The 288,358-nt window shown below is 46.7% G+C and overlaps 1 protein-coding gene across 1 annotated transcript; it reads left to right on the top strand.

The window, feature by feature from the left end:
• The first annotated feature begins 124,760 nt into the window (after window positions 1-124,760).
• CACNA1G (calcium voltage-gated channel subunit alpha1 G) lies at window positions 124,761-288,150 on the top strand. Its single transcript, XM_067547476.1, has 37 exons — window positions 124,761-124,945; window positions 137,416-137,624; window positions 138,414-138,547; window positions 152,462-152,559; window positions 157,047-157,206; window positions 161,225-161,516; window positions 162,427-162,519; window positions 165,234-166,044; window positions 169,211-169,575; window positions 198,917-199,068; window positions 200,156-200,341; window positions 201,266-201,380; window positions 202,363-202,518; window positions 207,485-207,553; window positions 208,558-208,584; window positions 210,805-210,898; window positions 211,919-212,103; window positions 212,321-212,767; window positions 221,329-221,429; window positions 223,176-223,299; window positions 229,000-229,068; window positions 230,378-230,562; window positions 240,351-240,477; window positions 244,412-244,537; window positions 245,207-245,296; window positions 246,221-246,413; window positions 249,232-249,282; window positions 255,564-255,715; window positions 259,267-259,376; window positions 260,743-260,876; window positions 262,916-262,986; window positions 263,256-263,334; window positions 263,453-263,574; window positions 264,368-264,712; window positions 274,267-274,456; window positions 278,742-278,911; window positions 287,026-288,150. Exons 1-37 carry the CDS (start codon window positions 124,909-124,911, stop codon window positions 287,881-287,883), a joined length of 6,927 nt encoding a protein of 2,308 aa, XP_067403577.1. The 5' UTR covers window positions 124,761-124,908; the 3' UTR covers window positions 287,884-288,150.
• The last annotated feature ends 208 nt before the right edge of the window (window positions 288,151-288,358 follow it).

Here is a 288,358-nt window from a genome sequence, read left to right as displayed (position 1 = left end):
ATCCTGCCACAACCCACCAGGGAGAGAAGGAAACAGGGGCCATGCTCCTGACTGGCAAGAAACGTGCTAGGTGGGTGGGTGAAAGACCTGTGGGAGAAGCAACAGAATACAAAGAAACACGAGACAGACCAGGCCAAAGCTTAGACTGACAATTAAAATAGTAATGGCTGCCCTATCTCAGGGCAGCAGGAATAGATCATGACACAGATAAACTTTGCACCTTGCTTCGTTCCTAACAGGGAGGGAGCGAGGCTGCTCCAAGAACCCCGGCAATACAGGCAGAGGTGGGGGCCTGCAGCTGGCAAACACTGACTGGCAAAGTCTGGTACCAGCCAAGTGAGGTAAGATTTCATATCTCATCTTTGTCGAAGGGGCAAGAGCACGCTGGGGGCACCAAACAGGTCCCTGCCGCGGGAGCGCATTCAAAACAACAGCTGCCACCACCCAGCCAGGGTGATGGAGCAGGATTGTGCAGAAGGGGTAAGTTGTAGCCAGGCTCCAGCTGTTTGAACAAGCTGAAGCCCTGGGAGCGTGCCGCCATGTAATTCAGCTAGCAAAGGTTTCTGATTGTTCAAGAAGGCTGAGACCAGAGCAAAGTCCACCGCTTTGCTATCTCTGACATGTTTCACCCTGGCAGTGCTTTCCCAGCTGCGGAGAAAGGCTCCAACAGCCAATGTGAGGTAGTCACTGATGTGTGGTAATTGGTGTGACACCTGTTTACACTAACTGGCAATATAGCCCATTGCCATCAATGGAACTACTCCAGTTTGCACCAGAAGGTGATCTTGACCCATTGACCTCCATGGAACTATGCTGATTTACACCACTGAGGATCTAGCTCTCGCGCTGAGTCCAGCGTGTTGAGTGTGGCTGGGAGCTCGCATTGGTCCGCCTGGTGAGATGGTAACAGAGCACAAGGAGGTGTGTAGACACATGCCCATCCCCTCCCCGCCCCCACACACAGAGCATTTTTCAGCCTTGCTCATGCTCAGTGACAAATTGTTCTGAGCCACTCAATCGAGTCCCTCTGCCCGATGCACTGCAGTAAAGATGAAGCTGAGGCTGAAGACTCAGGCCTGGACAAGAGGATTAGCCATGTGTTGCTGGTGAGACAGTGGCCTGTTATATTGTGACTAGCTGAGGACTTGTCATATGACAGGATGACCTCTCAGAATCCCATGCCATTTGCAGCATGTATCTCTGCACGGCAATGTCCAGACCAGTACGTGATGTTTGTGTGCTTTGATGGTTGTTCTTTCCCACCCTCTCAGCAGCAACTTGAGTTAGGAACTACAAGAAAATCCAATCCCAGCTACTTCCACCAAAATCAGGAAATGGAACGAGAGAACTGGTAGAGAACTCCAACACCCCAACCTGCCCTATCTGCCCTATGGCTTTCCTAGGTAAACTCTCACTCAGGTGAAGTTAACTAACTCCTTCCCAGTAAGCAATTCTCATGCTCTGCCAGCTGTAATAGTTGGTCATTGGCTAACAGAGCTGGAAAAAAACCAAAGCCACACCTGACATCTACAGATCACAAGCTTCCGAATGGCACATGACGTGTGTGTGTGTGTGTGTGTGTGTGTGTGTGTGTGTGTGTGTGTGTGTGTGTGTGTGTGTGTGTGTGTGTGTGTGTGTGTGTGTGTGTGTGTGTGTGTGTGTGTGTGTGTGTGTGTGTGTGTGTGTGTGTGTGTGTGTTGGGGGGGAACTGTTTCTCGATGGCCAGTTGGATAGCTATGCATTTTATTGGAAGTCTGGTGGAAAAACTTCAGCAAGAGGCAGCTTATAAATGAGCCTGAGGACTAGCCTGCTGTGTTGAAAGGGTGAACAAAGCAAGACATTAAAATATCTGGTTTTTCGAAAGATGTCCATCCCCGTGGTATCTAGGTGCTGTGTAGCCCTAAGAGGAATTCTCAGCAATGGTAAAACTCTATCAAATACTCCTAATAGGTGATCAAGACGGTGAACTAGGACCTCTTGGTCTAAGGTTTCTAAGGCAGCTCTTAGAGCTGGAGTACCAAGGAAGATGCTGAGCCTTGCTGGCCAGGAGAAATCCAAACAACATCAGGACTGTGACCTAATCCAACCCCTGCCTGACCCCCAATCACATTCCTTGTCTTGCTGTAAATAAGTCATGAGCTACTCAGTAACAGCCTTTCCGGGGCCCTCCGCCAGGCGTGACGAGACAGACACTGGAATGAAAATTAGCGGAATCATCAAGTGAGAAAGTTTGGCTTTTCCAAGGCCGGAATAACAACTGCAGTCTCAAAGGGCAGTTGGAACGGACCCAAAAGTCAAATGAAGCTTATGTTAGCATAAGGATTGATCCAATAGAGTCAGCAAACTCTTTTATGAGCTGTTCAGGGCAGGAGTCCAAAGAACAGGTGGCAGGTGGTTGAGCACATCTGCTGAAACACTGACACGTTCAAATAAAACACCGAAAAAGGAGAACAAAAACTCCTAATGAAAAGGAACAACCGAGGCAGCTTCTCCATCAGCCCGTTTGTGGGGTCCCCGTTTGTACAGCTGGTGCCCCAGGCCCCTGACTTTTGATCGAGCCCAACGTCTCCGACAGGCTGAGCCCATTTATGAAATGCAGGTGGATCAGCCGGCAGCTTAATGGCGCGATTTAGCATGGCACAACTGGCCCGGTGCATGGTGCGGGGGTCATTTTATTTTGACCTTCCAATGAAGCAGAGTGTGGGCCACTGCGTGAGGCAGGCGACAAGACTTGATGGACCAGCTGGTTCGAGCCGTTATGGCAAATCCTACGTTCTGCTGTGTTCTGTTTTCTCCTGCAGACCTCAGTCCCTATTTCTTTGCACAGGTTGTGAGGGTTACCAGAATTTGGCCCGCTCTGTGTTCCAGAGCAGCGAGAGCAATGGCCAACTGCTCTCCGATGGAGTCCCTTTTCTGCTGAAATACAAGCCAGACTTTCTCCCATTGAGCTACTGCACTGAGGAGAGAACAGGCACGAGCGTAGGACTGCACGAAATATGAATAACCTAGAAAAGAGTCGTTAGCTTCTTACAGCACAGAAACTAGGTGGCTATAATCAAAGGCCAGGCATTTTCTGTAATGAGACATGCTTTGCTTCCACAAAGGGAGAAAAGAACAGAAAGTTAAATATTTCCCCCATCACTTTTAATTCTGCCCTTGTACGGCGGAGGGTCTGTAAATCCAGAGCAATGGCTCTGAGCTAGGCCGAGATCAGGGAGGAGGGAGGAAGAACCGTAAGCAGCTGTCAGTGCTTGTCTGAGTTGGCACATATGATAAATACAACCAGAAGCTAAAATGGGATTAACTGAACCTCCAGATTCATCTGAAACATATCCAGTGATTGCCCCAGACTTGCACACACACTGGAATGAAGCCTAGTTTGATACAGCAGTTCTTCACACTCCAGGTATTATACAGCCTAAGTTGATTTCTGATGTGCTCCAACCCATCTGCTGAAAGTTCTCCAGGTGCAGGTATGTCAGAAACCAGAAATAGCTATTTAAAAAAACAAGTGCTACTCAGAACCAACTGGATCAGGTTTGCCATTGGATAAGGCTACCCAGGACTGTTTGTTTTGGTTTTTTTACAAGATAAAGCTCTATAGAACAGCCTGTTCTTAAACCACAGACCTATCTACGGGGCTCTGCACACCTTACAACTAACCAGAGCTGGCTACTGTGACTGTCAGTTACTCAGAGGGCTGTAAGGCTACATAACCAGCTTTCTGGCCTAACACCCCACCTCCTGAAAGTGTGTGAGTCCAATCCTCAGCTGGAGTAAATTGGCGTAGCGCCATTGAACTTTGCTATGTTTGGGGGCTGCATGCAGCTGATTTCAGTGTGTGGAGCCTGTTCAGATTTCTCTGGATTTTAGTCATGGAATTCCTTCTTGCTCGGCATGGGTCTGGAGCCAATCAATTCCTGCACAGTGCTTTAAGTTTCCTGTTGGTTCCAGGTGATCTCATGTGGTTTGGGGAGTTGAAATCCTACTCCAGGTGCTTCCATTTTTCTCTGCTTTACCACATAGAGAGTCTGGTGGGATTCACATCCAGGGAAGAAAAGGCTCTGAGTTGAAGCAGATTTGGCTGAACCGCTTCATGTCTTCCTTTCAATTTCCTCTGCGACTGAACCAGACAAAACAAACGGTTCTGTGAAGGGAAGACTCCCCTTTCCACTGGAATCCTTGGGCAGGGGATTGTGTTTCAAATTCCTGGCTGGATCTGCACCCGAGGTCCATTCCCTCCTGCAGGGGAAGGCGTCACGTTTCCACAGACATTACCAAATCCTTTTGTTAACCTTAAAAAAAAAAAAAAAAAAGGAATGTGATCATTATACAAGAGCAGAAACAGCTCTTTTAGGGGCCTGTTGGTTTCCTGCCTCTGGTACATGGCAGCAAGGTGCAATTACCCTAGTGTCTTGTTCAGCAGCTGCGGGTTATAGTGAGCAACTTTTCTTTGGAAAGGAAAATAACAGATCGGGAATGCTGAGCCCTTTTCTCTGCCACCCCAGGCACCTGTGGGAGGCATCCAAAGCAATTAGCAGGAGCATCACACTGCTGGGCAGGGCTGACAGAGAACCTAGGGTGGATCCCACAGTGACCATTCCTTTTAGTTGTTGCATATGTGGCTGTTGCACAGTCTATATTGCCAGTAGGACGGAAGAGCCACCCAGGGGGGGTTACTGCCAGAGAAACATCCAACGCTCTCTGAACAGCAGAATTTTCAGCACCTCTTTTTGTTTCTCCCTCACTGTTTTACGTGTGTGTGGAGACTTGCGGACAGACTGACTGGTGCAGAGAGCAAATCCCCTCTGTGCAGAGGGCTAGCACCAGGATTATACACCACTTTAACCCCACTGAAGCCTTCATGCTGGTTCTCTGCTCAGAGGTGAATTTCACCCACTCTGCAGCCATGTATAGAATCAGGAGCCAGCCCAGCCCTTCTAACCCACATGCAGGCAATTTAAGCTTCTTCTCCTTCAGTCTCTTGCTGCCACATATTTCTATAAACGGACCCTGAGTCTGTCCCCTTATAGATGGAATCGCCTCTACAGCGTCAAATAATACCTAGTATTATTTGTATTGAGGTAGCATCTAGACGCCCCAGTCAGGCCTCAGGCCTCGTTGTGCCAGGTTCTGGACACTGATGGTCCCTGCCTAGAGAGCTTCCAAACAAAGTAAAAGCTGCCGTTGCAGTTGCTTAGTCCCCCCTGAAAGCATCTCCTCGAAATCTTCAGTCTCTTTTATCCCCTGCCTGCCTGTCTAGCCTAAACCCACTGTTGTACACACTCATGACTCTGTGCTGAATACCATTTAAGCATTTGCTTTTGTACTTATAGTCAAAGCTGTAACAACCACCGGCTCCACTGTGTCATGTGTCTGCACATTATAAACACAGAAGGAAAAGTTGTTCCCGTATTTCGAAGGGAATTCATTAAGGTGACTGTGATTCATACGTTAGGAGATATAGGGATGGGCTGTGCAATTCAGCTGAACGATGTTGAATCAGCTAAAAATCTCAGTGCAAACGGGTGCGCCACCACCTTGGCTTCTGGAAAATAGACTTTTGAGTTATGAATCATTGAAGAAAGGGAGAAAGCCAGGAATTAAACACAAACGTATGTCTCAAGAGCAGACCTGATGGAATGTGGACTGTGTTTGCCTTTAATGCAGCGTCTTCTTTGCTTCATCCCTCGTCTCCTTTACAGATACACACTCCTTATTTCTCTGATTTCTTTCACATACATGTGCGCACACACACCTTTTTCTCACTTATAAACACACACATTTTCTCTCATCTCTCTCACACTCACATTCACAGAGCGTTTTCTCAGGATTGTGTCATGTCTGAGCCAGGCTGAAGTGAAAAGTGTCACCTTGGTTCTGCTATATCATAAAGCTATAGCAAGCTACTGAAAACTCAAAGTGCTGTTTTAATTACGTGCTATAAGGAAAGCATTCTGGAGCTTGGAAGGAGGCTAATGACAGAATTGCCAGGATGTTTTCAGTGGCAGAAGCCCAGGATCCAGCTGAATGTGTCTTTAAAAGGCAAAATGTCAGGTTTGTCTATAAAACAATAATTAATAACCTATAAACAATGACATCATTGTCCAGTTCAGTGCTGGGGAGGTGATTTAGAGGCACTTTACCTGTGTGAAATGAGAACATCTGCTCTCTGCTGGAAAAAGAAGGAAGATCATTTCATCAGCATTAAATTTAAATGAACTATCCCTCATTTGCATATTTCTGTGGTGCTCTGTTTCTGTGAAAGGGTAACTTGGGAGTGAACATGTAGACCAAGGTTCAGGAAGCAGGTTCTCCTTCACTGGATTTTTAAAAGCATAAAAAGTAATACTTTTACACTTATCTGTCTGTATGGATTCTTCTAAGTTTATTTTAGCCCTCACCACCTAGCAAAGGTCTGCCTATCTCTGTGTGATGCCATCACAATCTAAGCACCACCCAAGCATTACTATAGTTATCCTCCCATCATCCTTGTATGGGACTGGGGTGAAGTGCTAGTACCCTCATTTTATAGATGAGAGTACAGCAAGGTAAAGGGACCTGCTCAGGGTCACACAGAGTGTCTATGGCATCAGAGCCAGGATTTGAACCCATATCTCCTGAGTCCCAGGCCAATGCCATCCTTTCCACTGGAACTGTATAGGAACAAAGTAACTCCAGCAAAGACTCAGTGGGCCAAACTTTTCTTTCTGTTGCCCCTGTGGAACTCTATTATTTTGCATTGGATGGAACTGGAGCAGCACTGGATCATTGTATGTCCCTTTCATAATCCTCTCTTAAACAAGGATCCCTTTCAAGCAGGATTGATGTCCATTGGGAGCAGCATGGATGAAGCCCAAGATGGATGACCTTTGAGACTGATTCCCGTTCTTTCCCTAGGAGAGGCTGTTCTTTCTGGTTATGCCCATGAGCCAGCACTAGAGCGGCTAGCATTTCTCCCCTGGTTCTGAACAGAGAAGCATGCGAAAACTCAGGAAGAGAAGGTTTGACCCTGCATCCTTTATTCACCTGACCAATCATCTTGACTTCAAAGAATTTTGTCATGTTGAGTTAGGACTACTTGTGTCAGCAAGGACTGATGGTTCAGTCTCTTAGGCTCAGATCCTCAAAGGTATTTAGGCACCTGACTCTCAAAATCATTGGGAGTTAGGTGCCTAAATACCTTTGAGGATCTGGACCTTAGGTCTCAATGGCTCAATCACACTGATAGTCACAATCTGCCTTCCAGCTTCCCCCTTTCTCCGAAGGGGAAGTATCCTGCAGTGGCTCTATATCTGGTGCGGGGTACTTGCCCTGGCTCACTGGTGTAGCGGTGCTATCAAGCATGTTAGCGGCATGAAGCCAAGGCTCCACCTACTCCTTGCCACATCCCACCAGTCCTTGGGGGCATGTACATTTCAGTCCCTTGCAGGCTGCTCCCCTTGGAGCTCTGCAACACCGTGATGTGGGTGTCCAACCCAAGGGAGTAAGAGATTCTTCAGACTCCTTTACTCCCTTGTGCAGCCACAGTCTGGATGTCCAAGGGAAATGAATTGAATGGGGAAAATAACAACAAAAGGATGCTGTTAATAGTGACCGAGGATACTTGAGAGATCTTGGAACCCAGACAAAAATGTCCCTCTGTAAATCTCAGTGCGCAGCCTTGTGCAGGTGTCTGGCCATTTGACTGGCCCTGGGGAGGAAAGTATAAACAAAGCATGCGCTAGTCCCTGGTTGATTTCTTTTTTTCCTCCTGAGCCTGACGCTTTCTGTGGATTAGAAATTGTTTTAAAATCTAAATGAGGCCAGAGAGAGTGCGAAGGAGGGCACCACCATCCACAGAGCTGACATAATGATATTTAAATCTATGCTCCAGGAGGTGGTGGGAGGGGATAGGATGGGCAAAAAAGGGAGGGGAAGTAAAATACAGGGATGTAGAGCCCGGAGGTGTTAGCTTGCGAGAATATGCGAGTACAGACCTGTCCCTGCCTGCCAAAGCCTCGGCAAGTGTGAAGATGCCTCTGTAGGTAGAGCCTACACACAGAGCTAGATTCATCCCTGCACAGATGCTAAGGCAGACACAGAGAGGAGGCATCTTGTGCCTCTCCCCTGGTCTGGGGCTGCAGGGACTGTGTCAGTTTCAGGCTCAGGTTAGGGCAGCCCTCATGACTGCCCTAAGCTATACTGCTGCACCAATGGCCTTGGCCGCACCTCATCCTCCCCCTGATCCTGCCTCTGTCTGCCCGCTGCACTCATACCTGCTGCAGAGGTGGTGCAGAACTGGTGGCTGGGCATGGGGACTCCTGTTCTGGGGGCATTCCCAGAAGAGGAGGCCTCCCACCTCCCTGTGTAGTCCCGTTGCACCATGAGAGCTGCATGTAGGAGTAGCTGGAATACGATGAATATATCCCGTACTGTCTACTGGCTGGGCACATATCAGTATGGGTGGGAACCTTTAGCTGGGGTCCCTGGAGACCCTCCCCTTCCCAGCTCAGAGCCATCTGCTGAGTTCCGACTCTGCAATTTGCGAATAGAGTTCAACGTGGTCCACATTATTTTTAATTATATTTTACTTTAAAAGGCCATTAATTACAAAGATTTCCCAGAAGAGGCCTTTAAAAAAAACCTTTCCACATCAAGGATTGTCTCAGCGAGCCTGAAAAATGAATAATTATTGAGCAGAATCAAACAGGCAGAGCAAAAACGGGGACTGATAAAGATGAGCATCACTTAACAGCACCCTGCAGCAGTTGGAGAGACACTGCCAGGGGGACTTAATTCCTTTGAGAAAAGGGAATGAATCTAGGCCCCAATTCAGCAAAGCAATTAAGCACATGCTTAATTCCCATTGATTTCAATGGGACTTACACACATGCTGAAATGGGATAGACTTAAACACATGGTTACTGTTAGGCATGTGTGCAAGTTCTTTGCTAATTGAGGCCCTAGGGGTTAGAGTAGGGGTCTGAGAGTCAGAAGATTGAAGTCCAAATTCACCCCTAAAATGGACCAAGTTATCCCAGGGAGGAATAGTGTTTCTAAATGCTATTTCTGGCTCTGCTACTGTCTTGAGATAAGACTTTAGACAAGACACTTAACAGTTTCCTGGGCTTAATAATTCCTCCTGCACAGGGGCTTAATGAAAGTGCTTTGGGGTTCTCGTGAAGGCGTCATAGGAGGGCACAGGATTGTTATTTTTAGTTCTCCAGATGCCATTTTCCTCCCTCTCTTCCAGAATCTCTTCCCTATTTCTGTGTGGGGGAGCTGGGGAATACTTCTCTGTTTCATTAACCCAGCCCTCTGTTCTCACGGGTTCACTAATGTTGGCTCTGTACTGATTCATCACATTTCTGTGAATTCCGACAGGACAGACTTTAGCTTTGCCAGTGGCGCTTCTTTCTCTTTCTAGACACCATCATTCTCCCGTGGAAGTTCCCCACACATCTCCCCCCACAGCTCAGCCCCTTTCCTCACTCCCATCACCAGGTCTGAGTGCATTTGTGGGTCTGCTGGCCCTGCCTGGAGCTTGTGAGAGAGTATGAATAATTACCTCTTGTCTACCAATATCCCTTATTAGTGACATGCACCCACTTAACATTCATTTCTTTTAATACCATTCAGCTCATTTATTTTCCGTGCGAGAACTGGAGGGTGAAATCTGTGTAGTCGCTATTAAAGCCCTTGCTCTTTACTTTACAATCCCATCTGAGCCGTAACACAAGGCCACCCCCGGACAAAGGGAATCATCTAGGGCCAGGTTTCCCCCTACCTCACGCCACATAGTGTCCCTGGCACCTCCTCCAAAGGGGTATAAGAACACAACTATTCTTCTTGGGCAACATCAGGCACCCATTTTGCTCAGGGAGAAATGACTGTAGAAGAAAGCAGTGGAGAACTGAACTCACAGCTTCATCCAGTCCTGGGCATTTAAGCCCTCCTGCTTAGTGGCTAGATGTGTCATATGGGATTGGAGTGATCCATCTAGCGCCTGATAGTAGCTAGTTCTTGCTGGAAAGTGACAAATCTCCATAGTGCCACTGGCAAATTGCCCAGTGCTGGACATAGGGAAGGGGGATTCTTTGAACCCTTTGTCTTTCTTTTCCTGTGCAGTTTATTTTCCTCCTCCTGTGAGGTCTCTCCCTCCTCCCTAGCTGTGCAATCTTTCCCATCATCACCTCTTTCTGTCTCACTGCAGAGCAAGGCCCTATGCAGGGCCCAGCAGGGAGAGGGTTAACATCTTTTTAGCAAATGGAAGAAAGGCTGCACCTGTAGGGGGATTGCCAGGGCAGCAGGGTTCAGCTGTGGGAAATGAAGTGACTCCCCAGCTGGCTGAGAATCAGAGCCTGGAAGAAGGTGAAAAAGCCCTTCTGGAATTCAATTTGGATTCCATAAAGCTGCCCTAATGGGTGAGCTGTATATAGAAGCTAAGCTGAAGAGAGCTTTTTTGGCTGGACTCAGAAAAGCCCAGGTGCAATAAAGCAGCTGGATGCCTAGCCCCCTGGATGGTGCTTCTCTGCTTCCTAGCTGTGACCCATGGGACATATGGTGCCCCATCTCTGCTATTGCTCTCTCTTTATGCTGGCTTTTCCTGCTGACCATTCTTCTCTCCCATCCCCTTTGCGTCCTACCTACCTGCATTTCTGCCTCTGGCCTCCTACTTGTCCCTTTGGTAAACAGCTCAGCTCTCCCAATGGTTAAGAAGCTTGAAGCTTGGTGTCTAGACCCTGTGCAAGGTACTTCTCTGTTAGGATACCACAGAGGAACAAGACAAGGGACGGTCTCTACAAGAAGCGTTTCTGCAGGTCTGAAGGACAGCATTGTGTAGCTGAACGGTCCAACGTGCAGAGAGTATTCAGGTAGGTCCCTGGTCCTAGTTATATAGATGAGGCCAAACTTTGGTGGGTTTCTTGTTTGCAGGGGTTGGGGAGTGGAAGTGGAATAAAATATCCCTGGACAAGCACCTTCCTGGGATGAGAAGGAATTGAACCTTCTCAGCCAGCTATGGCAGGACTCTGGGGTGAATTGTCCTGGATTTACTACTGTACAACTCTGCAATGTTCTTTCCTTGTGAATCTAGATGTGCTAGGGAAATAAAGAATTGGGTTGCCAAATCCACACACTCCCTTGCCTGCTGGAGCTTTGGGGAAGTTTGGATCTGAACTTGGAGGCTCATATACATCTCTGTAATGGGGCAAACTGAGACCCAGTTCTGAACACCCCAAACTGGTGGGGAGGGAGGATGGGCTTTTGGAATCTGATCCGCTCTAGATCCAAGCATTGTGACTTGGGCCCACTCCCTCTTGAAAACGCTGATGCCAGTGGTGAGGTTTCGCTGTCACATCCAAACATGGTTTCTGTGGTCAGAGAAGTCATGTCAGCTCTGAGCAGGGGGTTGGACTAGATACCTCCTGAGGTCCCTCCCAATCCTCATCTTCTATGATTCTGTGCTGCATTGCTCAGTGATCACCAGGGTGAGGCACCACAGGTGTGGTGGAGCACTGGCCCTGTGAACTAGTGTGATGAAACTGCTCCTTGGGGGCATTGCAGGAGGGGGCTCATTCACTTGTCTTGTAGCGCAGCTTTCTAATGCAGCCTGGCATTGCTTGGAGACACCCCTGGTGCTTGTGTAGAACTCTGTGGAGCTCACTGTAACACAACTGGAGTATCCAGGGCTCCTGCAGCATGTGCATTTCTCTCTTAGCGCTTCCTGTCAGAGAGGCTTTGCAGTCTCATTTATAGAGGGAGCTGGTCATAGAAGTGGTGGTGTCTGCAAAAGAGCAGAGCACCTGCAAACTAGCTGCAGCCTCTGGGTTATGTGGGAACCAGATTAAACTTTACAGTGATATGATGGGGTAGGGGAGAAAGACCTTGGGAATTGCGAATCCCCAGGGACTGAGTGAGATCCATAGATAAAGAGGAAAAAGCAGGAGATGCGGCCTTCATGGTTTAAAAGGCTCTTGAGTCAGTGCCATAAAGTATGAGGAATGGCTTGAGATTTACAGATGTATTTGGATCCAGCAGCCTCCCTGAATAAATGGGAGCTTTCTGGATGTGAATCCCACATATTTAAGCAGCAACTGATGGCACAAGATATATGGGGGGGGGGGGGCAGGTGGAAAACATAAGCAGAAGTATTTCTGAACTATACTATGAGAGAGGAGCCTGGATCCAAATGCACCCAATCTGTGGGAGTATTCAGACTCTAAACCCAGATCAGAACACTGTAAATGGCACTTCTCCTCCTCCTGCACTCCAAACCCCAGATCTGAGCACAAACAAATGCAGGAGAGCTTGAGATCCAGATGTGGATGTAGGCTTTCTGGGGCAGGGACTGCCTTTTTGTTCTGTGTTTGTACAGCACCTAGCACAATGGGACCCTGGTTCATGGCCAAGTTCTTAGGGGTTGTCACAATGCATGTAATAAATAATAGTAATAAAAATGGATCCAGATCTAAGTTGCGCATCTGGAGCGCCACTCTGTTATAGCGTCACTGCATGCATGAGCAGGAAGAGAAGCTGAGAAGGACAAAACCCTTCTCTTTAATAATTTGCAGATAATTCAAACTGGATTATATCTCAAACAAGCAATAGCTTAGTAGGCTGGGTTTAAACCAGATGTATCTGAAATGTGCTTCCTTCTTGAAAGTTGTGCTGTGTTTTTGCACAAACACTGCTGAAGAATGAGAGAGTAACACAGAAAATCTATATCTTTATGTAGCACCTTTCCCTGGCACTGAAATGCAGCCACCTCTGGTGTGAAATATGGCAGCTGTTTAACAGTTTACAGCAACAGTTTAGGATTGAAGGGATACTCTATTCAATTGACGCTGCAAAGGGAATTTACGTATTAGGATGTAATTACCTGAGTTAACTAGGCTATAAGGGCAAACAGGAAGTGCCATGGGCTCTCTAATTAACATGGCAAAACATCCACTGAGGTGTCTTCTCTCTCTCCCTCAATAAAGTTAACAGGAGTTGAAGACAAATGTCCCCAGGACCTTGCAAGGGGCACAGGATCAAGCTTATAGTCTGCAAAGTAGCAGGAGTAACCATCTCATAAACCTAAACAAAAAATGGCCCTCTGGCAAATCTCTTCTCAAATGACTTGTTCTTATTTAGGTTTCTAGGTGTGCGGCTCGTGCTTTGCAGGCTGGGCTGTGTATGAGGACCCAAACAAAGGCTTTTCAGAATGTGTCTCTGTGCATATGTATTTGCTAGAGTGTAAGATTTCCCTCTTGGGATAGAGGAGATTTCTCATGGCCACAAGTGGACGCCTTGCTCATAGGAGCATGAGACTAATGCACTCTTTACTGCTGTCGAGGGGGAATGTCAGTATTTGGCCCATACAAAATAAACTGGAATTGGTTTTTGTTTAAGACTGGCTTTGTTTTCATACTTCTTCTGATGACATCAGCAGTCTTTAAGGGAAATTAGGTCTTATTTAAGGGAGGGGGGAGCCAATAGCTTTCATGACAAATCACGCTCTGCCTGAACAGCTCAGATTCCTGGAATCAAACCATGGGCCGGTCCACCTTCTCAGCGAGAGAATCAGAGTTGAGATGTTCAAAGGTGTGTGTGTGACTTGAGACCCCTTAAGGAGGTCTGGGGTTCAGAGACTGGGTACTTAGCACTCTCTGAAAATTACGGTCCTTCAAGGGATCTCAAATTCAGGCACCCAAAGTCACTAACTGCTCCTGAAAACCTTGGTGATAGACTATATGCCAAGCAAATATCCCAGGCTCTGGTTTAATTAGCAACTGCACTCTATGGACCTCACCTAGGCAGCAGACCACCTCTCTACACAGTGAGTAGTTGCACTCCATCTAGAGTATTTTCTTTCTCCAAATACTTATCTAGCTCTTTATTAAAAAATGATTGAGGAGGTACAATAACAATACTCATTCAAAAGAACAAATAATTTAGCCCCATTGATATTTAGTTCCATTAAACAATTGCTGTTACTTCTCCTAGGCCTTTCATGGCAGCCTCCCGGAATACTTCCCACAAAGTAACACCCAGGGAAAGCCAAAGGTTAAGAAAATGCAGCATTATATCATGAAGCCCTGAGATATTAACATCAGACAGGGCCTTGGAACGCTAGATTGTGTGTGTGTATAATGCCTGTGCTATCATATGTGTTAGGGGGGCGGGGGCAGAAAGAATCAGCCTTCTTTCCAAAGAAATTATTAACTAAGTCCTGAAAGGCCTCTGGTTTGGATGTGCCTATCGGCAGGCATATCCCTGCATGCAATCACACATGCTGCACAGAATATGTGTCTATCCTGTTGATTTTCAAAGAGGATTATTAGCATACTAAGAGAATGTGCTAATAAGTTATTAGTCATGTGCTCCTTAAGTGGTCGACATTAACATGTATAAATGCCCTGGTGCCTAGTGCTGCAACCCTTATGTTCCCTCCAGCTCGCTGGTATACTTACTAGCTATGCTGATACACTACCATGTAATTATTTGGCTATGTTACCAGTGCCAATTTTCTCACAGACTAAGTTAAAACCCTTCATAACCAAGGCAGATGGATAATGGAGTAGTGGAATGGGAGGGCAAGAATGACATTACTGAGATGCTGGTGTGGCTGGTTGGTTAGTTATTCCTGCTGCCTTGGGCTGTATTCTGTCTCTTACAGAGTGGGGTAATGGGAAAGGGGGTGAGGATGCAGGGAAGATGGGAAGGATGGCCCAGTGAGTACAACATTAGATTGAGACTAGAGATCTGGTTTCAATTCCCTGGTCTATCTGTGTGATTTTGGGCAAGTTGCTTAGTCTCTCTGCCTTTGTTCTCCATATTTAAAATAGGGATAATAGTACATTTTGGTGAAGATAAGCACACTGGAGATTGCAAGGCGTTCTGGTACCATGATGATGGGGTCTGGATTGATGGAGTGGGGTATGCTGAGGAGAGATGGAGGGAATGGGTTGGGGTGGGGTGGCAGGGAGATCAAAGCTTGTGACCAGCGTAAGTGTTAGTCTGAAGATGGAGGGGCTCATCTCTCTCCATAGTACTTGACTGTGCATTCTTGGTGTAGTTAGCTGCCTTTAAGGTAGGTGTTGGGTCCCAGGTCAGGTGACTGGAACCAGGAAAGAAAGTCCAGTCTCCTGTCAGTACTCCTGAGCATCCTGCCTTGGTTACAACCCTGAGCATCTACGTGAAGCAAAAGCAATTTTGATCTCCATGGCATTTACTGGTGTCTCTGGTGCATTGTTCTGAGAACAAGGCCAGTGGGTTTTTTTTCTTCTGCCATCAAACCGCTCCTTCATACTATAGCTGAATTTGAATAAGTGGTGATGAGTCCTGTTCTTGCGGACAAAGTGTGACGTTTTAAATGAAATTGCATCTTCTTTTCATTTTTAAGGCCTGAAATGAACCTCGTATCTCAATGTGATTTATCATTCAGCAGCTGAGCCAGATGCCTTTTATGGGTTCAATCTATAGCTCCTGGAGCTGATAGAAATATTATCCTGTCTTATTAAAATCACCCACAACTACTGCAGCTGTATGTCAACAGGAAAACAAACAAATACTGACTAGTTCTCATAGGAATGGAATCTTTCTGTTAATGTGTGTTCCATACGCCGGTTGCTGAATATAGATTTTTGCCATTACAGGTTAGTGCAGTTTCTGTGTATCTGCTTCCTAACCCAGTCGCAGCACCAGAATAGTCTTTATATCTAAATATCTGTTCATCTAAAGCTTCTCAGTTAACACGAAACACTGCTCACATGATTTTTCCTGTGAAACCTATATTTGTGCTTATGTTTATTCAGCCACTTTCATCCATAACAAGCCCAAAAGGTTTAACCAACTGCATCTTCCCTGCTGTAATGCAGCCACCTCTGGGCTGAAAAGCAGCTGCCAGCTGTACAGTAGGCACCCAGAACTAAACAGAAAGGTGCTGTAAGAGGGAAACGGGATTGAACAACCTGCTCTTCTCTCAAGAGGCAGTGTGGCCTACTGGATAAGGCACTGGAGTGAGTGTTGGGGGATGTAGAGTCTTTCTGGCTCTGCCATGAACCTGCTGATTGACCTCGGCTGAGTCACTTCACCTCTCTCTGCCTTTGTTTCCCCTCCTGCACTTAGTCTGTGTAGGTTGCAAACTCTTTGAGGCGCAGTCTGTCTCTCTTGTTGTGTGAAGAAATCCAGGAGCCTTGCAATGTCTGCTGAGACTGAGATCTCATTCAACCTCCCCTGCATGGAGCCCCCGTAACTTATACAGAGATGTAGATGCATGTTTTTACCAGTTGTGAGGAGGTCCTATAGCTAGCTCCATGCACATCATGCCCAGTTCTTGGTTGTGTTGTGTGCAGCTCCTAGACCTTCTAGCAGATGAAGAGTTTGTCCCGTGATGGGAGTGCCTTTCGGGGTAAATAAGCTCTGCAGCTCGTGGCCTCTTTTCTTTGTAGTTCAAGCTTTGCCCTGTTTCCCCTTTGTAGGTGAGACTTGCTTTTATAGAGTCACTGTTTGTTCATTACAGTAACAACTAGACACCTCAGCCAAGATCAGGGCCCCGTTGAGCTTACAGTCTAAACCAGTGGTTCTCAACCAGGGGTACATGTACCCCCAGGGGTACTCAGGTCTTTCAGGGGGTACATCAACTCATCTAGATCAGTGTTTCTCCACCTGGGGGTCGCAGCCCTGGGTGGGGTCACAGGACGGATTTAGGGGGTCGCAAGTGCACAGCCACCATTAGGAGATGGCAAGCAGAACAACTGCCCAGGGCCCCTTGCCATAGGGGGCCCCACGAAGCGAAATTACATGCTTCAGCCCTGCTGCCGGGGGCTCAGGCTTCAGACCTGGCTCACAAGTAAAAAACTGGCTCAAGTATCACACAGAATATAAATATTGTACTTACATTTCAGATTCATTTATTTTATAACTATACGGTCAAAACAAGAGAGGCAGCCATTTCTCAGTAATAGCGTGCTGTGACGCTTTTGTCTGATTTTTGTAAGCAAGTCGTTTCTAAGTGAGGTGAAACTTGGGGTACACAAAACAAATCAGACCCTGGACAGGGGTGCAGTAGTCTGGAAAGGTTGAGAACCACTGGTCTAAACAGACAGTGGTCAGCAGACAAACAGGTGAAGTGTGATGTACCTAACTGCAGTGGCAGGGCCAGGATCAGAACCTAGTTCATTGCATTAGCTATGGGATCATACTGCTTCTCTACTGCTTGTCTAGTATTTCTTCACTTGATTCATTTCAGATGTTGCCCCACCTCCCTTTTCTCTTCCTCCTCTAAAGAGCACAGACCTAGTTTCTCTAGCTGCTCTGAGTGGTTCAGGCTCTCCAGTCCCTGTATCATGTGGGTTGCCCTCTGCTCTCTCCCATTTCCATCTTTGTACTATCCTTCTTATAATTAGGTGGCCAGAGCTGTGCAGGGAAGACAAATGTGGCCTCATTAGTTTCTCGTGCAGCATTGAAATGATGTCCTCTCATTGACACCTGAAATTTCTAAATATGCATCTCCAAGTTCTGTTACTTTCTGCTTCTGCTAAGCTCTTTGCTGCAAGTTTCAGGACTTGAGCCACAACTCCTCCTGCATCCTCCCCCCACTCAGTGTCGTGTGGTATATGACTCCTACAGCTGCCCCTTTTCTTGTTTTGAGAAAACATAGATAGCTGGATTGTCCCAGGAACAGTGAGAGACCTCCCGTATATGCAGATTCCCTCATTCCACCAGAGAAAAGGGGATGCAGGACTTCCTAGATAATGGATTGGGCAGATGTCCTTAAAAGCCAAATTTTCCAATTGCCACAAGGAGGATAATTTGACAAAACGTACAAATTAAACACAATGAATCAAATGTAATTAAAATGGAGGCAGTGCATAATCTGGTAACCCACTTAAAGGCTCAGAGTCTCATCTCCTAAAAATGTTCGTTGAAATGGATTTGGAGCAGACCGTGACACACACAGGTCCTCTGTACGTTATCCAGAAACAAAGGGAATCAGATCAAAAGCATCTGCGTCCCATCCATCCATACATAGCGTGGAGAATCATTTGATCTAATGGTGCACCTTGCGCATGTAAATGTGTTTTGTGGACCTTTCTGTAAATTACATGATTAGTATAAAGATGTAGCACAGTGCTGTTGGAATAGCATTAACTGGGGCACCAGTACAGGCAGAGATCCAGGGTTGTGTCGCACTAACATAAATCCAGATCTTACAATATTCAAAGAATTCAGTGTTTGGGGGTGGAGGTAGCGTGGTCCAATGGACAGGGCTTTGCCATTGACCTAATGTGTGATCTTGGGCCAGTCACTTCACTGCTGTGCCTCTGTTTCCCTTTCCATTCTTTGTCTGCTGTGAAAGTAAGCTCTTTGGGGCAGGGACTGTCTCTGTGCAGAGCTGAGCACTACAGATCCCTGATCTCAACAAAGTGTCGTTGGGCAGTATGAGGAATAGTGGGGAATGGTCTTTATATCTCCTCAGACACTGTGTCTTTGCTATTTAACGGACACAGAGCCCTTCCAGAGTCTTTGAGCCAACGATCAAATTGGAGGGGTGTGGTTTTAACCTCCCCCTAGCTTTGTGCAGTGGTATGGCATGCAGTGTGCATCTAGAGTGTTGAGCATATTAGCCCCGATGGGGGAGGGATATAGGGTATGTCTACGCTGTGTTTTAAACCCCATGGCAGCAGTCTCAGAGCCCAGGTCTACCAACTCAGGCTTGTGCAATGGTGTTAAAAACAGCTGTGCAGACGTTTGGTCTTGGGCTCTGACCCTAAGGTGGAGGGTGGATTTTAGGGGCTGAAGCGCAAGACCTGTGAGTTTGAGTCTGTAGACCCGGCCTCTGAAACTTGCTGCCATGGGTTTTAAAACCAAGCCTCTTTCTTCCAATTTACCACGTTGGGCCAGTCGTGAATTACACTTGTTCTCCGACACCTGTCCAGTGGCTTGTGTGGAAGGGATTTAGCGATCCATTTCTTAGCAGGTAGGCATCCATATCACAAGCCCCCTATGGTGACTGGTACTAATTGGTGTCTTGTCACAAGGCTCAGCACAGAGGCCAAGGAGGGACTGACTTTCTCTTTCATCCCCCTTGAGGTCCTCTCTGCAGATCTGGACTGGACACCATGGCAAATAGGGTAGCAGCTGCACACACTGCTGCTGCATGTGCTGTGTCTGTTGTGTGGATAGGGGACTCCAGTCTGGTATTTCTCACCAGGATGAAGTTTACTTTTAGTGTATTACCAGCCAGCTCCCACCCACCCCTCCCTGGGAACACCTCTTCCAGGACTTGATCAGGAGGAGGGTCTCTTAAACAGTCCCAGGTGGGGGTGATCCCCTCAAACTGTCCCGGATGTGGGAAGGGATCCATGTTTCCATGCCATATACTTGAGCAATTAGTATCTCCTCTTTTTCCAGTACACTTCTGCTTTCCCCTCCCTTACAGCTGCATGACTCCATGGATTTCCCTGGGGCAGTCTGGCTGATGTCCATGTGGCTGTAGCTTTAGGGGTGCACCTGAGGGAAGAGCATGGCCTTGAGTGTGACTTAACTTTCCTCTGCCTCTTTGGACACTTTCCCTCTGTGAATTCTGGAAGAGAGCCTAGTTTGGCTTGGAGTTTTGCCAACAAATGTAATATTTTGTCCCAGGCACGACAGCACAGGCTCTGAATCAGAGATCAAGCTTGCTCCCAGGCCAGCAGGATTTAGAGCACAGGTGGGGGGGGGAAGTTGTTGGGTCATGGAGAACTTCTGCCTGTTGCTCTATAGTGGTGGCTTCTGGCTTGCTGAAGGAGTGCTGCTGGCAGGCTTTATAGGGGGCTGCAACCAGCCCTTCCAATGATGAAGGGGAGGATAATGTGACCTGACGGGACTCTGGGCATTTAAAAAAAATCAGGGGGACTAGATTGAATGTATGGAGGGGGATGGGGAGGGAGGCAAAAAATAAGCCTCCAGGAGCAAACTTTAAAAGGGGACTAAACCCAGTCTGTAGTTTTGCAGGTACATCTGGTAGCTGTGTTTAAAGGGGACTGTTTAAAGACATCATTAAGTTGGGGTGCAAAATCTACCTTTTAAAAATTGAGCCAACCGAAGAAGCAGCATCAATGGCCTCTGGAGGGGGTTGTTTCCAGCCCTCGCTATGACCTGGTGTATGTATGGAAGCAAAAAGATGGAAAGGGGGCATAGGGTCCCTATCATCCTTTCCAAATCGTAACTCTTGACGTGTCCTAGTTCTTTGCCACAGATTTCATGGCAGCCACCTGTGACACAGCCCGGAGTCTAGCGCTCCACGTCGGGGGATTCAGAAGCTTATGTTACTTCCCTTTTCTTCCAGCTGCCCTAGCGGAGAGGCAAGCTGGCCTAGTGGCTAGAGCACTAGACTAGGAATTGGAAAACCCAGATTCTATTCCCTGCTCCGCTACAGACCTGCTGCGTGCCCCAGGGCAAGTCATTCGTCTCCCGCCCTGTGTCTGGTCTGCTTTGACTGTAAGCTCCTTGGGGCAGGTCCTGTCTCTGGCTCACTCTGTACAGCAGCTAGCACAAGGGAGCCCCCATCTTGGCTGAGGCCTCAAAGCCCTGCTGCAAATCATGACTAGGAGCCTGAGCTGCTCTCGCTTCCTGGCAGGTGACTGTACAGCCCTACCCAGGTACGCCAGGGCAGCCCAGTTCCCTCCAGAGCAGCCCAGCCATGAGGCACTGCTGGGCAGCCTCCCTGGCTTGCAATCTTCCCTGCTGCCCTCACCCCTTTTGCGCTGCCTCCTCGCCTCCCAACAGCGCAGGTCCCTCGGCATTGCGTCCCCACTCTCTCTGGCTGGCGCCTGTTCAATCCCTGCTGGGGCGGCCGGAGCTAGTCCCCTGCTTCTTGCCTGTGCAGCCACACATCAGAACCATCCCAGCCGCCTCGCCTCCCACCTTCCTGCTGCCTGAACCTGATCTTGCTCGGGCGTGTGCTTAGCATCCCGCTTGCCCCCGTCTCTAAGTGGCATTTTCTCCCTGTCCCCTCCCCCCCCTTCGGCCCCAGCCCTTTTCTACCCCGTCCCCCTAGCTTCTCTGGGGAGCCCTCCTGCGTGGTGAACGGACGTGGCACCAGCAGGGGGAGCTCCCGCCGCACCAGTCAGGGAGGAGGGAAGCTGTGCTCGGGTGTCGGCAAAGAGGGGGCGCACCTAGTTCCGACCTTGCTCAGGTGCAGACCCCCCTCCGCCGCTCGCAGGCCCCGCTGCACCTTTGATTACCTCCCCCCTCCCCCCAGAGACACGCTGCTCCCAGCTGCGCAGGCAGGAATATTTGGCTCCCTTTTTCCTTGCACCCACTGGGGCCCTGCAATCTCCCCAGGGAGCCTCCTTGTCCTCCCCGGGTCTAGTCAGTGTCGGCTCTTCAGTCTGCCCAAGGAGGGAAATCTAGTACCCGACCCCCCTCTCCGAGTGGGGCAGGGCCTGCCTGCGGCCCGGGGAGCGCAGGGGCCAGCACCTCTGCAGACTAGAGGCGCACAAGGTGCCCAAGCGGGTACACCAGGGGACGAGGGGAGCAGGCGGGAGGGGGAGCGCCTCCCCCCCGCTCGCTCCAGCCAAAAGCAGCGCCTCTTTCGCCCCTGGAAGGGGGGAGGCGATGGTGCACGGGAGCAAGAGCTGCCCCTGGCGCACGGCGGCTGAGCGGGCAGAGCGGAGCCAGGCCGGGAGCTCGGCCCAAGCGGGACGCGGGGCGTGGGGAGCCGATGTAGAGCCGCCGGCGCCCTCCGGCGCGCTAGGGAGCACGTGGCCCGGGCGCCCCAGGGACCTCGCCCAAGGCGATTGCTCCCCCCGCTGCCGCCTCCTTCTGCAGCGCCGGCTGCCTGCGGAGCGCGGCCTGGCCCCAGCCGAGCCCTGCAGGTGCCAAGGCAGGGCAGCGTCTGACCCGGTCGCCCGCCCCCTCTGTGCAGCGGGGCCTGCGCTCTCTTAACCCCTGTCCCTCCGCCCCCTTGCCCGGCTCGCTCCGCGCCCCACTCCCCCCCCCCCCCCCCGGCACGCGCGGCTCCGCCTGGCTCCTCTTTGCCAGCGGCCCGCCCCAGCCCCCCTCCCCGCGTCAGCACCGCCCAGCCCCTGCCTGCCCCCGCCGAGGGCATCCCGCCCTGCCCGGGGCCCCATCTCCAGCAGGCAGCGGGGGCGCGGCCTAACCCCTCCGTCCCCTTCGCCCTTCAATGCACCCCCGGCTCAGCGCCCCCCAGCCGCGGGGCTCCGCTCGCTGCCCGCCCCGGGGAGGTTCCCTGCGGCTGACGGGCCGGCCCGGGCTGTCCGCTAAGGGGCTCTCTCCGGCGAGCCCCGCCGTGCTGCAGCCTCCCCAGGAGCGGGTGACCCCGGAGCGCCTCAGCCGCCGTCGGCCAGGTAACCCCCCAGCCCCCAGCCTGGCCGGCGCGGGGATGCAAGTGCAGCCGCCGGCCCCTCCCGCCTCGGCAAACTAGCCGCAGCTCGCGCGCTCCCCGTGCCATTCAGGCCGGGAGTCCCAGAGGCAGGCAGCCAGCCAATCCGAAGCGGGGTTCGCCCCATCCTCCAGCCCCATTGGCTGCCCCTGCGCCGGGGCCGGGGCGGGAGGGGTACCCAGCGCTCTAGGAACTGTCGCCGATTCCAGCTGTGGACCTCGCCGCTGTCCTCCCTTATTGCCACCTCCCGGAGCCAATGGGAAGGGCCCGAGGGGCCAGAGGCGAGCCCGGATTGGCTGCCGCGGTGGCTGGGGGGGGCGGGAGGCGGGGGGGAGGTGCCCGAGCTGGAAGTTGGAGTGAGGGATCCAGCTGTGCGGCGCGCGGAGCTCTCGGCTTCTTGCTCGCTCTGCCGGCCGAGAGGCAGCGCTGAGGAAGCGCATCCTCCGCGGGTCCCCCCCCTCCCCGTGCGCCCCCCTCCGCCCCGATAACTCCTGCGGTGCAGGAGGAGCCCAGCCCTAGCGGAGGCTCCTAGACCCCAAGACCCCTCCCTGCCCCAGGGGTCCACCCCCCCCCACCCCACACTCTCGCCAGCCAGGACCTTCTCTGCCCTGCGATTGGCACGGCCAGATGTGCAGAGCGGAGGGACAGATGCGGCCCCGCTAATCGCAGCCCAGGCTGGACTGGGAGCAGCCGCTGCGCCGCTGGTGCGCGCTGGAGTTGAGGGGGAGCGGGAGGGGGGGAAGGATTCGATCCCCGCTGCAGGGGCTGAGCCGGCACCTCCTCCCAGGCTGGAGCGGGCTCCCGAAGGCAGGCAGAGGAGAGCAAAGTGAGGAGGAGCTAACGGGACCGGAGGAGGGGGAAGCAGAACCGGGCCAGCCAGGTCCCGGCTCGGCTCCGATCCGGCTCCAAATGCCTGCAAGGAGGGGACCTGGGCTCATCCAGCCTCCCACCTGGGGAAAGAGGATGCAGATCTGGTTCTGAAGCTTCCCGGAGCCAGAACCACCGAACCGAGCCAGAACCTTATCCCGACCTCCTCCCCCTCCGCTATCCCCTAGCGCCCCCTCCCCCGGCATGGCTGCCCCTTGTAGGGTCCTGACCCTCTAATAACCCCCTCCTTCCCCGAGCACATCCTTCCTTCTCCCGGTTCGGATTCGGGTCTGCCGGCCGGAGGATGGACGAAGATGGACCGAGCGCAGCCGAGGAGCAGGACCCAGAGCCGGGCAAATCCAAGATTTTCATCCGCCTTAATGACCTGTCTGGGGATGGAGGTCGCTCGGGTCCAGGGGACAAGGACGCAGGCAGCGGGGACTCGGAGGTGGAGGGACTCCCCTACCCGGCTCTGGCCCCGGTCGTCTTCTTTTATCTGAGCCAGGAGAGCAGACCCAGGAGCTGGTGCCTCCGGCTGGTGTGTAACCCATATCCTTTTGCAAGCGGGCAGGTGGCACTGCCAAGGTAAGCCTGGGCACCCTTCTCCATCTCGGCTTCCCGAATAGAGAGCTCCCTGGACCTCTTGGCCACCATCCCAAGAAGTTACTCCATGAAGGTGGCTGCAGGGCCGAGGTTTATAGGTTCAGGGAGCATCCTTGGACAGTTGCACAGCTGGAAGCTCTCCAGATGCTGAAAGGGCTGGGGGTGGGAGGGAAGTTGGAAGAGGAGTCTGGACTTGGTGAATATTGTAACATTACCAAAAGATTCCGATTTCAGGTTGAGGGGAAGAGGAGGAACTTGGAGCGGGAGACACCGCGTTAGAGAAAGCAGAGAGACGATGCAAATATTGATCAAACCAAGCCACGAGTATTGACGAAAACAGTCATTAGAGTTGCTATTTACTCTGCTCGGGAATCCAGCTCGGAGGAGACTCCTCCTGCGTGCTGGGCTCCCTGCGATCCGTCCCCAAAGTTTGCTGCTTTTCCTACAGTGGAGGAGGGAGGGAGGGAGGGTGGTGGATGTGTGTGCCTGGAGCTCGCTCCCTGTTTCGTTTGTCTGTCTCCAATTCAGTTCTTGGAAGTTTTTCCAGAATCTATTGAAGGGGTTTCTCAATGTTTCCTCTCTGAGCAGGCAGGGATTTCTCCGCGGCTGAAGTCATAACACGGAATTCCAGAAAAGTACTAGAGAATGGAAACAATATGTACCGCGCTGGAGAGGGACAGCAGAGCTGGGCTGGCTGAGAGATGGATTTGGTGCCCCCTCCCCCTGCATCTTTTAGTTTAGGAGGTGAAAGGGAATGAAATTTAACATGGAGAATCCTGGGTTGCACTGAGGCAAAACACATACACTAAAGCCCCCGCCCCCCCACACACACACATACACTGAGTGCTGGCAAGGGGTCGGTGCAAATTCCACTTGGAGGGTTCTGATGATACCAACTCCATCATCGACAGAAGTTGGGGGGGGAGGTGCGATTCTATTCTTTAGCATCATTTCCCCCCTCCTCACCAGCAGCATGATCCCTTGTAGTCAATGAAAAGACCCCCACTGGGTTCAATGGGCTTTGGCTCAGGCTCCCTGGCTTCCTCTGCTAGGCCCATATTCTAACCCCCCTGAGATACCGCCCCTGAGAAAGATGTTCGCATGGATGTATGCGTGCATTTATTTATTTTTCACCCAGCCTGGGGTTTCCCTCCCTGGCTTTCTCTCCCCCCTCCTCCCCCCTGCCTTTTCAGCACCTCTGCAGCTGAGGCACCACAATGGACCCTAACCCCTGTCTAGTACACAAACGTTGCCAGATTTTAGACACCTTTGCCCCCAGTTAAGCCGGGGGGAAGAAATAAGTAGATAAAATCACTCTCTCTCTCTCTCTCTCAGCGAGCAGACATCTGTTTAAAAGAACAAAGGAAATGGAGCAATAATGGGTGTTTATTAAAGCGCTCCTGGGTGCAGATTAGAACAGGAGACTCTGGCAAGGCGCAGACCGCTCCATCTATTACAGGGATGGGAGAATGTTTATACTTTAAATATATAATTACAACATTTGCATGACAAAAAGAACCACAGAAGAGCCTCTCTCTTGCAAATCCGGGCTAGCGGCAGCTCAGTCCGCACTCCTCTTGTTTTCTATGCCATAGTTACATTTAAAATATATAAAATATATATAAAACCAGTGCCGAGCTTTTACAGAGGAGAGCAGTCTACTGAAATGTTAGATCTGGCAGGGCTGAGACATGCTAACTAGGGACAGGAAAGGAAATTAAATGGGGCGGGGGGAGGGGAGGAAAGGGCTCCTTACTGGTGATTTTAAGCCTGGCTCTGTTGTCATTAAATAATTTAGCGTGTGCAAGGCAGGTGGTGGCGAAAGATTTGCTTTTTCATGCAGTCCTGGTGCTTTCTGCAGCCTCCAGGCAGAGATGATGACCTCTCGAGCTCCCATTCTCTGATGGTTGTGCTGAATACTCAGTGAGGGGCTCAGCTTTCTAAATCAATCACCCATGCTCTTCTCCAGGTGCATTAGTTGTAGTGTAATTACCCAACTTCGGGTTGAATTTAGAGGTGGGAGGTCAGGAAAAGTGGGACTGCTGCTATTTTCCTGCACTGCTCCATGGGCCTTCCGTGGGATTTACAAGTTTTCCCGCTGTTCTCTTATCTCGGTGTATTTATTGAAGAGCTCGGTGATGATTCTCCCTTTCAATCGCCCCCGGACATGAGGAATGGGGGCCCTCGAAGGACCTGGTCCAAAGCCCAGTGAAGTCAATGGGAGATTCTCCCATGGACTTTAAGGGGATCTGGGTAAGGCCCCGCTTCTTCTAAAAACTGCTTTCTGTTCTCTTGTGCTGGATGTAAAAGACCACTGGGGAGTCGGTGGGAGGGGGAGGTTTGTAGAAAAAACCAGAACTGGGCCGTCGGGCGTCAGAGATTGCAGCCCTTCACTACAAATCAGCGACTATTCAGGGTCTAATGGAAGAAATGAGAGGTCACCAGAGTGAGCCATGATTCATGTCAGTTACCTGCCTGCTTGCGCTCCCCCTGTACCGCACCTGAACTCTCTCTTCCTGCTCCCGGACTGCGTGAGGGCTGTAGCCGCTTTGGTCCAGTCTACTTGTCCAAGAGGAGGGAAATGGCATTGTTAGCGAGGAGTCTTGGCCCCTTCTTTAAAACCCTCCCTGGGGGCAGAGCTGTGATCCACGTTTTCCTTGTAGCGTTACAGAGGCTTTAACACCCCTAAACGTGTAACATTTCTTTAAAAAGAAAGAATAATAAAAATGCAAACCCGATTTAACCAGCGCTGACTGCCAGCGGGATCCTGTAAAGACAGTGAATAAAGATGAAGTTATGAAATCCCTTCAGATCTTCCAGCTAGTCAATTGCACCCCATGCTGAATGCCCGAGTCTGTAGTGCAGAGGGTGGGACTAGGCGATTAACATCTGGTCGGGGGGACCCTTGGCACCCCAATTTTTGGCTAATCGGTGAGGGGTTAAATCAGGGTTAAGTCTGGTGTGTCAGAGAAAAGTGGTAATGTTCTCTTAGTCTTGAATCCTGTTTTACTTGTGTGATGACGACAATTTACCCCATAAACAGTCTCTCTCATTCTTAGAATATCCCCGCGGAGGAAAAATGAGGTTTCATTTCCCACTCAAATGCATACTTTCCAGTGGTTTCCCTAAATCTCATTCACACTAGCTGAGCAGTTCAAAGCTGCACTTATTTAAGCATCCTCGGAAATCTGCTAACGCATTCTCTTTGGGAAGGGATATTTGCTGGTGTGAGCCTGCCAGACAGAATGGTCTTATTATCTGTCATTACTGATATTATAACTGACAACTGCTGATCGAACGGTGTTTTCTGGCCCTTTTCATGTCCTTGTTCTGAGACAAGTGGCATCCCAAAACTCTGCAGGTATTTTCAGTGGGTTCCTTTTTCTTCCTCCTCCCCCCGTCTTGCTTCTGCGAGGTGCCTATTTCAACTTGAAAAGTGTCTCCGCGCACACACTGAAAACAGGTTAACTTTTGTCCTTGGAAAATGAGCATTGTTTAAAAAAAAAAATCTCCCACTGGGCACCTGCAGGCATCAGTTCAAAGGGAGCGCAGCCATTAATCGCAGCTGGGAAGATGGAATTTCCACTGATGGTTGCCTGTTCTCTGTTCATTACTGAGAGGAAAACAAGAGGACTTGGAGCCACAGGTCCTCACTGGGTAGCCAGGCTGTGACCCTCTAGTTTTTTTGCTAATTTGTTTTCAGTGTTGCTGACCCAGAACTGAGGGAGTTGAAAATGTCACTCAGCCTGCTAACCAGGGAGGGAGAGGGATGTTTTCTTCACTCACAAAGTCTGATCACTTACTGAAGTTCAATATCTTTGAGGTGTTGTTAAACAGGCTTTCTTCCAGTTGGCGTTTATTGTGGTTGGTTGCTACTGAAGTGTTAAGAGTTGAGCTTTTTGCCTGTTTACATTTTTTTTTTTTTTTACTCCTTGGGTTCGGTTGCTCAGAAAAGTGACTTGTCGCATTGTGATCTTTAAGAATCAAGGCCCCATGGCAAAGACGTAGGATCTGGTTTTCTGATTATATCACACTTGTCCGGATTCTTTGTTGTCACCAGCTGCTCTTGATAGAGTGACAATGGTTTGGGTCACATGGCTGGCAAAATCCTCTCTGATCCCCAATGGTTTTGACAGGTGATGGCTGAGCTTTCCTTAGCTTGTTTCAATATTTTATTTTAGTTTTTTACCTTTTGGCAGTAGCTGAATATGCAAGTTCAGAAGGCGCAGACTCTTAAGTGTGTCTACTCCCTTCCTATTTCTTAAATTCCCAGATGCCCTTTATTATTTCAATTAATTCATTCCTTGTACTTGTCAGATGAGGACAGATTGTGGAAACATATAGATTCCTGACTTGGCAGGGCCTGTTCTTGAACATGGGTTTTGTAGTGCACTCATATAGCTGATAAACTTTGCCATTTATTCGAGGTATCGCTGTGTACTGCCAGTCCTGGTCCTGTGCCCTTGGCTTTCCCTCTCTCCCGAGGGAAATAGCTTGAATTAACAGAGCTTCCTTTGCTGGGGTGGCCTGCAATTGTACACAAAGCTGAAGTACCACTAATCCAAAAGATGTTGGTCTGTCTCTCCAAGCTGTTTACATGACCTTGATATGGGAGGTGATGAGGGGGATTTGGGATGGGAGAAGGAGCAGGGAAATAGATCAACTGAGTATTCAGCACTAATCATGCAGTGATACAAAGTTTCATGTCCAAATGATTGGTCAGGGTTCTCTGTAGTGTTTCACTCTGAAGTGTTCACCTCCTGGACTACAAAGACTTGTATCTGCTTTCTGAGAGCACAATTGTTTATATCTGGGTTGGGGGGGGGGGGGAACTTTGCTGAAACATCTTTCCCTGTCTCTCAAATTTAGAAATAGTCCCCAGCTGTAAGGTTTGGACTGATCCAGATCTCAAACAACCCAAAGCTGGGGGGTATTTGGAGCTGGTGTCTTGATTCCAAATCTATTTGTCTCCCTACTCCCCCGTATTTTAATACAAAATGTATCCAAATTCAGAGGGCCAGATTCTACCAACCATACTTGTGCTGTGCGGTAGCAGATTCTGCAAGGAGCAGCATGGATTTCAATAGGAATCAGGTATTACTTAATGGTGACAGAATTTGGCACTTACTCTGTACAGCAAAACCTGCGGCCAACTTTTGCATCCCCAACTGAGCCTGCATCAAAGGTGAGTGCAACTCCCCTCACTGAAGTCCTTGTGAATGTCGGAGGTCAGCGGGGGGAGGTGCTTCTCACTGGAGTTCTGGGATTCAACGAGGGTATCTTTGCTGTGTCAAATTCTGTTAAAGGGACTCTGTGTGACATGGGAATAAAATGTTGGGTGACGCAGGATCCCTGCAGCGTGCATAGATAAGATGCATAGGCACTTCCTGAGCTTGATGGTGCTTTGGAGTGTGCTTTGGAGCATGAGTGACATATTGGAGGCATCTGTCTGACTGTCTATATATGAGAAGGTGCTACTGAGGCCTGACCTTGTCACTGTGATAAAAGGATCCACTCTGTTCTGGGTGAGGGAATGCCTGTTTAAAGGCAGAAGAAGGCCAAATGTGTGTGTTACAAACAGGCTTACAATCAAAGTACCGGGCTGGAACTTATGACCTACAGGTGAAATTAAAAAGTGAAGAAAAGCCTCCAGCACGGAAACCAGGGCTTGTGTGTTGCATTAAAGAGTCTTCTGTAACAGAGAGTTCACTGCAGAGATGTGTATCTGTCACCCACAAAAAGGGGAGAAAAGCCCGGTTACTTAACTTGTATTTTTAAGTGAAATTGAATCTACCGTGCAGTCTTGGAAGGACAAGAGCCAGTCACAGGGGCTAAACAAGGCTGCTCTGCTGATCAGAACCAGAGAATTAGGATGTTTTCCAAGAGCTGTGGAGTGTCTAAAGAGTAGGCATGGAGTGAATAAGGAGGATGGAAACTGCTTGATATTGAAAGAGCTCTGCATAGGAAAAAAATGCAGAGCATATCTGAAGGGGACTGAATGTCCTTATTATAATGACAAATTCCCAGTCTCTCTCCACCCAGTCCAGATAGCATCTGTCTGAAAAGTTAATCTTGTGTGCATAGAAGTAAGGGGAAAAGGAAAGTGTATTTACTTAACTGCCTAACGGTGGAGAAGGTGCCACTTCTGGGATATGGACAGCTGCTTGTTAATGTTCCCCCCTCCCTTCCCAATACATAGGATAAAGTGATGGTGTGTCCTGTGAATCATCTTTCACAGGAGGGAAATGTTTTGAGTCCTGCTTGTGGTGGCTCCTGGTAATTGCAGTCTCTTCTCTCCTGGTAATTTCTTGCTATAAAGATGGGGGCGCCATTGGCTAAATCTGAACCCAGAACTAAGTGTTGAAATCCCCCACCCCACCCCGTGATTCCAGGGTGTTTGGCTTTGCTGTTTTTTGGTTCTGATCCATTTATAGTGCCTAAAACGGGGATGGAGATTCAGAGTTCTGCCCGAGTCGGGGGTTTAAAACCATATGAAAAACTGCAGAATCTCGCAAGGGCAACCAGAATCCAGGCCAGATTCACCAGTAGGTTCTTGAGCCTTGGCAAAGCTGGCCCAACCTTGGCTTTTTAATGAAATCAGGAATGTTTGACCTGGCCTGGGGGTCTCCCCTCTGGGCAGTTCCACACAGCTCTGCACCCTTTCCACTGGAGATGCTGCCGTTCAAAGGCCCTCTCCTGGGGAGCTGCTTGAGTGCCCTCAGCTCTCTTCGACAGTCGGTGCTGCTGCAGGAGTCCTGCCTCTTGCTGGTCTGGGTCCTGAACTGTAATGGCATCGAGCCAAAACACAGCGTTTACTTGCGCCATGGCCAGACTTCCACGAAGAGCTGAGCCTGTTCTGCTTGTGTTCAGTGCTTTAAATTGCCTTGCTTAAAAGAGCAGCTGGGGGATGAGGCCAAAGTTTCTTACAGCTGAAAAATCCTATGATATAGTGCAAAGGGTAGGATGTAGATCAGCGACTGCCTCAACCCTACCCCAGAAACCTAACCAGGGCATCCTTCTATCGTCCAACCCTCTCCTAGGCTATGTCTACACTGATGGCGGCAAAGTCGCTGCCGTCAGATTGACTTATCTGGATCGACTGAGCGGTCAGTAAAGACCCGCTCAGTCAATCCCGAAGTCGATGTACTAAAACCACCTCTTCAAGTGGCGTAGCGCTGCGTCAATGGGAACACGATTCCCGTCGACGCAGTGCGGTGAAGACGGCGCGCAGAAGAGAAGCACAGAAGTCAATGGGAGTTGTGCAAGTGCTTTGTGTTGTTTGCGTAACTCCGGTCGACTGCCGCTGAATCGCCGAGGTAAGTGTAGACCAAGCCCTAGCAATGCCTGACACTGCTTCGGTTCACAGACAGTAGAGCAAGACGGGTGGTTCAATGGTTATGACATTAGCCTCGGACTTGGGAGATCTAGGATCAGTTCCCTGCTCTGCCACAGTTTTTGCTTCCGACCTTGGGCAAGTCACTCAGTTTCTGTGTCTCATTTCTCTATCAGCAATGGAGATAAGAGCCCTGCCCTACCTCGCAGGGGGCTTGTGAGGATAAATAGATTAGAGATTGTGTGGCCATTAGGACGCTGTGTGCTTTGAAGAAATGAATGCAGCATTATTAAGCAAGAATTTCTGACCTCTAGTCTTTGTTCAACTCACTATGCAGCCACGGGAAATTCATTCTCTCTGCTACAGTATCCCCATCTGTGAATGGGGATAACAACACGTCAGAAGCATGTTGTGAGGCTGGGGTCATGTGAGCGCTTGGCAATAGGGACCACCTTTGTTCTGCGTTTGTACAGTGCCTAGCACCAGGGGTCCTGATCCATGCCTGGGGGTTCTAGGCACTAACTCGGCTTTCCAGATCCCACCTCCATCCCCTAAGAGGCCATGGTTGCCCCTACCTGGCCTGCTTACTATTTCTCATCTAGGGAACGAAGTGAAATTCACCTCTACTATCCTGTTTTGAGGGAACCATGCTGGGTAGAGAGTCCCGACCATGTGGAATTGGCATGGAGGGGCTTCTGTGGTCCCCTAGGAAAGGGGTTGGTGCTGCGGGGGTAGGGAACATGCTGCAGAGCTGACCTTGTCTTGCCCCAGCTTACTCTCTTCTGCACCTCATAGCCACAAAGCCCATAGAGCTGTTCCAAAGCAAAACTCTGCATTAAAGCCAACGGGCAGCTCCCTGTCTGCGCTGCATGGGGAGAGGTGTAATCCGCTCATTCCCACTCCTCGCCCCCAGCCCTGTGGGCCATTCACAAAGATGGAAGCTTGTCTAGGGTAGTGTCTGTCCCCTGGCAACAGCTCCCTGGTGTAACTTGTCGGAAGGCTCGCTGGGGTGGCTAAACTGCAGCAAAGGGCCAAGGGAGCTGACTCTGCCCTGGCTTACACCAGTGTAAATCTGGAGGAATGCCACTGAAGTCTGCAAAGTCTCTCTAGATCCAGGTCAGCATAAATGAGATCAGACTCTGGACCCAGGAGAGGTCTGCACAAGTATGACTCATAGAACAAGACCCCATGCTGGTCATTGGAAGGGGTAAGGGGGTGTGTGTGTGTGGGCGGGCGGGCGGGCGGTGGGGTGGGGTGGGGGCGGGGAAATTGACAACCCCTCATAAGGAAAATGAAACTTCTTTCAAAGAGCTGCTCCAGGGAGGAACAGCAGAGTAATTGTGAGGCATCTTGTAGTGTTTGAAAACCCTCGAGATGGGGAAGAGGTGAGGGGGGGAGGATGGTATTTGCCTCCTGTGGTAACACACAGCAGTCAACAGAGCTCTGATTACTGCCTCCCAAGCAAAGCCAGAAGAGATGCAATCAGTCTAAATAATGCACTCCACATCAACACGTATCTCTTCATCTCTGTCATGCAGACACAACTGCACGGATGATGTGAGAGAGTGCGAGCATGCCTTGTTTGCCTTGTGTGCGTGTGTGCGTATTTTTTAAGAAGATCCTTCTGTGTATTCCCTCTTCCAGGCAGTTGTGTCACATCTGGAAGTTTGTGTAGGAGTTTATCCAAGCTCTGGAGTACAGTGCAGCTTTTTCTCATTTAAAAAGCACAGGCTGGCATTTCGAATGGGGGTGGGGGAGAGGATTGTCTGCCAAAGGGGAGGCTGGAGCAGAAGAACTGTAATGACTTCCAGAAGTTTTCTTTTTCTTTTTTTTTTTTTAATAGTGCATGTACAAAGAGTTGACTCAAATGCAGTTAATGGTTACATTGCTCTCACTTGTACCCTGTTTAACCAAATAAAACCTGTGGCACGCTGGCTTCTTAATGATCTGAGATGTCGATGGCAGAGTTAGCAGCTGCAGACTGGTTGGGGGAACAGGATGGAGCCCAGAGGAGGCGAGTGGCTTCTCCAAGCTGAAGGAGATAGTATTCTGCAAAGGGGCCATGTTCTTCAGTCGGTGACAGTCTGGTTTGATTTCTTGCCTCCTTGTAGGAATCCTTGTTCCGGATTTCCTACAAAATGTGAGGGAGGCAGAATCTCCGGAGGTCTGGTTTTAATTTTGAAAAGGAGTAAGAGGCATTCCTGGAGTGGGATCCCTCGCCTGGTTCTCGGAACCCCTTGCTCCTATTCCTGTCTCTCTTTTTTTTTTTTGGTCCTGTTGAAATGGAAGGAATTTGCACTGATGTAACTTACTGGCATGGACCCTGCTTTACATCAGCGCAGTACCTCTGCATCACTGGAGTTATTACACTGGTGCAGCGTCTTTAGTGTAGACAGGGCCTTAGCTGCACTGGACCTGGAGTGTTCCCTGATGGGGAGACAGATGCCTTTTGTGCTCACTCTCCTCCATACTTGTAATGATGAATCTGCATTGAGACCTTCTACCCAAAGCACTTAGCACTGTGCAGATTGTGTGTGTGTCTTTCTGTTAAATACAGTCACATGCTACAGGGGTATGTGTACAGAGTGAATGCTATTGCTGACATTCTGCTGGGAGTGAAGTAAGCTGAACGTTCTGAAATGTTACAGTGCATCGCAATGCACAAACTGCAGTTCCTCTTTATGATTCAATTATTTGTATTGTAGTGCCCGGAGGGCCGCAGCCAGGATCCAAGGCCCCCCCAATGGCTCTCACCAAGAATGAAGTTTTCTGAAGGGTGAGGAGGAAAAATAGCTTGATTATAAAAGAGTTCCTATATATGCGTGTGGTAGTGATTCAGAAGAGCTGCCACATTTCAGTGATGGGAGAGAAAGGGTGCGCATATAACTAAAAACATGCGCATGCACGCTCTCCATTGAAACGTAGCAGCTGCTCTGAAGCAGCAATGCTATAGACAAGTTTTTTTGTGGTTTTCTTAGGAGTGGAAATGAAGAACAGTCTCCAAATGACACTTCAGGGGGATCTTAGAGAGGCAGAATGTAATTAACCAAGTTGGGATTTGGCCAGGCCACAGAAAGTAACATCCCACGGCCCTATCTGTGCAGGACAAGCCACTATGTTTAGCAAGTGAGCTGCTGCAGAACTGAAACACGGCCGTGACCCAGGATAGTCTGCCTGGCTCTTTTAGATGGAGCCGATTTGTTCTAAACAGGTTTCAAAGCCATGTTTTATGTTGATTGGCCGAACCAGGCTATGGGCTCTGCTCTATTTAAACTGTGCTTCAGCAGGTTTCGTTGTTAAGAGCAGGTTGGGAAAATACCAGCTATTTCGCATGGGAAAATCTCAAAGATTTGTTTTTGTTCTGTGTTTGTTTTCTCACAAAACTGTTTTGGTTTTAGGATGAAAAACTAAAAATGTTTCCATTTTTAAAAAATCTTTTTAAAAAAATATGTTTTGAATTTGCACTAACAAATATATATATACTTCCACCCATCCCTTCAATTTTTCCTGAAATTGTTTGGTTTTCAGTTTCCAGTCTCTCTTGACAAAAAAACAAGTAATTTTTTGAGCAAAATGAGAACTTCCTGTGGAAGTTTTCATTTGGGTCAAAAAGCCATTTTCCACTCAGGAAAATGATTTGAGGAATAAATTTTGACCAGCCCAGCCATTTGCTCTGTGAAAATGGTGACGTCTTGCTGCGAGAGTGCCAGGGCATCTTCAACCACCACATAAAGTGGTCAAAGAGCCAGAACTAGAATTCTTTGCGAGTGTCAACAAGCATGTGGACAAGGGCGATCTAGTCAATATAGTGCACTTGGCCTTTCGGAGAGCCTTTGATGAGCTCCCTCGCCAAAAGCTGGCTGTTAAGGAAACTAAGCAATCATGGGATAAAAGGGAAGGTTGCCTATGGATGAGTAACTAGTTAAAAGATAGTTTATTCCTATCCTTTGTTTACTATCAGTTTTCACAATGGAGGATATGGAAAAAAGGGTGAACAGTGAGGTAGCAAAATGTGCAGATGATACAAAATTAATCAAGACAATTAAGCCCAAAGCGGGCTGTGAAGAGTTACAAAGGGATCTCACTAAATTAAGTGACTGGGTGGCAAAATGGCAGATGAAATTCAGTGTTAAGTGCAAAGTAGTGCACATTAGAAGAAATAATCACAACAAGCAGTGCAAAATGATGGGATCTAAATTAGCTGTTCCCACTCAAGAAAGAGATCATGGAGTCATTGCGGGTAGTTCTCTGAAATCATCCGCTCAATGTGCAGGGGCAGTCAAAAAAGCTAACCAAATGTTAGGAAGCATTAGGAAAGGGATAGAAAATAAGACAGAAAATATCATAATGCCACTCTATACGTACCTGGTACGCCCACACCTTGAATACTGTGTGCAGTTCTGGTTGCCTCATCTCGGAAAAGATATATTAGAATTGAGAAAGGTGCAGAGAAGGGCAACAAAAATGATTAGGGGTATGGAACAGCTTCCATATGAGGAGAGATTAAGGAGACTGGGACTGTTCAATTTAGAAAAGAGACAGCTAAGGGGAGGATCTGATAGAGGTCTATAAAGTGACTAGGGAAGTGTTATTTCCCCTTGACATAACACAGGACCCATGGGTCACCCGATAAACATTAATACTCAGCAGGTTTAAAACAAAGAAGAAGAAGCACTTCTTCACACAGCACACGGCCAACCTGTGGAACTCATTGTCAGGGGATGTTGTGAAAGCCAAAAGTATAACTGAGTTAAAAAAATAATTAGATACGTTCATGGAGGATAGATCCATCAATGGCTTTTAGCCAAGATGGTTGGGGACGCAACCCCATGCTTCGGGTGTCCCTAAACCTCCAACTGCCAGAAGCTGAGACTGGATGAGAGGGGACGGATCACTCAATAAATGGCCCAGTTCTGTTCATTCCCTGCAAAGCATCCGGCTGCTGGCCAGTGTCAGAGATGGAATACTGGGCTAGAAGCACCATTGGTCTGAACCAGTATCGCGGTTCTTCTGACACAGCCTGGGCTGGTAATGCTCTAGCAGCTATGTAAGCTATGTATAGTGGCCCCTGAATTCTCTCTTTACCACCAGAGGGGACATCCCTGCTCTCATTGCCTAAAAGCGGGAATAAGGGGCTGTCCATAAATTATGTAACACATTTTTTGTGATCCCCCTGCCCCCCTAGATCCACTCCCCCTTGTAACACTGAAACAAATGCAAAATTAAGGACCCCCCCACCATGCATTACATCATTTATGGACAGCCCCTGAGGGAGAGGCCCCTGCTTCACTCAGGGAATAAAGCATAAACTAGAAACACCCCTCCCTGGGAGCCTGTCCCTGGATCATGGGTTTATGGTGCATGAGGCTGGCTGAAGAGAACCCATCACATTGGGATGAAGGGATTTTTGGGATGACTGTGGCCTAAAGTGGTCAGAATTTTCTGGCTAGTTGTGGCCCAGAGTGGCTGGAGCATCTTCTGGCCCATTGTGACACAGAGGGCAGACCAGCCCTTCCCTTCCCAACTGGAGTGCTGCTGAGTCTTGACTTGACTTAGACAGATTCCTACATGAGTTTGGCCTTTAGCTACAGCTAAAGGGGGGGGGGAGGGATGTCCTTGCATATCTGTTCTGTTTTGCAAGCAAATTTTGATTGGACTCTCGTGAATTTGACCGAGTGCTAAGAAAAAAGGAGGGGGAAAATTCCTATGACTTATTCGTATATGTAAGCAAGTGAATCTCAATTGATCAGGCTTTAGGACCCTTTTCATACATGGTGTCTACAAACCTTCTAGCAAACAAGCTCCATTAGTGTGAATACCAAAAAAGCACGTTTTAAAGATTGAATATTTGCTGAAAGCAAATTTCAGGCTTGATCTTCGTCTCTAAAATAGGGTCGTATATACTGTGTGTGTGTTAGCTACTTATGGCACATCAGCTGATCAGTGAGCAGAACAAATATGCATCTGCGGTAACTAACCAACATGGCATGTATTTCCCTAGTGGATTGCTTGTGAACTCTTGAAATAGAGGCACGCGCATGGGCGTGGAGGCAGGGCATTGTGCACAGAAATTTGTGATTTTAATATCACCTGAGGAGTTCATGATCTTTTCTCAGACAGAGAGAGGTGGAAATGGACAACCGTGTAGTGCAATAGTGTCTCAGCTCTACCTGTTCGCTCCCCAATCATTCCGATTTTGTCTGAATTGAACATATTTCCTAATAATTTTTAGTCCACTAGACTTTTTTCCTCTTCCTCTTCCTTTCCTCTTGTGCTCACCTAGAGGTAAAAATGCCAATAGCAGAAACCAAGGGGCAGCTGGATCATAGGGGAGGTGTGTAAATATATGGGGCAGATGTTGGGATATAACGGGCGTTGACTGAGCCTTGGGTTGTCCTCTTCCTTCCGAGCCCCAGCCCAGCCCAGGCAGAGTGTGGGGCTATTTACAGGTGTTACCAGAAGGTTTGACTGCATTCCAGGACCAGGTAAGTATTCTAGCTTCTTGCATATAGGGCCTGATCCTGTGAGTTGCTGAACATTGACTTAAATGGACGTTGAGGGTGCTTGACAGCTCCTGGCATCAGGCCCATAGCAATTTAAAATAGTTTGCAAAGCCTTGCCCATGGAATGGGACTGCTCTTATTCAAGGTAGTTCCTAACTCTGCATTTGGTTATTGCCAGTCCCTCGGTTTCTCGAGGATCAGTGCCCCTAAAGATGAATGAAATATGCTCTTCTCCTCCTTACCCCACATTGAAGGCCAAAGGGTATCTTCGTCTTTTCTGAGTGGGACTATCCATAAAGGTCCCCGTGTGTTGGGGTATGATGCCTGTATAGGATCTAAGCTTCTGTGCTTTTTTTCCCCTTTCAGCTTCCTCTCAACAGAGATGTCTACAAGTTACTGCATATATGTAGTCTTGATTCAGCCTTCTTCCATCTCAGGGTATCTTGGTGCCCTCCAAGTGTGGGGATCTCTAGCTATGCGATGCAATGATTCCGCTTTAACTGGAGAAAATAGAAATCCCAGGGAGAATGAAGAATTATCTAGCTCTCGTGCTCTGCTGAATTAATGCCTATTTGGGCAGGCAGGCAGGGGTAAAATTAAATTAATATCTGACTTCTAACTGCTACTATACCTGGTTATTGACTTATCTCATGCTGAAGGAACACAAATCTATCTAGGGACAGAGACGTAGGGTCATATTCTATTCCGGATCATTTTGAAGCTCTTCAGAGATTCATCACAAACTCGAGGGTCAAAATCCCAGTTTCTTCAACAAAGAGCTGAGCTCCAGCCATTTGTAAATCTGACCGTATGTGGTCCTTGGTATGGGTTTGTGCCACAAATCCTGGAAATCTCTTCTGCATAACCTGTCATGTAGAACCTTCACTGGATGGCTTGTTCCTGAAAGAAACGGGGGACTGACACGGTGCGGGGGATTGTTACTGGGATGGGCAGATGGAGGCTTTCGGCGCTCGCTCCGTGGTTCAAGTGCAGCCCAGATCGGTAGCAACTGGAGGCTTCTGTGTGAGGCTCCCGTTTCCTGCAGTAATGTGAGTGGCCACCAATCTCTGACACCTGTTCGTGGCCCCAAGGTTGAGAACCTGTATGAATTGAGTTAGGTGATCTCAGTCCTTTTCCTCATGGCCGGAAACCTTGTTGGCAATCCCAACAGAGACACCCATAACTGAATGAGCCAGTGGAGGCTGAACTCCCTTCACTCCCTTGTAACATTTGATTCCACTTGATGTTTTTGTTTGGGGGGGTATGTCCATTAGGCAGCAACGCCACACCTGGGAAATGATTTTGGTCAGAGTTATTGACGCAATGAGGCTATTTTGCTTGTATATAAAGCAACAGCATCCGAAAAGAACTACATCCCGACTAACAAAGCCATTCTCCCAAGATCTAACTGCCTATGACTTCAGTTAAATAGAACTTGTAAGAATCTCTGTGATAGCGGCATCTGGTGAGGACAAATGATGTCTCGTCCTCTACAAGCAATCCTGGCAAGGCTTTGTTGGGAAATCTGCACTGCCATTGTCTGTGCTGCGCTCCTGTTCCGTGATGACCCAGAGGATCTTGCTCTGCAGGGATGTCACAGGTCATGGAGTTCACCTGAAAAATGGGACATGTTGCTGTGCTACAACTGATAGGGTAGGGAATTCCAAGTTAAAGTGAATACGGTTTAACCACTCAGGGTGGTAAAGAATTCAGGGTTACCAGTTAAGAGGGGGGTGTCTATATTTCAATTGCCTGATCCTGGGAGCTGTCGAGCACATAGAACCCCCCCAGTGACTTCAGAAGTTCTTGAGAACTGAGGCCATTCCGCATCTTGCATGATCTCAGTAGAAGTTGTGGATGCTCAGGATCTCTCAGGATCAGGCCCTTTAATTGCTAAAAGCTTTTTGCAGCGCTTCCCAGCTAGAGCCGGCAGGAACGTTTTCACCAAAGGTTTTGTCGAAGCCGAAACGTTTTGCGGGGACATTTCATTTCAGTGCTGACCTTATCAAAAAAGGGTTTTTTTGAGTCAGGGAAAGGAGAGAGGGACCCTACATCTGGGTAGCTAGGGGGGTTACTGGCCTAGGGTGTGGGAGATGTAGGTTCAGGTCCTTGCAGTGCCTGATTTGGGGTGGAGAAACTGGTTTGTCTTGGGCAGAGCAAGGACTTGAACCTGGGTCTTCCAGATCAGTGCTCTTACCACTAGGATGCAGAGGGACACAGACACCCTTTCTGACACGGTTCCTTTTTTGTGAAGGGTTTTATGTTCATTCCAGGGCAGAATGAAAACGAACTCTGAAACCTGGGAAGTTGCTGTGTAATGCAATTGCCGTCTTCCGACCAGCTCAGCTCCTGACTGGCAGTGGGGATCGCCAGCTAGAGACCTTTGTGCCTGCCTGCAGGTTCTTTGCTGGACAGTTCGCTGTGGGCGTGGGCAGAAATGCAGGTTCTGCACGGCAACTGACCCCCTGCAGAGGAGTACTTGACCCATGTTGTTTATATGCTTGCGGTAAAAAAATTCTCATGTGCTATCTCCGAGGAGGGACTGCTCTGCTAGATGTGGTGGTCACCAGGGAGCTTAGACACACCCCTTCGCTCCCTCACCTCACCCTTCTTTGTTCTCCCCACTCCAAGCCCCTTCGTGCAGGCTTCTGTCTCTTGCAATAGCACGAGCTTTCTATTCTGCTCTACTTTCTGCATTAAATCTCATCAGCTGCTAATAAAATGGAAACCTGACCTAGTCTCCTCAAAGCGGGGGGCGGGGGCGAGCCCCAAACTCCAAATCTCTCTGTCTGAGCAGCAACTTGTAACCCTTCCATGCCCCTTCCTGGAATTCCGCACCTCCCCGTCTGCTAGCGCTCTTGCATCCCTATTCTAAGGCCCTGTGCTCTTTTCTTGGGGGAATTCCCCAGCTGCTCATGTCCCTGCATTCCCCACTCGGAGCCTTTCCTGGGATTTGCCATCTGCTAACAACTGTCTCTCCCCTGCCATCTTACCTCATCCAGTCCCTTCCTGGGTCGCCCTGTTCAAAGTGGAATCCTCCGTGCACATTTTGATCTCTTTCTGCCATCTGTAAAGGAGTGTGGTAACAACTGTGGGTTGTTAGCTTGAGGAAGGATTAACTCTTTGTGCTCCTGTATCCTGCTGATCACACACTGAGAAGTGGTAGCGGTAGAGGGAAGGGGAGAGTGGTCTGCTGTCTTAGCAGTATCTGTTTAAAGACCATGGATGTTGTTTCCTTCATTCTGACGAAAGCGACTTTAATAAATATGGGAAAAGATCCAAAGGGAAGGTTTGTTGCCTTTTCTAGACGCTTCCTACTGGATCTCTGGATGCAGTCTCCTTTTGTCTTTCATAAGAAATCTTCCTTTTTTTATTTTCTCTCTCCAAGGCAGAATGGAAATGGCGTTTTCTGCCATGGTGCATTTAAAGCTGTGCAATTTAAGCCCTGTGCCATTTTATTGGGTGTGATGGGGGAAAGCTTATCTGCTCCCCTGCCTTTGCCAAGAGATCGCGTGTGCTGCTGGCCTTCTACGTACGTACCCGAAAGAGGCTTTGCCGTTCCAGAGCCAGCATGGAGGAAGCGTGGTGTGGGGGCGGCTGGCGCTATTTTGTTTTGGTTTTGGATTTTCATGATTAAAACCATTCTTTCTGGGGCATAGCACAGAAAAAGCTCTCACTGGCGTACGAGCCCAAGGTGGGGAATGGCCATATGGAAACAACAAAATGCAGGATTTAAAGAGCAAGGGGCATTTGGCAGAGGGTTGTATGCGTTTCACAGGACCAGACTGGCTGCACGCAAGAAAAGGGAAACCCTTCTGGGAGGACTGTCTGCCTGCATCACTTCTCTCTTTAATAAAGCCCCCAGTTAAGGGGGTTGTCCCCACGTACCCACACACTTTCTGACACCCCTCCTGCTAAGTGCTGACCACCGTGCTTCACCTGGGAATCGGTGACACTTACTACCTCCCAGGATTGTCTGGGTTGGTCTGAGATCCAGGTGTGGATTGTTGTGTTAGGAGCCGGTAGCAATGAGAGTTTGCAGGCATGTTAGGGAGCAGGGGGAACCCACCAGTGTTTTTTAAGAGAGATCAGTTCAGCTGCCAATGTGGAATGTAGTTTGAGTTTTCAAAGGACTCTGCTCCTATGGCAGGAGATTTGTGTCAGGCCCTGGGGGAGTGTCATTCAATCTCTATTAGGGATTAGAATGAGAGCTTCATGGGCGGGTGGGTTACCCCACATCTGACTCCTGTGAGGTTTCCAGGTCCTTTTTTGAAGCATCAGAGACAGGATACTGGAGAAGACGGACCAGACGTCCAACCCAGTGTAGGAATTCCTATGTTTCTGTGGAAAGCTCAGTGGGAATAGGAAGACCCTTTCTGATTTCAATGTGCTTTGGAACAGGCTGTCAGTCAATGGCGCACACGAGGTCCTCGCAGCTATCGTTTGCTGAACATACTCGACTCTGAACTGCAAGTGCCGAAAACTGATTAAGCCTCTTGTGTTTGCATGTGATGGGCTAATGTATGTCCTCTGGCAATCCCCCGTCTCAGCTATGGAGGTGTGGCCCCTGGAGACAACAGATCCCAGCAGGCAATACTCCCTCCTGAACCAAACTGCCACACCTCTGACGCAAGGGCAATCTGCTCCACTGTGCACAAAGCAGAGGTGGCTCTTGGGCCATGGGAGTGGCTGACTAGCCTCTGAGACACTGCCAATGGGGCCTTCATTTGAGCCTGATTTGATCTGCGGGTGTCACTGCCTTGAGAGGGGAGAAAGGCCAGAGCCAGCAGAATGTGGGTGTGAATCTTGATTTCTTCACCCTTTTGTAAGCACGTCATTACTGTTCATTTCCACGGGCAACGTGGGGAGTCGCATGTTTCCCTTCATCTCTCCGGCTCTCCATCAGCCAAGGCATAAATAAAGGCACGTGTGCAGTGAGTTCCAAAGGCCTCAGATAAGCACCGCTCCCTGGTGCAATTAACAGCCTCTGAAAGACAGTCCATTGGCGGGAAGGCGAGTTAGACTCCCTTAGTTTGGCGAGAGGGGATCAATAACCTTCTGACACATGATCACCTTTCACTTGCATTTCCTGTTTAACTCCAATCCATTTCCACTTCGCTGGGTGCATTCAGTTACCTTTTATTAGATGTTGCTATGGTGACAGTTTTTGCTAGGAGGCTTTTGTTTTATCATCACTGTTCTTCCTGTAACCTCTTCCCTTAAGGTGGAATGTGCCATATCCCTTTCTCTTTTAGTATCCTTGCCACCTCTGGGTATGTAACGCTAATGTGATACACCCAAGGAATACATAGCGCTTCATATAGCATTTTACATATTCAAAGCACTGTACAAACATTAACTGATTAATCTTCCCAACACCCGAGGTGAGGTAAGTATTAAAAACAATTGTGAATGATCAAAGGCCCTCCTTGCTAAGAAATTGCTTTTGATAGTAGTGTGGGAAGGTTTGCCTTGTACCAGCCCTGAAACAACATAAGAGCACTAGAACTATCCAGGGTACCTTGAATTGTCTGCTCTTGTCCCTGTAAATGGAATCTGTCTTCAAGTGGATGTTCAAACAGTTGTCACCTCCTGTTTCTGTAGGTCCACAAAATTGGGTCTTCAGTTCTTTCTGACTGCAGATTGCAATCTTAAAAATGGATGAGCAAGTTACAGCAAGATGAAAATCTGTCTCCAAATCATAACACTGCTTGCTATAGAAGGACAAATCTAACTGGTTCCCCCTCTTCCCCCCCCCCCCCTCCCCCAAGCACACTCTGAGTGCATTCAGTTCCTTGTATTTTTAATATCCTTGTTTTCTAGCTCTGTTTTTTTTATTATTGTCTTGGTTTTCCATTAATATTATTTTACATTTGGGACAGAATGGAGTTGGGGTGTGTGTGATGAATCTATTCAAGGAGTTGTGATCTCTGCGTTTCATTTTGCAGTTCAGCTGGAAAGATCTCGTTTCCAAATACACCCACACACAGACGCAGCAAGAGAGAGAGAAAGAAAGACAGAGGCTCAAGGGGGATGGGGAGGTTGGGGCAGAGAGGTACAGGGGCACAGTCACAAAGAATGGAATGAAAGGGGGAGATAGAGGAGCATGTGGGGCACGTGCTTATCGTTCAAGATCCCAAAAGAACAGGGGAGAATGCACTCTAAAAAGCCAGGGAGCCCCTGGAAGCGAGAAGCAGTGGCTGGTACGTCTGCATGGCTTTGAGCAACCTAACATCAAGTTCAACACATGCTTCTCCGAACCCTCAATGGCAGAGAGTCAAGAAAGGAGAACGTTGTGTGCAATTGGGGACAGAGCAAGTTTGCGGTGTGACATTAGGAGAGATTTAGGGCACAGGCTGCCAGTGATGTAATTGCAAACGCCTTCCAGTTTTGGGGTAGGATGATTAATAAGCTGGAAGGATTTGTCCCGCAGTGGTTCTGCGTGGCGTGCAGAGAGGTTCTTCTTGGTCTTTAATCAGGGACACAAGCTGGTGTTTCTTCCCTCTCCCCCACACACAGACCAAAACTCAAGGCCAATTGTTCTCAGCCTAGAGCAATGGTAGCCAGACTCCTCCTGGCTGAGGGCTGTATTGGCAATGACAGTGAGCCTCGGAGCCACATTTAGATTGCATGTGTTTAGTTCTCCTAATAAGGCGGAGCAGCCTTGCCGAAACAACAAGGCCTCAGCTTGTGAGGTCAGTTGCCCAGCTCACAATAGGGCCTGTTGTCTCTTCAGGCCACCCCTCCATGTTTAAATGGTCAGGCAGTGGGCTGCACTGTCGATCTCCGTGGACATGCGGGCCGCACTTTGGCTGACCCTGGCACCAGTGTGTGATGCTTAAGTCTCTGCATTGGAAGGCCTGGCTTTGAATAAAGACTCTGAAGGCTCAGTAAGGAATTGGGAAGATCATTGCTCAAACGTACATCCAGCCCAAGTTCCCTTGGCGCCAAAGATCAGACACTGATGGTGCAGGGGGTTTTGGAGATAATACATTGCAGTGTCCCTGTGACCCCCAATTTGGATCTGAACCCAACTCTTTTCTTTGCAAGGGCTTGATGATGGAGCTTCTCTAGAGGTTAGTTAAGAGTTTGTGTGAGGTTTCCATGTCCAATGGATGCACGGGGGGGGGCGGGAGGGGGGAGGGAGAGAAGGAGCCTTAGCTTAGTTTACTGTGGGAGGGCTGGCTGAGCAGATGAGTGCGTGTGAATTTAAGGCTGATGAAAGGTTTTGTGCTTACAGTCCTGGAGAACAAAATCCTCTTTGTCAACAGAACCGGTGCAGCTTCAGCAGCAATCATGCTAGCTTCCACATATTCTGACCTACAAGTATTCCTCAACCCTACCCTGGGGAGATCACTTCTAGGAGTGAGAGAATAATTCAGTCCTCAGAGCCAATCTTTGGGCTGCCTACTTAATGTGCCAGGCAGGGTGCTAACTAGTAGGGATTGCAATGTGGAGACCAGTGCGTTTGGACCAAGACTCGCAGCTCGTTTCACATCGGCCAGCTGACAGATGGCAGCAAAGTTGAGTTGCTACTGAGCTGAGCTGGACTCAAACCGTCCCCCTAGAAGAGAGATGCTCTGTAGTCTACTACTAGTCCCATGAGGCACTCAGTCCCCACCCCCCCCAATAGCTATTCTGAGGTTGGTAGATGATTCATTCCATTATTCCAGACATAGTTAGCTCATGCAATGGAATTCCTTGAGGCCAATATTTCTTTCCCTTCAAAGTTTCCTTATGTTGGAATTTCTCAAACTTTACATTCCTGGGCTTGACGTGTGACATCGCCGAAAAACTTGGAGTCTCCTCCTTAATGGGAACCAGAGCAGTTCCAACGTCCCAGAACTGCTTCTCTCTAACACCTCTCTGAACAATGATGGGTCCCGCTAAACCACCAGCACTTCAGCCGGGTTGCTTGTCTTGTTTTGTCCCAGAATCTTCAGCAGAGGTCACCAGCCTCTGACGTTCCCATAAGTCTTAAATCATGGTGAGAGGATTGTCAAGCTGTCCTGCAGTGGCTCAAGAACGTGAGCACAACCCCAGGGCAGACTGTTAAGAGCCAGGGCACAAACTCCGAATTGGTTGTGAGTTCTATACCGAGATTTCAGCAGTCAATTATCAAATGTAAACTCCTCCGGCGTTGTAACAGCCCTAGCGTGGAGTCACAGCCTCCTAGGGCATGCCAGTCTGTCTTGCCACACAGGTACGCCTACCTTTGTGATAGATAGTCCCTTCCTCCAAGAATCACAGCACAATTCGGATTACTCCTAGTCCCTAAGAACGGGAACTTACCCCATGTCAGTTATACCTTAAATCTTACACCAGAGACAATGCTTGTATTCAATCCATAACAAACTATCTAAAGATTTATTAAAAAGGAAATGAGTTATTTATAAGGTTAACGCAAGTAAACTTACATACAGAAATGAGTTACAATTTTAAGTTTCAAAAGGTAATAGAATCTTCTATAAGAAGCAAGCTCTGTATGTTCTTTTGGGCTAACCCGAGCTAACCAGCTGGGGATCCCTTGTTTATGCTTAGAAAACCTTGCTCCCTAGAGTGCCAGCAGTATAGATGTGCAGCACAATTCCTTCTTGTTAGGGGTTTTTATTCCTTTCCCCTCATGCTCTGAGCTGCAAATTCAGCTAATGGGAGGAATTCACTTACATGACCCCTTTTCATGGGAGGGAAGAGAAGAGCTACAAAGTCTTTTGTTCTCTTTTAATGTTGGGCTTTGCTTGTTGGCCAGGATGTAACACATTCTGGTGAAGACCAGAACTTTACACTGTTTAATGTCTCTCTCCTGTCTGGTGACTTACACAGTCACAGAGGCTTACAATACAAATGCTTGAATACAGTGGCGTACTGAGAGGGGGGCCAGGCTCCCGGGTGCCGGCATGTGGCGGGTGCTGGGCTGGCCCTCCAGGATGCGCAGGAGATGGGGGACACAGGAGGCACTCAGGGGTGCCCCTCAGCCCCTTCCCCTGTGTATTGTGAAGAGCCGGCCCGGCACCTCCCCCGCAGCCCAGGGGCCGGGGGAAGCTGTCCTGTCTAAGCTGGCGCCAGGCTATGGGGCTGGAGCCGGTGGGTAAGTGCAGGGAGGAGAAGGTCACGCCAGGTCGGCCCTTCATGACGGGCAGGGGCGCAGGAGGCTCTGAGGGGTGTCCCTCAGCACCTTCCCCCACCCGCCCATTGTGAAGGACCTGCCCAGCCCCTCTCCTCAGTCCGGGGGTGTGTGGCCACCCCATCTGAGCCGGCGCTGGGAGAGGCAGGCACCACGCAGCGGGTAAGTGTGGGGCGGGGGGTGGAGACAAGCCTCCATTTGCGCCCCCTCCCAGCGCCTCACGCCCCTTCCCCCCGCGCAGGTACAGACCTCCCTCCCCGGGGCAGCTGGGGGGGGAGGGGTGCAGGGACCCCTCCTGCCCTGCCGGGGTGGGAGGGGGAGAAGGGAGGCCCACAAATGTAGGCTTGGCCCCCAGGCATCGGAGAACCCTCGGCACAGCACTGCTCAGATATTACCTTACACCATGGCTTATAGAGGCTATAAGTGAGATTAACACATGCAGCAACTCAGAAGCATTCAATAAAGTCCAGACACCTTCTCTTATAACCCTAACACGCGGGTGAGCCAGCCTGATTCCAGCTACGGATTCGTCAGCGTTCAGCTGGCACAGGGAGACCCCGAGGCATGTGCAGGCCCCTGCTCTGCCAGCATCACATTTAAAACACACTCCACCCTCGCCGCTGCCCGTTGTGCTGTGTTTGCGTAGAGGATGAGCTTTGGAAACCCAGCCTGCAAGCACGATTCCAGTAAGGTTTACTTTAGCTCAGTGCCATAGCTGAAGCTGGGGCCGTGTCAAGCAAGACAGCCAGACCAATGAGTTTACTCCAGGTTGCTGGATTTGTGGTTGAATTTGGGTGGGGAGCAAATGTGAAAGATGTGGCGAAAAGACCGTTTCAAGGCCGTGCTGGAAACAGCCGGTGATGTGACAGGTTGGGTTTTCCCTCCCGCAAGGCCAGCTCCGCAGGCTAGGAGGTGGCTGTTGTCAGACACCAGGATGGTGGCTGGAGTGGGAGTCGGGATCCGAGCCGAGGGTCAGGACTGGAGTCAGAGGCCGGATGTCTGAGCCAAAGTCAGGCGGCGGAGCTGTGTTACTGGGAGCGAGGCAGGGCAGGAGCAGGGCTGGAACAAGCAGGCGCTTTCGCGGCCATGGGCGAATGCTTTGAGCAGCTGCCAAAAGGCTGGTGCTTGTCTGCTGACTCCTCTCCCAGTCAGGCAGTGGTAGCCAACCAGGCAGCCTCCTGTAGCCCAGCTGCACTCATTAGGTTGCCCAGAGACTGGCTGTGCTGCAGGCCCTGATTCCTGACAGAGGTTAGGCTAGCAACAGGCTCTTCTGAGGAACGGATTCAAACAAGTATTTCCCCCCCTTATATGCTTGAAAAAAAATTTTTTTTTTTGGGGGGGGGGGGCAGCAGAGGAGGGAAGGAAACATACCTGACTATAAATGATTATTGTTAAATGGTTACGCACAAGCAGAGGCCCTGGTCGGAAGGGATGTTCGAAGAGGGAAAGAGATGGTGAAAGTTACGCTAATAGAAGGCAGATGGAGGTGGCAGGAAGAGATCTTAGGGACTAATGTCATGCGCTTAGAGGTGACATTAAAGGGATACATTCTCTGTTTTTGGTGGCAATTGCTTGCATACGAAGGAGATGGGCAGCAATACAACCCCCTAAGCTAGATTGATTCTACTGCGTAGTCAGTATTGTCCTTCGGGTGCTGCCCTGAAGATGCTTAGGTAACTCTTCCAGTAACACCTGGGAGGTTATTTTAAGAAGGGGGAGATGACCACTGCTATTAAGCTAATGTCACTAACTTCTAAGCAGTGACTTGGAAATATCATGGGAATGATTGACAACGAAATGCCAGAGGAGAAATAAACAGACAGGACTAAAATCTACTGAAGCTGAAAAGCCAGCTCCAGTGGTTGCAAACAGGACAAGAAGCCCTGCCCCTTTAAAGAAAGATCTCACCCATCTCTTAATTTTACCTCTCTCCATCTGCAGGTGGGATGGTAGGACCCCTGCAGTCTGACACCTGGCACTGGAAGAGGCTTGTCTTGGCAGAGTAGGTAGAAGCAGCGATGAAATTTAAGACATTTGAGGGGGAAAATGAAACCACTTATCTTTGAAAGGTCAGCAGGGAGGCAATGGCCCGTGAAGCATGGTGATGGCTTGGATAGGATGCCAGGAGCATGGCCTGGAGCCCATCGGATCTAAATGAAAAGGCTGGTTTGTTAATTTCCAAGAAGTTTTCTCAGTCAATTAACGCATGTATCCTGCTCTCCTGATGAGATAGAGGTGGCAACAGGATGTGATCTGTATGTCCTGGCCCTGCGGCCCTTACCACAGAGGGGCTGTTGCCTGAGTTAGGGCTAATTGGTAGTAATACTGGCACTGTTCAGCAATCGATCTCGAAGTGTGTTACAATCACGTCACTATTTTACAGATGGGAAACAAAGGCACAGTGACTTGCCCCATGTCACGTTGCAGGTCAGCGACAGAATGGGGGACAGAGCCCAGGGACTGGATTTACTGTCGCCCTGCACCTTGTCTAGTCTCGTACACCACCGCAAAGTGAGTGCCAGCCAGTGAGGGTAAAATGCTGCCGTTCTGAGTGGGTCACACTGTACTCCCACTTTGCGCAAGATAACAGGGCAACAAAACTGGGCCCCAGGCTTCCCATGCTGCAAGCCCAGTGCCCCGTCTGCTGGGTTGCACCGACTATTGCATCCATATAACCGAAGGAGAAATACTTTGGGGAGAGGGTGTGGCAGAGAGAGGGAGATCGGGGGGAGGGGGTAATCTATATGTTAGTCAATCTCAGAACTGTTCACTGGGGCTTTGTGGCTTGGCTGGAACATCCTTCCAGTGGCTCCATACCCAGAATTATTAGCTTGCGGCAGAGAGGGCAGCCGGCCGCTCGCCCTCTCTTGTGGTTTTAGGAAGCAATATGTGGGGATACTAATGAGGATCTTGTTGCTGAGAGGCAGGTTTGATCTGTGCAGCAGAGCACACAGAGCTAGCGCTGGAGCAATGTATAGCACTTCAGCACTGGAGTAGCTCTCCAATTTGTCGGTCCTTATTTTCTGCCTTTAAAAACAAATAATTCTTTCCTTTCCTTTCCTTTGTTCCATCTTCTGACCCTCCTGAAAGGCAATGCTTCCCTTTTCTTTCTCCGTCTTCTCACTGCTTCTCTTGTCCTGTCCCATCTGCCTTCTCACCTCGACTAAGAACTAATCCAGTCCAGATGCTAGAGGGTAGTGAAGCAAGGATGTTTGTGGTCCTTTTAAACCTGGGTTCTGGCTGAATATGTCTGATGCTCTTTTCCCAGTTTCCGCTGAGCTCTGGGTAAGAGGGATGTTTTTATTCTTGCTGTAAATACTCAGCTGTCTGAACTCTCCCCTTTTTTCCACCCCGCCCCCTTCTCCAACTTTTCAGGCTCTGTGCTGTTAGTGAGGGGTGATCCATTCAAGTTAGTACACAAATTGATGCTCATGGCCTCCCCTGTGTTTGTCTGATTAAAATCTTAAATTCTTCCATTTTAGATTTGATTTGGGTAATCTTGGCTGAGCCAAGAAATCTCTATGGCAACAGCGGCAGGAAACTTTTTTTTATCACAAATCTGTGTGTGTGTGTGTGTGTGTGTGTGTGTGTGCAGTAGAGAGAGAGAGGGGGTCATTTCTGGTGTAATGATTATCTATTTTAAACTATATAATATTTGTGGTAGCGAGCACTGGAAGAGTGGGAGATGCATGGCACTTCTTTCAATTGGTGTCTCAGCAAGAATGGTTGATCCTCCTCCTCCTGTTGTCTGTCTTGTGTTTTTTCCTCCTTTCTTTTCTGAGCTCTGAGAAGTATTTGTGTAGGTTATCATTGCTGGAGGTGTGTGTGTTGTGTGAGTTTTATCTTGTGCTTGACTCTAAGGAGATGATGAGAATTAATTATGGATACTCTTCTTTTTAAAACCGTGGTAACTGCTATGATATCGGAGGAGATAATGGATCCGATTCTGCTCTCACTAGTATTTTTTTCCCCACTGATGTAATTCCCTTGATTTCACTGGGGAAATTTGATTTGTGCCCTTGTGAAGGAGAGCAGAATCAAACCCTAAATTCAGAGGTGCTGGAACAATTTTTATACCAGGGTGAGGGGTGCTGAGACCCGTGCATCCAAACTGTAAACCCTGTATATAGTGGGAACCACTTCAAGCAAAGGGGTGCGGCAGCAATCCCAGCACCCCTAGTTCCAGCACCTATACCTACACTTCTCCTGTCTCAGATCTGGGACCTCTTCCTGGTGTGAGGCCATTAAAGCGAATGGGCCAGCGTGAGATCTTTGCTCCCTTCCTCTGTCGGCTTCACTTGGGTGGGGATAGCATATTGCGGTGGCCTCAGAGTGGTGGCAGCTTCATATCCTCTGCTCGCAGTGGCTGTACTTATTTCAAAAAGCCTCATGGTCTTACCCCGATCAGAAAATGTGAAGTAATACTGAAGCAGGTTCCATCCAAGCCGACTTGGAGCTGCTCACACTCCCCAAACTGCTGACAATAGATTGATGGCCCAGAGACGGCATGAGTCGAATACGAACCAGACTAATGAAATGAACCGAAACTAAGGTCCCATCTTCGCTACAAAAGCTGCTTACTCTCTGATATGCTTGTTTCTTCTTGCCACATTAAACAAGCTTTGACCATGTTTCTTGAACAAGACAGCAACGCTCTTGGGGGGCACCACTAAAACAAGTATGCTTCTGGAAAAGTCCTGTAGAACTTAGCCATGAAACCAATGGGGTTCCGTAGAAATAAAATAGGTTTTTAGAGTAATTCCTATAGAACCTTATAGTGTAAACCTCTTTGGAAAAATCCTATAATCCTAAATCCTTTTATATAACTTTGTTAACCATCCTTATGTATCTTATAGCAAGGATATAACTTTCTATTAAATTTCATAGGGTGATTACCCTTTCTATAGGTGGTTTATTTTTTTAAATCACCCTATCGAAAATTATATGCCTGCTAGAGGATATCAGTGTTTTTGGTTTTTTTTAAATCTCTATAAAGGGTATAATTTTCTATTAAAGCCTATAGAATTTTTCCATAGGTGTTTAGGCTACAGCATAGGACCAAATGTTGTCCTTGTAGCTGAACAATTATAACCAGGTCTCCAACAGAATAACAGTATATACAGGTCCTAAATTATATCAAGGCACTCAGTACCCCAACTCTTTTGCCACTGGATCAGACCGAATAATTCATTCTGAATAAGGTGCTAGATAAACTTCTGTTTGTTTTTGTTTTAAGGAAGGTCTGAATAGACTGTTTCTCCCCACCCCAATTTATTTGAAAATATTTCACAGGATATTTTGCAAATTTCATTTTCCTTATAGCTTGCTATGTGGAATTCAGGCTGTTGTCTGCATAGCATGCCTGCACAACACATTGTCTTCTCAACTAGCGGCTGATCCACAGGGGAAAATAACCTGTTACTGTTACCAATGAATGGAATTATTCGTTTAGTTCAATTGGTGGTGACCTGTATTATGGTGTCAAAGATCCTAGAGTGAAACCCTCTGGACAGCCCGTGTGAGGGAGTCAGTACACTTGATTGGTCACAATAGTCAGTCATATTGTTTTGTTGGTTCTGATCGGTTTCTTGTTTGACTTCTTATGGAAAGTGCATTTTTAATTGTGGTGAGTTTTTGAGTGTAACATCAGCTGTCTGCAAACCTCCCGCTAGTAAAACCCAATCGCTTGAATATCTAAAGAAAGCAAATGCAGGAATGGATTTATTTAAAAACTAGAACAGGAAAACTTGGTTTCAGCACTCAGCCATTTTGAGTTATAACAAGAGTGCTGCGTGACAGCTCTGAAGAAACTCTAATATGGGTCCTTTGACTTATGACGCAGTTTGGTTTTATTTTTTTTAAAAAGCAACAACATACCATGTTGCATTTGTTGCCCCACATTGGCCTGCAATTGTATGGTAGGTGGGACCTAAAAAGCCAAAGTAGGTTGAAATCAGAGTCAGTGAGTAATCTACATTTTATATTCCCTATTGGCAAAGCCCGGGTTACCATTATTAGACCTGTGGGCCGTAACACAATGTTCTTGTGTGTACTGTACTGTACCTTCCAGCACAGCCCCTTCAGCTAATGAAGCAAGTGGAAGGTTTGTTGGTTCCCCATGGGCTTGTGCAAGAACTTGAGGGGTAGCTGGAGGTGTCTCTAGAGAAGAAGGTGGAAATTGGGCAGCTGAGGTGTTTCTGCATTCAGAGACATTTACTCAGGAAATATCAGGGTCGCGGTGGAGATTTAACCATGCCATTTATCTCTCTCTTCCTGTTAGATCAGCAGCCTATGAGGCAGGAGACAAAAATAGATGGGGTGGGGAGGGAAGGAATTAAAATCTAGAAGTAAATGCCTCAAATTCATCTTAACACCAGTTACTGCTGTTGATGCTATTCTTACTAACTAGTCCTATTACAGTCGCACACAGAGGGAGAACCCAATTGAGAACAGAACCTCATTGTGCTAGGTGCTGGACGTACGTATAGTAAGAGCCAATTCCCGTCCTGAAGAGCTATGTTGTAAATAGAGAAGACAGGCAAAGGAATCAGAGAATCGGGAAGGGGCCTGAAGAGGTCTTCTCATCCAGTCCCCTGCATTCAAGGCAGGACTAAATATAATCTAGTATATCAAGTATAATTCCCATTTACAAATGGGTGGACTGAGGCACAGGGGGGTGAAGTGACTTGCCCAAGAAAGTTGCATGGAAAGTCTGCCGCAGACCTCCTGGGTCCTAATCCAGTTCTGTAACCAGGAAGTCCTCCTGCCTCTTACTGGATGACGAATATATTGAGTACGCAGAAAGAGCCAGCGTGGCCTCTGTCTGTTCTGGGAAATACAGTGTAAACTTTGGTTGCTTTTCTTCACGTGGGAACTTTCCATAACTTCCGTCAGCACTGTAATCCTGAGATGTTTCCCTGACTGGGGGTTCGACAGATAGCACCGTCTTGCTGCCAAAAATACTGGGCGGTGGTTACACTTTAATTTTACCAAGTGCTGATGGTGTGAGAGGCTGGTCTAGTGGTCTGAACATGGGATAGGGAGATGGGCATTCCTGATTTCTAATTCCAGACCAGCCACTGACTCACTGCCTGATCTTGGACAACTCTGTGTCTCAGTTTCCTCATCTGTAAAATGGGGAATATAACTGTGCATCTTCAGAGGTCCTGTATAACATTAGTTGATGCTTGTAAAATATTTTGTTATATTAAAATATGTCATAGAAGGGCTAAATCTTATTGCTTTTTCCCCCTGTACACTAATACATGTTTTTGGTCATATAGTCAGTATCAAAGAGGGTTGAGAATTTACCTTCTATTATTTAATACGTATGCAACTATGCCTACCCAACCTGTGCTGTTGCTTTGGGGTTCCCCTGAATCACAAGGCTGGCCCTGCTGCTGGGATATTCTTCACTAGACCTGGAAAATCCACAAAAAAATGTACCACAGCCAATCTTTTACATATATATTCTGCTGTATTTGAGCTCCACAAGTATTCTAGCAAAGGCATTTTCTGGCAGGCGCATTTGTGACATGGTGATTTTTAAGCAAACAGCACAGAATAGTCACAGAAAATGAATATTGAATTTATAATTTGTGAGTGGTTGCACAGAGACCCTGAGTATGTTTCTCCAGCCGGGGAACACACCATGTGACTTGTCCAATCAGCTTGAATTGTGCGTCCCAGTCACTTACAACGATCTGCTTGTGAATGAGCTGCAAACCATGAATTTTTTGCTGGTATTATTTGGTGAATCATTCGAAATAATGACTAAATTTGAGAGAATTGAGATCTGTTTGCAGACAATAGTAAACAGAAAGAGGGGAAATTCATGGGACAATTTCTTTTTAACAAACTCTTTACTTCAGATCCACTACTGATGGAGAAAATAGAAGTAAATGCAGCTCCTTCAAAATGTCCAGTGCATTAGAGCAGCAACTGGGAAAAGGGAAGGAAGGGGACATGGTTCTGAGCCTGAAACAAAAGTGGTGTGGAACTGGCGAAAGAAGTTGGTCATATCTGTTTTGGTTTGAGGTCTGCTTTTACAGTTCACAGCAGGCCCTTAGGAAATCCAAGGATGTCTGTTTGGTTCTGATCCGGGCTTGGAGAGACCTACTTCTAGCCTCTCTTCTGGATCCATTTTTGCTAATGCTTCTGATTCAAGTTTATTTTGTTATAAGCCTCAGTGTTTGTCTCTCCAATCTGGAGATCCTGGGAATCCAGACCCTAGCAGGAATCCAGGCAATAGATGGCAGAACAGCTCTCTCTTGCAAAGCATTAGGAGCCCGGGTGACGTGCAAGAGAAGGATACCCTCTGCTGCTGATGTGGCTTCCTTCCGTCCCTCTCCTCTTGCAGCAGGCAGCGGAGGTACCACGTTTCTGATATTCTTCTGCCTCTTCCTCGTTGTTTCCTTAGAGCTGTGTGAATTCCACCCTCCGCAGTTATAGGCATCTCTAGCTGGGTTTGGACTGTGAGCCCGCCGTCTCCTCATAAAACAATCCAAGAAATAGGATTACAGGGATTAGAGAAAGGAAAGACCTGTTAGATCATCCAGTTCCTCCTCCTGCCAGGGCAGGAGTCCTGTTGAAGACTCTCTGAGGCTTTGTTCCATCTACTTTGAAGTCCCAAGCAACCCCCTTTGGAAGAGGGCCTGAGAGGTCAAAGTAAATGCTTAAAACCCATCTGAAAAGCTCAGGTCTCAGCTAGCTCTTTCTTTAAGCTCAGCTGGCATTAAAGGCCTGACAGTTACCATAGCAACCTATATCACGTGACTTCACAGGTCTCTACCATATGCCTGGAAACCTGTATCACCCTGGCCTCTAGTAACCATGGCAATAATGTCACATGGTCCCCACCTGTCTCCCAGGTAACCTGGTAGTATCCCATAGAGATAAGTACCTGAGTTAAAGGGCATGGAAAGCAAGTGGCTCTCACTATCCCTGTGGTGTCTCTAAGGGGCAAGAGCCTTTTAATAGCCATGGTAACTAATAAGCACTGCATGGTGACACATACCTTCTGTATCCATAGTAACCAATGAACATCACATAGCAACATGTGCCTCATGTACCCATGGAAACCTGCTCGTTAGTTTTTGTATTGATGCATTTAAAAAAAAATCCATAGTGTTTATCCTGAGATGAACCTGCAGATGTGAATAATGGGAGAATTATGCCATGGACATTGTAGAGAACAGGGCAACGTGAACTCCCGTCTGATTGTCAAACTGAACTTCTGCTCTACCCCCACTCTGGGGATCAGGCGTGGGTGGTGCAGGTAGCTACTGTGTTCAAACCTGTACAAGATTCAGAAGAACGATCTGACATTATTGTGCCACCTATAATAATACCACAGGCTTAAGATATTAACCCCTTCTGAAGTCAGTGGGAGCGTCACTGCTGAGTGCAATGGGAACAGAAGGAGGCCCTTAGTGCTGTACCATGTGTTATCAGTGTTCTAGTGTGTGGATGCAGGAAGGCTGTTGAACCCCTGCTGAGGTGGGAAGAGACGGAGAAAGGGTGTATCCCAGCCTGCAAGGCTCATAGAAGTGGTAGATATTTCTACTCGGTCACGTCAATACATCTGGTGCTGATGGGTACAGAGCCCTCTTCTCTCCTCCATTTTCCTGTTGAAGTCTCTTCTTCCACTGTCAAACTGGGCGTAAGCTTCCCGTTTGCCCACGTGAGGGGGAGAAGGGCAAGATAGGAAAGCAGAGAGGATACAGTGTAAGGCAGTGAGCTAGATCAGTGTCTTCCTGCAGATCCACCAAGAAATCTGTGGCAATAGATCTCCTTGCAGGGAATCCCTGAGATCTTCTGGTGTCTATGACAAAGGAAGGAGGCTATGGACTCTCCTAAGAGCCTCAGGCAGGAGAAGTCTCCCTGGCCAGAGGACAATCAGGAAAGGAGAATCCTTTCTTGCATGTCGTTTCTGCCATAGGTTTGGAGGTTTTAGCAGGGACAGGAATTATGTTGGAGTTTCTTACTGCAGCGAGATGGCACGTGAAAGAAGAGAGATTCTGCTTTCCTGAGCACTTGCCTCGAGGCTCTTAGAGCTTTTCCTCTTCACTGGTGCACCAGACTGTGGTGGCAAGGGCCTTGGCGCCTCAGAGTATAATTGGACTGAGACCATTGCTCCAGGGCACCTGTGGGGCTTATCCCATGGGCAGCACATCCTGGGGAAAATCTGTTTGGATTAGTGCTTAGAAACATCTGACGGGCTTCTGGCTGCCGAGATGGAGAGTTAGAGATTTTTAGGAGCAGAGGGCTGGAGAGTAACTGAAACGTTTTAGGGGAGGAGGTGCCCCTCCAGACCTACTCCTCACTGCACATCTCTGGGGCCACCTGGTCCTCTTGTTTTCTTGGGCTGAGATTGTCAAAGCCACCTAATGGACTTGGAGACCTGTCTACTTTAATGGGAACTGGGCATCCAAATCCCTTGGACTGTTTTTGAAAACCTCCATTTTGGTGTCCCTGAGGATATCATTAAATGTGGAGCACCCAGAATGGAGTCGGCGTTGGGAAGCGTGTGTCCCGTGTGGTAAACTATCCAGCTGCGCATGACCCAGATTGGCTAAAAGTGCACAGATGCTTAGTAACACACGGGATCTGCAAGCTGGAGGGCAGAGGGACACGCGAGGCTAGGGTGACCGCCTTTCCAAAATGCCAAAACGGGACAGGACATGTACAGGAGCCCCGCCCCCTTCCCTTCCTCTTCCCCATGAGGCCTGGCCAGGTCAGAAGCCGGAGCCGGGCTGTTGTAAGAACCACCCAGGGAGCTGGGGCTGCTGTGGGCAACCCTGGACCCTCCACCTGCCCTAAGTGAGAGGTCGGGGTGCCCAAGAGCAGCCCCCAGTCTGTCCCCTCTCCCCACGGGGCGCGCCACCCAGGGCCGGTGGAGGGTCCGGGATTCTGGGGCTCCCCACAGCGGCCCAGACTCCATGGGCAGCTTTTACTACTGGCTGGCTCTGGCTTCTGGCTTGCTGGGGCGGGGCCTCAGGGAGAAGAGGAGGAGCAGGGGGCGGGGCTTCATGGCAATGGGGCGTTAAGGCCCATCCCTCCCCACTGGGAAGAGGCTGGCACTGCCTCTGAGCCTCGGGCAGGCACGGAGCAGCGCCGCAGCAAATCCAGTACAAATGCTGTCCCAGAGTCATTCAGCCCAGGAGCAGGATTGAAATGTACATTTCAGGACCGTCCTGCCCAATTAGGGATGGGGGAGGGGGTCACCCTACACATGGCCCAGCTTCCAGAGGAGGTTTGCAACTGCTGCTGCCACTGATGTCAGCTGGCGTTATGGCTTGCTCAACACCTTGGTAAACCAGGCCCACAAATTACTGGCCAAATGAGAGATGGAGGATGCTGAATCCAACCGGCAGGTGTGTGCCTATGCACGTGCTCCCCTGCCTGAACACTACTAAAAATCTGGCCTGTATAGTATATAACTTAATAGAACATTCTTGTAAATATTGTGATCATTTTCCCCAGTATACACATAGCAAAGGGTCACTGGGAACCGGGCTGCATCCCTTATTAGCAGCAAGAAATTGATCGATTTAACAAATGTAATCTAATCACAGGTTTGTCCACAAGCAGACTCAGATTTTTAAGAAGTTGTTTGTTTGTAGTTGTTCAACAAACATTTCTTGCAAATGTATTTCAGCCACTTTTTTTCTCCCTTTGCAAACCTGCTCACATTGCATCAGTATTCGGGAGGGTGTTATGTTTTTTCTTCCTTTCTGCAAACATTCCTGCAACTCAATGCAATTGCTCATGGGAATGGGAGCAGAAAAATTTTAAAGGCTCGTGAATTGAGCTGATTACACTCCCCCGACCCCTCCCCCCCAAATTTTAATTCAACTTTTCACAATTAAAATGCCTAAGTCCCACTGAAAGCGAGTGACTTTTTGTGAGCTGCAGGTGAGATCCAGCCCATACTTACCCCGCTGCCGGGACCCCTAGACAGGTTTGTGTCCTAGCTCACACCCACCTGTTCAGTGTCCTGTGTGTAACACTAGACTGACAACATGTGCCCACATGCAAAATTATGCTGTTACAGGTTCTGTGTTCTGGGCCCTGTTTTGGCTTCACTGGGGGTTCTTTTTTGGGGGGTCAGTTATAGGGTTGGGCTCCCTGCTGGTTATAGAGATACTGTCATGGTCTTCTCCAAGGCAATGGGGGTCCTGGTTTTTTTTCTCTTGATAATCCCAGCTCTGCTGAATTTTGTAGCAGAGAGTCACCTTTCTGATTTATTTTTGTTGTATCCATTTGCTCCTGCCCTTCCGTTCATCAAGGTATCCCAACCCTAGCAGGGACTTCCTTTTTGCCTCCCGGAGTCAATCTGGCTGCACTCAGATTGTGTCTCTTTCCCACTGGAAAATCCCTGATTGTAAGGAAGTGTCACTGTGCGCCACTCTCTCTCCTCTGTGAATTGCATCCCATGATGCCTTTGGTTGAAAGTGCTTTTTCTCATTTGCTGGCTTTGTTAGACATAATGGTTGAGAGTACAGGGTTTAGGATGTAAAGTACACCTGATGAGCCGCATTAAATGGCAGAAGGAAGGAGTGAGATGGCATCCAGTTAATTCGCCATTGAGTTGAATAATTACCCATTCACACAGCCCTTCGTTGCTCAGTGACCAAGAAGATGCGGCAGTGGGTGCATTATCTCAAGTGCCTAAAGCCTGATCCCTTACCGACCATGGTGCTTCGCAGTGGGTCCCCCTGAACCAGCACGGCCAAGGATTTCACTGCTAGAGTTGATGGGACCAATTTGCTTTCGGCACCTGTGCAGAAAACACTGATAGAAAAATTTGCAGATCTCTGCCAATACAATGAACAGGGCTGGGCTAAGGTAAGGTAGGTCCTAGGCACATCCCCACATAGAGGCTACCCATGCCAGGGTGACCTCCCTTGGTGCTGTAACAGTGCTCCTCCTTGATGAGGTGACCTGGTCTGCTCCGGTGGTGTTGGCCTGGGGAAGGAGGGGGGCAGATGGCTTCCTCCTTGACTACAGGGGCTGCTGACTCAGGCAGGCAGCACTGCTTGGTCGTGCTCGGGTTATGGTTTCAAGCTTTTCTTTGCAACCAGAGGACAAGATTTTATTTATTTATTTATTTATTTTTACATGAAAATTGAGATTTTTGATCTCTCCAAATTCTGAGCTGGAGCCCCAGGCACCGGCCCCCAGTACCTGCAATCCAGCTCTGACGTTGAGCTAGCAAGTCTGCACACAATTTATCATCACTATAGCATGTGGGAGCTCCGCCTAGGATAGTTCTGCCCCAAGGAGCTTACAGTCCAAGTAACAAAACAGATACTTGCACATCTTCTTCTGCGTGCTGTCTCTCTGTGAGCACCCTGCTGCTGGGAGCCTTCTTGGGACAACTTGCACATCTAATTTTTTTTTTAAAAAGCCCCTTCTCTACCCAAACAGCCAGTATCGTGTAACTGTGCTGAGCATGAACTTGATAGAACTGGTTCAGCACTGGCTCATCCGCACCCATAGCTGATATCTATCACTCAATACTGATGGTTTTTAGAAGCTAAACCGTCATCAGGTAGCTGCAGCGGGTTAGTTTTGTTGGGTCAGATTTTTAAAAGAGTCCAGCTCCTATATAAATACCAAACGAAGTGATCAGGTCTGCAACACTACTCAGTTCAATAGTTGCTGGAGCATATTGAAAACCGGGGGTGAAATCCTGGCCTCACTGAAGGCAATTGTTTTGCCATTGATTTCAGTGGGGCTATGATTTCCACCCCTGATTTTTATTTAGGTGTCTAGATGGGAGCTGAACTCTTTGGAAAAACCTGCCCTCTGCTGCTGATAGGACCCTTGGACTTCCAACACTAGGGAAACTTTCCAAAAATCCCCCCTCCCTGCAAACACTGGCTCTGGCTGCTCGGAGCGTGCCTTAATAGACCTGGTGTCAAAAACAGCTGCACTCCTGTTTATGCGGTTGATCCAAATGTTGCTAACATCAGCACCAGCATCCCTTGAGTTTTCCCTTAGAATAGGCAAGGCTCTGACGGCAGCTTTCTCTTTGACACTGAATGCTGTCCATCCAGCAGGAGCAGAGGATGTTTGGGTATGGTCACGGGGTGGGCGGCGGGGGGGATTTTACTCATTGATGTTTGATTTCAAACCCCTCCCCTATTTCTCACAGGGATGGAGGGATGGATGGATGGGGAGGTGGCTGGGTCTGGACTGTATCCATCAGACCCTCGCTTTGTGCTGAGAACACCCTGCTCCTTTAGTTTAACAAAGTTAATCTGGAAAAACATTTGTATTTTAGACTCTTGGCCAGAATGGAACAGCTCAACCCCTCTCTCTCACTCTGGCCTAATGAAGACAATTCTCAATTTTGAGCACATTTTTGGTACCAGTCTGAAAATTTCAGGATTCCATTCCACCAGCAGCATGCTAGTAAAGAATAGCAAAGGTGTGTGTGGGGGGAGGGGAGGGAAGTGGATGCAACTTTGTGGACATTTTGCCCCGACAAGTGTGTGGCGGCTCTTGGGATGTGCATTAAAATCTTCCTCCCAGAGCTGTGCTAGCAAATGATCCGAACTGCCGAGCGAGAGGCCATGCCTCGCTGGCTGCAATTCTGTGGCCGTTCTAATGAAATGTCAGGGGCATCTGTCCATGCCTTCTCCTCCTTCAGCTCAGTGATCTCTGTGCTTCTGTGGTCTGGGAGGCTGAGTTGTAAAGAAACTATTGCGAGTATCGAAGGTGGGCAGCAGCAACCTCAGGGAAGTGTAATGAAATCTGAAATCCTGGCTGTTTCTCCTGGACGTCAGCTCAGAATGCCACTGGTTGGAACTCAAAGAAAGGACACAAACTGAATTAGAACAACATCAAGACCATTATATCCCCAGTTAGTGTGAACCAGGGACAACTTGAGTTTGGAGACTGAGCAGGTCTGAGGCTCCTGTATGGATGGACAGCAAAGAAATATTTATTGTTTGTGGGGATATGTGAGGTCAGTCCTGGTCCCACTGAAGTTTATGGAAAATCTCCCACTGATTTTATTGGGACCAAGATTTGAGACCTCAAATATACAATGTGTTATGGAAAGAAGAACTATGTCCAGTAAAACTCACCATAGGTTGGATGTTAGAGGTCAGGGAAGTAGCTGGGAAATAAAATCAGAAAGCTAAGACAGTAGTCGTTTGAGCTGTTCTGGTTGCAGGCTTGATCTGATCATGCATACAGTTGGTTGGGAACATATTGATGAAACAGTTTTTGGTCAGAAAATGCTGATTCATCACAATTGATCTCCCCACCACAGAAACAGTTTTATTGAAACCACTGTATCATCTGAAAGGCTTCTCAGATCCAGCGTAGGATCTCTGGGGGGAGGGTCAGAGACAGAGACACTAGCCGGGTGGTTAGGATACTCAACTGGGATGTGGGACCTCCAGGCTCGAGTCCCTGCTCCAGATCAGGCAGATGTCTCCCCCATCCCAGGTGAGTGCTCTGACCACAGGGCTATTGGCTACTCTGGCACTGGGTCGTGTTTGTGGGTTGTTTCTTTTGGCAAAAAATTCCGGAAGGTCTCGTTTTTGTTCCAGTGTGGAATTCCAAAGCTGCTACATTTTTTGCAAAATGGAATTCTTGTTTTCCAGCCAGCCCTAACCAGGCCTGAGCTTTGGAGGCGCTCCGATCTGATGAGTGTGGCTAGAACCCATCTTGCACTTGCATAAACCTTTCCATGCAAACATCTTCAGTGAGGTTTTGGGAACTTTGTGTAACAATTTCACTGCCAACTCGAAATAGTGCCCAGAATCACGAATGTTACCGGAGCTGGGATCGATGTGTGGTTTCAGGGAGAATTTGCGCATCTCCAAAGCAAGCAAGATTTGATCCCTTTAGCTGAGTTTTACTAGTAGCTCTGGATTTGTTCAAACCAGGAGCTTAAGAAGTTTGAGCTCAGTTGAACCCAAACAGGAAAAAAGGTTCCCATGAATCCTCCAAATCCAAACCCCACTGAACGATGCACCCAAGCATTCTACATATACTGCTACCATGTCTCCTCAGCCATCTGAGGCTTCGTATTATCATCCACATTTTACTAAGGGAGAAACTGAGGCACTGAAGTCAAGGCCTGTTTTCTTCCCCTCGGCACTCCAGCTGATGTCAATAGGAGTTATGGGTATTTAGCACCACTCAAAATCTCAGAACCATTAGCAATTATCTTTGAGAACTCCTGGAGGACCGGAGAAAGGCAAACATAATATCGATCTTTAAAAAAGAGAACAAAGAGGACCTGGGGAATTATAGACCAGTCGGCCTAACTTTGATACCTGGAAGATTCTGGAACATATTATTAAACCATCAGTTTGTAAGCACCTAAAGAATAACAGCATTATAAGGAATAGCCAGCATGGATTTGTTAAGAACAAATCATGCCAAACCAACCTAATTTCTTCTTTGACAGGGTTTCTGGCCTGGAGGAAGCAGTAGACTGATTATATCTTGATTTTATATATCTTGATTGACACAGTCCCATGAGATGTTCTCATAAGCAAACAAGGGAAATGAGGTCTAGAGGAAATTGCTACAAGGTAGGTGCACAGCTGGTTAAAAGACCGTATTCAGAGAGTAGTTATTAATGGTTCACTGTCAAACTGGGACAGGGTATCTAGTGGGGTCCCAGCAGGGTCACTCCTGTATCCAGTAGTATTCAACTATTTTAATTCATGACTTAGATAACAGAGTTGAGAGTACGCTTATAAAACTTGTAGATGACACCAAGCTGGGGGGGGGTTGCAAGCACTTTGGAAGACAGGATTAGAATTCAAAACAAGCTTGACAAATTGGAGAATTGGTCTGAAATCAACAAGACAAAATGCAAGGAAGACAAGTACAAAGTACTTCAAATGTCTGATTACAAAACGGGGAATAACTGAGTAGATGATTCCCAACTTTTTTGGCTCGAGGGCCACAAATATAATTTTTATAATCTTAAAGGGCCACCAGTCTCTGCCAGCAGCCCTCCACCACCCCTACTGCAGCCAGAGGGAAGGAGTTCAGCAAGGAGGATCTCTTGTCCTCCTCGCTGCAGGAGGGAAACTGTGCACTCCACCTGGGTCCCTAGGCAGTGGCTCCCTTCTGCAGCCAGGGGGACAGGAGATCAGTGCTCCCCTCCCTCTGGCTCCAGCAGGGATCCCAGAGCCTATGGACCAAGGCAGAGCGCTTTGTCGTGCTCCCTCCTACAGCCAGGGGGAGGGGAGCACTGATCTCCCGTCCCCTTGGCGGCAGCAAGGAGCCTGCACTGGCAACGCGCTTTGCCAGGATACTTAGGCAGCGGCTCCCTTCTGCAGCCAGCGGGAGGGGAGCCGCAAGCCAGTGTGAAAGACCCCGCGTGCCACGGGTTGGGAACCGCTGGATTAGGGGGCAGTACCGCAGAAAAGGATTGGGGAGTTAGAGTGGATCACAAATTGAATATGAGCCGACAATGAGATGCAGTTGCGAAAAAGGCTTATATCATTCTGGAGGGTATTTACAGGAGTGTCATATGTAGGACGTGGGAGGTAATTGTTCCACTCTACTCAGCACCAGCGAGGTCTCCGCCGGAGTACTCTGTCCATTTCTGGACACTGCGCTTTAAGAAAGATGTGGACACGTTGGAGAGAGTTCAGAGGAGAGCTGCAGAAATGATAAAAGGTTTAGAAAACCTGATCTATGAGAAAAGAGTAAAAAAAAAAAAAACCCAAACAACTGGGCATGTTTAGTTCTGAGAAAAGAAGATGGAGGCAACAGGGACCTGATGAATCTTCAAACATGTTAAGGGCTGTTATAAAGAGGACTGTAATCAGTAGTTTTCCCTGTCTGCTGAAGGTAGGACAAGAAGTAAATGGCCTTAATCTGCAGCAGGGGAGATTTAGGTTAGAAAGTTTTTCCTAATTTCTAAACATAAGGGTGGTTAAACTCTGGAATAGGCTTCCAAGGGAGGTTGTGGATCCCCGTCATTGGAGGTTCTTAAGAACAGCTTGGACAAACACCTGTCAGGGATGATCTCCGGTTTATTTGGTCCTGCCTCAACGCAGGGGGCAGGACTTGATGACTTCTTGAGAGCCCTTTCACCCCTACGTTTCTATGACTCTATGAAAACCAGGCTGGAGGAGTCTTGATGTGCACACCCAAAATCAGGGGTTGCTTCAATTGAAAAATAAGTGTCCTATTTGTTGCCCAGTGTCACAGAATGAGTCAGTGACCAAGTGGGAACAGAATCCAGGCATCTCCACTGCTCTAATACCTCGGCAAGGCTACCACTGCTCACTTACTGCGTAGTCTGGAACCTAGCAGCACACCTCTCCTGCAGTATACTAGCATACCTCTAAAAACATGCAAAGACTATAAAGGAGCCTTAAAACTAAATGACATACAAATGTGTGGTTAACGCCGAAGGCCAATGTAGGTATTCCAGGATTGAAAGCAGTACAGCAATGCCTAAGGATTCAGACACAAGGCTCCAATTTAGGTCTATATTTGAACAGCTGATTCTAATTAATGCTTCTGAATCGATAGGTCTGACTGTGTGACTTAACTAACCCATCCTGACTGAGGACTGGCCTGTGCAGAGTGGCCGAGATATTTTTGATGAAATACTGTGCATTTAAAAAAACCCAGCTGACCTGTCCTCCTTTGATCAGATGCACTGGCAGAGCCGCTATCTTGCCCAGCCCGCAAGGATGGTATGGTGGCTAAGGCATTGAGGTTGGAGAGCCAGCCGGCCAGTTGGGACATTGACATAAAACTCGGCGTGTGGAGGGAATTTATGGACCCGTTTCACCCCAGCTCACTACCTTTCGCCGGCTAGCTCCCGCCTCCCACCGCCTGGCATGGCAGCTGAGACGGAGGAACTAACCTAGAGCATCGCTGTGCTTAGGGGAGGTGGTGGTGGGGAGAGCAGTTGGCAGCTCTTGAGGCGTTCCCCATGCAGTTACTTTGCAAATGGCTGCGTGCCAGCGTTCTGACGGGGCAGGGTGGCTGCTCCTCCCCTGTGCTAGGCGGGATGAGTCCATCCGATCACGGGCGGTATTTATACTACACGGCAGAAATGGGAACGCAGATGCCATTCTGCTTACATGCCTGGAGCGGAAGGAGAGTGGGGGTAGGGGCGGTTCTTGGCACTCGGGCCTGGATTTATAAGTGGTTGCCGGGTAATTTGTTGTAACTGCTGGCTGCCAAGCAGGAAACGGCTTGATTCTTTTCCTGCCCCCAGTCTGGCCATGGAGGAGCGGGCAACTAAGCTGTGATGTGGGTTCTGATTAGCGTTCCTAGTCTGTGTCTCTGGCTGTCTGCGTAGGAAATTCAAGGCTGCTGAAGTTTGGTTCCCCGGCGGGCCACATTAGGCCTTGCGCTGGCATTCCCTGGCCACCTGTCAAGTTGGTACCATGGCCCCTTCTGGCTGCAGTCTGGCTAGGAGGGGATGCGTGGGCACGTACCTGTTGGGCTTGCCTAGACTGGGAGAACAAGCGGGCGGTGCTTTAAAATCTGTTCGCCCGCATGTCTGAGCGGGCAAGTGTTTAAATGCTGCACAGAGATCAAAGACGTGGGTGGCTAAAAGGGGATAGGGCTGCTCACAGCCAGCCACCCGGCTCAGAGCTGCCGCAGCCTGGTCTGCAGCAAGGGCTAAGGAGTGTTGGAAAACATGCCCGTGAACCGATTTTAAAACCCCACTCCCCATCCTGATCTAGACGAGCCCTTTGAGCAGGCATGGTGCGTGGGTGTGGATGTGGCTCCTCCGGGGTCTGTGGCCAGTCAAGTGTGTGTGTGTGTGTGTGTGTGTGTGTGTGTGTGTGTGTGTGTGTGTGTGTGTGTGTGTGTGTGTGTGTGTGTGTGTGTGTGTGTGTGTGTGTGTGTGTGTGTGTGTGTGTGTGTGTGTGTGTGTGTGTGTGTTGCCGATTGTTGTTTGGTGCCTGTGGCTGATCATGCCCCTTCTGTGTGCTGTGCAGTTTGTCTGCACAGTAGCACTTTGCTGGGGTACGCATGTGAGAGGGGCTCAGATCCCCGCAGGTTAGGGTGTCCTCTTGTGTCGCTTAACAAGCAAAAGGGGGAAATGCTGGAGAAGGGAGAGCTACTCCAGGGGAGCGTGGGGCTTTCTGGGTGAGGGCCAAAGGTGGGTTTTCTTGGTGGCCCACACTTCTTCTTCTCAGGGGGTCCCTGAGGATGGGTGGGTGGGGGCTACTCCTTCCCTCCTCCAGCAGTGGGGGAGAGGAAATAGCACCTGCACCATCCCTGCACTCTGAGGTCCTCGAATGAAAAGTGCTGTACCAGGGGAAGGCATTGTTAATACATAACTGGGCTCGGCTCTGCGGAAGGATGGTCCAGGGGTTAGGCTGCTAGTCTGGGACTCCCTCTGGAGACTTCCGTTCTCTCTCTTGCTCTGCCTGAGATAATCCAGAGTGACCTTGGGCAAGTCACTTAGCCTGGGGATGATTGCCCTGCCCTGCCTCACAACAGGTGTGTGGGGATAAATAGCCCAAAGATAGTGAGGTGCTCAGGTCTGACCCTGTGCTTCTGCCCCAGCATCGTACGCCTGCCTGCACCAGGAGAGGTGGTGGAATGATGCTTGTGGGCTTTCGGTTTGGGTCATAAGCAGGCGTTTTCTAACATCGCCTAGACTGATTCCCACAGCGACTCAGACCCCTGTGTGTCCATGTGTAGCAGTTTGTCAGAGCATCGGCGTGGGTTTGCAGAGCTGGGTCAGGCTCACGGCACGGGCAGCTCCGTGTGTGTGTGTTGTTAAGGCTTCGTGAACATGAAATGATTCTCTCCTCGCCCCCCAGCAGGGATCAGACTGAATATCTTTGGCACCCAAAACCCAGGGCCCTGCCACTTGAGTTCAAAGCACACCTCTGTCAGCTGGCAGCATTTGTAGCTTTTATCCTGTATGGGAACCAGCCATTCTTGAGGGACATGGCTTACTCAGCCAACATGTTCTTATATCCGAGCCTTGACCTGTGCAGTGCACCATGGGGAGCTCGTGTGGGGCGTGCCCCAGTGCACCAGGCGGGTCAGTGGCAGATCTGCACCAAGCAGCAGCAAGTCTCAAGGCCCTTCCACACCTGCTGCCCTGCTCGCAGGGGCCTGGGTATGAAAGGGATGGACGTGAGCATCTCTCAAGACGAGCATGACCCGCCTCATGCCACTCGTGCTTAGCTAGACATTCCTTTCAATTGGGCCTCACCCAGTGACTGTCAGCCACTGGCCAGTGTGTGACGTGTCTTCCCCTACTTCTCCCCATGCTGCCGGACTGACCGAGAATGGGGATCTGGCTACACTGCAGCTTGGAACGTGCCTCCCAGCCCAGGGAGACAGAAACGCGCCAGCCCTGCTCGAGCCAGTGCACTAAGAATAGCGGTGCAGACATTGTGGCACGGGTGACATCTCAGGTAGACAAAGCCGTGCAGCCCCGGCTACAGAGCCTGGGTCTTGAGCTGTAGGGTTATGCTCCCGAGGTCGCTGGTGTGTGTCAAGACGGCAGCCGTCACTCTGCTGCACAGGACTGACCAGGCAGCCGGGCGGGAGGATTCCCATTGCTGCAGGGTTGGGGTCCCTGACCCTGTCGCTTGTTGCCTTGCACGGAGCAAGATGCAGCCTTGTGCGTCTCTTACTGGGTACCGCTGCCTTGCCAGTGTTTCGTAGCTATGTGTCGGGATCTCTGTGAAGTAGCATTGTGCTGTGTGTGCGCACGCACGCGTGTGTGTGTGTCCGGCAGCTGTTCTGGGTGGTAGGGGCTATGTCTGTGCCATTAAACAGGCCGTACTTCTGTCCAGGGTTTCGCTCTGGCTGCGTGTCCCTGGACTCCGAGCTCTTCCTCAATGGCACTCCGTACGGAAGAACTGGTTTTATCTTGGTTACCAATACATCGTTTTGCTTGTTGTGGCCCCTGCGGCTGTTTGTGACGTAGAATCTGGTTTCATTTGGACAAGTCCCAAGCCAGAGACCCTGCTGGGCAATTCCCCTTTGACCGTAGGAGGATCAGGGATTCAGGGGTCCTTCCCCTGAAGGAGACTTTGGGGGAAGTTCTGCTACCTGGCAGCATCCAAAGCAAATCAGTCTGTGTGTGCGTCCAGCTGTCAGCTCAAGCCGTGTGCAGGAGTTCAAAGGGCGGGGTGGAGCTGTGAGGGGCACGAGGGTGGTGGGCAGGGCTGGCAGCGCAGATGGGGCAGGGTGGTGGGCGTGCCCCTCACAGACTCCTCCAGGATGTCACAAACGGCGCCGTGTGGGCTGATGGGGCTGAAACACACGTTTGAAATGTGAGCCCTGGAAGTAAACACTGTCACTTTAAATTACATCGCGCGCTCCCCATTGTTCAGAGCTAGCAATTCCAGCCTTGATCAGACCTTCCTGCAATCTGAGCCCCGGCAGCCGAGGCCAAAACCAAATGCCGTCCAACCCGTGAGCCGGCTGCGTCCTTTGTGCTTTGGAGAGCAGCCTCGGCTGATTAAGAAATTGTTGCATAACCTCTAACAAGGCTCTTTTCCTCTCTCGTTCATATCGCCTCTCATCTCTCTCGCCTCCAATTAAATTGGCACGTGTTTTCCACAAGATGTTGCTTTCAAAGTGAGGCCAGGGCTGGGGCCTCTAGTCCCTTATTTACAGTATCAAGTGTCACTGTCTACCTGGTTCTTGGGCTTTGCTTTTACCCTGGCGCAATGGGGGGTGGAGGGACAGAGGTCTCCGGGCAGCGCCAATCTGGGGGCACAGTGGTGCACACCTAAAACATCTGTAATTGCCACATGTGGTCAGTGGCAGGGGATGGTATGTGGGGTATCTCTTAGACCAGGAAATAACTGTGAGTCTGCTGATGGCCAAAATTGCCTCGCTTGTAACTTTATCGTGAGTTTCAGGGTAGTTTGTCTTTTCTTAAAGACTCAGTCCCTGCAGTCCTGGGATTACATGATCATCTCTCCGCTTTCATTTTTTTAAAAAAAGAAGTGTGTTTCTAGCCACCATGGGGGTGGAGAAAGCTAGAGAACGTGACCGGCGTGCACCCTAAAGACTCATTGCACGGAAGACAAGGACAGACTAACCTCAATATCCTTATGGTTTGTGTTTGTTTTTTTTTTAAAGAAAAACCTCTTGAGGTTTTTTTTCTAAAAAACCCCCCCATGTTTTTTGGAGAGCGGGCTCGTGAATTGTTTTATTAATGCATGGGGCTGGAGGTGCTGCTCTCGAGTTGCTAGCCACTGTAGCAAAACCGTGGCGCTAACGCCCAGCTGGTGTCACAGAAATCGTTGGGTCAGCTCCAGTGCTGGGTTCGCAGGGCACTGAGCAAGCGTTGGGTGGGGTGGGGGGCGATGCAGAGGGGGCTGGGGATCTGAATTCTCTCTTGTAGGACGTGGGGGGGAGGGGTCAAGGGCAACAAGCTCAGGCTGCTGAGGCTGAAGTTCTCAACCCTGGGCCCTAAGCAGCCATTGGGCTTACGGCCAGCCTTGTCCCTCCTCTCACACCCTGGGCCTAATCAGGCACCCGTGGAACCGTCAAGAGCATTGCTGCTGGCTTCAGCGGTGAGCAGGCTGAGGCTGTTTATAACCGTAGACTCGCCAGTTCCAAGCTGCTGGACAGGAAAATACCTGAGCCGCTGCTGAGTGCCTGTTAAAAATGTGCAGAATTATTGAGAACTGCTGCTGGCAGGAGGAAAAAGGAGAAATATTTATCTTGGAGAGGCGGGAAAGGCAAGAGGGAGGGAGCCAGGAAGGCTGGATGGGTGGGGAAGGACTGGAACGTGCTGGAGTTTTGGAAAGGCGGGGGCGGGGTGGGGGGAGCAGAGGGAGAAGGGATGGCTCATTTTTCTTCTCTGTGAAACTTAATAACAGAGCGAGACAGGCAGGGTCCCTTCAGCCCAAACCCTCTTTTTATTAACATCGAAAGATTCCCCGGGCCAGCAGACCTGGGGTGTGGAAAGCCTTTGGCCTTGTTATCAATAAAATGAAAGAGGGAATCGACTTCGCTGAGGCTGGTGGAGGGGAATCTCCTGGGCTGCCGCCTCCTCCCGCGGGGGCTTCTCGTGCTACCGGGAAGGAGGGGGCCGTGCCCTACCCTGCATCGCTTCTCAAAGTTGGAACAAAAGAGGAGAAGCCCCCGGTGACGTTTCAACAGTGCACAGTTTGGCACAGGTGGCCGTTGCTTGGCTTTTAAACTTTTTTCACCCTTCCCTTTGTGCTTGAGAAGCCAGCTGTGGAAAAGCAGGGGCTCTGCACACCAGGATGGGGGAGCATTGGGGGCGGGGGGGGGGGGAGGCTGCAGATGAGGAGCAGACACTGGCAGAGCAGAGGGGAGCAGCACTGCAGTAGCAGTGGAGTGCAGGTCTGGAGGAAGGAACATTGTCAGGGTTGCTGGGGGAAGCGCACACAGCACGTATCCACGTGGAGCTTGTGTGATATCCTCTGTTATCACAACAGAGGAGGCTGGAAGCTACACAGGGACATCTTCTTTCTTCCTTCCTGCCCAAGCTGGGGAATACATCAGACTGGGAGAGTGCTGAGTCCAGGCATGTCTCCTGTGTCTCCCCAGCCCTGCAGAGGTAAAACACGCACTGGTGAAGGTTGCTGACAAATTCGCAAGCTGAGATGAAATCACTAGTGCTGCCGCAGCTGCCTGTCAGCTGCCTCCTGCTCCCAGCTGATTATCCCAGGCTGGAGTCAGAGTTGCTAAGTACATTTAGCTCTCTCCCAGGAGAACCCACCAGAAGAAGAAACTGGCTGGATGCTGGAAGGGGTGGGACCAAAGCATAGGGCTCATTAGTTTGTGTTTCCGAGAGTCACTGGGAGCCGATTAGAGGCCGGAGGCCAGAGACAAATGGGAGAGGCCAATGACTTCAAAGGCTCCTAGAAGCGCGGGGATTAGAGAGGAGCTGATTCTGTTTATTCAAGGCATCCAGGGGAGAGAATGGCAAGTTCAGCATGCCTGGAGTTTGTGGAGAAGAGCCGCTTCCTGGAGGAATGTGTGCAGTGAGGTTTCTGGGAGGGTTGCCGGGAGGTTAACTCGATGTTGGAGGGGAAACAGCTTCTGTCCAAGGAGAGAAGGCAGCTGATGGGCACAGCCCTTCCGAGGAGGAAAGAGGAAGTTATCAACATGGGCTTGCGACTCTACCTTGTCTCCATCTGGGCAGTGCCCTGGCTGTGTGGCTCCAGGCTCGTGCCGCATGGGCCTCCCTGGGGCTGGTACCAGCCAGGAATCCCTCAGAATTGCCTCTGGAGGCCAAGTTTCATTGACAGGAGTTCCTGGAAGCTGATTTCCGTTCTGTGTCCACTGCCCCCAGAAACTGTCTGTCTGTCCAGTACAAGCCCCATTTCCTAGCATCCTCCTGTACCCCTCACCTCCAGCCCAGAGGTGCTGTACTGTGGGTCTCCCAACCTTGTAGTGAAGGGAACGCGCCCAGCTGTTGGTAAAGCAGCTGGCTGTACAAAGGTGGCGCATAGTCCCGTTAGAGCAGGCTGGTGTGCAAAGCTGGCTGGGACCTGTCCTCTGCTCTCTGGAGTCATGGGGGCCTGATGCACAGAAGCTGCTTGGACGATGTTCACAGCTCCAGTTTCCCAGACAATCCCAACATGGGCCCCTGTCCCCTCTTCCAGGATCAGCACAGCCTGGATCATCCCAGAGAGGCTGGGTCTGATATTTAAAGGGGGCGTGTGCCACCAAATTCAGTTCCCAGCTTCAAACACAGGTCATGGTTTGGGGTCGGTCTGTTCCGGGATTTGGCTCGTTACAAACAAAGGGGTTGCGGGAAAGCTGAAGACCTGGGTCTGGTTTTCAAACACCTGAAATTTCCTGGGCATCTGATCTGGGCTCTCTCTCTCTCTCCCCTTCTTTGTTTGTTGCTGCTGGGTTCAGAGGCTGCTTTCCTTCCTTCCTCCCCCCTGCACCCAGGGAGTTCTCCTCTCCTATTTTGGGCCGTTGGCTGTGTTGGAAAGGCAGGTGGGCCCTGTGGGAGGTGGAACTGCACTAACATCTCCTGGGGCTCATTAACTCTTCAGCCCGCACGATGCGCTTTGTGCAAGTGGCTGGCGTTAGCCTGTCCACATCCCACGGTGAGCACTGCGCTGCGTTGTCCCAGCGTGGCCCCGCGGGTGGGAGCCGAGCGGATCAGTGCACTTGGTTGACAGATCTGGGTGTTAGCAGGTGTCAAGCACCAGGGTAGCGAGGCTGGCAGGGTGAGCGGCCCCGTTTGTAAGCGGCGGGCCTGCCTCTGTCAAGTGCTCTGGTCCTGTGGAGGGCTGGTGCTCGTGCTGCAGATATGCAGCAGCCTTTACTATGGCAGACAGGAGCCTGCCCGACTCCGAGGGCTCTGTGCATTTGTGGAGGGAGAAGGGTTGGGATCATCTTAATAATAAATCATAAGGACACATGGGGAATTCGGAGTGAAAGGCAGGGCCCCGCCTCCCCCCTTCCCTCTCCCCTGCTCACGAGCCAGCCGTTGGGCTCAGTGGGAAGCCAGGCTGATGTAATGTCTTCATTCAGTAACTGCCTGGGAAAGACGGCCCCCCGAGGAGGAGAACTGCCATTAGCACGTCATTCTGGGGGCATGTTGTTGGAGGAGAGCTGTGTCTCTCACAGAGCTTTTACATGCTAGCACCTGGCATAACAAGCGCTGCGGGTCTCTGGCACGGAGGGATGCTTCTCCTCATGTTTCATGGAGATTTCAGCCCCCACCTGTCAGGAATCCTGCTCCTTTTGCCATGCCCTGAGTCTGCTGAGAGAAAGGACCCCACAGGGCCAAGGAACAGGGCCAGGTGTGAACCTATGGGGCCAAATTCTCTGCTTGTGTAGACTGATGAAATTCTATTGACGGAAAAGAGGACGTGGAAATGTACACCAGCAGGGAGTTTGGCCCGGAGAGGCCAAGGGCCAACGGCTGAAAAGAGCTGCGTGCCCCGCTGTTCCCATTGGGGCGCACATGGGATGATTTTCAGAAGAGCCCAGTGTGTTGGCTGTGCATTGGATACTGACGTCTCTGAACCTCTCTGCTTGAGCTTCCCGATCTGTAAAATGGGTGTCACAGGGGACTGAATCTTCATTAACTCCTTGTCTGTCTGGAGACTGCTGTTGAGATGCTCGTTACTCTTGGTAACTGGTAACTTCTTGGCTGCTATCCACCAGCTGTGAACTTAATGTTATTCACATGGGTAATTTTGATATCTGATTTCTTAAAATACAGATGTATATAAATAATCTACATCTTGGCACTTCCTGTTCCTCAACACCTGTTGTTTATCCAGGAGGCCACATGGGCTACTGGCCCAACAGCCACTCCAGTCTCCTGGGGCTCATGAGCCTATATGGGGCTTATGGAAATAGGCAATAATGCCTTTTAAAAACCCACCACCATCAACCCCCTCTTCTCTGGTGCTTTCCATGTTATATGGAGACTTCGGGGCTAGGCCTGACCTCGTGATCTGCAGACCCCAACGTTCCTGAGAAAAGGTCCAACTCCCTTGCCCCTGTAGCAGACCCTGTCGCAGACCTCTGTAATTGACACTGTAATTGGTACAGGATCAGGTGTTTCCCAAGATGGCTCATTGTTTATTATTTGCATTATGCTAATGCCTAGATTAAGACCCCATTGTCCTAGGTGTGGCACAAACACAGACCCACCCCAGCCCTGACGAGCTTCCAGTGGCCACATTTACAGAGGTGCTGAGGCTCCCAACCTTGTGGAGAGGTGTCTGATAGGATTTGCCTAAGTGAATTAGGCACCTCATCCCAGTGATTTCCAGTGGCCGCTGGGTGCCTAACCTGAAGCCAGAAGGTGTGTTCTTGCCCAAGTCCAGCTCAGTGTCCCTTGCTATGTCTCTGGGGGGAAATGACTGGGGCTGTGCTGGAGGGTCCATTTCACTTGTCCGGCCCCTTGGAAAGGTTTGAAATGGAACCCGTCATTTCATTTGCTGCATTTGCGTCTTCCTGACTGACAGAGGCTTATCTGCTGCTGTTGCTTTATCAGAGCTCTGCAGAGAGAGATCTTTTAATTACGGGCTAAAACCAGCCAGCTAGCAGAAATTATTCAAATCTTCTTCTCCACCCTCCGCATCCCCCAACCCCCAGCTAGCCAGGCAGATCCTCACCGTCTCCTTCCCAGGCATGAATGGAGGGTCCAGTTCCCACCTAAAAGATGGAGAAGATGGAAGATACTGGAGAAAAGCTTCTCTCTCTCTCCCCCCTTTACTTTGTGTTTGCCCCCACCCTCCCCCACGCCTCTGCTGTTACTTTTTTCTCTCATCATTCCCCCTGCTGGACTTTTCTACCTTCCCATCCTCTTCTTCAGAGAGCAATTTCTCATGCTCATCACAGTGAATGGGCGATTGTCAGGTGTTGTATGTGGTCTGAGGGGAACGTGTGGGCGTGTGGCACTGAGGTGTTTAAATGATCGCACATAATATTCTAGCTAGTCCTAGAGGGCAGGAAATCTTCTCTCTTTTTAACCCTCTCTTCCCCAAGCAACAGAGAAGACTAGTTACAGCCCCTCCACACGTGCTGGATCCCGGCACAGGAGGTAGAGGGTCTGTGCCCACTCTTTCTCCCACCCCACCGACGCCCCCTTGCTCTCTGCCAGTGCGCCTCTCTGCAGTTGGGGTTTAGAGGATTCAGAATAGCAAAGCTTAGGTATGGATCTGAAAACTGCCTCCTGCCCTGCAAAGTTTGGGATCCAAGGTACGGGTTCAGGTCAGGTCTGTCTCTAATTCTAACTCATAGCCCTTCCTCCTTGTGCAATACCTGTGCTGAGTTGTGTAGGCTGTGAAAAGGAGCAAGGGCAACACAATCTTTCTCATATGATCTCTAGACACAGCTCTGCAGAAGAGACCTAGTGGGTTAACTTTCTGTCCTTTTCTTTCTCTCCTGCTCCTTTTTCCCTGAAAAGCCGCTTGGCCAGGGTGTCCTGTAGACTGGATCGGTACCATCTACACAGCTTGGAGTTCTCCTAACCCTGTCGTCTTCCTCTCCTTCACTAATGTGGATTAGGGGGTCCTCAGAGCTGGGTTCCCAGCTCCTGGCTTCCCAACATTGCCTTGTAGAAGGAAAGCACTAGTTTATAACAGGCTGCTGTTTTTTATAACCCTGAGAATGAATCTCGGAGACATCCGTCCGTCTCAAGGGACCGAAGGTCATGTCAATGCAAAGGAAATCTCTGACAGGGAGCGACATCTATTTAAAAATGGGGGGTGGTGGGGGAGAATACCATGCTGAGATCATGTCAAGTCAGGCATGGAAGAGAGAGCGGGAACTAGAGACAAATGTGCTTACCACGCACACTGCGGAGAGGCAGTCGCCGAGGCCAGAGATGGGGTGCTCCTTGTGGGCGGCGAGGGGACAAGCGCCACCAGGGGCTGGGGGAGGGCTGTAGCCATGGGTTGTCTCCAGTCCAGTGCAGAAGAGCTGACTGAGCTGATAGCACCGCAGCCTTCTCCTCCAAATCACCCTCTAAAGAACCCTCCCCATGCTCCCTTCCCAAAACACCTGCACCAAGTACCCACCTTCCCACTAGCTGGAACTGCCCCGTCTCTGTTCTGTGCCCTGGGTGTTCTGAACTCAATGTTCCTTTTCAAGTAGCTGTGTTGTGCTATCTAGGTAGTTCTCAGCATTTACCTGGGAATTTCCCACTAGGAAATGGTGGACCTTGACTGTTATAAGTGGCAGGATGCTGGACCTAAATAGTCTGCCCCGGGATGGCCCCTCTTGGGTTCAGAGAGACAGACTTAACCTGTGCCTGATTCTTGCAAATTCAGGTGTCAACGACACCATGTTGCCAACTCTTGCGGATTTTATATTGAGTCTTTCCCTATTGGATGTTTTCGTTGTCTCCCCCCCCCCTTCAAACCCCCAGCTCCTGGAGTCACGTGAGAATCTCAACTCCATTTCAGCCCTTGTTTCATTTTCATATCTACCCTTGCTGGGGGCGGAGAAGAGTTTTAAAAACGTGATCCGCAAAAGGCTGCACCCGCTGAAGACTAATAAAAGGAACACCACCTGTGTTATCCTTAAAGTCCCATGGGTCTTATGCCAATTTCTGGTGTGTGTGGGGGCAACTCTTTGGAACGGGGGCTCCTGGAGTTGGCAGTGTACTGCAGACACCACCCATCAGGGAGACCATCCTCCTCTCTGTGCCATCATGCCGTAGCCACACTCAGTGGCAGTTCTAGATAGGGAGCCCCATGGCACAAAAGAGGTGGAGCTGCCCACAGGACATTCTCCATGGGAGGCGGCTCTCAGGTTGTTACAATGAACTCTGCCTCCATCAATCTCCCTTGTCCAAAATAGCACTGATCAGGTCATGGGGTTGGTGGGATAGGAAGCGGGTCAGGTATGGGGCCTTCATCGTCCAGAGAGAGAGAGATGGTGCTACCATTGGAGAGGCTTAAAATGCTGGCTGTCCTGCGGGAAGGGGAATGTGTTTTTGTGTATCTGTCTATTTATTTATTTATTTTTTACAGGCGCTTGCTGTTTTATTCAGTGGAATCGCCTTACAGGGCAGGGGGCGGGTCACGGCTTTGGAACTGTACAGAAAGGGTTGGGTCAAAGGACGGATCATGAGGTTTTGGTTGATTGTAACTGAACCAGGTCACCTGTGCTTTGCGTGAGCTGCTGGGCCACCGTGCACTCAGACGTCTCTGTTGCTGCTGTCCCACCTGTCATTTTACACCTTGAATCCATAGCTGTGCTGATTGGGGAATCAAAGGGCTGAGCCGCTGGGATGTCTGTGAGTGACTTGTGATCACACAGCCCAGCATTCAGAATCTCAGCTGGGCGACACGTGCTATTCAAAGGAAGATAGACGGTTAGGATGCATGCAGAGAAGGGAAAATAACTGGGATAAGTGTGTGGGGGGGGGGGGTGAGGGGGAGATGTTAAAGCATGTTAAACAGCAAGGTTAAGCTATTCCCCCAATGAGACCTTCCTGCCTGAGAAGTAATGGAGCTGATGCTTCTCCCTAGGACATGGGGATAAATGTGTTTGAACTAAACTCAGCCCTTGATGTAGGCTGCCCACTCAGCCTTTGGAAAATCGCTTGCATCAGGGACAAGGGATGTTTTTGTCCCTTATATACTTGGGCTTGAGACTACCGCAGTCTGAGCAATGGACTGGGAATCGGAAATTCTCAAGTTCTTATCCTGGCTTTGACATTGATGCCCTCTGTGTCCTTGAGCAACTCCCCCAATCTCGGCACGTCCATTTCCCTGGGCATCAAATGGTGGTAATGCTGATCTAACTCGCAGGATGGGGAGAATGGATTAGTTAATGTTTGCAAAGTGCTTTGGAGGAGCACAGTCCTGTCTACAGGAGGTGCCAGTTTATTACATAGACTCAGAGACTATAAGGTCAGAAGGGACCATTATCATGATCTAGTCTGACCTCCTGCACAACGCAGGCCACAGAATTTCACCCACCCACTCCTGTAATAGACCCCTAACCTAAGGCTACGGCCACACTGATGGTGGCAAATTTGCCGCCATCAGATTGATTTCTCTGGATCGACTGAGCCGTCAGTGAAGACCTGCTCAGTCGATCCAGAAATCGACGTACTAAAACCACCTTCACAAGTGGCGTAGCGCTGCGTCAACGGGAACGCGGTTCCCATCGGTGCAGTGAAGACAGCACACTGAAGAGGAGCGGAGAAGTCGACGGGAGTTACGCAATTTTTGTGTGTAGCTTTCGTAACTCCCGTCGACCGCTGCTGAATCTCGGAGGTAAGTGCAGACAGGGTCTAAGACCTCAAATAATGATTTAAAGACTTCAAGGTACAGAAAATCCACCAGCAAGTGACCCGTGCCCCATGCTGCAGAGGAAGGTGAAAAACCCCCAGGACTAGGCCAATCTGCCCTGGGGGAAAATTCCTTCCTGACCCCAAATATGGTGATCAGCTAAAACCCTGAGCATGTGGGCAAGACTCACCAGCCAGACACCCAGAAAGAATTCCCTGTAGTAACTCAGAACCCACCCATCTAACATCTCATCACAGGCCATTGGACATATGTACTGCTGGTAATCTGAGATCAGTCAATTGCCAAATTAGGCTGTCCCATCAAACCATTCCTTCCATAAACTTATCAAGCTCAGTCTTGAAGCCAGCTAGGTTTCTTGCCCCCACTGTTCCCCTTGGAAGGCTGTTCCAGAACTTCACTCCCCTGTTGGCTAGAAACCTTCATCTAATTTCAGTCCCTGGATTCGTTCCAGTGAGAATCTAGCCGTATCATTTGTACCCACATGAAGGACAGTCAGTGGATTCTTTCCCACTCCTGCTAAAATCCTCTTCAGCCTCAGGTATCTCGTATCCTAGCACCGGGCATACAGCACACCCTTCTGTCCTCCAGATCAGCTCTGGTTACAGGACTGTCTTCTTCTCAGGAGGGAGTCCCCAATCATGTAGACCTGTCTTTTCCTGGTGACAGTGCGATTCTCCGGCCTCTCCTCTCTTCTTTCTGGCTGCGAGTCCTCTCGTCTTCTATTCTCCCTTTCAATCTTGCGCAACCCAAGTGGCCTTTGAGAAGCACATATCACTGCCTAGAGGGACCAGCTCTCAACAGGGATATAGGGAGGCATGCCTTTGATCTCTGTTGGCCTAGGAGAGCTTTTTGGAAAGCCTGAGTAAAAGATGGAAAATGACAGTCAGATAACAGGAGTGCTCTCTCCTGACACGGGGTGGCTGGTGTGTGCAGAGATGGGAGTGCAATGGCAGGCTGCGCTGGTGACTTAGTGAAATCACTAGTCAGACTGTGCTGGTGAAGCACAAAAGCACCCAACATGGTGAGGTCGGGCTAGGGATGGCTAGATGGTCATGTGATGTGTGAGCAAGCATCTGCACACACATGGTTTCCCTTGCACTGAGTGTGCTTTCCTGAGTAACATTCCCCAGACACCATCATTCCTCCGGGTGCTCCATCTACAGGATTAAAACTGACCGAACTCCTCATTACTCTGATTAGCTGATTTCTTCCTGGAACCATCGAAATCAAATGCTTCATTGATTTCTGATTCCCCAGCTGCCATCAGGGCCCTTGTGCAGCTCCTGCAGGAATCCTTTGTACGCTTTGCTGCTTCCCCCGTTTCTCACATGGCCATCAAGCAGCATGAATAATTCATTGTGAACAATTTATCTTGCTAATTTATTAACCTGACAAATGTTGCCTCATTCTCGCCTCAAACTGTCCATAAGCCAATCATGACTTCCTTAAAGCTACATGGATTTATTCACCAGATCCTTTCCATGAATCACTCTTGACTGATTATTTGCAAATAGTTCATTGCAAGTGTTTGTTTGATAATTCTAAATAGACTGTCTTTGATTGGAGGCATAGGTCAGATGGCGGGCTTCTGGCTCCTGATTGGATGAGTCGTAACCCTTCAAATCAGTTTTCTGGTGTAAGCGCTCGCAGTGGCTAATTCATACCTTGCTTTCTGTGAATATTCCCTGATATTCACCCTTTCCACAACCATTCCTGCAAGAGAAGTCACTTGGAAGAACACGCAGGGGGAACATGTGGAGAAGCGGGGAGAGGGAGCAAATAGTGCTGAAGTCAATCTGTTTAAAAAATCAATCTTGGTGGAGCCTTTCCTTGTTAGCTTTCCTCCAGCTTTGCACAGGTGGCTGGCTCGGGGAAGAGGGACCCACCAAACTACTTCTGTCAGGGTATGGAGGGGACAAGCCAGCCACGTGATTCTGACTCTCCGTGAGGAGAGAGAAGGGGAGCCCTGGAGGCTGCAGCACTGAAGCAGTCTCATGACATGGGTTTCTGATCGCCCGCAAGCAGGTTGATGGGGAGCACTGGGGGTTGAACCAGTTAGCGCACTTGAAATTCAGTGGGACTTTGGCATCTAATTCCCTTAGGCTCCTCTGAACTTCCTGGCTGGTGCCTGGTTCTTATGCCATACCCCGGGGTTCTCAATCTCTCTTTCCTAGTGTGGACTGCAACACAACAGAGTGATTCTCGTGTGGACCAACTCCCCTCCAAGGGTAACCATAGCATACCCCCAGGCATCCATGGTGATTGCCAACACAGAAAAATAGCATCAGGGCAGGACTGAATAATTACATATTGGCATCTCCCTTTTCATGCAGTCTGGTAGCTGGAAATGGAAGAGAACCAACCAACTGCACGGTCCTGATTGATTATTGGCCCCACGCCTTGCACCAATGCAACATGGGTGTGAAACCCTGCCGTGCTGGTTTGGAGCAGTGATCTGTAATCACCACAGGCTTGTTAGTGTGCACTGGCTCTGGATTGTTCCTGTAAGATACTGTTGTGCTTCTTCATAATGGGGAGTGGAGGATGCGCAAAGAAGAAACCTAGTTTTCCCAATTTCCTTTATACTGAATTAAAGAGACTGCTCCACCAAGCAAAGCTAGACATGGATGCAAGCCACGAACTGATGGGGAATCCAGCAGAAAGAAAAAGAAAATCAAAAGGGACATGGAGTTCCAAGTGTCGGGCTATGCAAGTTTCAAGTGCAGTTCCAAGTGTCTTCCTGGAAACTTGCATTTCCAGAGCTGATTAAAATCAGCTCTTTAAAAATGCAGGTTTCCATGAAGAACAGCCACTTTAATCCTCTAGAAGCTGTAAGTTGGCCCCTCTGACCTCCTCCCTGGATATATGTCTTTCTGGATCCAGGGAGGCTGGGCCAGGATCACTTATGAAGGAAAAAAACAGATGATGGGAGGGGGAAGGGGTGTTTAAAAATAAGCATTTTCCCCTCCAGTCTGTTTTCACTTTCTCTTTTACAAAGAGACAATTAAGGATGAGGGGTTACTTTTCAGAAACATGCCTATTCCCAGCACTTTACAATCCCAGATGCAGGGAGCCAAATAGGACACTTCTTCATGTTGTTAAAGGTCATTTTTACACTGGGTCAAATCCTTCCAGCTCGAGGACTGGGAGAGAGACCTGTGTTACCTTTCCCAGCACAGGGGCAGAGAGATCCTTGTCTCTTCTTTCTGCACTATCCTCCCAGGTAGGATATGGGGAAAAGAGCTCCTCTCTTTTCTCCCTTGCTGAGGATATTGTATGTGTATGTGGTGAAGGGGGCAGGAGCCCCCTTTACCCTATAGGGGGGTGGTAAGGAGCCTGGTGATGAGGAGTGTGCAGGTGAAGAGATCTATGTTTCCCCCTGTGGAAGGGAGTAACATGAGAGGAGATACAGAATCTTCAGCCTCCCCTTTTGGGTGTCATGGGAGAAAGTGGTTTGTTTCCTGCGTTTATAGCAGGCTGGTTTCTTTTGGCCCTGAGATTGGAAGCCAGGTTCTTGCTGCATCCCTGAACCCCGCCTCCCCCCCCCCCAGCCTGTCCCCACTAATCCCGTCCCCCATGTGCTTTGTTCTGGCAGGATGACTGGCAGCTGCTGTAATTGTGTCTGAATTCCAATTAACCACAAGTGAAATTTGTAGAAATATGGAAGGTAAACAGCTCAGGGCAGAAATTTCCCTTGTTTGGGGGAATTCTATGCTAGGCAAAGTTTCCAAGTTGCAAAAGAAAAGTGCTTTGTCTCTTGTTTTCCCCTCTTGGTGCCCCTTTAAGGGAGTGGCTGGAGCCCTGGGTACCAAAGCAGAAGGAGGTGAATCTGGACTGTTTGCAACCATCGCTGCCAGCCTTCCGCAGAGGAACCCCTGTTAAATGCTCAGCTCAGGGAAGATGCAGAATCTCCATCTGAGCAAGATGCAGGAGAAAATGCTGCTGTCAGGTCTCCCTCTTTGCTGGGTGGTAGGAGAGCAGTGTATTGGGATGAAGAGCTGTAATGTGGCTCTGAAAACAGAATTTTGCTCATAGATGCATGGACTTGAAGTGTCTCAGATGAAAGGCCTGCTGGTACTCCAAGTGCTTTACAGAGCCTACCAGGCAGGGAAGTGGTATCCCTGTCTCACAGGTGGGAAACTGACTGCACATTCAGGTTAAGTGACCATTCCAAGGCTACCTAGCAAGTCAGTAGCAGAGTGTGACTTGAACCCAGGACTCGCTTCCCCAACTCCTGCTATGGTCAGAACCCCTCCTTCTCTTCTACGTGGCCACTAACTCCTGGCTACTCTCAGGAGAGCTCCTGTCTCTCGTCCTTGCTCTGAGCCTCATTTGAAGCTCTTTGTGGATTTCTCTTTTAGGGCATTGGAGTTTCCCCTTGTAGTAACCTAGAACTGGTCATCAAATGGGACGAGATCTTCTCAAGCACTTGAAATGATCTGACTATCTCAGGTGACTCTGCCTTGCTCTGCCGCCCCAGTGCGGCCCCTGCTGATCTCCCTCCACCCTGAGAACTAGGGCACTCACCCTAGTGGAGGAGATTCTGCAGCATCCTGGCACAGATGAGAGAGAAGCTAAGGCACCAAATCTAATCTTCCCATCTCCATGGTCTGCGTCTGCCTGGCTCTGATGTTAGCGCCCCAGAGTCCTACAGGCAACGGCTTCGCTTTTGTGTCTCTGCCAGCCCTCATTCTCCCTCCTTTCTTTTCTGTACGCTTCTCCCCTTCTTATCTCCGCTTCCTTTGTTCCTCTACTCCCCCCCCCCCCCCCACTTTCTCCTGCTATGTATCTTAGCACAGCCTCAACCAGGCATTTGTGCAATACAAACAGCTGGGCAGTAGTTCAATCTGCACCATCTGCGGAGGAATGTGAGGCAGAGGGGCTTGGTCAGTAGCAATCTGCTTCCTGCCTGTGACAGGAGGGCAGGGGAATTCACCCAGGCTGTCTCCCTCTCTCAGGATTAAAGGGGCCGTCTCAAAGGGGGCTGTAGGTGCTCTCCTTCCTAGTGATATAAGGGAGGCTGGCCTGACTTTCTGGTTCTCCCCTGGTGGTCTGGGGGAAGGGGCTGTCAGAAGGAGGAGAGACAGCTGGGTGACTTCAGGCTGTCCTACCATCTCACCTCCTGTCTCCTTGGTACAAAATATCCTTGCATGTCAGTGATCATCAGTCCCCAGGGAGTGTCTGCTCTTCCCCACTGTGGCATGTCTCCCCTCCCCGTATTCCTGAGACTGTCCCGTGGCACGGCTCCCCTCCTGCCCCCATCCTCCCCAGGCTCTTCCCAGCTGTGGCTTCCCCCTTCCCCATGCTCCTGCTCAACTTAAGAGTCTCTGCATCAAACCCATTGAAGCAAAAACATGAGGCAACTAAGAGTGACACTGATCAATTCCCCCCTCCCGCCCCAGTCACTTTAATCACTTCCCCCTTCCTGCCCAGTGTCACTGATTCCTCTACGGGTGTCTGCGGCATCAGCCTACGGCCTGTTCACCAGCCCCGTGCCTGACACATTAATTACAGAGGCCCAGCCGGATGCAGCCACATGGTCTGACTCTGAAGGACTGGGATCCAGATTGTGTCCCTTGTAATCAAGATGAAATGATCTACGTCAAACTGATTTCTGGAGATGCCAAGCCCGGGAAGCTCTTGGAGTTTCTGGCAGTCAGAATCCCTGTCAATCACAACGTGATGCAGGTCAGTTGTTGGGAGCTGCCCTAGCAACCCTCCATCCTGGTGGTGTGGTGTGGGCCCCAGTCACATGCACTCTGGCCAGTACGAGGTGACTGTCGTGAGCTCCTGTCAACCTGAACCAGAAAGAGCCCGTTCTGGTGAGATCAGCAGCCCAGTTTTGCAGTCTCAAAAGGTCGGGAGGCCGTTTAGATGAGTATCCAAAACACGACTGCTCTCTCTGAACTCTGAGCCTGTGGTGGGGCTCCCATGGCTGTTGCTCCTGAGGTTCTGGTTGCTCTGTTCCACTAATGCTGGCTGTCATGCCTGGTATTCCCGCCGGGAATCTCGGATTGCTCGTCTATTTCCAGACCCTCCCCACTGGCCTGTCAGGCCTGCAGTTCCTGGGGTGCTGATTGTTGCAATATCCTCGTGTTCTGTGTGTAGCCACTGATACAGCTATGCAGATATCCTTGTGGGACAGCTGACAGACAGTTTATATGAAAGCTGTCTACCGCAGGCTGTAGAGTGGGTGTCAGCGGACTAGCTCAGTTTAATTTCTCTGATCACTGAGGAAGGACTGGGTGCATGTGTTCGGGTCTTAGTGGTGCGAATCCTGGTGCTGGCTGACCCTCTGCCTAGGGCTGAATTTCACCCCAGTGAGCTGAATTTGATCTGGGTGGGGAAAACTAATTCTGACGTCTGATCGCTTGGACAGGTGAGTCCCTCCGTAGAACTTAGAGATGAGAAAGACCAGAATACGAGATGATCTAGCCCAGTGCAGGATTATTCCTTTAAATACAAGTATGAATAATTTCAGCAGTGACGCAGTCAGCCACTTCAGTTGGGGTGCTGCTCCCTCATCTAATTCACTTTGCAGGAGGAATCTCCCCTGTTTTGTTAGGACATGTGCCCTGATACCAAGTATACCTTTTCACCAGCTGGTGATTCCATCCTGAACCCCTCCACCCACTGACTACGTGATTCTTCCTCTTCCTGCTGCTATTTTTAGAGGATGGGCCCATTTCCCTGGGTCCTGTGAATTGTCTCCAAGCCGTGCAGTACATACTTCATTCTCTTAACCTCTCCTTGAGGGTTAAGCCTTTCTCTGGATCCTCTCCAAAATATTGTCCCAAAAAAAAAATTAACCCCAGATGGAACACGAACCCATAATCCCTGTCTTTGGAGGCCAGCACCTTATCTGTTATGTATTTATAATGTACCAGTGATGCTAAAAATAACAACATTGACGTGCGGCAAGTTATTTCAGAAGTCACTGGGCTAAATATTTCTTTGGAAATCCACTTGTCCAGCTGTTTTGGCTAGTGCGTACCGAGAGATCTCCTCCCTCCACTGCATCTCACCAGGTTCTCTCTAGTCATATTGTCCTTGTATCGAGGGGAAAACCTGGCAGCTCTTGCTGGTGCTCTGAGTGTGTGTCATGGTATAGGATCTTTGCCATCAGCCTGAGGGGCTGTTACCTTTCACCCACAGGGATTATTCCTATTATTATTTGTATTGCAATAGCAACTAGAAGGCGCAACTGAGATTGGGTCCCGTTGGGCTAGGTGCTGTACAAATTGATGAAGAATATGGTCTCCTCCCATTGGAGCTCACAGTCTATCAAGGTAAATGGTAGGCAGTAGGTGGGAGGAAAGGGATTTAATCAGAGGTGTATGCACCTCTGCCAAAGTTTTTAAATGGATGAAGTGCCAGCTATTCCCACCTAGGCCTCCAGCCGAATCCTCCTAAAGTGATGGATTTCCTGCCTGCGTTCTGGATCTGAAGGAGGGATTCAGCGGGGAGGGCGAGGGGCCCTGCAGATCCTTTTGTGAATGGGGAAGGGGAGAGGAGACGTTTGTGTGAGAAGCTGGCACGCTGCTGGGCAAAGCTGACGCTGTGGTGGGAACTGAGGAGCCCGGGCTGACGTGAGCCCAGGAGGACCGAGTTGTGAAGGGCCTCAAAAGGGAGGGTGAGAAGCACAAACTTCATGGGGCAAAGCTGGGGAGGAGGGAAGGATTGATTCAAAGGAGCTGGATGGGAACCGGCTTTACAGCGGTCCGGTCTCGAAAGAGAAATGCAGCATTCCCTCCCTGCTCGCTGTGGAGGGGCTGAGCAGCCCCGAAGCCCAGTTTGCAGGAGGCGTCTGTCCCTCTCATTAGCTCACTCCTGTGGGGAGAGGCCCCTTCCCCGGCTGGGCTGCGTCCCGGCCCGTAGGCTCTGTGCTGGCAGGGGTGGGGGAAGCACTCTGTAGTAGCTCCATTCAATCCCACCCAGCTGTTTTTATTGGTTCTCTTGCTGTTTGTTTGCCTGCCAGAGGTTAGAGGGATTCCCATAACCCTCTGCTCCCGGCTGCGCGGCCTGGCTACCCCATCCTCTCACACACGCCCTCCCTTGCTGCAGAGACTCAACATCTGGAGTTGATTGATTAGCTGCTTCCAGTGCGGAACCCCTTTCAAAGCATCCCTGCCTCCTGGGGAACGGGCTGGGGGGGCTGGAGGGGGGGGGAGAGCTCCCTTGCTGTCCAACTGCCTCTTCACACCCTGGAGGCAGGAGATCCTACGGCAAGCTGGGGATTGCAGCTCCCCCGCCCCCGCACGCAGCCGGCAAGCCCAAAGGCACCTTCTGTGCTACTGTTTCCTCATCTTCCGGTGCTTGAAGGCACAATCGCCTGACGTCCCCTTTCGAATGGGGATGGGCTGCTCCCCGGTGCGTGCGCTCCCTTTGCTTGTCCTTGTCCAAGTGCTGTGAGGTCCTGAGGCATCTGGTGCTTTCTGCGGTTGGGGACAGGGATGGGCTGTGGATGAGGTCTGGCAGGTGAGAGCTCAGCTCCCACTATGCTGAGGTCATGCCGGTGAGTTGGGGGGAAGCAACCGGCAGAACCAACAGATTTGCCTGCTCTAGCTAGTAAGGTTTGCATGGTGGGGAGTCTGTCTGTCTGTCGGCAAACCAGGGCTGAGCAGGGATAAACCAGTAATAGCAATGGCCAAGACTGGCTCCTTTTTTCACTGATGACTGGCGAGAATGGTTCCTTTTGGTGCCAGCTGCTATCCACGCCTTAGACGTCCGGTGACTGACCTCTGTAATGATGTCTCTGCGCCTTTGGACCCTTTGGAAATTGAAGCTGGTGCAGAATTCAGTCACTTGCTTATTAAGCAGCATGTTGTGCAGCAGAGACCATGTTATGCCAGAGATCTGCAGTCTGCATTGGCTGCCCGTCAAGTTCCAGGAGGAGTTTCAGGGGTTTGATTTGACCTATAAAGCCCTAAACTGCTCTGGGATCCTGCCAACCCTGGGTGACTGCCCCTTTCCTGCTGTGATACTGCCATGTAATTAAACCCATGCAAAACTCTGTTTTGGTACGAGTAGCTTACTTTGCTTTAAGGTAGACCTGTTCCTAGCTGACTTAAAGTGGACCAAAACAAGCCATTCTTAGATGGAAATAAGAGTCCATGTGCTTTCCTGCATCTCTCTACTAGCCCAGTTTAAATTCCCACGTAGCTTTCCTGTGTATACAATGCCTAAGGTGGCTGGGCCTTGGCTGCAGTGGGTCGTAGGGTGTGTCATTCTCTACCCCAGGCCCTTTCTCATCTCATCTCTCCTGGCTAAAAACAGCATCTGTTATAAGGTGATTGCTAGCTGGACCCTGCTGGCTTCACCTTTACCCCCTTCAGCGCCTCCTCTCTCTCATTCTTTCCCCACTCCTTTCAGTTCCCCCGGGGCTGTTTCTACTTCAGCTTTTAGTGTGTGGACCTGACCCTAGGACCTGACCTTGTTTCCTCCTGAGGCCTCTGCTTGCTCACGTTCAGACCATGCGCGCTCATGGTGCACCATTACCAGCAGACGGGGGTGCAAAATCCATCTCCTGTGAGCACAGGTGACAGGACCAAGTGCATGACCGGAGGCTGGCATGTGCAAAGCTGCACGCCCCTGACAGGAGGCCGCCTTCAGAAAATCCAGCCGCTCACAGTTAGTATATGTTAGCTGGCTAGATTGTTATGTAGATGACTCTTATGTTACCTGCAGACGGGCCCAGTACAGGGGCTGAGTAGTAGCCTCTGGGTGAATTTGCTAGTGTAATAAACTCATTCCCATGTAGACCTGGAAAAACTCGACAGGGTTTTATTTTCAAGGGTTAATCCAGCAGTTGCACGATTCTGTGGGGAGGGTGAGCATCAGGCAAACCCTGCCCAGCAATATTTTGACTGGATTCCCTGCCCCCACCCGTGTGACTGGAGCTCTGTATTTCCCAAGCATTTATGTACGAGGAGAGCTGAGGGTTATGCGAAAGGGGACTGACCCTGCTTGCATCTGTTACTGTGCCTTCTGTCATTCAGCAAAGAGAAGGACTTAATGGCTTAGAGAGACTTGGGGTAAAGGAAACGCTCTTTCTGGACATTACCCTGGGATTCCTGATGTATGGACTATTAGTATTGTCATTGTCATCGTCCCTTCTGCCTCTGGATTTCTACCATCCTTCCAGACAACCTGAAATTTTAGCGGCTGAACCTTGGTCTGATTGCTGAACTCAATTCTTCTCAGCGATGCGGAGGAGAAGCTGGTGACGGTACAACTGCTCTTGCAGCACTGTCAGCCTGGGCAAAATCAGGACGCACTGGAAATTAGAGATGTGATTTGAAGTGAGCATCCTACGACTGTTTAGTCCAGACCAGGATGTTGGGAGACCCTTTGTGGTGACATTAAGCAGCACAGGTTGTGTTTAGTCAGCCTGGGCTGGGAGTTACCCAGACAGAGAGAACCGCAGGGACCTGTCTTTATCCAGAAAGTTCAAATACAGCAAGGAGCCAAACTTTTGGATGCATTATCCAAAATGAAACGAGCCCTCCAAAGTTCCCTCCTCACTAATCCTGAATCAGAAGGATTTGAAGGCTGAAAGGGAACAGGGTCACAGGAAGGTTTATTTCAGTACTTTGTCTTTCAAGAAAAAACATGATCAGACAAGAAGTTTTAAACATTTTATAAAAATATCTACATCTGCTGCGTGCAATACTCACTCTTTTATGTAGAAAATGACTTTATATGGTGAAGTTTTCAAACCTGTGGTATGGAGGGGACAAATAATAAACCCTTTGCACTGAATAGTCTCTGTCATCTGAGGATCTCAAAGCGCTTTTGCAAGAGTTGGTGAGAAAAAGTATTCTTCTCATCACTGTCTTTCCAGAAACTGAAGCATAGACAGACTAAAGCCTTAACAGTTCAAACTTGGGTGGCTAACGTTAGACATCTAAATCCATTTCTAGTTGAAATAAGTGGCCTTATTTTAACAGGTAACTTCCACTCATGTCCCTGGAGTTCCACCAAGAATAAGTCTGGCTCCTTGAGCCTGCAATCCTGGGCTAGCATTCACCCGGGAATGAGCTTCCTTGCAGCAATTTGGCCACTGCAGCTTCCAGGTGCAGTCAGACCCGAGCACAGAGGCTCCCGAGTATGGAAAGCTAATGAGAGGAAAATGTATTTGAACTCCTTTGAACTTGAAAGGAGGTGTTGTTCAGGCTGAATCTTATTTTAGCCAGATCAGTTCAACGCTGTCTGTTGGGGAGCAGAATCTATTTGGTTATGGAAAGCGAATCTAGAGTTTAACTGGCATTTCCGGACACTGACCTGTGCAAGGTATTTGGCAAGGCAAGGTGCAGGTGCCACCAGAAAGGATGACAATAAGTAATCCAAACCCCTTTGTCTTTTTCTTTGTGAATAGTCCCAGTGTGTGTACACATCCACTCAGACAGGCACTGTGGACAAACAGTTACTGAGCGCTTTACCCACACGCAGCTTGTTTCCCTGAATCCCAAGCGCTCGGCAAACTGTGGTGAGTGCTAAGCTGCTGCTCTTTGCTCTCCATCTGCCTGATACCACCACCTGCGTGTGCTGCCTAACTAAGGAGAAAAATCCTTTTAAAGGAAAACTCCATCTCTGTTGCTCAGCTGAGCAATCTGAAAGGTCTTGGGGGGTCAATCTTGCCAGGAATAAACCGTGAAATGCATTTGAGAGTAAAGCTTTGAACTACCTGGGTCTCAGCTGGAGCCCCCAGTCTGAACACCTTTAATCTCCCAAGCACGATGATGTGATGGGGTCTGATGAATAGGGCCCAGCACTAGGCATCAGGAGACCTGGGTTCTATTCCCAGTACTTCTGCGAACTTTGGGCAAGTAACTTTACCCCTCTGAGCCTCCATTTTTATTATTTGTATGACGATAGCACCCAGGAGCACTAGTCAGGGACCAGGACCCCATTGTGCTAGGTGCTGTACAAACACCATATAAAATGATGGTCCCTGCCCCACAGAGCTTACGCTCTAAGTATAAGACAAGAGACAACAGACAGACAGAGACGGACAGACGGGGGAGCATAAGGAAAATAAGGACAAGGGGGATGTTTCCTCATGCTTTGCATACCTTGGGTAAAGTGCTTTGAAATCTACAGGTGACAAGCTTATTATTAGTACAGTGATTATCCGGATCCAAAACCAGACCCTAACTTTGTGATTGGAGCCTGTTTCTGAAACAGCACAAGCATGAGCTCCAAATCCAAATGCCTCCACATTTTGCCTGGGACTGAGAACTGGACTTGAGCACAGATCCAAGGGTTGTGCCTTGGAACAATTTATATCGTTAGTAACTATCTGAAAGTTCCTTGTGGTAGCAGCTGTCTTGTTAAAACGGTGACTTCCTTTATTGCTTCCCCAATAGGGAGCCCAGTGAATGCAACTGCAGAGTCTCTGTCCAGCATTAGTGCTGGCTTAACAATCACGTAAAAATACCTTTGATGTCAAGCATAAATTTTAAATTATTCTTAATGCTGAATAGAGACCCAAAGTCTCTGATCGTTGAAGCAATGCAGGAGCCTTTGTAGAAAAGTCCATTTCCCTCTGGGCTCTCAGTCACGGTTACAAGTGAAGTAGCAGGGGAGGAATGACAGTGTAATATTTAGCCTGGGTCTCAGAAGGCTCAAGTTCAAGTCTTGGCTTTGCTACAGACATTCTGTGTGACCTTGGGCAAGTTACCTAATCTCTCTGGGCATTGGTTCTGCTTCTGTATAATGAGGATAACAGCCCTCCCCTCCCTCATAAAGGTGTCATGAGGATAAGCACATTAAAGATTGTGGGTGCTTAGAAACTGCTGTAATAGGCACAATATTTCCTTAGACTGGCTCTCAGCAAAACAGCCACTGCCTGCATGCGGCTCGGCATTGCCAGTTGTGATTAAAAGCTTTATTTTCGGATGTGTTTTGTGGCCTGGCAGAATCGTGCTTCTGGCCCTGAGACCAGCTCACTGGGCTGAGCAAAACAAGCAGAGCTTTCCCACTTAGATTGGCTGTGGTACTACATAGATAAAGCACAGACGGGGGCCCAGTCCTGTGAGGTGCTGAGCTCCTTCCATGTCCATTGACGTCAGTGGGAGTTGAGGGTGCTCGGCCCTTCCCATGAATCTGTAGTTGGCAGAGTCCTCGGGAGCCAGGAAGATAAGCGCTGTGCATCGCACGCTATGCTGATACTCAGTCAATATTTGTACACGGCGTGAATGAATGGCTGTGTACCATCAGAGTCCTTTATCACAAAGGCGGCTGGGTTTGCACACTGCCTCGCTCTCTCTGCTGGTACCTGGGCCTGTCCAAGTTCCCCACGCACCTCCAGTTCCGTCTGCTCATGGTGAGATCTGGGCTTCTTACCCTAGGAGCTTTCAGATTGCTGGGAAACATGAGAGATGCCAAGAGCAACTTCCAGCTGAGATAAGAAGAGGCCAGGCTGCCTGATTTGCCATCCTTGGCACTCTAGAGGAAAGAGCTACCCCTCACATGCAGTCTGATTTCATGGGAAATTGGCCTGGTTTTACTTGTGTGTCATTTGCAGATGTCAGCTCCCCAGGGCAGCTCAGATAGTCAAGCCCAAAGCAGAAAGGCCCAGCTGAAACTCCTCTCTGTGACAGTGTCAGTCTCTTGAGCTGACGCTGCACAGTGCTAAGGAAGCTTCACTTCTGTTGGCGTTGGTGGGTACAGAAGGCACTCAGCACCTCGCAGGATCTCTGCGTTCGCTTGGCGTTGGAGCCATTCCTGCTTCCTGGCTTGGCCTAACCACGGCCTTTCCATGCTCTGTCAACTTTTCTGTTCATGCGCAGCAGCCACGACTGCGATGTGCGTGTGGTTTCTATTTGAAATTCGTGATCATGTTGGAGCCCAGCTCCGGCAGCTCTTACACCCACAACGCGCCCGTCGAAAGGAATGGGAATCCTGCTGGCAGGGGCAGTAGCTGCTCTGCCTCTCCCGCACCAGCGCTCGCAGCAGGAAGTTGCGCTGAGGACTTGTCAGGCCCTCTGTCATGGGACACATTAGGCATGTCATGTCGCTGATGGGACGTGAAAGGCAGGATCAGGGAGAAATCAATTAGTACATAGAAAAGTACCCTTGATCCAGACAGTAACCTTTAATCCAGCTCAGGCCTCCTTGTTGACAGTCGCAGAGAATGAAGGCAGAAGAAAAGAAGCCTGGCAAGATGTATACGGCTGATCTCCTTCCCCTCTGCTGCTATGGTCTCACTAATGTATTTGCTGGCAGCGCCTCCGGTCCCTAGAGCACGAGCAATGCAGTTCAAGCAGCTCTTGACAGCCAAAAAGCAGGAATGTCAAACCAGGCACTGGACTGGAACGTCCTGAGGGAAGTTAGGGGAGCCTCCCGCTAGGAGAGAGCCCGGGGGGAAGGAGGTGGGGTAGATGGAAAGCTGCCACCATGAAGCCTGCCCCTTAGAGGGTGGTGGAGCAAGGAGAGGAATGGGCACCTGGTATGAGAGACATTGGGGAGAACAAGGTCCTGCTCTCCTCCCATCTTTCCCTGCCCTCTTGGCTGATGCGGAGGGGATCTGATCCCTAGGATCCTGCCTGCTAACTCTCTACTTCTGTCTTCATGACATCCCAGCCCTTATTTCTTCCCCACCTTATTATTTCTGAACTGGCTGATGTTAGAATTCCTGGGCTCTGGGAACCTGTGAGTGTCCTTGGATGCGTCTGTGCGTCAATAGTGGGTTTCGTACATTAGTGTTAGGTAGACGTGGTGTGCACGTGTGGCTCCTTCAAATCCACGTGGGTTCCTGCGAAGTCACTGGGGAAACTGAGGCAGTGGATGTGTCCTGACATCTGAGTCAGGAAGGCTGTTGCGACAAGCCCCCGGTTTGATTTCAAGCCAGTAAGGAATGCTCAAGTGGTGACGGCTGGGCAGAGCCACGTGGCACAGGAGTAAGTCTGCCAGTCATCAGCTCATTGGCCTTAAGGCGGGATTTCCAAAAGTCCTCAGAGCTGTCCTGACTCTGGGTCTGCTGAAGCTGGCAAAAGTTTTACGACTGACTTCAAAACTCTGGCGTCAATGGGAGCAGAGCTAGGGCAACACTGTGAGCTTTTGAAAATCCCACCCCTTTGTCTGGAGTCCCCAGATTTAGAGCTTTTCTTCTGGATCCTGACTTCCCCCAAACTCATGGATGTTTGGACACAGATTTTTGGACTGGGGCCCATCCCTCATTCCAGTTGCTTTGGGTTTTCCTCAAAGCATAAAGTCAAGCCGTGTTTCCTAGGAGTGATTTCCCAGCCGCCAAACCTTGCTCTCGGCTTACATCACAGCGAACACTGTGCTGTCTCTAGCTGGCTGTGAAAAAAGAAGCCACCATGGCCAAAAGGGGGGGGAAGTACTTTTGATATGTTTAGTATCTCCTTTGTAGCCATCCCAGGGGGCCACACACTGACTCCGAGCGGGGAAGAGCTGCGCTCTCCCTACACATCAAACAAAAGAAAAAGCCTCCCGGGATGAATCCAGTACATCTACTAGTTAGTTCTGCTCACTCTGGCATGGAAGCTTCTGAATCCTTGGTTTTTCTCCTGGATTCTCAGGTAGCATCTTTGGCCATAGGCAAGATTCCTCCTTCATTTAGGGTTTGATCCTGCTCCCACTGAAATCAATAGCAAAGCTTCCATTGATTTCATTGGTACGGAGCAGACCATAAGCTTGTCACTTGGAGCCATTCTCTCAGCTGTGGCCCTTGCCATGGCTGTCTGCTCCATTCTCTGATCTGTGTGCTAGATTATTGTAATGTATTTCCTGTGGCAGTAGCTTTGAAGACCACTCCACCAATTCAGGCGGCGCAGAATGTGGCTGGTGGCTTGCTTGGTGGTGCTAATCATAGGGAACATATTATATTGTTCTCTTCCTTTGATTTGCTTCTGGGTGTAATTCAAGGTGTTAGTTTTGATCTTAAAGCCCTGTGTGGTTTGGCTACCTGAAGCACGCCTTCTATCCCTGTGCTTTTCTGAGACAGTGGAGAATAGTACCACTGCTTTTGCCAACAGTCCCTAGATTTGATGGTCCCAAGCCTGGTTGTTCTCAGGGAAGGACCCTTAGTGGCAAAAGTTACTTCCCCCCAAAGTCTACTGTAGCTCACGTTTGTTGACTCACGTGGGACAGAATGAGGTCCTTGTCTTCACTCGGGTGTTTGGCGAATGACCTTATTGGGGATTAGCCTCGTTAACTGTCATTTGCCCATATGTCTTGCGTTGATTTCTTAACTGTATACCGGACAGGCTGGGGCATTTAAAAAACTCTCTTTATTTTACCACGGAGGCATCCACCTTTAAAATATTATAACGGGGCAAGGGAGGGAAAGAAGAGAGGCTGACCTCCAGGAGTTGAGTTGACTGCACTTGGTTACTTTATTATAGTCTTGGCAGGGAGAATATCCCAACCCTTGCCCAAAATTTACCACCCGCTGCCGTTACGATTGATTAAATGAAAGCAAACACATACATTTTACTCACCCAGTAGGGAGCTCATGGCAAGTTGAAATTTCCCATGCTGCCTTCTGAAAAACAAAACGCTACAGCAGTATCCCGCATCGGTCCACTCTCCCTACTGCAGGCAGTTGCGTTTGGGACCATTATTGTAGAATATTATAGCATATTTTTAATAAGGATTGATACGGTCACTGCACTTGTTACAAGTTAAAGTGATGAGAATTTTATGAGGTGCAAATGGATGGTGGGTGCTTTAGAAGAGCAGTGTCATTCTCTTGCTCTCTCTCACAAGCATTCTTCGCTTCCTCCCCCTCCGTTCCTTGTTCTATTTGGTAGAAGTTTTTGCCTACTTACAAGCGATGAGGAAAAGGCAAATATTAGCACTGCTAGATTTTCTAATCCTCGCTCTTGTCTGAGTCGTCGTTGCTGTGGTTAGAGAACTGTCTTCTGCCTGCAGGATTCATTAGAGCCCAGTCTCAGGGGTTCGAAGGGAAATCGGAGGAGCTGCTAATGAGGGAAGTGTAATATCTAGACCTCATTTCAAAGCAATAATGGAATTAGGAGGAAGACAAACACAGATCACTCTTACGCCTGATGGCTTTATTTTCTGCTTCCTTCTTGCTTTTCACTTTATTAGCTAGAATTAGAACATACATTTTACATTACAGGGAAATTGATTAGATCACCCGGGATTGGAAAGAGTTACAAGCTACGGGCTGAAGAGGGGACGTCTGAGTTTGCTTGGCCATTTGGAATAGCTCTAGCCACAGACTGCGGAGAAATGAAAAGTGCCTGGGTAGGATAAAAAGGTGGGGTCAGAGAGAGAGGGAGACAGGACTGGGAAGGGCAGGAGTGGAGCCTGAAAGTCTTTTTAGCGTGGCTTATTATGTGTTATTAATGGGAAACTAACTGCAACTTTTATTTTGTGGACATTCTTTTGTTTCACATGAATTTTTAAAATGCACTTTGCTCCCATTACAGCATCCTGCTGGGGCACCGTGTTCCGCAGCTCGTTATTATAACTTGACCTTTAAAAGGGTTTTGTATGAATTTGGCATTCAAGTACAGGAGCCCTGTGTGCAAAGACTGCAGGAGGAGGTGAGAGGGTGTGGGGGGGGATGTTGTTGGAGAAGAGAGACATATTCCCACTGCTCCTTTTATTTTTGCTAGATGTCACCCATGCTTAGTAACCTCCAAATGGCAACTCCTTTGGGGTGATCACTTATGTGGCCTTTTAAAAAAATGCCATAAAGTTGTGGGACTGGTGTGGTGTGTGCAGGGGAAATAATGGTCATAGGGCTTGTCTATACATGTTGCTCCTGATTAACGCCATGTGTGGACACTCTTTTTCTCCTTAACAAGAGTGCCTTGTTCCCGTTTAGCAGAAAGTGCATCAAGCTAAACAGGAACAAGGCACTCTTGTTCTGGAATTAGAATGTCCACAGATGGAGTTAATCAGGAACAACTCCGTGTATAGACAAGCCCGAATTTGACCACAAGTCTGTGTGCAGATGACATTAGAGACGAGCCCAAAGCAGACCATGAAAATGAAATAATGGTAAATACTGGGGGGGGAGTGAAATCTAAGAACACATCCAGATCTTGCAAATTATTCTTATCTTCCTTGTGGGCTAAACCAAAACTTTGGGTCTGTATGACACACCCCTCTTCCCTGCAAAACTTTTGGGGTGTTCAAAATCCAGGCCTGGATCAGAGTTTTGCACTGGAGCCCATCTTTACATGTTCTGTACAACGACTCAGTAACAGTGATGCCAATTCAAATATTTCTTGTGGAGGACAAATGCCTGACTTCAACCCTCTTGCCTGCCAGGGACTTTGTTCCGGTCCCCGCTCATCCCCACCTCCTCCCACAGGGACCCCTGTCTCTTTCAGCCAGGGAGCGTCCCCCCTCTCTCAGCCACGCAGCCGGTGTCGTCAGGAGTCAAGTTCTCAGTGGACTCGGTTATGCTCCGCTGTATAGAACAGACTCCCTGCGTCCCAGGTCACAGCACCATTTGGCCTGGCTGCCTCTCCGTCTGGAGGGAGGGGCAGCTGGACCAAATCTGAGTGGCATTATGACCTCTTGCGCTGGGTCTCAACACCGCTCACTGAAATTTAGCCTGCCCGCCTTTCCGTCTGGACAGGTCAGACTTTAGTGGTGTTGCGACCGGGCAGCTGGACCGCTCCAGCAGCAGCTGTACTGATTAAATATGGACCACTGCTTAAATAAGGTTGGGCCATGCCCCTATCCTCCCCCTCCCCCAGCTCTGCCCCTGCCCAGTTGGCACCACTGCTCAGCAATGTGTGTTCATCAGACAGGGGCAGGGGGAGATAAGGAGGGTAGGGAGCTGGATGGTCCTAGCTGGCTGTGGAGGAGGATGGTAGGGACCAACATGCATTGACTGGTTGTGAGGGCAGAGGCTGTGCCGTTAGATGGTGCACGTCTCGCTGAGCATCTCCTTTCAGGGGGTGCAGTGCTGGTTCTGCAGGGAACCCTCAGTTCCCTGTCTGGTACTCATTTGCTAATGGGAGGTGTGATCTTTATATCAGGTAATACAAATTTTACACCCTGGGCAGGAATAGAATTACAAAGCCAATCCACTCCTTGGTTTTCTGTCTCTCCTTGGGGGGGAATAAACCCGCTTTGGTGCCCTCAGCCTGGAAGCTTTGGTTCCTTTGTCGTTATGCTGGGGCAGAGAGATGCTCAGAGGGATACGGCCAAATGCTCCCTTCTGTCGCTGGGCAGCCCTTGCAGGGGAGCTTGGTGGATGCGGGATGGTGGGCGGCAACCATGCACCAGGTGGGAGCGCGAGTGTTTCCGGGGTCCATGCGTGTTTATCCTGTAGACCCTTCAGTTGTGCAGCCTGAGCAGCGTATGTGAGCTAACCGGGTGGAAGAGGCTACCAGTGAGGCCTTATTGGCTATAGGCCTGGGAAGGGTGGTGACTGGAATCTGAGGGCAATGTTGGTGTATGCCAAAGCTGACCGGCGTCTGCCCTTGCGTGCCAAGGCGGGGTAGCAACTGGATATAGATCGATCCTCATGTACCAGGACTAGGCCTGTTCAAACCTAGGGAGAGTGCACCTGGATTTGGTTTCATGGCAGACCCCAAACTAAGACTGAGCAAGGCCATGCGTCGTGACATTGTGGTTAAACCTGACTGAACTGTACTTTCATGTCGAAACCCAACCAAAATCCTTGGCTTCACAAGCGTGAGACTTAGAATCGGGCAAACTGTGGCGGTTCTAGCTGAGTTCTCCTGGGCCCCGATTTATGTGAATCTGATCCTTGAAGCAAAGCTCACAGAGTGCAGAGACCCTCTACCAGAAAGTGCGTTGCCCAGTCCCCTGTGCGCTGTAACAGCTGAACTTGATGCAGCAGGGAAGAGATCCCAGAGCTAACATAGAGAATCATAGAAACGAGAGATGGCAAAGCCCTGTTACTATATCTAGAGCATCTTGTCCACGTGCCAGATTATATCTTGGGACACACAGCTGGAATTCAGCTGTGCAACCCCCACCTCTGGAAACTGAGGCTTCATCTACTAGGACACCGTGCCACTGAATTTAGCAATTTGGGGAGTTAACTAAAAATTTGAGGCTTTTGAGGGCAGTTTTACAACTGTAAAAATAAATAATTCTCTGGTTTTAGCCCCTTTATTGTAGTGTACAATGGCCAAGTATCTTGGGAGCAGACTTTCTTTCACCTCCTTTAACTGCAGAGATGGCTTTGGCACATATGCCATGGATCCTGCATTTATACACACAGACTGTGAAGCTGTGTGTACCAGTGTAGAACACCACATGCTCCATTTTTGCATGGGTTGACCTGCATTTGTGCACACACTGACCCAGGTTGCATACCCAAATGCAGGCTTCGTTCTAATAAATGAATGTGCATCCAAATATTGCGGGCGCAATTCATGTCGCTGGCTGAAAAATGTAGCCCCTCTGTGACTTTTGTAGCATAGACTTTGTGAAAAGATGGGGTGTGGGATGGCTCAGGGAATTAGTAATGGACTATGGAGTCTTTTGCATATTGGTTCAAATCGAGCCAAGGTCAGAAGCTGTTTGGTTGTCTGCATGAGATGTGTTTGATGGTTTCAGTCCAGTTTCCAGTGGACACCTGATGTCCACACCATAAAAATGACCATTTCCCTCCAAATTGGCACTAACTGACCTGTTTGCCAGCAATCTCAACAGACAGGCCAAAGCCAAAATGGGCCATGAGGAGGGAAGTCCTCCTACTTCCGCCCCACCACCAAGAGCTTGTCGCCTTCGGGTTGGAGTTCAGGCAGATTTGGAGAGGAAAGGTTGCACTGCTCCTCCATCTGCCACACCTCTTGGTGCGCAGTTGGCTCCCAGCACGAATGCATAGTGTCTCCTCATCACACCAGGTGCCCCAAACGCTCTATGGGTCTGATTCTCTGGTGTCCTGCACCTTGTGTCATCACTCACAATGGCGCCAAGTGGGAGTACGATGCTACCGCTTCAGAAGGGTGATCTCTTACAGCCACTGTGCCTTGTGTCTGGGCCTCCGCAACAGGGGCAGGATGCTGAGAATCAGGCCCTGTGTGCCTTGCAGAACCTCGATCGTATTGACTGCTGACACCAAAGCTCCTCTGAAGGAAACACCTGCCCTCTCTAACCGCCAGGGACTGTTCGGAAGGAAGGAATGGAATAAATCCATTTTAAATACCTGGTTGTGACACCGGCGGTGACAGATATTAGAAGACAGCAGCACCAGGAGTCCTGATTCTCCCTGAACTCACACTTTGTTTACACCTGTGTAACTCCATTGACTTTACTCCAGATCCTCTTCCATTGAGAATCAGAATTGCTGCAGTTCTGGAGCCTCTCTCACAGCAGTGTTAAAGATGACGTGTCATCTGTGCTCTGAATTTCTTGGCTTTTGTCAGCTCTTGTCAAACCCTGACGTTAATTAAATGGAGTGTTTGGTGTTTAATAGACTCCCACTTGAGTCCTATGTCAGAGATGTGCCAGGAGAGCTGCCCTTCTCTTGCCTGAATGTCTCTTTACCTGACTTTTCCCTAGAGGTTAGTGTGTCACTTTTTGCTATTTGAGCCTCAGGGGTGGATATTTCATCCCTTCTGCCTTTAGCCCCTTCTGTCCTTTGCCCTCCCGAGACGTCTATTGCTCAGCCCTTCTGCCACCCCCTACCTGCTCTCAGCCCCGTGCTGTGCATTCATGTGTGCGTAACACTTCCCACGCACGCACACCCACGTAGAGTTAAAATATCAACACCCAGGAAAATTTTTATACTTGATCATTTAAAAAAAAAAAAAAAAAAATCACCAGTTAACCTGGTGCTTTTCATTCCATGGGATCTCAAAGCATTTTACAAATGGTGTGTGTGTGTGTGTGTGTGTGTGTGTGTGTGTGTGTTAAAGGCGGCGACAGTTTGCTCTCTGTGCTATTGGTGTAAACTCGGGGTAAGTTACAACGGGGTAACTCAGAACAGAATTTGGCCTGTAATCTCTTGCATAATTCCCTCCCTCACCCCAGAAATGTGGCAGTTCTTTAACAGAGCATAACACCCACTGTACCATACAGAAGGGCTTTTTAGACGGGAAAGAGTGATCAAATTGAACATTAAGAGGGAGTTTTAGGGAGACAGGCTGAAATCTCCCACGTGGGAATTTGAGCAGGACACTGGGATCATCACCCCTGTTCTTCCAAGAAGTGCTGTGGGCTCTGTAATGTCCAGTAGGCCCCAGGACCTCATTTTGTGTCCCCTCCGGAAGGCAACTCCTCCTGTGACACAGTGCCCCATGTGGAATAGCAGAGCATGTGTTGAGTACATCCTATTATCCTCCATAGCACCTTAATGCAAACAGACTCACACACAACTCCCAGTGCAGGCACCTCTGTGGTTTGCTCTAGCTTTTCACTTTTGCAAGGGAACGTTAACATCGTGTCAGAGAGGTTTAAAGGCACCGAGCAATACGCTGCCCCAAATGCTGCGACAACATCGGAAACCTCCCGGTTCCTTGTGTGCCTGAAAGACAAGATTGTCGTCCTCTTCTCTTCCACTGCGCCTGTCTTCCTTTTCCTCACTTCCCCCCCTCTCTTCTTCTCCTTTATGCAACAAGAAGATCTGACACACGCAGGTTAATTCCCAGTCAAACTTCCTCTAAAGAATGACAATAAAAAATAATGCAAATGTGTCCAACAGCGATTTACATAACGGGCCATAATTTTGCTCAAAGCAAGGAGGGAAAGGATATGAAAAATCCCCCTGGTTATATAACACCTTCAGAGGGACGGCTTAAGCAGACAGCAGCACAAAGGCTAATAACATGGAACTAATGAGGGGTTTCCGAGTGGCGTCTGACATGGGCTTTTTGTACAACGGGCTCCCACACCTTCTGCGATTTATAGGATTAATTTTACTGCCGCAGCCGGCGTGAGGCTCTGTGTGCAGCAGACTCGTCTTAAACATTGGCCTTTGTTGACAGGGCTGTTGGGAAGGCCATGAGGATGATGGGGGTGGGAAGCTGGGTGACCTCAGGAGCGAGATTTGGATGCTTTTCCAGACTGGAGGTTGGTGGAGAGAGCGAGGTGGGAAATGATAAGGTGGTGGCGATTGGGTGCTGGCTCGCTGAGGAAGGGTTGGGTGTTGGCTGGTTGTGGAGAGCGGTCAGGCGCTGCTGAGTAGGGGGAGGAGAGAAGGGAGGGAATTAGAGATCAGACATTGCTTGTCTGGGGGAGAGGGGCCCGGGGCTGGTTCTGCAGCAGCCAGGAAATTCCAGAAACGTGCTTATCGTTCAACCTGCAGTTTTCTAGAGAGGGAGGGAAGGCTGGAGACCTCTGCCTGCCCGGAGAGGAGTTGCCAAGTTTGTCCCAGGCTCTGTTCCCAGCTGATCTCGAGACGATGCTAAGGTGTGAAATGAGACCAGGCTGGCGTGTTGCCATCCCCCGCAGCCGCCCCAGAGGGCACAGTAGAAGGCACCTTCCTTCATCATTCCTCCAGGCTCTGCCAGACCTTTCCCCCCGGCCGCCTGCAGCGGGCAACAAACGCCACCTCACCGCCACCAGTAGGCTGGCCCAGGTCTGCGCCTTTCCCCCGCCCTCCCTGCTGCTAGCGATGAGCAGGTTGGGATGAAGGATGGGCGAGGCATCGGGCCGGCACATCGTACACCTCGGCTCCTCGGCCCAGCCCGAAATACAAACGTCGCCCTGGGTTTCTGAGGCAGCGCTTGGCCCTCCCTGCCTGGTCCCTCGGAGGGCGTTGTGGCCAGTGCGCGTGAGGCGCAGCTGAGGCCCAGCCTGCTTGCGCTGGCTGCTGGGCACGGACGCTGCTGTTGATCTGTGGTGAAGCTCTGCCCAGCCCCGAGTTTTATCCCAGCAGCAGATCCAGGCAGCTTTACAGCACGTGCTGCTGACGCCACACAAGACGCCTCGGATTAGTTGTATCTCCCCCTGCCCGTGCAGCTCAATGAGGCCACGGCACAAACAGCCATAGCGGGGAGGAGCCCAGGAGCAGCATGAGTTCAGCGGCAGGTTTGCTAATTTCAGGGTGGGGGAAATCGCTCGTTTGTTCTAACCTTGCTTCTTTCTCAGGCCAAGCGACTCCGTCATGAATCCCCCATTGGCACTTCCACCCGCCGATGGCACCTTCTTTTGCTCTTCCGCCTTCCCCCCTTCCCCCCTCCCACGCTCCCATAGGGCAAACGTCCTCCAGGAGTTAGTAGGAAATTAAATCCCTGTTAGTGGGTTCTATAGGGTGCTTCCTTAGCCCTAGAGACAGGCGATCACCCACTTACTTTCCTTAGGATTTCAGAGTCATTTGGACTGACTCCCACTGAGGTTCAATAAAAACCCTCTTGATTTCTTCCCGGTGTTAAATTCTGTAGAGCTTTCCCATACAGAGCACGACTTTTCCATACAGGGCACAACAACGTGCCTGTGTCATCTTTCGGCTGTATTTGTAGAGCAGCAGCCGTGAGAGTGTCCTTTGTACAGAGATATAGAGAGAGACAAGGTGCCTGCCCTGATTCGCTCACCATCAGAATACACGTACAGGAGGGTGGAACGGGAGAGACAACAAGCGGAGACTTGAGAGCGGAGCTGGGGGGTGTGTCCTGTTAGCTCTGCGCTATATGTAATTGTGGGTCGCCCCCCTGCCCCCCCGAATCTGAGCTGTTTTCTGGTTGAGTCAACTGGTGGGCTAATGCTCCCTCTTTGGGTATGTTGAGGGTCCGAAGGTGGTTGGGAAGAGATTTGTACAGTGCATGGCACATGGGGGTGCTAGTCCATGAGTGGGGCTCGCAGATACTCGTATCTATACAGTGGACGCGTTTTCAGAAGGGGCCTGCTGGCTGGAGGAGTGAGGACTGGGTCAGGCAGAGAGTTCCTGGTATAAAGAGCCATGCGCTTTTCCTGCTTTCTCCTCTGTTCTTCATCTTCTTCCTTTCATTCTCTCTCTCTCTCACCTTTCCTCATCTTTGCTCTTCCTCACCCTCTGCCCTCTTCAGCTCCTCCCAGCTCACTTCTGCCCTTCATCATCTAACCCCTTCGAAGAGTGGAGCTCTGAGAGACCAGGGAATGAGTGATTTTTCCCTTGAATGGCGATGCTTCTGCATGATGTATGGTAGATGCTCTGGAATCCACATGCCTCTCGGTAACCCAGCGGAGGGAGAGCCACGCTGTAATCCTTGGGGCTTGTGCATGCACTATGAATGGGGGCGGCTGGGGGAGACACACGAAATCTGTGCTGCTAAAGTTTGGGCACATACTAGTCCCAGGTGACTCAGGTACACAAGCCCAGAGGATTTGAGTTTAACAGCTTTTCACCCTGTAAATGCCAACCTGGCTACCTTCACTCCCACCTATGCATATAAAATGATGGGGTCTAAATTAGCTGTTACCACTCAAGAAGGAGATCTTGGAGTCACTGTGGATAGTTCTCTGAAAACATCCACTCCGTGTGCAGCGGCGTCAAAAAAGCTAACAGAATGTTGGGAATCATTAGGAAGGGATAGATAAGACGACAGAAAATATCATATCTCTCTTTATAAATCCATGGCACGCCCACATCTTGAATACTGCATGCAGATCTGGTCACCCCATCTCAAAAAAGATATATTGGAATTGGAAACGGTACAGAAAAGGGCAACTAAAATGATTATGTGTTGGAAAAGCTTCCGTATGAGGAGAGATTAATAAGACTGGGACTTTTCAGCTTGGAAAAGAGACGACTAAGGGGGGATATAATAGAGGTCTATAAAATCATGACTGGTGAAGAGAAAGTAAACAGAGAAGTGTTATTTATGCCTTCTCATAACACACAAACTAGGGGTCACCAAATGAAATTAATAGGCAGCAGGTTTAAAATGAACAAAAGGAAGTATTTCTTCACACAACGCACAGTCAACCTGTGGAACTCCTGGCCAGAGGATGTTGTGAAGGCCAAGACTATAACAGGGGTCAAAAAAGAACTAGATGAGTTCATGGAGGATGATTTACCTGTTCTATTCATTCCTTTTGAAGCACCTGGCATTGGCCACTGTCGGAAGACAGGATGCTGGGCTAGATGGACCATTGGTCTGACCCAGTATGGCCATTCTTATGTTCTATGTTCACTCAGAGCCCCTTGTCCCCTATTAAAGATTCTCCCCCGACCTGAGTGCTCTCTGGATTGCATGTCCCATCTAGGCCTGCCACCTCTGGCGCACTAAAAAAGGTCACCTGGGATGATTCTGAGCCCATAAAATTAGACAGCTGGCAGTGTGCACTGAGCACCCTTATAGACTTCCTGGAACAGCTACTTCAAAAAAGGGACAATACTGGGAAAACCTGAGCAGGTGGCAAGCCTAGCCCACCTGCTGGCCCTGCATCGAAACAGGCTAGAGAATAAAGAGTGTGTCCCACTCTGCTGCCCAGGCAGCTTGGATTTGTGGGAGGAAAGTGGCAAAGTGCCAGACTGACAGCTCTGGAGCTTGTCCACAGAGCAAGGGCAGCAACAGTGAAAGGTACCCCCTACGCTGCTTAACCAGCGTGCGTCACACCAGACCAGGAGGGACCATTCACTAGGAGTGGAGCGAGAATTCAGTCTCAATGGATCATTCAGTCCTTAGCTTTTTGCGTGAGACTGCCAGCTAGGTTCCTAATTAGTGCCTGCTTACATGGCTTTTGTACTGTGGCCACTTGTTGTAACACGCTAATGGGGATACCCAGAGCTCTCGCTCTGTTTCCTCTGCCTCAGCATGAGCTGATTAGACTGTGTGTCAGCTCCCTCTCCACCTGCCTATCTGCCTCCCCAGCAAACTCTTCAAGCCTCTCCCAGCCCCTGCCTCACGTAGCAGGCAAGAATCCCAGAACTCCAGTCCCCAAGCTCCTCAGAGATGTTTGTCTGCAACGCACAATCCCTACCACTGTGCATCCACAGGAGAGATTAAGTTTGCTGCTCTCTTAAAGAGTCGGGATGTCACAGTTTATTAATTTAACGGAGGTAAATACACCCTTCCATTCAAACACAGCACTGGGTTGGTTTATAGTAAAACTAAAACAAGTTTATTAACAAAAGAGCAGGGATTAAGTGATCTCAAGTAAAAGATATAAAGATAGAAATGGTTATAAGCAAATCAAAGTGAAAACACATTTAAAAGTCTAAAACTTAATCTAGCAAGATACAGTCTTTGTTCAACATTCTTTCTTTTACCCACAGTTTCATTTCCAGCTTTTTCCTGGCCTGGCCAGGACCCGTCACAAAGATAAAATTGCTTGGTTTCTTTGTCTTCTGAGGTGAAAGATAAAGGAGTCTCTCTTTGTTCCTTATATCCCCAAAGGGATGTCTTTGTCTTACTCCTGGGGATTAAGTCTCTTGTATCTCTTTGTGGTACAGGACCCATGTTAATTCTCTGTCTTTGGAGTTCAGGATCAGGATAACCCCCACCACTTTAACTCAATGGCTTTATTTATTTCTTATACGTAAATTGAGGTAAACCCACATTCCTTTGTCTAGGGCAGATTTGTTTATCATCTTTCCCAAGCTAGGCCGTCTGGCCTTACTAAAACTTGTTTAACATCATATAGAGGGAATTCATAACTTCACATACAACTTTAACACATGCATTTTATAATGATATTCTTAACCAGCATTTTATTAGCTTTCATATGATACCTCACAAGGCATATTTTGAACAAAAATTATTGCAATCATGTGTAGGGTGTGAATACACCTATGCCTAGGCTCACAATTGTCCTCTAGGGAATGTGAGCTTAGTCCTTCAATTCATTTCACATAGGTCATGTGATAGTAATTAGGGTTGGGTGAAATTTTTTGACTGCAACATGTTTCGGTAAAAACTCCAGTCGGTAACAGCAAAACATGTTGCAAAATCATCCATTTTTTCAGATTGCTTCAGTCATAAAAAGTTTCATTTAGAAAGTGTCAAAAAGTAACATACTGATTTTCCAGATTTTTTTTTTAGTTTTTCACTGTTTTGATTCAAAATGATTTGTTGTAAAATGTCCTTTTATTTTATTTATAGGTTTTTTCCAACGTAAAATACTTGAAATATAAACCAAATGTTTTGTTTGACCTGAAATGATTTTTATGAATTGCTAGAGAACCAAACCATCAGTTATTTGCACAGCTCTAATGATAATGATTTTCAGTCACTGTAGTGTTTTGACACCGTATAAAGTGGTTAGGTTTTCTGTTTTGTTTTGGTGTACTTATGTGGGTTATAAGTAGCAGTTATGCACCTAAGGAATGACTCAGCAAGATGAGAATGGATGTCACTATTTGCACAGCATCTAAATATTACACCACAACTAACAATGAGCATTTCGCCATGATCTCACTGCACCTGGAGTTGGTTAAACAGAATGTGTAAGATTATCTGCAGTAGGGCCATCTGCAGACTCTCAGAAATACTGTAGGTCTGAGTGGATTCAAACCAGTGACCTTGCTGTGAGAAGTTCTATGGTCCATTGATCCTGTGTTTATTCTCTTCCATCTTCTACATTGTGTCTCTAAATGCATATAGAGACGGGGCTACTTTTGGAAGGTGATTTGTGATACAGTGTCTGGATTTTTTCCCCTCAACATAAAAGAGAGACTTATAGTGTAGTTTCTGTAGCTTAGGGGGAAAAATTGGCTTACACTGAAATGCTTTTATCAAAGGCTGTCTTACCAGAGACATCTACTACTCATACAGCCCCTGAAACAGTTGGTCTTTTAATTTTTTTCTCAACTGCCTTTGCATGCAGTTTGCTCCATCTCTTGTCTAACAGAGGGCCAAAGGAGTTACGCCAGGGATGAGTTGGCCCCCCAGCCTCTTACATAAGGCAAAGCCGGCAGGTGGCAGCCTCTGGCAGGACAAACTCATCCATCTGGGCCCCAGCGGGCAGGAATTTCTGGGCGTTTGGTACCATTGCTGTTTCCTCTGAAGCGATCAAGTTTATTTTTTTTAACTGCCCTCAGTCCATGATGTGCCCTGTATTTGACAGCATTTATCAGTCAAATGAGGAGCCCACAGCAGCAAGAGCAGAAATCGGCGAGATAAGCAACGTGCTGTTTTTATTTATAAAAACAGAAGTGGAAACGGACACTTTAAATGTAAGGAATAAAAGCTGATGCTGATCTCACCGGACAGAGGTTGTTTTAAATAAGTGAATTCTGAGGGAATATTCATCTGCAGTCCAGGGGCAGGTGTGAGTTAGTGCTCCGAGCATTGGCCTGGAAGCCAGAAACTTCTGAGTGCTCATTGTTGTTCCTATTCTGACCCGCCCCTCCACCACCCACACACTGTGTCTTTGAGCAAGCTGCTTTGCCCCTCTACCTCAGTTTCCCCATCTGTAAAATGAGGTCGTTAACACTGCCCTGCCTTCCAAAGGTGGTGTAAATATTCATGTTTGTAAAGCTCTGGGCAACTGCAAAAGGTCTGACAAAGGGATGTGATTCCATTTGAAGTCAGTGGAAGTTGCAGGTGTTTATCCCGTGTAGTATTCACATTACCAGTCAGGATCCTGGCCTCGTTAGCCTATTAAAAGAGAGCCCCTGCCCCAGAGACCTTGCCATTTAATGAAAGACGCAAGAAATGAGGGTAACGAATAGGTGCAGGGAGTAGGGAAGCTCACCTCTGTCTATCCCAGCTGTGTACAGAGTTAGCTGGGTTTGAGACATTCACTTTCCTTTAAAAGTTAGAAATAAACAAGAAATCTTACAGAGCTCATTGCTCCCTGCGGCCTGCCTGCCCTGCCTTAGCCCATAGGATTAAAATGAGAGAGGGTCTCAAGATGCCACATTTACCATTAGATCTAAACTTCCCCACAGCTTGGGGGAGTTTGGCTGGGGGCTTCTGGCTTCTCCCCCATCCTCTGATTGATGGAAGGGAATTCAGAAAGGGTAAAGGAAAAGCCCAGTGTAATAAAGACCCAAGTAAGTATGCCATACAGATCTGCCGGGGAGTTAGGGTGATGCAGGGAAATACAGCGCCAGGTTCTCAGTTGGTGTAATCAGCATTTACTTCAGTGCAGAGAAGCTGGTTTACAGCTGCTCATGGACAGCTCCATGATGTTTTATGTTTAATAGTAATCATCCCTAGCTCTTTTCATCAATAAAGGCAATGGGAAATTGAGGCAAAGAGTGGTACCGTGTCTGAACCCTAGATTTCCTGAGTCCCAGTCCAGTGCTCTACTCACTAGGCCACACTACCTCTAGATTACCCCCCTCCCCCCCCCCTTTGGAAGAGTCCAAAGCACTTTACACATTATCTGCACCACTGAAATGCAGCCACCTTGGGGAGCAGGGGACACCTAACGTGCCTGGTGCCCTGCACATCAGTGGAAGTGCTGGAAGGTAAGTCTGCCAAGGGCAAGAGAACAATCCCTGTTTGTATGGAAGGCACCATGGGATCTCTTCTGAAAGATACAGGGCACACTACAGAGACTTCAGCTTCCCAACTTGGAAGGGCTAAGGGCTGCCTCAGCTCCATGGGATTGCAATCTGCAGCAGCCAGGATTTAGCTGAGCCCTGAGGCTTAAACCCCTGAGCTATTCCCTCTGGCAAGAAATGAGAAGTGATGAGTATAAAAAGGTGCAACCCAGGGCCTGGATTCAGCGGCTTTAAAAAAGAGATCGGGATTGATTTTCAAAGACTCCAATGGGCATTAGATGCCCAGTTCAATGGGCATTGGACACCCAACTCAATACCTTTGAAATTATCCCACCATTAACCAAGGGTGGGACAGCAGGTGGCAGAGAGAGCTGCGAGTTGGGGGAATGGGTCAGCTCTTTGTGAGGGAGGAGAATAAAGGAATGTGAACTATGACATTTCTAACATTTGTTAAAATCGCTGCTACTTCCCTGGTTAATAAATATGTCCCCCCCACCCCCATCCTCTGTCTTAGACACCTCAGCATTCCCATCATTCCTTGGGGCTTTGTAGAGCAGGAGGTGATGGTTTCATTCAGAAGATTAAGATCCTGCCCCAGGCTTCATGGCAGGTATTCCCCAGCTGCGCGGGGCAGGGAGTATGGCACTGGAGGTGGGAATTGGGACACTTCCCAGCTTTGCCACTGTGAGAGCAAAGTGTACGTATGCTTACATCTTGGGCAAGTTACTCAGCCTCCTTGTGCCTCCGTTTCCCCAGCTGCAATCTAAAGAGGAGGATGGTATCCAGCCTGGAGCTCTGCGGATAGAAAAGGCTCAGTATGATTAAGCCGCACGAGCCGGGAGCAGAGAGACCATGTGCGGGTCTCAGGTGGAGGGAGATGATTTGTTTAGTTTGCTGAAGATGAAGACTTTCCTGACAGTCTTTTCTCAGCGTGTTTTCCCATTTCCCTCTGCCCGAGCTGCCTTTCCTTCCCCAGGCGTGGCAGGGACGACTGAAATGAACAAGATGATGAATTACTCTAATTGCAACCACTTCCAGGGTTTCCACTCCTCGACCTGGGCTTTGTGGTCCTCACTTAGTTATTGTGTCTTATTGATTTCCTGACACTCGCTTGTTACCAACATTAAGGAAGCACTGAATTAATCAGCAGCCACTATTGACCCTGCGGAGCGGTACCTTTTGTGACACTCTTTCTCCAAGTTGGTTTACATTTCCCTGTCTTGAATTAATCTTTCATGGCCTTTGCCTCATGTATTTTTAATAGTTTGGGATTTGATTAAAGCGCACTTTGGCTGCCAGCAGGGATTCACAAGGCAGAAGGAGAGAAGGTGGGATTATGACCCATATTTGTAGAGGCGGTGTGTGGGGCTGGGAGCTTAGCAATGGAGCACAGATCTACAGTAGGTTGGGATGTTATGGGGGGGGCCAGATTTAGCGGCACTAGGGGCAGTCTGCAAAAGGTCTAGAGACAGTAGTCTTGATTCACCATTGACCTGTGCCTTGTGTGATCATTTACACTACACAATGTTACCACTCGGGACAATTCTACGCAGGTGTAAATTGTAGCAATAGCTGTGAATAATTCAGAGTGTTAGTAAATCAGGCCCCGTGTTCTCCTGGCAGGGTGGTGAGGGTTAGGTCAGGCCGTTGTTAATTTACCAAGTGGCTACCTTGATCAGAGAACAGATCTCAGCTCCAGCGGCCTTATCGGGATCGTGTGGGGAGTTTAGGAGGCTGCCAAGGAAATTAGTGTAAGTTTATTCGCCCCAGTACATCCCTTGGATGGAGCTGGGCTGTCATCAGTCTGTTGCTTCCACTGCTTTATTAATACACTGATTTTTTTTTTTTTTTGGCTCCTTGCATACAGCACAACACCTGCTAAGGAAGCCTCTGCAGGGAAAGGGGATTCTTCTAGATGGCATCTCTCTGGGCATCTCGGTTTCTCCCTCAGGGGAACTACGGAGGAGGGGAAAGACCGTCCCCTCCATCTGTGCGCTTCTCTTGGAAGGGACCTAGAGGGGAAGCCCATGATCTGTCTCTGTGTGATACATCCTCAGGGAGCAGGATTCTTGCTGTCAAAGGCGCTGTCACCTCCCACTCTCTTCCCACTTTGTAACAGGGAATGGCTGGAGCTGGGCCTTTCCTTTTAACGTCTGACCCCACAGCAGAGAGAGTGCGTTCCCCTGGCTCTGCTCCAAAGGCATTCCTCTCCCTCTGGCCATGTGGGGGAGCAGTGAGGAATGGTACCTGGCTCCGGCCCCTGGATGGAAAAGCCTTTGTTGGCCTGATCATCCCCTCCAGTATAAAAGGCCTGTAATAACAGATGCTTGAATAAATGAGCAGAAAACAGGGGAGGGCAGCTCACCTTGCACCATCCAGTTGAAAAGCACTGAGTAAGAACCACTCAGTGCCAGCAGGGGGTGGTGCTGAGCAAAGTGTGCTATGGGCCATTGAAGGACACGGGGATGGTGGTCCAGCCTTCCCAATAGCAGAGAACTGGACGGTCCTAGGGGAGGCAACAACAGCTTCCCCCTGGGGTATTGCAGCTAAGTGGCTCTGGTACTTCAATGGCCCGAGTATGAAGGGGTGAAAAAGTTGGGAAGGGCCTGGTGTATGCAATGAGAGTCTGACCGTGAGTCTCTCTTAGGGGATGGGTGGTGGGAAGCAACAAGCAATCACAGCAGGGTGTGTGCTGCAGGGTATAAAGTGCACATGCGCATGCACATACAAACAGCAGGACAGTCGTACAAGGGAGACAAAGGTTCATACACAATGCCAACCAAGCCAGTACACGGGGAGCGATAGTGGGCCCCACCCCTGTGAGGCAGGGGTGTAGATAGGATCAGCTCTATCGCTGCTCGTGCAGTGTTCATTAGGTGTGCTGAGTCTTAGGACAATAGTAAGGTGCCCATTGCCACTTGTGCACTTTTCGGTGCATACCAACCACGCATCTGATGGGATGAGTTTTCTGGCTCTTGGTACAAAGGGCAATGGGCCAGGACAGACCCCGGGAGAGATGCTGATTCGCACCAGCTGAGGATCTGAGCCAATCTCTCTCCTTGCTCCCCTAGTCCAATAGTTGGAGACTCTCCCTCTGTAGAAAGAACCCCGGCCTCTCTCTTTTCAAGGAAGAAGCTGTGGGATGTTACTTCTGATTCCATCTCTCCAGATCTATTAGGATCTCTCTCCTCTCTTTGTGAGTCACTCTTTCTGTCCCCTTGTCAGTTCAAGTCTCTTGACTTAACCAAGGAACCCCTTTTAGGCATACAATTGGCTGGGAGTATGTCGCTGGCATGTGTGGATTGGTACCACATGTGTGGCCATGAAAGCCGTCTCAAAAACGCCTTTATTTCACAGACTGTTATATAAAAGCACTTTGATACTGCACTTGTGGACGTCACTGAAGCTGTGTCCATACCCATAACATCATTGTTTCCATAGTAACCAGAGTACTTCCAAGGGGAAAAAGTGGAAGGAGACTAAAAAAAGGATAAAAAGGAAACAAGACAAATATGTGACATGTCCCAACTATTTGCAGGTGTGGGATTCTATAAAGATTTTACTGCCACTTGTTTAGGAGGTCTTGCATAACACACTGTCCCTGATGACTCCAATACTCATGAGTAATGCAGTCGTCACAGACCAGTGGCAATAAAAACTTTATAGCATCCCGTATTCTCTATATAGGGCAGAGGGTGGGCGCATGCACTGTAGAGATGTTAAACTTTGTTTATTTCTCTGTGAAGCAATAACTAGAAGAAGGTTGGTGGCCAAGCCTCCAAAGTTTATCTGGGTAAGGCCTCCAGATCTCCACATGGTCTGTTTCCATGATGAGCCGTGCCCCCAAAAGCTTTGATTATCCCCCTCTCCCCCAATCCCCTCATTGTGTGATCTAAGCAAGGTGACCAGTTTTTGTCTGCTGAATCGGAGAGCACAGTGCATGCCTCCTAATGGAGATGTATAAGGGCATGGCCACATTGCAGCAGGAGGTTCAATTTCCAGCTCAGGGAGACGTGCACTCGTTGGCTTAGATCATGGTAGTGCACTAGAAATAGCGGGGTAGCCACAGCAGTGCAACCAGTAGTACAGGCCAGCTGCCTGAGTATAATCCCATTCGAGAGCCTCGGCACACGCGTGGGTGGCTAGCCTGTGCCGCCACCTGCTCTGCTGTAGCTGCGCTGTTATTTTTAGCATGCTGCCTCAATCAGAGCTAGCGCATGTACGGCTACCCAAGTTGGAACTTGCCAAAGGGGGTGTCTGCTCCACAGTCGAATGTGTGATTGCAGCTCGGGTGGACGTACCTGTGCTAGGTCTGAGTGAACGAGCGTGCTAAAAATAGCAGCGTAGCCACAGGCCTCAGCGCTGGCAGTAAAAGGCCACTCACAATCCCGGGGGCCGTAGCCGTGTTCCTCGCCCACACTGGAGCACCTGCTAATTGGACGACAGCTAGTGTGGGTATGTCTGTCCGAGCAGCCGTCATTCCTTGGACTGCATCACATGCGAGCGCACGTGGTGTGCCGGGTGTCAAACCTTCGGTATCCAACCCGCGAACCTTTTCGATCCGGGCCGATAGAGCTGCCACTGAAAGAGTAGCCGGCGCACATGGTTTCTTGGCGGATTGCAATAGAAAGCGAGCTGCTGCCGAAATCCCGTTCATCGCCATATTTCTTGGCGGAGACTAGGATGCCTGCCCCTGATAAAGATCCTGGGTGCACACCCTAATGAAATGTGCTGCACGCGCCTATGGACTGCGTTGTAGACCTATCCCGAGGCAGGGAAGAATGGAGCGAAGAAGCCAGCTGGGGCCTGTATGAGGAGTTTTATTGGATGTTGTGAGGTCTAGGAAGGGAGAAGGAAAGAGAAGGCAGAAAACTGTGCGGTGGGGTGTCTTTGGTGAGGGTGTGTGGGATGGGAAGAAGCTTCTTGAGGGTACTGCAGGGAAGGAAGGGGAGTCTTTGAGCACTTCGGGCAATCAGCCCATGAGGTAAAGACACCAAGGCTCAGACCTGCTTTCACACAACCAGTTTACCTAACCCTAATTATGGCCCCAGCGGGGTGCAGCATGTCTCACCCAAGATTTCTCCCTGCCCTTCTGTGGCTCACCATGGAATCCTTGTGCCTGTCCCATTTCACGCGCTCAGCATGTACACATCAGGCTCTGGGAGGGAAGCTGCCCCGGCATGTCTGTTTTGCGTGGTGCAGCATAAGGGAAACATCTCTCTACCCATGTTGTAGCAATTACTTCGATTTCCATGTCTTTGCCTCCATTACTCTTTCTCTGTGATCATGGAGTCTGCATTTAGTCAGGCTACAACTCTGCTTTCCATTAGAAATGTTTGCCAGGTAATCAGCCTGACTGACAGCTCTTTAGCACTTGCAATGTTCCGATGCCTTGCGTGTTTCAGTCTGCGTATTTTTAAAGGCCGGTTTGCAATTAGCTGATTCTTGGGATGTTCAGAGATGAAGATTCCACCCATTACGCATTTTATAAAAGAGGGGAGACAGCACCAGCAAGGATTTTATTGTATTGAGTATATTTTAAATGATAACCCCGGTCTCTGCTTACAGCAGTGGTCCTGGAGCAGTCCATAAGAGGAAGGTCCATTAGACAAGCCAACCCTTCTTTTCACGAACATCATCTAGAGCAGCTATTGAGGGGCCTGAGAAGCTGAACTCTCCTAGGTGCTAACTTTATCCTGGGAGTTATTGGCCTGTTCTGAGTCTGGGTCAAGCACGACCAAAGAAGGGTCTGAAATGAAGCCGATCACGAGAAGCATGTACATAGCGGGGCACGCTCTGTGCTCTGACACCCACACAGCCCCAGTTACGTCAGTGGGAGGGAGAGGGGAGCTTGTCATGATGGATCAGCCACAGGCGTGGCCGGAAAACAAGAATTCTGTTTTGCGAAAAACTTCTGAGGTTTTGGTGTTTGTTTTTCATTCCGCGGTGGAACAAAAACGAGGCCTTTAAAGATTATTCATCAGTAATCACAAGGGGAAGAGAGCGCGGCCAGCGGTGGTTAGGGCTTTCACCTACAATATGGAAGACCCAGGTTGAAGTCCGTGTTCCTTCTTTTGCTTATACTCCCTGCCCTAACCCTAACCACCCTGCCAGGAGGACACTGGGCCTCAATTATTCACAACTATTGCTACGGTTTTCGAAGGAGCTCAGCACCCAACCTGCACCCATTCTCCTGAGCTCTTCTGCAAGGCTGGCCCATCGCGTCTCATAGCCAAATTCTGTCTAGCTAAAAGGGATTTTCTCCAGCCCTCCTCACCCTCGATAACGCGGCTGGGAGGAACAATCTCTTTCCTCTTTCTCTTTCTTTCTCATACCCTCCTTGGAGTCCTCTCCTTTCATGATCACATCTTAAACAATTAACGAGAGACGCTGCGTGAGCTGCATTAAGCACGGTCTGTGGAGTTGTCAGCGTGCTGGGGACAGATTATCATCCGGTATTTACATAACTGAGTTCAGAGCCCCATAGGTGTCCTGGGTTGTGGCAGCTGCTGGGGAGCTGTATATTCTCTTCATATGAGAGAGCACCTTGTGGAGTGGGAGACTGGGAGGAGTTGGAGACGTGCTTAAGATGTAATGGGTTTGTCTACACTGCATTGTAAACCTGGGTTTGTGGGACCTGGGCTTGTTGACTAGAGGGTCCGTGCCTGCACTTGAGCGTCCACGCCTCATTGTAAACCCGAGCTTGCGTTTGTTGGATCTGGATCTCACCGCCATGCGAATACGGCCTGACTGCACTATGCAGACCTTTCAGCTAGGGTCTGTGGCTTGAGCTGTGTCCACACTGCAGAATGACAGGGCTTGGACCAAAGTCACAGCAGGACTTGGGCTCTGACCCAGTTCCCTAGCAGGGTCCGAAGACTCGGGTCCCATGTATTTGCTGATTTTTGTGTGGACAGAAGTGGGACTTGAGTTCAGCCCTGAGCCAGAGCCCAGGCTTAGTGTGCAGTGTAGACATAGCTGCTGGTGCGCTTGTGTATTTTATGCTGGAGACGGTATGGGCTCTGACCTTCTCGCTACACTGCTCAGGCCCACAGAAAGCATAGAGGAGGTTTGGAAGAAACCATAATCCAAAGGACTTTGAGAAGCTAAGCAGTATTAAGCTGTAATGTGCAGGGAAGTAGGAAAGGGCCTGGTTTAGTGATCCTATTGGTCTGAAGCATCAGGGCTTCCTGTTTCTATCAGCATCTATCCAGCATCTATCACTAAGCGCAGCTGAGCTGTTACAGCGTTTCTCCTTTGGACATCTCACCAGTGTAGTAAAGTGAGGGTCAACCCCCCCAAAGGTTCCTGTAAGGAAAGGTATCCAGAGACTAGCATGGGCAGGGCTATGAAGGTAAATTGATGTGATACAGGGTTGGGGGGGGGGTACCTGCTTTACACCCATGAGCATGCCTAACCTGAAATTGCTGTTTCCTGCAGCCTGGGCAGCATGGGTATGAGTTGGGTGCTCATGCAGTTAATCAAAAGAATTGCGCCTTCTCTTCCAGCCAGCCTGATGCTCTTCCAGCCAACCCAAGTGCTCTTCGATGATTACAGCTCAGAGAACTGGTTTGGGTTAAGCAGATGGCTGTTTATCCAAAGTATCAGAGCCCCACTTGTAGCCTTTTGGCATCTCTGCACCCTGGAGAGAACCCAGAAGCTCAGAGACATAATAACATAAAAACTTGTGTGGAGGGAGAGATGGCAGTTGAGGTCCTCAGACCTCAAAACAAGCCTCATCTCAAGTGCTGGTGAAGGATCAAGCCAGTTTAATCCAATCAGTTCAGCCGGCTCTGTGTAAGAAGAGGAAGGCTGATAATTCTATACTGTCTGAGTCTGGTAGGCGTGATCTTCACCATCCAAGAAAGGCATGATTACAGCAAATGTCTGTAGGGACAGATGTCTGCAATGGGAGCCACAGGGTATCTGGAATAGACCTTGTCCTGTCAAGTTTTGATGGGAATTGTGATGCCAATAACTGTGTGCGTGTGTGTGTGTATATCAGGGGAGCAGATGTCCTGCTTAATTCTGATTCTGTTCATAGCAGAAACTGAGCACTTCACAATAATTATCCAGTGACACATTACAAGCTAAGCACGGCTGCACTTGAGGGGATACCTCCAAAGATACCCAGCTGCTGCAGGAGCTCGTGTTGGTGATGCAGTACCTGGCATTCTTCCCTCTGAGTCAGTGCTAAGACAATGCCCCAGAAGTATGGTGCTTGGGGATATTGTGCTGTGAAAAGTGTCTCTGAATGAGTGTTAAGACCAAGCTCCTGGCCACTTGTCATTAACACATCGCCTCCCTCTGGCCACATTGTTTGCAAGAGTACAACTCAAACTGTTGCCAACACTCATGACTTGGTGAGTGATAATTGGGGATCTTTTTTAAGCCCCAGATTCTCTGATGCTGGGATTATGTGAGGCGCTCAGTTTTAATTTAAAAAAAAAAAAAGTTTTAACCCTCCTGGTTGCAGAGAAAAGCTTGAAAATGTGAACCCTAACGGCTCAAAGCCCAGAAGGCAAATAAAAGAAATCTAGAACGGATCAGAAATTTTTCAATTACACTTTTTTTTTTTCCTGGTCAGAAAATGCTGATTCATCCAAAGTGAAGCTTTTTGTGGAAAAGGCTCAGTATCAACACATTTTTTTACTCAAAAATTTTTTTGAAAAAGAAGTTGAAATAGTTAAAAAGACGTTTCAATATTTTTAAGCAAACCAATTCTGGTTTCAAATGACTTTTTGTTTTGAAATTTAAGCTTATTATAGTAAACAAAAAATAAAAAGTCAAAGCTGGAACAAAATATTTTGGAATTATTGAAATTGAAATATTGGAATAATTGAAACATTTCAATTGGCCCAAACTGATTTTTTTCTTCAGATTTTCAATTCATTACAATTTTTAAGATTTTGACCTTTTGGTCTTGATTTGGAGCAGGAAAAATGCAGATGTTCGGGCTCAGGCCGGAGCCTGGGTTCTGGGACCCTTGCCCCTTGTGGGGTCCCAGAGCCTACACTCCAGCCAGAGCCTGAACATCTACAGTGCACTTAAACTGCCCCTTTGTCCAAGCCCTGTGAGCCTGAGTCTGCAGACATGGGCCAGCCATGGGCATTTAATTGCAGTGTAGACATATCCTTAGGGACTTTCACATAGCTAGTTGTGGCATAGCTGTGTCAAAAACACAGATCTGACCATTAACGGCACAGGGAAGCCAAGCACACAGCACCTTTAGCATCTGCAAGGGTAAATACATTATAAGATGAAATTTCAAAAGCACTGGGATAAATAAACACCGGGCTCCTGGTTCTCTGGTCCAATTCTGAAATTGCATGGATTATAATAATCTGCTGGGCCTGCCTTCACTGGAAATGAACCAGTTTTAAACAGCTACAGAAATATATAATATGCACACGTACACCCTGCTTCCCAGTTCAAATCCAATGGAAAGGCGTTTCCTAAGGATTCCCATCTGGAGTAAAAAGCAGAAAGTCAGTTCCCAGGTGAAATCCCGTTGGCCTTACTGGGGTTGCATCAAGTTAACTAACAGCAGGATATGGTTCTATTTACAAGGCTGGTTCTTGGTTCCAAACTAAGGAGCAGGGGGTTAGCAGGGGACAACTCTCAAGTTGGGTGACTACTGCCAAAACAGCCTGTGAATATTTGTCTAAACGAATTTGCTTCAGCCCCACTGGAGCAACTTTTGTGTTCGCTTTCCAGGAACTTTCATGCAACCAAGCTTTACTGGCATATTTACTCACGCAAACCTAATGTTAAGATTGCATGCTTGAAGACATGTGGAAGCCTGATTCTAATAGTTACACTCATCCAGTCATGGAACGGGAACAAGACCACATGGTTTATATGGCCCAATCACAACTATGCAATACAGCTGAATAGCAAGTGGTAGACTAAACACAATGTATGAAAAATTGCCTCCATGCCTTGTCTGGCAGAGCTCCATTCAGTGCAGAACCAGAGGGATAGGGACAAAGGTAGTTTTACAATACCTTTGTGCCCCTTACAGCCAGAACCTGGGCTGAGTTGGCTCCTCAGTTAACACCGGAGTAGCCACAGGGCTGATCTAATTCATGCTGGTTTATTAGAGCTGTGAAGGGCCACCGCTCCAGGACTGAGGATTGCGAAAGCACAACAGTGCCGTTTCCTTGGATATACCCTTGACATGCCCTCTGCCCTGGGAGCTGCTGGGGGGTGGGTGATGACCCCAGACTGCGTTATTCTCAGTAGGATGGTTAAGCCGGCTTTTGCACTGCCAGAACAGTCATGTTCTGCTATAGCATGTCATGCTATAGCAGCGACCAGCCTCTGACCATATTTTGACTTCGTATTATTTTGAATGACAATTAAATCCATGAACATTGAGACCTATTTGCCTGGATTCGGCGAAAAGATGAAGAAGTGAAACTTGCCCAGTAAATTATTATTTACAAAGGATTCACCCAGTTCTAGATTCCACCTGAGGGGGCATTTCCCATTGCTAACCTGAGAGGATTACACCTTGGAGTTAAAACCTGGAAGTGCATCTTCCAGTGTTAACCTGAAGGGCAGAGCCTAAGGATTCATTGCATCCGGCCTGTTCAAGGGGCTGGATGACAGATTACATCTTGGTGTATAAATCCCAACCATGCATCTCCCAGTGTAGAATCCAGGGGGTAAATGAAGCTTGTAAACAAAACTCTGAAGCCAGGAAGGTGTGGCAGAGATATAAAATCCCAGCAAATGCTGAGAGCAAAAAGATGGAAACGTAGACGCCTGCTTTCACTTTCAAAAGAACACAGAAAAAAAAATCCAATTAAATGTCCCAGATTGTGATAGGAATCCTATAACCCTTCAACTGGGCTTTACATTAAGAGCTTTTTCCTGCATTTGGACTCACGCAGTCAGAGGCAAAGCTGAAAAGGGGGTTATTATTTCCATCTGTGAGGCAGATTAATTTTTGAAGGACTTTTAACTTTTACTCTCGAATGGCCTGAATTAATGTTTTAGGATTTTAGTCATTTTTTTCCCCTTCTCAAAGGCCGAACTCTGGAAGTCCCATTATGCTCTTGTCAAGGAGGCTATTTCTGGAATTGATGATATGAATGAGGCCTAAAACTCCATTCTCATTAATGGCTGCAGCTTATCGTAGTGTCACTCCTAAGCTGGGAGATCTCACTGACACTGCAGGGAAAGGCTGTCATTTCAACCCAATTTTCATGTCACATTTGCACAAAAATTCCAGGCCCCAGAAACACTTTCTGTGTGTTTGTCTAATAAGAGCTACAATTCCACAGAGCAGAGCTTTAGCTGAACACAAAGGAAATGACTGCAGCTCCTAGTGCTGGGAATCCAGGGACCGACTTGGTACCCAATCCTCTTGAGTGCAAGGCTTGGCAAAGGACCTACATGACTGGAGCTCCGAGAAAGATGCAAGGAGTCCCACTCGCCTAGACATCAAGGAATGGCTCTGTGCCTGGAGCGTCTGGAGGGATTTGGGCTCAGCTCCTTCCCCAAACCATGGCGTGGAGCAGAAATATCACACACCCAGCACGTGGGCTAGATCCAGCCTGCTTGCTGTGTTTATGTGGCCTCCGAGGCACATTTTGCTTCTGCAGACTCCGGGGTTTCATTTCAAAATAAAAGTAAATTTTAGCCTTCCTGGTTGCAAAGATAATCTTGCAGTGGCGACCCTCAGTGTAAAACAATTCAGGCATGTCTTCCTGAGTCTGCAGACAGCCTGAAACTATGACTATGGAAAGTGTGAATTGCCTCCCCCCAATCCCCTACCCCTGTTGATCTCATTAAGGGATTAACACTATAGCATAATGCTGCCATTTTAAATGTCAAAACTAATTATTGCTATCATTCATGGGATGCATGGAGGAAAGGGGTGGAAAGTGAAGTTTCAGAGGGGGAATTGGGAATTTCTGAAGGGAAGGAAATACAGAAGTAAGAAAAGAGGACAGAGACAAAGAGGAAGAGAAATAGAGATTTCAGGATGAAGAGAGAAAAGCAACAAGAGGTAGAAATAGCACCGATCCTAAAGGTGGGCATATTTTCCTTACTGAGCAATGCCAAATGCCACGGTAAGGGATTTAGCAAATAATAAACAGCAAAAATAACAAGCGTTAGCTGAAATATAATGGCCATATTCTACCCTGGAACTTTGTGCAAATTTCCTATTGACATTAGTGGGAGCATGGCCCATTTCTCCCTTAATGCAAGGAACACCCTGGTACTCTCTACGCTGGCAGTACAGAACATGGAAACCAGTTCTATTGTACTCCCAAGGTTTTGAACTGTAGCCTTTAATGTCAAAGGGCTTCCCCTGCCCATTAGTGATGGAAATGCCAGATCCTGCGCCATGAGGTGAACTTGAAGTGTGAGTCTTGTATGTTTTGGGAGAAATATGTTCTGGGCCTGATTTTTTTTTCCTGGCTCCTAGCATATGATATTACTGCCAGTTTTCTTCCTGGGCAGAACCAAGAAATGAGCCATAGGAAACATTTTAAACACATAGAATGCCAATCCTGTCAAATACTTTTTCTGGTTAAAAAAACTCTGTGACTCATTTCCCACATCCAATTTGCAAACTTCACACCTTAATCTGCCAGTCTGATTGGCTCTGGAGTCAGAAGTTACGCCAACACCATGCTGGTGACATCTGCTCTGGAGTATTCAGGAGGAAATAAGGGCAGCAGTAGTGTATTCTCAGTGATGGTACGCTTAGGCACATAGTTGTCCATTGTCTCTGGCTAGGGTAGTGCATGGATGCAGAGGGTGGATTGATACTGAAGTTAGAGTCATCCACACAATCCTTTGTTGCTGCTACCTTTGAACAAGGACTTTCCATTTAATTCAGTCACTGGTGAATTTGCTCCAAACCTCTGCAACCAAATCATATTAAACATATTCTAATGTCCACCTATTTTGATCATCTTAAGCAATGCAGGGTTGGATAGTTGAATCCTGGTTTCTTGCCTCTTAACTATGAAAGGTCAGATTCCGCACCCATATGAAGGTGAGTAATATCTTACTCAGAGCTTCAGCTGGGCGTTAATTTCTTTCAACAAAGATTTATTGTTGTTGAAAATTGGTCATTTTTGATTTTTCAGGATTTTTTGTGACTTCTTAATTGACATTTTTATTGGAAGTATTGACGGCACCATCAGATATGTTGGTTGAACAAGAATCAGGTTTTTTATTTTTTTAAAAATCTATAAACATTCCTATAATGGCTTTGATCAATTCTCAATAAAAATGCGGATATTTTATCTTAAAAATTTGCAATTTTTTTAAACTGCAAAAACGTGACAAGGTCAACTGCTTATTTCTAGAACTGGGTTAATAATAGGGAAACAAAGCAAAATCAACCCAACCCAAAACAAAACAAACCCCTCGAGTCATGACTATTCATTTGAATTTTTAAATACATTTATTTCATGCACATTCACACCCTTTTCAGTCTTTGCTTTCCACGACTGAGTTTCACCAGATGTACTAACCCGGTTAGAACTAAGAATTCCTCCTGCCATGAGAGTTTCTAGTGTCTCATTTGTGTTCTGCATTGCTACTGTAATGTGACTGGATCAGCAAGGTCGTTGCTCGAGACTACTTGACTAGAAGTATGCAAGACATTATATGAGATTTTTTACTCTAGAACCGACATTTTCCAAAGGAGCCACTGAAGTTTGAGAGCCCAACTTGAGACACCTTTGGCCTGATTTCCAGAGGGGCTGAGCATTTGCTGTTCCCATTGGGCATGTCTGCACTTTGAGCTGGCGGTGTGGTTCCCAGCTCAAGGAGACATACTCTCACTAACTTTCATTGAGCGAGCATGCTAAACATAGAATGTAGTGGGATGAACAGTGGGAGGGGCTAGTTGCCTTACGTACATACCTGTCTGACACCCCAGGCAGGTACTTAGGGGGGGCTAAGCCCCTTGCATTGCCGTGGCTACACTTCTATTTTTAGCTCACTGCTGGCTTGATGAGAGCTAGTGCAAGTATTTCTCCTCAAGCTGGGAATCACATCTGCAGCTGGAAGGGCCGGCGCTTTACCTGGGGTCTTCAAAGCAATAGCCAGATTGGATCAGGCCAGGGCCCATCTGGTGCTATATCCTTTCTCTGACAGTGACCAAAACCAGATGTATCCGAGGAAGATACAAGAAACCTGACTCGACAGCTCTGAAAATCAGGCCGCTGGTGTCTCGAGTTGGGCATCCCAGTATTAGGCCCCTGAATATAGGGAACATTTTTGTAAACGTAGTCTGAGTTTCTTAAAGAGACAGCACACCTGCCTAACGCTCCATCCCCTGGCAGAGCTCCGGACTGAGCTCTTGAGGGAAACCTCGATACCCCTTTGGGGGCTTTAGCCTTTGAAAGCTGGACAGATTCCAGGTGGAGACTGTGTCTGAGTGGTCGTTGGGGCATTAGTTCAGGATTTCCAGCCATGGGACTGATGGGCAGAGCCGGGATGTTGCTTGGAGTCTCTGTCTCTCCAGTTTGCTGCCAGAATCCTTCTCCAGGCCCCATGCTAGTGCAATTCCATTGACTTCCCGTCTAACCTGCACCAGGGTGAGAGGAGACTCCTCCCCAAAGGCGTGAGGCACGCACTTAGAGAGTTAGTTCCTTGCAGGGAGTAGACAGAGGGTATGTCCCCACTGACGGGTCGATCTATCCGGATCGAATGAGCGGCCGTGAAGACCCACTCAGTCGATCCGGAAGTCGATTCCATTAAACTACCTCCTCACAAGGTGCAGCGCCGTGGAGACGGCGCGCTGAAGGGAAGTTAGGAAGGCGATGGGAGTTCAAGTAGCTTGCGTAACTCCCGTCGACTGCCGCTGAATTTCCCGGTCAGTGTGTACTAAGCCTGAGGGGAAGCGTGGATGTGTACAAATATTTATTTTATGAAGCAGTAGCTGTGCTGAGGGCTGCCCAAAGCACACAGGAAGTCATGGTCCCTGCTCCAGGGAGATTACCGTACATGGGCCAGATTCGTGAGGACACTCTGGCTGCTCCAGCAATGCAAAGCAGCTGTGAACCCAGTCTACCCAACCAGTCAAACTGGGTTTATGGCAGCTGCTTTGCATCACTGGAACAGCACAAAGCAGCCAGAGCATACCAGTGAATCCAGCTCTAAATACTGGTACCCTGTGCTGAGTCTGTCAGTCAGGGCCTGATGAAATCTCTCCAGCGCTCCCTAAACTCTTGTTCCTCTACCCCTCTTCACCCCCATGCTACCCAAGTAGCAGCAGTGAGAAAAATCCAATAAAGTACTTTCGGCTCTTGCTAATTGAGGAGTTTTCCTTTGTCAGCCTTCAGCTCAAACAACTGTAGGTACAAAGCAGTAGCCATCAGCACTTTGTGTGTCTCCGAAAATCCCATTAGCAGAAGAAAGAGCTTGAAGTTTCATTGGGCTGGCGGGGCGGGGGACTTGAGCTCCATCAGCTGTGCATTAACATCTCACCCACAGCACAACTCGCTCCCCTCGCCTGCCTCCACCGTGGGAATATTTAATCAGGGTGAAGTGTTATATTAGACTGAAATTTATTTGCTTCAGAGCACAATATGCTGATAAGTGGGTCTGCAGATAAAATTAGAAAATAAAAATGCCAGCAGCCAATAAAATCCTGTCCCACTCTTATTTTCTTTTTCTCCGGGAGGAATGTTTTGTTACTGCAAAATTGCACACAGCCACAGGGATTTCTAATCCTTCATAGAATGGCACAACAGAGAGACCTGGTCTGCTTGGATGGATGGCAAGTAAATTACTGCTGGAGGTGTGGGGGGAGTGGATGGCTGGCCCTGGTAAAAGAAATAGGTCCAGTGGTCCGGGTCCTGGTCCTGGGCAGGTGCTCCCATTTGGCTAGTTAAGAGAAAGGGGCAGCACCTGAGGTCTGTAAAGGCTCAGGAAGCAGCCCCAGGAGGTGGTAAAGCAGCTGCAGGAAAGACTCTGAGGCTGGGGGAGTTGGGCGGTCAGAGCTTACAGTCTAGACAGGTAGCACCTGAGAGATGATGAACTGAGATCCTGCACTGGGAGAGAAGCCGGCGGACTCCCTACCAAGGAGGGAGACGAACAGGCCCCGATGCTGAACTGGGGATGGGGCCTGGAGGGCCAGCGTGGTAAAGACTAAATAAACTGGATCCCGGAAAGGGAGTGTTTTAATTATGACCTGGAGTAGTGGTTGAGCAGCCACGAGGGGCGTCCAGGAGAGGGGTGTCTGGCTACTGGCCCAGTTGCTTTGCAGGAGGAAGGGGAAGGAAGCCTCACTTGCAGGAATGTTTGGGCTCTGAGCATTGGGAACGTGCGGGTCCAGGCCTACCGGGGCTGTGGGAGTTTGGGTGCTCTGTGAGTCAGGTCCATGTGTGTGTTGCTGTTCAAGCATGTGTGGCTACAGGCTCATACGTGTGGGCTCAAGGGGTGGGGGGGATGCAGTCTGAGGTAGGGGTGGGCTCGGGATTATAGGGTGCAGCAGGGACCCATGGATTCAGGCCCATGGGGAGACATCACTGTGTGCTGCCATAGTAATTGGTCTGCAAACAGACCTGGAGTGTGGCTGGCCCTGCGTGAGCACCCGTGCCCTCTGCAGGGGTCGGCTATAGCAGCTCTTCTGCTCCGAGCGCACCCACTGCTTTGCTAGCAGCACTTGCTGACTCGGAGAGCTGTGCCCCGTGCCCTGTGCATTGCCAACACAGCTGGGGGAGTGCACGCTATAGCCTCAGGCAGGGTGGCAGAGAGGAACTTGGCGTGAATCTGATGACTCTGCTGGGATTCTTCCGAGGGGGAGCTGCCATGAGAACCAGGGTTAAAACTCAGGATTCTCTGGCACGCAATCCAGTGCTCCGACCACTAGACCACACTGCCGCACATCTCCAGGCAGGTTTGTGTATTTGTTTGCAAAGCAGTTTTCTTACTCGTGGGTGGAAATACTGAGTGTTACATAACTGCCCTCCCCAAGGTCTCATGAGCCACTGCCCTCCCATTAATTAACCATGGGAGAGTTAATTAATGCTAGTAATATTAGTAAAGAGGGAGCCATTTCTCAGCAATACAGGCAGGGCAGTAGGAATTCCCCCACGGTGAGAGCGGCTCTTATCTCACCTGGCTTCTGTGTCTTGCTGCCAGCTGGCTGTTAAAAGACAAAACGGGAGAGAGGGGAAGACAATGGTTGGTTCTTGCTTCATATCCTGCTGAGGTGCTGCCCAGGAGAGCCGAGAGAGCTCCTCCGTTCAACGGCTGTCTGCAGACGTCACTGTGCGCGGCTGTGCTGCGGGGCTGGACCCAGAAAAAGGCAGAAGGTGACATTTTGAGATGCTGTTGAGGACTCCTGGGGGACCGAGAAAAGGAGTCAGGCCCTTGGTGGCGCTAGGCCAGAACAGCTTGGCATTTTGAGCGCTCTGCATGAAGGAATCCTTCTCTGGTCCTCCTTGGCTGTGTCAGAGGGTACAGGGCAGTGAGTGGTGACTATCCCTGGGGTCTCCTAGCTGCTGTGGCAGCAAGGGGTGAGTGAGGTCTGGAGGGTCATTTGGGTAACGTGGTAACAGACTGGCTTTGTACCTGTGAGTAACTGCTTATTGCCTCTAGTGGTCGGCCCCAGAGAGATGGTATGGACCTGCAAGCAGCTGAGGGAGGCTACTGAGGCTAAAGTGGTACAGCTTGATGTTGTTGAAGCTGCAGGAGCAGGGTTCTAGGCTGGTCTTTGCCACCACTGCTTTGTACGTGTGGCTGATTTAATAACCGGCTCTGTTGCTGAACAGGGGTTCCTTACAGTGGTCCCCTTAAAGTATCACCAGCTTTTTTAATGTGTTTTGAACCTGTCTGGTTCTGTAAAACAGGACGGAAAACCAAACACTCGGGCTCCCTCTCTCATGGGATCTCTGGAGCGCCAAGCTTCTGTTCAGGTAAAGGGTTTTTCTAATCATGGCTTCCAGTGCAGGTCAGAACCAAGACGTGCCACAGCCCATGAAAATAGTAACAGTTTGGGCTGAGATTTGGGGTGAAGTTCAGGAAGGCAAGAAGCAAGAGCGAGGTTCTGTGTGAGTTAATGGGACGCTGGGGGCCCGCGGTATCTGAAGCAGATGTCAGGCTTTGAGGGAGGAGCTAAAAAGAGAGGTCCCAGCTCAGTGATGGCCGGGATGGTTGAAAAGGAGACCTCGAGCTCTTGCTATGGGAGAGACGGCTGGCTGGGTCCAAGAACCAGGGAAGTCTGGTACCAGCAGGACTTCCCAGGGCCTATGGGTTTTTTTTGAACTTTGAGTACCTCAGACGAGGGTGGGACTTTTACATGACCTAACTGGAGGGCTTATTGAGCCAGAAGGTCCTGGAGGTTGGGCGGAGCAGCTGAAGGCCTGGAGAGAAACAGAGGTGCAGCCACCAATCCATGCTGTAAGCAGGTGTGCTGGCAGGGCAAGTGGCCACAGTTTACTTATGTAACACGATGAATACTAGTCCTGTCACTTCCCGCACTACAGGACAGGCACGGTATAAGAACCTGAAGAGGAAGAAGCAACTGCCGGACAGGTGGCTTGAGACATCCGGCTTGCATAGATGCACACAGACTGCTTCAGGGAGAAGTCTAGGAGCATCATCATCTCTGCACCCTATGTGCACCTCAGCCGGAGGAGATGCAATGTGACCCTAAATAGTAAATGAAATACGGCAAAGTGTCTCCCCTTCGGGGCTTTATCCTTCCCTGTCTGGCACAGCTGTAGTAGCATGGCAGAGTGACTGTTCTTCGTTTACTTCCACAGCACCGTGATCTCACTGATGCCAGGAGTCTCACATCTGGAGAGGATCCTGGCTCTGTAGCATCTACCTTGCTTGTCCTTTGTACAGAGACCCACGGCTGGTTTCTGGTCTGCTTAGCACATTGCAAACCCATTGAAATCCGTGTGTAGCTGAGGGCAGAGTTGGGCTCTCTGTAGTCGTTTCTCCTGTGCAGCACCTGTTTGGAGGTGTGAGATTAGGTGCAGACATCAAATGCTCTGTGTGCAGCAGGGTCTGGTGTCTGAAACCACTACAGCGGCCTCAGTTACTCTCCAGTCTCAATTAGACCCAGTGATCTTTCCCAGCCAGCAGCTTTGCCATTTGTCACTCGATCATGACTTACCCAATGGGTGCAGTAATGTGCATTAACACATGGGGGGCACTTGAAGCACCATGGAGCGTGTAGGGTATGGGCTCGGGCCTGATTCTCCTCTCACTGGCTTGGAAGGATGGGCTAGTGGTTGAGCTCCTAGGCTGGCACTTGGGAAACCTGGTCTGAATTTCCTGCTCTGCCTCCGACCACCTGTGTGACCTTGGGCAAGTCATTTAGTGTCTCTGGGCCTCATTGCCCCATATGTCGAAGTGCCGTATCTCACTGGGGTGTTGTGAGAATAAATCCTTTACAGAGTGCGAGGTGCTCAAATGCTATAGTCAGGGAGGCCATCTATGTCTCTTAGATGGATAGTACTTGGCGTAACTCGGTTCACTTTTGTGCATTTACTCCAGATTTACACCCAGCTAAGTGAGAGGAGACTAGGGCCCCTTGTGAGGATGACTCAGGAGGTGTAAGGGCAGATTAAGGCAGGGTAGTTGAAATCCAGGCCCCTGGATCAGCGCGCCTCTAGCTGGAGCAAGAGGGCTGAGTAAGAGCATCAAGAAGCAGCAAATTGGGCTGCTTTACGTGGGAGACGATCCAGGACTCAGGCGTGGACCACAGTCATGAGCTTATTTGGTGGGGAGGCTGGGGAAGTTTAGCCCTACTAGGGAGGGCATTGGGAGGAAGAGTCTGTCTGGAGGAAACAGGTCTCTCTCTAGCTTTAATTTATTGGTGCCCTGTGTCTGACACATGGGACTCTGAATGTTTGTCTGGCTGTGTTTTGAAAATGGGCATGCATGAGCCAGGAGCGGCTCAGAGTTGTTATTCCACCTTCTAATCAGCCTTCATTCAGATTGAATACTTCCTATAAATGACATGCAGCCCGGGAGTTTTTTGAGATAACAGCGTTTCTGGAGCCCTGGAAGACTCGAATCCCAGCGCTAGCTGGCTAGAACGCCTGTCAGCTTTCCCTTTTGTGCAGCACTTTGCGTAACTTATATAATCCCCCGTGACCTGCTTAGCAACCTGACATCAGGCTCAGCGCTGCTGAGCTCTCAGACGGGGATTCCATACGCGCATCGGGCGAGAAAACAAAATAAGCAAGTGACCCACCCTGACAAAAGCCAGCATTTATTCCCTCATGCATGGACGAGCCGTCAAAGGGGAGGAGCCCTCGTAAATCCACGGTGGGGAGGTTTAAAAGGAAAAAGGTATCCATCTACCCTTCTCCCTCCCCACCCTGCTGGTATCAAACTGTGCATTCATTTTCTCTCAGCAAATTTTCTTTTCAAAGAATATTCCCGACTCCCCACCCTTTCTTGTGACCGTGAAATAATCCCTTCACTGCCTTAGCTCTCAGCAGCTGTGGCTGTCGGAACACAGCCTTCCACATTCTCATACCCAGCAGTCGGATGAGCTGGAGGAAACAGGACCGGCCGGGGAAGCTCCCTAGGTTTTCTGTGCTTTGGGGTTTTTTAGTTTCACTTTCCCGATGTAAGCTGTATTCGAAATATCTGCCAGCCCTGTGAACCTCATTCACGTTGACAGAACTGAAAACAAAGGACGAAGTAAAGCCCCCTTGCCCACCCATTGTCACCTCATGGCCTTTGCAGATCTGTTGGACGGAGTCACGCGTCTTGCTTTGCAAGTCCTAGGGGGTGAGGCTATAGAGGCACGGTGGTCATGGGACCCTCCCCTTTGAGTTAGGTTGGGAGCAGCCCCCTGACAGTCCTACTGACCAACCCACTGACTGTGCATTCGATAGTGGTACCTGCCAGCCGTGCACATCAGCGCACAGGACTAGTGAGCTGCTGCAAGGAAAAGGTGAGGCTTGTCTGCTCTGGAGCACTCACTGTCACACTCCTCCATCGCAGGCTCAGTGCTGGGCTTGCCTTTCCTCGGCCTAAACCTTTCTGATTCTCTCTCTTTCTGGAGACTTACGCTGGCATTGTGGGGGGGGGGGGGGGGGGGGGGAGAGACATGCTGCCAAGTTCTTTACTTTTATTGGATTCTGCACCAGCTGTTCGTCTTGGTGCTTTAACACTTTGGTTGCTGGAGAAGGAAAGGACAGCAGTGCTTGGTGTCCCGCTACCATCACTTCTGCCTTCCTGCAGTCCGCAGCCATTGTACTGGAGGCTCAGTGGGTAATTAGCTAGGAAATGACAACGAGCTTGTATTTGGCTGTGAGCGGGCAGCATCTCAGGCCAGGTCTACACTTACCTGGAAATTCGGCGGCAGTCAATGGGAGTTTAACTCCCATCGACTTCGTGACTCCTCTTTTACGCGGCGTCTTCGCTGTGCAGCGCCACTTGAGGGGGTGGTTTTAACACGTCGACTTCCGGATCGATGGAGCGGGTCTTCACTGACCGCTCGATGGATCTGGACAGATCGATCTGATGGCAGTGAATTCGCCACCGTCAGTGAAGGCATATCCTCAACACCCCAAGCGTGGATGTTCCTATCCAGGCCATCTTACGTGAATAACCCTGAGCTTATGGAGTGGATACCGCTGGCCAAATGTTGATACACTGCTGGGAGCGTTGGCTTCTGTAGGGGGCCAGGAAGCTTTTCTTCCCCTGTCCCAGCAGCTCTGCTTTCCCTTTGGTTTCACCAGTATAATTTCTTGGCCGTGCTGTGATCCTTTGACGAAACATATTTGACTTTTTAATCCGATCTACATGTCAAAGCCCCCCGTGCTCCCGGCTCAGGAATCAGTCCCTTGTGTGTGACACTCACAGTGGGGAAGGCAGCTTGGAGAAAGGACTTCGAATCGCAATGATTCAGCAAGGACAATAGTTGTGCACAGTGAAAATCTGATAGCTCCACTAGTGACCTTACCATGGCCTTAATGGGAGGACAGCCTGCTGTTATGCAGACAGCTCTATCTAGCCTGCTCATTAGAGAGAGGTTTGAGCTCTTAGTTTAGCCTTTATACCAGGCTTCCCTGCAGAACCTCTGGCTTTACGTAGCCCCCTTGGCATGGTACTAACAAAATAACACATTGATTTAGACCCCAAGCCCATAGGCTGAATGGGGCTACGTAGCAAGTGGTAACTGTAACCAACATTGACTTGAAAGTTGCCAGACTCCTACACAAAAACTTCAAAACCAGACTTCAAAGAGAAACTGCTGATCTGGAACTCATCTGCAAAGGTGACACATTCAAACTGGGTCTGAATCGGGACTTGGAATGGTTCTCTCATTACAAGAAGTCATTGCCACTGATCACACATTCTCATCTCCTAATCAATGGTTGTGAATAGGCCTCAACTACTCTAACTGAGTGGACTTTGCTTTTATCCACCTTCCCCATTGTTGTTACTTCCCTTGGATATGTATATATATGCCTCCCATGTGATTTCTATTCCTTACATCTGACGAAGTGGGTTGCAGCCCACGAAAGCTTATGCCTGCAGAAATGAAATTTGTTAGTCTTTAAAGTGCTACAGAACTCCCGTTGTTTTTGCTGTCACCAACATGTTTGCTAAAGCTACAGTCCTGTAGTCACTGTGCATTGCCCCTGGGATTTGCGAGATGATCCAGCTAGTTTTCCAGGCCGTGTATAGTTAGTGTACACAAACACTGTTCCTTGAAGAATTGCCTGCCTTAGTCAATTGTCGCTCAGTGGTCTGACTTCTTACTGGAAAGGGAATTCCAGGCAGTGAGGTTCAGTTGCTGAGCAGATGCGTAGTCCTGCCATTGTAGTATAAAGGATTAAATGAAAGCTAGATTCTGGTCTCCTTATTCGCATTGAATAACTTCTTATTCCATAAGTATCTCCAGTGACTTACTGGGGCCGCTCATGGAGAAAAGTGCTGCTCAGTGAGGATCGGAATTTGGCCCTGAATGCTTTTGTTTATGGTGTGAGAAATTGTGCAAGATTTACATTAAATAGTAGGCCTAATAACACTAGGTACCTCCCCGTGCTCGGGGGGCCTGTAAGCAGTGCAGGCAGCTTCCATCTGTAGTTCCCTGTATTACGCTACTCCTGTAACTAGAGATGTGATCTCTCTCTGGAGGTGTACCGTGCCCATCTGTGTCGCAGCCCTGATAAGCTTTTTTAATAAGTGCTTGGTTGGTGATGTCTGCTGCCTTTAGACCCTGAGGCTTTTTTCTCTTTCTCTCTCAGTCCATTTTGAAGCCATCGCAATTTTCCAACCCCTATTGTTGTTTATCAGTTGGGGAAGAGGAAATCTGCAGGAAGCTCCTGGCAAATTCAGGCAGGGCAAGAAAAGGGAACGTATTCATTGTAACTTATTCTTATTTGTATTACAGCAGTGCCCTGGAGATCAGGGTTGTTGTGCAAGGTGCTGCGCATAGACCTAATGAGAGAGTCCCTGTCCCAAAGAGCTTACAATCTAAATAGGCAAAGTAGTAGTATCCCATTTTGCAGAAGAGGAACTGAGGCACAAAGATTCAACAACTTCCCCAAGGTCAGACAGGAAGTCTGTGGCAGAGCCAGGAGTTGAACCCAGCTCTCCTAAGTCCCAGTCCAGTGCCTTAACTACCCAGCAGTCTGTCCTCTCTGGGATCTTTAAGGGAGATCATATAGCAAGCCCATTATTTTCCCTTCTCCCCCATCCAGAATGGCAGTGTGGGGTTAGTGAGTGCCCTTCCTCCTTCACACTGAAGCAGAGAGCCACACAAGTGAGCCGCTGCTGCTGTTGCCAGGCCCCTCCCTCCCCTGGGTCTTTGCAAGTCTGTATTAGGGAACCCTGGGCCTCAGACCCCTGGAAATGGCACAGAGCAGAAGAGCACGCACACTACAGCAGTAGCCCCCCTGCAAAAACAAACAAACAAAAAAAAGAGCCCGTGTGGCTTCTGCAGGCCCTTTGCGCTCAGCTGGGTGGGGAACCAGATGACCCCTCATACATGCACCAAGCAACTTCCAGCAATAGCAACAGCACCACAACATTCTACCTCCCAATGTCCATCGACATGAGACAGTGCGAGGAGAATTACACCTGCCTTTGGCATTTCCACTGTCATGAAAGGATTTACAAGCCCCATGGCCTGTTCAGGGAAGCTTCTGTCTGTCTCGCCAGGTTCTTATACCACTAAGTAGGCTAATTCTAAGTGCTCTCGGTTCTGTGTTGAATATTTTGCATAGCGCTTGTCTGACGCACTCATTCTATTGCTGATCTGGGATCTTAAACAGTCTTTTATTTATTTATTTTTCTTAAAGGCTTTGCAGTTCATCACTGGCAGAGCTGTGGAAGTCACGGGTTCCACAGATGGACCCTGTCCAACCCAATCAAATGCGAGGAACACCCTCAGATCTGACGCTGCCACCACTAGGAGAGTTCTGCCCCTCCTGGGCCAGGCCGTGTATGCATGCCCCCATAGGACTATATTTGGGATAAACATTCCCGGCTGTAACCACAACCTGACAGTTGGAATTTCCATTCCAATACCATGTAAACATTTCTTCAGAATAAAAGATCCAGATTGCCAGCTAAACAAATACTGACTCCTCTCCATGTGATTAAACAAGAATCTATGTAGGAAAGCCCACAAGAGATGAATGCCCAAAGGTCCCTGTCCCACCACCCGCTGAGAAACTTGTAGGGTCTTCTTCATCTTTAACTTTGTAGGTCAAATAACGATATAGAAAGGGCTCCTAAACTTTGTCCAGCTCGCGCCTGCTTTAGAAGGGTTTCAGGTTCCTAGAGGCCCAGCTTCCATTGTATAAAATGGAGTAGATGGAAGCTGCTGTCATCTTTGACACAATGGTATGTCCCATGGAGACTACAGCAATGCATCATCTGGTTCTGATTGAGTGGATCAAGGTAGCACAGTGCATGCTGGGATCTGTCGTCTCCCTGGATCATGTCTCTGTGTCTAGACTCCAAGATGAGGGAGGACACAGGTTGCATTGCTGAGCTTTTTCCTCTGCTGCCTCTCCATCACGAGGAGCTGTAGATAGCTACTTCATTGTATGGTAGTATCCTGATTAGTCTAATGGCAGAAGATGCTGGAAACCTTCAGATAATCAGGGGCAACCCAGATGTAGGTCAGGAGAGCAGCAGTCTAACCAGGTGGTGTCCCTCAAGCAAGCTGCCTGGCCACAAGAGAAGAGCTATTTTAGGCATATGCAACAAAGCAGATCACAGTCATCCCTGGGACCTTCAGCACCCAAAAGTCTGACCTCTTACTTCTTCCGCTAAAGGAGCATCTCCCTTTAGATGTCTGTGTGTAGCAGGCTTTATACGTGTTAGAGCCAGCCACTAGAGGGAGACAGGATTGAATGGACTCAGGCCTGGTATTACACTCAAGGTCTTCTGATCAGAAATGTACGTGGTTTCATATAGTTTCTCTCTCACCCTTGCTCCTTTGCCCTTCTTTTTGGCTAGTCTGCTTGGGCATCTCCTGTGTCTGTCTTCATCTTCTGCTCACTGCCCAGCAGCTTTTGGGGGATATATCTCACCTCTGCTCCATTGTGTTTCAGTTAACTGGGTTTTGACTTATGGCACTTTTACTGCCCATGGAAAAGTTCTGTGTGGCCAAGCCTGTGTTCTATAGCTCCACCATCCACTCAGCCTGTCCCGAAGCTCTTTAGTTACTTCAGAACCGTTCTGGAACATCAGTGGTAAACCCTGCAGAGATCCTGCAGTGCAGATATATTATAAGCCCTGCCAGAGAGAGATGTTTTCTATTTAGTGCCATACTAAGGAATGGTTATGGTCAGACACCTCAAGAATGTGCCAGATTCAAACAAAAGGCCATGAGGCTGCCAAGCCGTGATAAGAGAAACAAGTGAGATCTTGAAACATTCTGGATGCAAGGTTAAGTGATTTGCTGAGACGCTTCACTGTTTCCCTTCTGGCTGGAAATTGAAGCTTAAAAACGTCCTTCAAATGAAGCCCAACCCAAACCCAAGGTATCTTACTGCAAAGACTCAGAGCTCCAGCTCTGCAGTTTCTCGCTGAAGTCTCTTTTCGGCATAGGGTGGTATTAATGTGACCATCCTTTATTTGTATTGTAGTGTCCAGGAGTGGATTTCTTGTGTGGACTGGTCCAGGCTGAGGTTGATGGTGAGGTGGAAATTATGGAAATTATTGAAATTATTGAAAGGATGGTCACATTATTACCACTCTATACCGAAAACCAACTGACCGCAATACATATCTTCATGCCTCCAGCTTCCACCCTGGACACATTACAGGATCCATTGTCTACAGCCAAGCCCTAAGATACAACTGGATTTGCTCCGATCCCTCAGACAGAGACAAACACCTACAGAATCTCCATAAAACGTTCTTAAAACTACAATACCCACCTGGAGAGGTGAAGAAACAAATTGACAGAGCCAGACGGGTACCCAGAAGTCACCTACTACAGGACAGAACCAACAGAGAAAACAGAACGCCACTGGCCATCACCTACAGCCTCCAGCTAAAATCTCTCCAACAAATCATTAAGGATCTACAACCTATCCTAGCAGATGATCCCTCACTCGCTCAAGCCGTGGGAGGCAGACCTATCCTTGCTTACAGACAGCCCCCCAACCTGAAGCAAATACTCACCAGCAACCGTACACCATACAACAAGAACACTAACCCAGGAACCTATCCCTGCAACAAACCCCATTGCCAACTCTGCCCACACATTGACTCTAGTGACACCATCACAGGTCCTAACCACATCAGCCACACCATAAGGAGCTCATTCACCTGCACATCTACTAATGTAATATATGCCATCATGTGCCAGCAATGCCCCTCTGCCATGTACATTGGCCAAACTGGACTGTCACAACGCAAAAGAATAAATGGACACAAATCAGACATAGAAAATGGTAACATCCATAAGCCAGTCGGAGAGCACTTCAATCTCCCAGGACACTCTGTAGCTGACTTGAAAGTTGCCATACTTCTACAAAAAAACTTCAAAAACAGACTTCAGCGAGAAACTGCAGAGCTGGAACTCATATGCAAACTTGACACAATCAAACTGGGTCTGAATAGGGACTTGGAATGGTTCTTTCATTACAAGAAGTAATTGTCACTGTCCACACATTCTCACCTTCTAATCAACGGTTGTGAATAGGCCTCATCTACTCTAACTGAATGGACTTTGTTTAACCTACCCTCCACATTGCTGGTTCTTAGCCTTGGATGTATATATATACTTCCTATCTGATTTCTATTTCTTACATCTGACGAAGTGGGTTGCAGCTCACGAAAGCTTATGCCTGCATAAAATTTTTAGTCTTTAAAGTGCTATGAGACTCTCGTTGTTTTTGCTGTATACAAACTAACACGGCTACCCCTCTGGAACTTTTCAGTGGTAACATTAAAGTTGCATTAAATTGGTCCTTTTCTTTAACGTCTTTATGTCCACATTAGCCCTGAAATCACTGGTAGTGTCCACTAGAGGGACACAGAAATTCCTTTTGTTCAATACCAGATCTGAAACTTCCTTATGTGGATTTGTTGTTGCTGCTACAGCTCCAGTCAGCCTATCCTAGAAAGTAACAGCTTTCAAAATCTCTCCCAGTGCAGCTCAGATATTTAAAACTCTTCTAAAATGCAGCAGTCTGGGGGGTGGACTTGGTTGTCTCCCACACTCCTAGGCAAATGGTTTATGTCCCAGCCAGTGCTGATTTGGAATGGGAATGAAAAGTGCAATGACTTATTTACTCCAGTGTCTTTCTGCAAAATGCTAGGAAGGGAAACTGATTGTGTATTTCTAAAAGTTTCTGTAATTCTCTTTTAATTTTGTAATCTGTCATATCAACACACACTAACAATGCCATGCAACTTTATTCTGTGTCGCGTCTTTCACGCTAGCCAAGTCCCGCCAAAGCTACCATGGGAAAATGTGCCATCATTTTGTTATGCAGGTACCAAAATGATATCGGTGCACAAAGTACAGGATTCCTATAAAAGACTCGGTAGGAATCTAGGCCATGATTCAAGCAATTGCTCAGACCTGTGCCTAACCTTAAACATGTGAGTAGTCCCACTGGCTTCAGTGAGAACTAGTCAGGTGTTTTAAGTTGGGCACTTGCCTAGGTACTTTGCTGGCCCTAGGGAAGAAGGCTTAAAGAAGGAATATTTTAAAAGATCTTTTTCAGAGCTGTAAGGTCCAGATAAAAATTGCTGCCATGTTGCCAGTTGGGACTTTGAAATAACTGAAGAACTTATCCCCACAGAATCTATCCCAGGTTTCACATGAGACCCATTGCATGTTAGAAAAGGACCTCGGGCATTTTGGGGAGTTCCGCATGGATTCCTGGCCGGTGCTGATGTGCTCAGTAAGACGGACAGGTTTTTCCTTGATGGTGATTCTCTCATGGGAAGCCCTTGGTCTCTCCCCAGCCGTGGCGCATGGGTAATTGAGCCAGCCGGTCCGTTTAAGCGGAGATTGTAGTCAGGCGGGGAACAGCCATCTTTAAGGAGACCAGACTTGGGAAGCCTCAGATGGAAAAAGGCCCGCTTGTTATAACTCTGGCCAACCTGCTGTTCCTTCCTTCCTCATTACCTTGGTGCTCTGCCTTCCTTACAGCTGTGAGCAAAAATGATGTGTCTAGTCCTACTAGTGGACCCTTCCCAGATTGTGTTTTGAAAGGGCTGTTGGTTTCCTTAACTGACCTCCTGTGCACCTGGTTCGAAAGACTCAGCATGCTGGTGATTCTCCTCAACTGTGTGACGCTGGGCATGTTCCAGCCCTGTGAAGATATGGCCTGTAATTCCCCTCGCTGCAGGATTCTTGAGGTACGGGCGTTTATTCACCTTACTGACCTTAATTCAATGGAGGAGCGGGGCAATGGCTCAGAAAGCCTCCTGGTTATCAATGCTCCCAAGCACCCATGGGACTCCAAAAGGGGAATCCCTGTTTCTGCCTACAAAAGCAGACGCAGAGAAAGCTGGCGTGGCGTGATCACAGCTACATCTCTCTTCGCTCCCACCCGTCGGCAGAAATGCCTTGGGGAGGCTGAGGTCTTGCCTTCACTGGGGATTTCTGCCATCCCTGGCCAGCCATTGATTTAACTGCACCAAGGCAAACTCCGTGTTGACAGGCCAAGCCCCTGTAAGCCAGGGCAACTTAGCCCAGCTTGAAACCTTTTGGGTTTGGTTTTTTATTACAACAGTCAGTTTTGCAGTGCAGCCAGAGACTTAAATGCTCTCTGATCCCCCCACCCCCTTCCCCAAAAGTTGGTTCCTTCCCAGGAGGGTAGAGTGGAGGCACATTTGGGGGGGGAAGGAAGCACTGTTGCTCCGAGCTTTATCTGCTTGGTGATATTAATCCTCAGTGCTGTTAATCGGGGCCTAATCCAAACCCCACTGAGATCAATGAAGAGGCTCATTCACTTCAATGGCCTTTGGATCAGGCCCTTCAGATCTTTCACCAGCACTAACATTAACATGATTTTTAAAGATTTGCAGGTAGTTGCTGCAGAACATGTATTGAACCATGTACGGGTTATAGTCCTCTCCAGCTAAATATCTCTCCTCCCTAGGTCTACAGTGCACTGCCTCTCATTCTGCTGCTTTGTTTTCTAGCGCTTTGATGACTTCATCTTTGCCTTCTTTGCTGTGGAGATGATAGTCAAGATGATTGCACTAGGGATTTTCGGGAAGAAGTGCTACCTGGGAGATACGTGGAACCGCCTGGATTTTTTCATTGTCATCGCCGGGTAAGTCGGGCAATCTCCAGGATATGGGAGGTTTGTTGTTCTAGATGTACCCCTCAATGAGAGTCTGCAGCACTGTTTTGCTAGCACAGCTCTGAGGAAAGGCAAGTCCCAGCCCACACTGGTCAGTGAGAGGGCTCTGCTAACTCTAAATCATGTTCCAGCATGATTCTAGTAAACACACGTCTCTTCCCAAACATCCTAGTCTGTAGGTAGAAGAGAAGACCACTGGCAAATTTATTTTCTGCAGTGGCTAGTACAAGATGCTACTTATTCCACCTGTATTCCCAACTGCCTGCTACCCCCTACACCGCATCCGCCTGCTCGGAACAATTGCAGCCTTCTCTGGCAGCGTTGAGTTTATAGACAACAGCAAGAAAAAGAGAGAGTGGGGGAACGTTACAAAAACTGTTTTCCTTTGTTCTCTGCCAGCCCATATGCTTTCCATACTGTAAGATCTCTCGCTCGGCAGCTCCAGGCGGTCTCAGCTGGCACTCTGCTCAACTATTTTTCTGGCTCCAGAAATATTGGTAGTTTGTGTCATGCAGATTGCCCAAATGGATGAAGTTTCAGCAGCTCGTTTAAAGCGAGGAGCCGGTTCCAAGTGGAATATTTCAGTGAAATGTGCGTGATTGCCCTTTTTTTTTTGTTGAGGGAAAGCAACCAAGTTTGCCTTTCATGAGTGTTTTCCTTTCAGAGGCACCTGGTTTAAATTAAAGGCTCTTCTAGCACCCGAGAATCTCCTGGCTGTGGCTGGAAATCCACAAGAAAAGTTCCTGGCCCACAGCCAAAGAGTTGAGTTTCCTTGACACGTTAAGGGCTCGGAGGCCCTTGCTTCACCTCCCTCCTCATGCGGATACCCCAAGGACCTGGCTATTTTTTCCCTTGTGCATATATAGCTGGAATTTCCTGGAACAGATTGGTGGATCCTAGAAATAAACCACAACTGCGTCATTTCCCAGGTTAGGCAGTCAGCAGCACATACGTGGGCAATCAAGAGGTGATTGGGTGTTTGTTCAGTTGGCGTACAGTGTATGGTTCATCTCTGCATGCTCAGCATGGCGACCGCACACGCCTAAACAAGGGAAAGCAGGATGCTGGCAACAGCAAGGGGGACACTTGGTGAAATGAGGGGGTGGCAAACCCAAAACTGACAAAAGAAAAATGCTTTTTTTGTGTAATTAGACTGTGGAACTCACTGCCACATGATGCTGTGGAAGCCAAAAACTTTGCAGGATTCCAGAAGGGATTGGACACTGTTACGGAGAACAAAGAATATCCCGTGTTACAATACTTAATGCAAGCAAACATTTTGGAAGAGAAATTAACCCTCATGCATCAGGGCTTTAGCTAGTCTCTATCTACTACAAGGGATTAGGAAATTTATTACACTTTCCTCTGAAGCATCCAGTGCTGGCTACTCTAACTGACCACAGAGACAGGATACTGGACCAGACTGACCATGGCTCTGATCCACTCTGGCAATGTCTATGTTTTTGGGTTTTTTTAACGAGAAAGAGGGTGTGGTTGGATTATAACTGTGTCCCCCAGCATACTTGTGTTTACAGTCTAGATAGGCCTTATGAGTGTGGATTCTCAGCACAAGGCTGCCCTGGGAATCTACTACCATGTTAGCCACCAGCAAAAGCTCTTGAGCTGGAGCCCTGCTCCATTATAAAGGGGAGGAGGCTGCTGGCAGAAAGTTCCCTGTAAGGTTTGCTTTCCTCTGGAACACTCCTCCCCACCAACCTCTGAAATGCTCAGATTTGGTGCCTGTCCAAGCAGACTGCAAGGTCCCTCTGTCTGAGCAGTCATTGGTGGAGGACTGAGGCCACTGTGAGAGGGATTTCTGGCTGGTGGGAATGCACAGGAGGAGTTTTAGTCATCTGGTTAATGGTGGAACGATGTGTGCTAGGTGGAATGAGGGGGAAGGGCTGCTATCTTGGACAGCTTTATGCTTTGTAACCCTCATGTTACTGTGTTTTCAAATGTATGTCTGGGCGCCCAGAGCTTTGGAGAGGGCACGCTTTGGTGAGGAGTTTCTTGTAGGCTGGAATCAAAATAAATCGATAACTGAATAGTGGGCGAGATGGCTAGCTGTATGTTTCTGTTGGAAAAGAGATGGTGCATTTGCACGCTGCCCTGGAGAGTCCAGTGGTGGTGTAGTAACTATGAGAGCGAAGTTAAAGGGCTATGGGAGGCCCTGTGGACCCCAAGGAAGCAGGAGAGTGTGGAGTATAGCCTGACTCAGGTTTCCGGAGCCTGGGTTTGTTTTGATTCATTTCAAGCTTTTACGGGAAAAGTCTGTTCTTTGTCAAAATCATGGGTCAAGCTGTGTCCTCCTTTACACCCTGAGAAGGGTCCTATGTGTGTAAATGAGGCTACAATCTGGTGCTTTATGGAAAAGCTCCACTGCCCCCTCCTGCCTGTTTACTTTTTTTTTTTTTTTTTGTAAGATACTGTTACTTAGAGAAACCATAGGAGAAACGGGTGATGGTATGACATTACCCAGCGTACAATCTGGACTGATGGACAGCTGTCCCCTCAGTCCTCCAGCACGGGATGCCCTTTACACTGCTTCACTGTGAGAGCAGCTACTCCTGGTCTGCCCACACACAGCCTCCAGCATATAAATCATTCCTAGCTATACTGTATGAGTGCAATAGCCAGCCACTCATGAATTACAATGCAGGCCAACACCAGCAAACTCCCAGTCCCACACCGTCCCACAGAATTGTGCATCTTGTACTGCCCAATGCCCTCCTGGACAATACAAGCTCATATAAAGTTTGCCATTTCATTGATAGAAAATGACATGCACAAATGCTATTATCTCCAACCGAGTTTCCCACACACTTCAATCCACTGGTTTAGATAAAACAACAAAACAGAATGTTGCAGAATGTGGGGGGAGGGTACAGCACCCGCCACCCATGGCAGCTGCGGGGGGCCCTGCTGCCCAAAAACTCTAGCCCCACTACCCTGGGGCTGAAGTGGAAAATGTCATGGAGGTCTCTGAAAGTCATGGAATCTGTGGTTTCCGTGACCTCCGTGATATAATCTTATCCTTTAGTAATGAGGCATAAAAGTCAGAATTGGTTACAAAGAAATAAAAGGTAAAATGCAACTAATGCCTAATTTAACAAGCTAAGTGGATTCAAAGCAAAGGTCTCTCTCACCACAAGTTCCAACAGTCTTACTGGCTGAATCCTTCAGTCAGGATCTACCCCCAGACCACTGCTGCTTCCTTTCCTCTTCAAACGTTGTTGATATCATTGGTAGAGAAAAGGGGCGAGATAATTTGGGGCGTTTGCTGTCTCCTCTTATAGCCCTTTCTCTTGCACAAGAATCATCTCCAGGAGACAGAAAGTCTGTGTGGACAGGAACCTTAAGCTGCTGCTTTGCCAAAATGTAGGGGTATTTTTTGCCCAGGCCCTATCTGCTGCCAAAGAGTGGCCCCTTAATCACGTGATAGTTCATTTGATCTCATTGACGCCTGGCTGTAATCTGAGGCATTGGCTAGCCTTTTGTCTCTGGGGAACTAGTTTGTGACTGCTCTCCCGAACATGTTGGAACATGTCTTAGCAATGTTGTACAATAGAATCTTATAACTATATATATAATGTTGCCATACATATTTTGCTAGGACAATAATGATATGAGTTTTCAAATGATACCTCACCAGGCATACTTTGTACAAGATTTACCATAAGTCTCTACAAGCGGAGAACATAGAGTACAGACTGTCGTAGATGGGTGTTTTGTCTGCAAACTGTGCACACAGCTAGTCTGCACTAAAACATCATCTTATTTGTGTTTGTTTTTGTTTGTCCTGTCTTTAGTGTAGGTCCTACAAGACTAGAGCTTGATCTAAAGCCCATTGAAGTCAATGGGAGTCTTACCATTAACTTTGATGCACTTTTGTTCGGTAGTGGTTTTTTTACTGGGGTTGTTTCGTGGGAGTGTTGTGGTTGGGGGAATAGTGGTTTAGGGATAGTATGGTGAAGTTTCATATAAAATTGGAGATTCCCAACCAGATTATGATTGTAATGGTTACATTTGGAGATTACACCATTTGCCAGGGTTTTCTTTAAGGGTCTGGCTCAGTTGAACCAACCGAGCAGGAAATCGAGGAAGACGAGGCAGCCTTTTTCTACCACTGTACTCTTGGGGGTAGTGCAATGATCTCAGAAGACTGTGACCGCCATGCTGTGCCACCCAGGCTGTAACAGCCAGGTAGGACTGACGTGTCAAGGATGAAATGGCTGCCATTTAACTCTCTTCTTCCTGTTCTTTATTTGACATCAAGTTTTACATTTTTAATAAAATTCTGTATTCCTACTTTTAGTGATAGAAGAATACATTTCAAAAAAAGGGAAGTAAAGTGGCTAAAAAAAAAACCATCATGGCCTGGGAACCCAGTGTAACGAGGGCAGGTCCATTAAGGTTCTGCCATTGACCTGTGGTGGAAACAGTTTAGTAAAAATGTTTTGGGCACAGTGCATTTTGGTGGATAATGTACACTAGGAGTCATGAATCCTGGATTCTAGTTCCAGCTTCACCAAGACACTAAACCTTTCTCTGCCTCTGGTTCGCCTTCCATACTTTGTCTCTTGGGACTGTAAGCTCTTTGGGGCAGGGATACCTCTTAGGTGCTTATACAGTACCTACCACAATGAGACCCTTATCTCATTAGAGACCCCTCAGACGCTAATGTAACCCTAATAATAATAAGGTAGTGGTTCCAATTTTTTAAACTGAGTACACAAATCACCTGCCCAACTCTTGTGTTTGAGCACTCACTCTCCAATTGCTTTGGGATACCAAAATACCCCATTCCCTTGAGTGCAACCATAAGAAAAGCTTATTTCTTTCTCCTTCTTCTAGGCACACAAATAGATATTCTATACACCTCCGTTTTGTACACTCCCCAGTTCCTAGAATGTTATCTCTCCACACACACACACACACACGTCTGTTCCAGAGGATCTAAAGCCTCGCAGTTGGACCAGCTGCCAGGCCTCCTGCCAGGTCAACTTTGCCTCTTGCTGAACGATTTATCTTTTCTGTGTGTGCATGAACTGTTCCCATCTGGGCCCCGTCAAAACAAATTCAGCTGACAAGGGATCGAACTAATTTTAAATACAAAGCAGAATATCTTCTTCCCAAGAAGATTGGGCTTCTCCTCTGTTTATGATTCACGGTCATTCTCCCTCCACTTTTTTAGCACTTCTTTTCTAAAGGATCTTGTCCTACCACTCCTAAAAGTATCCCTCCCTCCTCAATACAATACCATTCCCTTTTTACAATCCTCACTCACCTGTGCCCTGTCAAACACCTCATGGTATGGAAAACTGAAAGCAGTAGCGGGGTATGATATGAGCACATGGCAGATGAAAATGAAGAGACTAGTATAAAATCTTTTTGGCATGTAACTGGGTGAGGAATATATTATTAAATAAAGAAAATAAATTGCCTAAATTCAAAATGACTCCAGGGTCAATATCTCAATTAGACAGTCAGATTCCTGAATACAGCCAGGCACAGTTGTCCCACATGGGACAAATTAGTGAAACGAACACTCAGGCTGCAGAATGTGGAACTGCAGAATATGGAAGCAATGAAAGAACTAATCTTAAAGTTAAGGTATCTTTCTATTTCGACTTCCCTTGTGCCTGCTGACAGAGCGGCTGCTTTTGATGAACTCTGAACCTGAATCAATGCCCAGCTCTACCATGGATGTTATGTGGAGAATTTCAGGAGAATAATGTCCTTAAAGCACATCATGGGGTGCTTACAACCAGGAAGTGTTTATAAGAGTTGGAGTTGGACCTGAGCTGCAAAATTCCAGTCTAGGACTGGTACACTCCCATTGGCACTCAGCAGGAGTTGAGCTGTAACTCCCCTAGGTCCCTTTGAAAACCTAGCCATAGACCCGTAGCTGGCAGCTGTAGCACAATCATTAACCTTTAATGTGCACTATCCACTGGAGGAGGCAAAGGCCCACACCTAGCGTAAATTATATGAAGATCTGAAATTTTGTTTCCTCCAGCATTTTGGTTGGCAAGTGGGTAGGTGACCCCTGCATCCCTCATGCAATCCCCCTGAAGTGCGGTCCAGCTTATGAAGATGCCGTTTATTGGCAGCGTTCTTGCTGGGTTTGCTGATCTTCCTTCGGGAGCAGAGGAAAGGTGGCAATGGCGATGGCTGAAAATGTTGTACATGGCCTTTTCCCTTCGAAGGAGCACGTTGTGAGAGAAAGAGCTGATGCTGAGATTCGGACACGGGGAGAGTTGAGCTGTAAATCTAACTGCCTGCTTTTTGCTGTTCTCCCACCAGCCATGCATCTGTGCACTGCAGGAAGTGGTGTGCCCAGGGTGGGAGAAGGTTTGGCAGGAGAAACCAGCAAATGGTAGTTGGGAACACGTGGTACATTTGTCAGCCAGCGTTCAGGGCTCGGAAAAGCCTCTACCTTGGGACAGGGCAACAGGGTAGGCTCAGTTACAGGCTTCATGCTCGTGTGTGTTTCTCGTGCAGTCAAACATCTCTTAAAAACAAAGTCAACTAGATGATCTGAAGTAGTCCAGAAAACATGCCCAAATGAGACCAACTTTTATTGTTAGTTTCTCAGGGTTTTGCTTGATTTAGTGTTTCCATTCCAAAGAAGTCTCTTTCTTGTGCTGTTTACTCAGGAATTTGCCACCACCTCCTAGCCATTCAGAATATTATTGTACCAAGCTGTTACCAGGTTATCTATGTAAATCCCAGTGTATAGCTGGTCTAAGTGCTGCTTGCGGGTTTCACATTGTCTCAGGGCTCCCTATGACATTGACCACCTCCGTGGCAGGCCGTTAAGTACTTGCCCGCTGTATTAAACTGTCCAGACCAATCTCATGAGTTTATGAAGAATAAATGATTTATTTTTGACAACGTAATGCAATTAGTGCTAATTGTCGTGAGTGTAATGTCTGCAACACATCTCTGTAATTACAGAAAAGCTCACTGGAGATGAGCTCTGCCCTATTATCAGATCTCCGCCTTTTGAAACATGGCTTACGCTGTCGGTTACGGAGTTACACGGAGAAAAAGAGAGGGTTCGATGAATCACATAATTATGTTCCATTCCTTTAAAGGGGAGGATGCTGGGAGATGGTTGCTAAAAGAGGGCTTGAAGGTTAACAGGAGTTGCAAGGCGGATCTTGTTTACCGTCGGAAGATGGTTTGATGTGACGTCTACCTCGAAGAGTGCATGATCCTCGAGCATCGAGGATGAATATTTGTTTCCCCCCAGAAATATGCAGAATTGTTTATAGTTTAGTGCTGTCTGCGAAGAACTTGTGAATCACAGCCGCGGGAGGAAGATGCGTTCTGGCTTGCTGGCTGTTGGTGTCTTCTAAGCAGTGGCTTTCCTCGCACCCTCCTTTCTCCTTGGGCATCCCATTCTTTATACGCCTTGCTCCAGGGCTGTTCTTGGATTGTGCCTCTTGCAGAGGAGACGTCGTCGTCCTCCAGACCCATCATCAATTAAAAATTAAACCCCGAGAGTCACAAACCGATAACCGGCAGCGTGATTCTGAGGGCCAGTTCCTCCAGTGGTGTCATTCACCAGGCCGCCACTGACATCAATGGAGCCACACTGATTTACGCCAGCCGTAAATCTGACCTTTTGCAGCTTTAATGTAGTCTCGTGCGGTATGTCTACACTGCAGCAGGTGTAGGCATAGCCCAGCTCACGGCACTCCCACTTCCCGACTGCAGCAGGGAGGTACCAAGGCATTGAGCAAACTAGCTCTGAGGCCTGTTTGGCTTTGGTCAGCCAAGAGTTTTCCTGAACTCCTTCCTTCCTGTAAGTTGAATTAGGCCCTGGACCAGATCCTTAGCCATTGTGAATCCCTGTAGCTCCACTGATTTCAGTGAAGTAATGCTGATTTAATGTGGTCTCATGTGTGTAGAACATAAGGACGGTCCCTGCTCCCCTTTACCTTTTCTAGAGTCAGACTGGAGAGGGGTTGCTGTATGGCTCGCTAGCACGGCCCGCTGCTCTACTTCTGTGTCTAGTAGATCCGTGTGTCATTCTGTGTCTAAAACGTGCAGGCCCGTCCAGGGTCTGAGATCAGGAAGGTGTTTGGCCAGATATCCAGAGCTCTGTCCCTATGTAGCTTATCTCTGCTTTCACCTTCTGTAATGAACGTCAGGGATGGAAGTGAATAGTGAAGGTGAGGTTCGGAGATACAGCATCTTCTGAGATTACTGGGGTGGAAAGCACTTCTTGTGTCACCTCAGTTATCCTCGTTCCCACTGAGAACTTCCGGGGGCGTGGGGGGGTGAGGGGGGAATGTACCAGTTTCTAAAAACTCTAAAATAAGGTGGTGTTATGAGAACCCCACCAAGTCAGTGAGCATTTCTGTGCCATAGTAATATTGAGTCAGTGGCCAAAGCCAGGTTCTCACACTGTTCGTGAGCTACAGAGAATGTAATTGCTGTGTATGCCACTTTTATTTCATCCTGTTGCTCCAGGCCCCTCCTAAGAGAGGAAGGAAGAGAGAGTCTTGTTGTTAAGGCTCTGGATGGGGACTCCTGTGAGCTGGGTTCAATTCCCATCTCTACCATAGACTTTTGGGATGATGCTGGGGATGTCACTTAATCTTTTAGTTCCTCTGTCTCATAAAAATGGGGCCAGCAGACTTCCTCTCTTCCCAAGCGTCTCTGTTTGGCTGACCCTTCAGGCTGTAATATCTTGATTTAATTGTGGTTGTTGGGTTTAGCATGCCGGTGCTGGATGGTGTTGGTGACCTGTGATATGCAGGATGTCAGACTAGAGGACCTGGTGCTCCCTTCTGGCCTTAAACATTAAGGCTTTTGGGGGCAGGGTCTGTCTCTTGCTACATGTAGGTGCAGCACCTAGCACAATGGAGCCTCGATCTCAGCTGGGGCCTCTGGCTGCCACCCTAATATGAATCACAGTAAAGAATAGTTTTTAAAAAACGTTAGGTGGGCAGTTGCATCCCTAATCTGTACGTGCAGTCACTGCGGTTGGGTAATTGGCTGTGTAAATAGCCCATCCGCTCATTTGCACATGCAGTTGCCCACGGTGCAATCACAAAGTGGCAGTCACTGTGCGCGTAAATTGGATGTGTGCAGCTGGGTGTGCCTGACCTCTCAGCGACTCAGCCCCTCCAGCCACAGCAAATGGTGAAAGCAGCCCAGCAACATACAGCAGCTGGGCTGGAGGGACGGGGACAGGGACGCTTAAGGAGGGAAAGTGGCCATTGGAAGCTCCCTCCCTTTACTCCCACAACAGTCCCAGTGACATTTCAGCAGCAGTTTGTGCCCTTCCAGCCCTTTCTGCGGCTCACTTCCCATTCTGAAGCGCACTAAGAGCTGGGCTGCGGCTGGGGCTGGGGTGGGTCCCTCTCTCCATGTAACGTGTTGAATGAAGTTCGTGCTGAAGCCAGGTGCTGAATTACCAACCCGGGAACCTGAAACCTTCTGCTTCTGCGGATGACGGGGCTCCAGCACTGCAGCCTTTCCGACCCCCACCACTTCCCCCACAAATGGGCCAGCAAGGACCATACTGAGTGGAAAGAGGATAGTTCAGTTTAAGGCCTATTCAGGCCTTGCTGAGACTCCCTGCTGAGACTCCCATCTGGGGCAGTGGCTTCTATGCTAAGAGTGCAAATGGCATCAGAAGTGCACCAAACTCATCCTGTCCGTTCCTAGCAGCCTGTAATGGCTCTCAGGCACTTTGAAGCTGTCTTTGAGCTAGTATCCTAGAAGCAAAGGGCTCCTTCCCCTAGTCCCCTACTGTTTCAAGGGACAGTCAATGGGATAATCACAGAATAAGATGCTTCTCATTCAGAATAATGACGGCAGAACCAGCTCCTTAGAGAAGAGGCTGAATCAATACCCCCAGATCAGACCCAGAGTTTGAAACCCTGGAGGCTTCTGAACTTTGCGGCTTGAGCCAGTCTCTACACTGAAGTCCTTTAAGGGCTGAAGAGCAAAAGAGATCGTAGGATCCCGAAGCTTTCTCAGCTAGCGCGCTCTCTTTCAGTGTCAGCGTTATCACTGGCAATCTGAAACCTTTGAAACAGCAGCAGTTCAGGCTAAAGTCATTTTCAGCTTGGAGAAACCTGTTGTTTTTAAAATAAACCCCTTTGTAGTTTCCCTTGTGGCCACATTCTGACTCAACCCTCCCCTGTGAATAGAATACAAAAAGTTATAGGGTTTTATTTTTTCCCCCCCCTGAAAAATCACCCCTTTCTCCCAGCTCTTCGGCATCAGCCTAAGTTGTTGCTGCTTTAACAGCTTCGTTCATGAAGTGCCTCAGTTCAGACGCACGCTGCTATTGAATGTCTTTCTTGACTCCAGCAGACAGCTGAGGTTCTGGGATCTTTGCGCCTCTGGTGCAATTATTTCTTCTTCAGTTTAGCTTCATTAAAATGAGTATCTATTTAACACCCGCAAGTGGAGCGAGCCTTGTGTTGCTTAAAGAGTAGTGTCTGAGTGATAGTAACACACCACAAAGCCTTCAAGGAGCGGGAGCACATTTCTTTCTACTTTTCCAAGATATGCCACTGTCTAAGTAATCTTCTCTTGTCTTTTTCATCCCTGATTGTTTAATATTAGCCACTGATTGCCACAGTTTGTAGATAAAGGGATCCCAGCTTTGGATGCCTTTTATTATTTGATGAGGCTGGTATGTCTCTTATGAACAATGAAATGCAGCTGTAAATCTTCATGGGCTTAGCTGAAAGGTCCCAGAGGAAGGACAGATTTGTGATCAATGCAGTGGTCAAGGACTCAGGGACCTGGCTTCAGTTCCCAGCTCTGCCACAAACTCCCCATGTGACCTTGGGCATATCACCCAGTCTCTGTGTCTGAGTTCCTCATCTGTAAAAGAGGGTAATAGACCTTCCCTATCTTCCAAGGGGGTTGTGAGTGGTTGCAAGGTGCTCAGATATTATGGTGATTGGGGTTATGAGTACCTAAACTGGCAGAAGGCAGAGATGGGGCCTGATCAAACCCCCAGATCTGAGAAACCAACTGCTTTTGGGGAAATTCCTGTCTCTGTAATGGGGTGAATCAAACTGAGGGGGCCTCCAGCCCAAGTGCCTCTCCCAACAGTCTCTCCAGTAACCATGTCCCAAACCACTTAAGGTTTTATAGGTTAAAACAAACACTTGGGACACAGCACAGAAATTTAATGCAGAGTGCAGAACACTGGTGTGATGTGCTGTTTGTAGAACATGCAACTTGATAAGCTAGCAGCTGCATCGCCCACCTCACTAGCTTCAGTTTCCAAGTGGTCTCAACACACTATGGAAAATGATGGATCTTCTTAAACGGCAGGTGTTTAGTAAAGGAAAATGCTACAACTAGGGGCACAAACAGAGTTCCACACAGCTCAAGTTCCAGCTCTTGTTGCCCTTGTTTGCCAGAGGCCACATCCTATCTGGAACTCTGTACAGCACGCAGACCTCTAGTGGCTGAATGGCATGCTGCAGGTAAACATATCATTGTTACACCTGTGGCCTCACGTACAGCATTCTGCCGTAAGTGCATCTCAAGCTGAGAAGGGCATGGATAACGATGGCAAAATTTGCAACCCACTGGAAAGGTCATATTTCCCTTGAGTACAGATGGGTTGAGCAGCACTGCAGCTGCATTCCATAAGCCCAGCGGTGACAATAATTCTCCTAATAGAGGGGCACAATACTCTCCACTGTCTCCCCAAGCCCCCAACTTATTTGTTTGAACCCACAACCCCTCTCTTCAGGGACAAGGCCTTGGGGCCATGGTGCAGATATAGTTCTTTCGTCTGCGGAACCCACTGCCAGGGGGCATCTGCAGCAGCACTCTGACTTTGGTAGCTACTTCATCAATAATTTGGGCATCTGGCCCTTCTCCTCCTCCACTTCTTTTCATCTGTCTCCTGGAGCAGTAATGCATATGCACAAATTGTTCTCCAGTCAGCACAAATCCAACTGCTCTGATGTGCCTTTACACACAGTTTTAATATTTTAAATCTGTCTGATTTGTTTGGTCTCTTCCTGGTTTTATATTTGCTCTTTTGAAGTCATTTAGCTAGGGTTCTTCTTGCAAGCAGCAGAGATGCAGGGTATAGGAAGGATAGGGTGAGGAATGAAAGCTTATGAAGGTCTAAGAAGAATGATAAGAAATGCTTGTCCTACATTTATTGGCACATCAGTCCATTGCGTAAAGATTTGCTGGGTGAGAATAGGTCACTTGGCCCAACAAACCCCCTTCCAGAGCTGATATCTCCTCGTTCAAATCCCTTAGAAGCATTCTGCTTACTGTCAGTTCTGTTACATGACTATATTGCATTTGTTGTTACTCCTATTGTTTAAAATAAAAGGAACCTATCTTATTAAATGTGAATATTTTTAAAACCACTAATCCTTTCCAGTTTCATTAGCAACACTGCAGTTATTAAAATCTGATCTATTCATCAGTCTAGATGAGCCTGGACCAAAATCCCAAATCCATAAATATCTAAACAGTAATAATTTGATGAATGAGACCCTGTTCTGAATTTTGCTGGTAGCTCCTGTGTCAATAATACATCAAGCAAAATCTGTATGTTTAGAATCTGGATATAAATGCTCTGATCCTGCAGAAACATATGCAGGTGGTTAGGGAGTTTTACCATTGACTTCAGTGGAGCCAGGATTTCACCCAATGTGAATGATCTGCTAAAACCAGTGGATAAAGTTTGTTTGCAGGATTGGGGTCTCATGTTGCCACCCAGCCCATCTTTCCTTTCACCATGTCTGCTGTGTTTTTCCTATGAGTATTCCTCTGAAATTGGATGATGAAAATAAACTTGTCAGTGTCACTTTCCGGCTCGCCTGCTCTAGTACCGTGCTACTGTCTTTGGGATGCAAACAATGAGCTTACAGAAAAACAAAAATCTGACTTAAACGACAACGAAAAGGTCAAACTGTATCTTGATCTTGGGGTTTGTAAAAAAAAGAAAAAAAAATTCAGAACATTTAAACCTGAATTTACCAACTGATCAGACAATGTCCCATTACAAAAAAATGCTTTGCTTCCAGACTTCTGCTTTTTTCCCCACCAGAAAAGACAGTGCTGTTAGTGACATAATAATTATTCCCACAACAATCAGCGATAGGAAGTGAGGCATAGAAATGAGTCAGAAACCCCCAAGATCCAGTACCAGCTCTGCCGCCCCAGTCTGGGGAAGTCACTTAAACTTTTTGTGCCTCAGTGTTTCCAGCTGTAGAATGGGGATAATACTTTATTCTGTACATCATAGGAGTATTGTGAGGTTAATGAGGCAAAGTTTGTATGGTACTTTCAACAGGTTAATTTTATATAATAGTGTTAAATATTTTGATTTGATCATGTGTCTGCCTGTCCACATGTGTTTATTTCACTGTTCTCTGTGGGATAGAATTGGAATTGCTCAGTTCTGTCATATAGAACAGTAGAGGGGCTAGGGAGTTTACACTGTTGCAGCTGGAGTGTCTGAGTTCTATCCTGGCTGTTCTGGGTTGCTCATGTGTGCAGTACAGTGACAACCATGAAATCCTAAGTGGCCGTGGATTTCTTACAGCATTTGCATTATTATGTTACAAATAAACCGCTCTTTGAAAATTCCTCTCCTGGATAGTAGAATAATCAACAGCAAGCTACTCCCCTGGAACCTATATAAGAAGAGTAACCAAAACAAAGGAGAGAGTGTGTGCAATGTTCTCTCTCATTGACTTTATTCTGATATGCAAATAAGCATAATTAATTCCTCCTGAAATCTTTCCTGGTGGGGAAGACAGAGCAGAAAGTGTCTCTGTGGGCACTCTGCATATAATGTTTGATAATCTAACATTTCTTCTGCTGATCTTTCATGTGCTCCCATGTTTGTGTTTCCTGCAGCATGCTGGAATACTCCCTGAACTTGCAGAATGTCAGTTTCTCAGCTGTTCGGACTGTCCGGGTACTTCGGCCGCTCAGAGCCATTAACAGAGTTCCCAGTAAGTTGGTTCCCTATTGTCATCTCTTTTTCAGTTCATTCCAGCTCATTTTCCCAGACACTCCAGAGCTGAAGGAGCAACTGGGAGGCTTTGGATCTTTTCCTCAAGTTGCATTTAAAACGTTCACATGTGTGTCTTGAGTGTGCTGGCTCCAACAGCTTCTATTGTGTTCCCTGATCCTTATGTAGTTCCTAACAACATGCTGTTTTTAGTGACTGGTCCATCCATCTTGCCATCTTGGAAACAGGAGCAAATTGGTAATCAAAAAGACGGTCAAAAACCAGCCACCCTGTTCCATTTGTTTATCTGGTACGCGGCCTCCTCCCTGGTAGGCGGTGGAGCAGTTAGCAAGTAGATGAAAAGGTAGTTTGGGGGGAGCACTGGTGTGTGATGTGAAAGGCACTGAGGAGTGTGACTGATGGAGTGTGTATTTGTTTGGAGGTGTGTGTGGAGGCGTATAGATCATGAGTGGTGAAATTTGCCATGCTTATATTGTTACAATAGCTCAAGGACACACTGTGGACCACATCTTCAACTATGCTGCAGCAGCTTCGCATCCTCCCTTCCTCTGCTCCTTAGGGCTAGTTTACAAAAGGAAATTTGCAGGCAGAACTCTGAGTATAACTATATTGCTCTAGTTACACCAGTATAGCTTCCCATGTAGACACTCTTACTCTGGAATAAGGAGCCTTCTTTCCATTGAGGTTCGACCGCTTTCGAAGTGATACACCAGTATAGTTGTGTGCTGGTAACTTTCCCCATGAAGACAGACTCTTAGTCCTATGTAGGATCAGGGCTATGTTTATGTAAATCAGCAATTCTCAACCTTTTCCACACTGGCACTGCCCTCCTGTTTAGCAATGTAGGAAGGGAAGAGTGGACGTGACCTGCTGATTGAGAATTAATGGTTTGTCTTTCAGGGAGTTAAATGATGCTGTGGCCCTCACAGTGTTAATTATCTTTAAGAAACCATGTACAACCTTCCTTTCCACAGTAAGAGCAGCCCCTTCTATTACCAAATCCCAGCAAAAAATATCTACCCCAAGTAGAGTTTTGGTCCCAAAAAGGAAGATGTGTCATTGTCAGAGACTCCACGGAGTCCACAGGGATTTTGCTATTGATTTTAAGGGGAGGGCACTCAGATGATACAGGGATGGGCAGCCATATAAAACCAGTAGGTAGATAATAAGCTCAGTCCCACTCAGAAATTCTGAGGATCATGTGTGCTAAATACATAAGAACAGCCATACTGGGTCAGACCAATGGTCCATCTAGCCCAGTGTCCTGTCTTCCGACAGTGGCCGATGCCAGGTGCTTCAGAATAGAATAGAATGAATGAATAGAATAACTAATCATCAAATGATTCCATCCCGTCGGCCATTCCCAGCCTCTGGCAACCAGCAGTGTCACTGCCTATTTTGACTAATAGCCATTGATGAACCTATCCTCCATGAACTTATCTAGTTCTTTTTTGAGCCCTGTTATAGTCTTGGCCTTCACAACATTCTCTGGCAAGGAGTTCCTTGGATGACTGTGCATTGTGTGAAGAAATATTTCCTTGTGTTTGTTTTAAACCTGCTGCCTATTAATTTCATTTGGTGACTCCTGGTTTTTGGGTTATGAGAAGCAGTGAATCACATTTCCATATTTACTTTCTCCACACCAGTCATGAATTTATAGACCTCTCTCATATTCCAATTTAGTCGTCTCTTTCCCAAGCAGAAAAGTCCCAGTCTTATTAATCTATCCTTATATGGAGGCTTTTCTATACCCCTAATCATTTTAGTTGCCCTTTTCTATACCTTTTCCAATTCTAATATATCTTTTTTGAGATGGGTGACCAGATCTGCATGCAGTATTCAAAATGTGGGCGTACCATGGTTTATAAAGAGGCAATACGATATCTTCTGTCTCATTATCTCTCCCTTTCCTAATGTTTCCCAACATTCTGTTAGCTTTTTTGACTGCTGCTGCACACTGAATGGATGTTTTCAGAGAACTAGCCACAATGACGCCAAGATCTCTTTCTTGAGTGGTAACAGCTAATTTAGATCCCACCATTTTATATGTATAGTTGGGGGGATTATGTTTTACAATGTGCATTACTTTGCACTTATCAATATTGAATTTCATCTGCCATTTTATTGCCCAGTCACCCAGTTTTGTGAGATTGCTTTGTTTCTCTTCGCAGTCTCCTATGGACTTAACTATCTTGAGTAGTTTTGCATCTTCTGCAAATTTTGCCACCTCACTGTTTACCCCTTTTTCCAGATAATTTATGAATATGTTGAACAGTACTGGTCCCAGTACAAAACCTGGGGGACACCACTATTTTCCTCTCCCCATTCTAAAAATTGACCACTTATTCCTACCCTTTGTTTCCTATCTTTTAACAAGTTGCTGATCCAGGAGAGGACCTTCCCTCTTATTCCATGACCGCTTACTTTGCTTAAGAGTCTTTGGTGAGGGACTTTGTCAAAGGTTTTCTGAAAATCTAAATACACTATATCCACTGGATCACCCTTATCCACATGCTTGTTGATCCCCTCAAAGAATTCTAGTAGATTGGCGAAACCTGATTTCCCTTTACAAAAACCATGTTGACTCTTCCCCAACAAATCATATTAATCTATGTGTCTGATCATTCTGTTCTTTACTGTAGTTTCAACCAATTTGCCTGGTACTGAAGTTAGGCTTACCGGCCTGTAATTCCCAGGATTGCCTCTGGAGCCTTTTTTAAAAATTGGTGTCACGTTAGCTGTCCTTCAGTTATCTGGTACAGAAGTTGATTTAAATGATAGGTTACATACCACAGTTAGTAGTTCTGCAGTTTCACATTTGAGTTCCTTCAGAACTCTTGGGTGGATACCATCTGGTCCTTGTGACTTATTACTGTTTAATTTTTCAATTTGTTCAAAAACCACCTCTAATGAGAACTCAGTCTGGTACAGTTCCTCAGATTTGTCACCTAAAAAGAACAGCTCAGATTTGGGAATCTCTCTCACATCCTCAGCCATGAAGACTGATGCAAAGAATTCATGTAGTTTCTCCTCAATGGCCTTATCTTCCTTGAGTGCTCCTTTAGCATCATCATCCAGTGGCCCCACTGGTTGTTTAGCAGGCTTCCTGCAGATGCAACAGCACTGGAAAAGGTACTTTCTATGTGTTTGGAATCCAGTGTACCTAATTCACCACTGTTATCAGCCAAATTAAATGTAAGTGAGAAGACCAACGCAGCTGGATGAACAAGCCCCTGTCTTTTCAACAAGCACTACTCGGCCCCCACTCTGTCCATCGATGTTGGAAATTCCTAGGCTCTAATTACTTTTCTGATCCTGTCTATTAAACTTAATCTGGTTGGCTGCTTGCTGTTGTTTTTATCATTATAATAGCTTGACAACCCTATTTGTAATTTTTCCCCCCCTGCAGAACTGATGGCTGGCTGAATTTATCTGCCACTGTCTAACTGTGGCTGTAATTCACTTAATGTATTTGCAAATCCTGGGTGATTTATCCTGGCTCCTATGCAGTGGAGCTAGAGCAGGATAGAAACATAAGGTGGGAAGGGAAGAAAGAGAGTTCTGAGACATGATAAATGCAAGAACTAGAGCAGGTTGTTTTAATTTATTTAGGAGTTGTTTATCCAGTCAAAGGAAAGATAGCGTGGACTGGAGGTGACAGCATCAGGTAACAATGAAAAAGGCCTCTTGAAGTACCCAAGTAGAAAAGACAACAGTGAAGGTTTCCTTAAATAAAGATCAATATAAGCAAGAGAATGAATGCTAGAGACACACAGAGAGATAGAGAGAGAGAGAGATGAGCAGAATATTACATAGATGTCGGATGAAATCAATTTTTTTGTGTAAATGTCTACTTGAAGTCACCATCAATTTGTCTTTGGTACAGAACTAAATGTTCCTGAACTTGTATGAAATAACTGCCATTGGAAGTCCTGTATTTTAAGGAGGAGAAGGGATTTAAAGGAGATGAGAGGAATTGGGAAGGGAGGGGATTTTAATATATACTGAAGGCATCTACAGGTACTGTGAGTAGGAGGCACTTACGGGCAAATAGAAGAGTTCAGTCTAGGTTAAGAAGGAGGAGAGTTAAGCTGAAAAGTTAGGGAAGGAGAAATCTGAGAGGAAGGGGAGGAGTTCAAGGGCAAAGAAGAATGGGAAAATAAGAGGTGTATGGAAGGATTGTGGTTTAGGTGCCATGGTGATAGTAAAGAACTGGGGTTGACGGGGGGTTGAAGGGAGAAAGTCCCATGGTCCTGTCAGGAATTAAGAGGTGAGTGGGAGAGCTGCAGGTGTGTGGAAGACATTTGAGGGTGAAAAGGATGTTGGATGGAAAGATAGTGGGGAGGTTGATGAAGGGAATTGAGCAGTGACTGGGTGGAAGGGTGGTTTGGAAAGGACAGGGTGGGGAAAGCTTAGCCTGAATGTGAGGAATGAAGAAGTTTAATGGCCACTCCCCCATTGCCTCAGGTATGCGCATCCTGGTCACACTGCTCCTGGACACGCTGCCTATGCTGGGGAACGTCCTCCTCCTCTGTTTCTTTGTCTTCTTTATCTTTGGCATCGTGGGAGTCCAGCTGTGGGCAGGGCTGCTCAGGAACCGCTGCTTCCTACCTGAGAACTTCAGTCTGTAAGTATGAATAACGGCCCCGCCCCTCCCCCCAGCCTGGGACTCGAGGCCAATAGAAACCTGTCTAAGGTTCCGTTCCTGGTTCCATTAAAGCCAGCAGGAACGGTGCCATTGACTGTAGTGGGATCCGGACTTGGCTCTGAGGAACCACCACTGCTTTGATGCTGAATTTTGTCATGGGTTTCATGAAGGGAATGCTCCAGAGTCAGAGGCAGGTGCTTTCTCAGCTCAGTGAGGAATGAGTTTTGCAATACACCAGCACTTCAATTGAACAAACCTCTGGCATTAAAATGGGTATCTGCAGTAAGTTTCTGTTTAATGTGATCTATGATCATGGAGTCTCGGGTGGAAGGTTCATGCCATCCCTCCCTCTACCCATTTTCCCATTCTGTGGTGTGTTTTGTTGCTCTTCTAATCCAGTATCTCTTTTTTCACTCTAGCTCACTAATCACATGTTTACTCTTGGATTAATAGGCGTTGCAATTTTTGTAAACAGGAAGAAAAACTCAAGAAACACACAAATCAGCAGAAACTAGCGTAAAACAACCAGCAGGTTACTCAGGCTTGGTACTGCCTTCCCCTGCAAGTGGTGCAGTTACTCAGCATGAGTGAGGGTGATGGGTTCAGGGCCTGTAAGTTCTACAGTAACACGCAAACCCAATGGACTTCACCCAAATCAATGTATTTTTGCCCCTCTGCTGAGCAGAAGCCAGATTTAGGCCTTGCAGGTCAGTTCCCCCTTTGGAGCAGAAATTGGTGACGTAGAGTCCAGCAGTTTCTTAGTGTAACTTGTTTGTTTACCAAACACACACGAGTCCCGTTTCCTTGAACAGAGAGGGTCACAGACTGCACACAGGCAGCTTGCTCTCCTCAGGTATGACACCTCTACCCTGTCCCAAAAGCAGCTACCTTATCTCTCTCTGTGGCCTGGTCTACACTTAAAAGTTAGGCTGACATAGCCACGGCACTGAGGGGTCTGAAAAATCCACACCCCCTGAGCACCGTAACTATGCCGACCTAGCCCCCAGCATAGACGCAGCTAGGTCAAGGGAAGGATGCTTTTGTCAACCTAGCTGACACCGCTTGGGGAGGTGGAGTTCCTACAGTGAGGGGAAATCTCTTCTGTCACTAGTGGAAGCGTCTACACTATGGCAGTACAATGGCATCGCTACAGCACCATAGCTGTGCCTATGTAGATGGCCTCTCTCTCTACGCTCTCACGCAAATCTCAGTTGCTGAACAATCACTTTTCTTCTCCTGTCCCCAGGAGTTTCGTACCTGGGAAACCCTCTGTCTCAAAGCTCCTCTTCTGGGCCCACGTGGTTTTTAAAACAGAGCCAGGGCATCTGCTTTCCTTTGGCACAGCTGCTTTGCGTACAAAGACGCCTCAGCACTTTGAATACCTGACAAAGGAGAGTGAGTCAGCCCATCAGCCCACACTCGCTCCTTAACCGGGCTCTGGGTGCTAATGCATCAGATGACCCCAAATGGATAAGACATTAGCCCCTTTCAGAGTAACAGTGTATATACAGGACCAGCATACAAATAATCCAAAGGACGGATGGTCACGTTGACCCTGCTTGGTTCTAAACCTCCAGAAGGCAGAACCATGCTCCATTAAAAATCAACATGCCATAAATATTCCCTACTCCCAAACAAAACCCAAAACTCCCACCCAGACATGCCCCGCGGGAACAAAGGCGGTTGTGACAACAGTGCCATTTCAGGCACAGGGAGCACTGTCTTTAATTGTTGTACCAGGCTTAGATACCACCCTGACTGATAGCTGCCTGAGACAGAGAGAGATCAGATTTACTCGATTCAGCATATAATTCTTGGGTGACCTTTTCTACATGTGCCAAGACACGGAGACCTAAGCTCCATTCAGCAGCTATGATTACGTATTGTATTGCGGTAGCAGTAGCACCTAAAGACCCCAACCAGATCACTGAATTGACCAGACCCTGCATTATGCTGCAGGCTGTGCAGTCACACAGTAAGATGCATTCCCTCCTCCAAAGAGCTATTCAGGCTCAGCAATTTTAAGGCCAGAAGGGACCACGCTGATCAAACTTCATTTGCTAACTTCCAATTTCTAAGTTATTCTTGGCCAGACCGCTTGCCTAGAGTATTAACACTTTCAGTCCCTTACTGGTATTCTAAATATCCCCTAGTACTGTGGTTCTCAGCCTTTTTCAGCCCGGGACCCCTCCAACTCTGCTCTCCCCTAGTCTGGTTCTAGCCTAGGGCTTCTTCCTATTTAATAATATGGGAAGAGCAAGGTTGTCGTGATCCCCTGACACCTATTCGCCAAGTCCCAGGTTGAGAACCAGGACCCAGGATCCTCTTAAACCACCAGTGTCCAAAACATCAAAACAGAACTATAGCAAATATAACTATGCCCTCAGTACTAGAGGTGTTTGGTTCAGATGCAAAACACAGGATCTGAAACTTTGTAGGTAGCCCAGGAATCATTTTGCTTGTAAAGTTATAGGCGTTGATCAAATTGTTACATCCATGCCGAGAGGTAATGGCGACAACCTCAGTCCTCTCCCTTTCAGCTCTGAACATTTTGTCACACCTCTGGTAGGTTTCATTCTCTGGAGTTTCATTAACATGGAAAGACCCTTTAGGTAAATGAGTAATAGAGCAAATGAACTGATTGCGGCTGGGTAAATCCAGTGCCGCTACTGGTTTGGGCGCTATTTAATTGAACCAGAATTCCAAGGGTTTAGCTAAGCTTTCAATGGTATTAAAGGCAATTCTGCAGGAATTAACTGGGCTGAACTAGGCTTAAAAATATCTTTGCAAGCTTTAGTGGGAGTCCAGGTGGCATTAAGCAAACAGCCGTTTATTGAGCAAGAATAATCTAGTTTCCAGCTGGCCATGTGGCTGTTTTGTCTCCCCTGGGGCATTTGGTTTGGGCTTGCTTGTTATTCCAGGACCACCTTTGGATGGGATTTCAACTTGCCTGACACTGAGCTGCCACCTTGAGCAATGAGCAAGAGACCTCTGGTGTTGCAGGGAACCTGGGGTGGTGCTGGCTTTGTGAAGGAGTCTATCCAAACCTGCATTCCCCTGCTGCTCAGACGTTCTCGGCAACCCTGGGAGGGCAGAAGATAAATTGGCCTTAATTAACTGATTTCCATCTTACTTCAGTGAAAACACTTCATAAAGGATGTAAAATGAGTGGGCCAGGTGCTGCTTTCTCTTCCACCAGCGTAAACCAGCAATACATCTGGGTGGAGTTACTCTTCTGCAGTAACAGTAGCAGAGTCACTCTAGATTTTATACCATGTAGCTCACATTAGACTTTGGCCCATTTTGTCCAAGCTCCCGCTTTCACTTCCTCCCTCCCTTTTTTTTATTTTCTGCTTCTCTCTCTTTCCTTGTCTTTCAATACGTGAAGGAAGGCTGTGTGTGCTAGTGATTGTAACAGAAGAATAAGTCATGATCCCTAAGGTCTATTCCTGGCTCTGCCACTGTTTCTGAGTGACCTTGGGCAAGTCCCTTCACCTCTTTGCCCCAAGCCACGTCTACACTAGGGACACTATAGAGACATAGTCACATCAGTGCAGCCATGCCGCAGGATTGCCGTAGCGTAGACACTTCCTACAGCAATGGAAGGGGATTTTTCATCACTGTAGCTAATCCATCTCTCTGGGCTGCGGTAGCTAGATTAAGGGAAGAATTCTTCCATTGACCTAGCCGCATTTACATGGGGAGTTAGGTTGGCTTAACAGCGGTTGTTCAGGGGTATGAATTTTTCATGCCCCAGAGCAGCGTAGCTAGGTCAATCTAATTTGTAAGTGGTAGACCAGGCCTTAGTTTCCCTAGAGGGGGATAATGATATGAAGTCACTTCAGAGGGCTGCTGCAAGGTGAGTTAAATCATTTTGTAAAATGTTTTGAGATCCGGGACGAAAGTTGTTCGATACCTGCAATATTATTGTTGTTGTTATCTTGACAGATTGCCTTTAGTCACTGTGCAAAACCCAACCTTGTCTGGTCTCTTTAAGGCCCTACACAGTAGAGTTGGAAAGATATTATCAGACAGAGAATGAGGACGAAAATCCCTTCATCTGCTCCCAGCCTCGGGAGAATGGCATGCGGTACTGCCGCAGCGTCCCAATGCGAAGGGAGGAAGGCCTGGAGTGCACCCTGGACTTCTACTCCTATAACGACACCACTAACACCTCCTGCATCAATTGGAACCAGTATTACACCAACTGCTCTGCTGGGGAGCACAACCCCTTCAAAGGAGCGATCAACTTTGACAACATTGGGTATGCATGGATCGCAATATTTCAGGTGAGCGGACTCACGTTCTCACCCCTGCTAACAGTGAGTACTGGGAGGGCAGGTCAAATCTGCCTTGATCAGTTCGCAAATATCTGCGTGATCAAACCGGCTTTCCTATGGCTATTCCATACACTGAAAGCACTTGAGCAGTGATGCAGGAGCCCATAGACTGCCAGGAAGGCAATTTGATGTCCAGTCTGAAGAAGCCTTCCTTACTTTGGGTGAAATTCACTCCTGTGTAGAAAGTCTATGCACCTTTGAAGTCGAATTTAAGGGCTTAACTGGGATTGAAGAGCCATACAGACTTCCTGCAGGTTCTGTGCAGAAGGGTGAATTTCACTCAAGCGTTTCCTTCCAGCTCAGTTTGTGCATCATTTTTCTTTGCATTGTCAGCTCTTGGGACCCTTCTTTGAGTGGCACCAAATAAGCATTTTAATGAATGCTGTCTGAAGTCTTTGTAAGCACAATGAGTCCATCCCACCGGGGGTATTCTAGACTATGTTCATCCCATGCTGAAACATACCAGTGTATTTGAGACAGAGAGAAAGTTGCCACTTTAATCAAGTATATGGTCCAAGGGGTAGGAGGAAAAGGCCGTTTCCAGCTGTGTTACGTACTGAGAGCGTACTGTGTTACATCTGGCTTATGTCCTTCTCCCCAGCATGACTCTATTTTAGAGCTACAAAACTTGGGTGATCAAATCCTGATCCATTGAGATTAATTGGAAATTTTGCCACTGACTTTAATGTAGTAGGATTTTGCCCTCTTAGCTGTAGTACATGGCCTTGGTGGGGTGCAGATTGTCGCTGACCAGTGCTAAGGGCATGAGTACTGTTTCTCCTGGGCTCCATATTAAAGCTAGGCCTACGGAGGTGTTGACTGGTGAGCTGATTGTTCTTCTTTCTCCTGCCTATCTCAGGTCATCACGCTGGAGGGCTGGGTGGACATCATGTACTTCGTCATGGATGCTCACTCCTTCTACAACTTCATCTACTTCATCCTACTGATCATCGTGAGTGATCTCTCAGCCCACCCCATGGGCAGCGTGCCTTTTGCTCAGGCATTCAGGGAAGGATGTAGTGGTGTGAATGGGAAGAAGGTGGGCAGGAGGGTGTTTGGATGCAGCACGTAGTCCAGGCTGGGAGAGGTGGAAACCAGCTCATGGGAGGACATGCAGATGAGTTTTACAAACATTGAAACTATCCCATTTCTTCTTGTTAGTGGGGAGAAATACATTGTGAGGGGGGTGAATTTCTGCTGTAGTTATACATCTAGCTGTATTTTGCTGGAGATGGGAGTGGAGGTAAGTATATATTCTCCTGTTCTACACTAGGTCGCCCTCCTCCTCCTTCCTGCTTTGCGATAGGCTCCTCCTCTTTGCCTTTTTGTGTTTAAAAAAAAAATGTAAACAGGAAGTGAATTTCCTGCTGGTGAAAGGTGTCAGCCTGCTTAAACTCTTTGGATAGGTGGAGCCTTTGACAGGCTCCACCCACAAGAGTACATCATCACCCCTACTTTGATTAAAAGTGTCAGACTGATGGTCCTGGAGCCCTCTGTGCTGCACATGTGCTCCGTGGTAGTTGAACCTCAATCCCAACCTGCTGAGGTGACCTTCAGGAAGGTGAGGGCAGCTCATCCATCATGGTTTATGTCTTTGGAGACTGCTGAGGTGTGGACACCTGTCCTATTAGGCATGGATTTAGACGACCAACATCACTGCACGTTGGTTACCAAACACCACGGTGCTGATTCGTGGTCATGACCAACCCAGTCCTCGATTTGAACCAGTGACCTGGAGGTTAAAGACTGTTTAGTCTATCACTAGCTCTCTGAGTCATCTGAGGGCTGCTTTTCCTAGTCAGTGACAGTTCCTTCTGCTCTGCAACAAATCCCTGTGCTCTGTGCATCCCAAAAGCAACGCAGAGTAAGGAGAAACAGCTGGGGGCATTGCTAGCCTGTGTTTAAATGCTGTTGTGGATTCCGAGGGACGGGAGAGAATGCTAGGTTGAGAAGTCATTGGTTGCTCTTTTTAATCCAGGTGGAATAGTGCCCATGATCTACAGAACACGGAATCTAGTGAAACCCAGGTTTGGAATAAAATATCAAATCCTTGGCTACGAACAGCTGATGATCTTGAGTAACCATCTCCCCATAAATCCAGTTAACAAAGAAGGGGGTCTGTTCACAAGCCACCCACACGCTGCCAGAAGAAAAAGCTTCCTATCCAAAGGGCTCAGTGCTTTCATTCTATTGCAGCTAATTGTGATAATTACAAGCCGTGTCGGCTGAGATGTAAAACAGGAAAACAAAATACAAAAAACAAGACCAAAAAAAGACCTCATGGTGTTTTTAAAAAAAGCAAATTCTCTTTGTCAAAATATATCTTCCCTTCTCTTTGATCTATGACGTCATCTGTGGAGACCTGGTGTGGGAGGCCCCACAGTGGGGTTTCTGAGAGGCTGTCTCATGTATGCCCCTGCAGGGCAGACAGGATGGGGGGCGCCCACCCTGTGGATGAGTCAGTGTGTGATGTCTACTCTTGGCTGAAATATTAGTCCTTGCCTACAGTGTGTCAGTTGCAGATGTGTCTAGCCTCCACTGCTCTGACACGTTCACACATGCGCATATCCATGGCCATCTCACCCCACTTTTTGTATCCTTCCGCTGGCTGCCGCCTCCTCCTCACATGTGCACAAGCTGCTTCTATCTTGATCTTTAAGCTTTTCCTCTGTATGGCCCTGCCTTACCTTGCAAATGTAATTTCTTTTTGCATATCCACTCCACCATTTGCTCTGTCAATGACACCAACCTCCATTGCCTGCTTTTCCCACAAGCACCTTCACACTGTCTCCTCTCTCCTCCCTTAAGCTGAGTGGAAAAACTCCCCAGCAGATTTCACAAAGATGCCTCCTTATCTTCTTTCAAATCCCTGCTTAAAACCTATCTCTGCTGTGAAGCCCACAAACCACTACTATCCGTCTTTGGCTAAACTGGTGACCATGCGCGATTCCTGAGACCGGCCTTACAACTAATTCAAGCACATGCACGCAACACCGACACACGCTTGCCTCTTTATTCACCTGTCCACAATATCCATATCTTAGATTTTCAGCTTCCAGGGGCAGGGACTAGCTGTGTTATTTGTTTATTTGATAACTAGAAGAGCTGTGTGAACAACTGATTGTTCGGTTTAGTGGCCAAACCAAAAAATCAGGGGAAAAAACATTATTCTGTGTTGATTCAAAATGAAATTTTTCAGTTTTTTTGGCGAAATAAAAGCATCCAAAAAAAAATCATTTGGGGTAAAGTAAAACCCATTTGGTTCAACTCAAAATAAAATCATTTGTTTTCAAGAGGTTTTTAACCTTTTTTTTCCAAAATAAAATTGTAGCAAATCTGAAATGCAAAGTCATTTTGAATCAAAAAATCAAAGAGTTTTGTTTCAACTTTTTTTTTTTCCCCAGCCAAAACCATTCAGCAAATTTGACACGACTTTGCAAAATGTTATGGTCAACCCAAATGTGAATTGTTTTTTGGTGGTGGGAGGGGGAACCTTTTGTCTGAAGAATGTTGCCCTGCGCCAGTGCTTGGAACAATGAGTTCTGATCCCTGTTTTGAGACCTAGGTGCTTCCACAATGGAAACAATCAATAGTCATCACACACTGTCTCACATACACCCCGCCGTCCGCTCTCTTGGATTGATGGCATCTTCTGTTCTCCTTTAGGTGGGCTCCTTCTTCATGATCAACCTCTGCTTAGTGGTCATAGCTACCCAGTTCTCGGAGACTAAGCAGCGAGAGAGCCAGCTGATGAAGGAGCAGCGGGTCCGCTACCTATCCAATGCTAGCACGTTGGCCAGTTTTTCAGAGCCGGGTAGCTGCTACGATGAACTTCTCAAATATCTGGTTTACGTTGCCCGTAAGGGCAGCAAACAGCTGGTCAAAGCCTATAGAGAGGCAGGGTTGAAAATGGGTCTCCTCTCCAGCCCTGGGAATAAGAATGGGGATGACAGGCAGCCGTGCAAACATCGGCCGAGGAAAAGGTCAGCAGTGCACCATCTGATTCACCACCACCACCACCACCACCACCACTACCACCTGGGCAATGGGAACCTGCGGGCACCACGTGCCAGCCCGGAGATCAGCGATGTGGAAATCAGCTCACTCCACAATGGCACCAACAGGCTCATGCTCCCTCCCACAGCCTCTAATCCTCATGCTGCCCCCAACACTGCTTCCAGCAACACAGAGTCTGTGCACAGCATCTACCATGCAGATTGCCACTTTGAGCCCATCCGCTGCAGGTCATCTCTCCCTCAGCCTGGCTTGAGTTTGCCAAGCCCAGAGGGACTCCCCAAGAATGTGGTTGGCAGCAAGGTCTATCCCACTGTACACCCAAGCACCTCCTATGACCTGCTGAAAGAGAAAAACTTAGCAGATTCCACAGTGAACCCTGGGGCCAGCATGCTAACCAACCTTAATATCCCTCCTGGGCCGTACAGCACCATGCACAAGCTCCTGGAGACCCAGAGTACTGGTGAGTGCTGGAGCTGGGGATCAGCCATTGGTTGCTTTCCAGAAATAAGACGTAAAAGTCCTAATATTTTTTCTTTCCACTGAATCTTTCCAGGATTCTTTTCAGTCCACAGGACAGATACAGGAGGTGGCTTTCCAGGTAAGGCCAAGTCAGTCTTCCCAGCTGCAAAATGCATCCCAAGTTCAGAGCCGAAGTGGAAGACTCTGATTCATGGCTTTGCACCAGCAAAGATCCAGGGGAAATGGATCATCAGGAAATCCTGTTTTTTTCTGTCTTGCCCTGCTCTGCTCCCCAGTCCCACTGACCACCTCAAATCACAGCATCTGCTAATCAAACTAGAGTTGGGCCCAAGCCGAGCCCAACAAGCAGATCTGGATCTCAACTTGCCCGAAGCACAGGGGTGTTCTGGCCCATCTCTAGGCAGAACATTGCCATCAGTGCTGGCTGTACAGTCCACTGCTTGGTGTCCGGTTCGGATTTGGATAGCTGTCTCTCTAGGTGCTTGTTATATGGCTCCCCTTAGATTCATAGACTTTAAGATCAGAAGGGACCATTGTGATCATCTAGTCTGACCTTCTGTGTAACATAGGCCACAGAACTCCACTCACCCACTCCTATAATAGACCACGAACCTATGACTGAGTTACTGAAGTCCTCGAATAATGGTTTAAAAGGTACAGAGAATCCACCAGCAAGTGACCCATGCCCCATGCTGCAGAGGAAGGCAAAACACTGCCAGAGTCTCTGCCAATCTGCCTCATAGATTGGAATGACTTTATCCTCATAACACATCCTTGAGTATTGTTATCCCCATTTTACAGAGAACCGGAGCTCAGAGAGCTTAAGGGCCTGATTTTCAGAGGTTCTGCTCTCCTATAACTCTAATTCAAGGCAATGACTACTGCTGAGGCCCAGTCATTTGAAAATCAGGTTCTAAGTGATTTTTCTCAGCATCTCACAGAAAGTCTGTGGTGGAGCCAGAAAGGGAACCGAGGTCTCCTGAATCCCAGTCTACTAACTTTATTGTACAACACTCCTTCCGCCTTTATGTCCTGGGATTTGGGAGCATATCCAAATCTGGTTCAAACTCTCTCAACCTCCAAGGTCTGGGAGTCCTTCTAGGTGAAGCTTTCTGGCATGTCCACTTTATGTCCCAGTAAAAAACACCCAATGGCCTTTCGCTCTGTTTTAACCTTTCTAGTTTGCCCTCCTGACTGCAATGCTGCGTGTGAAATGGACATGATTTTCCTGTCATTCCAGAACTGCACAAGCGATTTGAGTTGGGCTCTAAAAATGGGCAGAGGTTTGGGGGTGCGGGGGAAAGAGCTGGATAGACTGGATGGTGATACTGTGAATGCGTCAGGCATGTAGGTGCAGACATACCTGCCCCTTTCCCCTGGCAGCCAGCTATGATAGGGGAATATCCCACCTGTACTATCAAGCAAAGGAACCATCTGTCAGCTGGGAGGAACGATTTGAGAATCGTCTGTTTGGGGGAAGCTGGTAATTCTGAAGTATCAGCAAACAGCAGGAGTAGGAAAGTAGCTCGCTGGCTGCTGTACTGTCTCTAATTACAACGCTTATCACTCCAGGTTCTGCGGGAGCTGATTACTTTCTGTTAGCCCTAATAGCCAAAGGTATAATGAGGTGGCAAGGATCCCTCAGCTGGTGGAAATGTCTCACTGTGGGCAACAGAAAACCATTTAGTGAATAAAGGGAAGAAACTTGGAGTATAATATTTCTGCATGACCTTCTTCAACCTGCTTGAGCCGTTTGGGAAATGCAGTGTAAGGGTGAGGGATCTAAGTAACTGGCTGTATAAGAGAATAATTCCTGATGTTGGGAGATCCTCAGAACAGGTATCAGGTCTTGTTTGTTTGTTTATTTGCTGTAATGCCCACTATGCACTTTCTAAACACTTCAAAAGGACAGTTTCTGATCCGTGGATCCTGCCCCACAGTCCAAGGACAGAAAAGAAGACAGAGCAACACGGGTAGAGCTGGGCAAATAACAGATTTTTTGGTTTACTGGCAATTCTGAAAAATCCATCAGAAATTTCATTGTGGGTCAAATAAAAAACAAAATATTTCAATAGTTTTGGCAAATCGAAAAGTAAAATAATAATTTTTTTTAAAAAGTTTTTTTTTGGATCAAACTAAATGTTTGTCTGTCCAAAATGAAATATTTCATTTCAATTCCATGCACATCTTAATGAAGAAAGTTTTTTCAAAATGAAAAGTCCAAATGTTTCAAACTTTTTTGGAATTTTTGTTGTTGTTTTTTGACACAAGCAATTTAGTGAAACTGACATGAATCCGTGAAAGGTTTCAGTGTCACTGATTCTGCATTTGGCAGAAAAATGTCGTCCAGCTCTAATTGTGGGCATTACTGGGAATAAATAATATTGTTAGTGAGGAAGCAAAGCAGCGCTGGGATTTTGAAGAGGAGAGTGAGGAATCTGAGCAGCCCCCGAGATCTATTGGAGAAGCTCTGAGACATACAGCTTTTATGGAAGTGTAGGGTGCTGGCTTGTCCCCATTGCCACACCCAGAGTCTTTTTTCCAGGCAGTTTTATTTCTCAAATCTAGGCAGAGTACCCACAAACCCAGCTCCTCAGCCCACCCTGGGCGATAGCTCTCAGGACAGTTTCCCCTTTGCTTCTCTCCATTCCTCCTGCTTCAGGGCCTATTGCAGGATTTCCCATGCTCTGTTAACTGAGCACTGCTTCCCAGGGCTCTCTCCCTGGAGACCCTTTTCCCCCAGCAGGTTCCCAATGCCTCCAAGGGGACTGTGGCAGCCACTCCCAGGGACCTTTCTGCTGCTCCTGCTCCCACTACCAAGACCTCCTGTCTCCCTAGTGTCAGAGCATGCAATGACAGCCCCTCCATCTGCACTCTCTCTCTCTGCCCCTTTTCCAGCTGACTCTCAGGCCTGACTCACCTTCTCTTATAGCCCAGCTGGGGATCAGCTGACTAGTCACATCTGCATTGGCCTTTTCCCTCTTAAAGGGCCAGTGCTGTGACAAAGAGAAAGAACTATAACTTCTCTCAGTGTGTGTCACATGGTAATAAAATGAATGAGGCATTCCCTTCATCTGAACCCTTGGCTTCCCTGACCCAGCATCCAGGGAACAGACTCATCTTAACCCGGCTTATTTGTGTTTCAGGTGCCTGTCAAAGTTCTTGCAAGATTTCTAGCCAGTGTGGGAAACTGGACAGCGGTTCCTGCAGCCCAGACAGCTGCCCCTACTGCATCAAGACTCTGGCTCGTGACCTGGAGCTCACGGACAATGAGACGGCGGACTCAGACAGCGAAGGGGTGTATGAGTTCACCCAGGACGCCCACTACAGCGACCAGAGGGACCCTCAGCGAGGGAAAAGCAGGGGCAGGAAAACCAGCAAATTCCTGGCTTTCTGGAAGGTGGTGTGCGAGACGTTCAGGAAGATCGTGGACAGCAAGTACTTTGGCCGGGGGATCATGATTGCCATTCTGATCAACACCCTCAGCATGGGGATTGAGTACCACGAGCAGGTGAGCAGAGCCCCTTCTGTGTTGTACAGAGGTTAGCTAGATGCTCCCTGAAAGACAGGGCCCAGCCTGGAGGCTTCAGTAGCAAAGTCTTCTCCTGCCCTCACAGCTTTGTGGAGGGGATTTTTTTACCATGAGTGACGTGATTAGCGTTGACCCCTGCGTGGTTTCCTGCCAAGCCTGGCTGTGTTTTTATCAATTGCTGTTCAGTGGAGCTCCGGTGGGCTCCTGGAGGAGTGCTTCCTTTCTGTGTTAGCTGGCGTCGGAGCCCTGGTGTGGCGAGGGGGTTACAGAGACTTTCGCCTCTGTGTCGCTGGTTGTGAATTCAGCCCAGGCTGATGGGCATGAAAGGTGACCCCTTGTGATGGGTGTTTGGGGGCCTGCGTGAAATGAGTTAGCTGGGAATCAGTCCAGTTCCCAGTTAGCAGGTGTCCTCATCGTAACAACACAAATCACTACCCAAACTGGCACACAATAATGCTCCTGTTGGCTGTCTCAGTAAGAGGCCGTGTATTTCATGAGCCCCGGAGGCTGAACTCCCTCCTTTAGTGGTGGTTTCTCCAGGTCAGACCCATTGGCAGGACAGTATGAGAAAGCTCAGTCCGCAGCTGCTTCTGCTGTAACTGGACTGTGAGTGCAGAGAGAAGTCCTGGGCCTGCCTATCTGGCACCATTTGCAGGTGCTTAGCACATTAGGTAGGGTACACGCCCGTACATACGCTCTCCTACTCTCATGCTAACTCCTAAACCGCTGCACTGGTCAGCGCTCTGCGCAGTGGACAAAGGCAATCCTGGTAGTACTCCATTCCCAGGGTGAACCTCTGCTTTGCCAGTAACTTCGCCACAGGTATTGGAGCCTGGTGAGTCAGTGGCAGCTCCTCATGCAAGAAACATCCCTAGGACATTCTGACCTGTTCAGGTGGAGAGGGCAAAGAGGCTTGAGGCCTGACTCCTGATGTAAAGGAACCTTTACTGCAGGTGAGCAGCAGGCCCTTTGGACTTTGGGATTTTACTTCTCTTGCAGCATAGACTCTAAGGTCGGAAGGGACCATTCTGATCATCTAGTCTGACCTCCTGCACAACGCAGGCCCCAGAACTTCACCCACCCACTCCTGTAATAGACCCTAACCTAAGACTGAGTTATTGAAGTCCTCAAATAATTTTCAAGCTTCAGAGAATCCATGATCCAGTTTCTCTCTTTAGATCATGAGTTCAGCTCTTCCCCAGACCAGTGATGACAGGGTCCCTAGTACAATATCTCACAGCAGTTGGGTGGCCTCAACCAAGTTTCCTGGTGGATACGTCTCAAAACCCACAGGAATTAATCCAAGCCATAAAGTTCCAGTGCAGACTTCCCCAAAAGTCTGGAGTGCTTGGAGCTGGGGTTTGGGATCCTGCCCATCTCAACTGGTACCCCTTGCTGGCAGTGGCAGGGCAATGCCCTGCTGCTTGCTTTGCTAGTGCTGTTCCTGTTCACAGAACTAGCAGAGAGCTTCAGTTTCCCACCTGTCGATCTTCACGCCTTCAGCGAGTGTTGAATTCACCTAGGAGAACAGAGCGAACTAAAATCACCACTCCCTCCTGACCCCTGACAGCAGCTCTAACCGTAATTTCATTTCAAAGGCTGTCATGTTACCACGTGTCACACTCTCTTTAAATAGTTTCCTCCTTTGGCTAGGATTCCGGGAAGTAAAGGCACTAAAGAAACACAAGAGAGAGGCAGCCTCCTCCATTCGCACAATGTACCACAAACACAACGTCTGCTGTTAATTGCGTGATGGCACTGGAGCAAACTGTAATGGTTCATCTCAGGGCAGGCTGAAAGGTGGGGTTTGGCCCTTCTCATTTGTGTCAAATTGTAACTTCTCTTGACACTAACATCCTCGTATGTATTCACAGCATGAGCAGTGGCAATGTGGATTTTCCCCCTCCCATCTTTGCCCGTGTGTCTCAATCCCACCCCAAAGAGACCACCACTAAGGCTGAGCAAGTCATTGATTTCTTGCTTTCTCTGCTGATGCAGCGAACAGGAGGGACCAACTGAGGTTTTAGTCTGTAATTCGTTTTAGTCCAGCGTGGCAATCCCAGTAATGTCACACAGGGCCAACAGACTTTGGGGTTCATGCAGCAAGGGTCAGCACATTGCAGGCATGAAAGGGGGTTTTATTCCTACTCCCCTGGATTGCGTGGCTCACAGCAAATGCTCCTGCCTCCCCAATGGATGCTGCGTCAACTAACCTGTGAATCCAAAGTAGACTAATTTCAGTCTCTAACCCCCTGTCTCCTACACCCTAGTCCCTGGAAGCAAGAAGCTCCCTGTCCCTCTTCATGATACACATATTTCACAGACCTTTCCCCCATAGCTAGTCTTTAAAAGGAGAAGATGCTGCCAGGTTCTTCTCCTTTGGTACCCTGAAGTCCCGGCTTTCAAAAGGACCTCCACTCAGTCTCTGGTTTTTCACCTCAAGAGATGTAGCTGCAAACAATTTAATGCCTGGTGTTGTGGGTGCATTGTATGACCCGTAGACATCTAAGCACCCAATTGTACCTCTTTGCGAAAATTGGGCCCTGGTTGTTTTACCCATGGCATGTGTACACAGGCCTGATTGTTGGGTTCATGCGGGTGAACTCTGTGTTGACTTTTGGTAGAAGAGTTTAGCTGGCTCTGTGCTTATGCATGACAAAACCCTTATTACTACAGGGGTCTCATTAGACAAGTCTCTGGAGGAATGTACGGTAGCCAGCAACCCTCCATCGATCTAGGACTGGGAAACATGCTCGGATAGCGAGGTCCTTTCCCTTTATTACTCTAAACAGTGATGCACAGGAATTTTCCAGGACGTCCGAGCTGAGTAGAACAATTCTTGTCCTATGGCCAGTGTTTTCTGGGAACTCCCCTGCTCTTTGAGCCTGTATTATTTACTTTTCTCTTTTTCTGGCACGTTTCTTATTTGTATAGTCATTTGCGGTTGGATGCAAAGACATTTCTTCCACTGTTTATAGCTCCCAGTGTCAGTACAGTAGTTGCGAGCTGAGCTGTGCAGACATAATTCCAGATTCCAATGTCCTCCTGTGGTATTAACGCATCAGTGACTAAACATTAGGGAGACTCAGACCCACTCAAGTGTGTTAAATGTGTCCCTTCAAACCAGCACATTCTTTCTGAAGTCTTAACACAATATGGCTGGTTAACCTTTGCTTTCAGTATGTATTAAATAGAGATGCACTGTGCAGTCCTACAGGTAGGATCAGTCAGATGCTGTTTCACCTTCAGTTGGTGACCTTACTGGAATATTTTTGTACCGCTGGGAGAGAAAGTGTCTGATAGCATTTGAGACTGGTCATTCTTTCATTAATATCTGGGGATCATTGCTTAACAATCTGGGGGGCAAAATAAAGAAGATGATGCAAAGTTCATATTTCTCGTTTTGATAGATTAAAGGTAGAGATGGAAATGTCAGCTATATATCTATACATCTATTATTTTGGTCTTATCTCATTGGAAACAGCTAAGGGCAGATTCACCAAGGTCGGTGCCTATAGCAAGGTGCAGCTTTAAAATTTGCCCACTCAGGTCCAGTTTTTATGTGTGCAACAGATGCCTGCACAAATTTTGCACCCTCCTCTGGAACATTTCTCTCTCTAAAACTTGTACCTTGAATGTGCAGTTTTATTTTTAGTATTGCTGGAGGTGCCGCTTACTCCAAACAATAGATCCCTGGCACTGAGGAAATGAAAATCCTAAGAAAGCTACTTCTGCTAGGGCAGCACATGAAAAGTTCCTATAGACTCATCCTCAGTGAAACTATGTTGGCTGAAAAGCAGCGTGGAAATGCCATATGTTTTGAGACTGTACTCAAGCAAGACCGCCACCGCTCTTTCATGTGTTTAAGAGGAAGTGCAAGAATCATCTGGGGAGTGTTACCCGTTTGTTCCTTTCATATCTACCCTCAGGATGTTCCAGCCATTAACACCTCCTTCCCTTTGCCTTCAAAATTGATATTGGCAGTCCGAGTGCTATAACTCTGAGGAGATACCACTGTCAAGAGACGCCACAGGAGAGCTTGAACATCTCTAGGATGGGCTCTGAGACAATTTTGAAAACACCAGAGGCTGGTAATGGGGCTGAAAGAATTATGAGGGGAAAAGGTTGTGAGAAATGGGTTATGGGTAATGAGATGAGGTGGGGAGGAACCCCAGGGGCTGTGGGTGGAAGATTCTTTAGATGGCTTTTCAAAACTACTGCTGTTCCCATTTCCTTTCTTCCACTCACTTGGAATGAATAGTGAATCATGTTTTTATTAGTTCATCCGATTTAAAGTGGTGGCAGAGAGCAAAGAGGTGTTTTTCTGTAAACTCAGGAGGCTTAGAGACTGCAGTTTCGTAATCTGACAGTTATGAGATCAGGAATTAGGACAGAGAAATGCTGGCCCAGGTCTTTCTGCAGAGATTATAAACAGTGAAACATGTGATTTTTCTTTTACAAGTGAGATTTACAGCCTTCGCCTGAAAGTGCAAGTAATCGACCTCACCAAATTTATCTTCGTTGGCTGATTGTTTGAAAAGAAATGAGGGGGCTTTAAGAATACTTGACTTTATGAGTTTCTATATTAAGCTCGCTTGCTTATTTAATGAATATTTATGGCAGGGCTTTTCACACCATCCAGTCCTGGGTGAGCTAGGCTATATTAGGCTAAATACTTTCAGGACCTATTTTATGGTGCGGTGTCAAATGAATGGCACTTAGCGGAGGGGGGATAGGGGACATTAACTACTAGGGTTACCAGAGAGAGGATCGCCCAGTGGTAGGGGGCTGGTTGGGAGTGGAAGACCCTGCTCTACCTCAGAAACCCTAAGCAACCTTCAGCAAGTAAGTTACAAAGGGTGCATTTACATTTGAGTGGGGATGTGTGATTCCCAGCCTGTGTAGACATGCCCGTGCTAGCTGTGCTCAAACTACAGCAGTGCGTTGGCAGCAGCAGAGGCCATGACTCAGGCTAGCCGCCCCGAGTACAATGTCTCCCGACCCACTGGGTACGTACTCGTGTGGCTAATTCAAGCCACCGCCCGGGTTGCAGCGGACACGTGGCTATTTGTAGGCTCTAGCTTGGCAGAGCTAGCGCGGATATGTCTATACAAACTAGTAATCACACCTCAAATGTAGCCATACCCTTAGTCTCTCAGTGCTTCACTTCCCCATCAGTAAAAGGGGGATGTTACATCACTTAAGTGGTTTAAAAATCTGTTCAGCTGAATCAGTTTTAAAACAAGTTTCCCCAGTATAGATAGGCTCTTAGACTCACAATCACTCACCAGCTTGCATTTCCCCCCTACACGTTACCTCTGAATTTGCACCCCCACCTCTGTGAGTGAATAAGAATCTAAACTGGTGTCATTCGCAGGCCAAGAAACCAGAACAGAGGAGAATTGCAAGGAAACCAATGTGAGGATGTAATTTAAAGTGGTCTGCACCCTACTTTAACTCATTCCATCAGACAGCTCCACAGCCTGTTAATAAGACTCCTTTACACTCCAGGTGGTAGGTGGTGTAAGGAACAATAGGGAGTCCAGCTGAGACTAAGGGAATCAAGTCTCTGTGACTTGCACACGTAATGCATGGCAGAGCAGAGAAAGGAGCCAAGGAATGGTTCCTAGGCTTTCCCCTTTGCTAACCGCTAGGCTACGTGCCACTTCAACAGAACTCGTGTCAGTTGCCTTGTAAATGTAGCTAGTGCTGGGAGCAGTGGGTGTTACGTTATTTTAAATATGTTGGTATTTTGTGCTTGTGAACCGAGACTTTCAGTAATGCCTTTTTCTGCAATGACCCATCTGAGCGATTCACTGATTTCCCCATCTTCTTCCCATCAAAGCACGCTTCCACTCAGCCAATTGGAGGTCCTGCCTCTGCACTGGCATGAGGGTTAAGTTAGACCTGGCTTTTCTAACTACATGCATATTCCCATTTTAGAAAGTCCCATTCCTCAACCCCCATCAGGGCTCTAATTATGGTTCTTACATTTGTTTCAGTACTAGATATAGTATGAAGAAATTAAAGAGTCTTTAAGATCGCATAGCACTGTCCAGTGGCTGTGCTGGGCAGCCTTGTGACATTTTCCAGATTGCTGAGGATTATTGATATGACTGGTAAATTGATTGTTTTTCCGTGGAGGAGAAAGGAGGAGAGGTTCAACACCTGTAATGGAAAAGAAACAGACCTGTATAGAAAGTGGCTAGGTACGCTTCAAAGTTCCACGCCTGTAGGACTGTTAAAGAATGAATGAGTTTAGAGCAAGCATTTGTGGCCTGGTGCACTCAACCCTAAATAGTATATGTATGTGCATGCAGGTGAATGTATTCAGCAGGAATCCTGGATAGAGGTGGGCATCTTTCAACAGATTCAGCTAGCAGTAAGCATGTAATGTAGCATATGTTTCAGTGTATTCTGTTCGCTGTATTTATTTATTTATTTGTAGCCACATTGTACTAGAGCTGTGTGAAATTTTTCAGCCAAAACTTTTCGGGGGGGGGGCCAAGAAATGCAAATTCAGGTCAACCATTCAAATTCAGGTCCTGAATTCATGTCAAATTCGCTGAATTATTTCAGTGGAAAAAACCCTCAACTTTTTTTGGGGGAAAAAAATTAAAGTTTCATTTCAACATTTTGAAACAAAACCTTTCGATTCGAAATGATCTTTAATTTTGAAATTTAATTCAATTTATTTTTTTTTAAAGTTGAAACGTTTCGCCGAGGAGCTGAATAACCGTCAGCTCTTGAGACTCCTGGTAACGGCTCAGTGCACAAAGGTAAGTGGAAGCACTGAATGCCCAGGACCACCCAGTGAAGATTTACAGTGCATCAGCTCTGTATATCAACCTAGTCTTTAACCCAACAATACCTTTTTCCCGATTTTTCTGCTATGGCCAGCGAATGGAAAAGTCAATTATCCATACAGCTGCCCACTGTACAGCCATGTAAGAGACAGTCCCTGTCCCAAAGAGCTTATAGTCTAAGTAGACAAGGGTGGGAAGGAAAACAAAGGTTCAGGGAAGTGAAATGACTTACTGGCCATCACACACATACATGGTCAGTGGCACAACTGAGCATAGAACACGCATCTCATGCATCCCAAACCAGTGATGCAGCCACTGGACCATCATGCCTCTCAGCTGCAGCTCTGTGCATGTACTAGCATATGGATGGGTGTGTTGTACTTAGGTAACCGCAGATACCTTTCGGGTATGTGAGTGTGTGTATTCAGCCATCAGTAAGTGTGTGGATGGGTGTGGTGGATATAGGAATCCTGTAGTGTGTGTGAGTGTTCAGCTAGCAATTTGTGTTTAGCATTCTGGGATGTGTCTATTCAGCTTGCAGCACGTGTGTGTTATGTGTGGGCGTGAGGAAGTGCGTCCGTGCACACATGTAATGTGTACTACACGCCGTTTCCCCATCTCCGTGACATAAGTGGATGCCAAGATGCTGTGTGGCAGCAGAAAAGGGAAGGCTTTTTTTTTTTCCCCAGGGAGGATCCTGCCAAATGACTAGATTGTTAAGATGGGTCCTAGTTGAAGCTGCTTTTGTTCTCCCTCCCATTTGTTAACCTTGTTAGTGCTCCTGCCAACATTAAAATCAGGAATCTCACCTGCTCCATTGAAGGAAAGGGCAGCCAGTGATCTGCTGGCCCAGCATCGCATTGGATTCACAGCCTTGTGCAGAGGCACAGAAGTGCTGGTTGCTCATAGGGATGAATGGTATGTGTGGCCACTTCTAGGATTTGCCGGCAGTTCCTCATGGTGAAACTCCAGCTCTCAAGACTCATGCTAACAGTTCAGTGCAAAAAGGGAAGTGGAAGTGCTGAATGCCCAGGCCCACACAGTGAAGATTTACAGTGCATCAGCCCTGTGTATCAACCTAGATCAAGAGAATCTGCATGTCTGCCATCACAGTGAGGCTCTCCGCCGGTATCAAGTCAGGATATGTAAGGTATGCATCCTCTGCCTCCCCGGGGGATAAGACCCCGGCAACTGCTTTGAAAAGAGGACCCTGATATGCTGGGAATAAATCAATCTGAAGACCCAGTGATTACAGACTGAGCTAAGAGAACCATTGGGAGTCTCCATAGGGATCCAGTGGCATATCCTGTTTGTCTTGTTGGATGTGTGAGGCAAAGACTCTTACTGCAAACCATGTGGCTGTAGAAAGATACTGTATAAAGGCAGCCAGATGCCCGTTGAGTCAGGCTTGAGCCCAAATGACCAAGCAGAGATCAGGAGGCCTCTAGATGATTACACAATGCCCGCCCCGCATTGCAAAGTGGAAGGAGCAGCCTACACCCTGTCAGGTGATTGGTAGCAGGAGTGGTGAGACTTCACTGGAATGCTTTATGGGCTCAATCCAAAGCTCATTGAAGTCAAGGGAAGTCTTCCTATTAACTTCATTAGGCTTTGGATCAGGCCCTGAAGAGCAGATTTTTTTTTAAAGTCTCCAAACAAAGGAGAAGTAAAGAGAAGAAGCCGAACGAAATGCAGGGGGATATTGTTAGCTTCCGATAGACAGAATGACAATGGTGATTGAAAGGCAGATTCTGAGGCACTTTAAACATGTGCTGAAATTAAGCTATTCACTGTTGAGCCAGTTGAATCATTTGCCTTTTGGAAGGACTGATTCTCCAGTGATCCAGGTTCACATGGCCAGTGTTGTTGATCTGCTTTGCAAAGACACGTCCTGTTATGGGGAATGCTTCCAACATGCCGTTAGAGTCGAGTATTTCTTTGGGGCTTTTTTCCCCCAGTTCTGGCCATAAGGAAAATCATGTTCTATGATTGTTTCTCTTTTAAAGACTTCCCTTAGGATGAAATGCCCGAACCTAGCATAAGCAATGATGCTGAACTACTCCAAAACAGAGGATGGAATTCAGCAAGGGCTTCCTTAAGGAAGGTGGAGCTTTCTATAATCTAGGTTGCACTGAACTGCCTGAATGTTCTGGTTTTCCCTGTCTGAGCTCACATCATATGAACTATCCTCTACATGTTCATTTGTTTAAGTAGTTCTTGAATTCCAGCTTCCATCTTTTCCTGCGCTTTACTGTTGTGTTAATATAGCAAACAGGAGGCAGGTTTGGATTAAAAAGTTCCAATCTGAATTTTCCAAAATTCCAGTTTGCTCAGATCTGGGGCTTTGGTCTGGCTTGTTATATACACAGAGGCCTGTTGCATAGCCAGGCTATGAAAAGAAGTTCAGGTGTGTCCTGATCAGAGAAATTGGTTCAGATCCATCAATCATCTTTGTTAATTTCTTAAAGGCAAATCAAACAAGTTATAAGGGTAGGTGAGACTTTGGGACAGGGCCCAAGGATAGAAATGTATAGTGTACAGTAGGTGATTGTTCAAGAGCTGAGAAAGGGAGCAGTAATTTAAACAGAAAAATTCCAAATGCAGCATTATCAGCTGTTGCAATATGTCATATGAATCCACAAAATAGCAGCATCACAAAAGGCAAGTGATGTGCAAACTCAATCTGTAGAAGGCAAAAAGTAATCTTTTTCAGGAGCTGCATAAGCTCATTTTAGTGTCTAGAGCTTAATTCTTAGTGCATCAAGCTGCAGGGGCCCTGAGTAGGTAACTATTCAAATGATGTAAAGCTGTCACTAGTAACGTTACACTCTAATAACCACTGCAGCATGAAAGTATCAGCCATCTGTGCCAAGGTGTCTTAGGAAAAGTAGCTGGCAAAATGGATTAAAGGGTCTGTTTATGTAAACAATCAAGATCAGGAGAAAATTCTGTGTAAAACTGAAACATCCCTAATCAACATTATGGAGTGTAACATCTTCAGAGGTCTGTGCTGATTGTAATCTGGGGATTAAGGGTCTCAGCCACTGTAGTAATCTGAGAGAAGTTAGTGATTTTGGAGGAACCATTGCAGTGATTGTATTAGCGATTCAGGCCTGTGTACCAGTGACCTGAATACAGCCTTCTACATGGTATTTAGGAAATTATGCTTCTGTCTGAATTCAGAGTAGAAGTAAGGGAGTCAGCTAAAGGAGGAAAATATTATTTATTGAACCTCAAATATTGGCAGGATTTGCTGAGTCCTGGGGACATGTTCAATTAATTGGACTTATAAAGTGCCTTCCACAGAGTGAGCTGGTCCTTAAGGGAGGTAGTCTTAGTCCTCACTGTGACTAATGAGCTGCCTCACAGGTGATGGGGCTGATATTTTTGTATTGATGCTCCCACAACCATTGCAGCACAGGGGTATGGATAAGCACCTAAAGCAGTGGTTCCCAAACATTTTCCCTGCATGACTGCATTTTCAGCTGTGTTGTTTCCTACTACCCCAGCCAGCATGAAAGTTGCCAAAACGGCATCCTCTGGGCTGCATAATCTCACATACATAGTGTGTGCGCGAGGTCATGCTGCATGGAGAGTGCCGTTTTGTAGTGCAAAATAACATCCTCCGTGAGATATGACCACATGCATACGGTGCGCGTGAGGTCATGCTGTGCGGAAGAGGCTGTTTTTGTCCAGAACAAATCATGCCAAACCAACCTAATTTCCTTCATCAGGGATACTGGCCTAGTGGATGGGGGAAAGGAGTAGGTGTGATATATGTTGATTTTAGTAAGGCTTTTGACAGTACCGCATGACATTGACATTGTCATAAGCAAACTAGGGAAATGTGGTCTAGATGAAATTACTATAAGGTGGGTCCACAACTGGTTGATAGACCGTACTCAGAGTAGTTATCAGTGGTTTGCTGTTTAACTGTGAGGGTGTATTTAGTGAGGAGTCAGTTCTGGGTCCAGTACTATTCAATACCTTGAATGATTTGGATAACGGAGAGGAGAGTGTGCTCCTAACGTTTGTGCATGACACCAATCTGGCAGGGGTTGCAAACACTTTGAAGGACAGGATTAGAATTCAAAACACCCTTGACAAATTGGAGAATTGGTCTGAAATCAACAAGACACAATTCTATAAATACAGGTGCAAAGTACTTTAGATGTACACCTATAAAATGAGGAATAACTGGCTAGTTGGTAATATTGTAGAAAAGGATCTGGGGTTATAGTGGATCACAAATTGAATGAGTCAACAATTCGATGCAGTTGCAAAAAGAAAAAGGCTGATATTCTGGGATGTATTAGCAGGAGTGTCATATGTAAGACACAGGAGATGATTGCCTGCTTTACTCAGCACTGGTGAGGTGTCAGCTGGAGTACTGTGTCCAGTTCTGGGTGCCATGCTTTAGGAAAGATGTGGATAAATTGGAGATAGTCCAGAGGAGAACAACAACAAAGATATAGGGTTTAGAAAACCTGACCTATGAGGAAAGGTTAAAAAATCTGGGCATGTGTAGTCTTGAGAAAAGAAGACTGAGGGGGGACCTGATAACTGTCTTCAAATATGTTAAGGGCTGTTATAAAGAGGACTGTGATCAATTGTTTTCTTGTCTTGCCTTCAGTGGACATGGAGGTAGTCGGCTTAATCTGCAGCATGGGAGATTTAGGTTAGATATTAGGAAAAGCTTTTTAATTCTAAGAGTAGTTAAGCTCTGGAACAGGCTTCCAAGGGAGGCTGTGGAATCCCCATCACAGGAGGTTTTTAAGGACAGGCTGGACAAACACCTGTCAGGGATGGTCTAGGTTTACTTGGTCCTGCATCAATGCAGGGGGCTAGACATGATGACTTCTTGAGGTCCCTTCCAGCCTTACATTTCTCTGGTTCTATGAACACAAGGCTCCCTACAGCTGGACAGGAAAGGAAGAAATCCCTGCCCAGACATTTACAAACTTTCTGAAATGCAAAGACAACTGTAGCCAATAACATAGTTCACATAGCTGCTGCCAACGCTATACCTGCATTGTCATGTCACTGCTTGGGCCGACCCTTTACAGGAGGTGGGCTTAGCCCCACTCATGACTAATGAACTGCCTCCCAGGTGATGGGTCCGAGAAATACGCTCATCCGCAAAGAAGGGGACTTGAAATGTGACTGCTGGTCGGAGCCAACCACTGATTTGATGCTCTGCTGAGCTGGCCATACCGGTTTATAGTGCCCTTTGCAAGGACGTTCATATTGGGCCATAGCTCTGCCTGGTGCTTTAAAGAGATTGTCAACAGCCGTGGCCCCACGCCAATGAGATGACGGGGTAAAAGCCATTCCTAGACCAGGAAGGTAACACGGAGGGGAAGAGAGCAGAGGTGCGAGGGTTAAAAGGTCTGTTATTTTTATACAGAGTGTAGGGCAGGGCAGAGGGGAGGAGTAGGTAGTGCAGTCAGGGGCAATTGGGTGATGAGGAGAAAGGAAGCACATCTAAAGGCCGAGGGAACACTCCGCTTCTCTTCTTGGATTGGGAGAAGCAACAAACCCACAGCGCCTCCTCCTCTGCTTTGGTGATGTGGTGGGAGCTCCCCCTGCTGGTTCAACCTACTTTCACCACCAAAGCCCAGGCCCAGGAAAGGAGTGAGTTTTATGGAGAGGGTTGGCAGGAGGATGGCAAGGGTGCGGGTTGCAGAGGAAGAGGGGTATAATTCCAAGCACAGATGGTGAAAAGGGGCAGGAAGGTGAGCGTGAGAGGAGGAGACGGGCAGTACTAAGGTGAAAAAAACAAGAGTCTGGGTGGCGGGTGGGAGGTAGAAATCCAGGCAGAGGAGAGCCTTCAGTGAGCCATCGACTTTGAACTCCATGTGGAGAGAGATAGGAAGGATCAGAGCGGGCGGGGATGGGGGGGTGACATGGCAGGGGTGGAAGAACACTGGAGCTGCTGCTGTTTGGCCAGGCTGACGTGTCAGCGGTTAAGGATATTTCAAAGATGTTGTGAACGTATTTAAACTGATCTCAGAGTTCAGACAGGCTAAGTGTCAAAGCGGTGGAACTCAGCTGTGTAGGTGAGCCTCTGCAGCACTCAGGGGTTCCAACAACGGGCCCACCCTACAAGCCGTTTTCAGGGTCAGCCCTAGAGAGGCTTTGCAATTTCTGTAATCCTTAGCCCCCACCCTTTTTAAGGCAAATTAAGTAATCTTGTGTTTTAGAACACAGCTAATGGCTGGGGGTGAGAGGAAGTTGGTTGGGCATATTGGGGCTGCTCCTTTCAGCTAATACTGAACTTAACAGAGCATCAGCAGAAGGATCTCAAGATCACAGCATTGTGTTGCAACCTTTGCCTGCCTGCTGTGTTCTGGAAGAGCCACATCCTTGATATAATATTAGTCACCCCTTGTCTTAGCCAAATTGGTTTGCCCGTGTCTTGGAATAATTGCATGGTAAACTGCATTAATGGCGTTATATTCTCTCCTGACTGTGCTAGTGGCTTATGTCAGAGCATGGAACATCAGGCTCTTTCTGAGCCTCTGCCATACCAAATGGGATGTAAGGAAGCCTGAATTCTGGCTTCTCTTGCATTGGTGGATTTGTGTCAGGCCTTCGGGTCAGTAGATTTTAGGGTGTATAAATAAAGTAAGTGACATTTTTTATATCTATTTTATACCTCCTTGGATTCTGTCCACTCATTACAGCTGTGTCCAAGAATTCCCCCTGACGCCAACTATTAGCTCTGTGCTTCATGCAACTCTTTTAGCAGGTGGATTTCCCTTTAAGTTTATCTCATGCGCATCACAGTGCTGGATCATCTGCATGGAACAGGCCAGATCCCCAGTTGGTGTAAATTGGCACTGAATGCCATTGAAATCAGTGGGGACCATGCTGTTTCACACCAACTGAGAATACAGCCCATAGTATCTTTGCCTCCCCTTCCCGTTTGTCTCAACCTGGTTCTAATTCAGCATCTTCCACATGAGAGCTCTGGGAATCTAGTCTGTTAGGCCCTGATTGAAGAAAGCATCCCTATGAGGAAAGCACTTCAATGGGATTTAAGCACACGCTTTAGTCAATGGGTCACACTTATGTGCTTTTGTGGATTGGGGTCTTAGTGAGCAAGGATCTTCCCTGGTGATTCTCTTATGATATCACTATGAACCACATCCATTAGTCTGTAAATTCCTATCTGTATACATAGTCCTTAATTGATGGCAAGATCACTATTTCTGCCTTGGTGTATATCCCATCTCTCTATTTAACTTCATCATGCATCTCTACTGCCGCATACCAACTATTCTTAGCTAAATGATCAAAACTTTGGCAGCATTTTGAGGCTTTTTCTCCCTCACAGCCTGTCATCTTTCCCAGCACAGGGCTTGTATCTGTAATATTGGGTTAAACTTACAGCTGCATAAGCTATGCAGATTGTGGGGAAATGATGTGTCCTATAGATTTGCATGTGCTCCTTTTATTTAGCTTGTGTTTAACCAGAATTTGTTCTTATTAAAAGTTTGCTGTTGGAGTCTAAGGGAATCAAATCAGTGCTAATGGAAACTGTCAGAACTGTTAATCACAGTGATGGCTGACTTTCAAAACCCATTCCCTCTTGTTACTGAAAGTAATTGTTTTCATGGGCATGGACCTAATGATTATGCAACTGTTCAATACATAAAAGGGATCAATGGCCTTTCATAGGAATTAGAGTATCTTTTTATTGACTCAATTCCCAAAGTTCTTCCAGAATAAAGCACGAAAATACAATGTTGCTTGGGAGAACAAGTACTTGGAAAACAGGGAAATGTGGCTCAACCAGCAGACTTTTCCCAAACTCTGGAAGTTAGTTGGAGTTGAAAGCTACAGGAGATTTCATGCATCAGGGACAGGGTTGGAATTTTTGACAAGAAGACCCAGTTATCAAAATATCTGGGCGATAGGACAAGTGAGCCATATTGACTTCTGTTTTCTACTAAAGTCTTTTTCAATTCATTGACTGGAAGTTGAAAGTATCAACCCTATCGTGTTAACTTTGTTCAGACACTGTAGGCTTCATCAGATTATGTCATTTACCGCTGTTCCTTTCAACTGCCAGTAGTACCAATGTGTCCCCTCTTCTCAGACAGTGTTATGCTGAGAATTGCACTCCGTGAAACGAGGAGATGATGTACGCGCACAAACCTTACTGTGTCATCCTGGTGTGGATGAAAAATCAGTTATCGCCGTATAGTCAGGGGCTTCTCCTCCTTCCTTCATGATTTATATTTGCCACTTTGACCCACATCCTAGCTGATGTAAATCAATGCAGCTCCACTGAGGCCAATGTAGCTCTGTCGGTACACACCAGCTGATATTCTTGCCTGTAAGTGTTGCCTAATGACTATTTATTGTGTGATTTATCTGTATTTAATCCTTCTTTTCATCCTTCTTGTCTCACTCCAGAGCTTTGTCCCAGCATCTTTGCTACCCTATCTTACATCATTTTACCTCTGCTCAAACGCTGCATCCCACTGTCATCCTATTTAACTCCCTAAAGTGGAGGAGGATGCGATCCAAGTTTCAAAAGCCTCTGTCTCCATTCTCCTAAACGTGCCTCTTGTGTATTTATTACAATTGTTTCTTGCTGATGTCAGGAAACAATAGACATTTCCTCAGTGGACGTCAGTCAAAATTAGGGATAATGTTACCTGTATACGAAACCCAGGTTCAGCAAAGATCCGTGAGAGCTGTACAAAGACAGAGTGAGTCCGTTTTCCCCGTGGTATATTCTCAAGTGCTAATGGGGAAATAAATTTGAATTTAGTTTAGATTAACTGGAAATAGAGAGCATTAAAGTACTTACAAGACGTGACCAAGTGGAAATGTAGCTTTTGTTCGGCTTACGCGCCTTCAAAACCTGGGCAGAGGGATGAGCCAGTTCATGTTTTTCTTGCATTTCCCAGGATAATAATCTTCCTGAAATCTCCAGCTCAGAGAGAGACTCTCTCTGTCTCCTGAAAGGTTCAGGAGAGAAGGCACAGGTCCAGGAGGTGGGGGGCAAAAGGAGTTTGAAGACAACCTTTGTGTCCTCTGAGCTGCTGCTGCTAGGGCTTGAAACAGAGCTAAAACAGAGCAGACCCCAGTCCATGCCCTCCCCTGCACCAGGACTGGTTCTGGGCAGCAGAGCAGAGCAGCTCAGAATCCCCATAGGGCTCCGTGTTTCAGGCATGTCCCCTTGTGCACCTTGTCTGCACCCCCACACCAGCATGTGTGAGGGAGGACAATATAGCACCATTTACAGCAGCCCTGTGCTGCTCCTACCGGGAATATTTTCCTTATGGCCCCTGCACCCAGCTGGAGGGAACCCTTTTTCTGAACCTTCTTGGAGAAATAGCCCGATTGGAGGGGGTAGGGATTGCTGTTAGCCCCTACCCTTCATGCTCTCCATAGTCTTTTAAATCCATTCACTGCTCCTCCCCCTCCCTCTCTCTCTCGAACTGACCCTGTTAGAAACCCCCCTTCCTATCACCAAAGACAGGAAGAGTTGACTGCCAATAATGCAGCTGCAAAGGGAAAACACCACAGTGAAGCAAGTTAAAAAAAGTAATCAACAGAAAGTTTGGAATGGGAAGTGAAAGCATCTGTCTATACTTATAGGCCCCTGCCACTGTCTGTTCTGAGCAATTTACAATCCATGTGAACATGAACTAGGAACCTGTTAGTCTACACGGGGGAGTGTGAGGTCAGAAGGGGAAAGATGGCAAGTGTAAGGGAGAGGGGTAGATTGACAGTGAGAGGAGGATGGAAGAAACTGGAGAACATGACAGAAAGGAAGGAGAGTTCCTCTTGTTTGAATAGTTCAGTACAGTTCCTGGAGGGGAAACCACCTTCTGAATGGCTCTTGCAGCATATTGATTATGGCATCTGATGTTCAGCTCTGGCAGGTTTCATAGACTATCAGTTTAGTCAATGGCAAAATCTTCTGTGTATCTGTTTTGATGAGATGAAGCTGAGACTGGTTCAGCTGTTGACCATCGATTCCCCTTTGTAAATGGCTACTAATCCCAACGCCATGGACTTTACCGCCTCTCCCCTCCCCACACACTGCCCCCCGAGTGGAGAAACTTGAATAATGCTGCCCCTTCTGCATGTGACCATGCTGGCATGTCAGGGTGGAGCTGGTGGGGAGAGATGCAGAGCTGAGTGAAGTCTGAACACAGTCCAGGCTTCCCTGGAAGTACACGCTGTCAGCTTATATGGTGATATTCTTAGTTCTGTATCAGGGAGATGGGTGCAAAGTGAAGGAGCAAAAGCCACTTCAAAAAAAAAAAAAAAACCAAAGGCCTTGCAATCCAGCTTCTTTCTGACTAATCTGCCATGACGAGATCTCTTTCTTTTGAACTGATTCTGCAAAAGGTCAGTACGATCAGTAACAAAGGAGGTGAATGTATCAGGGTCTGATCAAGCATAACTCAGGTTAAAGCTGTCAACAGACACAGGACAACAGCTAAAGCCATTTCCTTTTATGGACCCTCAAACACAACGAATGTCGTTGCCGAAAATATGCCTGGCTTGAGTTTCTATTTATAAAATAGCAAGACAGTCCGTAGCTAGGAGGACCTATATTTACTGAAGGGAACAGAAGCACTTCTGAGGATGGCCAGGGCTCTGTGAAGCTTCTGAAGTCTGCCTAAACTGTTCTGGGGGTGGGGCAGAAGCTCTGTGGAAGCCGTCGAAACCCTTTTGAAGCTGTTCCAGAACTCTACAGAGACACAAAGGCCTGGTGGAAGTAATGGAGCGTATGGGTGTGACAAGAAGAGAGGAAAGGGTGTTTAGAATATTTGTTGGCGGAGATCAACTAAGTCCAACATAAAGCTTGTCAGTTTCTAGCCTATGATACTAAAGACCTCCTTGCTAGTCAAAGTGTGGCCCCAGCTCCGGCTGGGAGCAGCAGGTTGGGCAGGGGGTAGTTACTCTTGAACATAGCAGGGAGGAGACCCTGCAGACTGAGGCAGGTGCTCAAAGGTTGCGAATGAGGTTTCTCTGCTTTTGACAGCTGTCCCACAAGAACCGATCTTGTAGCCAGTTTCAACCAAATGCATGTCTGGCCTGAACTGTGAGGAGATGGGGAATTGCGTTTCCTTCACTCGCTGCTGGGAAGTCTTTTCATCCTGATCAGACTGAGCGTGTGAGCTACCGAGTAAATACCTGTGGCAGGACAAGGTGCAATGTCCCCAAGGAATGAGCTTTGGGAAAGCTCTGGTAGCATCAGTCTCTGCCAGGTTAGTTTGATGAGATGAGAAGAGGCCAAAGAATTGCTGTGCCCTTCCTCCTCACGCCCCACGTAGCGTTGCAGGGGGTGGGGAGCCTTAAGTGAGTTTAATGATGTTGAACTACACCAGATCGGCAGCTGTGAAGACCAGTGTCCACTTTAGCCACAGAGCTGGTGCAGCACGGGCAGCCGCAGTGGAAGCTTTTGCCGCATTGATCTGCCAAACTGCTTCAATCCAGAGCTCTTGGGGTGAAAAAAAGAGTTCACTTTCCAGGGCCCAGCCAGGTCTTGATCTGTAAGCTGAGATGTCATGAAGGGAAAGAAGTAAAGTGGGTGTTTTTTTAGTGACTTGGACACCTGTCCCCTGAGACAGTGGTTTTCAACCTGTGCTCCGCGGACCCCTGGGGACTTGCAGACAGGCTAAGATTTCAAAAGGGGTCTGCACCTCCATTCAACATTTGTAGGGGCTCACAAATGAAAAAAGATTGAAAACCACTGTCCCCTAGGAACTCAACCATTCCCCTTCCCCTCCATGTGTATTGGGTCGTAGTTATGAATCCAATTATTGCTCAAACTGGCTGAATGCAAAGAATCTGGGAAATGACTTGATCTCAGAATAGATTACTACATGGGACAGACCAAAAGAGCTCCCTGAATTTGGCGGCTGTTCCCAATGAATTGACAATTTTTGTTTTACTCTATGGCTCTTTTTCCTGTATCCTATTGTAAATCTGACTCTGATCCATATTTTGCATCTGTCTTCACAACTATCAGAGAGATCTTGAATGCAGTGGAGTCAAACCCAGTAGCAAGAGGAGAAATCTTGCATTTGTGTCTTTAAATTGTTGCTGTACGAGGTGGGGGTTTATAAAAGACAAATCAAATATCTGTAAATGATGAGTCAGTAAAACATTGTTGGTGTTTCCTGGGAAATAGCTGAGGTGGTTCTTTTAGCACTTTCTGTTGTATTTTTCCTTTGGAATCCTGAGTTGCCATGGTAATGATTTCAGAGAGATTTTATTCTGCGATGTTTCTAGCGGGTGAGCACTTTGCATCATCTTCCAGATCCACAATAGGCAGAATCATTTTGATTAGAAGGGACCTTCTGGCAGATCATCCCTGGCTATCCCTTGCAACCGTGGCAGGACTGATTTTGTTCTTGTTAGTGGGATAAGGATAAAATTCTCTTTGGAGCTTTCTGTCCTTTGTTCAAATGTCGATGGAAGAAGGGAGGAGGCAGAGGCTGATGAGAAATATAGCTCAGACTTCACGATTCCTCACTCTCATCTCAATGTCAGCTGTAACCGGCACATTAAAAGTGGTGATCTCAGGAGAATTTCACTAATTCCCAGCTGCACCCACTGTATAGTCACTTGGCATTTACTAGCATAGCTTCAAGTCGGCAAACAGATGCACTCCAGCAAATAAGTACATACATACTAAAGTGAAGAATGTTACAGAAAACCCCAAGGTTATGTCTGCACAGCACAGTTAACCCATGCTCTTACCCAGGTTTTAGCCCCCACTTCCCTTCCGTCCATACAGAAAAACCTCTGGCCTGTTGTTTGAAGGTGCTTTAAGCTAGGCTGCTTTATCCTGTGGGATGTGTAGGTGAGAAGGCAGGCGCTGGCACCTGCCCACGTTGAAGTGAGGGTGTAGGGTACTAAACCACTAGAGGGCTGATTGTCCTTGGCAGAAGCGTGGAGACTGACAAGTTCTCCCACAATTGACTGGGAAAGACCTACACTAGTCTTTCCTACAGTAGAGAGGGTGAGGTATCGTGGAAGATGTATAAATAAAGATATACAGGCTTTCTGCAACACATGGCCAGGAGGTCGAGGAGTGATTGCTTTCATTTCCCTGGAAGCGAGGATTGTCTTTCAGGAGTTTGGGAAAAGATGCCTTACACAAGCAGCCCTTATTTTCATGCATGTAGGGATGTGGGGTTGAAATCATTTGCTCTCCACAGTGTTTTCCCCAAATCCCCTTTTTTATCCTCCGCACTGCTCAGTCAGAAGAGACTTGCTACCCTGTGCTCACAGTCCCAATAGAAATAAGTTGCAGACACAAAAATTAACATTCAAAGTCACCTGGTTTTGCCCAGAAATAAATCTCTCTGCTCGGAACATCTGATTGAGAAGATTAGCTCACATGGACTGGAAGGAAAGAGAACCATGAGGATCAAGGGGTTGGAGTAGTGCTGATAGAAGCACATATTTCTTCAGGCACAGCCTGTATGAGAGGAATCAACTCTCAAATAAATAGAGGGATTGTGGCACCTCATTCCCTTCATTCCAGTAACTCCGGAGTTTTCAAAGCCTCCTGTGAAAGAAGCACAATCCTCTTTCTGCTACAGGGTCTCTGCTTGCTGTGCTTTAGATAGGCGAACCTTATCTCCCTGCTGAATGTGTAACAACTTTACTGAGAGCTGTGTTTCTTGGAACTGAACCTGTTTGTTTCCATCTCTTCATGCTCCTATTTTACCCTTATCCAAACCTTAGAATTCCCTCTCTAAATGCAGCAAAGCACTTTTCCGATCAAAACCCAGTGGCTGGTCTAGTTCACTGGCTGATTTAAAAAAAAAAATGAAGAAGAAGAAGAAAAAGGCAAATGCATTAATAGAACTGGCCCAGTTGTGACCATCATACTTTAAAAAGCCAAATTGCCATTCTGGCTGCTGATGGACCCTGGATGCAATGTTTGGTAATAGCAGAAAAAATGTGTTCCCCTTTTGTGATCTTGGTCCTCTCTGGTCAGCAGCTGTGCCCTGAAAAACATTTCTGGCCAAGTTCTAGCCCCCAAGTTTGGCTCTCTGGGCTAACCTCCATGTAGCTGGTCAGCCAGGCTGTGTTTAAGCATAACTAGAGTTTTCTTCAGAGAAAGCCATATTCTTTCACCAAATCTTACAGCTGAGCAGAGAGAACCTGCTGTCACAAAAAGACGAGTGCTGGCAGCTTTGAGTCTGACAAAAAAAAAAAAAAAAGAAAGAAAAGAAAAAGCCAGGCAGTCTTATCATGTTCAAAAAAAGATACCACGTTGGCTTAGGTCACACGTGTTGAATGATTACAGACTGTGTCTCTTGGAAACCGGGAGTTCATCAGTTCAATGTGAAGAGCTACCCGCAGTACCCATGAAGTGTGTGTGGAGGGAAGGGGGTGGGGAATAGAATGGAGTTTGGAAAGTTTTGCAATAGTCCTTTTTTTATTAAGGAACGTACAGGAGAGATCTGGCTTTTAAAACCCAGCAAAGAAGTTCAGGTGGCATCTTCCCAGTTTTGGGCTCTTACAGTTCAGTCTGAGGTTCTTCTGGCTCACGGGGGTCCTGTCCTCAGCTGAGATTGGGACCCCATTGCAGGAGGTGCTGTATGGACACATAGCAAGAGCAACTCCCTGCCCTGGAAACCTTACATCTAATGTAAATGAGTAAGACAGGCAATGGGTGGAGAAAAGGAAGCATGATTATTCCCGTTTTACAGAGAGACGAACAGAAGTACAGAGAGATGAAATGACTTGCCCAAGATCACCCAGGAAATCCTTGGCAGTGCTGGGAGATTTTTCTGAGCTCCCAGTCCACTGCCTTAACTACAAACCCATCTTTCCTGCAGCTCATTCCCATCACATACACATACGGCCACTCTCATTCTCTATAGCTACTCTCACTCTCCTACGTGCAGTGGTGTACCGACGGAGGAGTGGGGGGAACCAGGCCCCTGGGCGCCAGCTTGCGGAAGGGCGCCAGGGCAGCCTTTCACCATGCACAGAAGGCGGGGGATTCAGGAGGCTCTGAGGGAGCCCCTCAGCATCCCCCGTGCGTTGTGAAGGGCCGGCCCGGTGCCCCCAGCCTCCTCAGGTCAGTGCCGAGGGGTAGAGGCCACTCCGTCCGAGCTGGCGCTGGGCTGCGGGGTTGGAGCAGCGGGTAAGCAGCGGGCCAGCCCTTCACGACAGGCAGGGGGCGCAGGAGGCTATGAGCCGGGCACCCCTCAGAACCCCCCCCCTCACGCGTCATGAACCCAGCCCCCCAGGCCGGGGGGTAAGGCCGCCCCCATCCGAGCTGGCACGGGGCTGGAGCGGGAGAAGTGGGCTCTGTGTGTTGGGGGATGGGGGGGAAGAGAACCAAGCCTGTATTTGCGCCCCTCCCCCCCAGCCTCACACCCCCCTGCAGGTACAGACTCCCCCTCCCCGGGGCAGTGGGGGGCAGCACTAGGATCCCTCCTGCCCTGCATGGGGGGTGCAAGAGGCCGGGGGGGGGGGGCACAAATGTAGGCTTGGCCCCCAGGCGCCAGAGACCCTCAGTACACCACTGCATAGATGTACCTTGCCGCCTATGTTTTGCAAGAAGGGCACACGGTACTCAGGGTTGTGAGACACCTCGCTGCCACCTGCCCTTAGCATCCGGCAGTCTTGTCTGTGCTTGCTGTAGCTCAGCTCTCTGACTCCACCAGCCTCTGGCAACATAAGCATTGCCTCCCGGGTCCCCGCAGGCCTCGCTCTCTCTCTGCAGCTTAGAGATAGGCACGCCAACACCCGAGTCCTTGGAGCATCCCTCTGGAGTGCTAGTCGCCTCTCCATTGAATGCTCACAGAGCTCTCAGATCCTCTACCCTCAAAGGAATAGTTCACACCGGCATGCAACATGCAATTCCGGATGCCCACTCCACTGAACACACCGCCCTGCGATAGTGAAAAGAGGAATACCTTTATTTTCAAAGAACAGAGATTCAAATGAAGGTAAGTCAGACTATAGCAAACACATGGTTACGTATAAAACAAAATCCCAGCATGCTTTCTGGAGCCTACCTCCTACAAGGCAGCTTGTCCTTTTCCCAGTCCTCTCGTCCTACAAGTCCTTTTCCCATGTGTTCAACCAGGATGACTGAAATCCCCCTTTTCACAGGATTGAGCCCACTGGTCGCTTGTCTTCGCAGCCTGGAGGATTCCACCCCCTCCCTGCACTGACCCGCCGCATGGTGCCCGTCTCTCCCGCTCCAGCCCCGCAGCCCAGCGCCAGCTTGGATGGGAGCAGCCTCACCCCCTGGCCCGTCATGACACACAGGGGGGAGGCACTGAGGGGTGCCCCTTAGAGCCTCTTGTGCCCCCCGCCCGTCGTGATGGGCTGGCCCGGTGCTTATCTGCCGCTCCAACCCCGCAGTCCGGTGCCAGCTCAGACTGGGTGACCTCTACCCTCCCAACTTGGGAGAGACGCGCCTGGCCGGCCCATCGTGACGCATGGAGGTGCTGAGGAGTGCCCCTCAGAACCTCCTGCATCCCCCACCTCCTGCGCATCAAGGGTCGGCCTGGCCCCCCGCTCCCCACACCCTCCCTCAGTACCCTACTGGTCACAGCCCTCTCTTCAGGAGGCTCCAACTCAGACTGATAATAACTGAGCCAACCCAGAGAGAGCGCTCCTGCCAAGAGGAGATGTCTTTGAACCACAAGGAGTGTTTGACTGCTGCTTCTCCCTAGGCTCGTCAGTCTAGGCTTGGGAGAGCCTGGCTTTGGATGTTTGACAGCAACAGCTCAAGCTTCATTTGTTCCTCTCCAGTTGCCCATATTACTTGGCTCTGCCCTGCTTCCCACCGACTTGCAGGGTTTGGAATCAATAGGGCTCAATAAGCTTCTCCAGTCAGAGCAGCGAGAGAGGTTTATCCCATCTGGATAATTCTGCTTAATGGGGAAAAAGGAAATGACTTCACCTCTGTAAGTTCCAGGCACAATATGCCCTGCAGAGATCCGTCCCCACCACAGGCTTGGAGCTTTGTGCTGGTAAGTTTGCGCTCTCCTAGAACAGGAGCCAGACCAGCAGAAATCATTTCCTTACAGCCAAAGTGGATGCCCTGAATGGCTCAGTCAACCACAGTAGGATCTTATTGGTGCTCTCAGATATTGTCCTCTGTAGGAAGTTTGAAAACCTACATTTGACTATCCACATGGTGTTTATGAGAGACACTGGGCTGTCTTTTCACATCATACATGCAGCCAGAGCACGTCTCTGTACTCCATCATATATCAACGGATGTTGATATACATTATACATAGTGCACACACAAACCCACCATTACTAGCATTGGATGTATGCAGGACAATCTCCTGGACACTACCGCTATATAGCCTGTAAGACTGGCTGCCTTGGAAACAGAATTCAGTATTCACCAAAGCCTCCGCTAAAATCTGCTGTAGAGCATTTGATATTTCATCTGAATCACATTTAGGTCTCACTCTTTCAAGGTGCTTGTGGTTTAATCGTAGGGGAGCTTTCCTTTTAATTAGTCACTGCTATGGCCGATGAGAGAATTAGCAAAATCTTCTATGAATGAAGAATCTTAATCTATGATAGATGCACTTTAATCTAATTGGTGGGCAGGTGGTATCACGCTGCAAGCAAGGCTTATGCTTTGCACTGAGAATTATATTAAACCAAATAAATATTGTATTCTCCAAAATCAGCAGTTCCCCCCCAAAATTCAGGGCCCTCTCTGAGTGTTTGAAACAAACTCTCTTGTTTATGGAAGTGTGGGGAAGAAGAACTTGATCTTGGATGTGTAACTTCATTTCCCACTTGGCAGCATATTCTAGGAACTGGTTCTTTGTCAGGAATTTGGCTATCCCAGGTATATTATGTCAGGCTCTCTAAAGAGAGGACTTGACATGTTCACCATCTCTTAAGGTATGTCTGTATTGCAATTGGAGGTTTGGATTGCAGCAAATGCAGAGATATCTATGCTAGCTTTGATCTAGCTGGTGTGGGTACCAGTAGCAGTGAAGCTACAGCACCAAAGACTTCAGTGCAAGCTAGCTGCCCAAGTAATTATTCCGGGTCCCAGGCGAGCCTGTACAGCCCACTCTGAAGTTCCTGCTGCTGCAGCTCACTCTATTCGTTGGAATGACCAAGGCGTAGGCAGCTAGGCCAGTAGTGTCCACTGGGCCAGGATCGAAGGCAAGAGGCGGAACCAGTTACCAGCAAAATCAGGAGATGGATACCAAGATCACGATGGGCTAGGGTCGAAGGCAGGAGTCTGCAGCAAGATGGGGCGAAAGGGGAGGTCTGTAGCAGTAGCAAGGCAGTGTCTGCATTGTTACCTAGAAGGCTCCCTGGCGCAACTTCCTGGTTTGGTCCACATCAATATTTAATCAGGCAGCCCACACAGTTCTGTCACTCTGGCCTCTTCGGCTGGTACTTCCTGCAGTGCCTAACCCTCCAGTAATTGTTGGATGCTGCTCTGCTTGGCTCGCTGGGGGTGACATGGAGGCACGCACCACCTAGAACCCTACAACCCTGGCTTCTAGATCTACAGATCCTGACGCTGATATGTGCACGAGCTAGCTCAGGTATGTCTGTGTGTGCTGCAGCCACACCTCCAGTTGCAGTGTGGACATTCCCTATGGCAGGAGAAGCTGCTGAAAGTCGTATTTTTTTTTTATGTCTCTCTTCTTGGAAACGTGATAGCTGAGACTGTTAAAACTGCCTATGAGGATTTGGACCCGGAACTGGGAATCACTGGTCCATGTCCTCTTAGGCAGCTTTGACAGTCTCAGACCACGTGTACTTTGGTAAACAAAGTACTATGGTGATGAAAGGGCGCCTGAATGGAAAGCACTACAGGCTGAACGTGGGCGGTTGTTCCTTGAGAGTGACCTGGAGTCAGTTCATGTCAGCCATGGGACAGCCATGAGGGGATTCCCAGGAAGGGGGAAAAGGATAGATTGTATTGTTCCTCAGGTGGTGTTTGATGAGATCGAGGGATAAACCCTCAGCCATAGCATGGATGCCGGTATGATGGGTACTGAGCTCCCAACATCTGCACTGCCCATCCACCTACAATCCCCCTCTCTCTTCCACCTCCCAAATACCAAAAATGCTTGGAGTTAGAGGATCCATGGAGCCCCCTAATGAGCAGGGCAGGCTACAGGGGGACACCTTTGCTCTTTGTAATGCAGAAAGCAGGTTATTTTCACGTTTTCTCACATGTAATGGCTTTCCTGCCAGATAAACAGCATAAGCCACCTGTATTCCCCACTTCAGCTCCCAGACCATCTTTCTGGCCCCAGAATGATTTTTCCAACAGCTTGAACTCCAGCCAGAGCAGTGACACCAATTACAGGTTTTGGTTACCTCGGGATGTTGCTTTCTGAGATGATTTATAACAGCATCTGTCAGGTGAAGCCCTTCTGAGCTGTGGATGATTATTAACAATGCTTTCCGGTCCTTCTGGCAATGAGTGGGGAGACTGGCTGATTCCCACTGAGAGGTCCTTGTACTCGTCTCTCCACTTACCAGAGTTAAAGCTGTGCAGGGCACTTGTAAACAAAAAACCAGTGTCTGGTACGTGTTGGGATTAGACACCACCCAGAGCAGGTTGTTTAATTGCTTGCTTTATGCACGTCTCTAATGTGGGGAGTGCAGCCTCTCCTTCCTGCCACTGTTTACATAGCTATTGCTTTTAGGAGAGGGATGGGCCTGGATGGGGAGTCAAAGTACCCAAGGGAGTTAGGTGCCCAGCTCCCATTGAATTTCAGTGGGAATTTGAAGCCTAGGTCCTTAAACTCTTTTGGAAATATCAGCCATAAATTCTGCGACCAGGTCTGTCTTTGACTCCTGGTGTGACCTGGGGTAATCACTTGGCAATCACTTAGCCTCTGTGTCTCAGTTTCTCCCTGTATAAAGTGGAGGTGGTACCTAGCCACGTACCAGTCTTAATTCAAAGGTTTGTAAAATGCACTGACATCTTCAGATGAAAGGTGCAAGCTAAGTGCAAAGTAGTAGTAGTAGTATTTTGTAATTAACCTTAGATCATCTCCTTGGCTGGCTGCATTTTTAACGAACCTTCCTTCATCCTCCAGGAATGGAGAGCTCAGCTATGGGAGAGGGAGACTATCAGCAAAGTTAACTGAGTTCTCATTGCATTCCCTCAGTTATACATGGGCAACCCTATAAACACACGGTAACATTTCATTTTAAGGCAAAAGGATTGCACAGGTGTAGCTGATGGCAGAATGTGGCCCATAGGCTCCACATTACTGGTGATGATGCAGGAGGAGGAAAGAGTCCAAGAGCACGGTGGAATAGCTGCCATAATGAAAATAACAGCACAGGCTGCCTCTGTGCTTCTGCAGTTATGAATGAGTTGGCAATTTTCATGACAAGTGCAGACTTTTGACCGTTTGAAATTGTCCAGGGTGGAACGTGACATACAAATTCTCAGCTGATTTATGATTTTGTGCATGTGTTTCAGTACATATATCATTTTAAACCAACAATGTGTTTAATAGCGTGAGCTAAGGCAGTTTTATTTTAACTCGAGATCAGAAAGAAAAGTAATTTGGACTGGTATGTCAGACACTAGCCCCAAGATTTAGTTACTGATGAAAATGACAGGCATAAATACTGACACATCAAGATGAGAATCGATATAACCCATTGTTTTCTTTCCCTCTGGTTTCTCTTCAGAACATTTAAATCTTTTGTTGTCCACCCCCTTTTGTTCTTGAAAAAATAAATATTTTCTGAGATCCAGCCTCTTTCGTGGACTGAGCACTGTTGATGTCATGAAGGGAATCAAAAGTAGTTTGAAATGGCTGAAGGATTATAAGTTCCCAAACAATATCTGCTAAGCACACCCGGTAGTTCCCTTCCATAACATTTCTTTTCTGACACAGCCATTTCCCCAATCGCTTGCTTGGGATTTAGCTTTGTCATAACAAACTCCTGCCAATGTCAGTGCAAGTCCGTAGGGATAACATTCCGATGTCAAAATGATTTTGGTCCAAGTTTACAGAGTAAATATTGTGCCAGGAGGGAGGCAGGCAAAGTGAAATATAAGACTAAGTGTACATCTGTGGAGAGTTAGACATTAAGAAGCAAAGAAAGAGAATTAAATGCAAAAAATGGCTTTGTCTGTCCAATCTGTGTATTTATAAAACCTCCTTTCGCTCTGGTATCTTGTTGCACTGAGACACAGAATGATTGCAAGTGACAACATTCTGTAGACAAGCTATGGTGACATCCTTGAATCACCCCGTTGTGCCTAGATGTTGCAACACGTCTGTTCCTGTCTTGCATGGTTTCCGAAAAGTGGGAACTCTTGTGTTTATAGCCCTGCAGTACATGCTACAGAGGCACCAGGTTATAGACTAAATTGCCAACTCATTTTAGGATTTTCCTGTTTTTATTTTGTCAGCTGTAAAGTTGCTTAAATTTAACATGCTTGAATACTTTGCTGGTAGGGGCCAAAATCAGGAGAATGAAGCCAGAGCTCCCAGGTTCTATTTCTAGCTCGGCTATTGAATCATTATGTGACCTTAGATAACTCATTCTGCCTCTTTGTGCCTCAGTTTACTCTTCTGTAATGTGTTTATAATAATTGGTGCCTGGCTCACATGTGTGTCAAGATGCTTAATTAGTGTTTGTAAAGTGCTTTGAGATCCCTGGGTGAAAGGCATTAGAAAAGCTCAAAGTATTATATGCAGGTCTGGTAGTGTTGCCTATTATTAAGGTTGTGCCTGACTCTTCCCATTATTAGACCCTGTTTCCAGTTGCTTATATCTTTGCCTAATTCTGTATAGAGTGTAGGTGTAGAGTAAGATTTTCAAAAGTGTCTAGGGATTTTGGGGTACTTCCATTTTTAGGTTCCCAACTTAGACATCTTAAAGGCATCTGATTTTCATTGTGAGGGTGCTCAGCACTTTCTGGAAGTCAGGTTCCTCTGAGGCATCTCAAATTAGTCACCTACAATCACTAATCACTTTTGAAAATCTTAGCATTAGTCTCTATGTAAAATTAAGATACCAAGTAAATTAAAGAATAGACCCGTGATTGATGTGTGTGATTTCCCCCTCTCTATAGGATAATCTCTGCGTGAGTTACAGAGAATGCTCAGTCTCTCTATTGGACAAACGTCCCCTCCTGTTACAGGAGCAATCAATCAAATGCATATGGTCTACTAAGGGCCGTTGTGGCAGCCAAAATGACCATGATTGATGGCATCACACCAGGCATCGAAGCGGTGATGCTGCAGTTAATGTGGATGTAATGGGTGGATTTACCTCTGTAATCTATAATAGGTGCTTTATTTTACACTGTCCTGTTGGAATTTTTCCATTTGCTACCTTGCTCTTTGACTTACTTGGTGTAAATTACACTCTTAGTGACATGCATTTTACATCACTATTTACATCCTCCTGTAATTGGCCCTGGTCTATTTTCTGGTCTAAATCTGAGCACATCTAGAGAGTAGATCCATATCATGTAATTACTTTTTTTCTCCCCCCTCTTGTTCTTTACCCCAGCCTGAGGAACTCACCAATGCCCTGGAGATCAGTAATATCGTCTTCACAAGCCTCTTTGCCCTGGAGATGCTGCTGAAAGTCCTCGTGTATGGTCCATTTGGCTACATCAAAAATCCATACAACATCTTTGATGGGATCATTGTAGTGATCAGGTACCTGTGTGGTGTTCTGTTTACAAGAGTTTCGCTCCCCTGGGCTGTTAAACTAAAACATAGGATAATGGATAGAATGGCCTTTCTGGCCACTTCGGCCCTTGTGCTCCTTTGTTACTTTTTGTATCCTACATTTCTCTACCTTATGAAAACACTCTGTAGCAACCCACCTTTTCCCTGTCTTTGGTAGTTCATTATGTAGACAGCTATCCTTAGTATAATGGCCCTTTGCCTAGGTTTTCCATGTGCCCAGCCGTGCCTTTTTGTGATACCTCATTCAGAGCCTTATTTAATAGCATGTATCCTTTCTGTTCGCACATATCTATGCCTACCTCTGAGTTCTTCTTTCACATTCCTCCCCCGCACCTCAAAGTATACAAACTCTGTCTCTCTGACTTCTGTGCATCATTAATATCATGAATTTGAATCCTTGGATCTTTATTTTCACCTTCTGTAGGAACCCTAATGGACCATCCCTGGTTCCCTATGCAGTATTAATTAACTTACTATGACATATTTTATACCGTCTACTGTAGAATATCAAACATGCCTGCAGAAAATGACCACACACACCACTAAAGGCCATGGCTTTTTTTGTGGGTTTTTTGGTTGCTTGTTTGTGCTTTTGTTTGGGGCTCTCTCTAAAAAAAATCAATCAACAAATCCTGGATCCAAACACCTCCAGCTATTGGGAAAGTTTAGACCCGAACTCTTCAGCTGACAAATGTCTCGTTATGTGCCTAGGTAGGTCTTTGTGCCCATTTCTGCATTAGCCACATGCAGACACGGCTATTGTGCATGCAGATGCACTCAGCGATTTGCAGGCATGTTTTTGGCACGCTCCAGTGGGATTCCACTCTTTGCAAATCTGACTCTAATTCAGGTATCAGGAGGCATTGTTAGTACAGACCTCCAAGACAGGCTCTGTACTTCACATCCCAATTTTCTTAGAGCTTCACCAGCTGCGAGAGTGGACCTTTCCTTTTGCTTCTCTCTCCCTTTCTCTCATTGCTGCCTATGTGCATTTATGTTCAGTGCTTCCTTTTCAAAACCGAGTCCTATACTGTACATCTCTTTTCTTCCTCAGCGTCTGGGAGATAGTGGGACAGCAAGGTGGGGGCCTGTCAGTTCTGCGGACCTTCCGTCTTATGCGAGTCCTGAAGCTGGTCCGCTTCATGCCTGCCCTCCAGCGCCAGCTAGTGGTCCTTATGAAGACCATGGACAACGTGGCCACCTTCTGCATGTTACTGATGCTTTTCATCTTCATCTTTAGGTGAGTACGTGGTAAGGACTCTGATTTCCTTTCATGCCCTGCTCTTGCTCTGTGCTTTAAGGTCTGGTCCAGTGTCTAGACAAGAATGTGAAGAGGACCCATAGGTTCCATGATTGCTCTCAAAGATAAATAATTCTAACTGTGCTGTCTTGAAGTGAAGTGCTGAATGAGAAGCACAGTAGCCTCCATTGAACCGAATGGTAATAGATATGGGCATTGCAGACCAGCACCTGGCACTGGGCTTCCTGCCCCAGCTAGAATCTTGCAATGCTTGCCAAATGTCATGTCTGTGTTTGTGTGGGCGTTCTCAAGGGAAATCCCTTCTGCTGGGTGATCCCTCCACGGGCATCACTCCAAGGCAGCAGGTGAATGATATCACATTCCTGCTGTTATTCAGAGGGCAAGCAGGAATCATTGACCAAAACACTGTCTTTCAAAGGGCAGAGAAGCAAATGTTCCTAGAATAAACCTAACTGAATCAGTCTCATTCACACATGGCTCTTTTATCAACTTTGCATCATTTCTTTAGCCTTCACCTGGCCTCTTCTCTCTGTGCAAAAGGTTTGGGATTGGATCCACTAAAGATTCAAGCAGCCCTGAACTTTAGGGGTGCTGGAAATCCAAACCCAGGTCCAGATATTGAAAATGAACCCTATCTTTCTAATAAGCCAAACCTGCTTGAAATCCAACCTAGATGAGTCCCTCTCCAAGATACAGGGGTTAGGGCTGCCCTTACCCAAGATACACTGATGTTGGGAGAGTTGACAGAAAGCAAATTAAAGCTTTCTTTCCTCCATGAAGGAAAGTGTTGCTCCCAATAACTGTTTGCTAGGCAGACAGTATCCTGAGACATAGAGGGCCAGCACTTCACGCTGCTTCTTTAACATCATCTTCAAACCAGTCTTGGCTTCTTCTTGTACTCAGTATCCTGGGGATGCATCTCTTCGGCTGTAAGTTTGCTTCTGAGCGAGACGGAGACACCCTGCCTGACAGGAAGAACTTTGACTCCTTGCTATGGGCTATCGTCACAGTTTTCCAGGTACAACCCACTCATGGGGCTGCAAGGATGCGGGAGAGTTTGGGTTTGTTTTCCAAAATGCTTTACAGAGCTCAATAAAACTAATAGCTGAGGGGGAGAGAAACCAACCAGTTTCAACAAGGGGGAGGAAATGTTTTCTGATGATACTAGACAATAAATGGAGATCTGATGAAAGGGGAACTACAGGAGACATCCAAAGCTGCAGAAGGGAAAGCTCTTGCAGGAGTAAAGGTAAGACTGTGAGGAGGGACAGAGGGGTGGGCAGTGTGCCAAATGAGTGGGAATATGATGAGTGGAAGTAAGGGACAGGTCTGTGAGCAAGGCTAGCACAAGTCCACTGAGGACTTCAAAGCAAGACAGACATCTTGGAGTCATGTTTCCTTAGTGAGGAGAATCTGTTTTATGGCAATAATTTGTATGTGTATTGTATTGCTGTTGGCAAATCTGGACTGTGTATTCAGAGTCTTTGGTGGATCTTTATCTGTCTTTGCAGACAGAAGGAAATTTAAGTCATTTAAGGCTCTATACGGGCCTTGATATCAGTTGGAGTACCATGCCCAGAGTTAGGGCAACTTGGGACCCTGGGGGTTAGCGTGTCAGTGTGGGGTAGTGGGGAGGGAGGGAGTGAGTGGGGCATCAGGTGCTATCCCTGTCTTTGATCTGATTCAATGAGTGACCTGAGCCAAGTAACAATCCTTCTGTGCCCATGTGGAACGTGAGTGCACTTCTCTCCCTACCAGGGCTGACGAGAAGCAGGATAGTGCTACACAAATGTACAGCATTAGTATGACATATTACCAGTGTGCTGGGTTCCCTGGGAGTAGGGTGTCAGCCTGTTTAAGGCTGAAGACGTACAGCTCTGCCCACCTGGAGCATAAGTAAGAGCATGTAAGAACTATGAGGGTCCCTAGAATGCCGGGCTAATAGAGAATGTTGCGCTGTTCTGCTGACCCTTAGCGCTCATGGTGCCCTTTCTCTGTAGATCCTGACTCAGGAAGACTGGAACAAGGTCCTCTACAATGGCATGGCATCTACCTCCTCCTGGGCCGCTCTCTATTTCATCGCCCTCATGACATTTGGGAATTATGTTCTCTTCAATCTATTGGTGGCCATTCTGGTGGAAGGTTTCCAGACTGAGGTAAAAGCCTACAGAATACCCCTCTTTACCTCTTTGTTTTCAGAGCGTGGGAGGTTCCAGAACCAACTTCTATCTGGAATTTAGATTGACAGAAGGGAAACCGATTATTTTAAATGGGGGGGAAGGGAATTAACTCTTTTTTTTTCTTAGCGAGGACCATGTGTAATAAACCAGGCCGTTTAACTGAGCTTAAATGAAAAGCTTTGTTAGCATTAATATAACTGCAAGGATTCAGCTGTGAGTCAGTCAGTGCTGATGGAATAAAATGCTCTAAGAATGTCTTTGAAAGGGACTTGGTTGTGTTCAGAAGCCAGATTAAAAGCCATCCCTGAAAAGTTATGCCGGCTGGTGAGAGATTAGTGGCATTATTATCTTTTTTGATGGTCTGTGTTCGTGGATTTCTTCCTGCTTGCAACTCAGTGACACTTTTGCACATTTTTAACTTTGTTATTCCTAGTCTGTCGATTGATTTGCAAGGCTGGGAGCCTCTGTTAAATAGCCTCTATCTTCTGTAAGCATCTGTGGGAAGTTAGAGAAGAGGTCTTAGATCTGAACTGAACTTGACCCCTGTGTCTGTCTAACTATGTGGTTCATAGTGAATGAATATACAACAGGCTCCCTGAAACCAGCAGACAATCAGGGTTGCCTATGACCCAGGTCTCCACAGGCTAAGAGATGCAAAAAACAATAAAATGTCAGTGAGGAAGGAGAAGGGAACTTTACGCTTTGCAGAAGGGCTTAGATAGGGAATAGTGCTGGCTTGTACTTCATCAGAATCTAGTAGTACAGGTTGTGATTTAAAGTGATGTCTCAGCTGATGAATGTGTGTGTTGAGGGAATAATAAACATTAAGATTTGTCACCTCCCTGTGCCATAATAATCCATCACACCATAACTACCTATTTATACAACCTGATTGGTTTTGTATTTTTCAAGTGCAATTTAAGGGGATAACTTGTTGAATAATTCTAGGATGAGGCTGTAGGCATGGGTGTCATTTCGCCCTGGATTAGTGTGTTATTTTTAATTGCCTATTATCATATTCATCTCTCTCTGTAAGTTGTCTCTTCTGTCATGGCAAATGAAGTTAAGGTCATTGTCAGATTCCTCTGAACAATGAAAGATTTCCTTTCAGGGGGTGGCATATGTTTTGCCTTAGTGAATGTAAGCCGGTTTAAAAAAAATAACTTGTCCTCCTGTGGAGTGATGTCTGCCTTGAAACTGAACCTCTCTGTGGTCAGGCTAGTTCGTTGATTCTAGAATGGCCACATGATTGACATATCACTTACTGCAACTACCCGTTAAATAAGTACCTAACTTTTTTTTTTTTAATTCTTTTCACTTACTGCGTAACAGCATTTCACTGAGAGTGCAAATCCAGTTATTTTTGGAGGAAATTAGTTTGCCTCCAGACATCAGAATAGTCAGATTAGATTCTAATCTTAGAAACACTACTGTAAATCCAGAGTAACTGCATTAAAGACAAATGCAGTTACACCTGATTTAGGCCCCCATTCAGGAAAGCACTAACGCACACGCTTAACTTGAAGTGGATGGTATGTATGCCCAAACTCAAAGTTTAGCATGTGCTTAAGTGCATCCCTGAATCAGTCTTAGTTTGGTGTAACTGAGGCCAATATCTGGCCAAGGGTTTTAGTTCCAAATTCTGATTTCTCCACTGATACTGACGAAGTTTCTTCAGTGTCACCAGTGTCATTATGACTGGAATTTGGTAGGCAGGTAGGTAGGGTGGATGTTTACTGGATATTGTGAGCCAGATCCTTAGCTGATGTAAACTGGCATTATTCTGTTGCCTTCAGGAGAGCTGAATCTCTTTACAGCAGCTGGGGATCTGCTCCTGCCTCTTTATATTATTCGGCTTCACAACCGAAAATGTTTCCATTTCTTGCTAACGCACATCCCAGGGGCCATCTCCTAAGTGAAATTAGATGAGATCCTCTCCCTCTGTAAATAACACCAGACTTTTATCTCAGGTGATCATTCCTGGGTCCTTGACCCTATATTCCTGGTGTATTCGGTTTTTTATTTCATTGTCCTTCAGATTTCTTCACTGAGAGTGTGTTGATGCTGCCTTTATCTCTCTGATCCTTGAGTGCCTTTCCTCAAGCTGCAAACACCTTGTTAATTTTAGTGCATGCCTTTGCAGGCCTTTTGGTTGCTAAGCAGCAGATGTACATATGCAGTTAAGAAACAAAAAGAATCCTGTTCCAAACTTTCACCAGAGATCACTGTATTTTGTCGTAACCTGGCTATTGCACGCAAAGGGCACACACAGGATTTTATGCAGCCTGGGGAGGGGTTTAATGTGCATGCTGTGAATTACTTGGATTCAGAATTTGTGCCTGAATCCACAAAAGCTCTAAGGTGTGGAAGATGAGCTGTGTGACTCCATTTGATAAAGCTACTAGTACAATATTACTTGAGTGAACTATCAGGTCTCTGCCCGGGGGATTTATCTCTGAAACAAACAATGACTCCTGGTAAGAGAGCTTTCTGTCAGACAGAAAGCTCTTCTCCTGAGGGACTTCATGATAATATTATCTCTGAAGCATATTCTTCCATTGGTAATCCTCTCAATTTCATGTTCCCCTTGGTTTCTCTTCTTGTCTCTGGCAGCCCTCAGTTGCTAGTTTGTCTCGTCTCCCTTGTTTGTGCCAGTTGTTCTTTAATTCCTTTCCCATCGCAAGGCGCCCAAGGTGCAGTGATGACAGGGTTGTGTATGCATTTGTAGAGCACTTGCATGCTTTTTGCATTAACAAAGATTAAAAACTCAGAGTCTGTGGTGTAGCATCAGACCATGACTAAACAGTCTGAGACAACAGAACCTTGACTTCTCCTGGGACTCAAACAGAGGAAAAGGATCAATTTTCACTCATCAGTGATTTAGATTTTGTAATATATTTTTGTCACATCCTTTCCTTTTTACACTCCAATCACTTTCATTGGGATTATCCTTATGAATAAGGCCCTACTTAATTTGCGACATTGCGGAAATTGCAGATCCCACAATATTAGGCTTTCTACACAATTTTGTCAGCCGGGCAGCTGACGGTAGGAGTCCTGGCTGTCAGCCCCGCGCACGGCTGATGGCGGGAGCAGGTTTTCCAAATCACTGCAAGTAATATAGCCCATTATTACTTTTCCACAATTTCCCTGTACTCTCCACAACTCAGCTGCAATTATTTGACAATCATCCCACAATGCAAGTAGGGCCTTACTTAAGAAGGATAATTGTGTATGCAGGTAATTGTGTACGTAATTGTGTAAGAATGATAATTGTGTAATCTTTTGCTAGGTTATTCACGTGTGTTTTTATTAGAATCAAATTTGGTAATACTTTAAATTATGAGTATAATGTATGCTTGGAAAGACATTGCTATCCTGTTTGAATCCAAATTTTGACTTACTATTCATAAATATTGTTCTAATCTATAGAGGGATGCAAAATCCAGCACCTCATTGGCAACTGGGCTAATTACTGGCGTAGTTGGAGATGTGCAAATAATGGATTTTTCAATTCATTGGCAATTTCAGAAAATCAGGGGGAAAATTGTTTTGGGTTCAATAGAAAAAAACATTTTTTGAAATTTTTGGTGAATCAAAAAGTAAAAAAGAATTTTTTTGCATCAAATAAAACTTGCTTAGATTGAGTTTACTTTCTCTTTTAAAAATTAAAGGTAATTTTGAAACAAAAAGTAATTTCATATGGAAAAGTCAAAATGTTTTATTTAGAAAATGTTGAAACAAAACATTTTGCCTTTTTAAAAAATATTTAGTTAGTCTGTTTTTTTGTTTTTTTTGGGGGGGGGGATTGAAACAATTCACCAGAATCAACACCAACATACAAAATGTTTTGGTTGACCCCAATATGCATTTTTCCCTGAAAATTTTTGGTTGAAAAGTTTTACCCAGTTCATAATCTGCACCAAGATATTACTGTGATAGGTGAAAGATACCCCAAAAAATAATATGCAAACTCCTCGTATTTCCTCTGTAGTGTGCAGCTGAATTTAAAAATGCCATTCCCAAAGCTGTATGTGTTCCTCCAAACATGAGTGAACATGATGAGAAGTAAACACAAGTCTGTCGAATCAGCTTTTGCTATGGAAGGGGAAATGCAAAGGGGAGTAAAGATTAGTGTTTTCCAAGTGGAAAAGGATAAAGTAGGTATGAAAATGTTGTTCTCAAGGTATTTTGGGCCCAATCTTGGAGTCATTGCTCAGACAAAACCCGCAGGGCCTGATCGAAAACCCACTGAAGTCAATAGACTCCCATTGACTTCAATGGGCTCTGGATCAAGTTCCCCTCTGATTTCAGTGAGAGTTTTAACTAAGGAAGACAGGACTGGGCCCAGGCAGAGTAGCAACATATCTAAACTATAAAAGTTTCTGAGGGCTTCCCTTAAACCAGCTACTTCATTTGGCTTTAACGGGATCAATATTGTGTGTTAATCAAATATGAATTAAAAGCATGCATTGCTGTCTAATGACAGCATAATGAATACCGATCTCATTATACAGCCTCAAAAAACCCGCTCATACTTGGTTTTAATAATCAGACGGTATTTCATTAACGCAAACAGCTATCATGTTGGAGCTCAACCAAGTACTCCTTTTGAAACGCTTATTTTAAGGGTAAGAACGATCTCTTCTAAGGGCTGCGCTACCTTTCATCCTTCCCTTGCACTGAACGAAGTCGACAGCACCTGACAAGTCTGGTGTGTTGTGACCTATTCTGCTTTTTAATCTTGATATGAAATTGCTGCTGATGGGTATACGTTACCCTTTGCTACCCTTTTTTCTTTTTACTTTGCTTCCTTTTTTTTCCTCTCTCTCTCTCTCTCTCGTTTTGTTTTTTGATCAACTCTCAATTTTGATGCTGAAATTGTGTAAAAATCAACCCGCTTCCCCCTCCTCCCTTCTCCCTTCCCCCATTTTTACTTCAGGAAATCACCAAGCGAGAAGACGTGAGTGGGCAGTTAAGCTGTATTCAGCTGCCTGTCGACTTGTCGGTGGTACGTAAGAACTCAGCATGAACCCACCCAAACGCCCGTCTGGTAGTTGTCTCTCTCTGTGGTGATTGGTCACACACCATGACACTGTTCTCATTGTAGTAGCTGTTGTTCTTTTTGTCATCATTGTCGAGCGAGCCTTGATTTTAAGTCCCTTTCTTCTTTGTGGAGTCAGACAGGCCAACACAGACTCCCCAGTATCATCTGAAGCTGTTCTGGCTGCCGGCGTCTTTTCTTACAGGCCTCCACCCTTCCCAGTCAAGAGAGCTCACACATGCCTCTTTAAACAGCCCTTTGTAAATCAAGCATTTGGATTCCAATTGTTTCCCAAGTGAGGTGTGGCTGATGTGGTTTCCCAGACATGCTTGTCAAACACCTCCCTGATCACGCACGCAGCTCCCTGCTTTTGGACAAAACCTCGCCCTTCTGCATGTCAGTCCCATCCCCTCTAGCTGCATGTGCCGGGGAGAAGAGAGAACTGCCAAAGACCGAATGGACCTAGAATCAAGGCTGTGTGTGGACACTCGTGTGTGAGAGCACTGTGCTCTGGAGAAGTCAATATTAGCAGTGAGGCAGCTGCGGTAGTCACTGATGGAAGAAATGCTCTAGCTTTCACCAGGTGTTATCGGCTGGATGCTGGAATCACTGGCCTGTGTTATGGAGGAGGTTAGGCTAGATGATCATAATGGGCCCTTCTAGCCTTAAAATGTCTGAAGCTGTGAATCTATGAAATCTATCACCAACCAAACCCTGCCTCTCCTGCCCTTTATTCCCCCTTCCCTTCTCATACGTCTTTTCTTTTTCGCTTCTGCCCCTTTTCTGTTCTTTCCTGGAAGCTCTGGCTTTTACTTTAGCACAAAGACACTTTCTATTGTGTTCAGATATATTCTGTCCTCTTTGGCACATGCTGGTTTAGCCACTCTACCATATGGTCCAGCTCGACATACTCTAATATTTCAGAAGGATTTTAACTGCATGTTCTCTCTCGTAATCCCTTTTCCATCCAGAAAGGCAAACCGGGAGCACACGAACAGGTAATGACCACGAGACCCTGCAGTGAGATGCTTGCCTGCAGTCACACTTCATATATCACATGCTGTATTAAAGGGGGTGATGGTATGTTCTGTCACAGCTACAGTGGGATGCTTCAAAGAGATGGAGTTTGGTGCTGTGGGGACAGAAGGTAGCAATCCCTATGTGGTTCTGCTCCCCTTTATTAATGTGCATCTCTTACAGCACCCTAGAGTGATTCTCTTCTCAGGGACAGAACATTTTGGGAACACAGATAAATGAAAACTATTAGCATTACTCATTTGTTTTTAATTACTCATTAAGGAGAAGTGAGTAATTACTGGCAGGCTTTCTGGGAGAAAATTCTTGAAATCCGTGTTCCATTAAAGAGACAAAGAATTTAAAAATCCAACTAAATTCAAGCCAATCTTAATTTTAATATTCCTTCTCGAAAGGTGCAGTACTGGCCCTTTAAAATTTTGCCAGCCCTGCAGGGTGAGTTTCCTCAAATAACATGGTGATCCTGCAGGGCAGGAAGAAAGTTAAAAGACCAGAACTTCATTTCACTCTCTCTGTTTTCAGGAAGAGACTTCTCTAAGAGTCCACAGTTTGACTGGAGAAAACACGACTGTTTGGCTGAACCAAAGAAGGGGTGTTTTCCCCTGAGAATACGGGCCCAACCCTGGACTCTTTAGTCAAGCAAAACTCCCACTGATCTCCAGGCAGGCTTTGCCTGAATACGGAATGGAGGTCTGGGTCTTGTATTGAACGTCCTCTCCTTCAGTCTGTCACTGTAGCTCAGTGGTTCTCAACCTGCGGGCCTCTTGCAGCCCAATCAGCACAGAGCTGGGGCCCATGTGACATCCTCAGAGCCATACAGTAGGATATATATTGTGTGGATGCGGCCCACATAACACACAGAGAGCCGCATATGTGGCCCGCCATGGTAAATAGATGGAGAACCTCTGCTCTAGCTCCTTCCTCCTAACTGGGGCCTGTCTTGGCTTTTAAAACAAAGATGTACCCAAGCACCAAACTTCATTAGGGTGGGCCAGCGCACCTAGTGCTGCAGCTTAGTCTTCCCTGGAGGTGTCGGGTTCTCTTGTGCACCTAGATTCTCCTAGAGCTAAAGTAAAATTCTGCTTTGCTTCTTTCTTGTCACTGCATTGCCCCCTCTCCCCCGCCCAATATACAGCATACGAATGGAAGGTGCCTTTTTGCCAGAATTATGGTTTCAGCAGCAAATCACCCCCCTTCAGGTGGGAATAATTCTGTCAAGCTCCATTTCTGGCTGATGTATTGTGATTACACCACACCCTAAGTATCTTTCCTCAGTGCCAATGGACAGAATCAAAAAGGGCTGAGCCAGGAATGCCTCAATTGGGTCTATGTCGGCAATGCCGGAGATAGGCATTGGCAGAACACAATGAGCAATGGAAGTGATGAGCGATGGTGAATTATTTAACGCAGCATTCAAGAGGGACTCGAGTTGGTTTCCTGGATGGGTTTCTGATGACAGACCAAGACCAAAAGGGAAAACCCCTCATCAACTACTGGCGTGCTGAATTGTACAACAGGCCCTAAGTAAACCCCCAAAATAAATAGGACAGTTGTACCACTTAGTACTGGGTGAAGAGGCCATCTTGGGGAAGCCTACTTAGCTGTTGTTGGGTCGTCCGCTTTTGGGATCACATACCAAGTGCTTTTATGGCGCTTCATATAACTTTTTACCACTGGTTACCTGCTGCAACCTACAGTCAAGAGTTTATGCCACTTTCTGAAGTTTGGATTATTTCATTTAAAATGGGAAAAGTGGAAATAAAGTGGAAATAGCTATGGCCAGTGCTTGTGTGTAAACAGTTCTAGCACATCCCCCACGTCCAAGGAAGGACAAGAAGGGTCAGTTTTTCATCCAATGAACGTTCACCGGGTTTATGACCTTTCCGCAGTATCTGCCCAATGTGCAGCTCCGGCAAAGGACGTTAAGGGGTTGTCTTCTGACCCTGTCCCCTGGCTGCTTTTTGTGCCTGTAGCAGTAGCTCTGCCCTTTGGGAGTATAGTGAGCAGTATGTGGTGTAAATCTGTGCATGCCTCATTGTGTGGAAGGGGTCGTCCCATTGTGGTACAAGTGACAGTGGCTCAGTAGGTGTGTTTTTGGCGATGGGACCCCATGGCTCAGAAGGCATTTCCATGATACACGTAGCCAATTATCCTGGTTGCTAAGCTGCTCTGTTCTGCTCTAGGGAGATGCTTCTAAGTCTGATTCTGAGGGGGATCTTTTCCCTCCTAGCCTGGAAGAAGAGGGTGGACTCAAGAAAAACTTGTCGAACCCAGCCTGTAAGTAACAGGACTGAAAGTCAATCCTTCTAGAGCAACTTCATTTGATAGGAGAAACAATGCATCCAAAAGAGGAAAGCCCTTCTTGGGGGAGTGTTTAAGCCATCACCCAGCCCATGGCAGTCTCTAATAATGTATAACAGATTTTAAATATGAGTCATGGATCATGACCTGGAGGCAAAGATATGTAATGGTGTTAGAGTCCATTGTCTCCCAGTAAAACCCAAGAACCAGCCTGTATACTGGAGAGTTGGGGTTTATAACTGGGGAGGGAACCAGCAGAGAGCTGCTGCCTGTAGTTAGCATATTGACAGGCCAGAGAGCTGTAGTGCACTAATGCTTGGAGAGCAGGCACAGGGCATGGTCAGGGTGAACTTTGCAGAGGGACAGGTTTATTGTCCACAAGGTAAAAGTTTCGGAGAGGTAGGAGGAGGGGAAACTGGGCTTAACGAAGCGCAGTGGGAAAGGGGGAATATTGGGTCAGAGAGCACGCTCAGGAGGGTAGTAGGACTTCAGGTACAAGCACATGGAGGAAGGAGTACAGAAGGGGAAGAGAGCTCGGGAAGAAGAGAAAGAGCTTGCAGGAGGAGAAGGGGGAGAGTGTGGAGAGCAAAGCTTGGGAGGAGATGAAGAGATTTTTGGAACGGGGAGTTTGGGGGAGTCCCGCTGGCAGATTGGGAGTGCTCCTGGAGCAGCAGATGACAACCCAATGTCCGTTCTTGGCTGCTGATCTTTTAAACAGTTTTATTTGAGCCCCCATGCAGTTCAGTCTCTGCTTTTAAAACAAAACCTCAACCTCCCTTGCACTCCTTTGTCCCATTCATTGGAGAGTTCTCTCCTTTTTGTGAAATGATGTCATTGGCCCTTGTCCTCTCCATGTTCTATTTAGAGCCGGCTCCTTTAGAGCCAGCGCCTACCTGGTCACCCTGATTTTGGGTACACCCAGACGGGAGATGGAGAATGACAGTGTATTGCATGTTCCTAGAGCTGTGGGATCTAAAAACCCCTTGTTTCTTCCAGTGATGGCACTGAGCGACCACCCAGAGCTGAAGAAGAGTCTGACACCCCCCCTCATCATCCACACAGCTGCCACCCCAATGTCAATGCCCAAAAGTGCCATGTGTGGAGACGCAGCTCGGGGCTGTGAATCTCGCAGGGCCAGCAGCGTCTCCATGGATCCCTACGCCTATGAACTCAAGTCCCCGGTATGCAACTCCTCTTCTCCACCACCCTCTGTGGGCTGCTTCATTTCTGTTCAGTTTGTGTGGCCGCTTCCAGCTGTGTGAGCCGTCTGTCTGTCTGTCTAGGTGTTTATACTGCACTCACTGCCTTGGTGTCTCTAGGCCTGCCCCTTGGGAACAAGCATGAGATGGTGGCAGTGAGGCTGGGTTGACTCTTTCCGTGTTCTTATCCTGTCCTCAGGCCAGCATACAGAGTTTCCCTCACAGCCCGTGGAGCGCAGCCAGCAGCTGGAATAGTCGCAGGTCAAGCTGGAACAGCATGGGGCGGGCTTCCAGCCTGAAACGCCGGAGCCAGAGTGGGGAGCGCAAGTCCCTCTTGTCGGGGAATGGGAAAGAGAGTTCTGAGGAAGGGGAAAGCTCGGACGAGGAGAGGTCCAGTCGGGCTGGGAGCATCAATGGCTCTTTACCTCGCCGCATGGCATCGCTGGAAACTAAAGGCTCGTTCGATCTTCAAGATACCTTGCAGGTGCCTTCCCTTTACCGGACCAGCAGCATGCACAGCAGCCGGACCTCTGCGTCAGAGCATCAAGACTGCAACGGGAAAACCTCCCCGGGAGTCTTGTTACATCAGCTCCGTTTGGATGATCCCAGACAGGACTGCGATGACGGTGACGATGAAGGCAACATGGTAAGACAAAGCAACAGCGGGTGGCTGCTGCAGCTTCTTGGCTTTCCTGTGTTTAACTGACACCCATTCCCTTAGCAGAACAATGCTGCTGAGCACCGAGCAATAGTCTACTGCGGTTGTGTGTGTCTCTCCTGCTCTCCAAAAGCAGACTTAAGAACACCCTGTAAATCATGCGTAAAAGCCCCAGGGGGCACCTGGGTTATGAGAGTCCACCTCATATGGAACAGATTAATGCTACCGTGATGTTTCATGCTGCACTGCCAAGTGATGAAGGGTTATGCCGCAAGCTGAGATCATCTTGGGGTATCTCTGGGGTAATCTTGAGCCTTCTGGGGTATAAGGATGGTCTCCCCTTGCACCTTTGCTATTATTGATTTAGCACCATAGGTGTACCCTGTCCATTACGTATGTGTATCACTGACAAACCCCACTTGTTGGCAGGTGGGATAGAACTTGGGACCTCTGAAGCTTAGTAGATGAGCTGCTACTGCATGAGCTAAAAGCCAGTGGCCTCTTACCCCAGGCTGTAGTAGATTCATCAATCTCTAGGTGGTCTAGGTGCCACTATAAGGGGACAGAGACCCCCACCATAAGGACAAGCCATAGTCCCTTCCCTGGAGGTCTCACCATCTAGTCTTCACTGCAGCACTGGCAGGAGCACAAGTTTTCCACTCCTCCTGTTTCACCAGAAAGCTCCATCTATTATCAGCCTGCACAGACACAAGCTCCCATTCTGGATGCATAACCTGTGTCTCTTGATGGGACTGAGCCTCCAGCAGGTGATGGTGTGGAGAAGGGTGAAGGTTACAGGCTAAGACTTGGGCTTTGCTGTAGCCCCAGATGTTCTTAGCTTTTGGTTGTGAGAGGTGCTCGTTCTGTACTTACAGCTGAAGGGGATCATGCAAAGCTTTTCTTTGATGTTGTCTGATGCCTTTCTATCTCCTCCCACCCGCTGTAATCCCTACTTTTGTTTTCAGTTTGGGGTTAGAAAGAGCTCCAGAATCTTAAAGCAAACTCAGTGAAATCACCACGTTCCAACTCGTTCCATGTTGGAGCAAAGAGGAATCTCAGATCTCCCATGTTTTCTCCCCAGCACCATAAATGGTAACATACAAGGGACAGGTCTGATGTGCTGCTTCTCGATGTGCAGCTGTGATTGGAAGGCTGTGTCATTTGGTTTTGACTTGTGAATTTCCAGTGATATTATTCATGAAATGGACAAAGCCTGACTGATATGACAGTGTGTTCTCTGTGTAACACTTGGCTAGTCTGTGTAGGTGCACTGGATGGGGGTTGGAGGGGAAAGAGGAGGAGACCAGAGTATAATGAATCTACACCCGCCCACTAGTACAGCAGAATACAACCCTAGTATTACTCCCTAGTCCCAAGAGGGATGGCCAGACAAATTGGTGTTGGTCCCCTTCACACGTTAGGATTCAGCAGTAGGCACAGGGCAAATGCATTGCCTGTCTCTGATTATTTCAGAAAAAATCTATTTAGTAAGTTTCCCTTTCTCTGATTATAACACCAAATTCTGCCCTCAGATATGAGAAGGCAATTTCTATTGATGTAAACAGGAGAAGCAGATGTATATCCAAGGGCAAATTTGGCCCATTAGTTTCATTGACTTATTAGACTCATAGAGGCAGCAATAGGCTTTGCATTAATTTCAATATGAAGAGGCATTAATCCAATATGTGTCTCTCTTTCAGAGGTCTGAGAAGTGCCATTTAGAAAATGTTAGCTAAAAGCATGGCAGGGGGAGGAAATCAGCTGTAATTCTGAGCTGATTAGAGATGTGAGGTGGTTAAGAGGCATCTCCCGTTTTGCATTTTCTCTGGTTCTAGGCTTTCAAATGAATATGTGTAATTTGCACTGTGATGCCACTGTCCAATCTGTGTAAATGCCAGAGCAGTTGCAGAGTTAGAGTCACTGCAAGTGCACCAGAGATGCATGTAAATACAAAGAACTAACCTGAGAGCTATCATCCAAGCTATCATCATCCTGTCCAACCCCATTAAGGGAAGTCAGGGGGACTGCGCAGGGCGGAAGTCAGGGGGACTGCGCAGGGCAGAAGTCAGCACCGACTGGGCCTCCAGGCAATAAGGAGACATAGAATGTGACTAATCAAATAAACACCTGCAGATCACCTTCCCCACGTAGCTCAGCTTCTGGAGGGCTCCTGGGACTGTATCTCCCTGTGTGGTGCAAGTGTAAATGTGACGTGAACATCTCATTTCATTGAGATCTTTCTCTCGCTCATCCCTGACCTTTTCTATTATGTTAGCAAAACCTGTATGGTGGTGTTGCCAAGGCTGATGAGACCTTGAAACATCTTCCATAAGTTACAGCAGGAGAACTTTGCTCCCCATCCAGAGAGTTACAAACAGGATGAGACAATATTATGTGGCAGCAGATTGCTAATAAAGGAGAGTCTAAAAATGTATTCAGCTCAGCCAAGGGCGTCGGCTTTTTCTGAGTTGTGAGCCTGCCCTTGCTCTCGGACAGCTGGCTGAGCTTGACAGCTAGCTAAAATCAAACTCTAGGCAGAGAGCGAATGGCGCTAGGGCAGCAAAATCTGATGATATTTAGGATAATGGTCGCCATGTTCTTGTGACAAACTGATGTCAATGAAGGACCTACCAGTTCTTGATGGGAGCAGGTCTGGGGACTATGGTAGGCTGTGCATATTCCAACCCATGCTGAACAAGGAAGGGGTTAAACCCCATTCATTGTCCTGGAAAGAAAAGCCCAGCCTGTAGGGAATGTATAAGGCATTAGGCAAGGAGTGAGGAGCTGTCAGCTGTGGCCCATTGAGCAGATGGACACTGGAGCTGACTGCTGTTCCCTGTGAGCTAGGAATTGTGAAAAGCCTGAGGGTTCTTATGGGGTGGAATGCTCCTGAGAAGGAGGAGAGGACGGGAGGCTGGGGAAAGGCCCTGGCCTTCTTTCTCCTTCACTCACCCAGCCAGGGAAGGACTGGGGCTGTATGGGCACCCTGCCAATGGGGGAGGATTTGGGTTTTTTTTATTTGATTGTTAGGTCTCTCAGACACACAAGACTATGGAATTAATTGCTGAACCAGGAGGAAACCCATTGTGGGAGGGGGACTTCTCACTTTGTGGTGTGTGTTAGGCCTGGTCTACACTAGGAAATTTGGTCGGCGTTATTACATTGCTCAGGAGCGTGAAAAATCCACACCCCGGAATGACGCAGTTAAACCAACCTTAAGCCCTGGTGTAGACAGAACTAGGTCAACAGGAGAACGCTACCATCGACCTAGCTACCACCTCTCGGAGAGGATTGCCCATGCTGGCAGGAGAAGCTGTCCCATCGGTGTAGCTCGTGTCTTCGCTGAAGTGCTACAGCAGTGTAGCAGCAGCGTTCTGAGTGTAAACAAGCCCTTAGTCTGCTCAGACCATCAACCCCAATAGATTGGGTAGTGATTCTGTTACTCTCCCAGAAAGGCAATAATGGGTGTTAGTCACCCATACTCAGGCATAAAAAGGCAAGCACCCGCTAGCACTTGAAATGCTGCCACTTGTAAGTTGACTGGGCCTGGAGAACACAGCACATCACAAACACTGGCCAGTCTACCTTAGTGCGCATTTCGGATGCAGTGAGCAACCTGCTTTGGTCTGAAATAGGCACCATTCTCCATCGTCGTTTTAGTATGTGCAAGTGTCTGTGAACAGTAACAATTGTAGAAGCAACTGGATGCTAAAGACTGCCATAATTGCGAAGTACATACTGATGAAAAACAGAGGTTCTTTTGGCCAAGATATAGTCACGCAACCGCAAATCTCCTTTTTTAAAATAGACTTATTCCACTACATCTCAGATGTGGATTCTCAGGCTATAATTTTAGCTGATTGCTTTAACCTGGTTCTTAACCTGTTGTAAGTGCTGTAAACCACTTTGGGCACCCTTGAGATGGAATTTCTAAGAAAAGGGGCTGTAATTATTCTCAGAAGAATCATTATTAAAACTATCAAAAGATCATGATCTGACTACTAGCTGGAGACTTTTTATTTTCCTGCTCAAAGCCAGATTTCTTTCCAACTTACCTGAACCAAACACGTTAGTGGCACATCAGAACATACTGCAGCATCTTTTAGTTTACATTGTCCAGCTAATAAGTTGGTAACTGATTGCAACCTTGGCATGAATTTCTGAATCCGACTGTGCACTGCATCTTTAAACGGAGATTTTTAAAAACTGTAGTCTTATCTGCTTTCCATGGACACAGTACAAATATTTACTGTAAACAGACTAAAGACCCCGTAGTAATGTTTCTGAGTGGAAAGTGGGGAAGCTACATAGTCTCAAACCAAAAGAGTCTTCAAACACAATCCCCCGTATGCAAAGTGAGAATAATTCGGTTTGCACTTATTCATCTGCTTTCACCTTTGGCTGTTTTGCACTAGTTTTGTAACAAGCAGCTCTACAATCAGGGAATCATCTATTTTACTATCTCATCCTTCCCCGTGCAGTGTTTAGAATGAAATAATCCAATCCTGAGATTCATAATACCTCTTCTAGCTTGCATTCAGTTGACTTGCTAGGCATAGATGGTTTTATGGCAGATATTTTTTCCTATAATAAATATTTTATAGATCAAACTCCCTCTATTACTCTGAGACATATATCAGTCATCTTTTAATGTCAGCATTCTTCCCTTCTGCCTCAGAAACACATTAATAATATCTGAAATTCCTAACCAGGAAATTATTTATCAATAGATCTCATTAATGTGGTCTCTCAAGGGCTCTCTATTCCCCCTTTGATGTTTGAACATAACACTGGTTAATATCAATGGGAGTTATGCACGTGTTTTGTCCACTGGATAGACCCCTTGGGCATGTATCTTTGTCAGCTGGGTAGAGCACTGAGTACAGAGGGAATTTAGCTTCAATAGGCCAACAGGATCATGCCCGTAACATTCTGTCTAAGATATGAGCAACTGAATTAAAGGGTTGTTGGTGGTTGTTTTTCTTCTTGTTCTTCCACATCTTTATTCATCCTGGCCAGGTGTGTCTTATGAACAAATAGATGTGATTTAAATAACATAATTGATATATCCTTTGAACATAATGCAAACTCCAACCGCAATCAGGCCGATTGTAAGCAATGCTGTGTATCTGGACTTTGCAGAGAAAGCACTTGATGGGGGTTGGTTGGAAGTACTCATTTTTTTATTTCACAGAGATTTGGATTTGGCTCAGATGCTCATGGGCCAAACTGCGCTCTCCGTTACGCTGGTGTAAATCTGGAGTAACTCCTTTCACTCCAGATTGACACTGATATAACAGAAAACAGTATGTGGCCTTATATGAGGAAGTCAAAGCTTCAGTGATGACTGATGGCTACATGTCCCAAGCCCTTCCTATACACGTTGAATAGAGGGACATGATGGAAGCTCACTTTTCCCCTTTATTATCTGATGTAGCCTTTGAACTGCTAACTGCAGCAATTAGCCAAAACCCAAAATATCTTTGGCATTAAAACTGGAGGAAAGGAACATAGAGAGGCATTCTGTGCTGCTGACGCATTACCATTAACTTCAAATCCCCAGGGGAAATACCAGAAATGCTTTGAATAATAGAAACTTTTGGAACCCGTCCAGTTTGCAAAATTCACTGGACCAAGTCACAGCTATTACTACATGTTCAAGGGCTGGGCTAGCTATCAGGGCTCTGTCTAGAACTTCAAAAGGTGGCTTGCATTTTCCAAAGGGTTCAGTTTGTCACCAAGCATTTTCATTAAAATGGACACTATACTTGCTATTACCAATTGCTAATGAGACTCCTGGCTGAGTGCATATAAGAACAGAAAGCATTTCACCCATTCCACTCAATTACACTGACAGCTCCAGTTTTTACAGTCCAAACCAGTTCAAACCGCTAATTGCTCAATTCCTAGGGAATATGCAGTTTTGTTTAAACTCTATCATTTTATGCACTCCCAAGGAGCCTATTTTGACTAGTGGTCTGTTGGGTAGGGTGCTGCACTTGGAAACCAAGTATCATGGGTTCAGCCACTAATCTGCCGGGTAACCAAAAGCAAGTCACCACACCACTCAGTGCCTCTGTTTCTCCATTTTACGAATGGGGATAAAGATATTGATCTTCTCTATGGATAAAAAGTGCCATCGGGCTTGATCCAAAGCCCATTAAAGTCAATCAAAGAATTTTCATCGATTTCTTGGGCTTTTGAACACGTCCTTAATGGAGCTATCTGGTGGCGCTATCCAGAATTAAAAGGACGGAGTGGTGGGGGAGTGTATACAATGAAAATAAAGGATACAGGAAATCAAGGGATCTATGGATTATTTAGTCAGTGCAAACTGTTTCAAGTAATTTGTCATGCAAAGGCAAGATTGTAACCTTGAAAGTGCGTATCATTTCCACATCAGACCCATTATGAAAACTTGGGCCTTATAACTCACTCCCACCATATGTGCCATTCTGTTGTCCTTTTGGTGTGTGGAAGTTCTGGATGGGATCCCCTGTATGCGATGTGCAAAATTTTGCCTCTGCTTTCACCCCATGCAACTCCATTGACATCAGTAGGTTTGCAAGCAATGTATGTGTAAAATATGATCCAATATGTCAAAATCTATTACAGCTCAAACTATAAGAAGTTTGAGAAAGTTCAGTAGAGCTATAAATATTGGCATATAGCCCAGCAATTGGGATAATAATGAATGTATAAACATCCAACAGTTTATTGATTATAAATGATTATTAATCTGGTAAAAGTTGACCTTCAGAATGTAGCGGGTTTCCAACTGAAGACAATTTCTGAAGCCTGGAATTCTAGCGTGTTGGAGGAAGACAGGTAGAATCTGTCGCCAGTTTCGTTTTGGGGAAATCAAATTTTTGTAAAATCAAATCCAAACCATGCTGATTTTTGCCCATTCCCCCTTTGTGTGGCCCCTTCCTAATGTTATGGGGCGAGGGTGGTTCAGATAAATGGCTCTGCTTTAGACCTCTCTCCAGTTGGAGATTCATTAAGAATAGATTGTGATACCCTTATTGACGTTCAGTAGCACTCTGATGTACAAGTGACCCTCTTGATTTCAAAAAGTCGGCACATGTTATAAGCTAGTATTCAGTGCAAGTAAGGGTGTCCCCTTCTGCGCTGAGGGGTAGGCCAAATGCTACGTAGTTATGGCATTGTGGAAAATTGGGGAAAATGTCATTGAAAGAACGAATCTAATATCAGATACAGCTATACTCTATGGGCCTCATTCAAAGCCCATTGAAGTTAATAGAAAGATTCCTGTTGTCTCTAACAGACTTTGGATCAAAGCCCTAAAGTCTGCCCTCCTGTCCTTAAACCACCATGGTATGAGTGATCTATTAAAATGGTAAGAGATGCACACTTGACATTCTGTTAATGGACGAAATGGAAATCACTGGTGACTCATCCAGTGTCCCAGTGGTGCACAAATATGTGACTCAGTCATAAAGTTCAAGGCCAGAATGGACCAGAGCATCTAGTCTGAGTTCTTGTAGGTCACAGACCACTGTACTCCCCCCAACCACCTCCACACCAAGTCCAACAGTCAGAATTAGACCAAAGTGCCGCAGGCACAGAACAGGAATCCAGAAGTGGTATGCAGAAGTCTCACTCTTTGCTCTTTCTATTGTCTCTAACATAAGCCCTATATGTTTGGGGGGCAGGGGTATTAAACCATGGAAGATTTGGGTGAGCATCTGTTAAGTATCTGGAATCTCTGACCTGAACTGCTTATAAATTCTTCAGAGCAGGGATTTTGTTTAAGACATTTGTCCTGTTAGTGTATTATTTTAAGCCATGTGCAGTTACGATGATATAGAAATAATGCTAACAGAGTTTTCAAAGGTTTAGAAGGTCCTGTCACTAATCCACACAGACCTGGGCTCTGGTGGACTAAGCCCCAATTCTTGCTGGCAGTGCCATGCACAAAGGGGTCTTTGATTTTTCAGCTCATAATCAGCTGCGTTGATGAATGTTTAGTGACATTTCTGTTGTGGAAAGAAACATGGCACTTCGGCTTTGTGCTTACATGGTTTGGAAGACCCTTTTTTAACAGCTCTCTCTGCTTTTTTCTTTATGGTAACTTCAAATGTCGTTTCCATGGTAGAGTGGTGACTGTGAGCAGATAACATGCACAGCAGTGCATGTCCATGCGGCGCTTTCTTTAAATGTATGGTCTCCCACTCCCTTGGCACAGCTGTGCTTAAGACAGTTCTGTAAGTTGGGCTGCATGCATGTACACCTAGGTATCATCAAGGCATCCCTGAGGAGCACAGCAGGGCCTGCGTCCCCATGCTGTCAATTTCATTGTTTTAACCTTGCATTACACACATGAAATGCCATTCAGAAATGACCTCAGCTTGCAGGCCTGCCATGTAACTTCCAGGCTGATGGGGAGGGGGAGAAATTAAAGCATCACAAGGGTTTCATGCTGGGTTGTTTTACTTTGTCTGGATTTCACTCCGTGGCTGACGGTTGCTGTAGTTGCTCAGAATAACTGATTACAACTCACTGTACAGTTGTCATTTTTCTTTTAGAGCAAAAGGGAGCGCATGAAGGCTTGGATAAGGGCACACCTACCTTCCTGGTGCAAAGAAAGAGATTCCTGGTCTATCTACATCTTTGCTCCTCACTCTAAGTAAGGCAACTTCCATAATAATGTGATAGCTATGGGTAGAATTGAATGTAAGCGTTACAGTGGGTCACTCTGCCCCAGCACCCCGAAGATTAGAGCATTCACTGGATGCCAGCCTGCTCATCTCCCAGTTGGCACATCTATAAGGGTAAAGCCCACAGTCCTCTCTGTGTCCTGAAGACAGATTCTTTCCCCTGCTATAGACAACTCCATTGACATATAATAGCCAAACAGGTTGCTGGGGGAGCATACCCTGATGCAGACATATTGTAGATTTAATGTAAGCTGTAGTGTAAGGGATGAGCTGCGGGCAGACCAGGGGCAGGTGGGTGTGGGCTCTTAGTTTATAGTATCATTGGGATCAGGGGCTGCACCGCAGCTCATAGGCAGCCAAGGGAGCAGCCCCCAGCTGCTCTAACTTACACCAGAATCAGTTGCAGCTCCCTGAGCAGCTCAGAATATGGAGGGTGCAAAGGTGTTTTAAAGCCACGTATTTATTAACCTTGGGTACTGAGGAACTCTGCTTCATCCCTCAGGATAGGTGATCCTGGCAGAGTTAAATTGGTCCTGCTGACTCACTAGGACAAGCAACTGGTTACTCCATCCTGATATAAGGGAAGCGGCAGAGGCCGAGAGGATCTAAACCGTGGGCTGAGCAATCCTGAGGGAGTAACCCTAGGCACGGCCAAGGTTGAGAGAGAGGCTTGAACAGATCTTTATTATGTTGTTGTTAATAAAAGCCAAGCCCCCAGGGTGTGGGTGAGCTTTTGACTCTACACGGCTTTATTTTGAAGCAGGTGGGAAAGGCACCTGGGTACAGTGGCTAAACATATCCAATGGTATCTAAATTGGTGTCACGTGTGTAGAGGGGACCAAAAGGAAGTATTACACCAACTTAGATTCTCTAGAGTTAGACTTGCCTCTGAATTTGGCCCTTTTGTGTTCCCTTTCTCCCATCCCCCAGCCACACTCCCCCAGCAAAGGCCTGTTGCTTACATAAAGGAGAAAGAGTCCTTTGTTCTTTCCAAAGGTCAGCTGCCATATGGCCATCTGGAATCAGTGCCCTGATATACATTCATGCAGCCATGTCAGGGCTTGTCCTAGGGCACGCCTCGCATTTTTGAGCTGGAGGGCCCAGCACAGCATTACAGTTCATTCAGACAATGATTACATCGTCGTTCAGAAACAGACTTTGGGAAATGTAATACCATATTAGAAATCCTGCATCAATGTACAGCCATCTGTCATGTGAAATAGCTTTTGTTCCTTTGTTCAGCATCGCATTATTTCGCCTAGCACACTCAAACGAGGTTATTTTCTGTCTAGAGATGGAGCTAAACGTCAGCCTTGAATCCAGACATGTCTTTGACTTTAGGGTCAAAGGAGAAGTTGAAATCCAAACCTGACAATAGGTCTGAGATGCAAGCGGCTGCTCTCTTTACCACGGTGTAGTGGTTAGGGCAAACCCCAAATCCAACCAACCGCCCCTCAACCTTGTGGCATTTGCCACCTATCTTTCAATTTTGTGGCTCGAGCCCTTTTCTGTTTATACCGAGAAAAATTTGCTAGCACATGGCCACCCTAAAGAAGGAGTCGGGAGTCAGCAACGCATCTGCTTTTCAGACAGACTGTTAGGTTCTCATGCCGTGCATAAGGCTGATGCTTTGACAAAAGTGTTTCAGACCACTTAGGTGTTAACAGCTCGGATGTGTCTCTTTTCCTTTTCTTTTCTTTTTTTTTTCTGAACAGATTCCGTCTGATGTGCAATAAAATCATCGCTCACAAGATGTTTGATCACATCGTCTTGGTCATCATTTTCCTGAACTGCATTACCATTGCCATGGAACGGCCAAAAATTGAGCCCCACAGTGCTGTGAGTATGGGAGCTGTGCTGCAGGCTAATGAGTCTTGAACTCTCTGCTGCCCCATTCATTGTGGAGCCACTTAAGCTCACGTCACAGTGGGCTGCTTCTCTCTGTCCTGCTCTTGGCTTTGTGCTGTTGTGAAAGAGAAGGCCAGATCCTCCACTGGTGTATATCAGCATAGCTATATTGAAGTAATTTACACCAGCGGAGGTTCTGGCCCCACATTCCAGATCGGGGATCAGGTTCTTAGGGGCCATGCAGCTGCTTTAGGCAGGACTGACATTGCGCTTGGCCCACAAACCCTGCCTAACTAGCCCAGAGAAGATCCACTAATGAAAGATGAGCATGCAGTGGCATACAGCCAACCCGGGGGCTATATACCTTCCACCCTCCCTGCTGCTCACGGAGTGTGGGAAGTGCATATGGCTAGATAAAAGGGGGCACCACAGGTAGGGAAATACCCCCCCCCCACACACACACACACACATACACTGCTCTGATCCTGCAGTATATGTTAGCTTTTTCTGATCATTACAGGGCAGTGTAAATAAGGGCAGCTCTCAGGCTCCAACACAGCACAGAGGAAACAGCCACGTGCAGAGCATCACCAGCACCAGGGCAGTGCATGGGAGAGCTTTAAGCCGTCTGCGTGCTGCTCGTGCCTTGCACTCTGAACGTCATGACTGTGTCCAAGGATCTGGCCCCAGCTGTTTATAATTTGCCACTAATGGTTTGCTTAAAAGAAAATCGATCCTTCCTGCGTGTTGTTAACTTCAGCAATAAACCTACCTTTACACACATGCTGAGTGGACTTTCCAGGACGCTGCAAACAGGCAGCGATTCTTTCAGGCATTCAATCCTCTGCCCTCACCAAAGTTTCTTTCATCTGATTCTGAAGCATACAAAAACAGCACCCATGTGCTGGGAAAGACATCAAGGCTTCCACTTTTAATATCCAGTTTCCCCAGGCACAATCAGACTGTTTTAATACATGATATAACCAGGACATCTGTCTCCATTTTCTTCTCTGATAAACATTCAAACACTTTTACTCTCTCAGCGCAATGTTAGCTCCTTCCATCTGTTCTGCATTAGCTTATGGGTGGTGGGAAGGGATAGGGGAAAGCTGTTCATTTTGTATACTTCTGTCCTCTTTGTCAATCATCTTAGTTGTGACATAAGCAAATTGAATTGATACAAGCACTGTAATTCCATTTCCCTGAACCATTTGTTTTAATAAATTGTGTATATTTTTCAAACCAGATCCTCATAACATCAACTTCTGTCAGTCAGATGGGCAGAATCATCTACTTGCTCTTTTATTTTTGTATCGATTATGGCTGAGAGGTACACGAGGCTGTCTCTGATATATTGCAAGAGACTGTTCATATTGCAACAATATGAATTCCTGTACCCTCAGTGTATGCGTGCCTTCCTGTTTATTGTTTGTGGCTTTTCAGGCTGAAATCTTAAAACTTAAAGGTTCTTTGTGCTCTTTGTGAACATTGAAAATCCCCCTAGCACTCCTCCTCAGAGAATGAGCTTGCCCCAAGGTCCCTAAGCCAAATTTCTTTCCCTCACTATTGTGCAATATGCTACTGTCCTCCACCCCAGAGATGGCTGCATTTCATTGTATGTATACAGTAGCAAAGTGCTTTGGAGTCTTTCTATATAAATGTAAATGCTCATTATCATTTTGTCATCTGTAAATATGTGAGTCTGATGGGTTTTGTGAGTATAGAGCTGGTGAAAGGTGCTGTGTTGATAGTCCTGGAGATCGAAGCCTCTGTATCCACATTATATGTACAGCATGGTTAGTAGCTCCAGTGCAAACTTCCTCACAGTACCCCATCCCTGCCCTGGAGGGACCCACCATTAGGGCGAGTGGTGATTGATCTTCACAACCCATTCACTCCTTGACATTTTCTGAGTCTCACAAGGTCACCAGTTAGTACCAGGTGTGGTGATGGCTTTGGTGATCCACTGGGAAGTGGACTGTAGCCAGCAACCAGCCAGCAGATGGTAACAACTCCTAGTCACTTCCAGGCTGGGATGGATCCAAAACAATGAGCTTAGATGTGGAAGCATGACCTAGTTTGGGCCCACTGTTATGACAAGGGCTCCAGCATGCTACAGAGGACGCAAGGAGCTCAATCTATTTAGCTTAACAAAGAGAATGTTAAGGGGTGACTTGATCACAATGCATAAGTGGAAGCAAATATTTGATAAGGGGCTTTTCAATCCAGGGGACAAAGGTAAAAAACGACCCAATGGCTGGAAGTTGAAACTAGACGAATTCAGACTGGAAACGGTGTATGTCTTTAGCAGTGAGATTAGTTAGCCATCGGAACAATTTACCAAGGGCTGTTGTGGCTTCTCCTCCATCACCGGCAATTTTTAAATGAAGATTGGATGTGTTTCTAAAAGCTCTTCTCTAGGAACTTTTTGGGAGGGAAAGTTCTACGGCTCGTGTCATGCAGGTGGTCAGACTAGATGATCACAGGCGTCCCTGTTGGCCATGGTATTTAGGAAAGGAGCCTGTGGCATGGAGCAGGGTTCATGCACATCAGGATTCTGTTTTCACCAGACCCTGCTATTTTTCCAAACACGCCTGCCAGTTAATGAAACAGGCTCGTCGTTGGGGCTGGGAGTTTTCAAAGTTTTCTTGTGCAGGGTTTGGATCCCCTTGAAACTATTAAAATGAAAACACCCTTCTAACGAGAGTGCATTGATGCTGCTCTCCATTAACTCACGTTTCTAAAATGAATTTTACGTGGTGAATTTGGATGCTGCGTGAACTTATTTTGAGCTCTCCACCATTGTTTAACTTACAGATGCCTTTTTTTGGACTTCTGTTTCCCATTAGATGTTGTCAGGCAGGCTGCTTGGACAGCTGCTGTCCATGTAAAAGGCTGGCTGGATGGAACCAACAAGCTGCTTGCTTGAGTTCAGGCAATTGCTCTTTCACGGCAGAAACAGATGAAGTGCTTTGGATGCTGGGCTCCCTCTCCAGCAAGTCCATTGGGGGAAGTGTATCTGACTCCTAATGGGTTTCATGCAGCTGATGGAGGCTGAGATTTTCCACAGCTGGTGAAGGGATTTGGAGGCCCTGTTCTCATTACAATGAGTGGGATGTGGGTGTCTGGATCCTTGAAGCAGCTTTGGAAATCCTGGCTGTCACTCTTGGTATTCTTGAGGCTTTTAGAAAGCTAGATCAAAGGAGCTTTTTACTGTCCCACCTTTCTGAAGAGGTATTAAATGCGGCTGTCTGGACGAGGCCTGCTGAATACTGCAGAAATAGGGCCAGATCCTCAACTGGTGGAAATTGGAATAACTCTGTGGAAGTTGCACCAACTGAGAATCTGGTCCACACATTTGGGACTATTCCTTCACATTCTGAATGGCTCTTTGATCCCATGTTGTGTCCCCTTAGAGCCCTGTCCAGAAACACTTGTACAGAGAGGTATTTTGTTTGCATGGATGTTCGGGGAAAGGTTGTTTTTTGGAGTTTTTTTATGGTGACCTGGATCCACATGCAAATAAGGGCATTTGTTATCCATTCTGTGCTACTTGTTGTTCTCCAGTTTAAAAGCCTTCCAAACTGGACCTCTGGGACATCGCACCAGTCAAAGTGTGAGATGGCCCTGGGTGAGGACAAGAGTGTGAGCAGCAAAGATGGGGAGGAAAGGCAGGATCTCTTGAAAAGGAAGAAGTGAGAGGATTTGTTGAGAGTCTGGATGTGGAGGAACCTAAGCTGGAGAGATAAGCAGGACAGTGGTGACAGAGGGTCAGGAACTATGGTCTTGCCGGGGTTAGGAGGAGATTTCTGAGATGTGGAAGTGGACAGAGGGGAGAGAGGTCAGGGCTAGAGAGGTAAATATGAGGATCATCAGCATGGGGATGGTAACCATGGGAGATGGTGAGGTCACCTAGGGACCAAGATGAGCTGGGCTGAGGACAGAAAGCAGAAGAGGGGGACCAAAGGAGGCACCGCGGGAGGTGCTGAAGGAGTGGTAAGAGTGAGGCGGGGCAGGCAGATGCACACAGCCCTGTTCCAGCTGACAGAGCCCTTGCCTGGAAACACAAATAGTTATTTTAGCTCCACTTGTTTCAAATAATTGTACTTTGCCTTCCAGAACCATGGATTTTCTAACTGCCTAGAGCCAGTTCTCTCCCTGTCCCAATTAGAGCAGGGGAGGCAGTCTCCACCTGGCAGGCCTCCTCCCCATTCCAGAGAGTATGGGATACAGCCCGTGGAGACTGCACTTCAAAATCGCTGTACACGTGCCAAAGAGAAGTGTAATATTCTGCATCTTTTCTACCTGCTATTACCATTTTATCTGCACTGCTTAAAGCAGGTGCTTATCTGCTCCTGCAGACGTTCATCTCCACCGCACACTTGCTGACCTTGGAGAGCAGTCTTTTGTGTGGCGGGCTCTCGCAAGCCAGGGATGTTTTCTATCATGGCTCATGCAATCACAGCAGGGGTCTTTAAGACTTTGATTAATTATGGACACCAGTATGGAAACAAGCTACTTAGTGATTCCTGTGTCACTTTCAGTAAATCACGGTCTGGCAAATGAGAGTTTCCATGGTGTTTTCTCTTAGTTAAATTGCAGCTGGATTTTAGAGAGAGCGGCATGTCTTAGAGAACGGCTCTTTAGGGAGCAGTGGAAATAAATCCAGCTTCCCTAGTAATGTTACTATAATGTTACAGTGAAATGCTTCAGTCCATGTGCACGCATGCACGCGATCACACCCTCTCTCTTTGTGTTTCTGCCTTCCTCCCTCCCTCCCTCCAACTCTCCATTTCACAGTGCAAGCAATCAGAGATTGTACAGGGATTAGGGGAAAGTATAATTTATTTAATGATCATCATCAAAAAGAGAGGTTTCCACTGGTCATAGGTAGGGAATTAGTCCACGGGTCTCATCTGTAATCACTAGCTAATTACACAGAAGGGAAGCATGGTCTGGTGGTTAGATCATGGTGCTGGGCTGGAGCCTGGGAAGACTGCTGGCTTCTGTTTCCCAGTCTGTCATGTGGCTGTGAGCAAGTGACTGAATCTCTTTGGGGGCAGATCCGCAGCTGCTATACATTGCCATTGTTTCATGGACTTCAGTGAAGCTGACATTTTACACCAGCAGATTGCCTTTCTGGACAGTGGGTATCAGATTTACTTCACGTGGTGGTTGTGGGGCTTAATGATGATTGTAAAGCACTCTGAGATCCGCAGGTGAAGGGGTGTGAGACACCCACCATTTATTATTCATAAGGCAAGTCTTCTTACTTCTGCCTAACACCTCCGTGTATCCCAGAATACCTGGGACAGGTAAAAGAATGGTACAGAGCTTGGCAAAGTGGGGAATGGCCGAAGGATACGTGGAAAGAATGGTTTAGATGTGGGAGAGGGGGGGATGTGAATTTCAATATTTCCCCCATCACCTCTGGTGAAGCAGCACCCTACCGAGAAATCTGGCAGCTGTCCATGGTACTGACGTACACGAGGGAACATAGGAAAAGAGATAAACAAGTGACGTGTTAGCATGTAAATGTTTGGACATCATCATCTTCAGGAGCAAACATTCCAAGACCTATTTCAGCGTGAAATCAGGAGAACATTAAGCAACCACCCAAATACATATTGAGAGAGAGAGAGATTTGGAGAGCGAACGATAAAGCCTTGTCTCTCGTTTTCTTTTTTATAGGAACGAATTTTCCTAACGCTGTCCAACTACATCTTCACAGTAATCTTCCTGGCTGAGATGACAGTTAAGGTAAACGAAGCCAAAGCATAAGCCTAGCTGTGCTGCATTAGCACCATTTTATTACTTTGAGTTTCTAAAACCCCTATGCCCATTTTTCCAGAGATCATCATGTCTAAATCTGCTCTATGTTTTGGGAAGGAGGTATGAACATTTCCCCCCTTCTTGCGTAATAACCAAATAAATACCAGGGGCTTTTAGTCTAAGTGCATTTTGCACCACCATAACTCCATTGAAGTTGCTCCTGATTTATACCAGTGTAAACGAGATGAGAAGCCTCAGATCAGCCCCTTTTCAACACAGCACTTAAGCACATGCTTTACTTCAGCCATGTGAATAAGTCCCATTGACTTTCGTGACTTAATATGAATGTATACTTAAGTGGTTTGCTGAAGAGGCAGTGTGACCTAGTGGCTAACGTACTGGACTGAGACTCAAAAGACTGGGACTCTATTCCTGTTTCTGCCAGCTGTTGGCCAGCTGAGTGGTCTTGGGCATGTCATTTCACCTCCCTGAGCCTCCGTTTCCCCATCTGTAAAATGTGCATAATGATACTGACCTTCTTAGGAAAGTGCTTTGAGATCTATTGATGAAAAGTGCTGTATAAGTGCTAAATGGCAGTGGTGGTGGTGTTTTGTTATTTTATTAAGTGTGCCTTTAAATGCTTTGCTGAATTAGAGCCAGAATCAGGCCCAAAGACTGGCCAGAATTTTTCCTATAAGTCTTTCCTGTATAATTCATAGCATTTCGGAACTATTCCTTTCTCACTTGGAAACTTCCCCTGTCTTCTGAATTTGCAAATCTGGTGGGCAGCAATAGCCCACCATAGTCAGGACCTCTAAACCATTTCTCTCCCCCCCAGTAGCCTATAAAAATAATCATTGCATCCGACGAAATGGGTTTCTGCTCACGAAAACTTATGCCCAAATAAATGTGTTAGTCTTTAAGTTGCCACAGAACTCTCCCTGTTCTGCTAAAACCAGACTAACACGGCTACCCCTCTGGAACTCAAAAATAATCATGTGATCAAATCTTCTGTGCAACAACTATACATTAATAGAATCACTTTTGTACAAGTAGGTTTTGCTGTATTAAAAATACATCAGCTGTTAAGGGACAATCTGCGATGTTTTTGCAGAGCTATTTTTACAATCCTTACAGTATAACACTTTACAGAATTGTCTAATTAGGTTTCTATACTTGGAAGCAAATGGACTCGCAGTCATGTCTCTGTAAATAATATATTAGCTGTAAATTGCTAACTGGAAGAAACTTACTGGCTGATTTAGTCATAACTTGTTGCCATTTGCCATTTGGGCAGGTGGTGGCGCTAGGCTTGTGCTTTGGGGAGAAGGCATACTTGAAAAGCACTTGGAATGTGCTCGATGGAGTGCTGGTTCTCATCTCGGTCATTGACATCCTGGTTTCAATGGTATCAGACAGCGGCACTAAAATTCTTGGAATGCTGAGGGTCTTGAGGCTTCTGCGAACACTCAGGCCATTAAGGTAAGCCACAATTTAGGGCTAGATAAGATAATAAAGGGGTGCACATTGGGTGTGCAAGCTTCAGGGTGGGGACAGTGCCCTGAATCTCTTCATGCAAAGAAACCGAACTGTTTTCAGGAGTGCAGGGGATGGGCCAGTGAGACAGAAAACAAGTTGAACCTCCAGCTCTGTGCACAACCTATCATCAGCTTTACAACAAACTTCCAGCCTGATTCTGTGAGACAAAGTCCTCAGGTCCTGTTGCAGTCAACGGGTGCTCCAGGCACTCAACACATCTCAGGATCAGGCTTACCTGTGTAGCAAACTGATCAATGCCCCTTTTGTTGCTCATTAAGATACACATCCCCTGCTATTTGTGCTCTCATTCACTTCGTGTGAAGTGTTTCTTAACAGCTTCTTTTCCCTCTCCCTTCAGGCAATCAATGGCTTTTGTAACCAAGAAGAAAATTAGTAGCAGGTGGCAGCTAATTTTTAAAGATTCAGAAACCAAACTGTTGTTTAACCTAAAACGTGAAGATTTTTTTTCTCCAAATTCTCCATTAATTTCACTCAGATACTAATTATAAGAATGGCCAGATGAGATGAGAGCATTGGTCCCTCTAATAATGTTTCCTGTCCGACAGTGGCCAGTATTGGATGTTTCATGGATAGGAACAAGAAACCATTTAATGGACAATTGTGCAATAATCCATCTAAGAAGGAAGTTTCTTCCTGACCCCAAGAAGACAGTGCTTGACCTATGAACTGAAGCATGAGGGTTTATATCCTTAATAAATATCTAATATAATTGGGGATGTTCTTGTTATGCTGGAACTAACAAACCTATCATCTGCACAGTCACGTTGTATCACACTCCCTCTTCCTTCATCTAGTGTTTTCTTTTGGGTCAGGATATATCTCTTTCTCTGTGTTTATGCAGGGCCTAACAAAACAGGGCCCTCATTCTGGCTGAGCCTTCTATTTGCTACTGCAATATGAATAATAATAAAAAGATGGTCACACTGTCTGTAGATCTCTGACATACTCTGCTCTTAAAGAATCAAAACACAGATTTTGTCTGTATGCCGTTACAGCTGTATTGAAAATCCACTGAAGATTTTCCATTGACTTCAGTAGGCTTTGGATCAGTCCTTTAGTGGGTAAAAAGCTAGAGCTGAGCAAATAATCAGCAGCTGCTAATATTTTAGTCAAACTTTGCCATATTTGTCACAAATTGTCTATGTGCAGCTTAAACCTTTTGCCAATTACTTGCTCAGAATTATTTATTGAAAAATTCCTGGTCCCCATATTCTGTGCACACAGTTCATGGCGAGCTTTAAATATTCAGATTTTGAACTGGATTGGTGAGTTTTGATTGGACGGATAGGTTGCATGGTATGTTTCTGTTCCCTGATTGGATGATTGCAACCCTGACAATCAGGTTTCCCAGATTAATATTTGTGGCTGCCGATTCAGACTTGGCTTTCTTCAGGGGTTCCCTGGTGTTCCTTATAGTTTACCGATTCTGTGAACATTCCTGCCAGCATGCTTGTTTACTAGACTATTCCACAGAAAGCCAGGGCAAAAGGGGTGCAAGCGGAGTTCAAATAGATCCATTTAAAGGAAGAATTCTCAGCTTGGGGCCTGCAGGCCCCAGAGAGGTCACAAATGGATGTCAGGGGCTCATGGCCACCCTGCCTTTCCCATATTGCTAAATGGGATGGGGATCCTGACTAAACTGAAGGGGGGGTGGGGGACAGGAAAATCCCAGTACGGAAAAAGGCATGTTGATATTGAAAAGATTGAGAACCTCCTGCTTAAAGGTTCAAATATACATTCACAGAAAATAGTTTGCAATATCTACCCAGCACTTGTTTCTTCTCTGTTCTTTTTAATACATACAAAGGAAAAGTAGATGATGATTGGGATTTCTATAGGTAAAATTAGTAACTATTTCACATCCGCTTGAACTGAGAGATGCATATCACACTTGGAGGCTGTCTTCTCATGAAGGTTATTTGTTTTCTCAATAAACTTATGGTTTTAGATTGTGTTGAGATAAGATGTTTTGAGGGCGCTTTACATTGATCTATATTGTTTTCTGGTTTTTATTTTTTCCAATTTAAGGCTCTGATCCTGTTCTCAGTGAGACTCCGTATCTGTGTATGGGTCAATCTGCTCAAGATTGGGGCCTTAATTCACATGAGCTGTCCTCGTTCATCTGAGTTATCCCATTGACCTCAGTGGGATTATTTGTATGAGTGTAAACTACCAGTCTGAAAGGTTATTTGCAGGCTCAGGCCCTGACATTCTTTTCCTGTAGACGGGTGATGCATTTTCTCAAGAGGGTGCATGACTGTTTGTGGTTGACTAAACTGCACAACACTTCATAATACAAAGGAAGTTTTAAAAAGATAAGAATGAAGCTGTTTCCTGAATAAGTTCACAATCAAGTCTATTCCTCTGTAATTAGAGTTGTAGGAAATGAAAAGCCAACCATTAAAGTAGGAGCTTTTCAGCAATTCATAAATCTCCGCATGGGAAATCCATCTCTGCACCCGCACATGTGAACACAGCTGACCCCGGCCTCCCTGGCCAAGCCCCAGCAACTTATTTTGCTGTCTCATTTAAGAACACAATACATTTTGCGTTCTTTAGCTCCACCTGTTGGAATGGCTGTGTATGTGCAAGTGGAATTGGGTGCAGGGCTCAGCCGTGTCTTGTTTAATCAAAATGTAGTCCATATCGTCTAGGAAATTAGCTACCATTAACATGGGAATGCCAGTCCCATCAGTTGACATTCACTTTATAGCCTGGACCCTGCACACAGCCACATGTGATGCGTACCAAGCTTTTCATGAAGTGGAGTTCAATTTAGCTAGTAGTCTTAGACAAAATAATGGGGGGAAAAACAAAATTTTTAAGTGGCAGAATTTCACTTTGACAAGATGAAACATTTCAACTTTTCATTTCAAAATGATGTTTTGTTTAGAAATGTAGCTACATGTATTTTTTTAAAAGTTAAAAAGTTCCAAAAATGGAACAAACAAACAAACAAACAATATTTATTTCCAGTCAAATGAAACGTGTCATTGGTTGTGAAACCAATTTTTTGGTTTGTCGTTTTGGCAAGAAAACCAAAATATTTCCATTTCGGGTCAGCCCAAAATTATCAGCCACCGAACTGAAAACTCAGTTATTCACTCCGCTTGAGACAGGGACCATAGCCAGCGCAAGGTCCCCAGTCAGCAAGTGACTACATCTGGCTGCCGTTTGCCGGGTCCTTGTATAGGCACGAGAGGTGGAATTGCAAGAATGGCTATAGGACAGTATGAGGGGGTGTCCTCCCCACAAAAGGCCTGAGGTGGGGATGGTGGCTAGGTAGACCAGTTCTCCAATTGCCTGGGCTGCACCTGGAGAAGGAGCCAGGGAGCAAGGACTAATTATAGATCAGGCTCAGCTGGGCAGGAACTGGTGGGGCCTATATAATGCCCAATAGCTGAAAGTAAAAGGGGGCTGCAGAGACAGAAGCTGCAGTCACTCTCAAGTGAGAGAAGGTAAGGATGGAAGCAGCCCAGGGATACAGCGGTAAGGGACAGAACTTGTGCAGATCTTGACTGTGTGTCATAGGGTCCCTGGACTGGAGCCCCGTGTAGGTTCTGGTTTTCCTTACTTACTAGCCACTGGGGAAGTGGCACTGTTATGAGTTAGCGAATGGGAAGACTGCCTGGGACAGGGAGTCCCAAGAGACTTGGATATAGGCCCCCCCGCCCAGAAGGGGAAGGCTACAGTGACCTGGTCAGAGGGGCCAAGCCACAAAGCAGTCGAGTCCCAAACCAGCAAGACAGAGAGAGAGACGGGAGTGAGCAACTGCAGGATGAGGTGTTGACCTGGCAGAGTTAATCCCCAGATGCAGCCAGGAGGAAGCGCTCCAGCGGTAAGGAGAGCACCCCACGACAGGGAGACAACAAGAGAAAGATCCCTGTAAGAAGCTGCGGCTCTACACCCCACTTCGGAGGGCTGCATTGAACTTTAGGAAAGTGAAGGGTTTTTTGTTGTTTGCTTTAGCTTATGGCAGCTTGCTTTGATTTATGGTCCTAGAGGGTTGCAGCTTATAAAAGATCTTGCTGATTACCACTGTGTCTTATTTTCCTGTGGAAACACCCCACTGCCTTATGCAGTACACACAATTTTCTATGCAAAATCACATGTGCATGTGCAAATTAAGTAGTTGCATGTACACCTGACCAGCAAAGTGTACAACTGGCCATTTGCATGAACAAATACCCAATCTGCATGCGTGCAAATCACGTACATGCAATTGTGTGTGCAGAATCACACATGCCAATCATTGAACATCAGTCCTGAAGCTATATAAAGGGGTACTCAAGCCCACTCTATGCGCAGAATTGTGAAAATGTGTTCACAAAGAAAGGGTGGTGTTCAAAGGCGTTTTCATTGCCCTCTCTGATGTTCCAGTCAGTAGAAGAATTGCTTATACAATAACGTTCCATACTACTGTGTTCAACTTGCTGTTGTCAGGCTCAAGTACTACAGCTTAAGATACAAGAGAGATCAAAATTAAAAATGTAATCAGAATTAATTTGGATAGATTTCAGTGCTATTTTACTCTCTTCAGAGCTTTGGCTTCAGCTTCCAAAGCAGATGTGTAATTTATTCCCTCTTCCCACCATGGCAGTATGAAATAGTCATTTCGGAGATTCTCTCCTCCCTCTCATATTATAACCTTTGCTAATTTTTTTTTTTTTTAAACCCATGGAGGCAAGTCTGCATTAACATTGAGTTGGCACTTCTTTATACAAATGGTCTGATCAGACTAGCAGGCTTAAAGTTAGTAAATGTGTTACAGCTGGGATGAGATTGACAGCGGTTTTGGAGCGTCTGCATGCTTGGAGTTTAGCAGTATTGTGATTGCTGAGGCCAGCAGAACCAAGAGGGACTCAAGGGATTAGCATTTCTTCATGCTGAAAAACTTGTATAACTCCAATTTCCCCATTTGTCACACGCCTGACGCAGGCTGAAATTGTCCTTAATGCAATCTCAGCTGCCTACCATGCCACAATGTCCGGAGGGCTCGTATCAGCTGGATCGTTCAGTGCTAAATTGCAGGAGCAGTGGATTGGATAGCGCGAGTCTGCAGGCAATAATATCAGCAGGATCTTGGGCAATGTTGATGAGGTGCTGGGATGGTTAAAGCCATTGTAGTGGAGCTGACACTAATGTCTTAGAAATGCTGAGGTTGTGTTACTTTGCAGTTCTTCCTAGGGCCTTCCCAGCTCTCACCAGAGTCACTGGGCAGCTTTCTGTTGACCTATTGAATCTTCCCTTAGGCACTGAAACTATGAGGACTATGATGTTTTCCATTAATTAGTGTTAACCTTCTGACAGGTGATGGCGGCAGCAGCAAGATCCAGTTCAATACCCAGAGATTCGTCTTCAAATTATGAAATAAAACCATCTGAAGCCCCTACTCAGAAACTGGGGAAAACTAAAAACCTTCCCGGGGCACCTCTAATAGCAACGCTTCCCCACTCGCAAGCACTGAGTCTGGGTATAATGAAAAGCAAACTTTTATTAAGGGGAGGAGAGTGCATTCATTTGAGAAAACACAGCCACAATGACTCAGAAGCATGCAAACAATAAGTAAAACAGCCACCCCACAGTACCTTGGGCAGTTGGCCGTTGCCTCAGTTTCCCACCTTGCAGGGTGGAAGTCCAATGGAAGAATGTCCCTTAAACGTGCCTCTCCCCCTTTCCCTCCACCGTGCCCTGCTCACAGTTTGTTGTCTGACATCAGCAAAGCCTAAGCAGTGCCTTCAGTTGGGTTTGCCTCCAGCCTCTGGAGGTGAGAGCCTGAGGCCTCTGCCACTGCTCTGCTGTGTCCGTGGTCTGATTGAGTCCAGCCCAGCAGCCCCACAACCACCTAGCCCAGCTATTAGTTTCTGCTGATGATGATCATGCCACACTCCTTTTAGCGGGGTTCTGAGGTTCCACCACCTAGCCCAGACCTGAGTGATTTCAGCTGTTAGTCATTTCACTGGGTAGATGGCAATCTGCCGCTGCACACTGGCTCCACAGCAGATCTCAGGCTTAGCCCCTAGACCTGGAGAGGAAGGGTCAAATGGCACCTGGGACCTTTAAACAAACTCTTCACTACCAGATAGGAACATCTGTCCCCACTCCCTCTGGCTTTCACTTGGATATGGCTCATTACCTTGTATTTAGCAAGTGAGATTAAAGTGACCCCTCAATGGCTCAACTGGGGCATATTAAACCACAGTTCTGCTGCCCTTTAGTCATACAAGAAGGATACAAGCATTTAATTACCCCTGCATCCAAGACTTACATGAATTTTTACCCAAAACAGCCAAAATTAATCACTTGGCAGAGTCAGTGGTGTGTTTATGCTAATAAAGTCTGCTCATGAGGTATTTTCCTCCAATTTCTTTATAGATGACAGGAGAAATCTCATTCAGACTATTGGCTTACATTAGGGATTACACTTTTCTTCACATTCTTTTCTGTAGGCCTGGGGATAATGTTAGAGGAGAAGCAGCAGTCATTAGCTCTGATGCACTGGATTATATTCTGATTAGGAGTGTGACAGAACCAAAATGTCATATCATTTCTTAGCCCCTCTTTCTAAACATGTACCCTTTGCTTGCCCAGACAGATGAGCGACCCTCTCTTCTCTTCCCCTGCATTGGATCTCAGATGGTGTCTTACCAGGAAAATTGCTTTTGTTACATCTTGAATTTGGTTTTGGTGCTGGTGAAAGCTGCCAGTCCCTGGAGACTGAATTTCTTCATTGTGTCCACAGAATAGTTTCCTCAGAGAGAGGAATGATGGTCCATTGGTGAGGTTGCTTACCTGGGACTCTGGTTCAATTTCCTGCTGCACCCCAGATTTCCTGTGTGACCTTGGGCAAATCACTTAGTCTTTCTGTGCCTCTGTTTCCCATCTGTAAAATGGGGATAATAGCACTTCTCACAGGGATGCTGTGAGGAATGTGTGTGACTGTGAAATGCTCAGATACTACAGTTCTGGAGAGGCATAAAAGCACCTAGCGTTCATACACAGAATAGGCATCACACTGATTGAGACGGTGCAAATGTCCCCCCTGACACGCCTGGAGCTCTGGTCTGGAGTCTTCATGTGCATTGGTCTGTCTGCTGAGAGTATCAGGAAGGGCGCTAATTATGACAGTGGGTTTTTTTTGTGATGTGGACCCCTGCCTGCCCAGAACTGGACTGAGATCAACAAATACGTTTAACATCGCACGTTAAACTGCCATTCGAAGGTAATGATTTATTTTTTGTTTGTTTCGGTTTCTTCCAGGCTGGCTTAGGTTTGATTCACAGCCTTAAAGGTTAAAAGACTTCATGATTCCTTACATGCCCTGAGCCCTCCCGTCCTCCCTAAACTCAGGAAAAGAGCACAGAGCAGAGCAGCCAGGGAGTGTAATAAGTAACAGTAATAGCTACCTGAGCACAACAGGCAGGTTGGGAAACAGAAGCATCTGCCTTTTGTGTTGTGTTGGTAGAGAGTGGATGAAAATATCACCATCTGTTTCTTTTTTATAAGGGGAATTGACAAGCTACCCTTGACATTTAGAGTAAATATTTTACCAGCAACAGGGAAATGTTTTTTTAGTTTTTTCAGGATATTGTTTAAAGCCAACAATTCTTTTAAAAAAAATAAATCATTATTTTATGGCTGTGCACTTAGAGCTGCAGTTTGTTAACTCTTTAGGGCACTAAGACACCCAAGGAATAATGCAGACTTTCAGGGAGAATGGGGCTTATCTGTTATACACTTTATTAAAGCCAAACATCACTGTCTCACGTACAAGTCCATAGTGAGCCCCTGATGGGGCAACGACATAGTCTGGTGAGGATGGAGCTTAGATTAGAAATCAGACTTGGGATGGAGTTTTAGGATGGTAAGAGGGAACTTATTGAGATAGGAACGCAAAACATACAATTGGCGTGTGTGATTATGGAGAGGGACTATGCGCTGGGCAGAACAGCAAGAGGCAGTGGGGGATCCCATGGTAGGATCAGTATAGAATGGGGAGGTCAGTCAGGAAGGAAGAAATCCATGTCTCGTAAGTGAATAGGTGCTTTACATTTTGAGTGTCAAGTTTTCAAAGGAGCCTTCAAACCTATGCCCAGAAACAGACACAATGATCTGCATCCCATTTTCTCTCTCTCTCTCTCTCTCTCACACACACACACACACACACACACACACACTCTCTCTCTCTCTCTCTCTCTCTCTCTCTGTGGGTGCAATTGGTCATTTTCTGTGCAGAAATGTCTGAGCTTCCATGCATACATTTGTAGCAGCTTGGCCATAAAGACCAGATTTACAAAATGAGTTAGGTGCCTAACTCCCATTGCTGCCAATGGGAGTTAGGCACCCATCCTGCTTAGGTACTTTTGTAAATCTCACTAGGAGCCTATTTTCACCTACATACCTTTGTAAATCTGTCCCTAAATGACTTGATGGCTTTTTTAATATAAACAAGCTCAGTCCTCTTACTAAAGTATTGCCCTTGATATAATGGTGTAGTTCATCTTCAACACATTTGTTTTCCTGCTTGTTTCTATCTTGCTATTGATTGCTTGTGCATTCTCCCTCAACTCTACAGTATAATTTAATCTACAGTGATGAAATTTGAGGTAAGTCCAGATAGAGAGAGATCCTATAACACTGAAAGTTACTGCTTGTGGTCCTGCTGGTGAAGTTCTCAGCTGAGTAACAAAAGTGGTTGAATATCTGATGCCACAAGGTAACAGTGAATGGGTATAAGTAAGATAGGATGAAGGTAGGATATGGAGTGGCTCAGGAAACTGTGTAGGACCCAATCCTATTCAAAGGATATATTAATGAGTAGGAAGAGAGAATGTGGAACGAAGTGCATGCATTTGTGAATGACTTGAAACTAGAGGCTGGATCCAAAAGGAGATGGGATCCAGCCAAGAATCAAGATGGCTTGTGAAACTTCATTATAGAAAAATACAAAGTGATGAGGCTTTGATGAACAATGATATGAGGGAAGAGAAGATATCCTAACCAACTATGTGCTCTAGAAGGTGCTAATCAGGAAATGGATCTAGGAGTGACAGTGGCTTAGACTAAACCCATCAGATCCATCTCTGGGATCACAAGAGGACAGAGAGACCACACCTGACATATTAGATTGGAACATGATGCCAAAGCTGTTTACAAGAAAGATACAAGAACTGAAAGTGCTGCATAAGGGGTCAAACAGGAGACGATGCAATTTCTCAAGCCTGGATGAAGGAGGTGTGCTTTCCATGGAGAGGTTACTAAAATTAGATCTGTATTCATTTTTTAATAAAAGGACATGACTGGGGAGATGTAAGCAACTGAGTGGGAGAAGAAGATATGGGTGAACGCTGTAATTTTCCCTTTCTGTGGGCCTAATCCAAAACCCAGTGCAGTTACCAGAAGCCTTTTCACTAACTTCAATGGGCTTTGGATCAAGATTGGGGTACCTAACTTTTAACACGTATGCATTCCCACCTGCACCTTCTCTTCCTCCCCATTCTACACACAGGTTCCCTGGGTACATATGAAGTTCCCCAACCTCCCTTAGACCTCAGTCCCTTCATAGCTTCTTGTACCCTCTTGTTTTTGAGCTGCTCCCCATTTCAAACCGCTGTTTCCCTCATCCTCTCTCATGCCTGTGCCTTGGAGCATGGAGGAACTTTGCAAGGACAGTGTCTAACCTGCTTCCTGTGCCTGCTTTTTCCCCTCAGGGTCATTAGTCGAGCACAAGGACTGAAGCTAGTGGTGGAAACCCTGATGTCGTCGCTGAAGCCTATTGGGAACATTGTGGTCATCTGTTGCGCTTTCTTCATCATCTTTGGAATCTTGGGAGTCCAGGTGTGTTCCCTGCGGGGCTTTGTGCCTGGTCCCACTGGAATCTGGGCAAAGCTGGAAATAGAGGCAAACCCCAATGGAGAGGAATATCTCGGTATCTTTGCCACTGTGTGTGCGACTGGTCTTTCTGGGGCTCAGATTAATGTGAGTTCCTTTTTGGCCTAACTCCCCACCCAGGGACTGAAATGCCATGAAAAGAGCAGCTCTCGCATTATTCCAGCCCTGGCCAGGGCTCACTGAGTCGTTTTAAAAGCCTGTGAAAAGTGCAAAAGCAAAACCGAAAACCCCATCTCCTAGATTCCGCACACATGCACCCTTAGTACTCGAGGGCACAGCGGTGAGAGTCAGAAATTATGGTGGCATGACTTTAACCTCTTCCTGGCTCGGTCAAGAAGGTGAGATCTGTGGGTTAGCGGGTAGGTTGTCTAACCCCCTTCACGCTGACCAGTGTATACGGTAATATTGCTCTCTAAGCGTACATCTACACCACAGATTAAGGTGTAATTGTAGCGCAGGTAGGCCACGCCTGCACTAACTTTTCCCTAGCTAGAGCAGATAACACTAGCAGTGAAGATATGGCTGCACATAGACCCTATGGGCTCACACCCTCAGTGTGTACACAGGGTACCTAGTGGGCTTGTACTGGGGCAGCTAGCCTGCGCTGAAGTCTGGACTGCCAGATCCTCCTTACTGTTGTTACCTAGGCTAACTTGATTAACACTGGAGCCGGTATGGTATAACGGCTCTACGTGTACACCTTAATTTGCAATGTAAACGTACCCGAAAACAAGCACTGACCGAGGGGGCATGTTGATCCTACTCAGCCAAGAATGCCCCCTTCCCCACCATGAGCACTTATGCTTCGGTTGACAGAATTCCCGTAGCAGAACATGAACTGAGTTACACCTCAGCTTTCCGTCACCCTGGGTGCACCAGAGCAGAATTTGGGTCTATAGTTAATATAGTCCAATCTCTACCATGGCCCACTGGGAAATCCCAGTCCCAGGAAACTCTTCAATTCAATTCTGTCTCCAATCTGTGGTGTTAAAAGGGGGGATGTTGTCTCTCCAACTTTTTCCCAGGTTTAAACTCATGGAAAAGAAAAACTCTTAACTTTCATAGCTGGGAATCTGCCGGCTTCGAAACTCAAAGGAAAACTTGGCCCGGTAGCCTCAGTGCAGAGTTCTGAGAGCTCACATAGTTAGAAGCTGGTGGAAATATTGATTTCTGACCCTGCTGCTGTGTGAAGCAACCTGGCTACAATGTGCAATTGCTATCGTCATCCCCAGTCCTTGGAGTGCAGGAGCCCAAGGGAGGGACTGGGGAAAAGTTTCCATCTCCTTGTGATCATTTCTAATCATCTGAAAAAAGCAAGAGATTCGATTTGATACATATTTCAGCAGTTTCCCCTTCCCTGGTGAAGTTTATCTGATCTGTCAAAGCTGGCTTGGAAACTGTCTCACAGTTTGGACAGGAGGGCTTTCGTCACATGTTAGATTAATGAATGTTCTTTAAATAACTAATAAATATGCCAATCAAAACAGACAGAATAAGAGGAAAAAAATCATCCCATCCATGACAATTTTTGCAGCACAATCTCCATTCCTGACACAACCCATCCAGTCATCACACTATACAGGACTGTAAAAAAAAGCACATCCCATAAAACGAAATAATCAGATCAAGGAGAGTTTATAACGGGGGGGAAGCCCTCCCAGTGAGCTGTTTGAACTTCCTTCCTGCTGTTGGTGCTGGCTTTCCCCAGAGCCTCTCCCAGTCACAATTGCACATTAACATATTTACAGCTGTTCATACAAACATTAGAAAGGATTCAGCATGCACAATTTGCAGTAATGTCAGTGCATGGTCAATAACTGAAAGATCAAGGCCATAATTTATGTAAAAGAAACCCAATCTTAGGTGGCTCAGTATTTGCATGTGGTGTTTTCCCCATGTAAGTATAAAATGATGATCAGACTGTGGTTCACAGTTTAATATTAAGACTCAGTCCTCTAGAGTTATCAGGATGTCCCTTCTTAGTAAGGTTATTTATTTTTGGTACTACACTAGCACCTAGAGGCCTCAGCTGAGATCAGGGACCCATTGTGGTAGGTGCTGTACATACAAACAGGAAGAGGCAATCTCTGTCCCAAAGAGCTTATAGTCTAAATAGACCAGACAGACAAAGAGTAGGAAACAGAAGCAGAAGTGATTTGCCTAATGTCACACAAGAGATAAGTGCAAGAACCTAGACTAGAACCAGGTCTCCAAAGCCTCAGTCTAGTATCCTGTCCACTGGACTGCACGGGTGCTCTTGTTGTTTGTTTATTATATTACATAGATTTCTGAAGCATGCATCATGGTAGCATGTGGACAGTCATTACCTAGACAGGAGTAGGAAGTAGAAAAGCCAGGATCATGCTGAAACTTTGAACCTTCGATTTTCAGAAGTGCTGAGAATCTGCATCTCCAGCTAAAGTAAGCGTGAGCTGCCAGTGCTCAGCATGTTTGCAGATTAGACCCTTGTATGTTCCTATTCACCTTATGGTTGTGTATTGGGGCCCATCTGAATATTATACCCCTAGTCGTGAAGATGTTATACTCAGAGGCAATATCTTAAAAGCGGTGTTCACCTCCCTTTTTAATTGGGAAGAAGTTATCTCCATAGAAGGTAAAACATGGGGATCCTTAGGGGAGCTATAGCCATCCTAGATCTAAAAGTTTCATGGCTACAATAGATGTTGGCTAGCTGGGAGAGTCAGTATCCCTGCCCTTCCAGTGAAAAGTGTTAGGCCGTCGAGGGAAATACATAAAATATGCATGGGTTTGTTTTGCTCTCCATGGCTTGTATTCACTGTGTCTAGAACAGCAGATCATACAGAGTGAGCATCTCTTTTCAAATACACAGATGGTATTTAAGGAGCTTGAACAGAAGGATGCTCTGTCCCAAGGAAGCGTGGCAAGATAGTCACTCAGCAGAACAGGGTTTACTATATGTCGCGCTCACTCAAATTCCAGCATCAACTGCCATGTCCCAAATAGGAACTAACCTTTCTGTTCCGCTTTGCAGAAAGTGGCAAGTCTAGAATTAAACACATGAGACTGGACGCTTCTGTCATAGGTGTAAATCAGGAGTAACCCCCCCCGGGAGTCCGTGGCTTTACACCCGTGTATGTGAGATCAGGATCTGGCAGTAGGAAGCAATGGCTTGTTCGTTCTAAACCTCTGCTTATAAAAATATTTGCAGACACTCCTGAAGCGCTGTCTGATGATGGATGGAGAACAGCTCTTGAGCTTGGGGACTTAGTGCCATTGAAAGTTGCTGGGTTGACAGTGCTAGAAATAAAAATCTTGTGATCCACCACATAGGTCCAGCAGAAGAACAAGGCTCCCCCCACACCACTCCTCACTTTGACTTTTGGGAATAAGAGTGTAGTTCAGTCGCAATAGCACATTTGTTCCTTTCTTCCTCTGCCAACAAACACTATCAACAGAAGGGCCCAATTAGGGCTAATTTTATTGGCCACTCTTGTCACAGACTTTTCACTGGCATCTGGGCTGCGACCACAATTCTCGTTTCACACAGGCCACTAAACAGCCATCAGATAGCAACAGCTACGAGCCTGGATTTGAACCAATGACCTAAAATCAAAAGACTGTAGATTATGTTCCCAGTCCCCTGCAAGGAGACCTTCAAGATGAGTGTCCTAAATTATGTTAGAGGAGGCGTTCAAGATTTCTCTCAGTAGGTATCTTTGAACTAAGCTGTCACAGTTGTTATGCCAGGTTTCATGCTCTGAGTGCCAGGCACTAACGACGCTTTTACCGTTAACTTGATCTGATTGTGTGGGCTGCACAGCGGGTCCTGAGTCACCTGTCCATTCTGTGCGGGTGAATGAGCTGGATTTACCCCTCCTCTTCTTCTTCTGTTTTACAGCTTTTCAAAGGGAAGTTTTTTGTCTGCCAGGGGGAGGATACCAGAAACATCACAAACAAATCAGACTGTGCGGAAGCCAGCTACAAATGGGTCCGGCACAAGTATAATTTTGATAATCTCGGCCAGGTATTACTGGAATGGTAATCTGCTTCTTTGTTCCTTTACCTCCTTGATTTAAAAATCTATGCATAATTACTCATAGGGTTTTCTTACAGGGGTCGAAGCAGTCACAATCACGATTCACTTCATATACACACACCCTGCATTTGTAAATCCCAGCTGCAATATTTCCAAGCGCACACGCACTTCCTTTGCAATAAGACAAGCACAAGTAGCTTCCCGGGGTATTTAATTGCTTCACTGCTGCATAATAAATTAAATACCTCTAGCAGCAGGGCTTGACTAAATGTGGCTGGACAACCTGTACCCAGTGCATCTTAACGTCCCATTCATTTACAACTGCCGATGGAGCACTTCCTTATTTTAGCAACATGGTAGGGCCTAATTAGGAGTGAGCAGCGGAGACCTGGAGGGCGAAAACGAAGCTGCCTTTGTGTTTAGCTTTGTGCTTTTTGAATTAGCCCTCGTTGCTGGACCAGTGTCTGACATTGACAGGTTTTTGCTGCCAGGAAACCTTGGACATCAAAGTTTCCTATTATCGGCAAGGTAAAATAATAGCACAAATGCAAATCCCAAAATGGAGAAGGGCAAACGAGAGGTGAATGTTACAGGTAAAAAAAAGCATATAATAAGCTGTGTTCCAACCAAATGTAACTTTTTGCCTTGCATTTCTAGGCCCTGATGTCTCTGTTTGTTCTGGCCTCCAAAGATGGGTGGGTGGACATCATGTATGATGGCCTCGATGCTGTAGGAGTTGACCAGCAGGTATGTTTTCTAGATGAATGCTGATTGGAGAGAAGCCACCACAGAGGCTATGGTTTGGTTTTCATTTTGCAAAACATTGTTGGTCTTGCAAAAGCAAAAACTTGAGGGCCCTTTGACTCTGGGTTCCACTTTATCTGAATCATCAACGTTCACCAGGGCAGGGGCGTGACAGAGGTCAGATAAAAAGTTCCGACTGGGACCCATCTCTACTAGTTATACATTGCAACAAAACCACGCTATGACATAAATGTAAACAGCTCAGTGTACCCGCAGACTGTGCTTGCAGTGATGTCCTGCATAGCTGCACAATGGGGAACGCTGCCTATCTAAGTTTTGTGAGCCTTGAGAGTCTTTGAGCAGCTCAGGAGAAAACTGCAGCTTTCTATATTACAGATTATTATTCTTGCTGGCCTGGGAGAGTTGCAAAGGATGCTGTTGCCTCATTCTGGCGCAATAGACAATTCACAATAGACTCTTCAGTACTCAAGTGATGAGTGAGTTTGGGTGCCCAGCTCATGACACCTCAAAGGAGCCTGATTGTGCTGAGCACCTGCCTTATGAAAATCACCGGGGAGGTGTCTGAAGCCGAGCACCCAAAATCTCGAGCACTTTTGAGAAAGCAGGCCTGATGCTCTGTCTTCTGCCTCGAGGTATGTCTGCACTGCAGCTGGGAGTGAGCCTCCCAGCCCACGTAGACAGACTTGTGTTAGTGCGGGTCATGCTAGTGCACTAAAAATAGCCATGGACGTTGCGGCTCAGGTTGCAGCTCACGCTCTCAAGTCCCTCCGACCCCCTAAGCTTGAGACCCCCTAAGCTGCAGCCGGACCTGCAACTTCCACACTGCCTGGCTAGCAAGACTCTGTCTCCCTCCGTTTGCTCTGTACGCTGCCTGTTGTAACTCAGCTGTCTCCCTCCGTCCTGTAGCCAGTTATGAACTATAACCCTTGGATGCTCCTCTACTTCATCTCCTTCCTGCTGATCGTGGCCTTCTTCGTCCTCAATATGTTCGTGGGCGTCGTGGTGGAGAATTTCCACAAGTGTCGGCAGCACCAGGAGGAGGAAGAAGCCAAGAGACGGGAGGAGAAGAGGCTTCGCCGGCTGGAGAAAAAGAGAAGGAGTAAGGAGAAACAGATGGCTGGTCGGTAGCCTTTCCACATCTTTCTGAGTCCTGCTTGACCTTTGACACAATCCCCTAACCCCTGCCTAGCGTCTGGCGATCCTTCTCCTCCCAAAAGCATGTCCAAGCTATGAAATTTGCATGAAGGAAACAGCGCCATGTTAGGCTGAGCAAGAAGCCATGGAAACCTTTCAATGGCTGCATGATTTGGAATGACCTTTTCATACGAGGTTATTTAAACACAAAAAACCCAAACCCAGAGCTTCGTGGGCAGCACAAGCTCAGTGTTGTACAAATAGTGACAGCTGCAAAGCTCAACAGTGTCAGACTATGCCATAAATCTTCCAAGTCTCGAGTACTGTTGCTGATAACTGGATTCACTATTTGGTTTATTACAGCCTTGTAATGCCACAGCAGCATTTACCTGTCTCAGGTTTATTTATTGGCGAAGTAACTCTCGGGCTATTCAAGGATGTAATAAAATAATGAAGCCATCTTGTCCTAGAAATGCTTTTTTTTAAAAAAAAAAAAAAAAAAAAAAAACCCGATAGAGACATATCAATGCGTTTGCTTGAGAAATACAGATTGAAAAATAATTCAATAAGATAAATTAACCAGATGAATGGTCATTGACGTGAGATAAATTGAGCGATAAATACATGGCCCTCTTAGAATAATATCGCTTTAAAAATTCTGTTACCATGATGAAAGGATACTAGGCCTACACACTCTGTCAAAAATCTAAAAACCTGACCTTTTTCTTTTTACTTCAGTTTTGGTTGGGTTGAAAAAGCAGGAAATAACATTCAGGTCAGAGGTCAAAGGCCAGAGGTACTCTTCTCCATCTTGCATGCTTTCTGTTCTGGTTGAATTTTTTCAAGTGCCCGCCTCTTCATGGTCTCTCTCTTGTTACCCTCTCCATTCGGTCTCCTTACTGCTTGTCTTCACTTCTCCTTTCACATTTCTTTTCTATCTTGGACAGACCTCAGTGATGTTTAAGAGTCTGTCTCTGATCAGGAGCTTGTGCTAGCAATCTGAAAGCTGGTAATGTTCAGTGGGCTTTTTAAACAGTCTGAAAGGTTTATAAAAGTTGTGATGGGCTCAATTATTCAACAGCAACACAAATATCACTAACTAAGGCTCCGGTTCAGAAAGCACTTAAGCCCATGCTTAAATCCATCCCTTTTCAGCATGGCTCTTAAGCCTGTGCTTCAATCCCATAGGATTCAATATGATATGAATCCAATGGGATTCAAACAATTCATGTTTTGGAAAAGCACCCTATTTGGAACAAATCCTGCAGTAAGCATGGCATGGGCAGAGCCCCATTGTCTGCACTGCAGGATCTGAGCCTAAAAAGAGAATATTCTAATATCCTGGGTACATTATAGCATCTCCAGATTCCTGCTCAGAACTGTGAATCAGCCAAAGAAGAGATTGTGCCCCAGTTCCTTTCTGGGTGTTACAATGAGCCCAGTGAACTTTGGGAGATTTAACCAGTACTGTGTGGTTATTCACCCAGTGAAGACACTCATAACTATGGATCTTACCAGTCAGTCTCAATGAAATGGTTGACAGCTGATATATTGAAGGATTTTTTTACCCCCAAACAATTTATATATATATAGAAAGCTCTTTAGGGTAGTCTGAATTCCCAGCCACAATTGCTGGATGACAGCTGCTTCCTTAGAACATACAGTTACATGCTGGATGCAAATATCCCTTTTGTATGATTTGGTTTTGGAAAGAGAACATTCTAAACTTCTTTAGAATAAATACATACAGATATTATTACTGATCTTCTTTATAATGCTAGAAGAAAAAAGATGAATAAGACATGAGGCTGGGTCTAGGAAGGAATCACAAACCTATCTTGGATATGTGGATATTTGCATTGAGTTCTGTAAAATGCCTAATTAAAGAGGCAGTCACCAGAGAGTCTACTAAGGAACAGAATATTGCTGCATACTAAATCTCCTTACAAAGAAAGACATGAAGCCTTCCAGAGAGCTTTAGAACAGAGCTTTTCTCAATTCGCACTTAGTGAAAATGTTGTTTTTCCCCTGGATATGTCCAATTTTGCTCTCAATGACAAGCAGATGTCATTGCCTGGCTTTTCGATCTCTAGTTGTAACTGGCATGCCATTTTAGGGTAAAAGTTCTACCCTCAGATCCACAATGGCAGTTCCATTGCACTTATTGGGATTTTATGTCCAAGTTGGCCTTATGCTTTATTTTTTTGTTGAAGCTAATAGTAGGAGTTTGTTTAACTGACTACATGGTCCTTTTTTTAAATGCTAGTCTATTCCCATATTAGTACAGAGCGCTGCATCTGAAAAAGAAGAACATATGGGCATACCAACACAGTGCTTACATGACAGATGTAGAACCTAGCTATATAGTATGCAGTGTTGCAAGCAGCGTATTGTGCTATTCCTCTGCTGGGGTGAAATTCATCCTCTGCCAAGGCTTTTGCACAAGTCCTATTCAAACCCTGTCTTGAGGACTAAGTAGTGCCTCTGTCTTATGCTGGGGTAAATGTCCCCCCCTTAATAATTTAGGGCCAAGTTCTCTTAGTTAAACTGCTGCAACCTCTTTGAGTCCATTGGGGGTGACACTGGTGTAAGAGGGAGAAGCATCTGGAATACCAGATTCCACTCGCCATAAAGATATCTAGGAATGAACATGATAAGAAATCTTCGTGTTAGAGCCAGCACAGAGCTAGCCAATTGAAGGGAGAAATGTAGAAACTGTTGATGGGGAATGAAACTCCTGCCGCACGTCCTGCCAGATGATTAATGTCATTTCATTCTTTTAGATCTAATGCTGGATGATGTAATAATGGAGAGCTCAGCCAGTCCAGTGCAAGGTACTGGGAAATCTTAACGTCTCGTCTCACTTGAATGGCGGTGCTGTGTAACTAACGGCTGGCCAATGCGTCTGTGAGGCATCCCACTAAACTGTGTGCGTGTGGTGGAAGTCTTGTTTGCTTACTTCATGGCACAGCCGCATCATTTTTAACTGGCAGGTCTGCAGGCCTGACTCAGGCCAGGCACTTGCAAATCTTAGTTTACACCTTTATCGGGGGCCAGGGGGAGGGGGATTCTCTTTGTTTTTTAAAATCATTTCTACGGTTTCCATCCAAACATTGTCGGACTTTTTTTTTTTTTTTTTTTTTAATTAAAGACTAGTGACTGGATTTTGAAAGGGGTCGTGCACTGTCTGCTGTAAACCCTGAGGCGTTTCTGAATATTTTGCAGCAGTATCTCTGGAACCCAAACCTGGCTAGAGTCGGGTGTTTCTGCAGAACCAGCTGGTTGCATTACTACTATTCCAGGAAGGGAAAACTGGTTAACCTCAGAGTGAATTTCAACCCCTGTTCATAGAGCTAGCACAAAGCCCCAAAGCTGCAGGTGGGACATAGGCCCCATGCTGGCAGATTGCACACGGGTAGATTTCATCCTCCAGGCTGTCAAACTTGTGACGTCTGGGAGTCCCCAAGTTATTGGCTCCAGCTCCACCAGGGACAGGTGAGATAAGATGGCAGTATGTTTACCACTCATGCTCAGTGCCCCATCGGATGGGATACAAGCTCCTTCACACCTGCTGAGAGCTCTGTGCAGATACTTTGAGCACCTGGGGGTGATATACATGTGCTATATATGGACAAATTTTCTGTTGTGGCTCTCAAGGACCTTCCCCCATCTGGCAGAGCACAGCTGTATGAAGTCAGTTATAGAGAGGTCACTCGAACAATCCTGAGCTTTGTATACGGGACCCCACTGAATGGCCTTACAGAGCATCCCAGGCTTGTTTGAACAGGTCCTGATATCCCTATTAACACTGCAATCAAAAGAAGCATGGCCATGCTATTATTTCTATGATGATGTGATATCCTGAGTCAGTGGAAGGTTAGTCACTGACTTCATTTAGAGCAGAGGCCCCTGATGAGCTGGTGAAGGAACTGTAAAGTCAGCACCTTTATTCTCACGGCAGCTTCCCCACTGGAGCTAGTGGAAACTTTTCAAATGTTAATGAATTTTCTTACTAAAAATTTCAGATTTTGAGGGGGGGAGGGGAAGTTTTCTTGATTTCTAACCAGTTCTAGTCACACCACAGCCCTGTCTTCAGAAAATATTTTTAAGTTTCACTAGTATTATCTACAAGCTTTAGTACATCAGATCTTGTAAGTCAAACTTCAGAGTCCTGGAGAAGATGGGTGAGCTTTGATTAGAATTGCTAGGAATCTAATCTCACCCTCTTCTGTCTACTTAACTCACTTCCCCCCCTTTCATTCATTACTCACCAGAATGGTGCTGCTTTTTTTTTTTTTTTTAGAAGCAGCAGCTTTGATCTGAGAAGAAGGTCTTTTTAAATCATGAACTGTTAAGAATTTTAGTCTGAATAATTAAAGATTTGTTAATATTGAAATAGTTGCATAGGTGCATTCACTGAAAATTACGTGTCCATAAAACCATTCAAATAAAAGGACACCCCAGTTTGAGACAGTGAGCCCTGATCCTGCTGTACTCAGCCAGGCAAAACTCCCATGGAAAATCAGTGTTACTCGTTCACTGGAGAGAAATAATTCAGGCAAAATGAGGTCATAATCTCTATCTAATGAAGTCCTGCCTGAAAATGACCCAACATGCTTTAATGAATCTGAATCTCCTCAACATTGCCATTCCTTGTGTTTTAATTTCCTTGCCTTCATCCTTTCTGTTATTGCTAGGAGACCAATCCTCCACCTCTTAATCAGACATTAATGCCTGGGGAAAGATTGAAGGAGCAGGCCCTAGGTTATTGGATTTTTTTAAATTTGGTTGTGAGCATCTTCACCATATCAGACCTCTTTCGATCATCCAGAGCTACATCTCGCATTTTGTTTGCGTGTTTGTTTGTTTTAATGATTTGATCTCATTCCAAAACTGGCCGTTATCCAATGCAGACTCAGAAAGAAACATATAGTTTATCTTAAAAGTGTGTGATTGTCAGATCTGTGCTTTGTAATTCGTTTGTTGTCTTATATTGGACTCAGTATTATTGAATGTGCTGTGCTGTTCTTCAATCATTAAAGTGAAAGAATAGAAAAATCCTCCTTCAAAATCTTTGTGTGATGCTAGGGAATCAATATTGATGTTGTACCATACAAGCCTTCTGTAGCACAATGAGAAATTCAAAGCTGAGGACCTAGAACTTCCATATGTCTTTGCATTTTACAAAGGGCTTTCTTTATCGTTATGTGAAGATGAGATGGAGTATTGTGTGTGTGTGCTGTGTAGTGGAGATTACTGTTGTTATTTTGGATTTACATCCTATCACAGCTGGAAACTTCTCAGTGGGAATAATTTATCGTTTTCCATTTTGCTTTAAAAATACCATTCAGTGTGATAAAAGCCGAACAACACAATGTGTTTAAATGTAAAAGTCCCTTCAGTGCAAAACATTTAAAACCTAATACTATCAGTACAGTTTGTAAATCCAGCTGCTTAATGTGCTCAAAATTCACTGTTTTTCTGCTTATATCCCCAAAATAAACGCAGACCTTTACAAAGAAAGGCATTCCCTAATGGAATTACATCACCCTTGTGAATGCTAGCTTCCATTGGTTGTGCAGTTCAGTGCAGTTCCGCTCTGAAAAATGACTGGGGAAAAATTGCAACTTCCTATTCTCCAGGGATGAATTCAGAGTCTTACCTGGTCTCTTGCTGCCTGTTATTCCCACAAGTCCTGCAGAGAGAACACAGCTAGTGGAAAGGGAGCTGGATTCTCTTCTGGCTCCGGTATCCTCAAGCGAATTGTTTGCTGAATTCCAACCACACAATCTGCATTGTTGGTGATATGCAAGCCAGAAACAATGGAGCTTGACTCTCAGTTATGATACTGGCTGTTAGGAAAATCATTTTTATTTGTACCCGGAGCAAATGAGTCACTGATAAACATGAAGAAATGGCATTATAAGGTTCCATGTTTATGAATCACTTTCCAGAGGGAAGCCACTCTTTAATAGCTACTTGTAACAAGAACGGTTTAGTAAATATCCAAAATTCCGGGACAGCCTGCACCCATTGGGCTCGTCAGTTCCACTTCCTGGCACTTGTTAAGGCAATCATTTGTAATAACAACTCCCCTGCACGGCGCAGAGAGCACCAGAGAACCCTTATTCATGCAACTGCTTGGAGTGGGGGCCAATAGAAATGATAAACTAAAACCAAATGCCCACAGGGTTGGGCAGCTCTGGCAATGGACTCAGCTGACCATCAGTCTAGAGCCTCATTTCCCAGGATTAGTAAGAAAATGGGAATCTCAGATGCTGGCTCTCAATGAGTTGTAGAATTTCTTTCCCGCCTAAGTTATTGAGTAAATTGCCCAGCCTTCATTGTTATTTGTATCTAAATATTTCAGTTCATTGCCTCTCCTTTCCTACATGTCACTCAGCCACAGCGAAGCAGCTTGATTTAGAACCTGTTTATCTGCCGGATACTTTGTCGTGGGCTTTTGCTGTACTCGCATCCTCTTGCATTCTGATTCTGCCATTTCTTTTCTTTTTCTTTAACTCTCTGTGTGTCGGGAAGTGATCTAACCTTTCCAATAATAACCAAGACTAATCTGGAGCTCTTGTTGTTCTTGACACAGTGTATTGTAACAGTATAACAATGTGGTGTTGTGTTAGTTGTGAGGTTCACAACCTGGAGCTTAACAGATGTCTGTATTTCCCAAGATGTTGGTATTGTTTAGGTTTTTTTCCCCTGCAATAAATATGAATAATGCTGTTTGATAGGGGGGCATGGAATTTACACCTGGAGAGTGTCAATCTATCTAAGCGATCTTAAATATGGCTTCTTTATATCATCAGCAAGAAAAGCAACTGCTCTGTTCAAAAAGTTCCCTGCCTACCTAAATACAGTAGCTATTAATTTGTAGCCCGCAGGCAGCATGGTATTTTTGTTTGTGGTTCATTTCAAGGTAATATCTGTGTTCCGTTAATATGCATGACCAGCATGTTGAGAAAGGGAAAATGAGTGGTGGTATGATTTATAAACAGGGTGGAGAAAACCGCTATTAATAAAGTTACTGGCAGAGGATAAAATATTTACCATCTGTAAATTAGTAGTGTTGCATAGTAGCTGTGAAACTGACTTTCAAATTCAATCAGGAAAAGCATTTTGACTTTGAAAAGTCCAGGGACATGTTCCCTGAAAGGTAAAAAGAAGCTAATATTTTGGGGAAGATTTGGCAATATATATATCGTTGGCACCCTGTCAATAAGGCCACGCTGTTACCAGTCCAGGTGCAGGATCTCTGCACAGGTAACATTTTACAGCCTCTCTGTAAGCCCTTGCTATAGTCTAAGAGCTTCAGTACTTTTCTGTGGGATTTGGAATTACCTGCCAATCAAAGCTAAAACATTTGAATTCCAGTATAATTATTCATAAGTAAATCCACTGCAAAAAGAGGCAGAAGTGTTGACATGTTCCTTTTGGAATGTGAATTATGCAGAAAGGTAAAATAAATCAGTGATCAAATTATGATGGTGTTTCTTTTTGAAACCTGGTTCATAACTAGGCCCTATTCCTAACTTAATTGTATTCAACCATTTTAGTTTATTTCTTATTCATAATTTAGCATAATGTGATCAAGATATCTTGGCTTTATGGAGATTTATGCAGATTTTGAGATCCCTGACAAAAAGTCGTGTGAGTCAGCAAGCCACCAGTTTGGCTTCTATTAAGTGCTCAATAGATTCCGCATTAAAATTCATTTTATAGACCTTTTCATCACTATTATGCTTTTGCACTCCAGTACAGATCACCTTCAGCCTATTGCACATCCAAAAGTGAATATTAATGCTGCCTTTTATTTTATGACACTGGAGCAGAATTTTGGGAGTTCCAAATCCTTACCACATAAGCTGTTAAATGGTTTGTCTCTAGTTCTTATGCTTTAGGGGAAAAGTCTGTCTCTGTGAAAAAACAAAAATTCTGTGATTTTTGGGATCCTGTGTCATGAAGCCAGGAACATACAATATGTTAAATCTATGGCTTTGGTTGCAGAATCATTGGCTATCTGCAAACCAAATTATATCCCCAGCAAAATTTAGCCTCCTAAAATTAATTTTCCCTCTAGGTAACTGATACCTATACTTCATGGCTTCATTGTACCCAAATTTCTATTTGGAGTAATGTATCAAACCCTACATTTGTTCAGCAATGCTAAATATCGAGTCATGTAATTCTGTCGGCTCAATCGTTTTCATAACCATTTGATCATATAATTATGAGAACACTGACATATTCAAGACAGGCCTTTCCACTTCAGTATGCATTATAATGCCCCCATGAAAATTGTGCTGAATTATGTACTCAGCCTTGGCATTTCCTCATTAGAGATTAGGTGAGTGTATTAGTTTATCTCTTGAAACATCCAGGATCTGAAGAGCCATGTATCATCCCCAGTGCAACTGAATGTAGAAGTCAGTCTAAGAGTAAAATCTACAATTTGGTAATTGTGTATAAATGGAGCATTGTTCTTTTCTAGACATTAAGGCAGATGAGTCTGTTTTCCACAGTATTTATTAAATGGTTTTCAGAGCTCTGACAGCTGAGGAGTCCAATTTTGTCTAACCTGTAGTTTACTGCAAAAGATAGGATACGAGTTCATTGCAGCCTCTTCGAATAAGAGCAATAAATGAAGGGCCTGTGTTTCTGAAGCCACTGTCAATACAAATCTTGTGCAGTATCTGATTGTTGAACTGGCTCTTCAGATACTGGTTTTGTCCATTTATTGGTTTTGTTTCCCCATTAGGTAAAAAAAAAAAAAAAAAAAAAAACACTAGGGCTTTTTAATTTCTTTACAATGAACCAGTTCCTGGACCCCCCAGTAGTCCCAGCTGTACTCACCTCATCCCTAGTACTGAAAGGCTGAGTATTGTGCATGTTACATTAACGATGTTTAAATGGATCCATGTTGTTAGTAGCCTTGCTACATATTAAGGCTGGTAACATACCACCCAGCAAAAACCAAAGCCTTATTGTAATCAGTATGGAAAGCATCACCTTTGGAATTTGGAAAGGAAAAGTGAACTCATGTTTAAGAGACACAGAGTAATGAGCTGATCTGCCTCTCCACTCTTCCCACCCCACATTTCAGAAGCACAGTGTAAACCCTACTATTCCGATTACTCTCGCTTCCGGCTCCTGATCCATCAGATGTGCACGAGCCACTACCTGGATTTGTTCATCACGGGAGTGATCGGCCTCAATGTGATCACCATGGCCATGGAGCACTACCAGCAGCCGAAGGTACCGGAAAACAAGGGAGCTGGCGGAAGGTCATGATGGAATGGTGAAAAAACGCGGTCTCGGCTTTCACTAAATGCTACAGATGGGCAGAACCAGGGCTGGTTTAGTTTTGCAGAACGTCATCTGCTGGGCGATGGTTTTGTGTGATCACGTTTGGCTGGTGCAGATCCCGCTGTCTTAGCCAGTGAGGCAGTGCGGTTAGAGCAGAGGAGTGGGACTGGGAAGTTCTGGACTTTGTTCCCAGTTTTGCTGCTTTACCCATTGACTAGTCACTCATGGTCTGTCCATCCAACAATCAGGAAGTGTGACTGCGACACAGGTAGACATGCCCTAGCTAGAGCAAAGGTAGCTCAGGTAACAACAACACTATAGCTAGGGCAGCACAAGCAGCAAGCATCAGCTGCTTGAGTATGTGCCCAGGATCCCAGAAGGGGGAAGAGGGCGACACTAGTCCATGCTTCCCTGCTATTGTTACCTGAGCTGCTCAGGCAACTTCTCTCTGTACCTCAGCTTCCCCATCTCTTACCTACCCTTTATACACACTCGGAGAGAGTGTAACAAGTACCCTATCCTTGTGGAAACAGTTGGGATGAAGATTCCTCTAGCCGGCTGCGAGTGATTTTTTCTTTTCTTGAAATCTTCTATTTGACTAAGTGTTTCTATGGTAACATTTAGTCAGATGACTGTAATCTTTCTAGGTCAACTCCTGAAATCTTGACTCATCCAAATCTCCCACTGGTCCCGTCTACATTAGAAAAGAAGTGTATTTGAACACACACATGTTAAAACTACTACCACCTGGCCTACACTAGGGTTTTACCACGTTAGCTAACTTTCTTAAAAATGCACCTTCTTTCCTAGTGGGGAGATGGCCAGTGGGACCACCCAATACATTCCGCAAGCAGAGGCATGCAGAGCGTGATTTTCAAAGGCACTGACTACCATTGCCTTCAGTTGGAGCTGTGGCTACCTTGTATTTCTGAAAATCAGACTCTTCATCTATTAAGCATGTCAGGCTCCTGTGTCGTGGGCCTATTCCGATAATAATAAGAACAACCTTTACTGAGAAGCCAAGCGTCTCATGCCGAAGAATGAGATGGAAATGGCTGCTGCTGCTGTATAAATTACACTTATTTTTTATTAGCTCCTTTCAAAATGAATAAATGCAAATCACAAGAAGGGTGAAATATTCTTTGAGGCTAGATAGGACTGGAATGTCTAAAGTAAATAACAAGTAAAGGAAAAAAATACCCCCCAGCCCGTCATAAAGTAGCCAAAAAGTAAAAGGGCAGAAGCGTAATTTCTTTTTCCTTTGCAGGTCACCTTTAAATTCACTGGAAAGCACATTACGTAATTCAGTCACTTTCTGATTAAATCAGTCATTAGCTAAAGAGCTTGTATTAGAAATGTCTAGGGCATGTGCTTATTAGAGTCTTTTCACAGCGACATTTTTACTTTGTATTATAAAAACATTAGTCATATTTTTCCCTTAAGGAAAGTAAAATTCTTTATCTAAGACCCTGATGTCCTACATGTACATCATAATTTAAGAATGAGAATCGTCACACTGAGGTGAATGGGATTATTTGCCTGATTAAAGTCATGCATGTGCTTATGTACTTTGCTGAATCAGGGCCCAGGTGACTAAATCCAACCTGGAATCTGATTATTATTCTGGAGATGTTTAAACGGATACATGCTCTTAAGAGCTTTATATCCAAAATAATAATTCACCAGGATGGTGAAAAGGATTAGTTATGGGATATGGATGGGAAAGGACTTTTGTCATTAGGACACCAGTTAAAATCCTGTTCATGTCACTGCTGAGTCATGGCCACTTTACAAGCAGCGCTGCAGTATAGGAAGAGACATAAGCCGTTTAAACAAACAAATTGATCAAATTCTGCTTTGGCTAATCACATTCTACCAGTGCAGTTTGGGCTGGGCAGAGGTAAACTCTTCTGCAGCGTTGCAGTGAGCTGTTTCATAGCTGCAGCTTTCTTTCCCAGACCTGGCTGCATTTCAGTGACTGGTAAAGTGATTTCTTTTGATCAATATATGGGGTAATTTGTGCCGGGAAGCCACAGCCTGCAGTTGCGGGTTAGTATTGAGATGTATTAGAAGCTCTTGGTAGGTGCAGTGCCTCCTGGACCCTGGGGAGCACAGCTGCTGCCTTTGAAGCACGTGCACACCCTGCCACCAAGAAGCTAGCTCTGCTTCACAGGAGAGCATGGGACCAGCAGTGGTGCTGGACTTGGGCCATCCTTGTTCACCAGTTAGACTGAGGACTCATGGGAGCCACAGCACCCTAGACCCATAGGAGGCTAGAACTGTGGCAGTGCTCAGCCCCAATACAGGTGCACGAGGTGGGACAAAGGTCCTTGCTCTTTTCCCGTCACCCCTTTCCTTCCCAGGGACTCCTCACAATCATGGCATTAGTTTGCAAAACGTCTGGGGATCCTTTAAAAGGGACTGAATAATCAAGGAACTGGAACGACCCATATGGCCTTACTTACATACCCCTTGGAAATGAACCCAATTCTATCATCACCTCTTGTCTCCCTTATCAATAAACCCCGGGATGCCCTTACCTCACCTGCAGCTTTATCATTGAACTTTAACGGCACAATAATCTTTCACGCCCCTAGCCAGGGATCTATGTAATATTATCCTCTCCCACATTACCTCCCAATGGCCCTAACTAGCTATTACTGTCACACCGTTCAGCAATGAGAAATATGATGCACATTACTTACAAAGGAAATCCACAATGCTATTACCCCTGCCTTCCTTCACCAATATGACCTGTGGAATAATAACCCTTCTACCGTTAGTTAGCGATCGACTGTGTAGTAGTTATCACTGCCTGAAGGGCACTTCTAATTAACAGCAAGGTGATGCAAGCAGAGGGGAAAGAACTAGGGAATTCAGTATTGTCTGGTGCTTTATCCATGTCTCATGCCTTTGCTATGAGCTCAAAGTGAGGAACTAGCCTTATGCTGAATTTCCAGGGTTTGTACAAACCTCGGGCCAAACTGTGGCTCAGACATTGGTGCACGTGGCCAGGTATGGTGCAAAGTGCCTTCCCCTTGCCTTGAACGTGCAGAGCGCTAGCACACAAGGCCTCTGCACCACTGAAGCCCACGGATGCGGCAGTTCCTTGGTGAATCGCTCTCATCTAAATGGTCCTTAAATGTTTTGCAGACTATGGGCTGCATTGCTGCCAGCTTTGAGCCATCTCAAGTGGTACGTGAGTAGCACATAGGCTTTGTGCAGGCTTTCTGCACAGGGATGAATTGTGCAGGGGCTGTGCACAGTTACAGTCTCTGCGCTCCCCTAAATGCAGGGACTTCTCCTTACTGGTTCCTCCTGGGACTGAAGTGAGCAGGGAGGAAGTGGGGCCATAGTCCTGCCCCCACTCCTTGGTCAGTCATCATTTGTTTCTTATTAAATGTGTAATTTCTATGAAAACAGGAAGAGGTCAGGTTTGCTGTCAGCAAAACCATCCAGCCAAGTAAGCAATTAACCTTCGCTTTGTATCCATGTTCTAGGTTCTTGATGAAGCCCTGAAGATTTGCAATTACATCTTCACTGTCATCTTTGTCTTGGAATCCGTTTTCAAGCTGATTGCCTTTGGATTTCGCCGGTTCTTTCAAGACAGGTAACAAAGATTAAATCCTGCATGTCTGCGACAGCAGCAGAGTCTCAGTAGATAATGGGCCAAATTCAGTGGTGATGCAAGGAGTGGTGAAAGCTGTATATTGGGAACCTGAGGCTTGCCTCACCGACATCAGTTTAACACCAGTGCAACTTCAGTAATGTCACTCTGATTTATGTTGGTGTGAGAGGAGAATCAGGCCCCAAGTGTACATGGGCAAGTGGGAGGAAAGTGTAAGTTTTTAAAGGCGTGTAATTGGCACTAATTTGGCATTCAGTGAATGTGGAAAGTGAGTGCAACTTACACAGTGAGGGGCTGATTCTCTTCTCACACTCTTTTGATACCAGTGTAAGAACAATGACTTAAGTGGTGCTTCTCTTGATTTGTGCTGGAGGAGAATTAAGTCCTTTCTCCAGTTCTGTGGGCAGAAAAGCAACTAACAGGAAAGAGAAAGCAGGAAGGGGACTCTTTACTGCACAGCCACTGAACAGCAAATCAGGGCAAGCTACTGCTTTATGCACAGTTACACCTTCTTGCTAACATACTTACACCTGACGTGCAACTTACGTCTCTAGTGAATTTGGCCTAGAGGCTTCTTGGGAGCTGCATAGGGTCTAAATCTAATCCTGAGTTCTTGTTATACCGTGGAATGAACTCTCGCCTTACCAGACAGCAGACACGTCTGATCTTTCTTCCCACTGTGGACTGGATGGAGTTGTCCTGGTGAGATCAATAGACCAGGAGGAACTGCAGATATTGGTCTCTGTTAGCGGAAAATGAGCTGTAATTGAGTGAAGATACACATTTAATATTGGCCCCCCTCAAATCCTTGACCTCACATTTTTCATCTTCCTCAAGTCGAATGTCAAGAGCATTGGAGTCATGCCAGACTTCTTCCCTAGAGAAAATCAGTCCTCCCCAACTTCTAACTAGTCTGACATCACCGTTGTAATCATCCTTTCTATCTATCTAACTTAAATCTTTTTAGAGTGCCTTTCATCATGGTATAATCTCGGTATGTTACCTTCTGCCCAATGTGACTGTGTTATAGTGACTGGACATTGGATCAAATCCTGCAGTTCTTACTTGGACAAAACTCCTGTTGAGTTCAGTGAGAGTTTTGCCTGGAAAAAGGCTGAATAAAGGTTGCAGGATTTGGCCTGGTATCTGGATTATCCTGGGCATAAACCCAGTCGTGGTTTTACATTTTGTTTGAAGTTGGCTGATTCAATAATCTAAAAACAACTGTTTTTTATAATCCCCTCCAAAAAGTTTCAAAAGCCATTTCTGTGAGCGGTAGAACCACTGAAATGACTGGAATTTGTTCAAGACAAATACCTGAGTAGACGTGATTTTGTGTTGTCTTCAGATGGAACCAATTAGACCTGGCAATAGTGCTGCTGTCTATCATGGGAATCACTTTGGAAGAGATTGAGGTGAATGCATCGTTGCCCATTAATCCCACCATTATCCGGATAATGAGGGTTCTAAGAATTGCTCGAGGTAAGCCAAAGGAAATGTGAAAATCCATTTTTGTTTGAGGTGCAGCGAGCTGTTCTGTCCATGATGTGATTGGGAAACAACTGCGTGCCACATACCCATCTTAGTGCACTTTGTTCTGGCATCAACAAACTGTAAGCAAGTGAGAGAACAAAAGAGGGGGAAATATCCCAGTGGAGCCAACGAGCTGAGCCAATTGGCCACGTATTTCTTAAGAGCACTTGCAGATCTAGATCTTAGAAAAGCGAATCCACTGTGAATTTAATTCTGATGGGTGGGCCTGGAAAAGCAAAATGTGGCGTGTGAGTGAAATCAAGTATGTCTCAAATATCTGGAAACTACATAGGGGTTTCTGGGCACAACACAGCCATACACTAGAGGATTTGCAATTGATTTTTTTAAAAAACCAAGATGGTTAATAAATTTAATTTCCCTAGCTATGTTACCTCTTGCTATTGTGCGAGAGAACGTGTCTACTTTGCTTTGTATCCAGAGGTACCCTAGAGGAGATGATGATAATCCCAACCACATTTGTGAGACTTAATTATGTAGGGTCCAATTTTCTGAAGAGCTGAACACGTAGAGCTCCCACTGATGTCGGTGTAAGCGGCACGTGCTCAGCACCTTTGGAAATCAGGCCCTAAGCATTTGTAAATTGCTTTGAGAGCTTCATGGAGGGCATTATTGTTGCGAAAAGTTGTTGTTATTCTAATTGGAGCAAAGAAAGAATGAAAAATAGATGACATGTAGTTGAAGCTAGGAAGGAAGTCTCAGAAGAAAGGGAAATTTCCTGTACATCAGTACATTTCAGAAGGAAAAGCATATGCAGTTTCCACTTGGAGACCTTATTTCACAGAAAAGAAGATGCAAAACAATGCCTAAGCAAATCGAACATGAAGGCAGGCAGACGTGGAACTGGGAAGGTAGTTAATCCCAACCAAGAGGAATTAAAAAGAGATTAAAAAGGGTGTTAACTCAGGGAAGAACAACGAGAGTCCTGTAGTACCTTAAAGACTAACAAATTTCTGCGGGCATAAGTTTTCGTGGGCTGCAGCCCACTTCGTCAAACGCATGGAATGGAAATCACAGGTAGGAGGTGTGTGTGTGTGTGTGTGTGTGTATATATATACATCCCAGGGTAAGAAACATAACAATGGGGAGGGCAAGTGCTAACAAAGTCAATTCAGTTAGGGTAGATGAGGCCTATCACAACAGTTGATTAGAAGGTGAGAATGTGTGAACAGTGACAATTACTTCTTCACCTTCTAATCAACGGTTGTGAATAGGCCTCATCTACTCTAATTGAATTGACTTTGTTAGCACTTGCCCTCCCCATTGTTATGTTCCTTACCCTTTGATGTATATATATACCTCCTATCTGTGATTTCCATTCCATGCATCTGACGAAGTGGGTTGCACCCCACGAAAGCTTATGCCCGCAGAAATTTGTTAGTCTTTAAGGTGCGACAGGACTCTTGTTGTTTTTGCTGTATACAGACTAACACGGCTACCCCTCTGGAACTGTTCAACTCAGGGAAGGATATTCCCACGGGTTGTTTATTTAGGACTGGATTCAAGACCCAAGTAGGAAAAAACCCTTAACAGGCCAAATTTCATCCCTGGTATAAGCCCCACTAAAGTCAAAGGGATGAATTTGGCTTCATAAATGTTTAGCTGTTAGCAGAAAGGAATGTACATCTGGTAGCATCTTGACCTTTCTAAACCTGTTTACTTCACTCAGCTGAAGAAACAGTCAGAAGAAAAGGTCATTCTTACATTCCGAACATTGTGTCAACATCGCCCAATTCAGAGAGAGAGAGAATGGTGATTCTTTCCTGAAGCTCAAGACACACGATGCTGTTGTTCACAGGATTCTAACTGCATCTAGACAACCCCGAGCTCTATGACAAAGCCTTGAACTTTAATTGCTAATGGAGAGCACTTGACCTGATTTCATGCTTGAGGGTTCTTCCTGTCCATAAAAGCTGTGTCCCGACATTAATGATGAAGCAGTAATATTATGAACATATCATTTTCTGCAGTGTTAAAGTTGCTGAAGATGGCCGTAGGGATGAGAGCCCTGCTAGACACAGTCATGCAAGCACTGCCACAGGTAAGCCACTGCCTTAGCAGAAAACGCTCATCAGGTCCAGAGCTAAATCCTTATTGCAGAAGGCTGCTTGTGGAACTTCCTCCTTATTTTTGTCTTTACTGTCATTAGAAAATCACATTTCCCTTTAGAAGCTCAGTTTCTGATGCTATCCAGGTCATATTTCCCCTTGGGCGGTTTAAGTTTTGCATTAAAAAATACAGCAAGAAGCAGACCTGGAAAAAAACCAATTAATGTTGTTTTTTCCTCCGTTTCTTTTTTTCTCTTTCCAGGTGGGGAATCTGGGTCTTCTCTTCATGTTGTTGTTTTTCATATTTGCAGCTCTTGGAGTGGAGCTATTTGGCGACCTTGGTAAGTTCTCCACTTTGTGACGGACATAGTGTTGCAGGAAGCAGAAGGAAATAGTTGTATAAAGGCGAAATGTGAGAGAGCTCATGTCTAAATGAGATTCTTCTGGTTGATCACACAGAATGCGATGACACTCACCACTGCGAAGGGCTAGGGCGGCACGCCACTTTTAGAAACTTTGGGATGGCCTTTTTAACTCTCTTCCGGGTCTCAACAGGAGACAATTGGAATGGGATAATGAAGGTAAGAGATCCCTGGAGAATGAATCTAGATAATAATTTCTAATCTTACAGGTTGTCGTTCTCTGTTCCAAACTAATAACAGGGATCAGCTGGGGCACTCAAACCGTGACGGTCCCTGGAATTGTTGATTTGGAACCTGGGTATTTTGTCAAATCAATTCTTTTTCCTCCTGCCTGACAGTGCCTGGGATTGCTGGTCTTCATATGCATTGTAAGTTCCCAGGCTTTTCCTGAGACAGTGGCTTGAGGACAAGGAGGGCTATCCAGGGAGTTTTCTATTGAGTAATATTAGTTCAATTGGATAGCGTGTTTGTGTTTGGATAGTTTTTTGTACAGGGGAAAAGAGTCTCCAATGGGCTCATTATTATACACTGAACAAATCAAATAACTGTGCAATTGATGTCGTTCAGATCTGCTAAGATAGTTGCACTTTAACCTAGCAAAATGGCCTTCAGAATGGAGAATCTAGGATAAGCCAGTCCTCTGGGAGTATAAAGGAGCAGATAGGCGTTGCCTCTTGGAATGCGCTGAGAATAATTAGTGTTTTCTTTGAGCCTGTGTGCAGGGCAGTATTCCCCTCCAGTGTGGCCTGGCACACCTAAGCCCTGTGGATTTGCCATTCTAGACAAATCTGAAATCTTCCATGAAACTAACCTGATTATCTGTGTGTGCACAATAGACAGTTAATCCATTGGGGCCCGAGGCCGGAACTCTGAGTAATCAATGGCAGGGCCAGGCCCGCTGTGGTTAACTGGCACTTCCTCAGCTTCATCATCATTTTCCCCCTATCACCAGGACACGCTGCGTGACTGCGACCAGGAGTCCACCTGTTACAACACAGTCATCTCGCCCATGTACTTTGTCTCCTTTGTGCTGACGGCCCAGTTCGTCCTGGTGAACGTGGTGATTGCAGTGCTCATGAAGCACCTGGAAGAGAGCAATAAGGAAGCCAAAGAGGAAGCGGAGCTGGAAGCGGAGCTGGAGCTGGAAATGAAGACCATCACCCCAGGCCAAAACCCAACCTCGGACCTCTTTGCATGGACAGGCGGTAATGGTGGAGAAAGGCCTGAGAGCCCCAAAGGATATACCAATCCCATGCAATTCAAGGTGGATTCTCAGCTCTCATTAGTTTACCCTATGGTGAGAATCTCAGGTGGAGGCTGAAGAGCATGTTGGCCTGCATATTTGCTGAGGGAGGATATGCACGAATTCTAATGAAGGACTGAGTGTACAATGCATTGGGGAGTTGTATTCCTCACTGTCTGCCGACAGAGTTGCTGCATGTTGTGATGATCGCTACACGATAGCATAAATTCTGACGCAGTCTTCACACCAGATTGCCAAGGCTGTTCAGGTGCAAAGAGCTCTATGTCTGTTCTAGAGATGGGCCCAAAGTTCAGATGTGGCTCCAAATCTGGGGGATGTTCTAATCCAGGATTTTGGCTGGGCGTCTGCACTCCTACACTGCTTGTAAAGGAAAATAGAGAGAGAGCCTGATCCTCCTCTCACTCACACTTGGATAAATCTGGAGTAACTCCATTGAAGTGAATAGAGTCATACCAGTGTAAAACTGGTGTGAGACCAGAGTCAGGCCTAAGACGTGTAATTTTCTAATGCATGCGAATAACTACAGCACGAGGGGTTTTTTTTCCTTTTAAAAGCTAAATAAAATTTATATTTTATATAAACTAAGTTTAAAATGTACCCCCATCCCTGAACTTGCGCTCCCAAGGAAAAGATGACTTTAATAATAGGCCACTCCACTGAGGACTTGATCCCTCCCCCATTGAAGTCAATGGCAAAGTTCCTATTGATTTTAATGGTGCCGGCTGAGGGACACAGTGCTATAGCTGATGGTGCTGTACTGCTTATATTTGTTAGCTATAAATGAGTTCCATTAGTTTCTGAATGACATCTGTCTGAGGACTGGGTTAGTGAGGGGATCCAGACTGTTCCACATTTAGTTAGCGGGGCAGGGGAGTACAATTAGACAAACAGAAGAATGATCCAGTTTCTATTCAGATCCCCAGATGGTTGCAAGATCTGTAATTGTGTCCAGCTTTTACACCACCATTTAGCTCTTATTACATATAAAATAGATCTTGAGTTTCACACGAGTGAGTGAAAGGACATCAATTTGCCCTTTTTACTAGGTGAACTGATGAGTATTCTTGTGGCTGAAAAACTCATTTGTAATCTTTCGGAATGAAGACAGAGTAAACTCTGTTTAAGCTCACATTCAGTTCCTAAGCCTCTGGAAAATGTCTCTCGCTATTAAAAATCACTGAGGTATGAGATGGATCCCAGAGCTGTTCTGACAGCACAAGGAAACGTAGCTCAGGGTAATGAGTGGGACCTCCCTGGAAAATTACATCTTACTGCTCCTTTAAAAAGAAACACTGTGCCTTCACCCCATTATCCCCACCCCATAGACAGACAGACAGACCCACTGAGCACATACTGCATGCTGCAGCTTTTGTGTTTGGGGAGATCTGGGACTGATTGTGCCCTGTTTGGGCAACGCTGGCCAATGCAGTAGCTAGTCTCTGCACCTAACATTTTCTCTCAAGCAGTGAGTTGCAATCCTGCCCTGCTGCTGTGTGGTGAGCAGGGGTATATACCACGTCCTTTCCTTCACATTAGAGCATCCCTGCAGCAGAGGGCAAGATTTTCTCATTTATCTTTTAAATCTGTTTGGTTCAGTTGTTTCTGGTATTATCCTAAATTTATCTTATTCTGCATCCTCTAATATTTTATATATAGAGAGAGAGATTACAGATAGTATGGCCAAACAATCATCTTCAGTATAGTCACAGATCAGTAATCTCACTAAGCAAACAAGTAGGTGGAGAGGCGAAACAATCAAAATTATACAATCAGCTGTTTGAGAGGCTTTAGAAGTTATATTTGGCCTTTTCTGTCTTTGGGTATCGTGGAAGAGGTTTATTCCATCTTCTTATATATTTTCCAGACTCCGTTCATTGCTCTTTCCACCAAAACAGATGCCTTGAAAATCTCAGGACGGTTTTATTCAGAAATGACCGTGATGATTTTTTTCCCTTCCTATCAAAATCTCCACCAAAAATCTGGTGTTTGAATACATGGTGGTGGAGGAATACAGTTCTCAGAATGCACTCTGCAAGGTCATGTGGTCAGCATGCTCCTCTGCTTGCATATTCCCTAGAATATTTGTACTGCGTGCTATTCGACTGTAACGAAGGTCCTCATTTCATTGTACATATTGGCTCTTCCCTGCCCAAAAGGGACAACTTTTAAATGACCCTTGTACTGCTGGTGAAAATTAGATGTTATCAAATGTCATATTTCTGCTCTGTGCATGAAGACCGACATTTTTAAAGGTGGGAGCTTGAAGTTAGGTACCTACAAGCCCTATTTACCTAACCTAACCCACCTAAATTAGCTGGGCCGAGCATCCACAACCTCCGTGGAAGTCAGTGAGATCGGAGAATGCTTGGCACCTCTGGCAGTCAGGCCACTTTCATTTCTGTGGTGCCCTGGTCTGGATTTAGGGACCTGGAGCTAGGCCCCCACGGCTGAAAACGTTGCTGTCAGTGTTCTATAGCAATAGTTGTCTTACAGCAATAGCTTCCTTTGGAAGTTCACAGCAGCAAGCAATTGGATTCTGTTACAATGGCCCTGCCAGACTCCTGCAACTCGGAATAACTAGTTATGGTCATTCAGGGGGCAAGTAAGGTCTTTAGATGGGCCCAAGCCTGAGACGTCCCATAGTTCCCTGGGACATCTGGCTTCAGTTCTGTCTCTCGTGATGTCTGAGAAAGCTTCTGACTGTGATATTACTGCACTGTTCTCTTTCCTCCTCTATCTCATCCTTTTCCTTCCTGATCATTTCTGTTACTGGTTTTCTTCTTCTGTTTTCCCCTGGCCTTTTTCTCTTTCCCTCTGTCTCTATCCCTCATTTTCTTTCTTTCTTTCTTTCTTTTTCTTTCTTTCTTTTTGTCTTGCCTTATCCTTCTGCATGCTATACGGCACCCCTCCCAGGAAAGACACTTGTTTGATACCATATCACTGCTGATCCAGGAATCTCTGGAAGGAGAGTTGAAGCTGATGGACAACCTGTCAGGCTCTGTGTGCCGTCATTATGCCCTTCCAGCTCCTGAATATTACAACTCTGAGAAACAGGTTAATATTCCTAATTTCCTGCAAAGTCTCTGTCCAATTCAATTTGACTGAGACCTTTACTGAAAAGATAACGGTGTTTTTTAAATCTAAAATAGCCGGAGGGATTTTGAAGCCTAAGTCATCAAGGCTGTTTTATGGTAGGGCAAGTTAACTTATCTTTGTTTAAGATATTATATATTCATGCTAGAGCAAGTGTTCAGCATTTAATCTCCCTTCTTCAGTGTACTAAATCCAAAACTAAATTTTTCTATACATGAGTGTCCTTGGAATGATGACCAAACGTGGCCCTGATCCTGAGATTGGATTCATGCATTCAGATCCTTGCAACTGCACAGATTAGATTGTAGGATGGGAGTTCATGGACCAGATCCGTGGGTGGTATGAAAGGGCATCTCTCCATTCTGCAGCGATGCCCATTTACACTAGCTGAGGATTCAGCCCCCTATGTCTCTCTAAATAGGCCTCTTGCAAGTGGGTCTGTGCAGAGTGAGTTCTGATCTCCAATCTGAACCCAATTTGGGAAAGCAAGACAATACTTTAGCAAGTACTTACATCCCAAAGACATCAGTGAGACTTAAGTACGTGCTTAAAGTTAATCGGGTACTTACATGATGTCTTCAATAGGAGTGGACGTAAGCATGTGCACGTCTTAAAGTGTTAAAATAATACCAGTCAATTAATTTTTTAAAAATTATTCTAGTTAAAATAAAATTCCCGCATTCTCCCATCCATTACTCCTTGGAGCAAACCCTTTTTCACATGACATAGGCTAATTCAAATACCCTCTTTTTTTTCTATTTTCATTTTGACTGAGCGAAATCCAATAGTGCTGCAATTTTTTTCTTAAGATATCTGAAGATGTCGTATTAAATTAGTTAGTAGTAAACGTATTTACCAGTTCACTGAGTCCTATAAATTATTCAACTCTTCTTTTCGTTAGGCAGGGAGAACAAGCTTGGATAAAATGAGAACTAGATCTTTATAGGTTTCACAATGTTGGGGTAACTTTTTACCCTCTAATTGTTGTTTATCCTTTTTATTAGGCTGGGGATTATTAACCTACAGAGACAGGTCTCCCTTAAAACCTGTAATGAGAGGGGGCAAGCTAGCTTTATTACCTTTGTTTCCTCAGTTCTGGGGACTGCTGAGAGCTTGTATGGCTGTCAACATAACTTAGAGCAGCTTCGGGGTGCCTCTAAACTACCCCAACTAATAATAGCCCTCAAAGATCCATTATGCCAGCCAGAAATCACCAGCGTCCACCACATACTGGCCACATCCCCTTTTTCCTCAACAAACTCTTACGCTGTGGAGGAGGGCCCATAGAGGCCGGCATAGAGATGATAATATCAGTCCTATGCCAGCTAGGAGTCCACCTGCCATGCTGGGGGAGTTCTCAGCTGCCTTCTTAGGGCGTCTCTCTGGCCCCTCTGCGCTGCCTCAGGGGCACCCGGCTTCTAGTGGACTCAGGTGTGCAGTAGCTGCAAGTGCCTCATATCTGCATTTCCAGGTTCCATCCACAACCAGAGACAGAAGCTCTGGACTACAGTGACTGATGCTAGAAGGGCTGTTGCACTGGCAGCTCCTGCAGCTCATGGTATTTCTGACCCCAAAGGGCACACTAGAAATCCCCCAAGCAAGCCTGTTGCAGGGAGAATGCCAGCCAGCCCTGTGTCACAGATCCAGAGGGTCAGAGAGTTTGGCTAGAGTTCAGAGGAGAAATCAGTCTCATGATTAAGAATAAGATCATGTCACGGAAGTCATGGATTCCATGACTTTCAGAGATCTCTGTGACATTTTCCCACTTCGGGGTGGTGGGGCCAGAGCACTCGGCCACCGTGGGGGGCCCTGCAGCTCACTGATGACATGGGCAGCCCAGGGCCCCACAGCTCCCAACCACCATGGAGGATCCGGGGGTCCCTGAGCTGCCGGGGCAGCAGTACGGCCCCAGAACTGTTAGCCACACCGGGCCGGGTGCCAGATCTCCACACACCTCCCCACAGTGGGGCTCAGGCTCTCATTCCCCCCCTGCCCAGTCATTCCCCATCAACCCCCCTCCATTATTTTTAGTAAAAGTCACAGAGGTCACAGGCTTCCATGACTTTTTGTTTATTGCCCATGCCCTGTCCCTGTCTTTTACTAAAAATAACTGAGACAAAATCTTAACCTCACTCATGATTATCTGAACCAAGCCACTGGCCCTTATGAGGTTCACCCATCACTAGATTTAATTAGCCCCATATGATATCATTTCCAAAACCATGGGTGCGGGAGAAACCAACTCTTTGGTAGGTTGGATATGACAGGCTCTGGTCTCCACAGCTTCTCTTGAAAGATGTATTGCTGTTGCAACAGTCTGCTTGACCGCTTAAGAGAAAAGTGCTAATCCCCAGAATTAAGAAATGAAATGCTGATGTACTGGGAGCCCTAGAGGCAGCACTGTGGACTTATGTCTTGATGTAGAAGCTGTAGTTATGCATGAATCAGTTTTGTATACGGCCTTATAAAACGCTCCCTTCGCAAACTGCACACCCATAGACAAATACATGACAAGCAGTAAGACAGATCTCAGGTTTGAGGGAGAGTGCGTGAAAAGTCAAGCCTACACTTTAAATCCAGCATCTGGCTTCGAGGCTTCTCACAGCAGTGTCTGTTGTGTAAGGAGAATGCTGCCCTTTCTTTTGAGCGATCTAGACAGCCACCCCAAAAGCTCAAAACAATAACATACTGTGCCTCCCATCACTGGGCTATGTGTACCTAAAGAGACAGTGCAGTCCACTGAAGGCTGCATATTTTACTTGAATTCATTTAGCAAGGACCTCATGCAGCAATCGCACCACCTATTTCTGACCCTGCCACTGAGTTGCTGGGAGCCTGGGGAAGTCTTGTAGGGCCAGATTTTCAAACATATTTAAGTTCTTAAAAATCTCATAGGTACCTAGTGGGATTTTCAAAAGCACCTAACTGGGTTAACTAACGCCCATCAATGATTCAAAGCCCATTAGCACCTCATCCAAAGCCCACTGAAGTGAGTGGGAAGAGTCTCATAGACATCCTTGGACTGTGGATAAAGACTTAATCCTCTTTATGCCTCAGTTTACCCATCGGTAAACTAATTATGCTACCTGCCTCACACGGCAGAGACTCAATTAACATTTGGAAAGTAGATTGAGATCCTACAATGAAAGGCGCCCTAGATAGATGCCATGCTTTACGCTGCATTAAAACACACACATGAAAAGCGGATTGCAATCTAGCCAGATGATTTTAGTGTTGAGGGTATCTCATGAGGATCTAAACATGACAGGCTAGTGAGAAACAGAACTAGACCATTGCCATAGCATTTAGGGATAGTCAATATCAGAGAAGTTTGGAGGTTCTCAAAGCCTCTAATATTTAGATGTCATTAGAATAATGATACATATTTTATATATACTACCTAATTTACTGTTACTTTCACTTCCTGTTGGTGTTGTGAGGATAAATACATTAAAGCTTGTGACGCACTTTGAAATCTACTGATGAAAAGCATTATATAAGAGCCAAATATTATTATTATTCCTCAATTTGTCACATAGAAACCAATATTTCTCACAGCATCTTCAGTGCACAATTGTAAATTCTGTTATAAATTATTTGTAAGTATTTAAGGTTGAATGTAATGGGTTTTCTTACCCCATTTCCTTATGGTTTTATCTACCGCAATGATGTGCATGACATAGATGCTCTTATTTTAGGGATAATGCTTCAATATTTAGATGATAATACTTTTTTCAAAAGATTTGTGTCCTGGTTTCTTATGCTTAATCATCTCTCCCTTGTTTAGATCCCTCTAGCTGAGATGGAGGCTCTGTCTCTGACGTCAGATATACTCTCTGAAAAGTCCTGGTCCTTAGCTCTGACGGATGACTCTTTTCCTGATGATACTAACACACTCTTACTTAATGCTCTGGAAAGCAATGTACATACACTGGTCACTATATATTCTGATGTTTACAGGGTTCTAAATACTGCTATCCCATGGTTCATCACAATGGCATTTTCAGTCCAACCCTACCTCTAAATAACACTGAATCTTTTATCTGAAGAGGGCAGTTTGTTTTTATTTTTTGCATCTGATGTAAAAAAAAAATACATTGTCTTCAATATTATTTTATTCAATAAAATAAATAGCCTCCTTCCCCCAAAAATGGAAGGTGTGAATCTTGAAACTTCCTCTGCATATGAAACAAGTCAATGTTTGTGTGCATAACAGACACACCCATGAGCAAATAGCTCATGCGTCCTATGCAGAATGATTATATACATCCCCTTGGTTTGTAACTGACCAGTTTTTCTGAACCTAGGTGCCTTGGGGATGGGCGCCAGATTAATTTTTTTTTAAATATACCAGATGCGGCTCTCTCAGTGATGGTGCTTGTTAGCAACCATCTCAACCAGAAAAATATTGGATTCCTTTCTCTTTTGTATAAGAAATTACCAGTATTTTGAGCCCTGCTTTAACCATCTCCTTTTTTGAAACATTAGACATTTTTAGCTGATGTGTAGCGATCAAGTGCTTTTATTCTGCTGTACAACAGACATATCTTCTCTTCCAACATTTTTGGATCCATTCTTGTTTTCTCTGTTTGTCCATATACCTATTTTTGGATGTTTGTGTTGTTGATAAATTTTCTATCATTCTAGTTGATTGTCATCTCGATTAATATTTATTTGGGCTACATCTTCTTTAAACCGTGACAATATTTCCCATTATGCTTCATGGCATCATGTGCAAAATATTTTGTAAACTACATTTAACATTTTGTATGGAACATTTTGTTTCAAAATAAGGTATCAAGTGGAGGCGGGCTGAAGGAGTGCAGTGCTCCAATCTGGATCCAGATTGGGTAGAGATTAGGAATCTGACAGCACTGAAGTCTTGGGAGCTGTTTTTCATGGGATCATCTTTCAGCCATTTTAAATGGCTTTTGTGAAATTAGGTGCTCTCTCAAGATTTCTGCTGTTTGAGGCTGAAATCTCAGAAGAGTTTGGCTGCATCTGGACTGGAAAATAAGCCCCTTCTGAGTTTGGATCTCACTTGGAAACCTGAACAATGAGAGTGGGTTTGGATCGGAACTCGAATCCAAATGGATTTGAATTTGAAATTCCAGTTTTTGGACCATCTCTGGTATTGAGCAAAATGATGTGTAGAGAAAGGTGTGTGCAAGCAGGTTGGTGAGGGGGATTTCAGTGTCAGCATTACTGGGATTGAATGTTCCCTCCTCATTTGAAGCATAGCCGGAGATTGCACTCCCTAGTGAATCTAGTTTATATCTAAATTCAACAAATTCATAAGGACTGAAAATAATTTTTAATGACAGTGAACTTGGATTTGGTTGGCCAATTTTACAGCAGTGGTCTGGTTTTTTTTGGTTGTTTTTTTTGAGGGGGGTAAATTCCATTTAATCTTGCCATGTTTCACTGTAAACACAAAACTCTAATGAAATTTTGTTTTTATGGGAGGACTAAATTAAGGGAAAAAAACTCAGAACATCTATTTCAGGCAAATAGTAACATTCAGAGTGAGTGAAAGATAAATTTGCCAGCTAATATCTTTTAAACTACTCTGAAAGGGGATCAGAGATGTACTTTATTGAACTACATTGGCATATTTGTCTGTTTTCTATGATTTCTTATGGAGTCCTTTATAAAGGAGGTAGTTCTTTTGTTAAAAATACATGTCCAGGCTTTCTTTACTTCCATGTTTGATAACACCTTATAACTTTTTTTAGGGCACAAGAACATAGGAATTGCCTTACTGGATGGGACCCAAAGTCCATCTAGTATCTGTCTCTGACAGTGGCTGGTGCCAAACGCTTCAATGAAAACTTGGAAGAACCTGCACTAACAGATATGGGATAATCAGCCCCGCACATTAGGTCTCCTCCCAATCTCTAATAGAGATTGGTTTATGCCCTGAAAAACCAAATTGAATATCCTGCCAAAAAAGTGTCATGATTAATTATTACTTGAAAAGCAAAGAAAACCAATAAAATGGCACTGGAAGTCAAAGCAGGGTACATCACTGGTGAACTATATTGTTAGAAGAGGGGATGACTGTTACGTACTTAGCTTTGTAAACGACTAACTTGCTTGGGCGGGCACCTATGGGAGGCTTGATTATCTTTTTCTATGATCAGAGTTCTGAAAAGCATGCGAGCCTTGCTGGCCCTTGAGGCATGATGCCTGTGTCAAGTATTCCTGAAATAGTCATGGTTTATTGCTGCAATGTTGCTTTCCTCTGTTTCCCAGTATTTTGATGTAGTCCATTCTGTGTGACGATCTAGTGACACTACAAAATTAAGGGGATAGCCTCCTAGTAGCTCCATTTGTGCAAGTTTCATTTTGTTTCAGTAGAACTTGTACATAGCGACAATTTGCATGCACCATCGTGCCCCGTGTTTATTGCAATGGCTGTTGCTAGAGATTCCAGGCTCTCCGGGTCTTCCAACTCTGTGATGTTTTTTTTCTCTCTCTCTCTCCTTTCGTAGATTGATCCCCTCTCCAAAGACGACACTCTGACACTGTCCCCCAGCAAGGACTTGCTGAGTGTGAGAAAGCCTTCCGTAGGCCGCACCCACTCTTTGCCAAATGACAGCTACATGTTCCAGCCTCCGTATTCTGGCTCCTGTGCCGACGCCCAGGATGAGAGGAACGCATCTCATCAGAAATCGCAGTCAGGTACGAAGCTCTCAACTCGGACAATATCAGAGCTGGGATTTTCAAAGCTCAGCTATGGAACTACCTCTGTTGCTTGTGTATCATTTGTATCCAAGCTACCTATGTAGCTATGTAACCCTTCTGATGGTAATTGGGTCTCCAGCTCCATTACATGGCTTTGGAAAGCCCATCTATTGGGGTAAACTAATGATTTGGCCAGTCTAGAAATAAAAACTTCCTCCAGCTGAACTTTGCACCCCTTTTAGAACCAAAACTTGCCAAAGGGTTCAGAGAAAAGGAAGTGACTAGAATGTTGGGAGGGCAGCATTGATAGTCTGCGAGTGGTTGGCAGTAGTGGGACCCATCTTACCTTCTACCCTCCTATCGCTGCCTTCGGGGGTCAGAATTTTTAAGAACTGTGGAAGGTCCACCAGGCTCACCCCAGCAAGCGGGGTCCCGAGAGCGAAAACCCCGCAGAAGTTATCTTTAGAGGAGTGTTTCCTCACTTCTTGTTTCTGAAATATTGTGATGAGGTGTGATCTGCTGACATATGGAAGCTGTAAATAGGGACATTTCCGGGGGAGGAAATAAGGAAGTATCTCTAAAATCTACTGAGATATACAGGACAGGGAGAGATTTTGCTGGGGGTAGGGGGCATGAGTGGGGAAAAAAGAGAGTGAATTCCCCAAAAGTGTAGTGATTGTCCTTCCCAATATGGCTAGTTGGGGTATGTTCTGGGTCCAGCACTAGAAAAATCCCCCAGAAATCCTGAGATTTGCAGCCCAATTTTGCAGGCCTGGAAAGTATGGTTAACCTTTATAGAAACATCTGACCTTTGAGACCCTCCTCCAAAGAGATCCCCAGTTCAGAACATTTTCAGGTTAGCTCATCCCTCTATGGATTGACAGGGGCATGGTTCCTCCTGTGAGGATGAAGGGAAAGAATTAATTCTTTTCTTTAGAGAGAACAATAAACTGGAGTTCTGGGGCAGTCTTTATTGCTTCCTAGCATCTGAAGCAATGAATGGGGCCCAAGACTGACCCAAGCACTGGAGCAAAGCTGACACCTCTAATCAGTCTCCAAAGTGTTTCCTGGGAGTTTATTACAAAGTAAGATTATCCCTGGTGTAAAACCAATCATGACATAAAAATGAAATGCAAAATAATGGTCATTCTTCCCTCATGAGGATTTCAAAGTCCTTTGCTGTATCTTTCTCACACTCTCTAAGGAAGTACTAATAAGTTAAAAGTTCCAGAGGGGTAGCCATGTTAGTCTGTATACAGGAAAAACAACAAGAATCCTGTAGCACCTTAAAGACTAATAAATGCCTGCAGAAATTTATTAGTCTTTAAGGTGCTACAGGACTCTCGTTGTTTATACTAAGAGGTTAGATGTATGTCACAATTAAATGATCCATGCTTTGGGAAGAAGCACAGTCTTGTGGCTAAACAGAGGGAAAGTCAGGAAATCTGTATTTTATTCATAGCTCTGCCACTGATTCTTCAGGTGGCCTTGGGCAAGTCACTTAACTTCCCCATGCCTCAGATGCCTTTTATGTAAAAAGGGAATGATAATACTTACCTATTTTACAGAGGGAGCTTGTGAGACATAATGTTTGTAATGCACTTTGAGATCCTGGGATGGAACACACCATGGAAATGCTAAGTAGTGTTGTTATGCAGTGACAAGACACTGCCAGCCTGGCTTAGAGAAATAACTGGGTAGAGTTTGTGTTTAAAATGTAAATCGCAGTTTTCCCATTCAAAGATTGTTTGATGGAGTGGACTGGGTTGGACAGGAAAAGTTCTTAATTAATATATAGGGCCAGGTTTCCATAAAATGGTGCCACAAATTGCACCTCCAATAGCATCTGTGTGTGCAAAATGGGTAAGTGCATGTTTAAGGGACTCTTAGTGCATGCATTTTCTTAGGTTTGCATGTGCATTTTTTCAAGTGCTACTCCTGGTCCGTATTGTCCATGTTGTGATGGTCAATATTTTGGGGGTGCAATTGGCAAAAATTCTTGTGTTGCACAGTCTGCTATGCAACACCTTCTGCAGATCAGTTAATATAGTTCTCTTTAATTTATCTGCACTTGCTCTTAATGGACAACAGCTTGTAGGCTCTTGTCCTAGGTAAGGCAGAAAAGGTTTTCCCGAATATTCCCATTTGTAAGCTTCTGGCAGGGACGTAATTTCATAGTGCTGTTCAGAATGATGCAAGATTGGAACAGATTAGAAATGGGATGTTGAAATTTGCATAGTAATAGGAATTCAAATGCACAGCTACAGTTTAACAGCAGAAATAAAATGTGGAAACAAGGGAGCAAGATGAGCCTGGGATGGGAAAGAGGCACAGGCATAATATGAAATATCAAGTGCCAAATACTGTCCCTTTAAAGGATTCATTCATATCAGTGGAAAGACTTGGGGTGAAATCTTAGCCTCATTAAAGTCCATGTCAAAACTCTCTTTGACTTCAACGGGACCCCGATTAATGTCTGTCTGTGTAGCCCAAGGTCACTGAAACTTCCTTGGAATCATATTTCCCTGGCAATTAAAAAGATCCTCATCCAGCAGTCAAAGGGGTTCCTGGTACTGTGCATGTTGCTGCTTAATCCAGGTGACTTTGTTCCTACGTTGAGCTAGTTTGCGAACCATAACTGAGCTTCTTCCTAGTCCTTTCTTTACCTTGAAATTGCACAGTACAGTTCCCATGTTGGTAAAGTGAATAGCATTGGCTGACAGCAGTTGAACCTGAAGAGCCTGCATTACTCCCTGGGGAATCCTGGATAAACAGTCCCATTTGGAAATAGGGCAGATATTTTGGAAAAGCTCTTGCATAATTCTGTCAAGCCCTCTTAGTCCCTGAAGGTTGTGCTAGACGTTGATACACTGGTTTTTGGCTGCATGTTGATCACTTGTTAAGAAGCTCAGATTTAACAGGGTTTTGGAAGTAGGGGTATTTAGGATAAATATGATTTTTTTTCTGGCTATGACCTTCTAAGGCTTACACGCTAAGAACCTAGTCTGACCTCCTTTGCATTTGGATGAGAGACCTCCAAGGAAAACCTGAGATGCTCCAGGAAATGATGCTAGCCATTCAGAAGCCCCTCCTCCCTCTGAGTCAGCAGTCAGCCAGTGACCTAGCATTGGGGTGGGGTTCTGTGCTGTTTTCTGATGAGAGATAAAGCTGATTTCCTATTCATAACCATGTCAGCACCCATTAAATAGCTCATGTTTTTCATCTGCCTTGGTGTCCTGGCAAAACTCCCATTGCTTTAAATGGACAAAATATTCTATACACCCTGTTCTGAGATGCTGTATAGTGTTGCTGGTACCCTATTAACAGCTGCCCTGTTCCACCTAAAAAGTGCCTGCATTTCAGTGCTGAGTGAAGTAAACCCCAATGTGTCTATAGTTTGTAATTCTGTAAAGTGTTGTTAACAAAAGGGGCCATAATCACCCATACATAACAACAACAGTACAATATTTCAAGCTGAAAAGAGTTTTGTTGTCAGAAAACCTGGCACTTGCAGGAGGTATTTAAACATTCTTTCATAAGAGGGCTGTTGTTCTGTGAAATACTCCAGGATAAATGAGATTGGGTGGGCTGCATTCCAGATTAAATGAAATGCTTTGAAAAATGTTGAACTTTTTGGGGGAAGGCTTTGCAAAGTTTCAGATGTAGCCAGCAACCACTCCAGGTCAAGGAGAGCCTCTAGAGAATATTTCCTCTTCCCCACATGATGTTTTGTGAAACCAGCCTGGCATTGAAACCTGCTCTATTTTTGCAAGTGCAGTTTTGCACTCTCAATTAATTGCAGCCACACATGCTGATATTTAGATGCAATAGTTGCTTTACAGATAGTCAGATAATTAGATGTCTCCTCACTGGAATCTGCACCCACAAATATAGAAGCTGGGTTTCAAAACCAGACCCTTTAAATGTTGGGTGAATAGCACTCTGAGAAGTTATAAAGGAGGAATATAGGAATGTCCAGACAGGACCAGACTAGTGGTCAGTCTAGACCAGTGTCCCTGACAGAGGTCAGTACCAAATGCATCAGAGGAATGTGGCAAGAAACCCCATTATGGATAACTATGGAATAGTCTACCAACAAGGGAGTGTCTCTGCGATCTCAGGGAGTTGGTGTTTGAAGTAAATGCTTTTTGTTAATTAAAAGAATTCATTGTGCAGGTCCTGTCTGGTTGAGTGGGAGAGTTTTCACTGAAACTTTAAGATACATGGGAGCCATCTCCAGATGAATGTGTGTCATATTCCTGTTTCCTGTCCCTCTCACAAGGTTCAACGGCATCAGTGCAGTCCCAGCCTGCTGACACCAGTTCGCTCCTGCAAATCCCAAAAGATCATTTTCACCACATAAGACCTCATGACAGTTTGGACTGGGAAAGCAAATCCAAGATCCCCCCAGCTGTACAGACTCCCTCTGCAGAAAGGTTACTTCGTAGGCAGGTAAGTAAAGTAGCAATCGTGAACCTTCTGTCATTCTATATTGATGGGTTATTAAGTTAATAATGATAGGTTTATATGGCAATTTCATGAGACCTGTAACCCGCATCTAGGAATAACCAAAAAGTTGGTAAATTTTGAAGAGAAACCCATTCAATGTTCTCCAGAGAGCCACGTGATGGGTTACATTTCCTTTGGCAACATGCCTAAAACATTCTCCATTTTATCAGTGCTTTGTCCTTCCTATCCTTTTTATCAATACAGCCAGGTGTTCCTTGGCGTTCGCTGAACTAGTTCCTAGCTTCCCCCAGCACTCAGCAGTGCACTGATAACACTCCCCAACCAACTCTGTGATTGCTGTAATTTCCCCTCATAGGAAGGAGCCACCAGTTTTGGCAAGGAAATGTGTGTCTTGCTTAAAGGAAGCCAGATCCTTTATGTCTGAACAAGCAGAAGTGGGAAATGTTCCTTTTCTAGAGCAGCGATATGAAGTTGATCTACACATACCCAAGTGACTTAGGAGCCCAAGGCTACGTCTACACTACAGGGTAGGGGTGTGATTCCCCTGCTCCTGTGCACATACTCATGCTAGCGCAGTATAAATAGCGAGGCGGTTGTGGTAGGACAGTTAACAGCAGTGGAGGCACAGCTGAGCTGTACCAAGTACAAACACACCTGACACTAATGGGTATGTAATGTCTCTGCTGCCACTACCCATGCTGCCGCAGCTACCCTACTATTTATACTCATGCAAGCTCACTGAGAGCTGGCGGGAGGGTGTGTACATGAGCAGGGGAATCCCACCCTAGCTCACAGTGTAGAAGTAGCTTATGCTGAAAGTCAATGAGACAGATACTGACGTGCTTAATCACTTTTGAAAATGGGCCTCAGGCTCCTAAGTCATTTAAGAACTTTTGAAAAATTTACCTTTAATTTAATATCTTGTGTTTTCTGACAAATAGAGACCTTAACCAAAACCCTACTGGGTTTTGGGGACACTTGTTTTTAGCCCCATATCAATTTTCTCACTGCCAATGATATAGGCCCTGATTCAGCTAAGTACTTAAACACATGCTTAGCTTTAAGCATACGTTTAAGTCTGTCCTTGTTCACTAACTCACTTAAGCTTGTGCTTACGTCTCACATCCTTAAAAGTAAATACATGTTTAAGTGTTTTGCTGAATCAGGGCCATATATTTGGCTAATTCTGTAGCTCATCTTTACCCAGTTCTGTGTCTGATTTATGCACACACACACACACACACATAATGCATGTGGTGTGATGTGTGTATATATATACATAGGTTAGGGGTCTACCATGGGTTAGGGGTCTATTACAGGAGTGGGTGGGTGAGGTTCTGTGGCCTGTGTTGTGCAGGAGGTCAGACTAGATTATCACATTGATCCCTTCTGACCTTAAAGTCTATGAGTCTATGTAAATAAAATGCAGAGTGGATCATTTCCCCCAAAATAATGCATTACTTGAATGAAATACATCCTCCTTTATTCAAATAATCTTCCTTTTTCACACTGAGAAAATAAGACAGTTAATTTACTGAGCCCTAAAAATGAATCTGAGGCACTAAGGTTAGCAGTTACATTAATCTGTAATATTAAACTGACAAGTTAAATTCCTACTTGTATTAGACTGTATCAGGCCAGCCAGCCAGTCAACACTAATGGGAAAACTAATTGATTTAATGATTCCAATTCATGAATATCCTCCCTCAGCTTTTAATGGGTAACAGACCCAACCTTTTGAACTGGTATTTCTAGTATAAATTACCGTGTTAGCCATCTTCTTTAATGCCATTTTCTTCATATTGTGGGAGGTTTGCTCTAAACTCTGTGATACAGTTAAATTAATTCACCAGCTGCCTGGTCTTTCTCTGCATCAAGCCTTGAAGCCTGAATGACATTTACAAAAAAAAACGTTAGGAGAGTGAACACATCTGTTCTATGGACTGACCTTGCTTCTACTAAAACCAGTGGCGGTGCTTGCCTTTGACTTACGCAGAAGGGGGGTAGAGTAACAGGGCTCAGTACTGCACAGTAGAAGTCAATGAGAGTTGGGTAAAGTGACACGAAATGTGGGACACTTATAACTCGTTATAAAAACAATTGGATATGTCATTAATACTTGTACAGTCAGGACTTGCTTTATGTAAATAGGTTTTGCTCAGAGTTGAGCTTCTTAGATGATCCAAAGTATCACTCATGTTTTCCTAGTAATCTGGTTAGTGTATCAGGCAGATCGGTCAGCAGTCGTGAAAACTTCAAATCTCTGTAGCCTAACTTTCAAAGGGGCTGAGCATGCACAGCTCCCACTGCAGACTCAGGCTGTTTTTATTTAGGTATCTAAGTCTGGATTTCAGACTCTAAATTCACCGGAGCCTAACTGGACAAATTTTCAAAGTTGGGCACAGTGGGCCCCCCGGCTGCACCTCTGACTGCAGGTGCAGACTTCTCTGACTAGTGTATGCTGAGGTGGGATTTGTCTGAAGAACAGGAGCATTGAATAGACCTTTTTTGCAGATGCACCCAAAATGTAGCCCGACTGGGGAGATTTTTAAAGGCACAAATGAGAGTCAGCTGCCAAAGTCCCACCAACTGTTAATAGGATTTAGGTATCTAATGGGCCCTCTGTGCCTTTAAAAAGTTCCCCCTGGAGAGCCAAGATTTTCATTGTGTGTGTGTGCCTAAAGGTAAGTTCTTTAGTCCTTCTTTAGGTGTTTACATGAGTGACCTGATTTACAAAAGTGCTGAGCCGCCCTGAAGTCAACGGCATTTTTGAAAATCAGGCCACTTATTAAGGTGCCTAGTTTAAGATTTTAGGCATCCATTGGAAAATCCTTGGCCAGGGTGTGTTACATGAAGCATCCAGGTTTGAAACAGTTGGCCCTAATTCCTATGTTTGCTGTCTCTAGTTTAAGCCTGTCGGTCTTTCTGACATGACTTGAAAAGTGTGTGCGTGACTGCCAGGAACTTGTAGAACTTTGAGTGCCTGCACTCAGCCTCTAACCCCTAGGATATGCCTTCATCACCTCACCTATAAAATGGGGATAGTAAGTCCTATATTAGTAGAGCATTTTGATATCTCTGGATGAATGGCAGCAAAGAAGGGCCAGGTGATAGTGTATTATTTATTCACAATAATACATGGAAGAATATTCTGGACCCTAGTTCTAAAGGGGGCAAAACACCCTTTGACATCCATGAAAGTTTTGCTTGTATAGGTACTTAGAGTATCAAGTAGTCACTACTTTGCTAGGACTGTAGCTACCTATTATAATAATATGGGACAGCAGTCCAAACCAGCAGAATGTTTTTACTTGCAGCCCTCAGTTTTCTTTATTATTGTGTATATTGCATGTAATTCTGATTTCTTTTCTTTTCTTTTTCTTCTTCTCCTTCTCTCCTTCATTTGTGTGTAGTTAAGTCTTGTCCAGCACATACCTGGTCCATGCATTTTCCATCACTGAAACTCGTGTTGTTTAACCTCCCTTCCCCTTCAGAGTGGACACGTTCGCCCTCTGGTAGCTTAAACTATAGACTCCAGAAAGCTTGACCATTAGTGAGAAACTCTCCGGTGAAGATTAGTCCATCAGGCACTTTTAACAGAACAATGAAACCAAGCTCCCAGTTGAGGAATGTACATTGCACAAGTGCTTTTCTCCAGGAGCATTCTACTTGAAATTAAAACCATGTTGACTTTTTGGTTCAGGTGCCAGGACTGTGACCTTAAAGGGTCTAAATCACCCCCAGTTATGGCTGTTAAAGATGCACACCAGGATCAGTATGGCAGTTGTTTACAAAGGCAGTCGGGAAAAAATCTTTTTTTTCAATTCTGAAACAATTCAATTAAACTTTTTTTCCAACAGTTCTTACTACTTTCTACCAAAGATGCCAGGATTGTAGAAAGGAAAGATGTAGTGATGTCTCATACTCTGTTTGCATGTTAAAACACAGTTTTGTGTACGAGCAAAGTAACTGATAAGTTTTAAGTCATATTCTATGTTGATGTCATCCTTTCTATTGAATTCATCAGCGTCAGTTTACAGGATCTGATCCCGCACCCTTTCTCCTCCCTCCACAATGGTCATTAAAATCATTGGCGTTTGGGAGTAACAGAGGAATGCAGGATTAAGGCCACAGTTACCTGTGGCTAAATCCCAATACACTCCTGGCTATGTTGGCATTTTAACTGAAAAAGGAACACTAATGTAGGGCCCAAGTTTGGCAAGATAGCATTCAAACAGCTACTGGAGAAGACACAGGAAGCTGAGCATGCTTATCGAAGGGTAGAATCTGGCTACCGCTGAATAAAACTACAAGATACATCTTAATATACCATTGGTTTGCACTTCACAGGCAAGAACTGCAGCTGCTAGAAATCAAGCACGAGTCAACTGATTTCAAGAGCTATGCCAGTTATAGGATCAGGCCTTAATGCCTTAAATTTAACATAGAGAGCTCCAGGTAAAAGCAGTGGGAGATGGAAACATATATGAGCATATAATTGGACCCAGGATGTTCGCAGTTGTCTATCCTGTGTCAGAACGAGTAGGATTTTCAAAGGGGTTTAGCACTGGCCTATCTTAGTGCTCCCCTTGAAATCAATGGGAATTCTCCCATTTTCCTCAATGGGAACACAGACGAGAGCAGAGGTTCTCAAACTGAGGGGAAGGCCCCCCTGGGGAGGTGCGGAGTTATTGCGAGGGGGGCATGAGAAGCTTTAGGGAAAAAAACGTACTGCACACATTTTACTCACCGCCATGAATAACTAGCCAAGCTGGTCCCTCCAGGAAGATCAGGTCCTCAGCGGGCCCTGTGCATTGGACTCGAGATGACGAGATTATCAGTCTATGTAATTGTGTGGCGGGGAAGAGGGAGTAAACTACTCCAGACACACAGAAGGGGGGTGCGATCAAATAAGTTTGAGACGCACTGGACTAGAGTACATCTGCATTGCAAAACAAGGGGTTCTTAACTCGGAGCAGCCAACTCAGGTTAAAATAGCAGTGAAGACAGGCAACTTGGGTCAGCAGCCTGAATTCAACACCAAGCTCTCCTATAGGCTTTAACTCGAGCTGCTCACCTGAGTTAAAAGCCAAGTTGCTGTGTTTTCACTGTTATGTTAACCTGAATTAGCTAACCTGAGTTAAGAAAGTAGCTGTGCCGACCCAACCCTCAGCGTAGATGTAGCTACATCAATGCAAGAGTGCATCCACTGATGTAGCTTTTGTCGCCTGGGGAGGTGTTCCTAACCAATAGAAAAACCCTTTTCCATCAGTGCAGGCCATGTCTACACTAGGTGGTTATGAGAGTATATGTCTACACTATGTTGACTTACAAAGGCAGAAACTTAGAAACAAAGCTATCATGTTCTTAACTGACTCCATGTTTAGAAAAAAAATCAGCATTATTAGCCTAAGGAATTGGAGGTTTGGAATTAACATGAACAATTTTATTGTAAATTTTTGGCTCTCCCTCCCCAAGTATTTTTTTTAAGTCAATCAGAGCTTTTAAAGAGAGGTCAGATAAACATTGCAGTCTAATTCTAATTAATACACTAAAACAGAATTTCTAATTTGTGGTCCAAATCAGAGAAGGGAGCATCCAGACTCTATCAAGATTTCAGATACATATTAGTAGTATAACACCAACAAAAATATGTGTGTGTGAGAATGTACACCCACACTAACATATGTTTCTGTCTTATGTATGTGCGTGCAAATATATTCGTGTATGTGAACATTCCTGCAAATACTTGCACATGTTTAATTTTAAGTAGGTGAGAAGACTTTTTAAACTCAAAGGGACTAATTATGTGCTTACAGTCAAGCACTTGCATAAATCTTTGCAGGAAGTGTGTGTGTGTGTGTGTGTGTGTGTGTGTGTGTGTGTGTGTGTGTGTGTGTGAGAGAGAGAGAGAGAGAGAGAGAGAGAGAGAGAGAGAGAGCCCTTTGCAGGATCAGGGGAGTGTATGTGTGTGTTGATTAACTTTTGCTGGATCAGGGTGTGTATATGTGGGTCCTATAGTCTATGGGAGTTTTGCCCAGAAAAAGGAACTGGTTGATAGTTATGGACTAGTTCATAAAATTTCATTTTAAAAAAGTAATTTTGAGCTGCTAGATCCCAAAACTGTTATTACAGTTAATAGTCCATCTCTTCATCCTGCTAGATTAAAATGGGGCCAGCTGTATTTATTTTTTTATTTTCCAATTTTATAAAGAGGAAAATAAGGAATCTCCCCAAGATGAGACATTTGCATGCAGAGCTACTCGAGTGGATTTTATAAATCCTTTAGCAAAGGGGCACACAGCACTGTGGAACACAATGACTTCTGCAAATGGGTAGGTAAAACTGCCATGTAAGGGTGCTACTCAGAGCCAGTTTGCTGCTATGGGTAAATATAATCCTGGACTTGATTCCAAACAGTCTTGAGGATCCTGAACTCATACATAGAATAGGTGGAAATAATTACAGATGCTTAACTCCGGAAGTACAATCATCTATTTTACTTTAATAAAAATCATAGAGCCAAAACAAATGTTCAAGTAATTATATATACAGGGGTGACCAGACTGCAGCTCGTGAGCCGCATGTGGTTCTTTTACGGTTAAAGTGCAGTTCGTGTAGCCCCCCTTTGCTTCCCCCATTCTCTGCCTACCAGACACCTACCAGCACTCAGGGCTTCTGCCCCACAGGGCGTGCCTGCCAGGGTTCAGGACTTCAGCCCTGCAGAGAGGGAGGTCTCAAGGCTTCTGCCCCGCGGGAGGCACCTGCTGGGACACAGGGCTTCAGCAGGTGCAGAGCAGAAGTCCAATCCCCAGCAAATGCACCCCACGGGACAGAAGCCCCAAGCCCCACCACCCCACTGCAGGGCTGAAGTTCTGAGAACTGGCAGGTGCACCCTGGCTCTCGAACTTCTGAAGATTGTTGTATGCGGCTCGGAGAGTCAGTAAGTCTGACCACCTCTGATACATAATATAAATGTATTTAAAACCAGTCAATTATTTGGGATTTGGGCATGCATAGCATTTTTAGGAGCAAGGATTGGGCCCTTATTTATTTATTTATTTAGCACCAGCAATGTCCTCAGCAATATAACAGACGGTCCTTATCCCGAAAATCTTGTATAAAATGTCCCTCCCTCCCTTCTTCAGTCTCCAGTGGGGTTTGACCATTGGCGCTTCAGAGATAAAAGCAGGTGTCCTGCTATGTTGAGCTCGAGGAGTGGCTGGCAGTAGTGACAGACTGTGTTCTTATGCAAACCAGTCACTAGATGGGGCCAAAGATATGCACTGGGCCAGTGTTGTTTACAGCTGCATGCTAAAATTCAGTGAATGCACAAAGGACAGGACACACACTGAAAAGGCAGAGGTAGGATAACTAAACCCAGGTACTGCAAACGCATATGGTTGTGCAAGAAGGGAGGGATCATTCCACTGGACTTACACTACGCATGTAAGTATGGACTGGCGGGAGCAGGGGTTAGTGCATGAGGGAATGTGTTTATATTTCATTAACAATGTTCCAAACTCCCTTCTCGTAGGGCTTCAGCTCATGGCCCCGCACAGCATTTAGGCACCGAATTAACTTCAAGCACAAGTGTAATCCCATGGATTTCAACAGGATGATTTGTGCGCTTAAAGTTAACCCCTTCGAAAGTGGTTTGCTGGATTGTGGCCCTGATCCAGTGCCTAATGAAGTCAATGGAAAGCCTCCCATGGACTTCAGTGGGTGTTGAATTAACCCCTTCCTCATCTGCAGAAGTAAAAATAAAAAGGTTTTGATGAGTTTTATGGCTTTGGTTCTCTAATCCTATATACTTTAGGGATAGAACCTGAGAGTTTCATGTTCTTAAAGCACTATAGTCCAAATTCTGCTCTAACTTGTACTGGTGTAAACCTCCAATGAAGTCATACAGAGTTACTGTAATATGTATTCTATGTTAGAAGTCATTGGATTTTCTCTGCATTTGTGTTGGTGTTTTTCAGAGCAGAGTTTGACTCTTTGTTAACTTTGTGCCTTCCTTGTATTAATCTTTGTTTGGTGTGTGTCTCTTTTCTGACAACTATCCTCCTCCTCAATTCCTTGGCATTCTGCTACAGGTGGCAATAAGGAACGACTCCGTGGACATGTATTGCTCTGAAAGTGAAGAGAATCTCCACGCTGAGATGGGTGAACTCTCTGATACAAATGTATCCACAGTGCATCCTTCAGGTGCTTTGACACCCTCCGAAGCAAGTGAATCAGCCTGCTGGGGTCGATCAAGTGTTCACACTCAACATTCCCACAATCAGTATAATATTTCCAAGCACACACCATCTGTGTGTGCATGTACAGACTCGTATCAAGAGACGCTTAGAGACTCGATGGACCAAGAAGTATCTGAAATAAACCGCTCCTTGGAGCCTTTCACTTCAGGAACTTGTATAGCCTTGAGTGCCTGTTCGGTGGTTCCACCTCTAACTCCCAAGAGGAACATAGACAATAGCGGCAATGTTGCTCTGAAGGACCTGAAGAAATACTACAGTGTAGATACCCAGGGTCTTCTCAGAAAACCATCATCTTGGTTAGATGATCAAAGGAGACATTCCATAGAAATTTGTTCCATGCAAAACAGCCCTCAGCACCATTCCACATCTAGTTCTTCTGGCTTCATAAGTCAGGTCTTAAGTGAAATGGAAGGGTTGCAAGGAACCCGGCAGAAGAAAAAACTGAGCCCCCCATGTATAGCTATAGATCCACCAGATGGACAAAGATTGTTACCTAGAGGATCTCATGGCATTTCACCTCCCAGTGCAGACATCTGCTTGCGAAGGCGTGCTCCATCTTGTGATTCCAAGGACTCGATGGATATAGGGGATTCGCTGCTTCCAGACAGTATGTCAACATCTCCTACCCCAAAGAAAGACTTGTTGACGCTTCCTAGTTTTTCCTTTGATCAAACAGAAATGGACCCCTGACTTATATTTCTGTTGGTGCCAAATGTTTTCTTCCTCTCATGTAATAATAAAAAATACAAATTTAAAAACAAAAAACAAAAAAAACAAACCCTCTGTATTCTCTAATGGCACTGGGTAAAAATTTCCAAAGAAAGTTGAAAGAACCAGCTGGTTGAAGAGTGGTTAATCTATATCTTGCTTACTTAAGCATATGTTCTGCTTAGGTCAAAGCAATCCACTGCGCAGAATCTCTCTGTATATTATATTTTATTAAATTAATTGACTCTAGTATTGCGAGATGTAGTACATTTTGTGACTAAAATCTTGTTTAATTTTCTTCTATTTTATGTATCTCAGAATATTTCTGAGATAAGGTTTGGGTTTTATGGATATTTTAACATAAAAATACATATTTAATCCTTTTTTGTTTTGTTTGGGTTTATTTTTTTGCAAAGCACAGGATATAGCCAATTAGTGCATTACAGAGGAAATATAT

The sequence above is a fragment of the Emydura macquarii genome, unplaced genomic scaffold (genome assembly GCF_026122565.2).
Source record: "Emydura macquarii macquarii isolate MOO-44397 ecotype Brisbane River unplaced genomic scaffold, CSIRO-AGI_Emac_v2 contig_1230, whole genome shotgun sequence".
NCBI lineage: Eukaryota > Metazoa > Chordata > Testudines > Chelidae > Emydura > Emydura macquarii.
Note: the sequence above shows the minus strand (reverse complement) of the source record. Positions and strands in the feature narration are given on the sequence as shown.

Coding starts and splice junctions, on each gene's coding strand:
- CACNA1G (XM_067547476.1), top strand. CDS start 124,909: ATGCTGAACTGGGGATGGGGCCTGGAGGGCCAGCGTG. Junction 137,625..138,413: donor CTCGCTGCAGGATTCTTGAG/GTACGGGCGTTT, acceptor TTTGTTTTCTAG/CGCTTTGATGACTTCATCTT. Junction 263,575..264,367: donor ATTGGAATGGGATAATGAAG/GTAAGAGATCCC, acceptor CCCTATCACCAG/GACACGCTGCGTGACTGCGA.